Source organism: Pristiophorus japonicus, unplaced genomic scaffold, assembly GCF_044704955.1.
Source record: "Pristiophorus japonicus isolate sPriJap1 unplaced genomic scaffold, sPriJap1.hap1 HAP1_SCAFFOLD_47, whole genome shotgun sequence".
In the NCBI taxonomy this organism is placed as follows: domain Eukaryota; kingdom Metazoa; phylum Chordata; class Chondrichthyes; family Pristiophoridae; genus Pristiophorus; species Pristiophorus japonicus.
This window is the reverse complement of record NW_027254374.1, coordinates 2,953,505-3,241,862: the sequence shown is the minus strand read 5'-3', so window position 1 is coordinate 3,241,862 and position 288,358 is coordinate 2,953,505. Positions and strand designations below refer to the sequence as shown.

General features: G+C 44.4%; 70 non-coding genes across 70 annotated transcripts; all 70 read right to left on the bottom strand.

Moving 5' to 3' along the window:
• Positions 1–171,835: 171,835 nt before the first annotated feature.
• trnap-ugg (transfer RNA proline (anticodon UGG)) lies at positions 171,836–171,924 on the bottom strand. The gene is given in 2 exon segments: positions 171,836–171,871; positions 171,888–171,924. It is a non-coding gene; the product is annotated as a tRNA-Pro (tRNA).
• An 8,411-nt stretch (positions 171,925–180,335) lies between these two features.
• trnas-gcu (transfer RNA serine (anticodon GCU)) lies at positions 180,336–180,417 on the bottom strand. Its single transcript has one exon. It is a non-coding gene; the product is annotated as a tRNA-Ser (tRNA).
• Positions 180,418–180,662: 245 nt separating this feature from the next.
• Positions 180,663–180,751, bottom strand: trnar-ucg (transfer RNA arginine (anticodon UCG)). Its single transcript is given in 2 exon segments — positions 180,663–180,698; positions 180,715–180,751. It is a non-coding gene; the product is annotated as a tRNA-Arg (tRNA).
• Positions 180,752–182,687: 1,936 nt separating this feature from the next.
• trnas-gcu (transfer RNA serine (anticodon GCU)) lies at positions 182,688–182,769 on the bottom strand. Its single transcript has one exon. It is a non-coding gene; the product is annotated as a tRNA-Ser (tRNA).
• Positions 182,770–185,003: 2,234 nt separating this feature from the next.
• trnas-gcu (transfer RNA serine (anticodon GCU)) lies at positions 185,004–185,085 on the bottom strand. Its single transcript has one exon. It is a non-coding gene; the product is annotated as a tRNA-Ser (tRNA).
• Positions 185,086–185,330: 245 nt separating this feature from the next.
• trnar-ucg (transfer RNA arginine (anticodon UCG)) lies at positions 185,331–185,419 on the bottom strand. Its single transcript is given in 2 exon segments — positions 185,331–185,366; positions 185,383–185,419. It is a non-coding gene; the product is annotated as a tRNA-Arg (tRNA).
• A 1,936-nt stretch (positions 185,420–187,355) lies between these two features.
• trnas-gcu (transfer RNA serine (anticodon GCU)) lies at positions 187,356–187,437 on the bottom strand. The gene has a single exon. It is a non-coding gene; the product is annotated as a tRNA-Ser (tRNA).
• A 245-nt stretch (positions 187,438–187,682) lies between these two features.
• On the bottom strand, positions 187,683–187,771 carry trnar-ucg (transfer RNA arginine (anticodon UCG)). Its single transcript is given in 2 exon segments — positions 187,683–187,718; positions 187,735–187,771. It is a non-coding gene; the product is annotated as a tRNA-Arg (tRNA).
• A 1,936-nt stretch (positions 187,772–189,707) lies between these two features.
• On the bottom strand, positions 189,708–189,789 carry trnas-gcu (transfer RNA serine (anticodon GCU)). The gene has a single exon. It is a non-coding gene; the product is annotated as a tRNA-Ser (tRNA).
• Positions 189,790–192,035: 2,246 nt separating this feature from the next.
• trnas-gcu (transfer RNA serine (anticodon GCU)) lies at positions 192,036–192,117 on the bottom strand. The gene has a single exon. It is a non-coding gene; the product is annotated as a tRNA-Ser (tRNA).
• A 244-nt stretch (positions 192,118–192,361) lies between these two features.
• trnar-ucg (transfer RNA arginine (anticodon UCG)) lies at positions 192,362–192,450 on the bottom strand. The gene is given in 2 exon segments: positions 192,362–192,397; positions 192,414–192,450. It is a non-coding gene; the product is annotated as a tRNA-Arg (tRNA).
• Positions 192,451–194,386: 1,936 nt separating this feature from the next.
• Positions 194,387–194,468, bottom strand: trnas-gcu (transfer RNA serine (anticodon GCU)). Its single transcript has one exon. It is a non-coding gene; the product is annotated as a tRNA-Ser (tRNA).
• A 244-nt stretch (positions 194,469–194,712) lies between these two features.
• trnar-ucg (transfer RNA arginine (anticodon UCG)) lies at positions 194,713–194,801 on the bottom strand. The gene is given in 2 exon segments: positions 194,713–194,748; positions 194,765–194,801. It is a non-coding gene; the product is annotated as a tRNA-Arg (tRNA).
• Positions 194,802–196,737: 1,936 nt separating this feature from the next.
• On the bottom strand, positions 196,738–196,819 carry trnas-gcu (transfer RNA serine (anticodon GCU)). The gene has a single exon. It is a non-coding gene; the product is annotated as a tRNA-Ser (tRNA).
• A 2,269-nt stretch (positions 196,820–199,088) lies between these two features.
• On the bottom strand, positions 199,089–199,170 carry trnas-gcu (transfer RNA serine (anticodon GCU)). Its single transcript has one exon. It is a non-coding gene; the product is annotated as a tRNA-Ser (tRNA).
• Positions 199,171–201,439: 2,269 nt separating this feature from the next.
• On the bottom strand, positions 201,440–201,521 carry trnas-gcu (transfer RNA serine (anticodon GCU)). Its single transcript has one exon. It is a non-coding gene; the product is annotated as a tRNA-Ser (tRNA).
• Positions 201,522–203,791: 2,270 nt separating this feature from the next.
• trnas-gcu (transfer RNA serine (anticodon GCU)) lies at positions 203,792–203,873 on the bottom strand. The gene has a single exon. It is a non-coding gene; the product is annotated as a tRNA-Ser (tRNA).
• A 2,985-nt stretch (positions 203,874–206,858) lies between these two features.
• trnas-gcu (transfer RNA serine (anticodon GCU)) lies at positions 206,859–206,940 on the bottom strand. The gene has a single exon. It is a non-coding gene; the product is annotated as a tRNA-Ser (tRNA).
• A 2,269-nt stretch (positions 206,941–209,209) lies between these two features.
• On the bottom strand, positions 209,210–209,291 carry trnas-gcu (transfer RNA serine (anticodon GCU)). Its single transcript has one exon. It is a non-coding gene; the product is annotated as a tRNA-Ser (tRNA).
• Positions 209,292–211,561: 2,270 nt separating this feature from the next.
• On the bottom strand, positions 211,562–211,643 carry trnas-gcu (transfer RNA serine (anticodon GCU)). Its single transcript has one exon. It is a non-coding gene; the product is annotated as a tRNA-Ser (tRNA).
• A 2,985-nt stretch (positions 211,644–214,628) lies between these two features.
• On the bottom strand, positions 214,629–214,710 carry trnas-gcu (transfer RNA serine (anticodon GCU)). The gene has a single exon. It is a non-coding gene; the product is annotated as a tRNA-Ser (tRNA).
• A 2,269-nt stretch (positions 214,711–216,979) lies between these two features.
• On the bottom strand, positions 216,980–217,061 carry trnas-gcu (transfer RNA serine (anticodon GCU)). Its single transcript has one exon. It is a non-coding gene; the product is annotated as a tRNA-Ser (tRNA).
• A 245-nt stretch (positions 217,062–217,306) lies between these two features.
• trnar-ucg (transfer RNA arginine (anticodon UCG)) lies at positions 217,307–217,395 on the bottom strand. Its single transcript is given in 2 exon segments — positions 217,307–217,342; positions 217,359–217,395. It is a non-coding gene; the product is annotated as a tRNA-Arg (tRNA).
• Positions 217,396–219,319: 1,924 nt separating this feature from the next.
• Positions 219,320–219,404, bottom strand: trnas-gcu (transfer RNA serine (anticodon GCU)). Its single transcript has one exon. It is a non-coding gene; the product is annotated as a tRNA-Ser (tRNA).
• A 245-nt stretch (positions 219,405–219,649) lies between these two features.
• Positions 219,650–219,738, bottom strand: trnar-ucg (transfer RNA arginine (anticodon UCG)). The gene is given in 2 exon segments: positions 219,650–219,685; positions 219,702–219,738. It is a non-coding gene; the product is annotated as a tRNA-Arg (tRNA).
• A 1,929-nt stretch (positions 219,739–221,667) lies between these two features.
• On the bottom strand, positions 221,668–221,749 carry trnas-gcu (transfer RNA serine (anticodon GCU)). The gene has a single exon. It is a non-coding gene; the product is annotated as a tRNA-Ser (tRNA).
• Positions 221,750–221,994: 245 nt separating this feature from the next.
• trnar-ucg (transfer RNA arginine (anticodon UCG)) lies at positions 221,995–222,083 on the bottom strand. The gene is given in 2 exon segments: positions 221,995–222,030; positions 222,047–222,083. It is a non-coding gene; the product is annotated as a tRNA-Arg (tRNA).
• A 1,927-nt stretch (positions 222,084–224,010) lies between these two features.
• trnas-gcu (transfer RNA serine (anticodon GCU)) lies at positions 224,011–224,092 on the bottom strand. The gene has a single exon. It is a non-coding gene; the product is annotated as a tRNA-Ser (tRNA).
• A 245-nt stretch (positions 224,093–224,337) lies between these two features.
• Positions 224,338–224,426, bottom strand: trnar-ucg (transfer RNA arginine (anticodon UCG)). The gene is given in 2 exon segments: positions 224,338–224,373; positions 224,390–224,426. It is a non-coding gene; the product is annotated as a tRNA-Arg (tRNA).
• A 1,924-nt stretch (positions 224,427–226,350) lies between these two features.
• trnas-gcu (transfer RNA serine (anticodon GCU)) lies at positions 226,351–226,435 on the bottom strand. The gene has a single exon. It is a non-coding gene; the product is annotated as a tRNA-Ser (tRNA).
• Positions 226,436–226,725: 290 nt separating this feature from the next.
• On the bottom strand, positions 226,726–226,814 carry trnar-ucg (transfer RNA arginine (anticodon UCG)). Its single transcript is given in 2 exon segments — positions 226,726–226,761; positions 226,778–226,814. It is a non-coding gene; the product is annotated as a tRNA-Arg (tRNA).
• Positions 226,815–228,738: 1,924 nt separating this feature from the next.
• On the bottom strand, positions 228,739–228,820 carry trnas-gcu (transfer RNA serine (anticodon GCU)). The gene has a single exon. It is a non-coding gene; the product is annotated as a tRNA-Ser (tRNA).
• A 245-nt stretch (positions 228,821–229,065) lies between these two features.
• trnar-ucg (transfer RNA arginine (anticodon UCG)) lies at positions 229,066–229,154 on the bottom strand. The gene is given in 2 exon segments: positions 229,066–229,101; positions 229,118–229,154. It is a non-coding gene; the product is annotated as a tRNA-Arg (tRNA).
• A 1,927-nt stretch (positions 229,155–231,081) lies between these two features.
• trnas-gcu (transfer RNA serine (anticodon GCU)) lies at positions 231,082–231,163 on the bottom strand. Its single transcript has one exon. It is a non-coding gene; the product is annotated as a tRNA-Ser (tRNA).
• Positions 231,164–231,408: 245 nt separating this feature from the next.
• On the bottom strand, positions 231,409–231,497 carry trnar-ucg (transfer RNA arginine (anticodon UCG)). The gene is given in 2 exon segments: positions 231,409–231,444; positions 231,461–231,497. It is a non-coding gene; the product is annotated as a tRNA-Arg (tRNA).
• A 1,928-nt stretch (positions 231,498–233,425) lies between these two features.
• trnas-gcu (transfer RNA serine (anticodon GCU)) lies at positions 233,426–233,507 on the bottom strand. Its single transcript has one exon. It is a non-coding gene; the product is annotated as a tRNA-Ser (tRNA).
• Positions 233,508–233,752: 245 nt separating this feature from the next.
• trnar-ucg (transfer RNA arginine (anticodon UCG)) lies at positions 233,753–233,841 on the bottom strand. The gene is given in 2 exon segments: positions 233,753–233,788; positions 233,805–233,841. It is a non-coding gene; the product is annotated as a tRNA-Arg (tRNA).
• A 1,928-nt stretch (positions 233,842–235,769) lies between these two features.
• trnas-gcu (transfer RNA serine (anticodon GCU)) lies at positions 235,770–235,851 on the bottom strand. The gene has a single exon. It is a non-coding gene; the product is annotated as a tRNA-Ser (tRNA).
• Positions 235,852–236,096: 245 nt separating this feature from the next.
• Positions 236,097–236,185, bottom strand: trnar-ucg (transfer RNA arginine (anticodon UCG)). The gene is given in 2 exon segments: positions 236,097–236,132; positions 236,149–236,185. It is a non-coding gene; the product is annotated as a tRNA-Arg (tRNA).
• Positions 236,186–238,111: 1,926 nt separating this feature from the next.
• Positions 238,112–238,193, bottom strand: trnas-gcu (transfer RNA serine (anticodon GCU)). The gene has a single exon. It is a non-coding gene; the product is annotated as a tRNA-Ser (tRNA).
• A 245-nt stretch (positions 238,194–238,438) lies between these two features.
• On the bottom strand, positions 238,439–238,527 carry trnar-ucg (transfer RNA arginine (anticodon UCG)). The gene is given in 2 exon segments: positions 238,439–238,474; positions 238,491–238,527. It is a non-coding gene; the product is annotated as a tRNA-Arg (tRNA).
• Positions 238,528–240,455: 1,928 nt separating this feature from the next.
• Positions 240,456–240,537, bottom strand: trnas-gcu (transfer RNA serine (anticodon GCU)). Its single transcript has one exon. It is a non-coding gene; the product is annotated as a tRNA-Ser (tRNA).
• A 245-nt stretch (positions 240,538–240,782) lies between these two features.
• Positions 240,783–240,871, bottom strand: trnar-ucg (transfer RNA arginine (anticodon UCG)). The gene is given in 2 exon segments: positions 240,783–240,818; positions 240,835–240,871. It is a non-coding gene; the product is annotated as a tRNA-Arg (tRNA).
• Positions 240,872–242,799: 1,928 nt separating this feature from the next.
• Positions 242,800–242,881, bottom strand: trnas-gcu (transfer RNA serine (anticodon GCU)). The gene has a single exon. It is a non-coding gene; the product is annotated as a tRNA-Ser (tRNA).
• A 245-nt stretch (positions 242,882–243,126) lies between these two features.
• trnar-ucg (transfer RNA arginine (anticodon UCG)) lies at positions 243,127–243,215 on the bottom strand. Its single transcript is given in 2 exon segments — positions 243,127–243,162; positions 243,179–243,215. It is a non-coding gene; the product is annotated as a tRNA-Arg (tRNA).
• Positions 243,216–245,143: 1,928 nt separating this feature from the next.
• Positions 245,144–245,225, bottom strand: trnas-gcu (transfer RNA serine (anticodon GCU)). Its single transcript has one exon. It is a non-coding gene; the product is annotated as a tRNA-Ser (tRNA).
• Positions 245,226–245,470: 245 nt separating this feature from the next.
• On the bottom strand, positions 245,471–245,559 carry trnar-ucg (transfer RNA arginine (anticodon UCG)). The gene is given in 2 exon segments: positions 245,471–245,506; positions 245,523–245,559. It is a non-coding gene; the product is annotated as a tRNA-Arg (tRNA).
• A 1,926-nt stretch (positions 245,560–247,485) lies between these two features.
• Positions 247,486–247,567, bottom strand: trnas-gcu (transfer RNA serine (anticodon GCU)). Its single transcript has one exon. It is a non-coding gene; the product is annotated as a tRNA-Ser (tRNA).
• Positions 247,568–247,812: 245 nt separating this feature from the next.
• Positions 247,813–247,901, bottom strand: trnar-ucg (transfer RNA arginine (anticodon UCG)). Its single transcript is given in 2 exon segments — positions 247,813–247,848; positions 247,865–247,901. It is a non-coding gene; the product is annotated as a tRNA-Arg (tRNA).
• A 1,928-nt stretch (positions 247,902–249,829) lies between these two features.
• Positions 249,830–249,911, bottom strand: trnas-gcu (transfer RNA serine (anticodon GCU)). Its single transcript has one exon. It is a non-coding gene; the product is annotated as a tRNA-Ser (tRNA).
• A 245-nt stretch (positions 249,912–250,156) lies between these two features.
• On the bottom strand, positions 250,157–250,245 carry trnar-ucg (transfer RNA arginine (anticodon UCG)). Its single transcript is given in 2 exon segments — positions 250,157–250,192; positions 250,209–250,245. It is a non-coding gene; the product is annotated as a tRNA-Arg (tRNA).
• A 1,928-nt stretch (positions 250,246–252,173) lies between these two features.
• trnas-gcu (transfer RNA serine (anticodon GCU)) lies at positions 252,174–252,255 on the bottom strand. The gene has a single exon. It is a non-coding gene; the product is annotated as a tRNA-Ser (tRNA).
• A 245-nt stretch (positions 252,256–252,500) lies between these two features.
• trnar-ucg (transfer RNA arginine (anticodon UCG)) lies at positions 252,501–252,589 on the bottom strand. The gene is given in 2 exon segments: positions 252,501–252,536; positions 252,553–252,589. It is a non-coding gene; the product is annotated as a tRNA-Arg (tRNA).
• Positions 252,590–254,517: 1,928 nt separating this feature from the next.
• trnas-gcu (transfer RNA serine (anticodon GCU)) lies at positions 254,518–254,599 on the bottom strand. The gene has a single exon. It is a non-coding gene; the product is annotated as a tRNA-Ser (tRNA).
• A 245-nt stretch (positions 254,600–254,844) lies between these two features.
• Positions 254,845–254,933, bottom strand: trnar-ucg (transfer RNA arginine (anticodon UCG)). The gene is given in 2 exon segments: positions 254,845–254,880; positions 254,897–254,933. It is a non-coding gene; the product is annotated as a tRNA-Arg (tRNA).
• A 1,928-nt stretch (positions 254,934–256,861) lies between these two features.
• trnas-gcu (transfer RNA serine (anticodon GCU)) lies at positions 256,862–256,943 on the bottom strand. The gene has a single exon. It is a non-coding gene; the product is annotated as a tRNA-Ser (tRNA).
• A 245-nt stretch (positions 256,944–257,188) lies between these two features.
• trnar-ucg (transfer RNA arginine (anticodon UCG)) lies at positions 257,189–257,277 on the bottom strand. Its single transcript is given in 2 exon segments — positions 257,189–257,224; positions 257,241–257,277. It is a non-coding gene; the product is annotated as a tRNA-Arg (tRNA).
• A 1,928-nt stretch (positions 257,278–259,205) lies between these two features.
• trnas-gcu (transfer RNA serine (anticodon GCU)) lies at positions 259,206–259,287 on the bottom strand. The gene has a single exon. It is a non-coding gene; the product is annotated as a tRNA-Ser (tRNA).
• Positions 259,288–259,532: 245 nt separating this feature from the next.
• Positions 259,533–259,621, bottom strand: trnar-ucg (transfer RNA arginine (anticodon UCG)). The gene is given in 2 exon segments: positions 259,533–259,568; positions 259,585–259,621. It is a non-coding gene; the product is annotated as a tRNA-Arg (tRNA).
• Positions 259,622–261,549: 1,928 nt separating this feature from the next.
• On the bottom strand, positions 261,550–261,631 carry trnas-gcu (transfer RNA serine (anticodon GCU)). The gene has a single exon. It is a non-coding gene; the product is annotated as a tRNA-Ser (tRNA).
• Positions 261,632–261,876: 245 nt separating this feature from the next.
• Positions 261,877–261,965, bottom strand: trnar-ucg (transfer RNA arginine (anticodon UCG)). Its single transcript is given in 2 exon segments — positions 261,877–261,912; positions 261,929–261,965. It is a non-coding gene; the product is annotated as a tRNA-Arg (tRNA).
• Positions 261,966–263,893: 1,928 nt separating this feature from the next.
• On the bottom strand, positions 263,894–263,975 carry trnas-gcu (transfer RNA serine (anticodon GCU)). The gene has a single exon. It is a non-coding gene; the product is annotated as a tRNA-Ser (tRNA).
• Positions 263,976–264,220: 245 nt separating this feature from the next.
• Positions 264,221–264,309, bottom strand: trnar-ucg (transfer RNA arginine (anticodon UCG)). The gene is given in 2 exon segments: positions 264,221–264,256; positions 264,273–264,309. It is a non-coding gene; the product is annotated as a tRNA-Arg (tRNA).
• Positions 264,310–266,237: 1,928 nt separating this feature from the next.
• On the bottom strand, positions 266,238–266,319 carry trnas-gcu (transfer RNA serine (anticodon GCU)). The gene has a single exon. It is a non-coding gene; the product is annotated as a tRNA-Ser (tRNA).
• Positions 266,320–266,564: 245 nt separating this feature from the next.
• On the bottom strand, positions 266,565–266,653 carry trnar-ucg (transfer RNA arginine (anticodon UCG)). Its single transcript is given in 2 exon segments — positions 266,565–266,600; positions 266,617–266,653. It is a non-coding gene; the product is annotated as a tRNA-Arg (tRNA).
• Positions 266,654–268,581: 1,928 nt separating this feature from the next.
• On the bottom strand, positions 268,582–268,663 carry trnas-gcu (transfer RNA serine (anticodon GCU)). Its single transcript has one exon. It is a non-coding gene; the product is annotated as a tRNA-Ser (tRNA).
• Positions 268,664–268,908: 245 nt separating this feature from the next.
• On the bottom strand, positions 268,909–268,997 carry trnar-ucg (transfer RNA arginine (anticodon UCG)). Its single transcript is given in 2 exon segments — positions 268,909–268,944; positions 268,961–268,997. It is a non-coding gene; the product is annotated as a tRNA-Arg (tRNA).
• Positions 268,998–270,925: 1,928 nt separating this feature from the next.
• trnas-gcu (transfer RNA serine (anticodon GCU)) lies at positions 270,926–271,007 on the bottom strand. The gene has a single exon. It is a non-coding gene; the product is annotated as a tRNA-Ser (tRNA).
• A 245-nt stretch (positions 271,008–271,252) lies between these two features.
• On the bottom strand, positions 271,253–271,341 carry trnar-ucg (transfer RNA arginine (anticodon UCG)). The gene is given in 2 exon segments: positions 271,253–271,288; positions 271,305–271,341. It is a non-coding gene; the product is annotated as a tRNA-Arg (tRNA).
• A 1,928-nt stretch (positions 271,342–273,269) lies between these two features.
• Positions 273,270–273,351, bottom strand: trnas-gcu (transfer RNA serine (anticodon GCU)). The gene has a single exon. It is a non-coding gene; the product is annotated as a tRNA-Ser (tRNA).
• Positions 273,352–288,358: the final 15,007 nt, after the last annotated feature.

Sequence of the window (288,358 nt, the reverse complement as noted above, 5' to 3'; positions counted from 1 at the left end):
AACAATGAAGGCAGAATATTATCTGCATGGCGGCAGATTAGGAAAAGGTGAGGTGTAACGAGACCTGGGTGTCATGGTTCATCAGTCATTGAAAGTTGGCATGCAGGTACAGCAGGCTGTGAAGAAGGAAAATGGTATGTTGGCCTTCATAGCTAGGGGATTTGAGTATAGGAGCAGGGTCGTCTTACTGCAGTTGTAATGGGCATTGGTGAGAACTCACCTGGAATATTGTTTTCAGTTTTGGTCTCCTAATCTGAGGAAGGAAGTTCTTGCTATTGAGGGAGTGCAGCGACGTTTCACCAGACTGATTCCAGGGATGGCTAGACTGACATATGAAAAGAGACTGGATCAACTGGGCCTTTATACACTGGAGTTTAGAAGGATTAGAAGGGATCTCGTAGAAATATGTAAGATTCCGACGGGACTGGACAGGTTAGATACGGGAAGAATGTTCAAAATGTTGGGAAAGTCCAGAACCAGGGGACACAGTCTTAGGATAAGGGGTAAGCCATTTAGAACGAAGATGAGGAGAAACTTCTTCACTCAGAGAGTTGTTATGCTGTGGAATTCCCTGCCGCAAAGAGTTGTTGATGCCAGTTGTTTGGATATATTCAACAGGGAGTTATTGTGGCCCTTATGGCTAAAAGGATCAAGAGGTAGGGAGGAAACAGGAAAGCGGTACTGAGGGAATGATCAACCATGATCTTATTGAGTGGTGGTGCAGGATCTTAGTGTCGAATGGCGTACTGCTGAATCTATTTTCGACGTTTCTATGTTGAGAAGCAACACGCAATATTGCCTTCATTCGATGAGCCATAGAATATAAGATCGGGGAAGTTATGCTTCAAATGTATAAAACTCTAGTTGGGCCACCGCTAGATTATTGCAAGCTTCTCTGGTCACCGCATTACAGGAATGATCAGACTGCACTCGTGAGCATACAGGTTAGATTTAGGCGGATGGTGAATTTAGCTCTGAGTAAATATTGCATCGGCTGGGTTTGTTTTCTTTGGAACTGAGGAGGCTAAGTGGGTCCGCATTGAAGTGAATAAAATTATGAGTGGCCGAGATCGAGTGCATAGAAAGGATGTATTTCCCTTAGCAGAGTGGCCAACAACCAGGTGTCATAGATTTAAAGTAATTGGTAGGAGGTTTTCCGGAATTTGAGGTACACTGTTTTCACTCAGGTGTGGTGAAAGTCTGGAACCCACTCCTGAAAGTGATTTAGAGGCAGAAGTCCTCACCACTTTTAAAAGTCCTTGAATGTGCACTTCAATTCCAGTAACCTAAAAGGCTATGGACCAAGAGCTGGAAAGTGGCAATAGTCTGGATAGGTCGGATTTTAGTCGGAATTTAGGTCATGATCTGGTGTTTCTTCGGCAGCTCAGTGCAATTTGCTGCAAATCAATACTTCAGAGAAGGGAAAGTGCGTTCCCTGTAATTCCTGCTACACACCTGGCTCCAATCCCACCCACTTTTCCATTGAGTTCTCTTAGAACCTGAGTGTTTTACACAGGAACAAGAGCAAGCCATTGAACCTGTTACAGAAGGACAGCAGGGTTCCATTCGCCCCTCGAGCCAGTTGCAAGGGACAAGAGGAAGTAATGCAGATCCTTGGGCTTTTTATACAACAATAGTAGAAAGCCTTCGGCCGCTCGTACCTGCTGCATAGATGACGAGGAGGCACACTTTCCTGTTACATAGAATTAGCTGGAGGCCATTCAGCCGCACTGCACTGTTGCACAGGGAAAGGAGGAGGCCATTAACGCCTCAAATCTGAGCCTTAGGAGAGGCAGAAGCCGATCAGTTCCTTGAGCTAGCTCTACAAGAAGAGTATAAGTCCATTTAGATCCGAGAACATAGATATATAGCAAACGGGAGCAGTAGTTGTCCATTCGGCCCTTCGAGTCTGCACCGCCATTTAATATGATCATTCCTAATCCTCTATCTCAACACCATATTCACGCTTTTACCCCATATCACTTGATGTCTTTTGTGTCTAGAAATCTATCTCCCTCTTAAATATATTCAGTGACTCGGCATTCACAGCCTTCTGTGGATGGGAATTCCACAGCTGCACCACTCTCTGAATGAAAAAAAAATCTCACCTTCTCCTTCCTAAATTTCCTACCCCGTATCCTGAGACTGTGACCCCTTGTTATAACCTTCCCAAGCAGGTGAATCATCTTCACCGCATCCAGTCTATTCAACCCTTTCAGAATGGTAAACGTTTCAATGAGATCCTCTCTCATTCTTCTAAACTCTACAGAATACAGGCCGAGTCGACCCAATCTCTGCTCATACGACAGTCCTGCCATCCCAATAATCCATCTGGTGAACCTTCGCTGCACTCCCTCTATGGCAAGTATATCCTTTCTTGTGTAACGAAACCAAAACTGCACACAATACTCCAGGTGCGGTCTCACCAAGGCCCTGTCGAACTGTAGTAACATATCTTTACTCATTTACTCACATCCTCTTGGAATGAAGGCCAACATACCATCTGCCTTCCTAACTGCTTGCTGCACCTGCATGTATGCTTTCAATAGACTATTTTACAAGGACACCAGGTCCCTCTGCCCATCGATCCTGTTTCCTGTCCAATTTTCAATCCATGCTAGTATATTACCCCAATCATATATGTTTTAATTTTGCACACTACATCTTACGTGGGATTTTATCACAGGGCTTATGAAAATCCAAATACACTATATCCACTGGTTCTCCCTTAACTTTTTTACCAGTTACATCCTCAAAAACTCGAGTAGGTTTGTCAAACATGATTTTCTTTTCATGAATTCATGTTGACTTTGTCGAATCCCTTTGGTATTATCTCAGTGTTCCGTTATAATATAGTTTACTATAGATTCTCGCATTTTCCCTACAACTGGTGTTCGGCTAACCGGTCTGTAGTTCCTTGTTTTCTCTCTCCCTCCATTTTTAAACAGTGGGGTTACATTTGCCACCGTGCAAATTGCAGGAACTGTTCCATAATCTATAGATGTTTGGAGGTTGTCAACCAATGCATGCACTATTTCCATTGCAAACTCTTTTAGTACTCTGGGATGCAGATCATCATGCCCTGGGGATTTATCGGCCTTCATTCCCATTAGTTTCCTCAGCATTATTTTCTTACAAATAATCATGTCCGTTAATTCCTCTTGCTCACTAGACCTTTGGTTAACAAGCATTTTTGGGATGTTATTTATGTCCTCCCTGAAGACAGAACCGAAGTATTTATTTAATTGTCCTGCCATTTCCTTGTTCCACATTATAAATTCCCCCGTTTCTGTCTGTAAAGGGCCTACATTTGTCTTCACTAATCTTTTCTTTTTTACGAACTTGTAGAATCTACTGCAGCCGGTTTTTATGTTCCTTGCAAGTTCACTCTTATACTCTATTTCTCGCCTCTCAATCAATCTCTTGGCACAATTTTGCTGAATTCTAAATTGTTCCCCATCCTCAGGCTTGTACTTTTTCTGGCAACTTTGTATAACTCTTCTTTGAACCTAATACTATCCTTAATTTATTTTGTTCACCATGGTTGGGACAGCATCCTTTTTTTTACACCAGAAAGGAAAGTATAACTGCCGCAATTGATACATTCGTTCCTGAAATGTTAGTCCTTGCCCATCCACCAACATGACGTTTATTGACTCTTCCCAATCTATCATACCCCATGCAATTCATTCCCCATGCATTCGTAGTTTCCTTTGCTTAGATTTAGGACCATAGATTCGGATTGGGCTACTTCACTTTCCATCTTAATAACGAGTTTAATCGAGTTATTGCCACTCTTCGCTAAAGGACCCCAGATAACTTGACTTTTAATTAACCCCTTCTCATTACACAAGACCCAAACTAGGATATTCTTTTCCCAAGTAGGCTCCGCAAAATACTGGGCTAAAAAAACAACTGGTACAAACGCCAGGAATTCATCGTCCACATTATTATTACTTTAATTTATATGTAGTTTAAAGTCACCTTCGATGATGGTAGTACCCTTGTTACATGCAGCTCTGATTTCCTGTTAATGTTATCTTCTACACTACCACAACTGTTTGGAGGCCTATGGACAACTCACATCAATCTTTTCTGGTCCTTCGTTCTCCTTAGCGCCATCCAACTGAATCTACATCGTGTCTTTCTGAGCCGAATACCTTTCTCATTATTGCGCTGATATCATCCTTTACCAACAACGCAACACAATCCGCTCTTCCTTTATGCCTGTCCTTTCTAACTACCTTATATCATTTGATATTCAGTTCCCAACCCTGGTCACCGTGCAACCATATATCTGTAATTGCACCGATATTGTATCTTTTTACATCTGTTTGCGCTGTTAATTCTTCTATCTTATCACAGATGCTTCGTCCATTCAGATACAATGCTTTTGGTTTTGTCTTTTTAACATTATTTGAGATCATAACATTTTTTTGCACTGTAGCTCGATTTATCTTATCGCTTTTTTTTCTTATCAGGATCCTTTTTGTTAGTGCCCCCTTTTGTTTCTATGCTCTGTCCCTTCTTGAAATAATGTGGTTGCATTACAACAATTACTTTCCGGCATTGCTTCATTTTCATTTCAGTTTAGCATTCTAGATTTCTCTGCACCACGACCTCCGCGCCCCACCGCACCCCCCGGCCCCACATCCCGAACCCCACTCCGCTCTCCCCTTAATAGAACACGTTGCATAGAATTAGGACGAGGCATTTCAGAACAACCGACCTGTTATACAGAAACAGATTGAGACTAATCAACCCCTAGAACCTGTTACATAGGACGCGGAGGATGACATTCCGTCCCTCAAACTATTGCACAGGAACAGCCTGAGTCATTCAGCCCCTCTAGCACATTGCACAGCCGGAGGCCTGTGGCACTGGACTAGTAATCCAGTGAGAGAAAATCACACTCCACCAAGAGAGTAGGACAATTTAAATTCAATTAAATACATCTAGAATTTTAAAAGTATTAAAATGTTGACCATTGATGCAACACACCCATCTCGTTCAATAATCTCCTTGCGTGAAGGAAATCTGCAGTCCTTACTGGTCTGGGCCCAAATGTGGCGCCAGATCCAGAGCAACGTGGTTGGCTCTTTATGGTCCTCTGAAGAGGCCTAGCGAGAAACTCATTTGCATAAGGTGGCTAACCATCACCTTCACAAGGGCAATTAGGGAAGTACAACAAAGGCTAACCTTGCTAGAATTGTCCACATGCTAGAATGAAAAAAATAAACAATAGGATCTCTAGATTGTAACACAGAAAAAAGAAGAACTGCAAGAGAGGTCAGAGAATGTGGAGTCTGGAGACAACTAGATAAATGCATAGCTACCTAGCTTTAAGAGAGAAAGCAGAGAGTAGGGGTAAAAGTTAGCTTTTTAGAGTGGCAGAAGGTGGTTAGTGCTGTTCCACAAGGATCGGTGCTGGGACCACTGTTGTTCACAATTTATATTAATGACTTCTACCTGGGAATCAAAAACAAAATTTCTCAATTTGCGGATGACGTCAAATTAGTTGGATATTCAATACTGAGAATGACTGCAACAAATTCGGTCGCGCGAACCTGTTGCATAGATGACGAGAAGGCAATGCCAAACCAACGAACCTGTTGCTCAGAAATAGTAGGAGGCAATTGAGCCTCTCCAGTCTGTTACATAAGAAAAGGAGAGGGCCATTAACCGCTTTCTAGCGATGGCAACATGCTTAAATGAATAAAATAAAACAATAGATTGTTACATGGTTACAAGAAGAGTTGGAAAGTGAGATTAGGCGGGATAGCAACTTTCGGACTTTACGGACACGCTGGGCCGAAGTAGCCTCCTTCCGTGCTGAAAGGTTCGACAAGTCCATGACAAAACATCCCTTTCAAACATAATGATTCGGGTCTGACAGGGCATCCGTTTTAGACGGTGGAGGTTGATCCAGTGGGGATGAAAGTTCATCGATCTGAAATGTTCACTCTGTTTCTCTCTCCGCAGATTCTGCCTCATCTGCTGAGTGTTTCCAGATTTTTTTTAGCTCAGATTACGCAGCAACACTATTTTACTTTTGTATTGGTGCGCAATTTGGCGACTCTGAGGCGCAATGGATAGCACGTTAGATTTTTAATTCTTGGCATATTAAAGATTCAAAGTTTTTGTGCTCGACTCCCACCAGAGTCAGGATTTGAGCCTGGGCCGCACATTGAACTTTGCATCAAAGCAATACTTCAGAGAAGGCTCACTGTGGTCCCTGCACTTTCTGTTGCACAAGTCGCTCCAGTCCTTCCCAAGTCTCATCTGAATATTTTGCACGCAAGCAATCGAGCCTGTTACAAAGGGACAGGTGGAGGCCAATGAGTCACTTAACCCCTCAAACCAATTGCAAAGGGCAGGAGGAAGCCATTCAGCTGTGTGCGCCTGTTTTACAAGAAATGTCGAACTCCATTTGGTCGCTCGAACCTTTCGCATAGTTGACCATAAGGCAATGCCAAACCAACGAAGCTGTTGAGCAGAAATAGGAGGATGTCATGAGCCTCTCCAGTTTGTTGCACAAGGACAGGGGAAGGCCATTAACCCCTCGAGCCTGAGGCATAGGACTGGCGGAAGCCATTCAGCTCCTTGAGACTTATCTATAAGAAGACTAGAAGTCCATTTAGCCATTCGAAAGGCTGAGGATGAAGCATTTGCGACTCACGAACCTGTTATACAGGAACAGGAGGAGGCTAATCAATCTCCCGATCCTGTTGCATAGGAACAGGGCACACCATTCCTTCCCTCAACCTGTTGCAAAAGAATAGGAGGTGTCATTCAGCCCCTTGAGCGCATTACACAGATGGAGGTCAATCATAGTAGCATAATGGTTATGTCACTGGACTAATAATCCAGAGAGAAGAAATCATAGCCCACCACGAGAGTGGGGAAATTTAAATTCAATGAATTTATCTGGAATTTTAAAAGTATCAATAATGATGACCATTGTAACAAACTCCTCATCTGGTTCACTTGTCTCCTTTCGGGAAAGAATTATGCCGTCCTTACCGGTCTGGGCCTACATGGGACTCCAAACCTACAGCAATGTCGTTGGCTCTTAACTGACCTCTGAAATGGCCTGGCGAGCCAGTCGGTTGCGTAAAGTGATTCACCAACAATTTCACAAGAGCAGATGGAGATGGGCAACAAATCCGGCCCTTGCTAGCGATGTCGACAAGCTTGAATGAATAAAATTTAAAAAAATAGATTGTTACATCGGAACAAGAAATGCCTCAAGCCAGGTCAGAGAATGCGGAGTCAGGTGACAACTAGCAGAATGGATAGCTAGCTGGCTTCAAGACAGAAATCAAAGAATATGTGTAAAAGTTAGCGTTTCTTAGCTGCAGAATGTGTAGTGGCGTTCCACAAGGATCGGTGCTGGGACCACTGTTGTTCAAAATTTATATTAAAGATTTAGATTTTGGAATCAAAAAAAACATTTCTAAATGTGCGGGTGACACCAAATTAGGAGGGATAGTCAATACAGAGGAACACTGCAACAACTTACAAGAGGACATTAATAAACTTGCAGAATGGGCATATAATTGGCAAATGAATTTCAAACCATATAAATGTGAGGTGTTACATTTAAGTAGGAGACTTAACGAGGTCACTTATTAATGGAAGTTGACAGTCTGGGTGGTGTACAGGAACAAAGAGATCTCGGAGTACAAAATACAAAAACTCTAAAAAAAAATAACGGCATAAGTTAGCAAGGCCATAAAAAGCAAACCAAACACGCTGATTTATTTCTAGACATACAGAATTGAAAAGTAGCGACATTATGCTAAACCTGTATTTAACCTTCATTAGATCACACTTAGAGTACTACGGACAGTTCAGGTCGCCATCTTATAAAAAGGACATAGAGGCATTTCAGAGGATGCAGAGAAGATTTACAAGGATGATACAAGAACAGCCAGCGTATACAAATTAGGAAAGGATGAACAGGCAGTGTCTCTTTTCTCTTGAAAAAGGAAGGCTGAGGCGTGACATGATACAGACATTTAAAATTATGAAAGATTTTGATGGAGTGGATACAGTTAGAATGTTTCAAGTTATGGGGATCAGAATAACTAGACGCTCTCAATATAAGATAGTCACCATGAAATCAAAATAGGGAATTCAGAACAAACTTATTTAGCAAAAGAGTGGTGATATTGTGGAACTCGGTACCACAGGGAGTGGTTGAAGAGAATAGTATGGAAGTATTTATGGAGGGGCTAGACAGGCATAGGAGAGAGAAGGGAATAGAGCATTAGGCTGTTGAGGAATGTTGAGTGGAGGCTCCAGTGGAGCATAAAAGACTGAGGCGAATGGCCTGTTTCAGTGCTGTATATCCGATGTAATCCAATGCTTGACATGAGTGTACTTGACTCCATTCCGCAGGATGCTACCCGCCACCACCCCAATGAGACCCCAACACTGCACGAGGTAGAAAACGCCATAAGAAAGCTAAAAAATAACAAGGCTACGGGGGCTGACGGAATCATTGCTGAGGCACTAAAGTATGGCGGTGAGGCACTGCTGGCGCGAATACCTGACCTTTCTCTCATCTGGAGGGAGGAAAGCATGCCGGCAGATCTTAGTGATTTAGTGATCGTGAACATTTTTAATAAATCAATAAGTCCGACTGCAGCAACGAAAGGGAAATCTCCCTGCTATCAGCCACTTGGAAAGTCGTCGCTAGCATCCTCCTCAACTGACTTCTCCCTGTGGCCGAGGAGCTCCTCACGGAGTTGCAGAGCGGATTTCGTCCCCTCCGAGGAACAACGGACATGATTTGTTGCAGCACGACAGCTGCATGAAAAATGAAGGTAACATGGCCTTCTTCGACCTTACAAATGCTTTTCCCACTCAACCACGAGAGCTGAAGGAGTGTCCTCCTCCGTTTCGGACGCCACCAAATGTACGTCACCATCCTCTGCCTGCTCCACGATGACATGCAGGCCGTGATCCTTACCAACGGATCCATCACAGACGCAATCCACTTCCGGATCGGGGGTCAAGCAGTCTGCGTCAACGCTCCAACCCTCTTCTCATTCTTCCTCACTGCCATGCTCCACCTCACAGTCCACAAGCTCCCCGCTGGAGTGGAACTAAGCTACAGAACCAGGGGAAACCTGTTCATCCTTCGCCATCCCTAGGCAAAGTCCAAGACCATCCCAACCTCTGTCGTGAGCTACAGTACGCAGATGACGCCTGCGTCTGTGCTCACACAGAGGCTGAACTCCAGGACACAGTCGAGGTATTTACTGAGGCACACGAAAGCATGGCGCTTGCGCTAAACATCAGTAATACAAAGGTCCTCCACCAACCTGTCCTCGCTGCACAGCACTGCCCCCCAGTCATCAACATCCATGGTCCGGCCCTGGACAACGTGGACCAATTCATTATTTCGGGCGCCTCCTATCAACAATAGCTGGCATTGACGACAAGATCCAACAACGTCTCCAGTGCAGCCTTCGGCCGCCTGTGGAAAAGTGTGTTTGAAGACCAGAACTTCAATACTTTCGCCAAGCTCATGGTCGACAGGCCGTAGAAATACCCGCCCTCCTGTACTGCTCAGAGATGTGGAACATGTATAGTAGACACCGCACTTCGCTGTAAAATACCACCAACGATTTGTCCGAAAGATCCTACAAATCTCCTGGGAGGACAGACGCACCAAATTTAATAGCCTCGTCCAGGCCAACATACCCAGCATTGTAGCACTGACTACACATGATCAGCTCCGTTGGGCAGGCCACATAGTTCGCATGCCAGACACGAGAAACCCAAAGCAAGCGCTCTGCTCGCAACTCGTCCACGGCAAACGAGCCAAAGGTGGGCAGTGGAAACGTTACAAGGGCACATTCAATGCCTCCCTGATAAAGTATGACATTCCCACTGACACTTGGGAGTCACTGGCCCATGACCGCCCTAAGTGGAGCAAGTGCATCCAGGAGGGCACTGAGCTGCTCGAGTCTCATCCCCGAGAGCATGCAGACATCAAGCGCAGGCAGCGGAAAGAGCGTGCAGCAAACCAGACTCCCCGCCCACCCTTTACCTCAAACACTGTCTGTCCCACTTGTGACAGAGACTGTGGTTCTCGTATTAGACTGTACAGCCACCGACCAACTAATGCTAAGAGTGGAAGCAAGTCTTCCTCGATTCCGAGGGACTGCCTATGATGATGTGAGGCTATTGCACAGGAAGAAGCCTTTCAGTACCTTGAACCTTGTACGCAGGAGCAGGCTATTCATCCTTTAATACATGTTAAATAGTAACAGGTGGCCACCATTCAACTTTTCAAGCGTTTTAAATAAGAACAGGATGTGGGTCATTCAGCACTTTCCAGACAGTTTTATAGTTATAGGAAAAGGCAATTCTGCCCCTCGAATCCGTTGAATAGGAACAGGAGGTTGTCATTCAGCCCATAGATGCTGATACACTGGAAAAACAGGAGGACATTCAATCTCCTGATCCGGTTACATAGGAACAGGAGAAGAATATTCAACCCACAGAGGCTGGTAAATCAGGAACAGGAGGAGTTCATTCACTCCCTCAAGCTTGTTCGACAAGACAGCAGGAGGGCATTCAGCCACTCGAGCTTGTTACACAAGAATAGGAGGAGGCCATTCATCCACTTGAGCCTGTTACACTGGAACGGATCGAGGCGATTCAGTCCTTCGAGCCTGTGGCAGTGGAACAAGAGGACGTCATTCAGCCTCCATAAATTGTTACACAGAAGCACACTATTCGGCCCCTCAAAACACTTACATTTGAATAGAGGGGATGATTAAACGCTGTTCAGCCTATTAGACATCAACAGGATACATAGAAACATACAAAAATAGAAAATGGATTCAAGAGTACGCCATTCGGCCCTTCGAGCCTGCACCACCATTCATTAAATGATGGCTGATCATGCAAAATCAGTACACAATTCCTGCTTTCTCTCCATACCACTTGATCCCTTTAGCAGTAAGTGGCACATCTTACTCCCTTTTGAATATATCTAACGAGCTGGCAACAACAACTTTCTGTGATAGAAAATTCCACAGGTTCACAATTCTCTGAGTGAATAAGTTTCTCCTCATCTCAGTCCTAAATGGCTTATCCCTTATCCTTAGACTCGGACCCCTAGTTCTGGATTTTCCTAACATCGGGAACATTCTTCCTGCATTTAACCTGAACAATCCCGTCAGAATTGTATCTGTTTCTATGCAATCCCCTCTCATTCTTCTAAATTCCAGTTAATATAAGCCAGTCGATCCAGGAGGAGGCGATTCAAGCCCTCGACCCTTGTATTTAGGAAGCGGAGCAGGCCATTCAGCCACTCAAGTTTGTTACATCGGAGCTGAAGGAGGCTATTCACCCCCTTGCCCCATTTTCACAAGTAAAGGACGAAGTTAAGAGTACGGTTGCACAGTGGTTATGTTACTGGTTTAGTAATTCAGAGGCATGTGTACACATTCAACCATGGCACGTGTGGAATTTGAATTGAATTCATTAAATACATCTGGAATTAAAATGGCGTGATCCTGTCCTTCCTCGTCAACTCTATCAACCTAATGTTCTATTCCCTTCTCCCTCATATACGTATCTCAATTTTCCTCGCCGCCATGCTCCACCTCACGATCAACAAGCTCCCCATTTAAACTCAGGACCAGTCGGAAACTGTTTAAACAACGCCGCCTCCAGGGCAGGTACAAGATCACTCCTACCTCTGTCATTGAGCTGCACTATGCGGACGCCGCCTGCGTCTGTGCACATTCAGTGGCTGAACTCCAGGGTATAATCATTGTATTCCCTGAGGCATATGAAAGCATGGGCCTTAGGCTGAACATTCATAAGACAAAATTCCTTCACCAGCCTGCCATCGCCGCACAGAACTGCCCTCCAATCATCAAGGCCCAAGGCACGGCCCTGGATAACGTGGACCATTTCACATATCTTGGCAGCCTCTTATCAACAAAGGCATATGTGAATGCAGAGATTCAGCATCGCCTCCAGTGCGCCAGAACAGCCTTCGGCCGCCTGCGGAAAGAAGTGTTTCAGAACAGATCTTAACAAATCTACTACCAAACTCATGGTTCATAGGGCTGTAGAAATACTTGCCCTCCTGTATGGGTCTGAGGCATGCACGATGTACAGAAGGCACCTCAAGTCGCTGGAGATATATCACCAACGATGTCTCCGCTAGATCGTGAAAATCTCCGGGGAGGACAGGCACACCAACATCAGTGCCCTCGACCAGGCTGAAATCCCTAGTATTGAAGCACTGCCCACACTCGATCAGCTTCGCTGTGCAGGCCACATAGTACACATGCCAGACACGAGACTCCCGAAGCAAATGCTTTAGGCGGAGCTCCTTCATGGTAACCGAGCCAAAGGAGGACAACACAAACGTTATAAGGACATCCTCAAAGCCTCCCTGGTAAAGTGCGACATCACCACTGACAATTGGGAGACCCTGGCCGCAGATCGCCCGAGGTGGAGAAAGTCCATCCGGGAGGGCGTTGAGCTCTTTAAGGCTTGATGCAAGGTGCATGAAGAGCCCAGGCGCACGCAGCGGAAGGAGCGTGCGACAATCCAGCCCAACCGACCCCTTCCCCCGTCGAATGTCTGTCCCACCTGTGACTGAGTCTGTGGCTCTCGTATCGGACTGTTCAGCCATGAAAGAACTCACTTTGGGAGTGGAAGCAACTCCTCCTCAATTCCGAGGGACTGCCTATGATGATGGGGGAATTTTAGGATTGAGCAAATTAGACCAATATGTGTTTAAATATGTCTGTGCTGTCAGTCCCGGATCATTCTGTGTCTCTTTAAATGGATATGCTGTCAGTTCAGTTCATTCTTTGTCAGTATAAAAGGGATGTGCTGTCTGTCCCGGATCATTCTGTGCGTGTGTCTGCTTAATATTAGTCTGATTACAGCTGTGAAGACCGAATTTCTAAGGTGATATATTTGAAAGCGAAATGGTTTTCCTTGCGTAGGAGTGAACCCAGTTGACAGCGCATCTGTTGAATAATTCAAAATGTTTTTATATTTGAGTAAAACCCTTTCTCTAATCATAGCTGAAGCCCTGAAAAAGCTCCCATTTCTCTCCACAACAAAGTGACCAGCTGTGGACACATTGCCGAATGGATAAGGCATCCGCGTTCAGTTTTAATCGTGATGTTGTCAGAAGATTGCAGGTTCGGGTTGTGCTCCGGTTGTTTAACTGACCGGGCAAAACTTATGCTTCTGTGTTCCGAATCTCGCCAAAAAGCGTCCAATTCTGACAGTTACTCAACTGAAGTTATGGAAACGCCTGCTGACAGAGACTGATTCTGCGTTTTCCACATTGTCGATCTGGGGGCACCCGCAAGGCATGCGACGAATTAAGAAATTAAGCATTAGTAGAAAGGGTCGGTCATTCTGCCCTTCGAGCATGCTCCGCAATGAAATCACCTCCTATTCTTCTAAACTCTGTAGAATATAGGCCTAGTCTACTCAACCTCTCCTCATGGAACATAACTTTGCTGTTTCGAGTCTGTTGAGGTCGGTTTGCCCAGTGGCTTCCAACGTGGAAATGAACCGTTTTTACCCGAACATTTCTAACAGTCTCTGACCTTACGTAACGAACTTAGCGAAATTAATTTTGCTCATAGAAGCTGACTGTCAGTTTTTCACATTGTTGATCGGAGTGCACGGGCAGGTCTTGTGGTAAAGTGAAATGTCGTGCACGTTTTCTCTTTGAATGTGTTTTCTTTAAAAATCTTTGTCAGTTCACTCCAGACGAATGATCTGAAGGAAAAAGTGAGGAAAAGTTCCATCTCCGATCCGGATCCCTGTTCCACCTTCATTCAAGAAGTGAAGAATTCCAATAGTCAGTGTTCATTTTAACAAGACGTGAACAATGCTGGGACAGAGACCAATGGTTTTAAGGAGATTTGGATTCAATGCCTATTGTATGTAAGTTTCAGTCAAATTCTGGGAAGATTCATCAGCATCAGAAGTTTACAATAAATGAGACAACGATTTAGGCAGCAATCGCCTTAACGTCCCGTCTACTGTCTAAGACAACTCAGCCATTCAATCTGGTGCTGTTAGCCTTCGTTCAATCAAAAATATATAGCTTAAGAAACAATTATTTATTAATTTAAATCATATCAATTTCAACTTTTTGCAATACAATTGTAAATTTATTTATTTTCTTATTATGATAAATATTTATATGTTTTAAATTGTCTTTTTGTCTAGGTTGATTTTAATTCCCTCCCTCCTTCCTGCCTGTCTATCACCTCTGGCTTCAACAACCGTCCCAGCCCCGCGTGGTCCTGAGACCCACGCTCACTCACGCACAGCACAATTGCCTTCAGGAATGATAGAAATCCCACGGTATTCTTTTAAAAGGCAACTGCTGTCCGTCAAGGGCTTTTATACAGCTGTGTAAGAGGGATGTGCTTCCTGTTCAGGATCATTGGGTGTCTGTTTAAACGAGATGGTTGTCAATTCAGGTTCATCAATTGCCACTTGAATATGTATTTTCTCATAATCCGAATCATCCTGTATATTTTAAAAGGAGTGTGATTTCAGCTGCGATAACTGAATTGTTAAAGTGTTGTGTTTCAAGCTACATTGACGTTGCCTGAGTCCGTGGGCATCCATATCGCAGCGCATCGATTCATTACTCGTAATATGCTCATGTTTTCCGAAATCCACTCCTTGACATCACCCTTGTCCCAAATTTGCTCCCAATATAAAAAACAACAAATTTTCCTCCGATGGCATCCGCCGCGTGGCATAATGGATAAGGAGTGTGACTTCGATGGTAACTGTGATATTATCAGAAGATTGCAGGTTTGAGTCCTGCTGCGGTCAACCAACTCGCCGCGTGAAGTGTTATATTCTTTTTTTGATTCTGCCTCAAAACCAACCATCTCGGACAGTCACTCACCTGAAGTAAAGGAAGGCTGTTTGCTTTAAGAAGTTAATGGCACATATTCATCACTGTCGATCTGGTTGCACGGGCAGAACAAGCGGTGAAGTAGACTTTCGTGCACATTATTTCTGTTTGAATGCAAAAAGTAGGGGTTGGATGTCTGACTTTGCAGTAAGTAGGAGACGAGGTGACTGAGAGGTTCAAGCGATGGACTGCTGATCCAGTCTGCCCTCAGCTTCGTCGTTATTGTGTTAAACATTTGACCCCTCGTTTTCTTTCGTCAATCACATTTAACCTCATTGCCAAATTCAACATTTACCGACAAGGATGCAGCTCGTTGGTAAAGTAATGGCTCAAAAAATAATCTATTCATCAAAGGGAAAACATTAGCAGGACTATGGAGAGGGGGACTCATTAGATAGATCTCTGAGATTCAGCAAATTCACGATGTGCCAAATAGCAAACAAACGTCAGAATATGAGAGCTACGTCCTTCATTGTCTAAGGCTTGTTGGTCTAGTGGCATGATTCTTGCTTAGGGATTTAAATAATTGAAATGCAAGAGATCCCGGACGAGCCCTGCCAACTTTTAGTCAAAAAAATAATTCTCAGCTGGTTTACATGTGAGAAAACTGACATGTTTCAAATTAAAACGTTTGATTTCGCTCCGTTGTTCCCACAGCGTCCAAAATCCTGGAGATTTCCAGGAGCAAAGTGAAATTCACCGAACTGAGTAACGTTAAAGTATCTCAGATGTACTCGGCTATGTGTCTCATTGGACAACCTAAACCCGTGTTTGGTTCCGGCCAATACTTGATCAGTATATCTTCCTTTCTGTATGCATGAGCTCACCTCCATTGGGATAAGCATACATTCAGCATCAATCTCAACTTCAACGTGAAACAGACTCTGCCCTGAATATGGGTGCGTCCTGTTTCTCTGGCGCTACAAAGATGTGAGAAGCTGGCTTTGGAATTAGTCCCTTGGCTGGCGAATTTAAACCGTACAGGAAATCAATCCGGGGTGGCCAAGCTGCCTGGTCTGATTAAAAGGCGTGCACACCCTACATTTCAGGCATGTTATAGTGTTCTGGCCTCAACATTCGGTTCAACGTATCGGATCATAAGCACCGCTCCCATTGGCTGGTAATGGTTCTGCTGTTCCCACTAACACCTCCTCTGGTCCATCCTTTGTTACTTTATTGCCCGCTTACCACCCACTATGCCTTTTGTCATTGTGCCATTTATTATTCAATGCCTCCTTCGCTCCACTGTATCAGAGACATTCCCTTTTGTCCTTCCTGCTGCCTATTTTTTTCCAGGCGCTTTTGTCGTGGAAAACATCTGTAAACATTAGATTTTTCTTAAAATATCGGAATGATCATCTGACTGAACGTGAGCCCTTGTCTTCATCCACATAATGTTCACGGCCTGCTGAGTTTTACAGATTTCTTTGTTTTTGTTCATTGTGTTTCTGTATCCCTTTTAAGATGATGTGCTGGTCTGTCCGGGGTCATTTTCTGTCTCTTCAAAATGGTATGCTATCAGTACCGGATCATTATGTGTCTGTTTAAAAGGGATTTACTGTCTGTCCCGGATTTCAAATTTCAATTTTCAAAAACTGCCTTTGGAGGGTGCAGGATTTTCAGTTTGTTGGTGTGTTTGTGTAAGCGAGGGAGTGCGTGCAAACGTTCTGTGCGACCTTAATGTGCATTTCATGTCATGGGAGAAAAAATGCATTAAATGCAACTTGAAGCCACACTGATTTGATTCAACACGCATTCGATGACTGCCTGACAGGAGAAGAATCTGCTGTGGGATTTTGCTATTCGACATCTCAAAGAAGGCAAATCACATAAGTTAGAAACATAGCGATTTTAGCGAGACCTTGCGGATGGGCTGTGTGACATGATGACCTCCTTCCCCCTTATTATCAAATACAAATCAAATCAAGACAAGACATGACTGACTGACTGACTTTGTTTATATATATATATATATGTATGAATATTTATATATGCGTATATTTATATACATTCCCTACTTTTTAACTTTCACAATAAATGTGCTTTTTCTGCTCTGCCTGCACTGGGCTCTATTACATTTGACCTCTTTCACAGCACACGCAGCTGCTGTCAGATCTAGCAGAAAGGCACTCGCGACTTTAAAAGATCGCCTTTGTTGCCCACATCTTCCATCGTGGCTTGTCTTCCACCATGGGCTTACTGTGTTTGGGTATTTCCTGACTGCACGCCCGGATTTCCAGTGGAGTTCATGCTGACACACAGCCTTCGTTCAATCAAAAATATATAGATTAAGAAACAATTATTTATTTATTTAAATCAAATCAAATTCAATTTTTTGCAATAAAATTGTCAATTTATTTAATTTCTGATTATGATAAATATATATATATATGTTTTAAATTGCCTTTTTGTCTGGGTTGGTTTTACTTCCCTCCCTCCTTCATGCCTGTCTAGGAATGATAGAAATCCCACTTTATTCTTTTAAAAGGGAACTGCTGTCCATGAAGGGCCATTATACAGCTCTGTAGGAGGGATGTGCTTCCCGTCCAGGATCATTCGATGTCTGTTCAAACGGGATGGTTGTCATTTCCGTTTCATCAATTGCCCCTATAAGACGTATTTTCTCATTATCCGGATCATCCTGTATATTTTAAAAGGAGTGTGATTTCAGCTGCAATAACCGAATTGTTAAACTGTTGAGTTTCAAGCTACATTGACATTGCCTGTGTCCGTGCGCATCCATATCGCAGTACATCTATTCATTACTCGAAATATGCTCATGTTTTCCTAAATCCACTCCTTGACATCACCCTTGTCCCAAATTTGCTCTTAATATAAAAAACAACAAATTTTGTGCCGACGGTAGCGGCCGTGTGGCCTAATGCATAAGGCGTCTGACTTCGATTGTCTCCGCGATGTTATCAGAAGATTGCAACTATTTACAATCTATATTAGCGACAGGGAAGAATGAACTGAGTGTAATGTAGCCACGTTTGCTGACGATACAACGATGGGAGGAAAAGCAATGTGTGAGGAGGACACAAAAAACCTGCAAAAGGACAAAGGCAGGCTAAGTGAGTGGGCAAACATTTGGCAGATAGAGTATAATGTTTGAAAGTGTGAGATCATGCACTTTTGCAGAAAATGCAAGAGCAAATTATTGTTTAATTGGAGAGTCATTGCAAAGTGATGCAATACAGCGGGACCCGAGGGTTCTTGCATCAAACACAAAAGGATAGTATGCAAGTACAGCAAGTGATCAGGTAGGCCAGTGGTATCTTGGCCTTTATTGCAAAGGGGATGGAGTATAAAAGCAGGGAAGTCTTGCGACAGCTATGTAAGTTATTGGTGAGGCCACACTAGGAATACTGCGTGCAGTTTTGTTTTCCATATTAATGAAAGGATATACTTGCTTTGGAGGCAGTTCAGAGAAACATCACTGGATTGATTCCGGAGATGAGGGGGTTGACTTATGAGGAAAGTTTGAGCTGGCTGGGCCTTAACTCTTTGGAATTCAGAAAGAATGAGAGGTGATCATATTGTAAAGTATAAGATATGAGGGAGCTTGACAAAGTGAATGCAGAGAGGATCTTTCCACTGATGGGAGAGACTCCAACTAGAGGGCATGATCTTAGAATAAGTGGCCACCCATTTAAAACAGAGATGAGCACAGTTCGGATGTACATCCAGCCTCTTTTCTCTTTGAATGTCATTTCTTAAAAAATCTTTGTCAGTCACTCCAGAAGAATGATCTGAAGGAAGAAGTGAGGAAAAGTTCCATCTCCCATCCGGATCCCTGTTCCACCTTCATTCAAGAAGTGAAGAATTCCAATAGTCAGTGTTCATTTTAACAAGACGTGAACAATGCTGGGGCAGAGACCAGTGGTTTTAAGGAAATTTGGATTCAATGCCTATTGTATGTAAGTTTCAGTCAAATTCTGAGATGATTCATCAGCATCAAAAGTTTACCACAATAAATGAGCACAACGGTTTAGTCGGCCATCACCTTAACATCCCGTCCACTGTCTAAGACAACTCAGCTCTTCAATCTGGTACTGTTAATCACCGACCAGAAATACTCTGCGAGAATGTCCCGCACACTTTAAAAGTCCTGCCCCTGCACCCAGATTCACACAGTTCAAAATGTAGAATCAGATTCTGCAAGCAAAATGCCTTCCTGAATGCTATAAACTACCTCATCGAATGAAGTCTTTTACTCTGATCAGACAGGCTGGCGACGCGTGTTTGATTCCCAGTCATTACAGAATCCTCTACAGATAGACCATATTTGGCGTACTTAGTGCAAATCTGGTCGCCATATTATTTACAAAATTGATATAATGGAACTGAAGAGGATAAAGAGAGGATTTACAAGGAGTATACATGAAATGCGAGGATATATATCAGCAAAGGATGAACAGGCCGCGTCTCTTTTCGCTTGAAAAGAGAAGTCTGAGGGTGACCGAATAGAGGTCTGCTCGACATGAAAGGGTTTGATAGGTTAAATGCACAGAAAGAGAGTTTCCACATGTGGGGAGAACCATCACTGGAGGGTATCAATATAAGATCGTTACCAACAAATCCAATAAAGAATTCACAAGAAACTTATTTATCAGAGATTGAGAATGTGGAACTCACTATCACAGGGATTTGTTGAAGTAAGTAGGATATAATCATTTAAGGGACAGTTAGATAAGTATATGTGCGTAAAAAGAATATAGTTTTATTCTGATGAGAGAATGTCCAGTGGACCATAAAGGTGGGATTCGACTGGTTGGGTCGAATGGCCTGCTCCTGCTCTGTATATCCTATATAATTGTATGCATTCGGCACACATAATACTAATTCAAAGGCCAGCTCCTTACTACCTTCAGCACTAGAGAATGGGCACTGACTAAAATATAGTGCAGAGGATTTTTCAAGATTATTTTGAGATTGACGCTGAATTTAAATATATCCAAATTAATGCGAGTTCCTGCGTGCTGAATGGAACACGGGTGTCAGACGTCAAGTCGACACAGCGCCGCATACACGGGGAAACATTTAACTTTACTCAGTTGATTAGTTTTCACGTTACTCACGTGAAGCTCAGAGATTTCGGAAAATGTGGGGAAAATGGAACAAATTCATAAGTTTATATTTACATTTATCTAAAAGCCATCGAGGCTCGCTTATTAATTTGAGAAATTTCATGAGTTGAGTGCAACATGCTTGGTAGAAAAAGATGAATTTGTACATGAGCTTCATGTTAAAAGTCCAATGAAAAAAACAGAGGCATGAAACATTCCACAAAAAAACTACGAGAATGGGATCCGAACCAACACGTGCAGAGTATAAGGGATTAGTAGTACATCGACTTAACCACACGGCCACCTCGTCTGAAGCCAAAATTTGATCTGCCCTTCGGTTTCCTGTTTTTTGCATCCAAACATATATACCCTGCGACAAAGTCCAGTTCACCACTTGTATGGTCCGAGCATCCAGGTCGACAAAGTTCAAAGTCTACAATCAGCTTCTGTAAGCAAAAGACCTTCCAATACTTCAGGTGAGCGAGTATCAGAAATGGCCAGTTTTGAGACAGTTTCACAGCAGAATAGAAAAGGTACTACCCGGTGAGTTATACGGCCCCGACAGGATATTGGTTAGCACCGAAGTCAGATGCCTTATCCATTGAGCCATATCCCACTGCCGTTGCCAGAAGATGTGTTGTATTTGGAACATAAGAACATAAGAAATAGGAGCAGGAGTAGGCTATTTGGCCCTGCTCGGCTATTCAATAAGATGATGGCTGATCTGATAATGGAATCAGCTCCACTTCCCTGTCCGCACTCCATAACCCTTTACCCAATTATTGCTCAAAAAGCTTTCTATTTCCGCTTAAAATATATTCAGACCAAGCCTCCACAGCGCTCTGGGCATTGTTTAACACAACTCAGAGAGATGAAATGTTTCCTCATCTCAGTTTTAAATCGGCGGCACATTATTTTAAGACTATATCCCCTTGTTTTATTTTCTCCTATGAGTGGAAATATACTCTCTGCTTCCACCTAGTCGAGCTCCCTAACGATCTTATACGTTTCAATCAGATCACCTCGCATTCTTCAGAACTCCAATGTGTATAGGGCCAACCTACCAAACCTATCCTCAAATCAACGCCCTCATCTCCGGAATGAACCTCGTGAACCTTCTCTGAGCAGCCTCCAATGCAAGTATTACCTTCCTTAAATACGGAGAACAAAACTATACGCAGTACTCCACGTGGTGGCCTGTACAGTTGTAGCAGAACTTCATTGTTTTTATAGTCTATCTCCCTTGCAATCAATACCAACAAGCTATATGCCTTCCTGATTACTTACTGTAACTGAATAATAACGTTTTTGTGTTTAATGCATAAGGACCCCCAGGTCTCCCTTTATTGCATCACGTTGCAACGTTTCTCCAGTTAAATTGTGGGCCATGAAATGCCGTTTTGGTCTTCCCATGGAATTTTAGAGAAAAAATACGCATGTACATTAAGCTGTTGACCACGTTCGACTTTCTTGAGGACTCCTTCGACTGTGCTTCGCAGCGTGCACACGGCCTCCAGCTGGAGTCACATGGCTTTGGGCAGCCAATCAGGTGAGATATCATAGTAATAGTAGTTCCGCAGGATCCTATGCTCCTGTTACTATGATTCTGATAGAGCCTGAAAGAATAAAAACACTGCCCCAAACAGCTAAAACACTTATTTAAAAAATAATTACAATACTTCCATTTAAACTAAAGTTAATAATGTCTTTAAAAAATTCACGATTTTTTTACATTTTCTTTAACAAAATTACCGTTGTGGGGAGGCTTTTAATTATAAAATGTTTTAATAACTTTATTTTTATATGTTTTTGTGTTTTTTTAAAACACTTGCGCCTGTAAAAGTCGGCTATGCGCCTGCTTTTTCAGGCGCAAGCTTTTTGAGGACATTAGTAAGAATAAATATCGGAAATTTCCACGTACAAGTGTCCTTGCTCCAGAGATATGGCCATCTAACAAGTCAGAAACTTGCACACTGAAAACCGGCATTTCCGATGCCTTCCCGGGTCCATAGGAACTCCGTACAGACGCGGGGAAGCCGGAATTTCAGGGCCAATATTTGCTTTTCTATTATTTCTGCCAAAGTTGATAACCTCACATGTTCCCCTATTATAATCAATCTGCCTAATTATTGCCCAGTCACTTAGCCTGTCTATATCCCTTTGAAGATTTGTTTTGTGCTGCTCACGATTTGCTTTCCCACCCATCTTTGTTTCATCTGCAAACTTGGCTATTTTACACTCGGTCCCTTCATCCAAGTAATTAATATAGATTTTAAATAGGTGAGGACCCAGCATAAATCTCTGCGGCACCTCATTAGTCACTATTTCCCATCTGGAAAATGACCCGTTTATCCTGGCTCTCTGATTTCTGTTAGTTAACCAATCCTCTATCCATGCTAATATATTACCGCCAACCCCGTGAGCGTTTATCTTGTGTAGTAACCTCTTATGTGGCATCTTATCGAATGCCTTCTGGAAATCCAAATGCACCACATCCACTTGTTCCCCCTTATCCACTCTGCTCGGTATATCCTCAAAAATGTGCACGATATTTGTCAAAAATGGCTTCCCTTTCATAAAACTATGTTGACTCTGCTTGATTCAATCATGTTTTATCAAATGTCCTGCTACTGCTTCCTTAATGATGGACTCCAGCTTTTTCCCAACGACAGATGTTAGTCTAACTGGTTTAGAGTTTCCTGCTTTGTGTCTGCCTCTTTATTTAAATAGGGGCATTACGTTTGTGATATTCCAATCCGCTGGGACGGACCCAGAATCGAGGGAATTTTGGTAGCTTACAATCAAACCATCCAGTATCTCTGCTGCCTTTTCTCTTAAGACCCTAGGATATAAGCCATCAGATTCAGGAGACTTGTCCACCTTTAGTCCCATAATTTTATCTCTGATTACTTCATTAGTGATAATGATAGTATTAAGTGCCTCCCTCCCTATAGACCATGGATAATCCACCATTGGGATGTTTTTAGTGACTTCCACCGTGAGAACTGATGCAACATATTTGTTCAAAGTCTCTGCCATTTCCCTGTTCTCCATGATTAATTCCCCATTCTCATCCTCCAGGAGACCAACATTTACTTTCGCCACTCTTTTTTTTATATACCTGTATAAACTCTTATTATCTGTTTTTTATTTTTCGTGCAAATTAACAATCATAATCTATCCTCTTTTAATCATATTTTTAGTCGTTCTTGGCTGGATTTAAAAAATGTCCCAATCATCTGGACTCGTACGAGTGGATGATTGCGGGAGCATGAAGTAACAGGTGGCCTAAAAGTTGCTGCAAAATAATTTCAGCTCCAATGAACTCCAATCAGAGCAGATTACGAGCAAATGCCCACACCTACTGATTCACGACGAGTAGGGCTCCAACCTACTCGGAAGCAATTCCATTAAATTCCAAATCCAACGACTTAAGCACATCACCACTGCAGCGAGCACGTTGCATTTTTAAACACACACCGAGTGAAGCAGCACTGACAGCACAACCATTTTAAACAGACAAAGACTAATCCGAGACTGACAGTACAACTTGATGTCGCTGTATTACGCAGTAAAAAGCGGGATAGGCTGAATCACTTTCGGCGGAAAATAAACTGTGCACTCCCTGCTTGTCTCAGCTAATCAGCTCGGTGGTCAAGGGGTATGATTGTCTCTTTGATAGGAAAATAATGGAACCCTTACTAATGGAGAAAATAGAAGAACATCTAGAAACCAAAAGTATAAAAATGAATAATCAGCATTGATTTCAACAGGGAAAGTCCTGCTGGACCAACCTCACATACTTTTTGAAGAGGTAATAGAGAGAGTAGACATTGATAAGGCAATAAGTGTGATGTGTCGAGATTTTCAAAAGATCTTCGCTTTGATACCAAATAATAGCCTACTGAACACGGTCAGGGGATAAGTAGCAGAATGGATAGCGAGCTCGCTTCAAGACTGAAATCAGAGATTGGACATATAAACGGCAGCTATTCACATTAGCAGAAGGTCGGCAGTGGTTTTCCAAAAGGATCAATTCTGGGACCATTATTGTTCACAATATATAATAACGATTTAGATTTGGAACTCAAAACAGAATTTCCAAATTTGTTAATGATACCAAATTGGAGGAAATTTATACTGAGAAGGACTGCAGCAAATTAAGGACAACACTGATAAACATGCAGAATGGGCACATCATTGTCAATGAAGTTCCACACACATAAATGTGAGTTATTACATTTTGGTGGGAAGAATATGGAGGTAACTTATTACTTGGCGCAAATGACTCTCGGCGGGGGAGGGGGGGGGGGCATGAGGAACAATAAGATCTGTCAGTACAACAATTCACTTAAATTGTGACAGAGTTTAGCAAGGCAAACTAAAGGTAACTAAGTGTGGAGGTTCTTTCTTGTGTTATAGAATTGCAAAGTAGGAAGGTTATGCTGAACCAGTATTGAACCTCGGTTAGACCACACTTGGAGTACTGCATGCAGTTCTGGTTATAAAAATGATATCGAGGCTCCTGGGAGGGTGCAGAGAGGATTTACACGGACGATACCGGAAAAGGGAGGTTATTCATAAGAGGAAATAATGAACAAGCTAGGGAATTCAGAAGCAACTTCTCTCTGGAAAATGTGATGAGAATGTGGAACACAAAATGCAGGAGCAGTTCAAGCGAATAGTATAGATAAGTTTAAGGAGAGGCTATACAATCATATGAGGGAGAAAGGAATAGACGGCTATGCTGATAGATTTAAATCAGGAAGTACTCGAGAAGATTCGATTAGAACATAAACGCTGGCATGGTTGGATTAGGCAGAAAGGCAGCGTAGGCTATGCTGTCTTTGTAAGCCTATACATTTCCGTTATCTGCAGCATTAGGCATTGGATTCAATGACAAGCTCTCTGGGTATATGTAGGAGTGCCTGGGTCACTATAAGAACTTTCAGTTTCTGTGTAGTAGTTTCTGGATCTCGTTAGATGCTGTCTGGGTCTGTGTTGCAGCTGCCTGTGTCAGATTCTGAGCTGACTGTCTGTCTAAATTTTGTCCGTGATTGTGGAGGAGCGTCGTTGTTTGTATTGCAGCTCCATGTGTCAGGTTTGGAGCTGACTGGGTCTGTGCAAGAGTTGTCTCTGTTTGTGTCGGAGAGTCTGCGTCCGTGTTGGAGTGTGTCGGTCTGTGATTGATCTCCCTGGGTCAGTGTAGCTCTGTATTGGCGTTTTTGATTCATTGCCGATACTGTCTTGATCTTCAAATGAGGTGTCTGGGTCTCCGAAGCGAGCTGTCTGGCTCGGTGTAGGAGCAGTCTGGTCCTTTGCTGGAACAGTCTGCGCCCGTGTAAGAACTGCTTATATCTGTGTAGGAGCTCTCTTGGATCTGTGTTGGTGATGTCTTGGCCAGGGTAGAGCTGTCTATGTCTATGTAGAAGGGAATTAATCTGTCTCGGAGATCCCTATGTCTCTGAAAGGAGCTGTATGGGTCTGTGTAGGAAAGTTTGTGCCTGTGCTGTTGATCCCTGCTTCAGTGTAGCACCTGCCTGGCTCTGCACAGGAGCTGCCTACTTTCACGTAGGAAATGTCAGTGTCTCTGTCGAAGCTCTCTGGAAAGGTATTGGTGTTGTCTGTGGCTGATGAGGACATGTTTGCTCCTGTGTAGTTGATGTTGGGTCTGTGAAAGGAACTGTCTGTATCTGTAAACAAGGATTTTGATACTGTGTATGAGGTTTTCCTATCTGCACAGGAGTGTCTGGATCTTTGCAGTAATGTCTGGCTCGGTGTAGGATCAGTACCCCTCTGTACGGGAGCTGCCTGCCTCTGTTTAGCCGCTGTCTGGGTCGGTGCAGGACAAGTTTGGATCTGTGAAGGTAGAGTGTGGGACAGTGTAGGAAGATTCTGAATCTGTGAAGGTAGAGTCTGGGAATGTGAAAGAGCAGTCTGAGTCAGTGTTGCAGCTGTCTGGGTCTGTGAAGGAATAGTTTGGATCTGTGAAGGAAGATAGAACATTAGAAATCCACAGCGCTGACGGGGACCACTTCGGCCCATAGTGTACGGGCCGGCCGACAAAGAGCCACAAGGCCCTTTGATCAACAACCCTGAAGGCTATATATGAACCTGTGAAGATTAACAATGGCGGAAAGATAAAGAATGCCCAGCCTAATAAGTCTGCCCCACACAACTGCTACACCCCTTGCACCGAAATATTTTACACACCACCATAACCGGAGCCATGTGAACTCATGGGAGAAGCAAAAAACAGAAAAAAAACGCAAGCTAATGTGGAAAAAAAATCTGTATAAATTCCTCTCCATCTTGTCGATTGAAATTAGTCCAGGAGATCAACTTGGCCGTATTGGATTCTCTGCAGTACTTACCATCATATCTGCGTCAGCCAACAAGAGGTTATCCAGCCTATTCCCACTTACCAGCTCTCGGTCCATAACTCTGCAGGTTACAGCAAGGACATTATAATTGACTGTATAAAATATTGGTCAGGCGGCAGCTGGAATACTGTGTGCAGTTCACTTTATCACATTTCAGAAAAAAGATGGAAATCTGCTGGAAAGGGTACTGAGGAGATTTACAAAAATAGTTGCCTGGACTGGAGAATTTTGGTGATGAGGAAAGATTGGAAATGCTGAGTCTGTTTTCTTTGCAACAGAGGAGGCTGAGGGGAGACTATATTGAGGTGCATAACTTTATGAGGGCCCCAGATAGAGTTGGTAGGAAGGACTTGTTTCCCTTTACAGAGTGTTCAACAACCAGGGGGAATGGTTTTAAAGTAATTGCGGGGTGGACCACTTCCCCTCTCTCGGGAGCCTCCTATCAACAAGAGCAGGCATTGATGATGAGAGGCAACACCACCTCCAGTGCGCCAGTGCAGCCTTCGGCCGCCTGAGGAAAAAAGTGTTTGAAGATCAGTCCCTTAAAACTGTCACCAACTCATGGTCTACAAGGCCGTAGTAATACCCGCCTCCTGTATGGCTCAGAGACCTGGACCATGTACAGTAAACACCTCAAGTCGCTGAAGAAAACCACCAGCGATGTCTCCGCAAGATCCTGCAAATCCTTTGGGAGGACAGACGCACAAACATTATCGTCCTCGTCCAGGACATCATACCCAGCATTGAAGCACTGACCACATTTGATCAGCTCCGCTGGGCAGGCCACGTGCCAGACACGAGATTGGAGAAGCAAGCGCTCTTCTAGGAACTCGTCCACGGCAAGTGAGCCAAAGGCGGGCAGAGGAAACGTTACAAGGACACGCTCAAAGCCTCACTGATAAAGTATGACATCCCCAATGACACCTGGGAGTCCTTGGCCATAGACTGCGCGAAGTAGAGGACGTGCATTCGGGAGTGTCCTGAGCTCCTCGAGTATCGTTGCCGAGAGCATGCAGAAATCAAGTGCGGAAGGAGCGTGCGGCAAACCAGGATCCCTTTCCATCCTTTCCCTCAACGAATATCTGTCCGACCTGTGACAGAGACTGTAGTTCTCGTATTAGACTGTACAGCCACCTAAGAACACATGCTAAGAGTGGCAGCAAGTCTTCCTCGATCCCGAGGGCTGCCTATGATGATGAATTAGGGGGATTGTTAGACGAGCTATGAGGATAAATATCTTTACCCAGGGGGTTCTGGTAGTCGGGAACCCATTGCCTGGATGGGCGGTAGCGGCAGAAATCCTCACACATTTTAAAAATACTTGGATGCCAATTAAAGTGCTGTAACCTACTGAGAGCTTGGAAGTGAGAATTAGGCTGGAAAGTTCTTGGTATGCCTGCGCAGACACGATTGGCTGAAATGGCCTCCTTCCATGCTGTACATTTTTGCATTTCCTACATTACAACAGTGATCACATTTTAAAAGTAATTAATTTGCTCTGAACCGCTTTGTAAAGTGTTGAGGTGAATGTCGCTGTAGAAATGCTAGCATTTTAATTTAAAAGTGTCATAAGAAAGGACGCAGCGGTAGGCAGGTTAGATCAGTTTGTGAGAGCGTCGTACTAACAACGTAAATTCGCGGGTTCGAACTCATTACGGACCATTTATTTTATTTTTGGCGGTGCGGATGGGCTGCAAGTATTTTAGAGCAGCTTAAACATTCAAGAACGAAAATCACACCGGACCTATAGTATGTTGACGTAATGCTGCAAAACATTAGTCCTGCCGAGAGCTGATGGCCCTGCGGAGTGTTTCCAGCACTTAATGAATAATTCCATATCCTCCGGGGCTTTGTGATTTCTCGTATTTCAATCAATGAAAGGCTCACTGCCGCTGATTGGTTTGCAGTGCAAAGTATGGAACTGATCAAAATACAATTCCGCTGTGTAATCCTTCATTCTCATCATTAGCTTGCTGCAAACTGCAGGGGCCACGTCGCTTAATGGATATGGCATCGCAATTTGATGAAAACGCTGATATTATCAGACAATAGCAACATCAAATGCTGCAGCGGTTATTTTGTCAAATCGTTTTCAACTTTATAAAACCAAACCACGTTCCCACTCTTTAACTGAAGGTCATTTCCTCCCTAACAATGCAGGGATCTTTATTAAAATGCATTTTTTCAAGCGGTGTATATTTCTCACTGATTTTTGCAGATTGTTTCCAACAAACCAACAAACACTAATTAATACCAATAAATTTCCAGTTCGAACAACAGCTTCGCGTCTATCAGTGTAATAAAGGGCAGTGGAGGGAATTGTGGTCAGATTCCAGTGATATCCACAGGGAGTCGAGTAAAAAAAAAGTCGCCTGTTGAATCACTGCGAGGAGGGTTCGAACTTTCGCAGAAAAACCTCCTTACCCACTCGGCCATCGCAGCTACACGATAACGCTGTTATAATAGTCCAATGATTGGTGCAAATTATCAGAGAGTCCGCCTGCATGCTTGCCTTGTTGCCTCTCCCAGACGATGTGAAAATTAAATCGTAGAATCATAGAATCTCACAGCAAAGAAGAAAACATTTCGGTCAGAACTGAAAGGATTTACATTTCGGGAAATGTAAATGAACAGACTGGGGAGCTTCTTTCTAGAAAAATAAGGAAGATATATTTTTAACATTATGAAGGTATTTGATCGAGTTGATGTGGAGAAAATGTTTGATATTGTGCAGGATTTCAGAACGGAGATCACCGCTAAATTCAGTTGGCAATTCATCAGTAACTTATTTACCAAAGAGTGGTTAGAATGTGGAAGATGCTACACGAGCAGTAGTTGAGTCGAATAGCACAGTTTTATTTTAGAGGGAGTACCTAAGCACATGACTGAGAAAGCAAAAGAACAAGATGCTGCTAGGATCAGGTGAAGTAGGGTAGTGTGGAGTATTACTTCAGCAACACCAGTTAGGTACAATTGTCTCTTTCTGTGGTGTAAAGTCAATATAACGTTACGTAGCACACATTGTAAACAATAACTTATATACAATTAGCGCCGTAAGATTAGAGAAACGTCCATGGTGCTTCACAAGAGTATTATGCGATACAAATTTGATAACTAGCCGCTAAATATAAATTAGCACAGGTGACTAAAAGATTGGTGAACCAGGTATGGTTGACAATGAGGAAGAAAGCTGTACATTGCAGGAAGATATCAAAGAACTGGTCAGGGGTTTAATCGAATTCAACACGGAGAAGTGTGTGATAATGCATTTGTGGAATGCTTATAGGGAAAGCGAATAAACATTAAATGTTAGGCCACTGATAAGTGTAGAGGAGCAAATGACATTGGAATGCATGTCCACAGAATCCTTGCCGGTAGCAGGGCATGTAGATAAGATGCTTGTGAAGGATAGACAGAAAGGAAAAGGAGGTGGGGTGGCGTTGTTGGTTAAAGAGGAAATTAATGCAAGAGTAAAGAGGGACATTAGCTTGGATGATATGGAAGCGGTACGGGTCGAGCTGCAGAATGGCAGAAAACGCTAGTGGGAGTTGTGCACAGACCTCCAAACACTAGTAGTGAGGTTGGGGACTGCATCAAACAAGAAATAAGGGATGTGTGCAATGATGGTACAGCAGTTACCATGGGCGACTATAATCTACATATTGATTGGGCAAAACAACCTGGTAGCACTGCGGTGGATGACGATTTCCTGGCGTGTATTACGGATGGTTTTTTAGATCAATATATCGCGGGACCAACTAGAGAGCTGGCCATCCTCGACAGGGTGATGTGTAATGAGAGGGGACTAATTGGCAATCTTGTTGTGCGAGGTCCCTTGGGGAAGAGTGACCATAATATGGTCGAATTCTTTATTAAGATGGAGAGTGACACAGTTAATTCAGAAACGAGGGACCTGAACTTAAGGAAAGGTAATTCCGACGGTATGAGGCGTGAATTGGCTAGAATAGACTGGCAAATGATTCTTAAAAGGATGACGGTGGATAGTCAATGGCAAACATTTAAAGACCACATGGATCAACTTTAACAATTTACATTCCTGTTCGGAGTAAAAATAAAACGGGGCAGATGGCTCAACCGTGGCGAAAAAGGGAAGTTAAGGATAGTGTTAAATCCAAATAAGAGGCATATAAATTGGCCAGAAAAAGCAACAAACATGACGACTAAGAGAAATATACAATTCAGCAGAGCAGGACTAAGGGTTTAATTAAGAGGGGGAAAATAGAATACGAGAGGAAGCTTGCCGGACTCATAAAAAATGAGTGCAAAAGCTTCTGTCGATATGTGAAGTGAAAAAGATTAGTGAAGACATATATAGGTCGCTTGCAGTCGCATTCAGGTGAATTTATAATGGGGAACAAAGAAATAGTAGAGTAATTGAACAAATACTTTGGTTTCTCTTCACGATGGAAGACAGAAATAACCTTCCGGATGTATTAATGGACCGAGGGTCTCGTGAGAAGGAGGAACTGAAGGATATCCTTATTGGTTGGAAACTTGTCTTAGGGAAATTGATGGGATTGAAGGCCGATAAATCCCCGGGGCCTGATAGTCTGCATCCCAGAGTACTTAACGAAGTGGCCCTAGAAATAGTGGATGCATTGGTGATCAATTTTCCAACAGTCTATCGATTCTGCATCAATTCCCATGGACTGGAGGGTAGCTAATGTAACATCACTTTTTTAAAAAGGAGGGAGAGAGAAAATGGGTAATTATAGAATGGTTAGCCTGATATCCGTAGTGGGGAAAATGTTGGAATCAATAATTAAGGATGAAATAGCAGCGCATTTGGAAAGCTGTGACAGGGTCGGTCCAAGCCAGCATGGATTTATGAAGGGAAAATCATGCTTGACAAATCTTCTGGAATTTTTGAGGATAGAACTAGCAGAGTGGACAAGGGAGAATCGGTGGATGTGGCGTATTTGGACTTTCAAAAGGCTGTTGACAAGGTCCCACGTAAGAGATTGGTGTGCAAAATCAAAGCACGCGGTATTGGGGGGAATGTACTGACATGGGTAGAAAACTGGTTGGCAGACAGGAAGCAGAGTGTCGGGATCCTTTTAAGAATTTACAGGCAGTGATTAGTGGAGTGCCGCAGGGCTCAGTGCTGGGATCCCAGCTCTTCACAGTATACATTAATTATTTGGATGAAGGAATTGAGTGTAATATCTCCAGGTTAGCAGATGATACTAAATTGGGTGGCGGTGTGCGCCGTTAGGAGGACGCTAAGAGGCTGCAGAATGATGTGGACAGGTTAGGTGAGTAGGCAAATACATGGCAGATGCGGTATACAGTTGATAAATGTGAGGTTATCCACTTTGGTGGCAAAAACACGAAGGCAGAATATTATCTGAATGGCGGCAGATTAGGAAAAGTGGGGGTGCAACGAGACCTGGGTGTCATTGTTCAGCAGTCATTGAAAGTTGGCATGCAGGTACAGCAGGCGGTGAACAAGGCAAATGGTATGTTGACCTTCATAGCTTGAGGATTTGAGTATAGGAGCAGGGTGGTCTTACTGCTGCTCTACAGCGCCTTGGTGAGATCTCACCTGGAATATTCTGTTCAGTTTTGGTCTCCTAATCCAAGGAAGGACATTCTTTCTACTGAGGGAGTGCTGCGTAGGTTCACCAGACTGATTCCAGGGATGGCTGGACTGACATATGAGGAGAGATTGGATCAACTGGGATTGGACCTTAATACACAGAATTTTAGAAGGATAAGAGGGGATCTCATAGAAACATATACGATTCTGACGGGACTGGACAGTTTAGATGCGGGAAAAATATTCCTGATGTTGCGAAAGTCCAGAACTAGGGGACACAGTCTTAGGATAAGGGACAGACCCTTTAGGATAAGATTAGGAGAAACTTCTTCACTCAGAGAGTTGTTAACCTGTGGAATTCCCTGCCGCAGTTGCAAGGGACAACAGGAAGTCAGTGAGATACTTGTGCTTTTTATACAAGAATAGTAGAACGCCATTCGGCCGCTCGTACCTGCTGCATAGATGACGAGGAGGCACTCTTTCCTGTTACACAGATTTAGGAGGAGGCCATTCAGCCGCACCGCATTGTTGCACAGGGAAAGGAGGAAGCCATTAACGCCTCAAATCTGAGCCTTAGTAGAGGCAGAAGCCGATCAGTTCCTTGAGCTTGCTTTACAAGAATAGCAAAAGTCCATTTAAATCCAAAAACATAGAAACATAGAAAATAGGAGCAGTAATAGTCCATTCGGCCCTTCGAGTCTGCACCACCATTCAATATGATCATTCCGAATCCACTATCTCAAAACCATATTCAGGCTTTTTCCCCATATCACTTGATGTCTTTTGTGTCTGGAAATCTATCTCCATCTTAAATATATTCAGTGACTCTGGCTTCACAGCCTTCTGTGGTAGAGAATTCCACAGCTGCACCACTCTCTGAGTGAAAACAACCCTTCACTTCTCCTTTCTAAACTTCCTATCCCGTATCCTGAGACTGTGACCACTTGTTATAACCTTCCCAATCAGGTGAATCATCTTCCCCGCATCCAGTCTATTGGTCCAGTCAGAATGGTATAAGTTTCAATGAGATCTTCTCTCATTCTTATAAACTCTACTGAATACAATCCTATTCGACCCAATCTCTCCTCATACGACAATCCTGCCATTCCAATAATCCATCTGGTGAACCATCGCTGCACTCCCTCTAAGGCAAGTATATCCTTTCTTGATTTACGAAAACAAAACTGCACGCCATACTCCAGGTGCGGTCTCACCAAGGCTCTGTGTAACTAGTAACACATCTTTACTCATTTACTCAAATCCTCTTGGAATGAAGGCCAACATACCATCTGCCTTCTTAACTGCTTGCTGCACCTGCATGTATGCTTTCACATGACAATTTTACAAGGACACCGGTCCCTCTGCCCATCGATCCTGTATCCTGTCCGTTAACCAATTTTCAATTCATGCTAGTAAATTACCCCCAATCCGATGTACTTTAACTTTGCACACTGCATCTTACGTGGGACTTGATCAGAGGCCTTCTGAAAATCCAAATACACTCTATCCACTGGTTTTACCTTATGTTTTCTATCACTTATATCCTCAAGAAACGCCAGTAGGTTTGTCAAACATGATTTTCTTTTCATGAATTCATGTTGACTTTTTATAATCCCTTTGATATTATGTAAGTATGCCGTTATAAAATCCTTTATTATAGGCTCTTGCATTTTCCCTACAGCTGATGTTAGGGTAACCGGTCTGTAGTTCCTTGTTTTCTCTCTCCATCCATTTTTAAACAGTCGAGGTACATTTGCCACTATCCAGTCTGCAGGAACTGTTCCATAAACTATAGATTTTTGGTAGTTGTCAACCAATGCATCCACTCTTTCCATTGCAACCTATTTTAGGACTCTGGGATGCAGATCATCAGGCCCTGGGGATTAACCGGCCTTCATTCCGATTTGTTTCCTCAGCACTATTTTCTTACAAATAATCATTTCCTTTAATTCCTCTTGCGCACTGGATGTTTGGTTCGCAAGTATTTCTGGGATGTTATTTGTGTCATCGTCCTTGAAGACAGAAGGGAAGTATTTATTTAATTGTCCTGCCAATTCCTTGTTCCACATTATAAATTCCCCCGTTTCTGTCTGTAATGGACCTACTTTTGTCTTCACTAACATTTTCCTTTTTATGAACATGTAGAATCTACGAGTCGGTGTTTATGTTCCTTGCAAGTTCACTCTCATACTCTATGTCTCGCCTCTTAATCATTCTCTTGGCACATTTTTGCTGAATTCTAAATTGTCCCCCATCCTCAGGCTTGCTACTTTTTCTGTCAACTTTGTATAACCCTTCTTTGAATCTAATACTATCCTTAATTTATTTTGTGAGCCATGGTTGGGCCAGTATCCTTTTTTGTGTTTTTACACCAGAAAGGCAAGTATAAGTGTCGCAATTCATGCATTCGCTCCTGAAATGTTAGCCCTTGCCGATCTAACAACATGACGTTTATTGACTCTTCCCAATCAATCACAGCCAATCCATTCCCCATACATTCGTAATTTCCTTTGCTTGGATTTAGGACCATAGATTCGGATTGGAATACTTCACTTTCCATCTTAATAAATAATTCAATCATATTATTGCCACTCTTCCCTAAAGGACCCCGGACAAAAAGATTGTTAAATAAGCCTTTCTCATTACATAATACGCAATCTAGGATATTCTTTTTCCTTGTAGACTCCGAAAATACTGGGCTAAATAAACATCTCATACACATGCCAGGAATCAATCGGCCATATTATTATTACTTTAATCTATATGTAGTTTAAAGTCATCTTCAATTATGGTAGTACCCTTGCTGCATGCAGGTCTAATGCCTGTTAATGTTATCCACTATATTACCACAACTGTTTGGAGGCCTATAGACAACTCCCACCAATCTTTTCTGCCCCTTCGTTCTCCTTCGTGCCACCCAGACTGAATCTACATCTTGACTTTCTGTGCCATGTATCTTTCTCATTATTGCGCTGACTTCATCCTTTATTAACAATCCCACACAACCCGCTCTTCCTTTTTGCCTGCCGTCCTAAATACCGGATATTGTTTGGTATTCAGTTCCCAAACCTGGTCACCGCGCAACCATATCTCTGTAACTGCACCGATTTTGTATCCGTTACATCTATTTGAGCTGTCAATTCTTCTACCTTATTACAGCTGCTTCGTTCATTCAGATACAATGCTTTTAGATTTGTCGTTTTAACATTATTAGAAATCGTAACATTATTTTGTACTATAGCCCTATTTATCTTATCGCTTTTTATCTTATCAGGATTCTTTTTGTAAGTGCCCCCTTTTGTTTCTATGCTCTGTCCCTTCTTGACATAATGTGGTTACATTACAACAATCACTTTCCGGCATTGCTTCCTTTTCATTTCTTTTTAGCATTCTAGATTTATCTGCACCACGACCTCCGCCACCACACTCCCCGGCCCCACATCCCGATTCCCACTCCGCTCTCCCATTAATAGAACACGTTGCATAGGATTAGGACGAGGCATTTCAGACCAACCGACCTGTTATACAGGAACAGGTTGAGACTATTCAACCCCTCGAACCTGCTACATAGGACTCGGAGGATGACATACCATCCCTCAACCTGTTGCACAGGAACAGGAGGAGTCATTCAGCCCCCCTAGCACATTACACAGGCGGAGGCCAATTAAATAGAATAATGGTTATGGCACTGGACGAGTAATCCAGTGTTGAAAATCATAGCCCACCGCGAGAGTTGGGCAATTTAAATTCAATTAAATACATCAGGAATTTTAAAAGTATTAGTAATGTTGACCATTGATGCAACACACCCATCTCGTTCGATAGTCTCCTTTAGTGAAGGAAATATGTCGTCCTTACTGGTCTTGGCCCAAATGTGGCTCCTTATCCCGAGCAACGTGGTTGACACTTAACTGCCCTCTGAAATGGCCGAGCAAGAAACTCAGTTGCATAAGATGGCTAACCATTACCTTCACAAGGGCAATTAGGGAAAGGCAACAACGGTTGACCTTGCTAGCATTATCCACATGCTAGAATTAATAAAAGAAATACTAGGATCTCTAGATTGTTAAACAGAAGAACCGCAAGGCAGGTCAGAGAATGTGGAAGCAGGAGACAACTAGATAAATGCACAGCTAGCTGGCTTCAAGACAGAAAGCAGAGTGTAGGGGTAACATTAGCTTTTCATAGTGGCAGATGGTGGCTAGTGCTGTTCCACAAGGATCTGTGCTGGGACCACTGTTGTTTACAATTTATATTAAAGACTTAGACCTAGGAATCAAAAACATAATTTCACAATTTGCGAATGACGTCAAATTAGTTGGATATTCAATACTGAGGATGACTGCAACAAATTCGGTCGCGCGAACCTGTTGCAACATTTGGCGGCTCTGTGGTGCACTGGATAGCACGTTTTTAATTCTAATCCAGGCATATTAAAGATTTGTTGGTTCCACTCACACCAATTCAGGATTTGGGCTTGGGCTGCACAGTCAATTATGCAGCAAAACAATATTTCAAGAAGGCTAGCTGCGGTACCTGCTCTTTCTGTTGCACAAGTGGCTGCAGTCCTTCCCAATTATCATCTGAGTATTTTGCACACTAGCAGAGGCAAGCCAGCGAGCCTTTTACACACGGACAGGTGGAGGCCATTGTGTCCATTAACCACTCAAACCAATTGCAAAGGGCAGGAGGAAGCAATCCAGCTTCTTGCGCCTGTTTTATAAGAAATGTCGAACTCCATTCGGTCGCTCGAACCTGTTGCATAGATGACGAGAAGGCAGTGCCAAGCCAACGATGCTGTTGAGCAGAAATAGCAGGATGCCATTGAGCCTCTCCAGTCTGTTGCTCAAGGACAGGGGAAGGCCATTAACCCCTCGAGCCTGAAGCAGAGGACTGGCGGAAGCCGTTCAGCTCCTTGAGACTTATCTATAAGAAGACGAGAAGCCCATTTAACCATTCGAAACTGCAGCATAGGCCGAGGATGAGGCATTTGAGACTCACGAACCTGTTATACAGGAACAGGAGGAAGCTAATCAACCTCTCGATCCTGTTACATAGGAACAGGAGAAGCCCTTTCTTTCCCTCAACTGCACAGGAATAGGATGAGTCATTAAGCCCCTTGAGCGCATTACACAGACGGAGGTCAATCACAGTGGCATGATGTTTATATAACTGGACTAATAATCCAGAGAGAGGAAATCACAGCCTACCACGAGAGTGGGGAAATTTAAATTGAATTAATTAAACCTGGAATTTTAAAAGTTTCAGTAATGGTGACCATTGTAACAAACTCCCCATCTGGTTCATTTGTCACCTTTAGGGAGGGAAATCTGCCGTCCTTAACGGTCTGGGCCTATATGTGACTCCAAATCCACAGCAATGTCGTTGGCTCTTAACTCGCCTCAGAAATTACCTGGCGTGCCATTCAGTTGCGAAAAGTTGACTCACCGCCAACTTCACAAGGGCAGATAGAGATGGGCAACAAATGCTGCCCTTGCTAGCGATGTCGATATGGTTGAATGAATACAATTGCAAAAAGTAGTTTGTTACATATGAACAAAAAAAGCCTCAAGCCAGGTCACAGAATGCAGAGTCAGGAGACAACCAGCAGAATGGAGAGATAGCTGACTTCCAGACAGAAATCAGAGAGTAGCTTTTCTTAGTCGCAGAAGGCGGGTACTGGTGTTCCACAAGGACCGGTGCTGGGACCGCTGCTGTTCACAATTTATATTATAGATTCAGATCTATGAAGCAAAAACAAAATTTTTCAATGTGCGGGTGACACCAAATTAGGAGGGATAGTCAATACTGAGGAACGCTGAAACAACTTACCGGAGGACATTAATAAACTTGCAAAATGGGCATATAATTGGTAAATGAATTTCAAACCATATAAATATGAGGTGTTAAACATTTAGGTAGTAAAGTTAGGGAGGTCACTTATTGCTGGAAGTTGCCAGTCTGGGTGGTGTTCAGGAACAAAGAGATCTCGGAGTTCAAATACAAAACTCGAAAAGATAACGCCATAGGTTAGCAAGGCCATAAAAAAGCAAAGCAAACACGCTGATTTATTTCTAGACATATAGAATTGAAAAGTAGTCACATTATCCTAAACCTGTATTTAACCTTCATTAGATCACGCATAGAGTACAATGCACAGTTCTGATCGCCATATTATAAAAAGGACATAGAGGCATTTCAGATCATGCAGAGAAGATTTACAAGGATGATACCAGAACAGCCAGCGTATACAAATCAGGAAAGGATGAGCAGGCAGTGTCCCTTTTCCCTTGAAAAAAGAAGGCTGAGCCGTGACCTGATAGACGCAATTAAAATTATGAAAGATTTTGATGGAGTGGATGCAGTGAGAATGTTTCCATTGGTGGGGAAGAGAATAACCAGACGCTCTCAATATAAGATAGTCACCATGAAATCAACACCGGAAATTCAGAAGAAACTTATTTACCCAAAGAGTGGTGAGATTGTGGAAATCGGTACCACAGGGAGTGGTTGAAGAGGATAGTATGGAAGTATTTAAGGTGGGGCAAGACAGGCATATGAGAGAGAAGGAAATAGAGCGTTAGGCTGTTGAGGAAAGTTGAGCGGAGGCTCCCGTGGAGCATAAAAGACTGGCTGGGGCGCATGGACTGTTTCTGTGCAGTATACACTATGTAATCCAATGTTTGACACGAGTGAAGTTAACTCCATTACGCAGAATGCTACGCGCCACCACCTCAATGAGATCCCAACACTTCACCAGATAGAAAACGCCACAAGAAATCTTAAGATATAACAAGGCTACGGGGAGCGGACGGAATCCCTGCTGAGGCACTGAAGTATGGTGGAGAGGAACTTCTGGCGCGAATACATCACCTCTTCTCTCTCATCTGGCGGGTGGAGAACATGCGGGAAGATCTTAGAGATGCAGTGATCGTCAACATCTTTAAAAAAGGGGACAAGTCCGACTGCGGTAACTATAGGGGAATCTCCCGGCTATCAGCCACTTGGAAAATCGTCGCTCGCCTCCTCCACAACCGACTTAACCCTGTGGCCGAGGAGCTCCTCACGGAGTTGCAGAGCGATTTTCGTCCCCTCCGGAGCACAACGGACATGATTTTTTGCAGCGCGACAGCTGCAGGAAAAATGCAGGGAACATGGCTTTCTTCAACCTTACAAATGCCTTTCCCACTCTCAACCACGAGAGCCTAAGGAGCGTCCTCCTCCGTTTCGGACGCCACCAAAAGTACGTCACGATCCTCCGCCTGCTACACGACGACATGCAGGCCGTGATCCTTACCAACGGATCCATCACAGACAGAATCCACGTCCGAACCGGGGTCAAGCAGAGCTGCTTCAATGCTTCAACCCTCTTCTCAATTTCTCGCTGCCATGGTCCACCTCACAGTTGACAAGCTCCCCGCTGGAGTGGAACTAAACTACAGACCCAGTGGGAACCTGTTCAACATTCGCCGTCACCAGGCCAGGTCCTAGACCATCCCAACCTCTGTCGTCGAACTACCGTACGTGGATGACACACAGAAGCCGAACTCCAGGACACAGTCGAGGTATTTACTGAGGCGCACGAAAGCATGGGCCTTGAGCTAAACATCAGTAAGACAAAGTTCCTCCATCAACCTTTCCTCGCTGCACAGCACTGCCCCCCAGTCATCAAGATACACAGTACGGCCCTGGACAACGTGGACCACTTCCCTTATCTCGGGAGCCTACTTTCAACAAGAGCTGGCATAGAAGACAAGATCCAATAACGCCTCCAGTGCGCCAGTGCAGTCTTTGGCCACCTGTGGAAAAGAGTGTTTGAAGACCAGTTCCTCAATACTTTCACCAAGTTCATGGTCTGCAGGGCCGTATTAATAACGGCGCTCCTGTTTTGCTCAAACATATGGAACATGTAAAGTAGACACCTCAAGTCGCTGCGGAACTACCACCAACGATTTATCTGCAAGATCCTGCAAATTCCCTGGGAGGACAGACGCAACAAAGTTAGCGTCCTCGTGCAGGCCAACATCCCGAGCATTGAAGCACTGACCACACTTGATCAGCTCCGTTGGGCAGGCCACATAGTTTGCATGCCAGACACGAGACTCCCAAAGCAAGCACTCTACTTGGAACTCGTCCACGGCAAACGAGCCAAAGGTGGAGAGTGAAAACGTTACAAGGACACCCTCAAAGGCTCCCTGATAAAGTGTGACATTCCCACTGACACCTGGGAATCCCTGGCCATAGACCGCCCTAAGTAGAGGAAGTGCATCTGGGAGGGCACTGAGCTGCTCGAGGCTCGTCCCCAAGAGCAAGCAGAAATCAAGCGCAGGCAGCGGAAGCAGCGTCCAGCAAACCAGGCTCCCAACCTACCCTATACTTCAACCAGTGTCTGTCCCACTTGTGACAGAGACTGTGGTTCTCGTTCAGCCACCGAACAACTCATGCTAAAAGTGGAAGCAAGTCTTTCTCGATTCAGAGGGATTGCCGATGATGATGATGATGATAACGTGAGCCTATTTCACAGGAAGAATCCATTCAGTCCGTTGAACCTTTTACACAGGAGCAGGCTATTCATCCCCTCAATCATGTTCAATAGTAACAGGTGGCGGCCAGTCAGCTTTTCAAGCGTCTTATATAAGAACACAAGGTGGGTTATTCATCACTTTCCAGACAGTTTTATAGGAATTGGAAAAGGCAATTCTGCCCCTCGAATCTGTTGTATAGGAACAGGAGGATGCCATTAAGCCCATAGATGCTCTTACTGTGTTCAGTTCCTCCTAATCTGAGGAAGGACGTTCTTGCTATTGAGGGAGTGCAGCGAAGGTTCACCAGACTGATTCCCGGGATGGCAGGACTGACATATGAGGAGAGATTGGAACAACTGGGCCTGTATTCACTGGAGTTTAGAAGGATGAGAGGGGATCTAATCGAGACTTACAAGATTCCGACGGGAATAGACAGGTTAAATGCGGGAAGAATGTTCCCAATGATGGGGAAGTCCAGAACCAGGAAATAAAGTCTAAGGATAAGGGGAAGGCCATTTAGCACGGAGCTGAGGAGAAAGTTCTTCACTCAGAGCGTTGTTAACCTGTGGAATTCTCTACCGCAGAGAATTATTGATGCCAGTTCATTGGACATATTGAATAGGGATTTAGATATGGCCCTCAGGGCTAAAGGTATCAAAGAGTATGGAGAGAAAGCAGGAACGGGGTACTGAGGGAATGATCAGCCATCATCTTATTGAATGGTGGTGCTGGCTCGAAGAGCCGAATGGCCTACTCCTGCACCTATGTTCTATGTTTCTATGTTTCTATGTTACACTGGAACAGGAGGAGGACATTCAATCTCCCGAGCCTATTACATAGCAACAGGAGAAGTATGTTCAACCTCTAGAGGCTGGTTATACAGTAACAGAATGAGTTTAAACTTCCCTCAAGCTTGTTACATAAGAATAGGAGGAGGCCATTCAACCACTTGAGCTTGTTACACTGGAACGGGTCGAGGCGACTCAGTCCTTCGAGTCTGTAGCACTGGAATAAGAGGATGTAATTCAGCCCCGATAAACTGTTACACAGAAGAACACTATTCTGCCCCTCAAAACACCTACATAGGAATAGAAGGGGCTGATTAAATGCCGTGTAGCCTATTAGACAGCAACAGGAAACATAGAAAATAGGCGCAGGAGTAGGCCATTTGGTCCTTCGAGCCTGCACCACCAATCATATGCTGATGGCTGATCATGCAAAATCAGTACCCCATTCCTGCTTTCTCTCCATACCACTTGATCCCTTTAGTGGCACATCGAACTCCCTTTTGAATATATCCAACGAACTGGCCACAACAGTTAGAGAATTTCACAGGTTCACAATTCTCTGAGTGAAGAGGTTTCTATTCATCACGGCCCTAAATGGCTTATCCTTTATCCTCAGGCTGTGACCCCTTGTTGTGGACTTCCCCAACATCGGGGTATTCCTGCATCTAACCTGTCCAATCCCGTCAGAATTTTATATGTTTCTGTGACATCCCCTCTCATTCTTCTAAATTCCAGTTAATATTAGCCTAGTCGATCCAGGAGGAAGTGATTCAAGCCCTTGACCCTTGTATTTAGGAAACGGAGCAGGCCATTCAGCCACTCAAGTCTGTTACATCGGAGCTGAAGGAGGCCATTCTCCCCCTTGACCCAGTTGCACAGGTAAAGGATGAATTTAAGAGTACGGTAGTACAGTGGTTATGCTACTGGTTTCGTAACTCAGATGCATGTATACACATCCAACCATGGCAGGTGGGGAATTTAAACAGAGTTCATTACATACATCTGGAATTAAAATGCTGTTACCCTGTCTTTCCTCGTCAACTCTATGACACTAGGTTGGGTGGCAGTGTGAGCTGCGAGGAGGATGCTATTAGGCTGCAGAGTGACTTGGATAGGTTAGGTGAGTGGGAAAATGCATGGCAGATGAAGTATAATGTGGATAAATGTGAGGTTATCCACTTTGGTGGTAAAAACAGAGAGACAGACTATTATCTGAATGGTGACAGATTAGGAAAAGGGAAGATGCAACGAGACCTGGGTGTCATGGTACATCAGTCATTGAAGGTTAGCATGCAGGTACAGCAGGCGGTTACGAAAGCAAATGGCATGTTGGCCTTCATAGCGAGGGGATTTGAATACAGGGGCAGGGAGGTGTTGCTACAGTTGTACAGGGCCTTGGTGAGGCCACACCTGGAGTATTGTGTGCAGTTTTGGTCTCCTAACTTGAGGAAGGACATTCTTGCTATTGAGGGAGTGCAGCGAAGATTCACCAGACTGAATCCCGGGATGGCGGTACTGACCTATCAAGAAAGACTGGATCAACTGGGCTTGTATTCACTGAAGTTCAGAAGAATGAGAGGGGACCTCATGGAAACGTTTAAAATTCTGACGGGTTTAGACAGGTTAGATGCAGGAAGAATGTTCCCAATGTTGGGGAAGTCCAGAACCAGGGGTCACAGTCTGAGGATAAGGGGTAAGCCATTTAAGACCGAGATGAGGAGAAACTTCTTCACCCAGAGAGTGGTGAACCTTTGGAATTCTCTACCACAGAAAGTAGTTGAGGCCAATTCACTAGATATATTCAAAAGGGAGTTAGATGAAGTCCTTACTACTCGGCGGATCAAGGGTTATGGCGAGAAAGCAGGAAGGGGGTACTGAAGTTGCATGTTCAGCCATGAACTCATTGAATGGCGGTGCAGGGTAGAAGGGCTGAATGGCTTGCTCCTGCACCTATTTTCTATGTTTCTAATGCTCTATTCCCTTCTCCCTCATATGCTGAACTAACCAACCCTTGAAAGCATCTGCACTATTTTACTCAACTACTTCTTGTTGCAGTGACTTCCACATTCTCACCACTATCTGGGTAAATGAGTTTATACTTAAATTTTTGTTGTTTATCTTATATTGATGGCCTTTTAGTTTTGCTGTTTCACACAAGTGGAAATTATTCTACCAAAGTCTTTCATAATTTTAAAGAATTCTATTAGGTCAACCTCAAGCCTTGTCTTTTCAGGAGAAAAGAGACCCAGCATGTTCATCATTTCCTTGCATTTCTTGTATCATCGTCTTTTTTCCGCCCTCCACAGTGCCTCTCTACCTATTTAATAACAACGTGACCAGAATTGTACGCAGATTTCCAACTGCGCTATAAAACGTTATCATAACTTTTCAATTCTATCCCGTCAGATATAAACCCTAATGCTTTGTTAGCTTTTTATTGCCTTGTTAACCTGCGTCGCTACATTCAGTGATTTGTATATTTGTACTCTGAGATCCATTTTCTCTTCTATCCCACTGAGCCTCGTATTGACCGAGTATTATGTGACCGCCCTATTTTTGTCAACAAAATGTAATACCTCATAATTATTTGTGTTGACATCCATTTGCCAATTACATGTGCATTCATCAAATGTATTTACATTACATTAATTATTTAAAACATCACCACGAAATTTACTTTCTTATTAATGATTCACATAATGCCTTCACTGATTTGTAAATTGTTGTTTGAAATGGATCAGTAAAAATGAAAAGCTGCATCGACCGAGAATCGCACATGGGTCGGCTGTGTTGCAGGTGAGAATTATTTTCTTAAAGCACCAATGTTGCCATTCACAGGCTGCCATTTGCCATCAGGTCACATTTAAATTACTTTGATATTTTATCAATATAAGTGAGGCCACAACTGTAAAATAACAAGCAAAGTGCAACAGATGCTGGATATGGAATTGTTCATTTAATGCTTGAAACACTTGGCGACTCAGGGAAGGCACTCGCGACTTTAAAGCATCGCCTTTATTGCCTACATCTTCCTTCGTGGCTTATCTTCCACAATGGGCTTACTGTATTTGGGTATTTACTGACTGCACGCCCTGATTTCCAGTGGAGTTCATGCAGTCAAAAAGCCTACATTCAAACAAAAATATATAAATTGTGAAACAATTATTTATTTATTGAAATCAAATCAAATTCAATTTTTTGCAATAAAATTGTAAATTTAATTATTTTCTTATTATGATAAATATATACAATGTTTTAGGCATGTTATAGTGTTCTGGCCTCAACATTCGGTTCAACGTATCGGATCATAAGCACCGCTCCCATTGGCTGCTAATGGTTCTGCTGTTCCCACTAACACCTCCTCTGGTCCATCCATTGTTACTTTATTGCCCGCTTACCACGCACTTTATCTTTTAGCATTGTGCTATTTATTATTCAATCACTCCTACGCTCCACTGTATCACAGACATTCCCTTTTGTTCTTCCTCGCTGCCTATCTTTTTCCAGGCGATACTTTCGTGGAAAAACATTTGTAAACTTTATATTTTACTTAAAATATCGGAATGATCATCTGACTGAACGTGAGTCCGGGTTCTTCATCCACAGAATGTTCACTACCTGCTGAGTTTTACTGAATTCTTTGATTTTGTTCATTGTGTTTCTGTATCGCTTTTAAGGTGATGTGCTGGTCTGTCCGGGGTCATTTTCTGTCTCTCCAAAATGGTGTGTTATCAGTATCGGATCATTATCTATCTGTTTAAAAGGTATGTGCTATCTGTCCCGTATTTCAAATTTCAAATTTCAAAAACTGCCTTTGGAGGGTGCAGGAATTTTAGTTTGTTTGTGTGTTTGTGTAAGCGAGGGAGTGCGTGCAAACGTTCTGCGCGATCTTACTGTGCATTTCATGTCATGGGAGAAAAAATGCATTACATGCAACTTGAAGCCACAATGATTTGATTCAACACGCATTCGAGGACTGCCTGACAGGAGAAGAATCTGCTCTGGGATTTTGCTATTCCACATCTGAAAGAAGGCAAATGACATAAGTTAGAAACATAGCGATTTTAGCGAGAGCTTGCGGATGGGCTGTGTGACATGATGAGCTCCTTCCCCCTTATTTTCAAATGCAAATTAAATCAAGACAAGACAAGACTGACTTTGTTTATGTAAATATATGTGTAAATATTTATATATGCGTATATTTACATACATTCCCTACTTTTTAACTTTCACAATAAATGTGCTTTTTCTGTTCTGCCTGCATTGGCTCTGTTACATTTGACCTCTTTCACAGCACACGCAGCTGCTGTCTGATCCTGCAGAAAGGCACTCGCGACTTTAAAAGATCGCCTTTGTTGCCCACATCTTCCTTCGTGGCTTGTCTTACACCATGGGCTTACTGTGTTTGGGTGTTTACTGACTGCACGCCCTGATTTCCAATGGACTTCATGCAGGCACACAGCCTTCGTTCAATCAAAAATATATAGATTAAGAAACAAGTATTTATTTATTTAAATCAATTCAAATTCAATTTTTTGCAATAAAATTGTAAATTTATTTATTTTCTGATTATGATCAATATATATATGTTTTAAATTGTCTTTTTGTCTGGGTTGGTTTGACTTCCATCCATCCTTCCTGCCTGCTATCACATGTGGCTTCAACAACCGTCCCAGCCCCGCGTGGTCCTGAGACCCGCGCTCACTCACGCACAGCACAATTGCCTTCAGGAATGATAGAAATCCCACTTTATTCTTTTGAAAGGGAACTGCTGTCCGTGAAGGGCCATTCTACAGCTGTGTAAGAGGGATGTGCTTCCGGTCCAGGATCATTCGGTGTCTGTTCAAACGGGATGCTTGTCAGTTCCGGTTCATCAATTGTCCATTTAAGACGTATTTTCTCATAGTCCGGATCATCCTGTATATTTTAAAAATAGTTTGATTTCAGCTGCGATAAGCGAATTGTTAAACTGTTGTGTTTCAAGCTACATTGACGTTGCCTCTGTCCGTGCACATCCATATCGCAGCGCATCTATTCATTACTCAAAATATGCTCATGTTTTGCAAAATCCACTCCTTGATATAACTATTGTCCCAAATTTGCTCTCAATATAAAAAACAACAAATTTTGTGCCGACGGCAGCGGCCGCGTGGCCTAATGGATAACGCATTTGACTTCGATTGTAACTGTGATGTTATCGGAAGATTGCATGTTCGAGTTCTGCCGCGGTCAGCAATCGCGCCGCGTGAAATTTAATATTATTTGTTTGATTCTGCCTCAAAACCAACCATCTCGTACAGTCACTCACCTGAAGTAAAGGAAGGCTGTTTGCTTTAAGAAGCTAATGGCACATTTTCATCACTGTTGATCTGGTTCCACGGCCATAAAAAGCGGGGAAGTAGACTTTCGTGCACATTATTTCTGTTTCAATGCAAAAAGTAGGGGATGGATGTCTAACGTTGCAGTAAATAGGAGACAAGGTGACTGAGAGGTTCAGGCAATGGACTGCTGATCCAGTATGCCTCCAGCTTCGTCGTTATTGTGTTAAACATTTTCCCCTCGTTTTTTTTCGTCAATCACATTTAACCTCATTGCCAAATTCACCTTTTACTTACAAGGATACAGCTCGTTGGTGAAGTAATGTCTCAAAAAATAATCTATTCATCAAATGGAAAACATTAGCAGGACTATGGAGAGGGGGACTCATGAGATCGGTCTCTGAGAGTCAGCACAGGCACGATGGCCATACATAGCAAACTAACGTCAGAATCTGAGAGCTACGTCTCTCACTGTCGGCGGCTCGTTGGTCTAGGGGTATTATTCTCGCTTAGGAATTTTAATAATTGAATGGCGAGAGATCCCGGACGAGCCCTGTCAACTTTTAGTCAAAAAAACGCTTCTCAGCCGGTTGACATGTGAGAAAACTGACATGTTTCAAATTAAAACGTGTGATTGCGCTCCGTTGTTCCAACAGCGTCCAAAAATCCTGGAGATTCCCAGGAGCAAAGTGAAACTCACCGAACTGAGTAAAGTTCATGTATCTCTGATGTACTTAGCTCTGTGTCTCATTGGACAACCTAAACCCGTGATTGATTCCGGCCAATACTTGATCAGTCTATCTTCATTTCTGCACGCATGAGCTCACCTCCATTGGGATAAGCATACATTCAGCGTCAATCTCTACTTCAACGTGAAACAGACTCTGCCCTGAATAAGAGTGCATTCTGTTTCTCTTGCGCTGAAAAGATGTGAGAAGCTCGCTTTGGATTTGGCCCCTAGCTAGCCAATTTAAACCGTACAGGAAATCAATCCGGGGTGGCCAAGCTGCCTGGACTGATTAAAAGGCGTTCACACCCTCCATTCCAGGCATGTTATAGTGTTCTGGCCTCAACATTCGGTTCAACGCATCGGATCATAAGCACCGCCCCCATTGTCTGCTAATGGCTCTGCTGTTCCCACTGACACCTCCTCTGGTCCATCCTTTGTTACTGTATTGCCCGCTTACCACCCACTTTGGCTTTCTTCATTGTGCCATTTATTATTCAATCACTCCTACGCTCCACTGTATCACAGACATTCCATTTTGTCCTTCCTCGCTGCCTATTTTTTCCAGGCGCTATTTTCGTGGAAAAAATCTGTAAACTTTAAATTTTTCTTAAAATATCGGAATAATCATCTGACTGAACGTGAGCCTGAGTTCTTCATCCACAGAATGTTCACTACCTGCTGAGTTTTACAGAATTCTTTGTTTTTGTTCATTGTGTTTCTGTATCCCTTTTAAGGTGATGCGCTGGTCTGCCCGGGGTCATTCTCTGTCTCTCCAAAATGGTGTGCTACCAGTACCGAATCATTCTGTATCTGTTTAAAGGGAAATGTGCTGTCTGTCAACGGATTTCAAATTTCAAATTTCAAAAACTGCCTTTGGAGGGTGCAGGATTTTTATTTTGTTGGTGTGTTTGTGTAAGCGAGGGAGTGCGTGCAAACGTTCTGCGCGATCTTACTGTGCATTTCATGTCATGGCACAAAAAATGCATTAAATGCAACTTGAAGCCACACTGATTTGATTGAACACGCATTCGAGGACTGCCTGACAGGAGAAGAATCTGCTCTGGGATTTTGCTATTCCACATCTAAAAGAAGGCAAATTATATAAGTTAGAAACACTGCGATTTTAGCGAGAGCTTGCGGAGGGGACATGATGAGCTCCTTCCCCCTTATTTTCAAATACGAATGAAATCAAGACAAGACAAGACATGACTGACTGACTGACTTTGTTTATATAAATATATGTATAAATATTTATATATGCGTATATTTACATATATTCCCTACTTTTTAACTTTCACAATAAATGTGCTTTTTCTGTTCTGCCTGCATTGGCTCGATTACATTTGACCTCTTTCACAGCACACGCAGCTTCTGCCTGATCCTGCAGAAAGGCACTCGCGACTTTAAAAGATCGCCTTTGTTGCCCACATCTTCCTTCGTGGCTTGTCTTACACCATGGGCTTACTGTGTTTGGGTATTTACTGACTGCACGACCTGATTTCCAGTGGATTTCAAGCAGTCGCACAGACTTTGTTCAATCAAAAATATATAGATTAAGAAACAATTATTTATTTATTTAAATCAAATCAAATTCAATTTTTTGCAATAAAATTGTAAATTTATTTATTTTCTTATTATGATAAATATATATATGTTTTAAATTGTCTTTTTTTGGGTTGGTTTTACGTCCCTCCCTCCTTCCTGCCCGTCTATCACATGTGGCTCCAACAACCGTCCCAGCCCCGCGTGGTCCTGAGACCCGCGCTCACTCACGCACAGCACAATTGCCTTCAGGAATGATAGAAATCCGACTTTATTCTTTTGAAAGGGAACTGCTGTCTGTGAAGGGCCATTCTACAGCTGTGTAAGAGATATCAGCTTCCTGTCCAGGATCATTCGGTGTCTGTATCAACGGGATGGTTGTCAGTTCCGATTCATCAATTGCCCCTTTAAGAAGTATTTTCTCATAATCCGGATCATCCTGAAAAGTTTTAAAAGGAGTGTGATTTCAGCTGCGATAACCGAATTGTTAAACTGTTGTGTTTCAAGCTACATTGAGGTTACCTGTGCCCGTGCGCATCCATATCGCAGCGCATCTATTCATTACTCGAAATATTCACATGTTTTCCTCCATCCATTCCTTGAAATAACCCTTGTCCCAAATTAGTTCTCAAGATAAAAAACAACAAATTTTGCGCCGATGGCAGCGGCCGGTTGGCCTAATGGATAAGGCGTCTGACTTCGATTATAACCACGATGTTATCAGAAGATTGCAGGTTCGAGTCCTTCTGCGGTCAACTAACTCGCTGCGTGAAATTTTATATTCTTTGTTTTCATTGTGCCTCAAAAGCAACCATCTCGGACAGTAACTCGCCTGAATGAAGGAAGGCTGTTTGCTTTAAGAAGCTAATGGCACATTTTCATCACTGTCGATCTGGTTGCATGGGCAGAACAGGCGGTGAAGTGGACTTCCTTGCACATTATTTCTGTTTGGATGCAAAAAGGAGGGGATGGATGTCTGACGTTGCTGTAAGTCGGAGAAGAGGTGGCCGAGAATTTCAGGCGATGGACTGCTGATCTAGTATGCCCCCACCCTCCTCGTTATTGTGTTAAAAAATTGACCCCTCTGTTTTTTTGTCAATCACATTTAACCTCATTGCCAAAGTCACCTTTTACTCACAAGGATGCAGCTCTTTGGTTATGTAATGTCTCAAATTAATAATATATTCATAAAAGGGAAAACATTAGCAGGACTATGGAGAGGTCTCTGAGCGTCAGCACAAGCACGATGGGCCGAATATTAAACTACCGTCAGAATCTCAGAGCTACACTCTTCACTGTCGGCGGCTCGTTGGTCTAGGGGTATGGTTCTCGCTTAGGGGGTTTTCATTATTGAAATGCGAGAGGTCTCTGGTTTAAATCCCAGAGAACCTGTGCCAACTTTTCGTCAAAGAACCGATTTTGAGCCGGTCGATATGTGAGAAAACGGATATATTTCAAATTAAAACGTGTGATTTCGCTCCGTTGTTCCCACATCGTCCAAATCCTGGATTTTCCCAGGAGCAAAGTGAAACTTACCTAACTGAGTCAAGTTAAAGTATCTCAGATGTAGCCTGCTCTGTGTCTCATTGGTAACCTAAACCCATGTTTGGTTCCGGCCAATACTTGATCAGTATACCTTCATTTCTGCATGCATCAGCTCCCCTCCATTGGGATAAGCATACATTCAGCGTTAGTGTACACTTCAACGTGAAACATACTCAGCCCTGAATATGAGTCCGTCCTGTTTCTCGAGCGCATAAAAGATGTGAGAAGCTGGCTTTTGAATTAGTCCCTTGGCTGCCGAATTCAAACAGTACTGGAAATCAATTCGGGGTGGCCAAGCTGCCTGGTCTGATTAAAAAGCGTTCACATCCTATATTTCAGGCATATTATAGTGTTCTGGCCTCAACATTAGGTTCAACGTATCGGATCATGAGCTCCGCTCCCATTGTCTGGTAATGGTTCTGCTGTTCCCACTAACACCTCCTCCGGAACATTCTTTGTTACTTTATTGCCCGCTTACCATCCACTGTGCCTTTTCACATTGTGCCATTTATTATTCAATCACTCCTCAGCTCCACTGTATCACAGACATTCCATTTTGTCCTTCCTCGCTGTCTATTTTTTTCCAGGCGCTATTTTTGTTGAAAAAGTCTGTAAAATTTACATTTTTCTTAAAATATCGGAATGATCATCTGACTGAACGTGAACTCGGGATCTTCATCCACAGAATCTGCACGCCCTGCTGAGTTTTACAGAATTTTCTGTTTTTGTTCATTCTGTTTCCGTATCTCTTTTAAGGTGATGTGCTGATCGCCGGGGTCATTCTCTGTCTCTCTTACATGGTGTGCGATCAGTCTGGATCGTAGTGTGTCTGTTTAAAAGGGATGTGCTGTCTGTCCCGGATTTCAATTTCAAATTTCAAAAACTGCCTTGGAGGGTGCAGGAATTTTAATTAGTTGGTGTGCTTCTGTAAGCAAGAGAGTGCGTGCAAACGTGCTGCGCGATTTTAACGTGCATTTCATTTCATGTGAGAAAAAAGGCATTACATGCAACTTGAAGCCATACTGATTTGATTGAACACGCAATCGGGGACTGCCTGACAGAAGGAGAATCTGCTCTGGGATTTTGCTATTCCACATCTGAAAGAAGGGAAATGACATAAGTTAGAAATATAGCGATTTTAGCGAGAGCTTGCGTATGGGCTGTGTGACATGATGAACTCCTTCCCCCTTATTTTGAAATACAAATCAAATCAAGATAAGACAAGACTGACTGACTGCCTTTGTTTATATAGATATATATATAAATATTTATATATACGCAAATTTATATGCATTGCCTACTTTTTAAATTTCACAACAAGTGTGCTTTTTCTGTTCTGCCTGCACTGGGCTCTATTACATTTGATCTCTTTCACAGCAGACGCAGCTGGTGTCAGATCCAGCAGAAAGGCACTCGCGACTTTAAAATATCGCCTTTATTTACCACATCTTCCATCGTAGCTTGTCTTCCACCATGGGCTTATTGTGTTTAGGTATTTACTGACTGTATCACCTGATTTCCAGTGGAATTCATCCAGACACACAGCCATCGTTTAATCAAAAATATATAGATTATGAAACAATTATTTATTTATTTAAATCAGATCAAATTCAATTTTTTGCATTAAAATTGTGAAATTAATTATTTTCCTATTCTGAAAAATATATAGATATTTTAAATTGTCTTTTTGTCTGGGTTGGTTTTACTTCCCTCCCTCCTTCCTGCCTGCTATCACATGTGGCTTCAACAACCGTCCCAGCCCCGCGTGGTCCTGAGACCCGCGCTCACTCACGCACAGCACAATTGCCTTCAGGAATGAAAGAAATCCCACTTTATTCTTTTAAAAAGGAACTGCTGTCAGTGAAGTTTCATTCTGCAACTGTGTAAGAGGGATGTGCGTGCAGTCCCGGATCACTCTATTTAAACAGGATGGTTGTCAGTTCCGGTTCATAATTTGTCCCTTTATGACGTATTTTGTCATAATCCGGATCATCCTGTATATTTTAAAGAAGTGTGATTTCAGCTGCGATAACAGAATCGTTAAACTGTTGTGTTTCAAGCTACATTGACGGTGCCTGTGCCCGTGCGCATCCATATCGCAGCGCATCGATGCATTACTCGAAATATGCTCATGTTTTCCAAAATCCACACCTTGAGCAAACCTTTGTCCCAAATTTGCTCTCAATATAAAGAACAACAAATTTTGTGCCGACTGCAGCGGCCGCGTGGCCTAAAGAATGAGGAGTCTGACTTCGATTGTAACCACAATGTTATCAGAAGATTGCAGGTTCGAGTCCTGCCACGGTCAACCATCCCACCGCGTGAATGTAATATTCTTTATTTTGATTCTGCCTCAAAACCAACCATCTCGGACAGTCACTCACCTGAAATAAAGGAAGGCTGTTTGCTTTCAGAAGCTAATGGCACATTTTCATCACTGTCGATCTGGTTGCACGGGCAGAACAAGCGGTGAAGTCGACTGTATTTCTGTTTGGATGCAAAAAGTAGGGGGTGGATGTCTGAGGTTGCTATAAATAGGAGACGAGGTGGCCGAGGGGTTCAGGCGAAGAACAGCTGATCAAGTGTTCTTCCACCCAAGTCGTTATTGTGTTAAACATTTGAACCCTCAGTTTTTTTTTCTCAATCACATTTAACCTCATTGCCAAATTAACCTTTTACTGACAAGGATACAGCTCTTTGATAATGTAATATCTTAAATTAATAATATATTCATCAATGGGAAAACAATAGCAGGACTATGGAGAGGGGGACTCATTCGATCGGTCTCTGAGAGTCAGCACAAGCACGATGGGCCGAATAGTAAACTACCGTCAGAATCTGAGAGCTACGTTCCTTACTGTCGGTAGCTCGTTCTTCTTGGTCTGCGATTTTAACTTACGGATTTTCATAATTGAAATGCGAGCTGTCCCGGGTTCAAATCCCGAATGATCTCTACCAACATTTTGTCAAAGAACTGCTTCTCAGCCTGTCGACATGTGAGAAAACAGACATATTCCACATTAAAACGTGTGATTTCGCTCCGTTGTACCCACAGCGTCCAAATCCTGGAGTTTCCCAGGAGCAAAGTGAAACTTGCCTAACTGAGTAAAGTTAAAGTATCTCAGATGTACTCGGCTCTGTGTCTCATTGGACAACCTAAACCCGGGTTTGGTTCCGGCCAATACTTGATCAGTATATCTTCATTTCTGCACGCATGAGCTCACCTCCATTGGGATAAGCATACATTCAGCGTCAATCTCCACTTTAACGTGAAACAGACTCTGCCCTGAATATGAGTGCGTCCTATTTCTCTGGCGCTGAAAAGATGTGAGAAGCTGGCTTTTCAATTAGTCCCTTGGCTGCCGAATTCAAACCGTACAGGAAATCAATCCGGGGTGGCCAAGCTGCCTGGTCTGATTAAAAGGCGTTCACACCCTATATTTCAGGCATGTCATAATATTCAGGCCTCAACATTAGGTTCAACGTATCGGACCATCCATTGTTACTTTATTGCCCGATTACCACCCACTTTGCCTTTCTCCATTGTGCCATTTATTATTTAATCACTCGTAAGCTCCACTGTATCACATACATTCCCTTTTGTCCTTCTACGCTGCCTATTTTTTTCCAGGCTCTATTTTTGTTGAAACAAATGTGTAAACTTTACATTTTTCCTAAAATATCAGAATGATCATCTGAATTAATGTGAACCCGGGATCTTCATCCACAGCATCTGCACGACCTGTTACCTTTAAAGAATTATCTGTTTTTGTTCAATCTGTTTTCGTATCCCTTTTAAGGTGATGTGCTGATGACCAGGGTCTTTTTCTGTCTCTCTAAAATGGTGTGCTCTCATTTCCGGATCGTTCGGTGTCTGTTTAAAAGGGATTGCTGGTTGTCCCGGATTTCCAATTTCAAATTTGGAGGGTGCAGGAATTTAATCTGTTTGTGTGTTTGTGTAAGGGAGAGAGTGCATGCAAACGTGTTGCGCGATCTTACTGTGCATCTCATGTCATGTGAGAAAAAAGGCATTACATGCAACTTGAAGCCATACTGATTTGATTGAACACGCATTCGAGGACTGCCTGACAGAAGAAGAATCTGATGTGGGATTTTGCTGTTGCACATCTGAAAGTAGGCAACTTACATAACGTAGCCAAGTTTGGTGACGATACAAAGATTGGAGGAAAAGCAATGCGTGAGGAGGACTCAAAAAATCTGCAAAAGGACAAAGGCAGGCTCAGTGAGTGGGCACAAATTTGGCAGAAAGAGTATAATGTTTGAAAGTGTGAGATCATGCACTTTTGCAGAAAATTCAGGAGCAAATTATTATTTAAATGGAAAAGATTGCAAAGTGGTGCAGTACAGCGGGAACTGAGGGTACTTGCTTGAAACACAAAAGGATAGCATGTAGGTGCAGCAATTGATCAGGTAGGCCAATGGTATCTTGGACTTTATTGCAATAGGGATGGAGTATAAAATCAGGGATGTCTTGCTACAGCCATATAAGTTATGGGTGAGGCCACACAAGGAATACTGCGTGCAGTTTTGTTTTCCATATTAACGAAAGGATATACTTGCTTTGGAGGCAGTTTAGAGCAACTTCACTGGGTTGATTCCGGGTATGAGGGGGCTGACTAATGAGGAAAGTTTGAGCTGGTTGGGCCTTAACTCTTTGGAATTCAGAAGAATGAGAGGTGATCTTATTGATAAGTATAAAATTATGAGGGAGCTTGATAAAGTGAATGCAGAGAGGATCTTTCTACTGATGGGAGAGACTAGAACTAGAGGGCATGATATTAGAATAAGGGGCCACCCATTTAAAACAGAGATGAGCACTGTTCGGATATAAATCCAGCCTCTCCCTTTAAAATGAAGGGAACACAAAATAACAAGAAATTGCCAAAACCCAGGATTGAACCATGGACTTTGAAATTTCCAATCTACTGCTCTCCAACTGAGCTATTACAGCCCGACAGCAACCATACGAAAACCTTCTCACACATTTCTGAAAGAAAATCTAACCCCGAGAGGCATTGTCCCGCTCACTCAATCCTCAGTTCGGGGCATTGGGTCCCAAATAAATCTCGGATCTCAGCTTGTGTTACTGTAATGTAAAATTATAACGAAAATCTCTATGCTCAGGTTAAGTTATCACTGCTTATGGCGCAGGCACTCTCTGATTACAGTCTTGTACACTTTTCTAAGTTCAAAATGGTGCATGTGTCCACACTGGCACTGAATTGCCTGACAGCCGTGTTGTGATGAGCAGGGTTTGTTAGGGTGATGCAGCGCCAGAACGTACATGGCAGACGAATGTTAATTGTGATTGTTCTACACTGCAGTTAAATGTTGGTAAAACTTACAATGTCAATCAGCAATGTTGAGAGAGGTCGAGTTGTTTACTGCTGAACTTAAAACAATAGTGGGGGAAGTATTTTGTACCGCTGCAACGAATGATGCACTGCTGATGTTCGGGGCAGCAGCAGTGTGGTGAGCTGCAAGTTTGTTCAGGAGCAGCCACAGTGCGGCTAGGCATCCACTGAAATCTATTTCATTCTGTCCTTTTCTCTGGATTTTTCACTCTTGGAGCCGGTGAACATTTGATTTGGTTTGCCCGTCTCGGGGGACAGAGCTGTTCTGTCTGTCTATTCCTGCTTATGACCATTTACGGGACCAGGCCGCTGCTTCAACTTTTATCAGCATCCCAGCAACACAAATAAACAGAAAGTGTGTCTCTCCGCCCCAGCGGCAAATAAGAAATGGATGTTATTCCAAATAATTCTCAACCCTTGGGATTCTGTGTGGATTTGTTTTATTTTGAAAGATTGGATTTTAAATGTTCGGAAGAATCGAAAAAAATATGAGAAATACTTGAATGGCGCGTAAGGGGATATCGGCGTCATTCGCACCAACTGAGCTAACCGGCCACAACGTGCGCTGAAGGTAGGTGCCAGCCCAGCCTGAGGGGATTGTGTTTCCGGCTCACACTGGGTGACCGAGTTACTGCAAAAACATTGAACACATGATATCGCTTAAACATTGTTCGCTGTTCATATATAAAACTGGACAGGGTGTAAATAAGAAGTAATAGAAAAACAGCGCATGAATCGAACAATTCATTGAAGAAATTATTATCATGCAAGCGCTGAGCAGCCCATCTCTCAAGCACTCTCCAGATATAAAACCAGCTTTTCTCATTAAATGAAAGGAACACAAAATAACCAGCAATTGCCGAAACCCGGGATGTTTAAATCTTCAGTCTAATGCTTTCCCAACTGAGATTTTTCGGCCCGACAGCAAATGAAGCAAAACTTTCTCACAGCTTTTTTAAAGAAAAGCTAACCCCGGGAGGAATTGCCCCGCTCACTCAGTCCTCACTTCGGGGCAATGGGTCCCAAACAGATCTCGGAGTTCAGGTTGTGCTAATGTAATATATAATGATAATGAAAATCTTTATGCTCAGGATAAGTTATCAGTGCCCATAGGCCAGGCACAATCTGATTCCAATCTTGCACACATTGCTAAGTTTAAAATGTTGAATTTTCCACACTGGCAGTGCATTGACTGATAGCCGTGCTGTGGTAAGCAAGGATGATGTGCTGCAAAAAGGTACATTGAAGAGTAATGATGGACATGACTGGCAACATTTACTGTGTCAATCAGCAATTCTAGTTTCAGTTGTTGAGAGAGGTCTAGTCATTGACTGCTGACTTTAAAACAGCAGGCACAGAAGTGTATGTTGTATAGCTGCAACAAATAATGCGCTGCTGATGGTTGGAGCAGCAGCAGTGTGGTGAGCTGTAAATTTGTTCAGGAGTAGCACTGTAAATAGCCGAAAATACACTGTTCTCTGACCGGAAATCAAACCCAGGCTGCAGCGGTAAAAGCACCAAATCCTCACCACTAGTCCAGCGGGGAAGCTACTACAAATATATTTGCCAGCAAACAGTCTGTTATGTATGCACGCCTACAATGTTATGATGTAATGTTATGATGTAATGTTATGATGTACTGTAACACTGACTGTACCTTCACCCTGTACACACCTTACCTGTACACCAGAGGCTACTGCTGCTGGAGACCTAAGGGTCACCTGCACACTGCAGGTAACGCTGTATAAAAGGTAGCTCACCTCTTGGTGTCATCACTCTAGCTGCAATAAAGGACTACAGTCTTCACAGTTTAAGTATCAAACCCCTGCATCGTGGATTCATTAACAGAATATCTACCGACACAATAACTGGCGACGAGGTCACGAACTACACGCACAACATTTCGTGTGTCAGCAACTGTCAACTATTCACCGATGAGGAAGATATGGACGCCTTCGTGGAAAGGTTAAAGCACTTCTTCATAGTCAACGACCTGGATGGGGACACACCGGCTACATTGCCACACAAGTGCAGGGCCGTCCTGCCTAGTAGTTGTGGGCCCACTATCCATGGTCTTGTCAGGGACTTGCTAGCCCCAGCGAAGACAACAAACAAGAGCTATGGGGAACTTGTAGCCGAATACAGGAGTAACTGAAACCCAAAGACAGCATCCTCACAGCCAGGCACCGGTTCTACACTCACCGGCGACCCGAAGGCCAAGAAAGTGCTAAGTATGCTGCAGATTTAAGAAGATCACCATGTGATTTTGGCGACCACCTTAACGAAGCACTAAGGGACAAATTTGTTTGTGGAACCGGCCACAAGGGCCTCCTCCACAAACTGCTCTCTGCGGACATCACAGTCACCCAGCAGAATGCAATTAAATTGAGCCAGGCTTACGTGATTTCAGGCAGCGACTCCAAGCGAATAATGACACACACCCAGAACCCTAAACTAATGAATTCAATAAACTGAATGGCTACTTCTAAAGGCAGAAATGCTGCCCTGAGTCCCGCAGCCCTGCATCCACCAAATGGGACAAATCGGTTAGCCCCATGCTGGCACTGTGGAGGAAACCACAGGGCCCAGCAGTGCCGCTACAAAGACTAGAGATGCAAAGGCTGCAAAGCGAAAGTGCACCTTCAGAGAATGTATAGAAAAAGCTTTACTCAGCACATCGCTGAAGAATTGTCTGATCAACTGGGCTCCGACATAGATGAAGATGAAGCTGCTCAACCCCTAGAAGAAAAGTGTGGAATTTATACCTCCTCCACTGAAAGTTCCCCATGGAAGATGGAAGTAGACATGATAGGAGTTCCAACTTCAATGGAGATGGAAAGAGAGGCGAGCCAGTCTTTGGTGAGCCAGATAACCTTTGAAAAACTTTGGATCAATCCCGCCAAATGAGCAAAACTGTCTCCTGTGCAAGTGAAGCCGCTCACTTACACCAAAGGCAAATCAAAGTCACTGGCAGTGGGGATGTCCAGGTCGCACAGGGCGGTGTGATAAATCAATCTCCCACTGTGGATCATTGCCATCGAGGGTCCAACACTGCTGGGAAGAAGTTGGATGAAGCAGGTCCAGGGAAGAAGTTGGATGAAGCAGGTCCAAGTCAGTCGAAGTGATGACGGCCTCCGGGCTCCAGTATTCCACATCCCATTCAGTCCAGAACTTGGATCCATGGCTGCACCTAGAAATCCTACCGTCCAGCTCTACTGCGCGGCGACAACTTCACAACACCATGGCGACATCACCAGAACCAAACATCCAGACTTCACCTTCCGGGCCGTGGCAGAACTCCAAGTGAAGCAAATCGTCGAGAAAAGTGGATTCCCGGCGTCTGTGGCTGGACCTGAGAAGGAAGGATCATCACAGCCTAACTGGAGGAGAGCGAGAAGATGGCGGCCGCACCACGAGGCGAAGAACCTAAAATCAAAATGGCCACGATCAGACCACGAGGGGCAGCGTTGGAGGAGCGACACGTGGCACCGAGCGGCGAAGCGGATTGGAAGGCCACCTTAAACGAGACCGGTAACCGAAAGAATTGAACAGGACAGTTTCAATGTAAAGATGACAATGACTTTAAAGTTACAAATACAGTTAGCAAATGCAGGTATGATAATGTACCGTTGAATTGTGATGCTGGAATAACTGCTGAGAAAATGTAATGAATGCTTGTGTAAGTGATGTTGAGAACAAGTTTGTAACGCTTAATGATGATGATAGAAATTTAAAAATGCCAAATGCAACAATGTGTGGAGAGACCAAGATACAAGAAATTGATGTAAATGCTGTAAGTTACAATGTAAAGAGAGAAAGCAGTGTAGATTGGACTCTGTATGATTGGAGACAATGTGTCATGTATACAAGAAGTATACTGTTAAAGGACACCGGGTTCAATAGGGACAATGTTAATACAGCGGAATCCCCCAGTGGGAGACCCCCTGGTCCAGCGGGCTACCTGATCATATAGCCTGGACTTTTGGGACAAATGTGATGCCCCAGGAAGGGCTCACGCACACACATAGTGGGTACAGACCCACTGCAGGGACAGGGACAGCGTTCAATGGGCAGCACAGCCACCAATACTGGCAACCTGCCCCAGATCGGCCCTACACCCCCTGGCCATCAGGGCCAACACCAGGAGCGAGAGGCCAGTACCCTCCAGCTTTACTGCCAGACCCTGGACTGAGCAGACTTTCATCACAAACGGAGGACAAGAAGCCCACACAGTCCTGTGGTCCTGCCCACCACCATCATCATCCATCATCATCGGCAGTCCCTCGAATCCAGGATGACTTGCTTCCATATCAAAACGTTCACAGGTGTTTCAATGAAGCAGCTAAAATTCCAGGTCCGAACTAAACCTTGAAATTTGGATGATGCCTGTGCGTGTATTTTTTAAATGTGTGGTGGCCGTTGCACACCAGCCACCACACGGGCTAAACAGAGCTAGGTCTTGGTCCAGTGGAAAGGATTAACCAAGACTAACTGGAGACCAGGTCTGCTGCACAAATCGCAGTGTGGGCTGGTCTGTGCTGTCCCTGGGCCTGCGCCTCTCCTGGGCCCCGATCATATCCCTCTGCAATCTCTCGCCACTCCTTTGCCCCAACCTCGCCGGTCCTGCAGTATCTGCCAATGCTCCAATCATCGACCTGGACATTGGTGACGTCACTCTGCACTGCCGTTGCTCTCCTGCTCCGGTACCAGCTGCTCCCTGGAGTGGTGTACCGCCACCTGCTCCTTCCACTCCCAGGCCTGCTCCGCTGGTGCTCGCAGACCGGAGGCTGCACAGCCTACTGCGCCAGGCCTCCACACTCCTCCTTCCGCTCCCCGGCCTGCTCCGATGGTGCTCTCAGACTGCGGGCTGCTCAGCCTGCATTAATGCATTGCAGTCCGCACAACATGCACCCTCGCTGCTTATCCCTGCCCACCACCACACACTTACCCACTCTACAGAGTATGTACCCTACCCACTGCTGCACTGGCAGCCCCACTGAGGGATCCCACAAAAGTGACACCACATGGTCTGTGCGTGAGTGGGGAAATGTATGAGGCCAGCCTCATGCACAGGCATCACATCTGGCACCAACACAGCCCTCACCAAAAGCTCCCACAGCCCACTACTGATCACATCACCACCTTCACCCTGCACAGACCTTACCTGTACACCAGAGGGTGCTGCTGCTGGAGACCGAAGGGTCACCTGCACACTGCAGGTAACCCAGTATAAAAGTGCGCTCACCTCTTGGTGTCCTCTCCCTAGGAGCTGCAATAAAGGACCACAGTCTTCACAGTTTAAGTCCCATATCACTGCCTCGTGGAGTCATTAAAAGAGTGCCTACATACAAACAGACCAACGCAGTCTTTCCTCCTTGCTCCTTCGAAATTAACATCACATTCTTGCAACGTAAAACTGTTTGTAGCAAGTGGCATTTTTGTTGAGACATAGATGACCTGGAGGAGGGGCCAGAGTGTAGTTTAACAAAATTTGCAGATGACACAAACATTAGTGGGAAAGCGGGTTGTGTAGAGGACACAGAGAGGCTGCAAAGAGATTGAGACAGGTTAAACGAATCGGCTAAGGTTTGGCAGATGGAATTCAATGTCGGAAAATGTGAGGTCATCCACCTTGGAAAAAAAAACAGTAAAAGGGAATATTATTTGAATGGGGAGAAATTACAACATGCTGCAGTGCAGAGGGACCTGGGGGTCCTTGTGCATAAATCCCAAAAAGTTAGTTTGCAGGTGCAGCAGGTAATCAGGAAGACGAATGGAATGTTGGCCTTCATTGCGAGAGAGATGGAGTACAAAAGCAGGGAGGTCCTGCTGCAACTGTACAGGGTATTAGTGAGGCCGCACTTGGAGTACTGCCTGCAGTTTTGGTCACCTTACTTAAGGAAGGCTATACTAGCTTTGGAATGGGTTCAGAGACGATTCACTAGGCTGATTCCAGAGATGAGAGGGTTAGCTTATGATGATAGATTGAGCAGACTGGGTCTTTATTCGTTGGAGTTCAGAAAGATGAGGGGTGATCTTGTAGAAACAATTAAAATAATGAAAAGGATAGACAAGATCGAGGCACAGAGGTTGTTTCCACTGGTCGGGGAGACTAGAACTAGGGGGCACAGCCTAGGGGGAGCCAATTTAAAACCGAGTTGAGAAGGAATTTCTTCTCCCAGAGGGTTGTGAATCTCTGCCCAAGGAAGCAGTTGAGGCTAGCTCATTGAATTTATTCAAATCACAGATAGATAGATTTTTAACCAATAAGGGAATTAAGGGTTTACGGGGAGCAGGCGGGTAAGTGGAGCTGAGTCCACGGCCAGATTAGCCATGATCTTGTTGAATGGCGGAGCAGGCTCGAGGGGCTAGATGGCCTACTCCTGTTCCTAATTCTTATGGTCTTATGTTCTTATGAAAGACATGTCCGCACAACTACAATATTAAGTGCGGGTAGGCATCCACTTAAATCTATTTCTCCCTGTCCTTTTCTCTGGTTTGTTCACTATCGGTGCCGGGTGAACATTTCATTTGTATTATTTTTCCTGAACTGAAGCCATTTGCCCATCTCTGGGGGACAGAATTGTTCTGTCTTACCGTTCCTGCTGATGACCATTAACGGGAACAGGCCGCCAGTTCATCGTTTATCAGCAGACCCAGAAATAGAAATAAACAGAAAGATGTGCCTCATCGCCACAGCGGCAAAGAAGCAATGGAAGTTATTCCAAATAATTCGCAACCCTTGGGATTCTGTATGAATTTGTTTCATTATAAATATTGGATGAAATGTTATGAAAAACCGGAAAAAAATCTGAACAGCATTCGAACAGGGACCAAACCCACTACCTTGGCGTTAACAGCCCCATGCTCAAACCAACTGATCTAACCGGTCACACCGTATAACAAATGTGTGTTTCCGGTACACACTGGGTGATAGATTTACTGCACAAACATTGAACACATCACATCGCGTACACATTGTTCACTGTTCATATACAAAACTGGGCAGAGTGTAAATAGAAAGTAACAGAAAAAGAGCGCTGAATCTAACAGAAATAATGTTGAAAATTATCACACAACCGCTGAACAGTCTGTCCCTCAAGTATAGTCCACATATAAAACCAACCTCTTCTCTTAAATTTGAAGAGAACACAAAATAACGAGAAATTGCCGAAACCCAAGATTTGGGTCCTTTCGATCTTCAGTCTAACGCTCTCCCAACTGAGCTTTTTCGGCCCGAAAGCAAATGAAGCAAAACTTTATCACAATTTTTTGAAACAAAACCGAACCCCGGGAGGAATTGCCCCGCCCACTCACTTGGGGGCAATGAGTCCCAAACTGATCTGGGAGCTCAGGTTGTGTTCATGTAATGTATAATGATAATGAAAATCTTAACGTTCAGATTAAGTTATCATTGTCCACGGCCCAGGCACTCTCTGATGCCAGTCTTGCACAAGTTCAAAATGTGTATTTTTCCACACTGGCAATGAATTGACTGATCGCCGTGCTGTGAGCAGCTCGGTTTGTTCGGGTGATGCCGCGCCAGAATGTACATGGAAGCCTAATGATAATTGTGATTGTTCTCAGACTGCAGTTACATGTTGGCAAAACTTACAGTGTCAATCAGTAATTCTAGTTCCATATGTTGATTTAATGTTCTGCAGAAGTGTTCATTAGATACAAAGCTAACCAGGCTACATCTCACAGCTTTGAAGACACAGTGAAATATGCTGGTGTGTTTATTAAAATTTCAGAATATAACGTTTTAATAAAATTCCGCGTTATTTTGATGGCACTGATGGGTTGTGAAAGGGAGATGTGCCGAAGTCACACTGAGCCGCACTGAATTCGAGCCAAGGTGAAATTATAACAGGTTCAGTCCTTAGCAGTGAGATGCTGAAGAGAGATAAGAGTCGTGAAACAAGGAGAGAGTTAACGATACTGATGCTGAATCTCCTTTAGATCAAACACTCCATGAAGTTTCTGCTGGGGAATTCAGATATGGGAAATCGCCTGAGAACCTTAAACATAGACATACAGCGAGCCAATGTGTAATACAGGAAGGGCCAGGCCAAATGAATATCTTAATCTTCAGGATAAGCCCATGGCCCAGGCATTCTTTGATTACAGTGTTTCACAAGTTACTAAGATTACAATGTTGAATGTTTCCACACTGGCAATGCATTGATTAATAGCCGTGCTGTGATAAGCGAGAGTGATGTGGTGGAAAAAGGTACATGGAAGACTAATGATAGCTATGATTAAACACATTTACAGCATCGAGCAGAAATTCTCGTTCCATTTGTTGAGAGAGATCTAGTTATTTACTGCTGACTTTAAAACAACAGACATATAAGTTTATTTTGTATCACTGCAACGAATGATGCGCTGTTAATGGCTGTGGCAAGCTGTAAATTGGTTCAGGGGCGGCCAATTACCTTGCATTTCAAACAGCCCAAAATACACTGAGCCGCACTGACCCCGAGCCAAGGTGAAATTATATTAAGTGCACTCTTTAGCAGCGAGAAGCTGATTAGAGATAACAGTCGCAAATCAAGGAGAGATTGTCTGATGCTGATGTTGAATCTCATTTATATTATACACTCCATGAAGTCTTTGCTGGGGGATTAAGAGCTGAAGACTCGCCGAATAAAGCAGCTTAAACATGTGAAACTACAACCTCAGTCTCTGCTCCCTGTCTGTCATTGCAGGGAGGCAGCTATTGGCTCTGCCCCAGGGGCTCAGCTTGTGTGGAGAGTTTGCACATCTCACCCGGTGTGGTGCTGAGCTCCACACAACAGAATGCGATCAGGTTCCTTCCTCCGCCTTCCACATCTTAATTTATTGCACATGGTGTGGGACTCAGCCCTACACAGAGCAGGGAAAGCCCAGGCTCCATCCCCACCTGTGGTATATTACTCTATCACCCAGTGTGGTACTGAGCCTCACACAGAGCAGGGAAAGCCCAGGCTCCATCCCCACCTGTGGTATGTTACTGTATCACCCAGTGTGGTACTGAGACCCACACAGAGCAGGGAAAGCCCAGGCTCCATCCCCACCTGTGGTATGTTACTCCATCACTCAGTGTGGTACTGAGACCCACACAGAGCAGGATTGGTCGAGGCTCCATTACAAACCTGTGGTACGTTGTTTCACTTTGCATGCTGCTGACCCCCATATAGAGCAGAAAGAGCAGGGTCCCATCATTAGCCTCGGCTCGAGAGTGCCTGGTTCCCAGGGCATGCAGTGAAACCACCACGTGTATATCTGATCCCTACATTGAAGAATACTATTGCAGAAGAACTCGTGGAAAGATTCCCAAAGTTGTGAGAAACCCAGATACCATGTTAATTGGTTGCTGAACCATGCTAATAGCTGGACTCGGGTTTTCTGATCAATTTGTTTAACGTGTTTTCTTTGATCAACATTTGCATGTTCCCACAATGAATACTACATTCTTTAATTGGGATAACTGAACAGAGAGTGGACAGTTGTTAGCTTGCTCACTGTAATCTGAAGTTTTGGCTCGATAACCTCATATGTTGTTACCAAAAATTCAGCACATCTCTGTAGTGCAATCGGGTAGCACGTTCGTCTATTAAGCGAATGATTGGTGGTTCGAGATCAGCGAGGGACGGTGATTATACTTCCTGGTCTTCAATATCTGTGGATTGGATGCATGAAAATGGGGAAAACAATGCCAGATGAAATTTAACTCGCAAAGTGTGAAATCCTCCATTTGGATCAGTGAAAGCCACTTTGTAACACCAATGGTGATCACAGGCTGGGGGCCGCTCAGACTGCTGGGCCAGGCCTGCTCCTTCTGCTCCCCGACATGCTCCAATGGTTGAACAGCCCCCAGACTTCGAACCTTAAAAGATGTATGTGCTAGAATGCCCAAATCTCTCCCTGATCTCCACCTTCTTTAGTGCTTATCACTGACGCATGAATGACTGTTGAGCATTTACCTTACCCACGTGCATAACAGTGCACTTACCTAAGTTACACACCATTTACCAGTCATGAGACCAATCTCCCAAAACAGTAAGATCTGCCTGAGGCAGACGGGGCCCTAAGACTCGCACAAATCTTGATATCCTTATGCAAATTTATAGATTGTGCCTCCATCACCTACAACCAGATCATTAATAAAAATAGTAAAGAGCAACATATCCCACACCAACTCCTGAGGGAGCTCACTGCTGACCGGTATCCAAACCAACCCATTCCATCCATAACAGCTTGCTGCCTACGCACTGCCAGCCCACTCCCAATCCAGCTCATTATATTATGACTAATACCAGGAAAAAAATGTAAAAGACTGGTTAAAGTAAATGTTGATCCCTTTGAGGATGAGACTGGGGAATTAATAGTGGGGTACAGGGAAATGGAAGAGATTTTGAACAAATATTTTGCATCAGACTTCATGGGAGAGGATGCTAAAAACATCCAAATGGTAGATACTCAAGAAGCTATAGAGAGGGAGGAACTAAAAACTATCACTATCGCAAAAGAAGTAGTATTTGGTAAAATAATGGGAGTAAAGTGAACAGGTTCCCTGGACCAATGGCTTACGTCCTAGGGTCTGCAGAGATAATGGATGTATTGGTTGTAATCTACCAAAATTCATTGGATTCTCGGGAGGTCCCAGGAGATTGGAAAACCACAACTGTAACAATATTTAAAAAAGGAGGGAGACAGAAAATATCCTAAATTCTGTCATTGGGAAAACGCTGGAGTCCATTTTTAAGGAAGCACTATCAGGACATTTGGAAAAGTATAATACAGATAAGCAGAGTCTGTATGGTTTTAAAAAAGAGAAATCATGTTTGACAAATTTGCTGGAGTTCTTTGAGGAAGTAATGTGCAAGGTGGATAAGGGGGAACCAATGAATGTGGTGTATTTGGTTTTCCAGCAGATACGCAATAAGGTGCCACATAACAGGTTACTGCACAAGAAAAAATTTCATGGGGTTGAGGGTAATATATTAGCATGGATAGAGGATGGGCTAACTAACCATTAAAAACCAATACATATAAAGTGGCCAAGGTTAGTGGGAAACTAGAAGATTGGGAGAATTTTAAACGACAGCAAAGAATGACTAAGAAAGCAATAAAGAAAGGATAGATTATGAAAGTAAACTTGCGCAAAACATAAAAACAGATAGTAAAAGCTTTTATCGATATATAAAACGGAGAAGAGTGACTAAAGTAAATGTTGGTCCCTTAGAAGATGTGAAGGGGGATTTAATAATGTGAAATGTGGAAATGGCTGAGACCTTAAACAATTATTTTGCTTCGGTTTTCAAAGTGGAAGACACAAAAACCATGCCGAAAATTGCTGGTCACGGGAATGTGGGAAGGGAGGACCTTGAGATAATCACTATCACTCGGGAGGTAGTGGTGGACAGGCTATTGGGACTCAAGGTAGACAAGTCCCCTGATCCTGATGAAATGCATCCCAGGGTATTAAAAGAGAAGAAGGAAGTTATAGCAGATGCCTTCGTTCTAATCTACCAAAATTCTCTGGGTTCTGGGGAGGTACCATCAGATTGGAAAGCAGCTAATGTAATGCCTCTGTTTAAAAAAGGGGGCAGACAAAAGTCATGTAACTATAGGCCAGTTAGTTTAACATCTGTAGTGAGGAAAATGCTTGAAGCTATCATTAAGGATGAAATAGCGAGACATCGAGATAGGAATAGTGCAATCAAGCTGACGCAACATGGATTCATGAAGGGGAAATCATGTTTAATAATTTACTGGAATTCTTTGAGGATATAACGAGCATGGTGGATAGAGGTGTACCGATGGATGTGGTATATTTGGATTTCCAAAAGGAATTCGATAAGGTGCCACACAAAATATTACTGCAGAAGATAAAGGTATGCGGAGTCAGAGGAAATGTTTTAGCATGGATAGAAAATTGGCAAACTAACAGAAAGCAGAGAGTCGGGATAAATGGGTCATTTTAAGGGTGGCAATCAGTGGTTAGTGGTGTGCAACAGGGATCAGTGCTGGGACTACAACTGTTTACAATAAACATAGATGACCTGGAAGACGGGACAGAGTGTAGTGTAACAATATTTGCAGATGACACAAAGATTAGTGGGAAAGCAGGTTGTGTAGAAGACACAGAGAGGCTGCAAAGAGATTCAGATAGGTTAAGCGAATAGGCTAAGCTTTGGCAGATGGAATACAATGTCGGAAAATGTGAGGTCATCCACCTTGGAAAAACAAACAGTAAAAGGAATATTATTTGAATGTGGAGAAATTACAACATGCTGCAGCACAGAGGGACCTGGGGGTCCTCATGCATGAATCTCAAAAAGTTAGTTTGCAGGTGCAGCAGGGAATCAGGAAGGTGAATGTAATGTTGGCCTTCATTGTGAGAGGGATGGAGTACAAAAGCAGGGAGGTCCTGCTGCAACTGTACAGGGTATTGGTGAGGCCGCACCTTGAGTACTGCGTGCAGTTTTGTTCACCTTACTTATGGAAGAATATGTTAGCTTTGGAGAGGGTACAGAGACGATTCACTAAGCTGATTCCAGAGATGAGGGGGTAACCTTATGATGATAGATTGAGTAGACTGGGTCTTTACTCGTTGGAGTTCAGAAGGATGAGGGGTGATCTTATAGAAATATTTAAAATAATGAAAGGGATAGACAAGATAGAGGCAGAGAGGTTGTTTCCACTGGTCGGGGAGACTAGAACTAGGGGGCACAACCTCAAAATACGGGGGAGCCAATTTAAAACTGAGTTGTGAAGGAATTTCTTCTCCCAGAGGGTTGCGAATCTGGAATTCTCTGCCCAAGGAAGCAGTTGAGGCTAGCTCATTGAATGTATTCAAATCACAAATCGATAGATTTTTAACCAATAAGGGAATTAAGGTTATGGGAAGCGGGCGGGTAAGTGGAGCTGAGGCCACGGCCAGATCAGCCATGATCTTGTTGAATGGGAGAGCAGGCTCGAGGGGCTGTTCCTAATTCTCATGTTCTTATGTTCTAACAGAAGACAGAGTCGGGATAAATGGGTCAGTTTCCGGTTGTCAAATGGCAACTAGTTGGGGGTCATAGGGATTACTGCTGGGGCTGCAACTATTTACAATCTATATTGATGACTTGGATGAAGGGAACGAGTGTAATGTTTCCAAGTTTGCTGATGTTACAACGATGGGTGTGAAAGCACATTGTGTGGAGGACAGAAATAATCTGCAACGGTATGCAGACAGGCTAATTGAGTGGACCAATTGAGTGTAATGTGGGAAAGTGTGAGGTTATCCACTTTGGTAGAAAAAATAAAAATACAATTTATTATTTAAATGGAGAGATATTACAAAATGCTGCAGTACAGAGGGACCTGGAGGTCCTTGTGCATGAAACACAAAAAGTCAGGCACAGGAAATAATTATGAAGGCAAAGAAATGTTGGCCTTTATTGCAAGGAGGAATGGACTATAAAGGCAGGGAAGTCCTGCTATGATTGTACAGAGTATTGGTGAGACCACACCTGGAGTACTGCATACAATTTTGATCTCCTTATTTAAGGAGTGATATACTTGCATTGGAGACAGTTCAGAGAATCTTCACTAGTTTAATTTCTGAGATGAAGGAGTTGACTTCGGAAGATAGGCTGAGCCTGTACTCATTGGAGTTTAGAAGTATGAGAGAAGATCTTATTGAACCATATGATACTGAGGCGGCTCAACAAGGTAGATGTAGAGAGGATGTTTCCACTCGTGGGGAATCTGGAACTAGGGGGCATAGTTTAAAATAACGGGTAGCCGATTTAGAACTGAGATGAAGAGAATTTTCTTCTCTTGGAGTGTCGTAAAACTTTGGAGTTTCCTACCCCAGAGAGCAATGGAGCCAGGGTCATTGAAAATATTTAAAGTGGAGATAGCCAGACTTTAGAGCGATAATGGACTGAAGGGTTATGGTGATCAGTAGGGAAGTGGAGCTAAGTCAAGATCAGATCAGCTATGATCTTATTATACGGCAGAACAGGTTCGAGTGGACAATGGCCTACCCCTGCTCCTATTTCTTAAGTTTTTTAAAGGATGAAGTATGGATGCAAACACAATCAGCGTTATTTTTTTATCTGACCCTTTTCCCGTTGATTATTTTGTCAAATTTCCCGAATATTAAACTCCAGGCCAGTTATAGGGGTAATCAGTATCAGCAGAATGAAAGCCCAACTGTCAGAATGGACACGATTCAGTCTGGAACAACAGCGAATCCAAACCCTGGAGTCACTTGTGAACTCGCTGGTGTGTCAGCAGGTTGGATGATGTAGTGAATCCCTTCCCACACTCAGAGCAGATGAACGACCTCTCCCTGGTGTGAACTTGCTGGTGTATCAGCAGGTGGGATGACCGAGTGAATCCCTTCCCACACTCAGAACAGATGAACGGCCTCTCTCCAGTGTGAACTCGCTGGTGCATCAGCAGGTGGGATGACTGAGTGAATCCCGTCCCACACTCGAAGCAGGTGAACGGCCTCTCCCCAGTGTGAACTCGCTGGTGTGTTAGCAGGTGGGATGACCGAGTGAATCCCTTCCCACACTCAGAGAGGTGAACAGCCTCTCCCCAGTGTGAACTCGCTGGTGTGTTAGCAGGTGGGATGACCGAGTGAATCCCTTCCCACACTCAGAGAGGTGAACAGCTTCTCTCCAGTGTGAACTCGCTGGTGTGTTAGCAGGTGGGATGACCGAGTGAATGCTTTCCCACACTCGAAGCAGATGAATGGCCTCTCCCCAGTGTGAACTCGCTGGTGAGCTACAAGGTGGGAGGACTGTGTGAATCCCTCCCCACACTCAGAGCAGCTGAATGGCCTCTCCCCAGTATGAACTCGCTGGTGAGTTAGAAGTTGGGATGACTGAGTGAATCCCTGCCCACATTCAGTGCAGGTGAATGGCTTCTCCCCTGTGTGAACTCGCTGGTGTTTCAACAGGTTGGAATGGGCAGTGAATCCCTTCCCACAATCAGACCAGGTGAACGGCCTCTCTCCAGTGTGGCAGCACCGATGAACTTCCAGATTAGATGGGTAATTGAATCCCTTCCCACAGTCCTCACATTCCCACGGTTTCTCTGTGGTGGGGGTGTCCTTGTGTCTCTCCAGGTTGGACGATCAGTTGAAGCCTGGTACACACAGATCACCTTTACAGGTTCTCCCCGCTGTCAATGGTGTGATGTTTTGTCAGTCTGTGTAACTGGTTAAAGCTCTTTCCACAGTCAGTGCACTGGAACACTCTCACTCGGGTGTTTGTGTCTCGTGCTTTTCCAGTATCACTGATGTTTGAAACCTGTTCCCACAGACAGAACAGACATACTTTTCTCCTTCCACATTGAAACGCCGATGATACTCAGGTCCTGAGGAATCGAGTGATTCCGTCAGATCTTGATGTGATGTTTGGTTTGAGTTCCCCGTCTGCAAATCCTGCCCCTCGAATAACCTGGAAAAGGAGTTTACAAAAATCATTACTGCAAGAACAGGACAGAAATTCAGAACAGACAATTCTAGATTCTAGAGAACATTCTTTCCTCTCTTGTTCCAGAAAGCAGAAAATCCCCACTCCATACTCTTCCTCATTCCTGTCCTGAAATTCAGCTTGTCCTCTGCTCCCAATTTTCATCACCATCTCTGGCTGGGTTCAGTTCTACACTCACTGGTTCCCCTCTCCTGAATGTGCTGACTCTGGCTGGGTTCAGTTCTAGTCTCACTGTTTCCCCTCCCCTAAAGGTGCTGACTCTGGCTGGGTTCAGTTCTACACTCACTAGTTCCCCTCCCCTGAAGGTACTGACTCTGGCTGGGTTCAGTTCTACACTCACTGGTTCCCCTCCCCTGAAGGTGCTGACTCTGGCTGGGTTCAGTTCTACACTCACTGGTTCCCCTCCCCTGAAGGTACTGACTCTGGCTGGGTACAGTTCTACACTCACTGGTTCCCCTCTCCTGAAGGTGCTGACTCTGGATGGGTTCCGTTCTACACTCACTGGTTCCCCTCTCCTGAAGGTGCTGACTCTGGCTTGGTTCAGTTCTACACTCACTGGTTCCCCTCCCCTGAAGGTACTGACTCTGGCAGGGTTCAGTTCTACAATCACTGGTTCTCCTCACCTGAATGTGCTGACTCTGGCTGGGTACAGTTCTACACTCACTGATTCCCCTCACCTGAATGTGCTGACTCTGGCTGGGTACAGTTCTACACTCACTGGTTCCCCTCCCCTGAAGGTACTGACTCTGGCTGGGTTCAGTTCTACACTCACCGGTTCCCCTCCCCTGAAGATGCTGACTCTGGATGCGTTCAGTTCTACACTCACTGGTTCCCCTCCCCTGTAGGTACTGACTCTGGCTGGATTCAGTTCTCCACTCACTGGTTCCCCTCCCCTGAAGGTACTGACTCTGGCTGGGTACAGTTCTACACTCACTGGTTCCCCTCACCTGAATGTGCTGATTCTGGCTGGGTAAAGTTCAACACTCACTGGTTCCCCTCCCCTGAAGGTATAGACTCTGACTGGGTTCAGTTCTACATTCACTGGATCCCCTCCCCTAAAGGTGCTGACTCTGGCTGGGTTCATAGAAACACAGAAAATAGGTGCAGGAGTAGGCCATTCGGCCCTTCGAGCCTGTGCCACCATTCAATAAGATCATGGCTGATTATTCACCTCAGTATCCATTTCCTGCTTTCTCTCCATACCCCTTGATCCCTTTAGCCATAAGGGCCATATCCTACTCCCTCTTGAATATATCTAATGACCTGGCATCAACAACTCTCTGCAGAAGAGAATGCCACATGTTCACAACTCTGAGTTAAGAAGTTTCTCCTCAACTAATTGCTAAATGGCCTACCCCTTATCCTTCTACTGTGTCCCCTGGTTCTGGAACTCCCAAATATCGGGAACATTCTTCCCGCATCTAACCTGTCCAGTCGTGTCAGAATGTTATATGTTTCTATGAGATCCCCTCTCATTCTTCTAAACTCCAGTGAATACAGGTCCAGTTGATCCAAACTCTCTCATATGTCAGTCCTGCCATCCCTGGCATCAGTCTAGTGAACTTTCGCTGCACTCCCTCAATAGCAAGAATGTCCTTCCTCAGATTAGGAGACCAAAACTGAACACAATATTCCAGGTGAGGCCTCAGCAAGACTCTGTACAACTGCAGTAAGACCTCCCTGGTCCTATACTCAAATCCCCTAGCTATGAAGGCCAACATGCCTTTTCCCTTCTTCACCAGCTGTGCCAAACTGTATGCCAATCTTCAATGCCTGATGTACCATGCCACCCAGATCTCGTTGCACCTCCCCTTTTCCTAATTTGCCGCCGTTCAGTTAATATTCCGCCTTCATGTTTTTGCCACCGAATTGGATAAGCTCACATTTAACCACATTATACAGCATCTGCCATGCATTTGCCCATTCACCTAACCTGTCCAAGTCAACCTGCAGCCTCTTCGCATCCTCCTCACAGCTCACACCACCACCCAGCTTTAGTGCCATCTGCAAATTTGGAGATATTACTCTCGATTCCTTCCTCTTAATCATTGATGTATATTGTAAATAGCTGGGGTCCCAGCACTGAGCACTGCGGCACCTAACTAGTCTCTGCCTGCCATTCTGAAATGACCCATTTATCCTGACTCTCTGCTTCCTGCCTACCAACCAGTTCTCTATCCACGTCAAACCATTACCCCCAATACCATGTTCTACACTCACTGGTCCAGTGATATTGTTTCTGTAACTTAATGGGACAATGGGGCAGTTTCAAATTGCTTGGTTAGGGTAGACTAGATACTTTATGAATCACTCTCTGGTACTGTGTGTCAGTGTGTGATCGACAGGTGTGTATAGGACAGACACTGTCACTCACTCTCTGGTACTGTGTGTCAATGTGTGATTGACAGGTGTGTATAGGACAGATACTGTCACTCACTCTCTGGTACTGTGCATCAGCGTGTGATTGCCAGAAGTGTATAGGACAGACACTATCACTCACTTTCTGGTACTGTGCGTCAGTGTGTGATTGACAGGTGTGTATAGGACAGACACTGTCACTCACTCTCTGGTACTGTGTGTCAGTGTGTGATTGACAGGTGTGGATAGGACAGACACTGTCACTCACTTTCTGGTACTGTGTGTCAGTGTGTAATTGACAGGTGTGTATAGGACATACACTGTCACTCACTCTCTGCTCCTGTGTGTCAGTGTGAGATTGACAGGTGTGTATAGGACAGACACTGTCATTCACTCTCTGCTCCTGTGTGTCAGTGTGTGATTGACAGATGTGTATAGGACAGACACTGCCACTCATTCTCTGCTCCTGTGTGTCAGTGTGAGATTGACAGGTGTGTATAGGGCAGACACTTTCTCTCACTTTCTGGTACTGTGTGTCAGTGTGTGATTGACAGGTGTGTATAGGACAGACACTGTCATTCACTCTCTGCTCCTGTGTGTCAGTGTGTGATTGACAGATGTGTATAGGACAGACACTGCCACTCATTCTCTGCTCCTGTGTGTCAGTGTGAGATTGACAGGTGTGTATAGGGCAGACACTACCACTCACTTTCTGGTACTGTGTGTCAGTGTGTGATTGACAGGTGTGTACAGGACAGACACTGTCACTCACTCTCTGGTACTGTGTGTCAGTGTGTGATTGACAGTTGTGTACAACAAATAGCTGCCACTCATTCTCTGCTCCTGTGTGTCAGTGTGAGATTGACAGGTGTGTATAGGACAGACACTGTCATCACTCTCTGCTCCTGTGTGCCAGTCTGGGATTGACAGTTGTGTACAACAAATAGCTGCCACTCACACTCTGGTCATACATATCAGTTTAGGTATTGTTGTTGACTATAGGATAGATAGTGTACCTGTCACTCTCTGTTACTGTGTGGCAGTGTTTGATTGTCAGTGGAATACAAAATGCAGATACTTTAACTCCCATTCTGCAATACAGATTGACCAAACTGATAAATATATTATTTTTCCAAAAACGACCGATGTTTTACTCTCTGCAAAAATGCGTCAGTGTGGGATAGAGGGAGAATATACGAAAGACCCTGTCACTCACTCTCTGGTATTGTGTGTCAGTGTGTGATTGACAGGTGTGTATAGGACAGTCACTGCCACTCACTCTCTGGTACTGTGTGTCAATGTGAGATTGACTGCTGAACATGGGATAGACGCTGTACATTTCATTCTGTGACATTGCTATCAGTTTGGGATAGAAACATAGAAACATAGAAACATAGAAACATAGAAAATAGATGCAGGTGTAAGCCATTTGGCCCTTCTAGCCTGCACCGCAGTTCAATGGGTTCATGGCTGAACATGCAACTTCAGTACCCCATTCCTGCTTTCTCGCCATACCCCTTGATCCCCCTAATAGGAAGGACTACATCGAACTCCTTTTTGAATGTATTTAGTGAATTGGCCTCAACTACTTTCTGTGGTAGAGAATTCCACAGGTTCACCACTCTCTGGGTGAAGAGGTTTCTCCTCATCTCGGTCCGAAATGGCTTACCCCTTATCCTTAGACTGTGACCCCTGGTTCTGGACTTCCCCAACATTGGGAACATTCTTCCTGCATCTAACCTGTCTAAACCTGTCAGAATTATAAATGTTTCCATGAGATACCCTCTCATTCGTCTGAACTCCAGTGAATACAAGCCCAGTTGATCCAGTCTTTCTTGTGATGTCAGTCCTGCCATCCCGGGAATCAGTTTGGTGAACCTTCGCTGCACTCCCTCAAAAGCAAGAATGTCCTTTCTCAAGTTAGGAGACCTAAACTGTACACAATACTCCAGGTGTGGCCTCACCAAGGCACTGTACAACTGTAGTAAAACCTCCCTGCCCCTGCACTCAAATCCCCTCGCAATGAAGGCCAACTTGCCATTTGCTTTTTTAACCGCCTGCAGTACCTGCATGCCAACCTTCAATGACTGATGTACCATGACACCCAGGTCTTGTTGCACCTCCCCTTTTCTGACTCTGTCACCATTCAGATATCTTGGTTGATATAGGATAGGTATTGCATCTCTCAATCTCTGGTATAGTGAGGCAGAGTTGGATTGCCAGTTGAGTTTTTTTTTCCAGATACTGCTCCTGTTTTTCGCTCATTCTACGTGACAAATTCTGATGACAGCTCAGTGTTGGAGAGATACTGCCTCTCTCATTCTCTGACACTATGTGACAGGTGAGTGTTGGATAGATACTGCCTCTCTCATTCTCTGACACTATGTGACAGGTCAGTGTTGGAGGGATACTGCCTCTCTCATTCTCTGACACTATGTGACAGGTGAGTGTTGGATAGATACTGCATCTCTCATTCTCTGACAATATGTGACAGGTGAGTGTTGGATAGATACTGCCTCTCTCATTCTCTGACACGATGTGACAGGTGAGTGTTGGATAGATACTGCCTCTCTCATTCTCTGACACTGTGTGACAGGTGAGTGTTGGATAGATACTGCCTCTCTCATTCTCTGACACTATGTGACAGGTGAGTGTTGGATAGATACTGCCTCCCTCATTCTCTGACACTATGTGACAGGTAAGTGTTGGATATATACTGCCTCTCTCATTCTCTGAAACTGTGTGACAGGTGAGTGTTGGAGAGATACTGCCTCTCTCATTCTCTGACACTATGTGACAGGTGAGTGTTGGATAGATACTGCCTCTCTCATTCTCTGAGACAGTGTAACAGGTAAGTGTTGGATAGATACTGCCTCTCTCATTCTCTGACACTATGTGACAGGTGAGTGTTGGATAGATAGTGCCTCTCTCATTCACTGACACTATGTGACAGGTGAGTGTTGGATAGATACTGCCTCTCTCATTCTCTGACACTATGTGACGGGTGAATGTTGGATAGATACTGCCTCTCTCATTCTCTGATATTATGAGACAGGTGAGTGTTGGATAGATACTGCCTCTCTCATTCTCTGATATTATGAGACAGGTGTGTGTTGGATAGATACTGCCTCTCTCATTCTCTGACACTATGTGACAGGTGAGTGTTGGATAGATACTGCCTCTCTCATTCTCTGATATTATGAGACAGGTAAGTTTTGGATAGATACTGCCTCTCTCATTCTCTGATACTATGTGCAAGGTGAGTGTTGGATAGATACTGCCTCTGTCATTCTCTGACACTTTGTTACAGGTGAGTGTTGGATAACTACAGCCTCTCTCATTCTCTGACACTATGTGACAGGTAAGTGTTGGATTGATACTGCCTCTGTCATTCTCTGACACTATGTGACAGGTGATTGTTGGATAGATACTGCCTCTCACATTCTCTGACACTATGTGACAGATGAGTGTTGGATATATACTGCCTCTCTCATTCTCTGACACTATGTGACAGGTGAGTGTTGGATAGATACTGCCTCTCTCATTCTCTGACACTATGTGACAGGTAAGTGTTGGATAGATACTGCCTCTCTCATTCTCTGATATTATGAGACAGGTGTGTGTTGGATAGATACTGCCTCTCTCATTCTCTGATATTATGTGACAGGTGAGTTTTGCATAGATACTGTCTCTGTAATTCTTTCACACTATGTGACAGGTGAGTGTTGGATAGATTAGTGCATCTCTCATTCACTGACACCATCCCACAGGTCAGTGTTGGATAGATACTGCTTCTGTCATTCTTTCACACAATGTGACATGTGAGTTTTGGATAGATTAGTGCATCACTCTTTCTCTGACAATATGTGACAGGTGAGTGTTGTATAGATTCTGCCTCTCTCATTCTCTGACACTATGTGACAGGTGAGTGTTGGACAGATACTGCCTCTTTCATTCTCTGACACTATGTGACAGGTGAATGTTGGATAAATACTGCCTCTCCCATTCTCTGACACAAAGTGACAGGTGAGTTTTGCATAGATACTGTCTCTGTCATTCTTTCACACTATGTGACAGGTGAGTGTTGGATAGATTAGTGCATCTCTCATTCACTGACACCATCCCACAGGTCAGTGTAGGATAGATACTGCCTCTGTCATTCTTTCACACAATGTGACATGTGAGTGTTGGATAGATTAGTGCATCACTCTTTCTCTGACAATATGTGACAGGTAAATGTTGGAGAGGTACTGCCTCTCTCATTCTCTTGCACGAAGTGACAGGTGAGTGTTTTATAGATTCTGCCTCTCTCATTCTCTGACACTATGAGACATATTAGTTTTGGATAGATACTGTCTCTGTCATTCTTTCACACAATGTGACGGGTGAGTTTTGTATAGATTAGTGCATCTCTCATTCTCTGACATCATCGCACAGGTAAGTGTTGGATAGATACTGCCTCTTTCATTCTCTGATATTATGAGACAGGTGAGTGTTGAATAGATACTGCCTCTCTCATTCTCTGATATTATGAGACAGGTGAGTGTAGGATAGATACTGCTTCTCTCATTCTCACACGATGTGACAGGTGAGTGTTGGATAGATACTGCCTCCCTCATTCTCTGACACTGTGTGACAGGTGACTGTAGGATAGCTACTGCCTCTCCCATTCTCTGACACTATGTGACAGGTGAGTGTTGGATAGATACTGTCTCTCTCATTCTCTGTCACTATGTGACAGGTGACTGTAGGATAGCTACTGCCTCTCCCATTCTCTGACAATATGTGACAGGTGAGTGTTGGACAGATGCTGCCTCTCTCATTGTCTGACACTATGTGACAGGTGAGTGTTGGATCGATACTGCCGCTCCCATTCTCTGACACTATGTGACAGGTGAGTGTTGGATAGATACTGTCTCTCTCATTCTCTGACACTATGTGACAGGTGAGTTTTGCATAGATACTGTCTCTGTCATTCTTTCACACTATGTGACAGGTGAGTGTTGGATAGATTAGTGCATCTCTCATTCACTGACACCATCCCACAGGTCAGTTTTGGATAGATACTGCATCTGTCATTCTTTCACACAATGTGACATGTGAGTGTTGGATAGATTAGTGCATCACTCTTTCTCTGACAATATGTGACAGGTGAGTGTTGTATAGATTCTGCCTCTCTCATTCTCTGACACTATGTGACAGGTGAGTGTTGGACAGATACTGCCTCTTTCATTATCTGACACTATGTGACAGGTGAATGTTGGATAAATACTGCCTCTCCCATTCTCTGACACTAAGTGACAGGTGAGTTTTGCATAGATACTGTCTCTGTCATTCATTCACACTATGTGACAGGTGAGTGTTGGATATATTAGTGCATCTCTCATTCACTGACACCATCCCACGGGTCAGTGTAGGATAGATACTGCCTCTGTCATTCTTTCATACAATGTGACATGTGAGTGTTGGATAGATTAGTGCATCACTCTTTCTCTGACAATATGTGACAGGTAAATGTTGGAGAGGTACTGCCTCTCTCATTCTCTTGCACGAAGTGACAGGTGAGTGTTTTATAGATTCTGCCTCTCTCATTCTCTGACACTGTGAGACATGTGAGTGTTGGATAGATACTGTCTCTGTCATTCTTTCACACAATGTGACGGGTGAGTTTTGGATAGATTAGTGCATCTCTCATTCTCTGACATCATCGCACAGGTAAGTGTTGGATAGATACTGCCTCTCTCATTCTCTGATACTTTGTGACAGGTAAGTGTTGGATAGATACTGCCTCTCTCATGCTCTGATACTATGTGACAGGTGAGTGTTGGATAGATTCTGCCTCTCTCATTCTCTGACACTATGTGATAGGTGAGTGTTGGATAGAAACTGCCTCTCTCATACTCTGACACTATGTGACAGGTGACTGTAGGATAGATACTGCCTCTCTCATTCTTTCACACTTTGTGACAGCTAAGGTTTGGATAGATACTGCCTCTCTCATTCTCTGATACCATGTGACAGATGAGTGATGGATAGATACTGCCTCTCTCATTCTCTGATAGAGTGTGACAGGTGAGTGGAGGGTAGATACTGCCTCTCACATTCTCTGACACTGTGTGACACGTGAGTGTTGGATAGATACTGCCTCTCTCATTCTCTGAGACTATGTGACAGGTGAGTGCTGGATAGATACTGCCTCTTTCATTCTCTGACACTATGTGACAGGTGAGTGTTGATAGATACTGCCTCTCTCATTCTCTGATACTATGTAACAGGTAAGTTTTGGATAGATACTGCCTCTCTCATTCTCTGATACTATGTGACAGGTGAGTGTTGGATCGATACTGCCTCTGTCATTCTCTGACACTTTGTGAAAGGTGAGTGTTGGATAGATACAGCCTCTCTCATTCTCTGACACTCTGTGACAGGTAAGTGTTGGATAGATACTGCCACTGTCATTCTCTGATACTATGTGACAGGTGAGTGTTGGATAGATTCTGTCTCTCTCATTCTCTGACACTATGTGACAGGTGATTGTTGGATAGATTAGTGCATCGCTCATTCTCTGACACTATCTCACAGGTAAGTGTTGGATGGATACTGCCTCTCACATTCTCTGACACTATGTGACAGGTGAGTGATGGATAGATACTGCCTCTCTCATTCTCTGACACTATGTGACAGGTGAGTGTTGGATAGATACAGCCTCTCTCTTTCTCTGACACGATGTGGTAGGTGAGTGTTGGATAGATACTGCCTCTCTCATTCTCTGAGACTATGTGACAGGTGAGTGTTGGATAGATACTGCCTCTCTCATTCTCTGACACGAAGTGACAGGTAAGTGTTGGATAGTAACTGCCTCCCTCATTCTCTGATACTGTGACACGTGTGTGTTGGATAGATACTGCCTCTCACATTCTCTGACACTGTGTGGGAGGTGAGTGTTGGATAGATACTGTCTCTCGCATTCTCTGACACTATGTAACAGGTGAGTGTTGGATAGATACTGCCTCTTTCATTCTCTGAAACTTTGTGACAGGTGAGTTTTGGACAGTTACTGCCTCCCTCATTCTCTGATACTGTGACACGTGTGTGTTGGATTGATACTGCCTCTTTCATTCTCTGATATTATGAGACAGGTGAGTGTTGGATAGATACTGCCTCTCTCATTCTCTGATATTATGAGACAGGTGAGTGAAGGATAGATACTGCTTCTCTCATTCTCACACTATGTTACAGGTGAGTGTTGGATAGATACTGCCTCTCTCATTCTCTGTGACTATGTGACAGGTGAGTGTTGGATAGATACTGTCTCTCTCATTCTCTGACACTATGTGACAGGTGAGTGTTGCATAGATTAGTGCATCGCTCATTCTCTGACACTATCTCACAGGTAAGTGTTGGATGGATACTGCCTCTCACATTCTACGACGCGATGTGACAGGTGAGTGATGGATAGATACTGCCTCTCTCATTCTCTGACACTATGTGACAGGTCAGTGTTGGATAGATACTGCCTCTCCCATTCTCTGACAATATGTGGCAGGTGAGTGTTGGACAGATACTGCCTCTCTCATTCTCTGACACTATGTGACAGGTGAATGTTGGATAGATACTGCCTCTCCCATTCTCTGACACAATGTGACAGGTGAGTTTTGCATAGATACTGTCTCTGTCATTCTTTCACACTATGTGACAGGTGAGTGTTGGATAGATTAGTGCATCTCTCATTCACTGACACCATCCCACAAGTCAGTGTAGGATAGATACTGCCTCTGTCATTCTTTCACACAATGTGACATGTGAGTGTTGGATAGATTAGTGCTTCACTCTTTCTCTGACAATATGTGACAGGTAAATGTTGAAGAGGTACTGCCTCTCTCATTCTCTTGCACGAAGTGACAGGTGAGTGTTGTATAGATTCTGCCTCTCTCATTCTCTGACACTACGAGACATGTGAGTGTTGGATAGATACTGTCTCTGTCATTCTTTCGCACTATGTGACGGGTGAGTGTTGGATAGATTAGTGCATCTCTCATTCTCTGACATCATCGCACAGGTAAGTGTTGGATAGATACTGCCTCTCTCATTCTCTGATACTATGTGACAGGTAAGTGTTGGATAGATACTGCCTCTCTCATTCTCTGACACGAAGTGACAGGTAAGTGTTGGATAGATACTGCCTCTCTCATTCTCTCACACGAAGTGACAGGTGAGTGTTGGATAGTAACTGCCTCCCTCATTCTCTGATACTGTGACACGTGTGTGTTGGATAGATACTGCCTCTCACTTTCTCTGACACTGTGTGACAGGTGAGTGTTGGATAGATACTGTCTCTCTCATTCTCTGACACTATGTGACAGGTGAGTGATGGATAGATACTGCCTCTCTCATTCTCTGACACTATGTGACAGGTCAGTGTTGGATAGATACTGCCTCTCTCATTTTCTGATACTATGTGGTAGGTGAGTGTTGGATAGATACTGCCTCTCTCATTCTCTGACACTATGTGACAGGTGAGTGTTGGATAGATACTGCCTCTCTCATTCTCTGACACGAAGTGACAGGTAAGTTTTGGATAGATACTGCCTCTCTCATTCTCTGACACGAAGTGACAGGTAAGTGTTGGATAGTAACTGCCTCCCTCATTCTCTGATACTGTGACACGTGTGTGTTGGTTAGATACTGCCTCTCACATTCTCTGACACTGTGTGAGAGGTGAGTGTTGGATAGATACTGTCTCTCTCATTCTCTGACACTATGTGACACGTGTGTTTTGGATAGATACTGCCTCTCACATTCTCTGACACTGTGTGACAGGTGAGTGTTGGATAGATACTGTCTCTCTCATTCTCTGACACTATGTGACAGGTGAGTGATGGATAAATACTGCCTCTCTCATTCTCTGACACTATGTGACAGGTCAGTGTTGCATAGATACTGCCTCTCTCATTTTCTGACACTATGTGGTAGGTGAGTGTTGGATAGATACTGCCTCTCTCATTCTCTGACACTATGTGACAGGTGAGTGTTGGATAGATACTGCCTCGCTCATTCTCTGACACGAAGTGACAGGTAAGTGTTGGATAGATACTGCCCCTCTCATTCTCTGACACGAAGTGACAGGTCAGTGTTGGATAGTAACTGCCTCCCTCATTCTCTGATACTGTGACACGTGTGTGTTGGTTAGATACTGCCTCTCACATTCTCTGACACTGTGTGAGAGGTGAGTGTTGGATAGATACTGTCTCTCTCATTCTCTGACACTATGTAACAGGTGAGTGTTGGATAGATACTGCCTCTTTCATTCTCTGAAACTTTGTGACAGGTGAGTGTTGGATAGATACTGCCTCTCTCATTCTCTGACACGAAGTGACAGGTAAGTGTTGGATAGATACTGCCTCTCTCATTCTCTCACACGAAGTGGCAGGTGAGTGTTGGATAGTAACTGCCTCGCTCAGTCTCTGATACTGTGACACGTGTGTGTTGGATAGATACTGCCTCTCACATTCTCTGACACTGTGTGACAGGTGAGTGTTGGATAGATACTGTCTCTCTCATTCTCTGACACTATGTGACAGGTGAGTGATGGATAGATACTGCCTCTCTCATTCTCTCACACTATGTGACAGGTGAGTGTTTGATAGATTAGTGCATCGCTCATTCTCTGACACTATCTCACAGGTAAGTGTTGGATGGATACTTTCTCTTTCATTCTCTGACACGAAATGACAGATCAGTGTGATATAGATACTGTCTTTCTCAATCTCTGAAACTATGTGACAGGTGAGTGTTGGATAGATACTGTCTCTCTCATTCTCTGACACTATGTGACAGGTGACTGTAGGATAGCTACTGCCTCTCCCATTCTCTGACACTATGTGACAGGTGAGTGTTGGACAGATACTGCCTCTCTCATTCTCTGACACTATGTGACAGGTGAGTGTTGGATAGATACTGCCTCTCCCATTCTCTGACACTATGTGACAGGTGAGTTTTGCATAGATACTGTCTCTGTCATTCTTTCACACTATGTGACAGGTGAGTGTTGGATAGATTAGTGCATCTGTCATTCACTGACACCATCCCACAGGTCAGTGTTGGATAGATACTGCCTCTGTCATTCTTTCACACAATGTGACATGTGAGTGTTGGATAGATTAGTGCATCACTCTTTCTCTGACAATATGTGACAGGTAAGTGTTGGAGAGGTACTGCCTCTCTCATTCTCTTGCACGAAGTGACAGGTGAGTGTTGTATAGATTCTGCCTCTCTCATTCTCTGACACTCTGAGACATGTGAGTGTTGGATAGATACTGTCTCTGTCATTCTTTGACACTCTGTGTCGGGTGAGTGTTGGATAGATTAGTGCATCTCTCATTCTCTGACATCATCGCACAGGTAAGTTTAGGATAGCTACTGCCTCTCTCATTCTCTGATACTATGTGACAGGTAAGTGTTGGATAGATACTGCCTCTCTCATTCTCTGACACTATGTGACAGGTGACTGTAGGATAGATACTGCCTCTCTCATTCTCTGATACAGTGTGACAGGTGAGTGGAGGGTTGATACTGCCTCTCTCATTCTCTGATACTGTGTGACAGGTGAGTGTTGGATAGATTCTGCCTCTCTCTTTCTCTGACACTATGTGATAGGTGAGTGTTGGATAGATACTGCCTCTCTCATTCTCTGACACTATGTGACAGGTGACTGTAGGATAGATACTGCCTCTCTCATTCTCTGATATAGTGTGACAGGTGAGTGGAGGGTTGATACTGCCTCTCTCATTCTCTGAGACTATGTGACAGGTGAGTGCTGGATAGATACTGCCTCTTTCATTCTCTGACACTATGTGACAGGTGAGTGTTGGATAGATAATGCCTCTCTCATTCTCTGATACGATGTAACAGGTAAGTTTTGGATAGATACTGCCTCTCTCATTCTCTGACACGAAGTGACAGGTAAGTGTTGGATAGATACTGTCTCTCTCATTCTCTGACACGAAGTGACAGGTCAGTGTTGGATAGTAACTGCCTCCCTCATTCTCTGATACTGTGACACGTGTGTGTTGGTTAGATACTGCCTCTCACATTCTCTGACACTGTGTGAGAGCTGAGTGTTGGATAGATACTGTCTCTCTCATTCTCTGACACTATGTAACAGGTGAGTGTTGGATAGATACTGCCTCTTTCATTCTCTGAAACTTTGTGACAGGTGAGTGTTGGATAGATACTGCCTCTCTCATTCTCTGACACGAAGTGACAGGTAAGTGTTGGATAGATACTGCCTCTGTCATTCTCTCACACGAAGTGACAGGTGAGTGTTGGATAGTAACTGCCTCCCTCATTCTCTGATACTGTGACACGTGTGTGTTGGATAGATACTGCCTCTCACATTCTCTGACACTGTGTGACAAGTGAGTGTTGGATAGATACTGTCTCTCTCATTCTCTGACAATATGTGACAGGTCAGTGTTGGATAGATACTGCCTCTCTCATTTTCTGACACTATGTGGTAGGTGAGTGTTGGATAGATACTGCCTCTCTCATTCTCTGACACGAAGTGACAGGTAAGTGTTGGATAGTAACTGCCTCCCTCATTCTCTGACACTGTGACACGTGTGTGTTGGTTAGATACTGCCTCTCACATTCTCTGACACTGTTTGAGAGGTGAGTTTTGGATAGATACTGTCTCTCTCATTCTCTGACACTATGTAACAGGTGAGTGTTGGATAGATACTGTCTCTTTCATTCTCTGAAACTTTGTGACAGGTGAGTGTTGGACAGTTACTGCCTCCCTCATTCTCTGAAACTGTGACATGTGTGTGTTGGATAGATACTGCCTCTTTCATTCTCTGAAACTATGTGACAGGTGAGTGTTGGATAGATACTGCCTCTCTCATTCTCTGATACAATGTGACAAGTGAGTGTTGGATAGATACTGCCTCTCTCATTCTCTGATACTATGTGACAGGTAAGTGTTGTATCGATACTGCCTCTCTCATTCTCTGATACTATGTGACAGGTGAGTGTTGGATAGATACTGCCTCTCTCATTCTCTGACAATATGTGACAGGTGAGTGTTGGATAGATACAGCCTCTCTCATTCTCTGACACTATGTGACATGTGAGTGTTGGATAGATTAGTGCATCACTCTTTCTCTGACAATATGTGACAGGTAAGTGTTGGAGAGGTACTGCCTCTCTCATTCTCTTGCACGAAGTGACAGGTGAGTGTTGTATAGATTCTGCCTCTCTCATTCTCTGTCACTATGAGACATGTGAGTGTTGGATAGATACTGTCTCTGTCATTCTTTGACACTCTATGATGGGTGAGTGTTGGATAGATTAGTGCATCTCTCATTCTCTGACCTTATCGCACAGGTAAGTGTTGGATAGACACTGCCTCTCTCATTCTCTGATACTGTGTGACAGGTGAGTGTTGGATAGATTCTGCCTCTCTCTTTCTCTGACACTATGTGACAGGTGACTGTAGGATAGATACTGCCTCTCTCATTCTTTCACACTTTGTGACAGCTAAGTTTTGGATAGATACTGCCTCTCTCATTCTCTGATACCATGTGACAGATGAGTGATGGATAGATACTGCCTACTGCCTCTCTCATTCTCTGATACAGTATGACAGGTGAGTGGAGGGTTGATACTGCCTCTCACATTCTCTGACACTGTGTGACAGGTGAGTGTTGGATAGATACTGCCTCTCTCATTCTCTGAGACTATGTGACAGGTGAGTGCTGGATAGATACTGCCTCTTTCATTCTCTGTCACTATGAGACATTTGAGTGTTGGATAGATACTGTCTCTGTCATTCTTTGACACTCTGTGACGGGTGAGTGTTGGATAGATTAGTGCATCTCTCATTCTCTGACCTCATCGCACAGGTAAGTGTTGGATAGATACTGCCTCTCTCATTCTCTGATACTATGTGACAGGTAAGTGTTGGATAGATACTGCCTCTCTCATTCTCTGATACTGTGTGACAGGTGAGTGTTGGATAGATTCTGCCTCTCTCTTTCTCTGACACTATGTGATAGGTGAGTGTTGGATAGATACTGCCTCTCTCATTCTCTGACACTATGTGACAGGTGACTGTAGGATAGATACTGCCTCTCTCATTCTTTCACACTTTGTGACAGCTAAGTTTTGGATAGATACTGCCTCTCTCATTCTCTGATACCATGTGACAGATGAGTGATGGATAGATACTGCCTACTGCCTCTCTCATTCTCTGATACAGTATGACAGGTGAGTGGAGGGTTGATACTGCCTCTCACATTCTCTGACACTGTGTGACAGGTGAGTGTTGGATAGATACTGCCTCTCTCATTCTCTGAGACTATGTGACAGGTGAGTGCTGGATAGATACTGCCTCTTTCATTCTCTGACACTATGTGACAGGTGAGTGTTGGATAGATAATGCCTCTCTCATTCTCTGATACGATGTAACAGGTAGGTTTTGGATAGATACTGCCTCTCTCATTCTCTGACACTTTGTGACAGGTGAGTGTTGGATAGACACAGCAGCTCTCATTCTCTGTGACTATGTGACAGGTGAGTTTTGGATAGATACTGTCTCTCTCATTCTCTGACACTATGTGACAGGTGAGTGTTGGATAGATTAGTGCATCGCTCATTCTCTGACACTATCGAACAGGTAAGTGTTGGATGGATACTGCCTCTCACATTCTCTGACACTATGTGACAGGTGAGTGTTGGATAGATACTGCCTCTCTCATTCTCTGACACTATGTGGTAGGTGAGTGTTGGATAGATACAGCCTCTCTCATTCTCTGACACGATGTGACAGGCGAGTATTGGATAGATACTGCCTCTCTCATTCTCTGACACGAAGTGACAGGTGAGTGTTGGATAGATACTGTCTCTCTCATTCTCTGACACGAAGTGACATGTGAGTGTTGGATAGTAACTGCCTCCCTCATTCTCTGATACTGTGACACGTGTGTGTTGGATAGATACTGCCTCTCTCATTCTCTGACACTATGTGACAGTTGAGTGTTGGATAGATACTGTCTCTCTCATTCTCTGACACTATGTAACAGGTGAATGTTGGATAGATACTGCCTCTTTCATTCTCTGAAACTTTGTGACAGGTGAGTGTTGGACAGTTACTGCCTCCCTCATTCTCTGATACTGTGACACGTGTGTGTTGGATAGATACTGCCTCTTTCATTCTCTGAAACTATGTGACAGGTGAGTGTTGGATAGATACTGCCTCTCTCATTCTCTGATACAATGTGACAAGTGAGTTTTGGATAGATACTACCTCTCTCATTCTCTGATACTATGTGACAGGTAAGTGTTGGATAGATACTGCCTCTCTCATTCTCTGACACTATGTGACAGGTGAGTGTTTGATAGATTAGTGCATCGCTCATTCTCTGACACTATCTCACAGGTAAGTGTTGGATGGATATTGTCTCTTTCATTCTCTGAAACGAAATGACAGTTCACTGTGATATAAATACTGTCTTTCTCAATCTCTGACACTATGTGACAGGTGAGTGTTGGATAGATACTGCCTCTCTCATTCTCTGACACTATGTGGTAGGTGAGTGTTGGATAGATATTGCCTCTCTCATTCTCTGAGACTATGTGACAGGTGAGTGTTGGATAGATACTGCCTCTCTCATTCTCTGACACGAAGTGACAGGTAAGTTTTGGATAGATACTGCCTCTCTCATTCTCTGACACGAAGTGACAGTTGAGTGTCGGACAGATACTGACTATCTCATTCTCTGAGACTATGTGACAGGTGAGTTTTGGATAGTAACTGCCTCCCTCATTCTCTGATACTGTGACACGTGTGTGTTGGATAGATACTGCATCTCACATTCTCTGACACTGTGTGATAGGTGAGTGTTGGATAGATACTCTCTCTCTCATTCTCTGACACTATGTAACAGGTGAGTGTTGGATAGATACTGCCTCTTTCATTCTCTGATACTGTGTGACAGGTGAGTGTTGGATAGATACTGCCTCTCTCATTCTCTGATACCATGTGACAATTGAGTGTTGGATAGATACTGCCTCTCTCATTCTCTGATACTATGTGACAGGTAAGTGTTAGATAGATATTGCCTCTCTCATTCTCTGATACTATGTGACAGGTGAGTGTTGGATAGATACTGCCTCTTTCATTCCCTGAAACTTTGTGACAGGTGAGTGTTGGATAGATACTGCCTCTCTCATTCTCTGACACGAAGTGACAGGTAAGTGTTGGATAGATACTGCCTCTCTCATTCTGTGACATGAAGTGACAGGTGAGTGTTGGATAGTAACTGCCTCCCTCATTCTCTGTTACTGTGACACGTGTGTGTTGGAAAGATACTGCCTCTCACATTCTCTGACACTGTGTGACAGGTGAGTGTTGGATAGATACTGTCTCTCTCATTTTCTGACACTATGTAACAGGTGAGTGTTGGATAGATACTGCCTCTTTCATTCTCTGAAACTTTATGACAGGTGAGTGTTGGACAGTTACTGCCTCCCTCATTCTCTGATACTGTGACACGTGTGTGTGGGATAGATACTGCCTCTTTCATTCTCTGATTTTATGAGACAAGTGAGTGTTGGATAGATACTGCCTCTCTCATTCTCTGATATTATGAGACAGGTGAGTGTAGGATAGATACTGCTTCTCTCATTCTCACACTATGTGACAGGTGAGTGTTGGATAGATACTGCCTCCCTCATTCTCTGAAACTATGTGACAGTAAACTTGAGGATAGCGACTGCCTCTCCCATTCTCTGACACTATGTGACAGGTGAGTGTTGGATAGATACTGTCTCTCTCATTCTCTGACATTATGTGACAGTTGACTGCAGGATAGCTACTGCCTCTCCCATTCTCTGACACTATGTGACAGGTGAGTGTTGGATAGATACTGCCTCTTTCATTCTCTGATACTTTGTGACAGGTGAGTGTTGGACAGTTACTGCCTCCCTCATTCTCTGATACTGTGACACGTGTGTGTTGGGTAGATACTGCCTCTTTCATTCTCTGAAACTATGTGACAGGTGAGTGTTGGATAGATACTGCCTCTCCCCATTCTCTGATACAATGTGACAAGTGAGTGTTGGATAGATACTGCCTTTCTCATTCTCTGACAATATGTGACAGGTGAGTGTTGGATAGATACTGCATCTCTCATTCTCTGACACTTTGTGACAGGTGAGTGTTGGACAGTTACTGCCTCCCTCATTCTCTGATACTGTGACACGTGTGTGTTGGATAGATACTGCCTCTTTCATTCTCTGAAACTATGTGACAGGTGAGTGTTGGATAGATACTGCCTCTCTCATTCTCTGATACTATGTGGTAGGTGAGTGTTGGACAGATACTGCCTCTCTCATTCTCTGAAACTATGTGACAGGTGAGTGTTGGATAGATACTGCCTCTCTCATTCTCTGAAACTTTGTGACAGGTGAGTGTTGGACAGTTACTGCCTCCCTCATTCTCTGATACTGTGACACGTGTGTGTTGGATAGATACTGCCTCTTTCATTCTCTGAAACTATGTGACAGGTGAGTGTTGGATAGATACTGCCTCTCTCATTCTCTGATACAATGTGACAAGTGAGTGTTGGATAGGTACTGCCTCTCTCATTCTCTGATACTATGTGACAGGTAAGTGTTGTATAGATACTGCCTCTCTCATTCTCTGATACTATGTTACAGGTGAGTGTTGGATAGATACAGCCTCTCTCATTCTCTGACACTATGTGACAGGTAAGTGTTGGATAGATACTGCCTCTCTCATTCTGTGACACTGTGTGACAGGTGAGTGTTTGACAGATTAGTGCACGCTCATTCTCTGACACTATCTCACAGGTAAATGTTGGATGGATACTGTCTCTTTCATTCTCTGACACGAAATCACAGTTCAGTGTGATATAGATACTGTCTTTCTCAATCTCTGACACGATGTGACAGGTGAGTGTTGGAGAGATACTGCCTCTCTCATTCTCTGACACTTTGTGACAGGTGAGTGTTGGATTGATACTGTCTCCCTCATTCTCTCACACTATGTGACAGGTGAGTGTTGGATAGATACTGCCTCTCTCATTCTCTGACACTATGTGACAGGTAAGTGTTGGATAGATACTGCCTCTGTCATTCTCTGATACTATGTGACAGGTGAGTATTGGATAGATACTGCCTCTCTCATTCTCTGTGACTATGTGACAGGTGAGTGTTGGATAGATACAGTCTATCTCATTCTCTGACACTATGTGACAGGTGAGTGTTGGATAGATACTGCCTCTGTCATTCTCTGATACTTTGTTACAGGTGTGTGTTGGATAGATACTGCCTCTCTCATTCTCTGTCACGAAGTGACAGGTAAGTGTTGGATAGATACTGCCTCTCTCATTCTCTGACACGAAGTGACAGGTGAGTGTTGGACAGATACTGACAATCTCATTCTCTGAAACTATGTGACAGGTGAGTGTTGGATAGATACTGCCTCTCTCATTCTCTGATATTATGAGACAGGTGAATGTTGGATAGATACTGCCTATCTCATTCTCTGATATTATGAGACAGGTGAGTGTAGGATAGATACTGCTTCTCTCATTCTCACACTATGTGACATGTGAGTGTTGGATAGATACTGCCTCTCTCATTCTCTGAAACTATGTGACAGGTGAGTGTTGGATAGATTAGTGCATCGCTCATTCTCTGACACTACCTCACAGGTAAGTGTTGGATGGATACTGCCTCTCACATTCTCTGACACTATGTGACAGGTGAGTGTTGGATAGATACTGCCTCTCTCATTCTATGACACTATGTGGTAGGTGAGTGTTGGATAGATACTGCCTCTCTCATTCTCTGACACGATGTGGTAGGTGAGTGTTGGATAGATACTGCCTCTCCCATTCTCTGAGACTATGTGACAGGTGAGTGTTGGATAGATACTGCCTCTCTCATTCTCTGACACTATGTAACAGGTGAGTGTTGGATAGATACTGCCTCTTTCATTCTCTGAAACTTTGTGACAGGTGAGTGTTGGACAGTTACTGCCTCCCTCATTCTCTGATACTGTCACACATGTGTGTTGGGTAGATACTGCCTCTTTCATTCTCTGAAACTATGTGACAGGTGAGTGTTGGATAGATACTGCCTCTCCCCATTCTCTGATACAATGTGACAAGTGAGTGTTGGATAGATACTGCCTTTCTCATTCTCTGACAATATGTGACAGGTGAGTGTTGGATAGATACTGCATCTCTCATTCTCTGACACTTTGTGACAGGTGAGTGTTGGATTGATACTGTCTCTCTCATTCTCTCACACTATGTGACAGGTGAGTGTTGGATAGATACTGCCTCTCTCATTCTCTGACACTATGTGGTAGGTGAGTGTTGGACAGATACTGCCTCTCTCATTCTCTGAAACTATGTGACAGGTGAGTGTTGGATAGATACTGCCTCTCTCATTCTCTAACACTATGTAACAGGTGAGTGTTGGATAGATACTGCCTCTTTCATTCTCTGAAACTTTGTGACAGGTGAGTGTTGGACAGTTACTGCCTCCCTCATTCTCTGATACTGTGACACGTGTGTGTTGGATAGATACTGCCTCTTTCATTCTCTGAAACTATGTGACAGGTGAGTGTTGGATAGATACTGCCTCTCTCATTCTCTGATACAATGTGACAAGTGAGTGTTGGATAGGTACTGCCTCTCTCATTCTCTGATACTATGTGACAGGTAAGTGTTGTATAGATACTGCCTCTCTCATTCTCTGATATTATGTTACAGGTGAGTGTTGGATAGATACAGCCTCTCTCATTCTCTGACACTATGTGACAGGTAAGTGTTGGATAGATACTGCCTCTCTCATTCTGTGACACTGTGTGACAGGTGAGTGTTTGATAGATTAGTGCATGCTCATTCTCTGACATTATCTCACAGGTAAATGTTGGATGGATACTGTCTCTTTCATTCTCTGACACGAAATCACAGTTCAGTGTGATATAGATACTGTCTTTCTCAATCTCTGACACGATGTGACAGGTGAGTGTTGGAGAGATACTGCCTCTCTCATTCTCTGACACTTTGTGACAGGTGAGTGTTGGATTGATACTGTCTCCCTCATTCTCTCACACTATGTGACAGGTGAGTGTTGGATAGATACTGCCTCTCTCATTCTCTGACACTATGTGGTAGGTGAGTGTTGGACAGATACTGCCTCTCTCATTGTCTGAGACTATGTGACAGTTGAGTGTTGGATAGATACTGCCTCCCTCATTCTCTGACACTATGTCACAGGTGACTGTAGGATAGCTACTGCCTCTCCCATTCTCTGACACTATGTGACAGGTGAGTGTTGGATAGATACTGTCTCTCTCATTCTCTGACACTATGTGACAGTTGACTGTAGGATAGCTACTGCCTCTCCCATTCTCTGACACTATGTGACAGGTGAGTGTTGGACAGATACTGCCTCTCTCATTCTCTGACACGATGTGACAGGTGAGTGTTGGATAGATACTGCCTCTCCCATTCTCTGACACTATGTGACAGGTGAGTGTTGGATAGATACTGTCTCTCTCATTCTCTGACACTATGTGACAGGTGAGTTTTGTAAAGAGACTGTCTCTGTCATTCTTTCACACTATGTGACAGGTGAGTGTTGGATAGATTAGTGCATCTCTCATTCTCTGACATCTTCGCACAGGTAAGTGTTGGACAGATACTGCCTCTCTCATTCTCTGATACTATGTGACAGGTAAGTGTTGGATAGATATTGCCTCTCTCATTCTCTGATACTATGTGACAGGTGAGTGTTGGATAGATACTGCCTCTTTCATTCCCTGAAACTTTGTGACAGGTGAGTGTTGGATAGATACTGCCTCTCTCATTCTCTGACACGAAGTGACAGGTAAGTGTTGGATAGATACTGCCTCTCTCATTCTGTGACATGAAGTGACAGGTGAGTGTTGGATAGTAACTGCCTCCCTCATTCTCTGTTACTGTGACACGTGTGTGTTGGAAAGATACTGCCTCTCACATTCTCTGACACTGTGTGACAGGTGAGTGTTGGATAGATACTGTCTCTCTCATTTTCTGACACTATGTAACAGGTGAGTGTTGGATAGATACTGCCTCTTTCATTCTCTGAAACTTTATGACAGGTGAGTGTTGGACAGTTACTGCCTCCCTCATTCTCTGATACTGTGACACGTGTGTGTGGGATAGATACTGCCTCTTTCATTCTCTGATTTTATGAGACAAGTGAGTGTTGGATAGATACTGCCTCTCTCATTCTCTGATATTATGAGACAGGTGAGTGTAGGATAGATACTGCTTCTCTCATTCTCACATTATGTGACAGGTGAGTGTTGGATAGATACTGCCTCCCTCATTCTCTGAAACTTTGTGACAGGTAACTTGAGGATAGCGACTGCCTCTCCCATTCTCTGACACTATGTGACAGGTGAGTGTTGGATAGATACTGTCTCTCTCATTCTCTGACATTATGTGACAGTTGACTGCAGGATAGCTACTGCCTCTCCCATTCTCTGACACTATGTGACAGGTGAGTGTTGGATAGATACTGCCTCTTTCATTCTCTGAAACTTTGTGACAGGTGAGTGTTGGACAGTTACTGCTTCCCTCATTCTCTGATACTGTGACACGTGTGTGTTGGGTAGATGCTGCCTCTTTCATTCTCTGAAACTATGTGACAGGTGAGTGTTGGATAGATACTGCCTCTCCCCATTCTCTGATACAATGTGACAAGTGAGTGTTGGATAGATACTGCCTTTCTCATTCTCTGACAATATGTGACAGGTGAGTGTTGGATAGATACTGCATCTCTCATTCTCTGACACTTTGTGACAGGTGAGTGTTGGACAGTTACTGCCTCCCTCATTCTCTGATACTGTGACACGTGTGTGTTGGATAGATACTGCCTCTTTCATTCTCTGAAACTATGTGACAGGTGAGTGTTGGACAGATACTGCCTCTCTCATTCTCTGATACTATGTGGTAGGTGAGTGTTGGACAGATACTGCCTCTCTCATTCTCTGAAAGTATGTGACAGGTGAGTGTTGGATAGATACTGCCTCTCTCATTCTCTGAAACTTTGTGACAGGTGAGTGTTGGACAGTTACTGCCTCCCTCATTCTCTGATACTGTGACACGTGTGTGTTGGATAGATACTGCCTCTTTCATTCTCTGAAACTATGTGACAGGTGAGTGTTGGATAGATACTGCCTCTCTCATTCTCTGATACAATGTGACAAGTGAGTGTTGGATTGATACTGTCTCCCTCATTCTCTCACACTATGTGGTAGGTGAGTGTTGGACAGATACTGCCTCTCTCATTGTCTGAGACTATGTGACAGGTGAGTGTTGGATAGATACTGCCTCCCTCATTCTCTGACACTATGTCACAGGTGACTGTAGGATAGCTACTGCCTCTCCCATTCTCTGACACTATGTGACAGGTGAGTGTTGGATAGATACTGTCTCTCTCATTCTCTACACTCTGTGACAGGTAAGTGTTGGATAGATACTGCCTCTGTCATTCTCTGATACTATGTGACAGGTGAGTATTGGATAGATACTGCCTCTCTCATTCTCTGTGACTATGTGACAGGTGAGTGTTGGATAGATACAGTCTATCTCATTCTCTGACACTATGTGACAGGTGAGTGTTGGATAGATACTGCCTCTGTCATTCTCTGATACTTTGTTACAGGTGTGTGTTGGATAGATACTGCCTCTCTCATTCTCTGTCACGAAGTGACAGGTAAGTGTTGGATAGATACTGCCTCTCTCATTCTCTGACACGAAGTGACAGGTGAGTGTTGGACAGATACTGACAATCTCATTCTCTGAAACTATGTGACAGGTGAGTGTTGGATAGATACTGTCTCTCTCATTCTCTGATATTATGAGACAGGTGAGTGTTGGATAGATACTGCCTATCTCATTCTCTGATATTATGAGACAGGTGAGTGTAGGATAGATACTGCTTCTCTCATTCTCACACTATGTGACATGTGAGTGTTGGATAGATACTGCCTCTCTCATTCTCTGACACTATGTGACAGGTGAGTGTTGGATAGATTAGTGCATCGCTCATTCTCTGACACTACCTCACAGGTAAGTGTTGGATGGATACTGCCTCTCACATTCTCTGACACTATGTGACAGGTGAGTGTTGGATAGATACTGCCTCTCTCATTCTCTGACACTATGTGGTAGGTGAGTGTTGGATAGATACTGCCTCTCTCATTCTCTGAGACTATGTGCCAGGTGAGTGTTGGATAGATACTGCCTCTCTCATTCTCTGACACTATGTAACAGGTGAGTGTTGGATAGATACTGCCTCTTTCATTCTCTGAAACTTTGTGACAGGTGAGTGTTGGACAGTTACTACCACCCTCATTCTCTGATACTGTGACACGTGTGTGTTGGATAGATTCTGCCTCTTTCATTCTCTGAAACTATGTGACAGGTGAGTGTTGGATAGATACTGCCTCTCTCATTCTCTGATACAATGTGACAAGTGAGTGTTGGATCGATACTGCCTCTCTCATTCTCTGATACTATGTGACAGGTAAGTGTTGTATAGATACTGCCTCTCCCTTTCTCTGATACTATGTTACAGGTGAGTGTTGGATAGATACAGCCTCTCTCATTCTCTGACACTATGTGACAGGTAGGTTTTGGATAGATACTGCCTCTTTCATTCTCTGTGACTATGTGACAGGTGAGTGTTGGATAGATTAGTGCATCGCTCATTCTCTGACACTATCTCACAAGTAAGTGTTGGATTGACACTGCCTCTCACATTCTCTGACACTATGTGACAGGTGAGTGATGGATAGATACTGCCTCTCTCATTCTCTGACAGAATGTGACAGGTGAATGTTGGATAGATACTGCCTCTCTCATTCTCTGACACGATGTGGTAGGTGAGTGTTGGATAGATACTCCCTCTCCCATTCTCTGAGACTATGTGACAGGTGAGTGTTGGATAGATACTGCCTCTCTCATTCTCTGACACTATGTAACAGGTGAGTGTTGGATAGATACTGCCTCTTTCATTCTCTGAAACTTTGTGACAGGTGAGTGTTGGACAGTTACTGCCTCCCTCATTCTCTGATACTGTCACACGTGTGTGTTGGGTAGATACTGCCTCTTTCATTCTCTGAAACTATGTGACAGGTGAGTGTTGGATAGATACTGCCTCTCCCCATTCTCTGATACAATGTGACAAGTGAGTGTTGGATAGATACTGCCTTTCTCATTCTCTGACAATATGTGACAGGTGAGTGTTGGATAGATACTGCATCTCTCATTCTCTGACACTTTGTGACAGGTGAGTGTTGGATTGATACTGTCTCTCTCATTCTCTCACACTATGTGACAGGTGAGTGTTGGATAGATACTGCCTCTCTCATTCTCTGACACTATGTGGTAGGTGAGTGTTGGACAGATACTGCCTCTCTCATTCTCTGAAACTATGTGACAGGTGAGTGTTGGATAGATACTGCCTCTCTCATTCTCTAACACTATGTAACAGGTGAGTGTTGGATAGATACTGCCTCTTTCATTCTCTGAAACTTTGTGACAGGTGAGTGTTGGACAGTTACTGCCTCCCTCATTCTCTGATACTGTGACACGTGTGTGTTGGATAGATACTGCCTCTTTCATTCTCTGAAACTATGTGACAGGTGAGTGTTGGATAGATACTGCCTCTCTCATTCTCTGATACAATGTGACAAGTGAGTGTTGGATAGGTACTGCCTCTCTCATTCTCTGATACTATGTGACAGGTAAGTGTTGTATAGATACTGCCTCTCTCATTCTCTGATACTATGTTACAGGTGAGTGTTGGATAGATACAGCCTCTCTCATTCTCTGACACTATGTGACAGGTAAGTGTTGGATAGATACTGCCTCTCTCATTCTGTGACACTGTGTGACAGGTGAGTGTTTGATAGATTAGTGCACGCTCATTCTCTGACACTATCTCAAAGGTAAATGTTGGATGGATACTGTCTCTTTCATTCTCTGACACGAAATCACAGTTCAGTGTGATATAGATACTGTCTTTCTCAATCTCTGACACGATGTGACAGGTGAGTGTTGGAGAGATACTGCCTCTCTCATTCTCTGACACTTTGTGACAGGTGAGTGTTGGATTGATACTGTCTCCCTCATTCTCTCACACTATGTGACAGGTGAGTGTTGGATAGATACTGCCTCTCTCATTCTCTGACACTATGTGGTAGGTGAGTGTTGGACAGATACTGCCTCTCTCATTGTCTGAGACTATGTGACAGTCGAGTGTTGGATAGATACTGCCTCCCTCATTCTCTGACACTATGTCACAGGTGACTGTAGGATAGCTACTGCCTCTCCCATTCTCTGACACTATGTGACAGGTGAGTGTTGGATAGATACTGTCTCTCTCATTCTCTGACACTATGTGACAGTTGACTGTAGGATAGCTACTGCCTCTCCCATTCTCTGACACTATGTGACAGGTGAGTGTTGGACAGATACTGCCTCTCTCATTCTCTGACACGATGTGACAGGTGAGTGTTGGATAGATACTGCCTCTCCCATTCTCTGACACTATGTGACAGGTGAGTGTTGGATAGATACTGTCTCTCTCATTCTCTGACACGATGTGACAGGTGAGTTTTGTAAAGAGACTGTCTCTGTCATTCTTTCACACTATGTGACAGGTGAGTGTTGGATAGATTAGTGCATCTCTCATTCTCTGACATCTTCGCATAGGTAAGTGTTGGACAGATACTGCCTCTCTCATTCTCTGATACTATGTGACAGGTAAGTGTTGGATAGATACTGCCTCTCTCATTCTCTGATACTATGTGACAGGTGAGTGTTGGATAGATTCTACCTCTCTCATTCGCTGACACTATGTGACAGGTGAGTGTTGGATAGATACTGCCTCTCTCATTCTCTGACACTATGTGACAGGTGACTGTAGGATAGATACTGCATCTCTCATTCTCTGATAGAGTGTGACAGGTGAGTGGAGGGTAGATACTGCCTCTCACATTCTCTGACACTGTGTGACAGGTGATTGCTGGATAGATACTGCCTCTCTCATTTTCTGATACTATGTGACAGGTGAGTGTTGGATAGTTACTGCCTCTGTCATTCTCTGACACTATGTGACAGGTGAGTGTTGGATAGATACAGCCTCTCTCATTCTCTACACTCTGTGACAGGTAAGTGTTGGATAGATACTGCCTCTGTCATTCTCTGATACTATGTGACAGGTGAGTATTGGATAGATACTGCCTCTCTCATTCTCTGTGACTATGTGACAGGTGAGTGTTGGATAGATACAGTCTATCTCATTCTCTGACACTATGTGACAGGTGAGTGTTGGATAGATACTGCCTCTGTCATTCTCTGATACTTTGTTACAGGTGAGTGTTGGATAGATACTGCCTCTCTCATTCTCTGTCACGAAGTGACAGGTAAGTGTTGGATAGATACTGCCTCTCTCATTCTCTGACACGAAGTGACAGGTGAGTGTTGGACAGATACTGACAATCTCATTCTCTGAAACTATGTGACAGGTGAGTGTTGGATAGATACTGCCTCTCTCATTCTCTGATATTATGAGACAGGTGAGTGTTGGATAGATACTGCCTCTCTCATTCTCTGATATTATGAGACAGGTGAGTGTAGGATAGATACTGCTTCTCTCATTCTCACACTATGTGACATGTGAGTTTTGGATAGATACTGCCTCTCTCATTCTCTGACACTAAGTGACAGGTGAGTGTTGGATAGATTAGTGCATCGCTCATTCTCTGACACTACCTCACAGGTAAGTGTTGGATGGATACTGCCTCTCACATTCTCTGACACTATGTGACAGGTGAGTGTTGGATAGATACTGCCTCTCTCATTCTCTGACACTATGTGGTAGGTGAGTGTTGGATAGATACTGCCTCTCTCATTCTCTGAGACTATGTGCCAGGTGAGTGTTGGATAGATACTGCCTCTCTCATTTTCTGACACTATGTAACAGGTGAGTGTTGGATAGATACTGCCTCTTTCATTCTCTGAAACTTTGTGACAGGTGAGTGTTGGACAGTTACTACCACCCTCATTCTCTGATACTGTGACACGTGTGTGTTGGATAGATACTGCCTCTTTCATTCTCTGAAACTATGTGACAGGTGAGTGTTGGATAGATACTGCCTCTCTCATTCTCTGATATTATGAGACAGGTGAGTGTTGGAAGATACTGCCTCTCTCATTCTCTGATATTATGAGACAGGTGAGTGTAGGATAGATACTGTCTCTGTCATTCTTTCACACTATGTGACAGGTGAGTGTTGGATAGATGAGTGCATCTCTCATTCTCTGACATCATCGCACAGGTAAGTGTTGGATAGATACTGCCTCTCTCATTCTCTGATACTATGTGACAGGTAAGTGTTGGATAGATACTGCCTCTCTCATTCTCTGATACTGTGACACGTGTGTGTTGGATAGATACTGCCTCTTTAATTCTCTGAAACTATGTGACAGGTGAGTGTTGGATAGATACTGCCTCTCCCATTCTCTGATACAATGTGACAAGTGAGTGTTGGATAGATACTGCCTCTCTCATTCCCTGATACTATGTTACAGGTGAGTGTTGGATAGATACAGCCTCTCTCATTCTCTGACACTATGTGACAGGTAAGTGTTGGATAGATACTGCCTCTCTCATTCTCTGACATTATGTGACAGGTGAGTGTTTGATAGATTAGTGCACGCTCATTCTCTGACACTATCTCACAGGTAAATGTTGGATGGATACTGTCTCTTTCATTCTCTGACACGAAATGACAGTTCAGTGTGATATAGATACTGTCTTTCTCAATCTCTGACACGATGTGACAGGTGAGTGTTGGATTGATACTGTCTCCCTCATTCTCTCACACTATGTGACAGGTGAGTGTTGGATAGATATTGCCTCTCTCATTCTCTGACACTATGTGGTAGGTGAGTGCTGGAAAGATACTGCCTCTCTCATTGTCTGAGACTATGTGACAGGTGAGTGTTGGATAGATACTGCCTCCCTCATTCTCTGACACTATGTCACAGGTGACTGTAGGATAGCTACTGCCTCTCCCATTCTCTGACACTATGTGACAGGTGAGTGTTGGATAGATACTGTCTCTCTCATTCTCTGACACTATGTGACAGTTGACTGTAGGATAGCTACTGCCTCTCCCATTCTCTGACACTATGTGACAGGTGAGTGTTGGACAGATACTGCCTCTCTCATTCTCTGACACTATGTGACAGGTGAGTGTTGGATAGATTTGTGCATCGCTCATTCTCTGACACTATCTCACAGGTAAGTGTTGGATAGATACTGCCTCTCACATTCTCTGACACTATGTGACAGTTGAGTGATGGATAGATACTGCCTCTCTCATTCTCTGACACTATGTGACAGGTGAGTGTTGGATAGATACTGCCTCTCTCATTCTCTGTGACTATGTGACAGGTGAGTGTTGGATAGATACAGTCTCTCTCATTCTCTGACACTATGTGACAGGTGAGTGTTGGATAGATTAGTGCATCGCTCATTCTCTGACACTATCTCACAGGTAAGTGTTGGATGGATACTGCCTCTCACATTCTCTGACACTATGTGACAGGTGAGTGATGGATAGATACTGCCTCTCTCATTCTCTGACACTATGTGACAGGTGAGTGTTGGATAGATACTGCCTCTCTCATTCTCTGACACTATGTGGTAGGTGAGTGTTGGATCGATACTGCCTCTGTCATTCTCTGAGACTATGTGCCAGGTGAGTGTTGGATAGATACTGCCTCTCTCATTCTCTGACACTATGTGGTAGGTGAGTGTTGGACAGATACTGCCTCCCTCATTCTCTGAGACTATGTGACAGTTGAGTGTTGGATAGATACTGCCTCCCTCATTCTCTGACACTTTGTGACAGGAGAGTGTTGGATTGATACTGTCTCTCTCATCCTCTCACACTATGTGACAGGTGAGTATTGGATAGATACTGCCTCTCTCATTCTCTGACACTATGTGGTAGGTGAGTGTTGGACAGATACTGCCTCTCTCATTCTCATAGACTATGTGACAGGTGAGTGTTGGATAGATACTGCCTCTCTCATTCTCTGACACTTTGTGACAGGTGAGTGTTGGATTGATACTGTCTCCCTCATTCTCTCACACTATGTGACAGGTGAGTGTTGGACAGATACTGCCTCTCTCATTCTCTGACACGATGTGACAGGTGAGTGTTGGATACATACTGCCTCTCCCATTCTCTGACACTATGTGACAGGTGAGTGTTGGATAGATACTGTCTCTCTCATTCTCTGACACTATGTGACAGGTGTGTTTTGCATAGAGACTGTCTCTGTCATTCTTTCACACTATGTGACAGGTGAGTGTTGGATAGATTAGTGCATCTCGCATTCACTGACAACATCCCACAGGTCAGTGTTGGATAGATACTGCCTCTGTCATTCTTTCACACAATGTGACATGTGAGTGTTGGATAGATAAGTGCATCACTCTTTCTCTGACAATATGTGACAGGTAAGTGTTGGAGAGGTACTGCCTCTCTCATTCTCTTGCACGAAGTGACAGGTGAGTGTTGTATAGATTCTGCCTCTCTCCTTCTCTGACACTATGAGACATGTGAGTGTTGGATAGATATTGTCTCTGTCATTCTTTCACACTATGTGACAGGTGAGTGTTGGATAGATGAGTGCATCTCTCATTCTCTGACATCATCGCACAGGTAAGTGTTGGATAGATACTGCCTCTCTCATTCTCTGATACTATGTGACAGGTAAGTGTTGGATAGATACTGCCTCTCTCATTCTCTGATACTATGTGACAGGTGAATGTTGGATAGATTAGTACATCACTCATTCTCTGACACTATCTCACAGGTAAGTGTTGGAAGGATACTGCCTCTCACATTCTCTGACACTATGTGACAGGTGATTGATGGATAGATACTGCCTCTCTCATTCTCTGACACTTTGTGACAGGTGAGTGTTGGATTGATACTGTCTCTCTCATTCTCTCACACTATGTGACAGGTGAGTGTTGGATAGATACTGCCTATCTCATTCTCTGACACTATTTGGTAGGTGAGTGTTGGACAGATACTGCCTCTCTCATTCTCTGAGACTATGTGACAGGTGAGTGTTGGATAGATACTGCCTCTCTCATTCTCTGACACTATGTAACAGGTGAGTGTTGGATAGATACTGCCTCTTTCATTCTCTGAAACTTTGTGACAGGTGAGTGTTGGACAGTTACTGCCTCCCTCATTCTCTGATACTGTGACACGTGTGTGTTGGATAGATACTGCCTCTTTCATTCTCTGAAACTATGTGACAGGTGAGTGTTGGATAGATACTGCCTCTCTCATTCTCTGATACAATGTGACAAGTGAGTGTTGGATAGATACTGCCTCTCTCATTCTCTGACACTATGTGACAGGTAAGTGTTGTATAGACACTGCCTCTCTCATTCTCTGATACTATGTTACAGGTGAGTGTTGGATAGATACAGCCTCTCTCATTCTCTGACACTATGTGACAGGTAAGTGTTGGATAGATACTGCCTCTCTCATTCTCTGACACTATGTGACAGGTGAGTGTTTGATAGATTAGTGCACGCTCATTCTCTGACACTATCTCACAGGTAAATGTTGGATGGATACTGTCTCTTTCATTCTCTGACACGAAATGACAGTTCAGTGTGATATAGATACTGTCTTTCGCAATCTCTGACACGATGTGACAGGTGAGTGTTGGAGAGATACTGCCTCTTTCATTCTCTGACACTTTGTGACAGGTGAGTGTTGGATTGATACTGTCTCCCTCATTCTCTCACACTATGTGAAAGGTGAGTGTTGGATAGATACTGCCTCTCTCATTCTCTGACACTATGTGGTAGGTGAGTGCTGGAAAGATACTGCCTCTCTCATTGTCTGAGACTATGTGACAGGTGAGTGTTGGATAAATACTGCCTCCCTCATTCTCTGACACTATGTCACAGGTGACTGTAGGATAGCTACTGCCTCTCGCATTCTCTGACACTATGTGACAGGTGAGTGTTGGATAGATACTGTCTCTCTCATTCTCTGACACTATGTGACAGTTGACTGTAGGATAGCTACTGCCTCTCCCATTCTCTGACACTATGTGACAGGTGAGTGTTGGACAGATACTGCCTCTCTCATTCTCTGACACTATGTGACAGGTGAGTGATGGATAGATACTGCCTCTCTCATTCTCTGACACTATGTGACAGGTGAGTGTTGGATAGATACTGCCTCTCACATTCTCTGACACTATGTGACAGGTGAGTGATGGATAGATACTGCCTCTCTCATTCTCTGACACTATGTGACAGGTGAGTGTTGGATAGATACTGCCTCTCTCATTCTCTGTGACTATGTGACAGGTGAGTGTTGGATAGATACAGTCTCTCTCATTCTCTGACACTATGTGACAGGTGAGTGTTGGATAGATTAGTGCATCGCTCATTCTCTGACACTATCTCACAGGTAAGTGTTGGATGGATACTGCCTCTCACATTCTCTGACACTATGTGACAGGTGAGTGATGGATAGATACTGCCTCTCTCATTCTCTGACACTATGTGACAAGTGAGTGTTGGATTGATACTGTCTCTCTCATCCTCTCACACTATGTGACAGGTGAGTATTGGATAGATACTGCCTCTCTCATTCTCTGACACTATGTGGTAGGTGAGTGTTGGACAGATACTGCCTCTCTCATTCTCATAGACTATGTGACAGGTGAGTGTTGGATAGATACTGCCTCCCTCATTCTCTGACACTATGTCACAGGTGACTGTAGGATAGCTACTGCCTCTCCCATTCTCTGACACTATGTGACAGGTGAGTGTTGGATAGATACTGTCTCTCTCATTCTCTGACACTATGTGACAGTTGCCTGTAGGATAGCTACTGCCTCTCACTTTCTCTGACACTATGTGACAGGTGAGTGTTGGACAGATACTGCCTCTCTCATTTTCTGACACGATGTGACAGGTGAGTGTTGGATACATACTGCCTCTCCCATTCTCTGACACTATGTGAAAGGTGAGTGTTGGATAGATACTGTCTCTCTCATTCTCTGACACTATGTGACAGGTGTGTTTTGCATAGAGACTGTCTCTGTCATTCTTTCACACTATGTGACAGGTGAGTGTTGGATAGATTAGTGCATCTCGCATTCACTGACAACATCCCACAGGTCAGTGTTGGATAGATACTGCCTCTGTCATTCTTTCACACAATGTGACATGTGAGTGTTGGATAGATAAGTGCATCACTCTTTCTCTGACAATATGTGACAGGTAAGTGTTGGAGAGGTACTGCCTCTCTCATTCTCTTGCACGAAGTGACAGGTGAGTGTTGTATAGATTCTGCCTCTCTCCTTCTCTGACACTATGAGACATGTGAGTGTTGGATAGATATTGTCTCTGTCATTCTTTCACACTATGTGACAGGTGAGTGTTGGATAGATGAGTGCATCTCTCATTCTCTGACATCATCGCACAGGTAAGTGTTGGATAGATACTGCCTCTCTCATTCTCTGATACTATGTGACAGGTAAGTGTTGGATAGATACTGCCTCTCTCATTCTCTGATACTATGTGACAGGTGAATGTTGGATAGATTAGTACATCGCTCATTCTCTGACACTATCTCACAGGTAAGTGTTGGAAGGATACTGCCTCTCACATTCTCTGACACTATGTGACAGGTGAGTGATGGATAGATACTGCCTCTCTCATTCTCTGACACTATGTGACAGGTGAGTGTTGGATAGATACTGCCTCTCTCATTCTCTGACACTATGTGGTAGGTGAGTGTTGGATCGATACTGCCTCTCTCATTCTCTGAGACTATGTGCCAGGTGAGTTTTGGATAGATACTGCCTCTCTCATTCTCTGACACGAAGTGACAGGTAAGTGTTGGATAGATACTGCCTCTCTCATTCTCTGACACTATGTAACAGGTGAGTGTTGGATAGATACTGCCTCTTTCATTCTCTGAAACTTTGTGACAGGTGAGTGTTGGACAGTTACTGCCTCTCTCATTCTCTGATACTGTGACACGTGTGTGTTGGATAGATACTGCCTCTTTAATTCTCTGAAACTATGTGACAGGTGAGTGTTGGATAGATACTGCCTCTCCCATTCTCTGATACAATGTGACAAGTGAGTGTTGGATAGATACTGCCTCTCTCATTCTCTGATACTATGTGACAGGTAAGTGTTGTATAGATACTGCCTCTCTCATTCCCTGATACTATGTTACAGGTGAGTGTTGGATAGATACAGCCTCTCTCATTCTCTGACACTATGTGACAGGTAAGTGTTGGATAGATACTGCCTCTCTCATTCTCTGACACTATGTGACAGGTGAGTGTTTGATAGATTAGTGCACGCTCATTCTCTGACACTATCTCACAGGTTAATGTTGGATGGATACTGTCTCTTTCATTCTCTGACACGAAATGACAGTTCAGTGTGATATAGATACTGTCTTTCTCAATCTCTGACACTATGTGACAGGTGAGTGTTGGAGAGATACTACCTCTCTCATTCTCTGACACTTTGTGACAGGTGAGTTTTGGATTGATACTGTCTCTCTCATTCTCTCACACTATGTGACAGGTGAGTGTTGGATAGATACTGCCTCTCTCATTCTCTGACACTATGTGGTAGGTGAGTGTTGGACAGATACTGCCTCTCTCATTCTCTGAGACTATGTGACAGGTGAGTGTTGGATAGATACTGCCTCCCTCATTCTCTGACACTATGTCACAGGTGACTGTAGGATAGCTACTGCCTCTCCCATTCTCTGACACTATGTGACAGGTGAGTGTTGGATAGATACTGTCTCTCTCATTCTCTGACACTATGTGACAGTTGACTGTAGGATAGCTACTGCCTCTCCCATTCTCTGACACTATGTGACAGGTGAGTGTTGGACAGATACTGCCTCTCTCATTCTCTGACACGATGTGACAGGTGAGTGTTGGATAGATACTGCCTCTCCCATTCTCTGACACTATGTGACAGGTGAGTGTTGGATAGATACTGTCTCTCTCATTCTCTGACACTATGTGACAGGTGAGTTTTGCATAGAGACTGTCTCTCTCATTCTTTCACACTACGTGACAGGTGAGTGTTGGATAGATTAGTGCATCTCTCATTCACTGACAACATCCCACAGGTCAGTGTTGGATAGATAGTGCCTCTGTCATTTTTTCACACAATGTGACATGTGAGTGTTGGATAGATTAGTGCATCACTCTTTCTCTGACAATATGTGACAGGTAAGTGTTGGAGAGGTACTGCCTCTCTCATTCTCTTGCACGAAGTGACAGGTGAGTGTTGTATAGATTCTGCCTCTCTCCTTCTCTGACACTATGAGACATGTGAGTGTTGGATAGATACTGTCTCTGTCATTCTTTCACACTATGTGACAGGTGAGTGTTGCATAGATTAGTGCATCACTCATTCTCTGACATCATCGCACAGGTAAGTGTTGGATAGATACTGCCTCTCTCATTCTCTGATATTTTGTGACAGGTAAGTGTTGGATAGATACTGCCTCTCTCATTCTCTGATACTATGTGACAGGTGAGTGTTGGATAGATTAGTGCATCGCTCATTCTCTGACACTATCTCACAGGTAAGTGTTGGAAGGATACTGCCTCTCACATTCTCTGACACTATGTGACAGGTGAGTGATGGATAGATACTGCCTCTCTCATTCTCTGACACTATGTGACAGGTGAGTGTTGGATAGATACTGCCTCTCTCATTCTCTGACACTATGTGGTAGGTGAGTGTTGGATCGATACTGCCTCACTCATTCTCTGAGACTATGTGCCAGGTGAGTGTTGGATAGATACTGCCTCTCTCATTCTCTGACACGAAGTGACAGGTAAGTGTTGGATAGATACTGCCTCTCTCATTCTCTGACACTATGTAACAGGTGAGTGTTGGATAGATACTGCCTCTTTCATTCTCTGAAACTTTGTGACAGGTGAGTGTTGGACAGTTACTGCCTCCCTCATTCTCTGATACTTTGACACGTGTGTGTTGGATAGATACTGCCTCTTTCATTCTCTGAAACTATGTGACAGGTGAGTGTTGGATTGATACTGTCTCTCTCATTCTCTCACACTATGTGACAGGTGAGTGTTGGATAGATACTGCCTATCTCATTCTCTGACACTATTTGGTAGGTGAGTGTTGGACAGATACTGCCTCTCTCATTCTCTGAGACTATGTGACAGGTGAGTGTTGGATAGATACTGCCTCTCTCATTCTCTGACACTATGTAACAGGTGAGTGTTGGATAGATACTGCCTCTTTCATTCTCTGAAACTTTGTGACAGGTGAGTGTTGGACAGTTACTGCCTCCCTCATTCTCTGATACTGTGACACGTGTGTGTTGGATAGATACTGCCTCTTTCATTCTCTGAAACTATGTGACAGGTGAGTGTTGGATAGATACTGCCTCTCTCATTCTCTGATACAATGTGACAAGTGAGTGTTGGATAGATACTGCCTCTCTCATTCTCTGACACTATGTGACAGGTAAGTGTTGTATAGACACTGCCTCTCTCATTCTCTGATACTATGTTACAGGTGAGTGTTGGATAGATACAGCCTCTCTCATTCTCTGACACTATGTGACAGGTAAGTGTTGGATAGATACTGCCTCTCTCATTCTCTGACACTATGTGACAGGTGAGTGTTTGATAGATTAGTGCACGCTCATTCTCTGACACTATCTCACAGGTAAATGTTGGATGGATACTGTCTCTTTCATTCTCTGACACGAAATGACAGTTCAGTGTGATATAGATACTGTCTTTCGCAATCTCTGACACGATGTGACAGGTGAGTGTTGGAGAGATACTGCCTCTTTCATTCTCTGACACTTTGTGACAGGTGAGTGTTGGATTGATACTGTCTCCCTCATTCTCTCACACTATGTGAAAGGTGAGTGTTGGATAGATACTGCCTCTCTCATTCTCTGACACTATGTGGTAGGTGAGTGCTGGAAAGATACTGCCTCTCTCATTGTCTGAGACTATGTGACAGGTGAGTGTTGGATAAATACTGCCTCCCTCATTCTCTGACACTATGTCACAGGTGACTGTAGGATAGCTACTGCCTCTCGCATTCTCTGACACTATGTGACAGGTGAGTGTTGGATAGATACTGTCTCTCTCATTCTCTGACACTATGTGACAGTTGACTGTAGGATAGCTACTGCCTCTCCCATTCTCTGACACTATGTGACAGGTGAGTGTTGGACAGATACTGCCTCTCTCATTCTCTGACACTATGTGACAGGTGAGTGATGGATAGATACTGCCTCTCTCATTCTCTGACACTATGTGACAGGTGAGTGTTGGATAGATACTGCCTCTCACATTCTCTGACACTATGTGACAGGTGAGTGATGGATAGATACTGCCTCTCTCATTCTCTGACACTATGTGACAGGTGAGTGTTGGATAGATACTGCCTCTCTCATTCTCTGTGACTATGTGACAGGTGAGTGTTGGATAGATACAGTCTCTCTCATTCTCTGACACTATGTGACAGGTGAGTGTTGGATAGATTAGTGCATCGCTCATTCTCTGACACTATCTCACAGGTAAGTGTTGGATGGATACTGCCTCTCACATTCTCTGACACTATGTGACAGGTGAGTGATGGATAGATACTGCCTCTCTCATTCTCTGACACTATGTGACAAGTGAGTGTTGGATTGATACTGTCTCTCTCATCCTCTCACACTATGTGACAGGTGAGTATTGGATAGATACTGCCTCTCTCATTCTCTGACACTATGTGGTAGGTGAGTGTTGGACAGATACTGCCTCTCTCATTCTCATAGACTATGTGACAGGTGAGTGTTGGATAGATACTGCCTCCCTCATTCTCTGACACTATGTCACAGGTGACTGTAGGATAGCTACTGCCTCTCCCATTCTCTGACACTATGTGACAGGTGAGTGTTGGATAGATACTGTCTCTCTCATTCTCTGACACTATGTGACAGTTGCCTGTAGGATAGCTACTGCCTCTCACTTTCTCTGACACTATGTGACAGGTGAGTGTTGGACAGATACTGCCTCTCTCATTTTCTGACACGATGTGACAGGTGAGTGTTGGATACATACTGCCTCTCCCATTCTCTGACACTATGTGAAAGGTGAGTGTTGGATAGATACTGTCTCTCTCATTCTCTGACACTATGTGACAGGTGTGTTTTGCATAGAGACTGTCTCTGTCATTCTTTCACACTATGTGACAGGTGAGTGTTGGATAGATTAGTGCATCTCGCATTCACTGACAACATCCCACAGGTCAGTGTTGGATAGATACTGCCTCTGTCATTCTTTCACACAATGTGACATGTGAGTGTTGGATAGATAAGTGCATCACTCTTTCTCTGACAATATGTGACAGGTAAGTGTTGGAGAGGTACTGCCTCTCTCATTCTCTTGCACGAAGTGACAGGTGAGTGTTGTATAGATTCTGCCTCTCTCCTTCTCTGACACTATGAGACATGTGAGTGTTGGATAGATATTGTCTCTGTCATTCTTTCACACTATGTGACAGGTGAGTGTTGGATAGATGAGTGCATCTCTCATTCTCTGACATCATCGCACAGGTAAGTGTTGGATAGATACTGCCTCTCTCATTCTCTGATACTATGTGACAGGTAAGTGTTGGATAGATACTGCCTCTCTCATTCTCTGATACTATGTGACAGGTGAATGTTGGATAGATTAGTACATCGCTCATTCTCTGACACTATCTCACAGGTAAGTGTTGGAAGGATACTGCCTCTCACATTCTCTGACACTATGTGACAGGTGAGTGATGGATAGATACTGCCTCTCTCATTCTCTGACACTATGTGACAGGTGAGTGTTGGATAGATACTGCCTCTCTCATTCTCTGACACTATGTGGTAGGTGAGTGTTGGATCGATACTGCCTCTCTCATTCTCTGAGACTATGTGCCAGGTGAGTTTTGGATAGATACTGCCTCTCTCATTCTCTGACACGAAGTGACAGGTAAGTGTTGGATAGATACTGCCTCTCTCATTCTCTGACACTATGTAACAGGTGAGTGTTGGATAGATACTGCCTCTTTCATTCTCTGAAACTTTGTGACAGGTGAGTGTTGGACAGTTACTGCCTCTCTCATTCTCTGATACTGTGACACGTGTGTGTTGGATAGATACTGCCTCTTTAATTCTCTGAAACTATGTGACAGGTGAGTGTTGGATAGATACTGCCTCTCCCATTCTCTGATACAATGTGACAAGTGAGTGTTGGATAGATACTGCCTCTCTCATTCTCTGATACTATGTGACAGGTAAGTGTTGTATAGATACTGCCTCTCTCATTCCCTGATACTATGTTACAGGTGAGTGTTGGATAGATACAGCCTCTCTCATTCTCTGACACTATGTGACAGGTAAGTGTTGGATAGATACTGCCTCTCTCATTCTCTGACACTATGTGACAGGTGAGTGTTTGATAGATTAGTGCACGCTCATTCTCTGACACTATCTCACAGGTTAATGTTGGATGGATACTGTCTCTTTCATTCTCTGACACGAAATGACAGTTCAGTGTGATATAGATACTGTCTTTCTCAATCTCTGACACTATGTGACAGGTGAGTGTTGGAGAGATACTACCTCTCTCATTCTCTGACACTTTGTGACAGGTGAGTTTTGGATTGATACTGTCTCTCTCATTCTCTCACACTATGTGACAGGTGAGTGTTGGATAGATACTGCCTCTCTCATTCTCTGACACTATGTGGTAGGTGAGTGTTGGACAGATACTGCCTCTCTCATTCTCTGAGACTATGTGACAGGTGAGTGTTGGATAGATACTGCCTCCCTCATTCTCTGACACTATGTCACAGGTGACTGTAGGATAGCTACTGCCTCTCCCATTCTCTGACACTATGTGACAGGTGAGTGTTGGATAGATACTGTCTCTCTCATTCTCTGACACTATGTGACAGTTGACTGTAGGATAGCTACTGCCTCTCCCATTCTCTGACACTATGTGACAGGTGAGTGTTGGACAGATACTGCCTCTCTCATTCTCTGACACGATGTGACAGGTGAGTGTTGGATAGATACTGCCTCTCCCATTCTCTGACACTATGTGACAGGTGAGTGTTGGATAGATACTGTCTCTCTCATTCTCTGACACTATGTGACAGGTGAGTTTTGCATAGAGACTGTCTCTCTCATTCTTTCACACTACGTGACAGGTGAGTGTTGGATAGATTAGTGCATCTCTCATTCACTGACAACATCCCACAGGTCAGTGTTGGATAGATAGTGCCTCTGTCATTTTTTCACACAATGTGACATGTGAGTGTTGGATAGATTAGTGCATCACTCTTTCTCTGACAATATGTGACAGGTAAGTGTTGGAGAGGTACTGCCTCTCTCATTCTCTTGCACGAAGTGACAGGTGAGTGTTGTATAGATTCTGCCTCTCTCCTTCTCTGACACTATGAGACATGTGAGTGTTGGATAGATACTGTCTCTGTCATTCTTTCACACTATGTGACAGGTGAGTGTTGCATAGATTAGTGCATCACTCATTCTCTGACATCATCGCACAGGTAAGTGTTGGATAGATACTGCCTCTCTCATTCTCTGATATTTTGTGACAGGTAAGTGTTGGATAGATACTGCCTCTCTCATTCTCTGATACTATGTGACAGGTGAGTGTTGGATAGATTAGTGCATCGCTCATTCTCTGACACTATCTCACAGGTAAGTGTTGGAAGGATACTGCCTCTCACATTCTCTGACACTATGTGACAGGTGAGTGATGGATAGATACTGCCTCTCTCATTCTCTGACACTATGTGACAGGTGAGTGTTGGATAGATACTGCCTCTCTCATTCTCTGACACTATGTGGTAGGTGAGTGTTGGATCGATACTGCCTCTCTCATTCTCTGAGACTATGTGCCAGGTGAGTGTTGGATAGATACTGCCTCTCTCATTCTCTGACACGAAGTGACAGGTAAGTGTTGGATAGATACTGCCTCTCTCATTCTCTGACACTATGTAACAGGTGAGTGTTGGATAGATACTGCCTCTTTCATTCTCTGAAACTTTGTGACAGGTGAGTGTTGGACAGTTACTGCCTCCCTCATTCTCTGATACTTTGACACGTGTGTGTTGGATAGATACTGCCTCTTTCATTCTCTGAAACTATGTGACAGGTGAGTGTTGGATAGATACTGCCTCTCCCATTCTCTGATACAATGTGACAAGTGAGTGTTGGATAGATACTGCCTCTCTCATTCTCTGACACTGTGTGACAGGTAAGTGTTGGATAGATACTGCCTCTCTCATTCTCTGACACTATGTGACAGGTGAGTGTTTGATAGATTAGTGCACGCTCATTCTCTGACACTATCTCACAGGTAAATGTTGGATGGATACTGTCTCTTTCATTCTCTGACACGAAATGACAGTTCAGTGTGATATAGATACTGTCTTTCTCAATCTCTGACACTATGTGACAGGTGAGTGTTGGAGAGATACTACCTCTCTCATTCTCTGACACTTTGTGACAGGTGAGTTATGGATTGATACTGTCTCTCTCATTCTCTCACACTATGTGACAGGTGAGTGTTGGATAGATAATGCCTCTCTCATTCTCTGACACTATGTGGTAGGTGAGTGTTGGACAGATACTGCCTCTCTCATTCTCTGAGACTATGTGACAGGTGAGTGTTGGATAGATACTGCCTCCCTCATTCTCTGACACTATGTCACAGGTGACTGTAGGATAGCTGCTGCCTCTCCCATTCTCTGACACTATGTGACAGGTGAGTGTTGGATAGATACTGTCTCTCTCATTCTCTGACACTATGTGACAGTTGACTGTAGGATAGCTACTGCCTCTCCCATTCTCTGACACTATGTGACAGGTGAGTGTTGGATAGATACTGTCTCTCTCATTCTCTGACACTATGTGACAGGTGAGTTTTGCATAGAGACTGTCTCTCTCATTCTTTCACACTATGTGACAGGTGAGTGTTGGATAGATTAGTGCATCTCTCATTCACTGACAACATCCCACAGGTCAGTGTTGGATAGATACTGCCTCTGTCATTCTTTCACACAATGTGACATGTGAGTGTTGGATAGATAAGTGCATCACTCTTTCTCTGACAATATGTGACAGGTAACTGTTGGAGAGGTACTGCCTCTCTCATTCTCTTGCACGAAGTGACAGGTGAGTGTTGTATAGATTCTGCCTCTCTCCTTCTCTGACACTATGAGACATGTGAGTGTTGGATAGATACTGTCTCTGTCATTCTTTCACACTATGTGACAGGTGAGTGTTGCATAGATTAGTGCATCACTCATTCTCTGACATCATCGCACAGGTAAGTGTTGGATAGATACTGCCTCTCTCATTCTCTGATATTTTGTGACAGGTAAGTGTTGGATAGATACTGCCTCTCTCATTCTCTGATACTATGTGACAGGTGAGTGTTGGATAGATTAGTGCATCGCTCATTCTCTGACACTATCTCACAGGTAAGTGTTGGAAGGATACTGCCTCTCACATTCTCTGACACTATGTGACAGGTGAGTGATGGATCGATACTGCCTCTCTCATTCTCTGACACTATGTGACAGGTGAGTGTTGGATAGATACTGCCTCTCTCATTCTCTGACACTATGTGGTAGGTGAGTGTTGGATCGATACTGCCTCTCTCATTCTCTGAGACTATGTGCCAGGTGAGTGTTGGATAGATACTGCCTCTCTCATTCTCTGACACGAAGTGACAGGTAAGTGTTGGATAGATACTGCCTCTCTCATTCTCTGACACTATGTAACAGGTGAGTGTTGGATAGATACTGCCTCTTTCATTCTCTGAAACTTTGTGACAGGTGAGTGTTGGACAGTTACTGCCTCCCACATTCTCTGATACTTTGACACGTGTGTGTTGGATAGATACTGCCTCTTTCATTCTCTGAAACTATGTGACAGGTGAGTGTTGGATAGATACTGCCTCTCCCATTCTCTGATACAATGTGACAAGTGAGTGTTGGATAGATACTGCCTCTCTCATTCTCTGACACTGTGTGACAGGTAAGTGTTGGATAGATACTGCCTCTCTCATTCTCTGACACTATGTGACAGGTGAGTGTTTGATAGATTAGTGCACGCTCATTCTCTGACACTATCTCACAGGTAAATGTTGGATGGATACTGTCTCTTTCATTCTCTGACACGAAATGACAGTTCAGTGTGATATAGATACTGTCTTTCTCAATCTCTGACACTATGTGACAGGTGAGTGTTGGAGAGATACTACCTCTCTCATTCTCTGACACTTTGTGACAGGTGAGTTATGGATTGATACTGTCTCTCTCATTCTCTCACACTATGTGACAGGTGAGTGTTGGATAGATAATGCCTCTCTCATTCTCTGACACTATGTGGTAGGTGAGTGTTGGACAGATACTGCCTCTCTCATTCTCTGAGACTATGTGACAGGTGAGTGTTGGATAGATACTGCCTCCCTCATTCTCTGACACTATGTCACAGGTGACTGTAGGATAGCTGCTGCCTCTCCCATTCTCTGACACTATGTGACAGGTGAGTGTTGGATAGATACTGTCTCTCTCATTCTCTGACACTATGTGACAGTTGACTGTAGGATAGCTACTGCCTCTCCCATTCTCTGACACTATGTGACAGGTGAGTGTTGGATAGATACTGTCTCTCTCATTCTCTGACACTATGTGACAGGTGAGTTTTGCATAGAGACTGTCTCTCTCATTCTTTCACACTATGTGACAGGTGAGTGTTGGATAGATTAGTGCATCTCTCATTCACTGACAACATCCCACAGGTCAGTGTTGGATAGATACTGCCTCTGTCATTCTTTCACACAATGTGACATGTGAGTGTTGGATAGATAAGTGCATCACTCTTTCTCTGACAATATGTGACAGGTAAGTGTTGGAGAGGTACTGCCTCTCTCATTCTCTTGCACGAAGTGACAGGTGAGTGTTGTATAGATTCTGCCTCTCTCCTTCTCTGACACTATGAGACATGTGAGTGTTGGATAGATACTGTCTCTGTCATTCTTTCACACTATGTGACAGGTGAGTGTTGGATAGATTAGTGCATCTCTCATTCTCTGACATCATCGCACAGGTAAGTGTTGGATAGATACTGCCTCTCTCATTCTCTGATACTATGTGACAGGTGAGTGTTGGTTAGATTCTGCCTCTCTCATTCTCTGACACTATGTGATAGGTGAGTGTTGGATAGATACTGCCTCTCTCATTCTCTGACACTATGTGACAGGTGACTCTAGGACAGATACTGCCTCTCTCATTCTTTCACACTTTGTGACAGCTAAGTTTTGGATAGATACTGCCTCTCTCATTCTCTGATACCATGTGACAGATGAGTGCTGGATAGATACTGCCTCTCTCATTCTCTGATACAGTGTGACAGGTGAGTGGAGGGTAGATACTGCCTCTCACATTCTCTGACACTGTGTGACAGGTGATTGCTGGATAGATACTGCCTGTTTTATTCTCTGACACTATGTGACAGGTGAGTGATGGATAGATACTGCCTCTCTCATTCTCTGATACTATGTAACAGGTAAGTTTTGGATAGATACTGCCTCTCTCATTCTCTGATACTATGTGACAGGTGAGTGTTGGATAGATACTGCCTCTGTCATTCTCTGACACTATGTGACAGGTGAGTGTTGGATAGATACAGCCTCTCTCATTCTCTACACTCTGTGACAGGTAAGTGTTGGATAGATACTGCCTCTGTCATTCTCTGATACTATGTGACAGGTGAGTGTTGGATAGATACTGCCTCTCTCATTCTCTGTGACTATGTGACAGGTGAGTGTTGGATAGATAGAGTCTATCTCATTCTCTGACACTATGTGACAGGTGAGTGTTGGATAGATTTGTGCATCGCTCATTCTCTGACACTATCTCGCAGGTAAGTGTTGGATGGATACTGCCTCTCACATTCTCTGACACTATGTGACAGGTGAGTGATGGATAGATACTGCCTCTCTCATTCTCTGACACTATGTGACAGGTGAGTGTTGGATAGATACTGCCTCTCTCATTCTCTGTGACTATGTGACAGGTGAGTGTTGGATAGATACAGTCTCTCTCATTCTCTGACACTATGTGACAGGTGAGTGTTGGATAGATTAGTGCATCGCTCATTCTCTGACACTATCTCACAGGTAAGTGTTGGATGGATACTGCCTCTCACATTCTTTGACACTATGTGACAGGTGAGTGATGGATAGATACTGCCTCTCTCATTCTCTGACACTATGTGACAGGTGAGTGTTGGATAGATACTGCCTCTCTCTTTCTCTGACACTATGTGGTATGTGAGTGTTGGATCGATACTGCCTCTCTCATTCTCTGAGACTATGTGCCAGGTGAGTGTTGGATAGATACTGCCTCTCTCATTCTCTGACACGAAGTGACAGGTAAGTGTTGGATAGATACTGCCTCTCTCATTCTCTGACACGAAGTGACTGGTGAGTGTTGGACAGATACTGACTATCTCATTCTCTGAGACTATGTGACAGGTGAGTGTTGGATTGTAACTGCCTCCCTCATTCTCTGATACTGTGACACGTGTGTGTTGGATAGATACTGCCTCTCACTTTCTCTGACACTGTGTGATAGGTGAGTGTTGGATAGATACTGTCTCTCTCATTCTCTGACACTATGTAACAGGTGACTGTTGGATAGATTCTGCCTCTTTCATTCTCTGGCACTTTGTGACAGGTGAGTGTTGGACAGTTACTGCCTCCCTCATTCTCTGATACTGTGACACGTGTGTGTTGGATAGTTACTGCCTCATTAATTCTCTGAAACTATGTGACAGGTGAGTGTTGGATAGATACTGCCTCTCTCATTCTCTGATACAATGTGACAAGTGAGTGTTGGATAGATACTGCCTCTCTCATTCTCTGATACTATGTGGCAGGTAAGTGTTGGATAGATACTGCCTCTCTCATTCTCTGACAATATGTGACAGGTGAGTGTTGGATAGATACTGCCTCTCTCATTCTGTGACACCTTGTGACAGGTGAGTGTTGGATAGATACAGCCTCTCTCATTCTCTGACACTATGTGACAGCTAAGTGTTGGATAGATACTGCCTCTCTCATTCTCTGACACTATGTGACAGGTGAGTGTTTGATAGATTAGTGCATCGCTCAGTCTCTGACACTATCTCACAGGTAAGTGTTGGATGGATACTGTTTCTTTCATTCTCTGACACGAAATGACAGTTCAGTGTGATATAGATACTGTCTTTCTCAATCTCTGACACTATGTGACAGGTGAGTGTTGGATAGATACTGCCTCTCTCATTCTCTGACACTTTGTGACAGGTGTGTGTTTGAAAGAGACTGTCTCTCTCATTCTCTGACACGTTGTGACAGGTGAGTGTTGGATAGATACTGCCTCTCTCATTCTCTGAGAATATGTGACAGGTGAGTGTTGGAGAGATACTACCTCTCTCATTCTCTGACACTTTGTGACAGGTGAGTTTTGGATTGATACTGTCTCTCTCATTCTCTCACACTATGTGACAGGTGAGTGTTGGATAGATACTGCCTCTCTCATTCTCTGACACTATGTGGTAGGTGAGTGTTGGACAGATACTGCCTCTCTCATTCTCTGAGACTATGTGACAGGTGAGTGTTGGATAGATACTGCCTCCCTCATTCTCTGACACTATGTCACAGGTGACTGTAGGATAGCTACTGCCTCTCCCATTCTCTGACACTATGTGACAGGTGAGTGTTGGATAGATACTGTCTCTCTCATTCTCTGACACTATGTGACAGTTGACTGTAGGATAGCTACTGCCTCTCCCATTCTCTGACACTATGTGACAGGTGAGTGTTGGACAGATACTGCCTCTCTCATTCTCTGACACGATGTGACAGGTGAGTGTTGGATAGATACTGCCTCTCCCATTCTCTGACACTATGTGACAGGTGAGTGTTGGATAGATACTGTCTCTCTCATTCTCTGACACTATGTGACAGGTGAGTTTTGCATAGAGACTGTCTCTGTCATTCTTTCACACTACGTGACAGGTGAGTGTTGGATAGATTAGTGCATCTCTCATTCACTGACAACATCCCACAGGTCAGTGTTGGATAGATAGTGCCTCTGTCATTTTTTCACACAATGTGACATGTGAGTGTTGGATAGATTAGTGCATCACTCTTTCTCTGACAATATGTGACAGGTAAGTGTTGGAGAGGTACTGCCTCTCTCATTCTCTTGCACGAAGTGACAGGTGAGTGTTGTATAGATTCTGCCTCTCTCCTTCTCTGACACTATGAGACATGTGAGTGTTGGATAGATACTGTCTCTGTCATTCTTTCACACTATGTGACAGGTGAGTGTTGCATAGATTAGTGCATCACTCATTCTCTGACATCATCGCACAGGTAAGTGTTGGATAGATACTGCCTCTCTCATTCTCTGATATTTTGTGACAGGTAAGTGTTGGATAGATACTGCCTCTCTCATTCTCTGATACTATGTGACAGGTGAGTGTTGGATAGATTAGTGCATCGCTCATTTTCTGACACTATCTCACAGGTAAGTGTTGGAAGGATACTGCCTCTCACATTCTCTGACACTATGTGACAGGTGAGTGATGGATAGATACTGCCTCTCTCATTCTCTGACACTATGTGACAGGTGAGTGTTGGATAGATACTGCCTCTCTCATTCTCTGACACTATGTGGTAGGTGAGTGTTGGATCGATACTGCCTCTCTCATTCTCTGAGACTATGTGCCAGGTGAGTGTTGGATAGATACTGCCTCTCTCATTCTCTGACACGAAGTGACAGGTAAGTGTTGGATAGATACTGCCTCTCTCATTCTCTGACACTATGTAACAGGTGAGTGTTGGATAGATACTGCCTCTTTCATTCTCTGAAACTTTGTGACAGGTGAGTGTTGGACAGTTACTGCCTCCCTCATTCTCTGATACTTTGACACGTGTGTGTTGGATAGATACTGCCTCTTTCATTCTCTGAAACTATGTGACAGGTGAGTGTTGGATAGATACTGCCTCTCCCATTCTCTGATACAATGTGACAAGTGAGTGTTGGATAGATACTGCCTCTCTCATTCTCTGACACTGTGTGACAGGTAAGTGTTGGATAGATACTGCCTCTCTCATTCTCTGACACTATGTGACAGGTGAGTGTTTGATAGATTAGTGCACGCTCATTCTCTGACACTATCTCACAGGTAAATGTTGGATGGATACTGTCTCTTTCATTCTCTGACACGAAATGACAGTTCAGTGTGATATAGATACTGTCTTTCTCAATCTCTGACACTATGTGACAGGTGAGTGTTGGAGAGATACTACCTCTCTCATTCTCTGACACTTTGTGACAGGTGAGTTATGGATTGATACTGTCTCTCTCATTCTCTCACACTATGTGACAGGTGAGTGTTGGATAGATAATGCCTCTCTCATTCTCTGACACTATGTGGTAGGTGAGTGTTGGACAGATACTGCCTCTCTCATTCTCTGAGACTATGTGACAGGTGAGTGTTGGATAGATACTGCCTCCCTCATTCTCTGACACTATGTCACAGGTGACTGTAGGATAGCTGCTGCCTCTCCCATTCTCTGACACTATGTGACAGGTGAGTGTTGGATAGATACTGTCTCTCTCATTCTCTGACACTATGTGACAGTTGACTGTAGGATAGCTACTGCCTCTCCCATTCTCTGACACTATGTGACAGGTGAGTGTTGGATAGATACTGTCTCTCTCATTCTCTGACACTATGTGACAGGTGAGTTTTGCATAGAGACTGTCTCTCTCATTCTTTCACACTATGTGACAGGTGAGTGTTGGATAGATTAGTGCATCTCTCATTCACTGACAACATCCCACAGGTCAGTGTTGGATAGATACTGCCTCTGTCATTCTTTCACACAATGTGACATGTGAGTGTTGGATAGATAAGTGCATCACTCTTTCTCTGACAATATGTGACAGGTAACTGTTGGAGAGGTACTGCCTCTCTCATTCTCTTGCACGAAGTGACAGGTGAGTGTTGTATAGATTCTGCCTCTCTCCTTCTCTGACACTATGAGACATGTGAGTGTTGGATAGATACTGTCTCTGTCATTCTTTCACACTATGTGACAGGTGAGTGTTGCATAGATTAGTGCATCACTCATTCTCTGACATCATCGCACAGGTAAGTGTTGGATAGATACTGCCTCTCTCATTCTCTGATATTTTGTGACAGGTAAGTGTTGGATAGATACTGCCTCTCTCATTCTCTGATACTATGTGACAGGTGAGTGTTGGATAGATTAGTGCATCGCTCATTCTCTGACACTATCTCACAGGTAAGTGTTGGAAGGATACTGCCTCTCACATTCTCTGACACTATGTGACAGGTGAGTGATGGATCGATACTGCCTCTCTCATTCTCTGACACTATGTGACAGGTGAGTGTTGGATAGATACTGCCTCTCTCATTCTCTGACACTATGTGGTAGGTGAGTGTTGGATCGATACTGCCTCTCTCATTCTCTGAGACTATGTGCCAGGTGAGTGTTGGATAGATACTGCCTCTCTCATTCTCTGACACGAAGTGACAGGTAAGTGTTGGATAGATACTGCCTCTCTCATTCTCTGACACTATGTAACAGGTGAGTGTTGGATAGATACTGCCTCTTTCATTCTCTGAAACTTTGTGACAGGTGAGTGTTGGACAGTTACTGCCTCCCACATTCTCTGATACTTTGACACGTGTGTGTTGGATAGATACTGCCTCTTTCATTCTCTGAAACTATGTGACAGGTGAGTGTTGGATAGATACTGCCTCTCCCATTCTCTGATACAATGTGACAAGTGAGTGTTGGATAGATACTGCCTCTCTCATTCTCTGACACTGTGTGACAGGTAAGTGTTGGATAGATACTGCCTCTCTCATTCTCTGACACTATGTGACAGGTGAGTGTTTGATAGATTAGTGCACGCTCATTCTCTGACACTATCTCACAGGTAAATGTTGGATGGATACTGTCTCTTTCATTCTCTGACACGAAATGACAGTTCAGTGTGATATAGATACTGTCTTTCTCAATCTCTGACACTATGTGACAGGTGAGTGTTGGAGAGATACTACCTCTCTCATTCTCTGACACTTTGTGACAGGTGAGTTATGGATTGATACTGTCTCTCTCATTCTCTCACACTATGTGACAGGTGAGTGTTGGATAGATAATGCCTCTCTCATTCTCTGACACTATGTGGTAGGTGAGTGTTGGACAGATACTGCCTCTCTCATTCTCTGAGACTATGTGACAGGTGAGTGTTGGATAGATACTGCCTCCCTCATTCTCTGACACTATGTCACAGGTGACTGTAGGATAGCTGCTGCCTCTCCCATTCTCTGACACTATGTGACAGGTGAGTGTTGGATAGATACTGTCTCTCTCATTCTCTGACACTATGTGACAGTTGACTGTAGGATAGCTACTGCCTCTCCCATTCTCTGACACTATGTGACAGGTGAGTGTTGGATAGATACTGTCTCTCTCATTCTCTGACACTATGTGACAGGTGAGTTTTGCATAGAGACTGTCTCTCTCATTCTTTCACACTATGTGACAGGTGAGTGTTGGATAGATTAGTGCATCTCTCATTCACTGACAACATCCCACAGGTCAGTGTTGGATAGATACTGCCTCTGTCATTCTTTCACACAATGTGACATGTGAGTGTTGGATAGATAAGTGCATCACTCTTTCTCTGACAATATGTGACAGGTAAGTGTTGGAGAGGTACTGCCTCTCTCATTCTCTTGCACGAAGTGACAGGTGAGTGTTGTATAGATTCTGCCTCTCTCCTTCTCTGACACTATGAGACATGTGAGTGTTGGATAGATACTGTCTCTGTCATTCTTTCACACTATGTGACAGGTGAGTGTTGGATAGATTAGTGCATCTCTCATTCTCTGACATCATCGCACAGGTAAGTGTTGGATAGATACTGCCTCTCTCATTCTCTGATACTATGTGACAGGTGAGTGTTGGTTAGATTCTGCCTCTCTCATTCTCTGACACTATGTGATAGGTGAGTGTTGGATAGATACTGCCTCTCTCATTCTCTGACACTATGTGACAGGTGACTCTAGGACAGATACTGCCTCTCTCATTCTTTCACACTTTGTGACAGCTAAGTTTTGGATAGATACTGCCTCTCTCATTCTCTGATACCATGTGACAGATGAGTGCTGGATAGATACTGCCTCTCTCATTCTCTGATACAGTGTGACAGGTGAGTGGAGGGTAGATACTGCCTCTCACATTCTCTGACACTGTGTGACAGGTGATTGCTGGATAGATACTGCCTGTTTTATTCTCTGACACTATGTGACAGGTGAGTGATGGATAGATACTGCCTCTCTCATTCTCTGATACTATGTAACAGGTAAGCTTTGGATAGATACTGCCTCTCTCATTCTCTGATACTATGTGACAGGTGAGTGTTGGATAGATACTGCCTCTGTCATTCTCTGACACTATGTGACAGGTGAGTGTTGGATAGATACAGCCTCTCTCATTCTCTACACTCTGTGACAGGTAAGTGTTGGATAGATACTGCCTCTGTCATTCTCTGATACTATGTGACAGGTGAGTGTTGGATAGATACTGCCTCTCTCATTCTCTGTGACTATGTGACAGGTGAGTGTTGGATAGATACAGTCTATCTCATTCTCTGACACTATGTGACAGGTGAGTGTTGGATAGATTTGTGCATCGCTCATTCTCTGACACTATCTCGCAGGTAAGTGTTGGATGGATACTGCCTCTCACATTCTCTGACACTATGTGACAGGTGAGTGATGGATAGATACTGCCTCTCTCATTCTCTGACACTATGTGACAGGTGAGTGTTGGATAGATACTGCCTCTCTCATTCTCTGTGACTATGTGACAGGTGAGTGTTGGATAGATACAGTCTCTCTCATTCTCTGACACTATGTGACAGGTGAGTGTTGGATAGATTAGTGCATCGCTCATTCTCTGACACTATCTCACAGGTAAGTGTTGGATGGATACTGCCTCTCACATTCTTTGACACTATGTGACAGGTGAGTGATGGATAGATACTGCCTCTCTCATTCTCTGATACTATGTGACAGGTGAGTGTTGGATAGATTAGTGCATCGCTCATTCTCTGACACTATCTCACAGGTAAGTGTTGGAAGGATACTGCCTCTCACATTCTCTGACACTATGTGACAGGTGAGTGATGGATCGATACTGCCTCTCTCATTCTCTGACACTATGTGACAGGTGAGTGTTGGATAGATACTGCCTCTCTCATTCTCTGACACTATGTGGTAGGTGAGTGTTGGATCGATACTGCCTCTCTCATTCTCTGAGACTATGTGCCAGGTGAGTGTTGGATAGATACTGCCTCTCTCATTCTCTGACACGAAGTGACAGGTAAGTGTTGGATAGATACTGCCTCTCTCATTCTCTGACACTATGTAACAGGTGAGTGTTGGATAGATACTGCCTCTTTCATTCTCTGAAACTTTGTGACAGGTGAGTGTTGGACAGTTACTGCCTCCCACATTCTCTGATACTTTGACACGTGTGTGTTGGATAGATACTGCCTCTTTCATTCTCTGAAACTATGTGACAGGTGAGTGTTGGATAGATACTGCCTCTCCCATTCTCTGATACAATGTGACAAGTGAGTGTTGGATAGATACTGCCTCTCTCATTCTCTGACACTGTGTGACAGGTAAGTGTTGGATAGATACTGCCTCTCTCATTCTCTGACACTATGTGACAGGTGAGTGTTTGATAGATTAGTGCACGCTCATTCTCTGACACTATCTCACAGGTAAATGTTGGATGGATACTGTCTCTTTCATTCTCTGACACGAAATGACAGTTCAGTGTGATATAGATACTGTCTTTCTCAATCTCTGACACTATGTGACAGGTGAGTGTTGGAGAGATACTACCTCTCTCATTCTCTGACACTTTGTGACAGGTGAGTTATGGATTGATACTGTCTCTCTCATTCTCTCACACTATGTGACAGGTGAGTGTTGGATAGATAATGCCTCTCTCATTCTCTGACACTATGTGGTAGGTGAGTGTTGGACAGATACTGCCTCTCTCATTCTCTGAGACTATGTGACAGGTGAGTGTTGGATAGATACTGCCTCCCTCATTCTCTGACACTATGTCACAGGTGACTGTAGGATAGCTGCTGCCTCTCCCATTCTCTGACACTATGTGACAGGTGAGTGTTGGATAGATACTGTCTCTCTCATTCTCTGACACTATGTGACAGTTGACTGTAGGATAGCTACTGCCTCTCCCATTCTCTGACACTATGTGACAGGTGAGTGTTGGATAGATACTGTCTCTCTCATTCTCTGACACTATGTGACAGGTGAGTTTTGCATAGAGACTGTCTCTCTCATTCTTTCACACTATGTGACAGGTGAGTGTTGGATAGATTAGTGCATCTCTCATTCACTGACAACATCCCACAGGTCAGTGTTGGATAGATACTGCCTCTGTCATTCTTTCACACAATGTGACATGTGAGTGTTGGATAGATAAGTGCATCACTCTTTCTCTGACAATATGTGACAGGTAAGTGTTGGAGAGGTACTGCCTCTCTCATTCTCTTGCACGAAGTGACAGGTGAGTGTTGTATAGATTCTGCCTCTCTCCTTCTCTGACACTATGAGACATGTGAGTGTTGGATAGATACTGTCTCTGTCATTCTTTCACACTATGTGACAGGTGAGTGTTGGATAGATTAGTGCATCTCTCATTCTCTGACATCATCGCACAGGTAAGTGTTGGATAGATACTGCCTCTCTCATTCTCTGATACTATGTGACAGGTGAGTGTTGGTTAGATTCTGCCTCTCTCATTCTCTGACACTATGTGATAGGTGAGTGTTGGATAGATACTGCCTCTCTCATTCTCTGACACTATGTGACAGGTGACTCTAGGACAGATACTGCCTCTCTCATTCTTTCACACTTTGTGACAGCTAAGTTTTGGATAGATACTGCCTCTCTCATTCTCTGATACCATGTGACAGATGAGTGCTGGATAGATACTGCCTCTCTCATTCTCTGATACAGTGTGACAGGTGAGTGGAGGGTAGATACTGCCTCTCACATTCTCTGACACTGTGTGACAGGTGATTGCTGGATAGATACTGCCTGTTTTATTCTCTGACACTATGTGACAGGTGAGTGATGGATAGATACTGCCTCTCTCATTCTCTGATACTATGTAACAGGTAAGCTTTGGATAGATACTGCCTCTCTCATTCTCTGATACTATGTGACAGGTGAGTGTTGGATAGATACTGCCTCTGTCATTCTCTGACACTATGTGACAGGTGAGTGTTGGATAGATACAGCCTCTCTCATTCTCTACACTCTGTGACAGGTAAGTGTTGGATAGATACTGCCTCTGTCATTCTCTGATACTATGTGACAGGTGAGTGTTGGATAGATACTGCCTCTCTCATTCTCTGTGACTATGTGACAGGTGAGTGTTGGATAGATACAGTCTATCTCATTCTCTGACACTATGTGACAGGTGAGTGTTGGATAGATTTGTGCATCGCTCATTCTCTGACACTATCTCGCAGGTAAGTGTTGGATGGATACTGCCTCTCACATTCTCTGACACTATGTGACAGGTGAGTGATGGATAGATACTGCCTCTCTCATTCTCTGACACTATGTGACAGGTGAGTGTTGGATAGATACTGCCTCTCTCATTCTCTGTGACTATGTGACAGGTGAGTGTTGGATAGATACAGTCTCTCTCATTCTCTGACACTATGTGACAGGTGAGTGTTGGATAGATTAGTGCATCGCTCATTCTCTGACACTATCTCACAGGTAAGTGTTGGATGGATACTGCCTCTCACATTCTTTGACACTATGTGACAGGTGAGTGATGGATAGATACTGCCTCTCTCATTCTCTGACACTATGTGACAGGTGAGTGTTGGATAGATACTGCCTCTCTCTTTCTCTGACACTATGTGGTATGTGAGTGTTGGATCGATACTGCCTCTCTCATTCTCTGAGACTATGTGCCAGGTGAGTGTTGGATAGATACTGCCTCTCTCATTCTCTGACACGAAGTGACAGGTAAGTGTTGGATAGATACTGCCTCTCTCATTCTCTGACACGAAGTGACTGGTGAGTGTTGGACAGATACTGACTATCTCATTCTCTGAGACTATGTGACAGGTGAGTGTTGGATTGTAACTGCCTCCCTCATTCTCTGATACTGTGACACGTGTGTGTTGGATAGATACTGCCTCTCACTTTCTCTGACACTGTGTGATAGGTGAGTGTTGGATAGATACTGTCTCTCTCATTCTCTGACACTATGTAACAGGTGACTGTTGGATAGATTCTGCCTCTTTCATTCTCTGGCACTTTGTGACAGGTGAGTGTTGGACAGTTACTGCCTCCCTCATTCTCTGATACTGTGACACGTGTGTGTTGGATAGTTACTGCCTCATTAATTCTCTGAAACTATGTGACAGGTGAGTGTTGGATAGATACTGCCTCTCTCATTCTCTGATACAATGTGACAAGTGAGTGTTGGATAGATACTGCCTCTCTCATTCTCTGATACTATGTGGCAGGTAAGTGTTGGATAGATACTGCCTCTCTCATTCTCTGACAATATGTGACAGGTGAGTGTTGGATAGATACTGCCTCTCTCATTCTGTGACACCTTGTGACAGGTGAGTGTTGGATAGATACAGCCTCTCTCATTCTCTGACACTATGTGACAGCTAAGTGTTGGATAGATACTGCCTCTCTCATTCTCTGACACTATGTGACAGGTGAGTGTTTGATAGATTAGTGCATCGCTCAGTCTCTGACACTATCTCACAGGTAAGTGTTGGATGGATACTGTTTCTTTCATTCTCTGACACGAAATGACAGTTCAGTGTGATATAGATACTGTCTTTCTCAATCTCTGACACTATGTGACAGGTGAGTGTTGGATAGATACTGCCTCTCTCATTCTCTGACACTTTGTGACAGGTGTGTGTTTGAAAGAGACTGTCTCTCTCATTCTCTGACACGTTGTGACAGGTGAGTGTTGGATAGATACTGCCTCTCTCATTCTCTGAGAATATGTGACAGGTGAGTGTTGGAGAGATACTACCTCTCTCATTCTCTGACACTTTGTGACAGGTGAGTTTTGGATTGATACTGTCTCTCTCATTCTCTCACACTATGTGACAGGTGAGTGTTGGATAGATACTGCCTCTCTCATTCTCTGACACTATGTGGTAGGTGAGTGTTGGACAGATACTGCCTCTCTCATTCTCTGAGACTATGTGACAGGTGAGTGTTGGATAGATACTGCCTCCCTCATTCTCTGACACTATGTCACAGGTGACTGTAGGATAGCTACTGCCTCTCCCATTCTCTGACACTATGTGACAGGTGAGTGTTGGATAGATACTGTCTCTCTCATTCTCTGACACTATGTGACAGTTGACTGTAGGATAGCTACTGCCTCTCCCATTCTCTGACACTATGTGACAGGTGAGTGTTGGACAGATACTGCCTCTCTCATTCTCTGACACGATGTGACAGGTGAGTGTTGGATAGATACTGCCTCTCCCATTCTCTGACACTATGTGACAGGTGAGTGTTGGATAGATACTGTCTCTCTCATTCTCTGACACTATGTGACAGGTGAGTTTTGCATAGAGACTGTCTCTGTCATTCTTTCACACTACGTGACAGGTGAGTGTTGGATAGATTAGTGCATCTCTCATTCACTGACAACATCCCACAGGTCAGTGTTGGATAGATAGTGCCTCTGTCATTTTTTCACACAATGTGACATGTGAGTGTTGGATAGATTAGTGCATCACTCTTTCTCTGACAATATGTGACAGGTAAGTGTTGGAGAGGTACTGCCTCTCTCATTCTCTTGCACGAAGTGACAGGTGAGTGTTGTATAGATTCTGCCTCTCTCCTTCTCTGACACTATGAGACATGTGAGTGTTGGATAGATACTGTCTCTGTCATTCTTTCACACTATGTGACAGGTGAGTGTTGCATAGATTAGTGCATCACTCATTCTCTGACATCATCGCACAGGTAAGTGTTGGATAGATACTGCCTCTCTCATTCTCTGATATTTTGTGACAGGTAAGTGTTGGATAGATACTGCCTCTCTCATTCTCTGATACTATGTGACAGGTGAGTGTTGGATAGATTAGTGCATCGCTCATTTTCTGACACTATCTCACAGGTAAGTGTTGGAAGGATACTGCCTCTCACATTCTCTGACACTATGTGACAGGTGAGTGATGGATAGATACTGCCTCTCTCATTCTCTGACACTATGTGACAGGTGAGTGTTGGATAGATACTGCCTCTCTCATTCTCTGACACTATGTGGTAGGTGAGTGTTGGATCGATACTGCCTCTCTCATTCTCTGAGACTATGTGCCAGGTGAGTGTTGGATAGATACTGCCTCTCTCATTCTTTGACACGAAGTGACAGGTAAGTGTTGGATAGATACTGCCTCTCTCATTCTCTGACACTATGTAACAGGTGAGTGTTGGATAGATACTGCCTCTTTCATTCTCTGAAACTTTGTGACAGGTGAGTGTTGGACAGTTACTGCCTCCCTCATTCTCTGATACTTTGACACGTGTGTGTTGGATAGATACTGCCTCTTTCATTCTCTGAAACTATGTGACAGGTGAGTGTTGGATAGATACTGCCTCTCCCATTCTCTGATACAATGTGACAAGTGAGTGTTGGATAGATACTGCCTCTCTCATTCTCTGACACTGTGTGACAGGTAAGTGTTGGATAGATACTGCCTCTCTCATTCTCTGACACTATGTGACAGGTGAGTGTTTGATAGATTAGTGCACGCTCATTCTCTGACACTATCTCACAGGTAAATGTTGGATGGATACTGTCTCTTTCATTCTCTGACACGAAATGACAGTTCAGTGTGATATAGATACTGTCTTTCTCAATCTCTGACACTATGTGACAGGTGAGTGTTGGAGAGATACTACCTCTCTCATTCTCTGACACTTTGTGACAGGTGAGTTATGGATTGATACTGTCTCTCTCATTCTCTCACACTATGTGACAGGTGAGTGTTGGATAGATAATGCCTCTCTCATTCTCTGACACTATGTGGTAGGTGAGTGTTGGACAGATACTGCCTCTCTCATTCTCTGAGACTATGTGACAGGTGAGTGTTGGATAGATACTGCCTCCCTCATTCTCTGACACTATGTCACAGGTGACTGTAGGATAGCTGCTGCCTCTCCCATTCTCTGACACTATGTGACAGGTGAGTGTTGGATAGATACTGTCTCTCTCATTCTCTGACACTATGTGACAGTTGACTGTAGGATAGCTACTGCCTCTCCCATTCTCTGACACTATGTGACAGGTGACTGTTGGATAGATACTGTCTCTCTCATTCTCTGACACTATGTGACAGGTGAGTTTTGCATAGAGACTGTCTCTCTCATTCTTTCACACTATGTGACAGGTGAGTGTTGGATAGATTAGTGCATCTCTCATTCACTGACAACATCCCACAGGTCAGTGTTGGATAGATACTGCCTCTGTCATTCTTTCACACAATGTGACATGTGAGTGTTGGATAGATAAGTGCATCACTCTTTCTCTGACAATATGTGACAGGTAACTGTTGGAGAGGTACTGCCTCTCTCATTCTCTTGCACGAAGTGACAGGTGAGTGTTGTATAGATTCTGCCTCTCTCCTTCTCTGACACTATGAGACATGTGAGTGTTGGATAGATACTGTCTCTGTCATTCTTTCACACTATGTGACAGGTGAGTGTTGCATAGATTAGTGCATCACTCATTCTCTGACATCATCGCACAGGTAAGTGTTGGATAGATACTGCCTCTCTCATTCTCTGATATTTTGTGACAGGTAAGTGTTGGATAGATACTGCCTCTCTCATTCTCTGATACTATGTGACAGGTGAGTGTTGGATAGATTAGTGCATCGCTCATTCTCTGACACTATCTCACAGGTAAGTGTTGGAAGGATACTGCCTCTCACATTCTCTGACACTATGTGACAGGTGAGTGATGGATCGATACTGCCTCTCTCATTCTCTGACACTATGTGACAGGTGAGTGTTGGATAGATACTGCCTCTCTCATTCTCTGACACTATGTGGTAGGTGAGTGTTGGATCGATACTGCCTCTCTCATTCTCTGAGACTATGTGCCAGGTGAGTGTTGGATAGATACTGCCTCTCTCATTCTCTGACACGAAGTGACAGGTAAGTGTTGGATAGATACTGCCTCTCTCATTCTCTGACACTATGTAACAGGTGAGTGTTGGATAGATACTGCCTCTTTCATTCTCTGAAACTTTGTGACAGGTGAGTGTTGGACAGTTACTGCCTCCCACATTCTCTGATACTTTGACACGTGTGTGTTGGATAGATACTGCCTCTTTCATTCTCTGAAACTATGTGACAGGTGAGTGTTGGATAGATACTGCCTCTCCCATTCTCTGATACAATGTGACAAGTGAGTGTTGGATAGATACTGCCTCTCTCATTCTCTGACACTGTGTGACAGGTAAGTGTTGGATAGATACTGCCTCTCTCATTCTCTGACACTATGTGACAGGTGAGTGTTTGATAGATTAGTGCACGCTCATTCTCTGACACTATCTCACAGGTAAATGTTGGATGGATACTGTCTCTTTCATTCTCTGACACGAAATGACAGTTCAGTGTGATATAGATACTGTCTTTCTCAATCTCTGACACTATGTGACAGGTGAGTGTTGGAGAGATACTACCTCTCTCATTCTCTGACACTTTGTGACAGGTGAGTTATGGATTGATACTGTCTCTCTCATTCTCTCACACTATGTGACAGGTGAGTGTTGGATAGATAATGCCTCTCTCATTCTCTGACACTATGTGGTAGGTGAGTGTTGGACAGATACTGCCTCTCTCATTCTCTGAGACTATGTGACAGGTGAGTGTTGGATAGATACTGCCTCCCTCATTCTCTGACACTATGTCACAGGTGACTGTAGGATAGCTGCTGCCTCTCCCATTCTCTGACACTATGTGACAGGTGAGTGTTGGATAGATACTGTCTCTCTCATTCTCTGACACTATGTGACAGTTGACTGTAGGATAGCTACTGCCTCTCCCATTCTCTGACACTATGTGACAGGTGAGTGTTGGATAGATACTGTCTCTCTCATTCTCTGACACTATGTGACAGGTGAGTTTTGCATAGAGACTGTCTCTCTCATTCTTTCACACTATGTGACAGGTGAGTGTTGGATAGATTAGTGCATCTCTCATTCACTGACAACATCCCACAGGTCAGTGTTGGATAGATACTGCCTCTGTCATTCTTTCACACAATGTGACATGTGAGTGTTGGATAGATAAGTGCATCACTCTTTCTCTGACAATATGTGACAGGTAAGTGTTGGAGAGGTACTGCCTCTCTCATTCTCTTGCACGAAGTGACAGGTGAGTGTTGTATAGATTCTGCCTCTCTCCTTCTCTGACACTATGAGACATGTGAGTGTTGGATAGATACTGTCTCTGTCATTCTTTCACACTATGTGACAAGTGAGTGTTGGATAGATTAGTGCATCTCTCATTCTCTGACATCATCGCACAGGTAAGTGTTGGATAGATACTGCCTCTCTCATTCTCTGATACTATGTGACAGGTGAGTGTTGGTTAGATTCTGCCTCTCTCATTCTCTGACACTATGTGATAGGTGAGTGTTGGATAGATACTGCCTCTCTCATTCTCTGACACTATGTGACAGGTGACTCTAGGACAGATACTGCCTCTCTCATTCTTTCACACTTTGTGACAGCTAAGTTTTGGATAGATACTGCCTCTCTCATTCTCTGATACCATGTGACAGATGAGTGCTGGATAGATACTGCCTCTCTCATTCTCTGATACAGTGTGACAGGTGAGTGGAGGGTAGATACTGCCTCTCACATTCTCTGACACTGTGTGACAGGTGATTGCTGGATAGATACTGCCTGTTTTATTCTCTGACACTATGTGACAGGTGAGTGATGGATAGATACTGCCTCTCTCATTCTCTGATACTATGTAACAGGTAAGTTTTGGATAGATACTGCCTCTCTCATTCTCTGATACTATGTGACAGGTGAGTGTTGGATAGATACTGCCTCTGTCATTCTCTGACACTATGTGACAGGTGAGTGTTGGATAGATACAGCCTCTCTCATTCTCTACACTCTGTGACAGGTAAGTGTTGGATAGATACTGCCTCTGTCATTCTCTGATACTATGTGACAGGTGAGTGTTGGATAGATACTGCCTCTCTCATTCTCTGTGACTATGTGACAGGTGAGTGTTGGATAGATACAGTCTATCTCATTCTCTGACACTATGTGACAGGTGAGTGTTGGATAGATTTGTGCATCGCTCATTCTCTGACACTATCTCGCAGGTAAGTGTTGGATGGATACTGCCTCTCACATTCTCTGACACTATGTGACAGGTGAGTGATGGATAGATACTGCCTCTCTCATTCTCTGACACTATGTGACAGGTGAGTGTTGGATAGATACTGCCTCTCTCATTCTCTGTGACTATGTGACAGGTGAGTGTTGGATAGATACAGTCTCTCTCATTCTCTGACACTATGTGACAGGTGAGTGTTGGATAGATTAGTGCATCGCTCATTCTCTGACACTATCTCACAGGTAAGTGTTGGATGGATACTGCCTCTCACATTCTTTGACACTATGTGACAGGTGAGTGATGGATAGATACTGCCTCTCTCATTCTCTGACACTATGTGACAGGTGAGTGTTGGATAGATACTGCCTCTCTCTTTCTCTGACACTATGTGGTATGTGAGTGTTGGATCGATACTGCCTCTCTCATTCTCTGAGACTATGTGCCAGGTGAGTGTTGGATAGATACTGCCTCTCTCATTCTCTGACACGAAGTGACAGGTAAGTGTTGGATAGATACTGCCTCTCTCATTCTCTGACACGAAGTGACTGGTGAGTGTTGGACAGATACTGACTATCTCATTCTCTGAGACTATGTGACAGGTGAGTGTTGGATTGTAACTGCCTCCCTCATTCTCTGATACTGTGACACGTGTGTGTTGGATAGATACTGCCTCTCACTTTCTCTGACACTGTGTGATAGGTGAGTGTTGGATAGATACTGTCTCTCTCATTCTCTGACACTATGTAACAGGTGACTGTTGGATAGATTCTGCCTCTTTCATTCTCTGGCACTTTGTGACAGGTGAGTGTTGGACAGTTACTGCCTCCCTCATTCTCTGATACTGTGACACGTGTGTGTTGGATAGTTACTGCCTCATTAATTCTCTGAAACTATGTGACAGGTGAGTGTTGGATAGATACTGCCTCTCTCATTCTCTGATACAATGTGACAAGTGAGTGTTGGATAGATACTGCCTCTCTCATTCTCTGATACTATGTGGCAGGTAAGTGTTGGATAGATACTGCCTCTCTCATTCTCTGACAATATGTGACAGGTGAGTGTTGGATAGATACTGCCTCTCTCATTCTGTGACACCTTGTGACAGGTGAGTGTTGGATAGATACAGCCTCTCTCATTCTCTGACACTATGTGACAGCTAAGTGTTGGATAGATACTGCCTCTCTCATTCTCTGACACTATGTGACAGGTGAGTGTTTGATAGATTAGTGCATCGCTCAGTCTCTGACACTATCTCACAGGTAAGTGTTGGATGGATACTGTTTCTTTCATTCTCTGACACGAAATGACAGTTCAGTGTGATATAGATACTGTCTTTCTCAATCTCTGACACTATGTGACAGGTGAGTGTTGGATAGATACTGCCTCTCTCATTCTCTGACACTTTGTGACAGGTGTGTGTTTGAAAGAGACTGTCTCTCTCATTCTCTGACACGTTGTGACAGGTGAGTGTTGGATAGATACTGCCTCTCTCATTCTCTGAGAATATGTGACAGGTGAGTGTTGGAGAGATACTACCTCTCTCATTCTCTGACACTTTGTGACAGGTGAGTTTTGGATTGATACTGTCTCTCTCATTCTCTCACACTATGTGACAGGTGAGTGTTGGATAGATACTGCCTCTCTCATTCTCTGACACTATGTGGTAGGTGAGTGTTGGACAGATACTGCCTCTCTCATTCTCTGAGACTATGTGACAGGTGAGTGTTGGATAGATACTGCCTCCCTCATTCTCTGACACTATGTCACAGGTGACTGTAGGATAGCTACTGCCTCTCCCATTCTCTGACACTATGTGACAGGTGAGTGTTGGATAGATACTGTCTCTCTCATTCTCTGACACTATGTGACAGTTGACTGTAGGATAGCTACTGCCTCTCCCATTCTCTGACACTGTGTGACAGGTGATTGCTGGATAGATACTGCCTGTTTTATTCTCTGACACTATGTGACAGGTGAGTGATGGATAGATACTGCCTCTCTCATTCTCTGATACTATGTAACAGGTAAGTTTTGGATAGATACTGCCTCTCTCATTCTCTGATACTATGTGACAGGTGAGTGTTGGATAGATACTGCCTCTGTCATTCTCTGACACTATGTGACAGGTGAGTGTTGGATAGATACAGCCTCTCTCATTCTCTACACTCTGTGACAGGTAAGTGTTGGATAGATACTGCCTCTGTCATTCTCTGATACTATGTGACAGGTGAGTGTTGGATAGATACTGCCTCTCTCATTCTCTGTGACTATGTGACAGGTGAGTGTTGGATAGATACAGTCTATCTCATTCTCTGACACTATGTGACAGGTGAGTGTTGGATAGATTTGTGCATCGCTCATTCTCTGACACTATCTCGCAGGTAAGTGTTGGATGGATACTGCCTCTCACATTCTCTGACACTATGTGACAGGTGAGTGATGGATAGATACTGCCTCTCTCATTCTCTGACACTATGTGACAGGTGAGTGTTGGATAGATACTGCCTCTCTCATTCTCTGTGACTATGTGACAGGTGAGTGTTGGATAGATACAGTCTCTCTCATTCTCTGACACTATGTGACAGGTGAGTGTTGGATAGATTAGTGCATCGCTCATTCTCTGACACTATCTCACAGGTAAGTGTTGGATGGATACTGCCTCTCACATTCTTTGACACTATGTGACAGGTGAGTGATGGATAGATACTGCCTCTCTCATTCTCTGACACTATGTGACAGGTGAGTGTTGGATAGATACTGCCTCTCTCTTTCTCTGACACTATGTGGTATGTGAGTGTTGGATCGATACTGCCTCTCTCATTCTCTGAGACTATGTGCCAGGTGAGTGTTGGATAGATACTGCCTCTCTCATTCTCTGACACGAAGTGACAGGTAAGTGTTGGATAGATACTGCCTCTCTCATTCTCTGACACGAAGTGACTGGTGAGTGTTGGACAGATACTGACTATCTCATTCTCTGAGACTATGTGACAGGTGAGTGTTGGATTGTAACTGCCTCCCTCATTCTCTGATACTGTGACACGTGTGTGTTGGATAGATACTGCCTCTCACTTTCTCTGACACTGTGTGATAGGTGAGTGTTGGATAGATACTGTCTCTCTCATTCTCTGACACTATGTAACAGGTGACTGTTGGATAGATTCTGCCTCTTTCATTCTCTGGCACTTTGTGACAGGTGAGTGTTGGACAGTTACTGCCTCCCTCATTCTCTGATACTGTGACACGTGTGTGTTGGATAGTTACTGCCTCATTAATTCTCTGAAACTATGTGACAGGTGAGTGTTGGATAGATACTGCCTCTCTCATTCTCTGATACAATGTGACAAGTGAGTGTTGGATAGATACTGCCTCTCTCATTCTCTGATACTATGTGGCAGGTAAGTGTTGGATAGATACTGCCTCTCTCATTCTCTGACAATATGTGACAGGTGAGTGTTGGATAGATACTGCCTCTCTCATTCTGTGACACCTTGTGACAGGTGAGTGTTGGATAGATACAGCCTCTCTCATTCTCTGACACTATGTGACAGCTAAGTGTTGGATAGATACTGCCTCTCTCATTCTCTGACACTATGTGACAGGTGAGTGTTTGATAGATTAGTGCATCGCTCAGTCTCTGACACTATCTCACAGGTAAGTGTTGGATGGATACTGTTTCTTTCATTCTCTGACACGAAATGACAGTTCAGTGTGATATAGATACTGTCTTTCTCAATCTCTGACACTATGTGACAGGTGAGTGTTGGATAGATACTGCCTCTCTCATTCTCTGACACTTTGTGACAGGTGTGTGTTTGAAAGAGACTGTCTCTCTCATTCTCTGACACGTTGTGACAGGTGAGTGTTGGATAGATACTGCCTCTCTCATTCTCTGAGAATATGTGACAGGTGAGTGTTGGAGAGATACTGCCTCTCACATTCTCGTACACTATGTGACAGGTAAGTGTTGGATAGTTACTGCCTCTCATTCTCTGACACTATGTGACAGGTGAGTGTTGGATAGATACTGCTTCTCTCATTCTCAGACACGATGTGACAGGTAAGTGTTGGATAGATACTGTCTCTCTCATTCTCTGACACTATGTGACAGGTGAGTGATGGATAGATACTGCCTCTCTCATTCTCTGATATTGTGTGACCGGTGAGTGTTGAATAGATACTGCATCTCTCATTCTCTGACACGAAGTGACAGGTGAGTGTTGAATAGATACTGCATCTCGCATTCTCTGATACGATGTGACAGGTGAGTGTTGGATTGAAACTGTCTGTCATTCTTTGACACGATGTGACAGGTAATTGTTGGATAGATTAGTGCATCGCTCATTCTCTGACACTATCTCACAGGTAAGTGTTGGATGGATTCTGTCTCTTTCATTCTCTGACACGAAATGACAGTTCAGTGTGATATAGATACTGTCTTTCTCAATCTCTGACACTATGTGACAGGTGAGTGTTGGATAGATACTGCCTCTCTCATTCTCTGACACGTTATGACAGGTGAGTGTTGGATAGATACTGCCTCTCTCATTCTCTGAGAATATGTGACAGGTGAGTGTTGGAGAGATACGGCCTCTCACATTCTCGTACACTATGTGACAGGTAAGTGTTGGATAGTTACTGCCTCTCATTCTCTGACACTATGTGACAGGTGAGTGTTGGATAGACACTGCCTCTCTCATTCTCAGACATGATGTGACAGGTAAGTGTTGGATAGATACTGTCTCTCTCATTCTCTGACACTGTGTGACAGGTGAGTGATGGATAGATACTGCCTCTCACATTCTCTGATACTGTGTGAACGGTGAGTGTTGGACAGATACTGCCTCTCTCATTCTCTGACTCGATGTGACAGGTAAGTGTTCGATAGATACTGCCTCTCTCAGTCTCTGACACGATGTGACTGGTGAGTGTTGAATAGATACTGCATCTCTCATTCTCTGACACGATGTGACAGGTGAGTGTTGAATAGATACTGCATCTCGCATTCTCTGATACTATGTGACAGGTGAGTGTTGGATTGAAACTGTCTGTCATTCTCCGACACTATATGACAGGTAATTGTTGGATAGATACTGCCTCTCTCATTCGCTGACACTTTGTGACAGGTGAGTGATGGAGAGATACTGCCTCTCTCATTCTCTGATACTATGTGACAGGTGAGTGTTGGATAGATACTGCCTCTCTCATTCTCTGACATGATGTGACAGGTGAGTATTGGATAGATACTGCCTCTGTCATTCTCTGACACTATGTGACAGTTGTGAGTTGCATAGATACTGCCCCTCTCATTCTGTGACAATATGTGACAGGTGAGTGTTGGATAGATACTACCTGTCTCATTCCCTGACACTATGTGACAGGTGAGTGTTGGATAGATACTGCCCCTCTCATTCTCTGACAATATGTGACAGGTGAGTGTTGGATAGATACTGCCTCTTTCATTCTCTGACACTAGATACTATCTCTGTCATTCTTTCACACTATTAGACAGGTGAGTGTTGGTAGATGCTGCCTCTGTCATTCTCTGACATTATGTGACAGGTGAGTGTTGGATAGATACTGCCTTTCTCATTCTCTGACACTATGTGACAGGTGAGTGGATGGTAGATACTGCCTCTCTCATTCTCTGACACGATGTGACAGGTGAGTGTTTGATATATTAGTGCATCTCTCATTCTCTGACACTTTGTGACAGGTGAGTGTTGGATAGATACAGCCTCTCTCATTTTCTGACACTCTGTGACAGGTGAGTGTTGGATGGATACTGTCTCTTTCATTCTCTGACACGAAATGACAGTTCAGTGTGATATAGATACTGTCTTTCTCCTTCTCTGACACTATGTGACAGGTGAGTGTTGGATAGATATTGCCTCTCTCATTCTCAGACACGATGTGACAGGTAAGTTTTGAATAGATACTGCATCTCTCTTTTTCTGACACTATGTGACAGGTGAGTGTTGGATAGATACTGCCTCTCGCATTCTCTGATACTATGTGACAGGTGAGTGTTGGATAGATACTGCCTCTCTCATTCTCTGACATGATGTGACAGGTGAGTGTTGGACAGATATTGTCTCTGTCATTTTTTCATACGATGTGACCGGTGAATGTTGGATAGAAACTGTCTCTCTCATTCTCTGAAACAATTGACATGTGAGTATTGGATAGATACTGCCTCTCTCATTCACTGACACTCCGAGACAGGTGAGTGTTGGATAGATACTGTCTCTCTCATTCTCAGAGACTATGTGACAGGTGAGTGTTGGATAGATACTGCCTCTCTCATTCACTGACACTCCGAGACAGGTGAGTGTTGGATAGACACTGCCTCTCTCATTATCTGACACAAAGTGACAGGTAAGTGTGATATAGATACTGTCACTCTCACTCACAGACACGATGTGACAGGTAAGTGTTGGATAGATGCTGCCTCTCTCATTCTCTGACAATATGCGACAGCTGAGCGTAGCATCGATACAGCCTCTCTCATTGTCTGACATTGTGTGACAAGTGAGTTTTGGATAGATAATGCCTCTCTCATTCTCTGAGACTATATGACATGTGAGTGTAGGATAGATACTGCCTCACTCATTCTCTGACACTATGTGACAGGTGAGTGGAAGATAGATACTGTCTCTGTCAATCATTCACACAATGTGACAGGTGAGTGTTGGATAGATTCGTGAATATCTCATTCTCTGACACAATCTCACAGGTAAGTGTTAGATGGATACTGCCTCTCATTCTCTGACAGTATGTGACAGGTGAGTGCAGGATAGATACTGCCTCTCTCATTCTCTGACACTATGTGACAGGTGAGTGTTGGATAGATACTGCCTCTCTCATTCTCTGACACTATGTGGTATGTGAGTGTTGGATCGATACTGCCTCTCTCATTCTCTGAGACTATGTGCCAGGTGAGTGTTGGATAGATACTGCCTCTCTCATTCTCTGACACGAAGTGACAGGTAAGTGTTGGATAGAAACTGCCTCTCTCATTCTCTGACACGAAGTGACAGGTGAGTGTTGGATAGTAACTGCCTCCCTCATTCTCTGATACTGTGACACGTGTGTGCTGGATAGATACTGCCTCTCACATTCTCTGACACTGTGTGACAGGTGAGTGTTGGATAGATACTGTCTCTCTCATTCTCTGACACTATGTAACAGGTGAGTGTTGGATAGATACTGCCTCTTTCATTCTCTGAAACTTTGTGACAGGTGAGTGTTGGACAGTTACTGCCTCCCTCATTCTCTGATACTGTGACACGTATGTGTTGGATAGATACTGCCTCTTTCATTGTCTGAAACTATGTGACAGGTGAGTGTTGGATAGATACTGCCTCTCTCATTCTCTGACACTATGTGGTAGGTGAGTGTTGGATAGATACTGCCTCTCTCATTCTCTGAGACTATGTGACAGGTGAGTGTAGAATAGATACTGCCTCTCTCATTCTCTGACACGAAGTGACAGGTAAGTGTTGGATAGATACTGCCTCTCTCATTCTCTGACACGAAGTGACAGGTGAGTGTTGGACAGATACTGACTATCTCATTCTCTGAGACTATGTGACAGGTGAGTGTTGGATAGTAACTGCCTCCCTCATTCTCTGATACTGTGACACATGTGTGTTGGATAGATACTGCCTCTCACATTCTCTGACACTGTGTGATAGTTGAGTGTTGGATAGATACTGTCTCTCTCATTCTCTGACACTATGTAACAGGTGAGTGTTGGATAGATTCTGCCTCTTTCATTCTCTGGCACTTTGTGACAGGTGAGTGTTGGACAGTTACTGCCTCCCTCATTCTCTGATACTGTGACACGTGTGTGTTGGATAGTTACTGCCTCATTCATTCTCTGAAACTATGTGACAGGTGAGTGTTGGATAGATACTGCCTCTCTCATTCTCTGATACAATGTGACAAGTGAGTGTTGGATAGATACTGCCTCTCTCATTCTCTGATACTATGTGGCAGGTAAGTGTTGGATAGATACTGCCTCTCTCATTCTCTGATATTTTGTGACAGGTGAGTGTTGGATAGATACTGCCTCTCTCATTCTCTGACAATATGTGACAGGTGAGTGTTGGATAGATACTGCCTCTCTCATTCTCTGACACCTTGTGACAGGTGAGTGTTGGATAGATACAGCCTCTCTCATTCTCTGACACTATGTGACAGCTAAGTGTTGGATAGATACTGCCTCTCTCATTCTCTGACACTATGTGACAGGTGAGTGTTTGATAGATTAGTGCATCGCTCATTCTCTGACACTATCTCACAGGTAAGTGTTGGATGGATACTGTCTCTTTCATTCTCTGACACGAAATGACAGTTCAGTGTGATATAGATACTGTCTTTCTCAATCTCTGACACTATGTGACAGGTGAGTGTTGGATAGATACTGCCTCTCTCATTCTCTGACATTTGTGACAGGTGTGTGTTGGATAGATGCTGTCTCTCTCATTCTCTGACACGTTGTGACAGGTGAGTGTTGGATAGATACTGCCTCTCTCATTCTCTGAGAATATGTGACAGGTGAGTGTTGGAGAGATACTGCCTCTCACATTCTCGTACACTATGTGACAGGTAAGTGTTGGATAGTTACTGCCTCTCATTCTCTGACACTATGTGACAGGTGAGTGTTGGATAGATACTGCTTCTCTCATTCTCAGATACGATGTGACAGGTGAGTGATGGATAGATACTGCCTCTCTCATTCTCTGATACTGTGTGACCGGTGAGTGTTGGACAGATACTGCCTCTCTCATTCTCTGATATTGTGTGACCGGTGAATGTTGAATAGATACTGCATCTCTCATTCTCTGACACGATGTGACAGGTGAGTGTTGAATAGATACTGCATCTCGCATTCTCTGATACTATGTGACAAGTGAGTGTTGGATTGAAGCTGTCTGTCATTCTCTGACACTATGTGACAGGTAATTGTTGGATAGATTAGTGCATCGCTCATTCTCTGACACTATCTCACAGGTAAGTGTTGGATGGATACTGTCTCTTTCATTCTCTCACACGAAATGACAGTTCAGTGTGATATAGATACTGTCTTTCTCAATCTCTGACACTATGTGACAGGTGAGTGTTGGATAGATACTGCCTCTCTCATTCTCTGACACGTTATGACAGGTGAGTGTTGGATAGATACTGCCTCTCTCATTCTCTGAGAATATGTGACAGGTGAGTGTTGGAGAGATACTGCCTCTCACATTCTCGTACACTATGTGACAGGTAAGTGTTGGATCGTTACTGCCTCTCATTCTCTGACACTATGTGACAGGTGAGTGTTGGATAGACACTGCCTCTCTCATTCTCAGACACGATGTGACAGGTAAGTGTTGGATAGATACTGTCTCTCTCATTCTCTGACACTGTGTGACAGGTGAGTGATGGATAGATACTGCCTCTCTCATTCTCTGATACTGTGTGATAGGTAAGTGTTGGATAGATACTGTCTCTCTCATTCTCTGACACTGTGTGACAGGTGAGTGATGGATAGATACTGCCTCTCTCATTCTCTGATACTGTGTGACCGGTGAGTGTTGGACAGATACTGCCTCTCTCAGTCTCTGACACGATGTGACTGGTGAGTGTTGAATAGATACTGCATCTCTCATTCTCTGACACGATGTGACATGTGAGTGTTGAATAGATACTGCATCTCGCATTCTCTGATACTATGTGACAGGAGAGTGTTGGATTGAAACTGTCTGTCATTCTCTGACACTATATGACAGGTAATTGTTGGATAGATACTGCCTCTCTCATTCTCTGAAACTATGTGACAGGTGAGTGATGGAGATATACTGCCTCTCTCATTCTCTGATACTATGTGACAGGTGAGTGTTGGATAGATACTGCCTCTCTCATTCTCTGACATGATGTGACAGGTGAGTATTGGATAGATACTGCCTCTGTCATTCTGTGACACTATGTGACAGTTGTGAGTTGCATAGATACTGCCCCTCTCATTCTGTGACAATATGTGACAGGTGAGTGTTGGATAGATACTACCTGTCTCATTCTCTGACACTATGTGACAGGTGAGTGTTGAACAGATACTGCCCCTCTCATTCTCTGACAATATGTGACAGGTGAGTGTTGGATAGATACTGCCTCTTTCATTCTCTGACACTAGATACTATCTCTGTCATTCTTTCACACTATTAGACAGGTGAGTGTTGGTAGATGCTGCCTCTGTCATTCTCTGACATTATGTGACAGGTGAGTTTTGGATAGGTACTGCCTCTGTCATTCTCTGACACTATGTGACAGGTGAGTGTTGGATCGATAGTGCCTCTCTCATTCTCTGACACTATGTGACAGGTGACTGGTGAGTGTTGGACAGTTACTGCCTCCTTCATTCTCTGATACTGAGACACGTGTGTGTTGGATAGATACTGCCTCTCACATTCTCTGACACTGTGTGACAGGTGATTGTTGGATAGATACTGTCTCTCTTATTCTTTGACACTATGTAACAGGTGAGTGTTGGATAGATACTGCCTCTCATTCTCTGACACTATGTGACAGGTGAGTGTTGGATAGATACTGCCTCTCATTCTCTGACACTGTGAGACAGATGAGTGTTGATAGATACTGCCTCTCATTCTCTGACACTGTGAGACATGTGAGTTTTTGATAGACACTGCCTGTCTCATTCTCTGACGCGATGTGACAGGAGAGTTTTGGATAGATACTGCCTCTCTCTTTCTCTGACACTATGTGACAGGTGAGTGTTGGATGGATATTGCCTCTCTCATTCTCTGACACTATGTGACAGGTGAGTGTTGGATAGATATTGCCTCTCTCATTCTCTGACACTCTGTGACAAGTGAGTGTTGGATAGATACTGCCCCTCCCATTCTCTGACACTATGTGACAGGTGAGTGTTGGATAGATACTGGCTCTCTCATTCTCCAACACTATGTGACAGATTCTGATTGACGGATGAGTGTAAGCTGGACACTGCAACTTTCAATCTCCGGTGCAGTGTCAGTGTGGGACTGACCGGTGATTATAGGATAGATACTGACACTTTCACTCACTGATCCATTGACAGGTAAATACATAATTAATATTGTGGGTGTCTGCTATGGTGGATTTGAATCTGTATCTGCCCATCTCTGCTATGTGAATGAGTGTTTTACTCTGTATGTCAGTTTCTGATACAAGAGCGTGGGTTTTATCTTGTACCTGTCAATTTCTGGTCATTGACTGTGGGTTTCATTCTGTACCTTTCCATTCCTGGTGAATGAGTGTGTGGTTTGTGCTGTACCTGCCCATCTCTGTTATCTGAATGTGAGCTCGACTCCACACCCATCATTCTCCAGTGTGTTAGTATTATTTTACTGTGTACCACCAATTCCTGATAGAGTATTCATTTTTCTTTTTCACTGTCAATTTTTGTTGTGGAGGTGAGTGTTTATGCTGAATCTGTCAGTCTCTGGTAAATGAGTCTGAGTTTTACTCTGTCTCAGGTATGTGAGTGTTGGCCTTTCTCAGTATCTCCATTTCTGTTATGGGAGTCTCGGTTTTATTCTGTACCTGTCAAGTTCTGAGAGGTGATTATGGGCCTTCCTCTATTGCTGCCTTTTTCTGCTTAACTGAGAGTGGGCTTTCATTTGTATCTGTCAGTTTCTGGTATGGAAGAGAGGTCTTTAACCTATACTGATTACTAGTGAGTGAGTCTGGGCATGTCACTGTATCTGTCAATTTATGTTGTGGGATTATGGATTTTAATATGTCAGTCTCTGATATGTGAGTGTGGGTTTTATACTGTATCTCTCAGTCTCTGATATACAAGTGTGTGTATTTTTCAGTAACTGTCAGGTTTTGGTGTATGTTGAGGTTTAATCTGTGCCTCTCAGTTTCTGCTATGTTAGTCTGAGTCTAATCTGTATTTGCCAGTCTCTGGTATGTGAACATGAGAATAAATTTTACATTTTACCTGTATTTCTCTGATATGTGAGTGAAGATTTTGCCTTCTACCTGTCATTTTTCTGATGTGTGGGTTTTACTCTGCCCCTATCAGTTTCTGCGATGCAAGTAACAATTTTACTTACTGCCTTTCAGTTTTACGATATGTGCCCATGGGATTTACACTTTACCTGTCACTCTCTGGTATGCAAGTGGGGATTTTATTCTGTTACTGTCACTTTCATATATGTGGGTGTGTGTTGTATACTGTATCTGTCAGTCTGTGATACGGGAATGTGGGTTTTATTCAACACCTGTCATCTTCTGGTATGTTCGGGGGGTTAAATACTGAATCTGTCAGATTCTGAAACATGAATATGGATTTTGCTCTGTACCCGTCAGCTTCTGATATGCGAGTGTGGTTTATACTTTCTGTTTGACATGTTTTCCAATAGGCGATTGTGTTTTTTATTCTCTACCTGCCAGTTTCTGGCAAGTGAGTGTGGGTGTTTCATGTATCTGTCAGTGTGATCTGTTTCAATGGTGAAACCGCATCTGATTCTACTGCTCCATGTGGCTGTAAGATTCACAGTGTAACTCTGCCACTTCGGATCACTGTGGGACTGACAGCTTCTGCTGTCTGTGACAATAGGATTGAGGGCAGTTCTGTGTCACTGCACTCTGTGAGTGAAAATCTACTTACTGTATTTGAGAAGGAGCTGCCTGCACTGTTCCTTGTGTTCTGGGTGGAGGAAAGCTCACATTTGTTCAGACTGGATAAAGAATTTTGTTCTGAGAATAATAATACGAGAACATTATTAGTTCTAAGATATGGATGCGGTGACAATACGATGTATCTGAGGGAGTGACAATGTCGCTCTCGATCATCAGCAACACGGTTCTGGAGAACGCAGCTCACCGAAACAATATAACCCATCTTTAAAATATCTTCTCCCACACTCCTCTCCTGGTGCCTGCAATAGATGCACTTTGTGAAACTCCCCACATCCTCACTGTCAGGCTGTGTTTCCACTGCTCACTGCCCAAGAACAACAGACACAGTGAGATTGGAACTGAATCAGGAACATTCACTACTGATTTGGGGAAAGAAAGCAGCAATGATTTGAAAGAGCGAGTGGTTTACTTTCTCTGTTACCTTACATTGTCCACACACAGCCCGAGAATGGGCTCCCCCTTCCCCCACTCACATCATGTTCCAGAACTAGTTCCTGCTCCACTCTGCCTCTTAGACACAGCCCCCGAGGGAACTAAACCAGGAATATTCACTACTGGTTTGGAGAGAGAAAGCAGCAGATTATAAATAGCGGATTCTGCCCATTCTGTCTCCCTTACCCTGGACACACACTGTCCACACACAGCACGAGAATGGCCTCTCCCTTCCCGCACTCACACCACGCATTGAGACTGGTTCCTGCTCCACTCTGCCCCTTACAAACAGCCACCGACTCCCCCTGAACTTTCTCCTGACTCAATGCCGATCTCTGAGCCCATCTGCGGACACACTCCCAAAGCGCTGCGCTGCTGTAAGGAGGCTGCTGCTTGCTGTGTTACCCCGGGGTCATGGTGTCTCCATTCCCGGCTGTTTTAAACCATCTTCTGCTCACTGAGTGAATGGTGATTACAGGCAGTGCTGGGGGAGGGGAGGGCGCATGTGCTATTCTGCTCAATGGGAATCATCACACGGGGTGGGGCTGAACCGCGAATGCGCAGCTCCCTGCAATAATTCAGCCTGTAAAAATCAAAGTTCACTTTTCCCAATTTACTTTTATCAGAATCTGAGCAAAGGAACTGGGCTTGGGGGGAAAGGACAGAGAATGATTAAAGCTGGGAACCTTGTCCCTTGGAGATGCTAAATTTGGGATCATTCCGTGCAGGGTGTTTCTCTCCATGAGCCTGTCTTCACAAAGCAATTCTGCAGAAACATCAGAGGGACGAGGGAGTGGGAGTGTTTGTTGGGACCGTGCAGGAGTTAATATCTGACAGACACAATCTGAGATCAGTTTAATTACAGTAAAACACTAGGTCACTGAGAGTAATACCGAAGTGGATAATCAAGGGGCTATAGTGAGGGAGGAACTTAATACAATCACTATTCATAATAGTACTCAGAAAAATAATGGAAGTAAAGGCAGACAAGTCACCTTGCCCTGATGGCTTACATCGTAGGGTCTTAAGAGAACTGGCTGCAGAGATAGTGAACACATTGGTTGTAATCTACCAAAATTCCCTGGATTCTTGGGCGGTCCCAACAGATTCGAAAACCTAAAATGTAACGCCTCTATTTAAAAAAGGAGGCAGACAAAAAGCAGGTAAGTATAGACCAGTTAGCCTAACATCTGTCATTGGGAAAGTGCTGGAGACCATTATTAAGGAAGCAGTAGCGGGACATTTTGAAAAGCATGATTCAATCAAGCAGAGTCAGTATGGCTTCATGAAAGGGAAATCATGTTTGACAAATTTGCTGGAGTTCTTTGTGGATATAATGAGTACGATGGATCAGGCAGAACCAGTGTATTTGGATTACCAGAAGGCATTTAATAAGGTGGCACATAAGAGGTTACTGCACAAGATAAAAGCTCACTGGGTTGGGAGCAGTATATTAGCATGGATAGAGGATAGGTTAATGAACAGAAAACAGAGAGTCGGGATAAATGGGTCTTTTTCTGGTTGGCAAATGGTAACCAGTGGGGTGCCGCAGGAATCGGTGCTGGGTCCTCAACTATTTACAATCTATATTGATGACTTGGATAAAAGGACCGAGTGTAATATAGCCAAGTTTGCTGATGATACAAAGATGGGTGGGAAAGCAAATTGAGGACACAAAAAATCTGCAAAGGGATATAGACAGGCTCAATGAGTGGGCAAAAATTTGTCAGATGTCATATAATATGGGAAAATGTGAGGTTATCCACGTTGGCAGAAATAATAGAAAAGAAAATTATAATTCAACTGGAGAAAAATTGCAAGTGCTACAGGACAGAGAGACCTGAGGGTGTGTGTGCATAAAACACAAAACGTTAGTATGCAGGTACAGCAAGTAATCAGGAAGGCAAATGGAATGTTGGCCTTTATTGCAAGGGGGAGAGAGTATAAAAGCAGAGAAGTCCTGCTACAACTGTACAGGGTATTGGTGAGACCACACCTGGAATACTGCATGCACTTTTGGTCTGTGTATTTAAGGAAGGATATACTTGCATTGGAGGCTGTTTAGAGGTTGATTCCGGCGATGAGAGGGTTGTCCGATGAGGATATGTTGACAAGGTTGGGATGATTCTTTTGAACTCCAAAGTGTATGAGAGGTGATCTTATTGAAACATATGATAACGAGGAGACTCGACAACGTGGATCCAGAGAGGATACTGCCACTTATAGGTTAAACTAAAACTAGGGGGCATCGTCTCAGAATAAGGGGTCACCGATTTAAAACTGAGATGAGGAGGAATTTCTTCTCTCAGAGGGTTGTAAATCTGTGGAATTCTCTGCCCGAGAGCTGTGGAGGCTGGGTCATTGAATATATTTAAGGCAGAGCGAGACAGATATTTGAGCGATAAGTGATTAAAGGGTTATGGGGAGCGGGCAGAGAAGTGGATCAGATTACATGATCTTATTGAATGGCAGAGCAGGATCCAAGGGCCAAATGACCTACTCCTGCTCCTATTTCTTATGTTATTATGTTCTTATGAGATAATAACCCTGAGACTGTCAATGGGGACTCTAACCCTGGGACTGTACATGGGGACTCTAACCCTGGGACTGTACATGGGGACTCTCACCCTGGGACTGTACATGGGGACTCTAACCCTGGGACTGTAAATGGGGACTCTAACCCTGGGACTGTACATGGGGACTCTAAACCTGGGACTGTACATGGGGACTCTAACCCTGGGACTGTACATGGGGACTCTAACCCTGGGACTGTACATGGGGACTCTAACCCTGGGACTGTACATGGGGACTCTAACCCTGGGACTGTACATGGGGACTCTAACCCTGGGACTGTACATGGGGACTCTAACCCTGGGACTGTACATGGGGACTCTAACCCTGGGACTGTACATGGGGACTCTAACCCTGGGACTGTACATGGGGACTCTAACCCTGGGACTGTACATGGGGATTCTAACCCTGGGACTGTACATGGGGACTCTAACCCTGGGACTGTACATGGGGACTCTAATCCTGGGACTGTACATGGGGTCTCTAACCCTGGGACTGTACATGGGGACGCTAACCCAGGGAGTGAACAGCTCTGGGGCTTTCCTGTTACAATTGTCTGGGATGTAACCAGAAGCTGAGCACTGAGCAGCGCCTTTAGGAGATGGTGAGAAATCCGAGGTGTCGAAAATAAGTGAGCTGTTACTTTACCAAGATGGCCGCGCATGCGCTTTGCTGCTCACTTAACAAAGGTGGCGGAAGACTGAACATGCCTTCCTGTACAAAGATGGCCGCCGTTACCCGGGGCCTGTGACCGGGAGAAAGCCTCGAGGCTGCAGCCGCCGATATTCCGGTTGTTATTCCGGGCTTCCGGCGGGCACCAGTTGTTTATGAAGCCTCCCCGCCTCCCCGCTGGTCCTTTACTCACCTCCGCCCCGCGGAGAATGGAATGTTTTGCGGAACAGATGTTTACCATGTCCATTCCGCCATTGCACGCACCGCGCATGCTCCAAACACAGCTCGGTCTCGCACCTGCGCACTGGGCCCCTGTAGTCTGGGCTCGGCACGTCCTCCGTCGCGGGGAATGCTGGGTAAATAGGAATGGAACGTCATGACTGGAACAGGATTTACTGGGCCCCCATTGGGCACTGAACATGTTCATCCTGGCACTCAGTCATTGTTCCTGCTGCTCTGTATAACCCTGTCCCTGAGCTGGACAGTAATGTTCTGTCTCAGTATTGTTTCAAACACCGAGTGTCCAATATTGGATTTCTCCATAAAAATAGACTCATTAATGTTCCCTTCCCTTCCATTTTGGGCCTTTTCTTACTCTAGATTATTTCACTTCTCACGTAATTCATCTTTTCCCACATCAAATCCCAAACTTGTTTCATTTGGGTATCCAGCTTGTGGATGTCTCAGACTGAACCGGCGTGTCTCACTTTACACTCATTTAACGTTCCTTTCAACCAACCCTTGAAAGAACTATCTTTCGTAAGACGGTAAATCTGTTATTTTCTGTATTTAACGATTGTTGAATGCGGTTAATCGATCTCCACACATACTGCATGTGATCAACTTTGAAATGTTCTGACCTTTGTAATTGCCTTTGCTTATTTTGATGGGTTATTTGATTACAATTTCTTATTACTAACATACCTTGCAGTATTTCTTGCACCAAAATAATTGTTTAAATACTTTCTTTATCAGGTTTTTAGCTTCCCCACTGATCTCTGTTTCTTCTTGTGGGGGAATCGAGAACTCGGTGGCAAAGTCTGAGCATAAGGGGGCGCCCAATTAAAATGGAAATGAAGAGGAATTTCTTCTCTCAGAGGGTTGTGAATCTCTGAAATTCTCTACCCCAAAGAACAGTGGAGTCTGGGTCATTGAAAATATTTAAGTTGCAGATAGAGTGATTTTTGAAAGAGAGTGGAGTCAAGGTTTATGGGGAGAGGGCAGGGAAGCGGAATTGAGGCCAAGATCAGATCAGCCAAGATCTTATTGAATGGCAGGGTGGGCTGAAGGGGCCTGATGGCTTCTGCTGCCCCTATTTCTTATATTGTTAGCGTTGGTTAGGGGCTGGGTTTAGATGTAGGTTTAGTGGTTGTGGTTTGTGTTTATTTGTTTAGGATTGGAATTAGTGATTGGTATAGTCAATAGGATATTCAGCTTAGGATATAATGATTAACTTAGAAAGCGCTATTGGCAATATAAGTGTTACTGGACATGCCCTTTTCCATTTCATGTTTTTAACCTCACAGAGCCGAGTCACAAAACAGCCTCACAATGTGTTCATTCAAGGAACCAGCTTTCCTGCACAAGCCTCATTTCTTTCTGTCAACAACACATCATAATCTCAACATTTCTCATGGAAAAATAAATTAGTGACATTAGATTTGGATATTTTGGAACAATAACAGATGGATACAGTTGTTGCACTGGTTACATCTAATCATCAACCTGCCTGAAAAGGACTTCTGGCAATAATCTGTCACCAGGCCCCACCAGTCACCGTCTGATGCCTCCATCGTCTCTTCATTCATTATCCACCATTCCCCCTAACTGGAGCTGCATTCACCGGCATGACCATTCTCCATACTGAGGCTATCTCATTATCAAGCAGACCATGATCACCGGCACGGACTGGTTAGTCCGAGTGGCTCATTTCTGTGTAATTCTGTAATTTTGTAGTCTCATTGTAAGTGGTCCCTGGATTTGATGATTCATTGTAACTGGTCCCTGGATTTGGTGCCTCAGTGTAAGGGGTGCCTGGATTTGGTGCCTCAGTGTAAGGGGTCCCTGGATTTGGTGCCTCAGTTTAAGGGGTCCATGGATTTTGTGCCTCAGTGTAAGGGGTCCCTGGATTTGGTGCCTAAGTGTAAGGGGTCCCTGGATTTGGTGCCTCAGTGTAAGTTGTCCCGGATTTAATGTCTCAGTGTAAGGGGTCCCTGGATTTGATGTCTCAGTGTAAGGGGTCCCTGGATTTGATGCCTCAGTATAAGGGGTCCCTGGATTTGATGCCTCAGTGTAAGGAGTCCATGGATTTGATGCCTCAGTGTAAGTGGTCCCTGGATCTGATGCCTCAGTGTAAGGGGTCCCTGGATTTGGTGCCTCAGTGTAAGTTGTCCCTGGATTTGATGCCCCAGTGCAAGTGGCCCCTGGATTTGATGCCCCAGTGCAAGTGGTCCCTGGATTTGGAGTTACCATGAAAGTGGTTCCTGGATTTGGTGTCTTAATGTTGGTGGTCCCTGGATTTTGTCATGTATTCAACTATCATTGTAACCCATGTATAAGTTGACCTAAGTTGTACACCTTGAGAACATTGACCACAAGGGGGTGAACTTGTGGCAGACACTCCTAACCTGGACTTTCAGATATAAAAGGGGAAGCTCCACCCACCTACAACGCTTGAGATCTTGGTAATAAAGGCAACTGGTCACAGAGTGACCTTCTCTCAAGTATGGGCCTCGTGTCCATTTATACTGTATAGTAAAGACATATCATTGGCGACGAGAAACTGGGATTTGAACCACGCGAGCATGGCCACTAGCAGCAGAGAAGAGAGGTACTGTGTTGGTGGTGATTGGGACGACTTTATTGAGAGACTACAGCAAAGTTTTGTCACTAAGGAAAGCTTGGGACAGGATTCGGCCGACAAACGCAGGGCTCATCGCGACGGTTTGTGGATCCAGAATGTACTTCCTGATGAAGGCCCTTTTAGCACCAGAGAAGCCGGGGACAAGACATTCGAAGAGTTCAGTAAATTGATCGGGGAACACATTAAACCTGCGAGCAGCATGCACATAGCGAGACACCAGTTTTACATGAACTGGCGGTGAGAAGGGCAAAGCGTTCCTGACATCGTGGCAGATCTCCAGCGACTGGCAAGCCTATGTAAGTTCACAGATGCTGGCAGACCAGAAATGATGCGAGACTTTTTTATTGAGGGCATCGGGCATGCTGGGGTTTTCAGGAAACTGATTGAGACCAAAGACTTGACCTTGGAAGCGGCTCTGACAGCCCAGACTTTAACTCAGGGGAGGAAGAGACCAGAATGATGTATGACAAAAATCTTGGCTCAAATGCGGCAAATGACCAGGGAGTCAACATTGTTAACGCGGCACACAGTTCTCGAGGCAGACAAGGGCAATCGGACATGTCCCAGCATGCATTCGAACCCAAAAGGGGAATTCAACAGAGACAATGGATAGCTGAACGGTGAATCATGCCATTGTAATGGAAAATGCGGCCAGTAATGGGGCAATCAACACCTTTTAATGGTGCATTTAAGGACAGTTACAGAGACAGTCAGAGACGATCGACTGGTAATGGACCTTTTGTTTCCAACAACGGGTCCTGCAGCTCATGCTGGAGGTCTGAAGCCAAACATCGACAGAGCCTGCAGCTATCAGCAATATACCTGCAGAAACTGCAACGTCAGCGGTCATTTGGCGCGTATATGCAGGAAGCCTGCAGCCAGGTTGAAGTACGAGGAGGACAAGCCCGATGTAAGCCCTACGAGGCCAAATTAATACTGTGGAAAATCACAGGAAGCTGAAGTTCAGCGAGTTCATGTGGAGCACATATTCAGTTCATATGCCAGGACGCCACCAATAATGATGAAAGTGCTCCTCAATGGCATCCCAGTATTAATGGAGCTAGACACGGGGGACAGCCAGTCCTTGATGAGTATCAATCAGTTAGAAAGGTTGTGGGTGTCCAAGGCCAGGAGACCAAAATTATTGCCGATTGATGCACAGCTACGGACATATACAAAGGAGATTATTCCGGTGCTATATTCGGAGAACAGGTTGCCACTCTGGATTGTCCCGGCGGACGATCCCACACTCCTGGGGAGGAGTTTGCTTGCTGTCATGAACTGAAAATGGGGCGATGTCAATGCATTTCTTTTGAGGAGCGAGTATCATGCTCACAGGTCTTAGACAAATTTGACTCATTATTTCAACCCGGCATCGGCACTTTCATGGGGGCCAAGGTAGTGATTCACATAAACCCGGACGCCAGGCCAGTACACCACAAGGCCAGAGCGGTGCCATACGTGATGCGGGAAAAAATAGAATGCGAATTCGACCGCCTGCAGAGGGAAGGCATCATCTTGCCAGTTGAATTCAGTGACTGGGCGAGCCCGATCGTGCCGGTGCACAAAGCGGATGGGTCGGTCAGGGTATGAGGCGCTTACAAGGCCACCATCAACCGGGTCTCACTCCAAGACCAGTACCCGCTACCGAGAGTGGAGGACCTCTTTGCGACACTATCCGCTGGCAAACTTTTTTCAAAATTGGACCTGACCTCAGCTCCCATGACCCAGGAGCTGGCGAGTGATTCAAAAAGGCTGACCACCATCACGACACACAAGGGGTTGTTTGAGTATAACAGATATCTGTTTGGGATTCGTTCAGCCGCCGTGATCTTTCAGCAAAATATGGAAAGCCTCCTCAAGTCGATTCCAAGGACGGTGGTTTTTCAGGACAACATCCTCATCACGGGTCGCGATGCTGAAGAACATCTCCACGACGTGGATGAGATGCTACGCAGACTGGACCGGGTAGGGCTGCGACTGAAAAAGGCAATGTGCATCTTCTTAGCTCCATAGGTAGAATTCCTGGGGAGGATGGTAGCAGCAGATGGGATCAGACCTACTTTGTCCAAAACGGAAGTGATCCGGAGAGCACCCAGACCCTGTAACACGACGGAGCTGCATTCATTCTTAAAATTTTTTGGTAACTTTCTTCCGAAATTGAGCATGCTGTTAGAGCCGCTACACGTGCTCCCACGCAAAGGTCGCGATTGGGTCTGGGGGAACAACCAGGAAAGGGCTTTTGATAGAGCACGCAACTTGTTATGCTCCAACAAACTGTTAACATTATATGACCCATGCTCTACCTGCATCTCTCCGGAAAGAGAGAAGACTGCCTGGAAGGATCCCAGAGTGAGGAAATTAAGAATCACGGTCACCTTCACAGCAAGCAGCGATGTCCTTGTCATAGAGTGAGGCTGCAGGTTTGGTTACAAGAGGTGGCAGAGATCTGTGAGCACCTCCTTTGTAAAGAGCAGACACCGCCCACACTGCTTCTGGCTCAGGCTGAGGTACAAGAATTGCTCTTGTAAGGCCCTAGTTTGGCTGGAAATATGAGCTGGAGACAGATCACAAATCCCTAACAACAAGGCCATAAATGCGAATGCGTCGGCTCGCATACAGAGGTGGGCACTTACGTTAGCCTACACAATTCAGCACAGATCGGGCACTGAACACTCTGCCGATGCACTCAGCAGGCTCCCACTAGCCACCACTGAGGGGGCAACTGAGCACGATGCTGAGGTGGTCATGGCTGTTGAAGCTTTCGAAAGCGAATGTTCACCCCTGACAGCCCGTCAGCTTAAAGTCTGGACAAATAAAGACCCGCTACTGTCTTTAGTTAAGAAATGTGTCTTGAATGGGGACTGGAAAGCCACGTACAGGGCATGCCCTGAGAAAATTAAACCGTTTCATAGGCGCAAGGATGAACTCTCCATTCAGGCCGATTGCCTACGATGGGGAAATCGAGTCGTCATGTCCCAGAGGGGCAGACAGGTGTTTTTCAGAGAATTTCACAATGAGCACCTGGGCATTGTCATGATGAAGGCAATTGCCAGGTCACACATTTGGTGGACAGGGATAGATGCAGACCTGGAACTTTGTGTTCGCAGGTGCAACACGTGTGCTCAGCTGGTCAACGCACCCAGGCAAGCCGCCCTTAGCCCCTGGTCCTGGCCCGCCAAGCCATGGTGACGCATCCATGTGGACTACGCGGGTCCTTTCATGGGAAAACTGTTTTTGGTTGTAGTAGATGCCTACTGAAAATGGATTGAGTGTGCCATTTTAAATTCAAGCACATCCTCTGCCACGGTCGAAAGTCTACGGGCAATGTTCGCCGCCCATGGTCTACCGGATGTCATGGTCAGCTGCAATGGCCCGTGCTTCACAAGCATTGATTTCCAAGACTTCATGGCAGGCAATGGAATCAACCATGTCAGAACGGCACTGTTCAAGCCGGCCTCAAATGGCCAGGCATAACGAGCAGTGCAGATAATCAAACAGGGGATGCTCAGAATCCACGGGGGTTCCCTTTAAAGCTGCTATATCACGCCTCCTGTAGGCCAATAGATCCCGACCACACTCGCTCACAGGGATTCCACCCGCAGAGCTGCTAACGAAAAGGACGGTCTAAACCAGGTTATGCCTTATACACCCTGCTATGAAAATAAATTATTGAGAGCAGGCGCCAGTCACAATGTGACTATCAGGAGAGGAATGCGAGGGCGCCATTATTGATGTCAATACACTGTTTTCGTCCTTAATTACGCTGCAGGGCCCAAATGGCATCCAGGCACTCTGATTGCCAAAGAGGGGAATTAGGGTTTTGGTAGTTAAACTTACCAATGGACAAATCTGCCGCAAACATGTGGATCAAACTAAAAAGAGGTTCAGCAACCCCATAGAAAAAGCAGAGGAAGAACACGACGTAGAGTTTACTCCACCACAGGTGACTGAACACCGGAACCAAGTGGAGGAGAGCCCAGTCACTGTGGGCAGTCCAGAAAGTCCTGAGGCACCGCAAACAGCAGACACTCAGGCCAGCGCCCAACAACCGGAGCCCCAACTCAGGCGCTCTACAAGGGAGTGTAAACCACCAGAGAGACTTAACCTGTGATCGCAATAAGACTTTGCGGGGAGGTGATGTCATGTATTCAATTATCATTGTAATCCATGTATAAGCTGACCGAAGTTGTACACCGTGAGAACATTGAAGACAAGGGGGTGAACTTGTGGGAGACACTCCTAACCTGAACTTTCAAGTATAAAAGGGGAAGCACCACCCACCTTCATCACTTGAGGTCTTGGTAATAAAGGTAACTGGTCACAGAGTGACCTTCTCTCACGTATGGGCCTCGTGTGCATTTATACGGTATAGTAAGGACATGTCAGATTTGGTGTCACAATGTAAGTGGTCCCTTGATTTGGTATCACTATGTAAGGAAATCCCGGATTTGTTGTCAACCGCACCTCGTCATTGGGACGATGGACAACCCCGCAGCCCAGCAAAGCATTCAGCACAGAATGATCCCACGAAAATCTATTCCCAATTAACACTACCCACATTAATTCACCAGAAACAGCCCAGTGCCTGCAAGGAACTGCAGCCCCATGTCTAACTTCGGTGGAACACACAATACAAAACATTTTAAAGGAAAAATAAACCCGATCATAGTTCAACAAAGGCAATTAATTGGCAATAAATACTCCTCACTGATACACCTCATTCACCTCTGCTCTCCAACTCCCCCTCGCCAACTACTCTTTCGCCCCTACTCTCCAAACCCCTCACCCCAACTCCTCTCTCACCCCATTTCTTTCAAACCCTCACCCAAACTTCTCTTTCACCCTTCTCTCCAAACCCGTCCCCCAACTCCGATTTCACCCCTACAATTTCATTTTCAACATCACTGAAACAAGTCATCCACACTGGAGTTAAATCTGAGGAGCGTCTGTGTGATGGTGAGGTGATCACTGGACAATAAAGTGCAGAGACTGGTGGGTGGCTGCTCATTACCCTCGGTGAGATTTAATCCCATTCCCACTGAATACTGCGCACAGATGTTCACCTCGGTAACGGAATGGTCAGTGTGACATCACTTTCTAAACAAGGGCACACAAGGCAATGGTTCATCAATAAATGGTAAAGTGATTAAACACTCTGCAATTACATTGTAAATAATAGGAAATAAATGCTGAAAAATAACTGGCGAAGATAATAGCTTATCTCTGTGGAATTCACGAGCAAACAATAAAAATTATGTGTTTAGTTTACACACACACACTTACACATATATATGTAGCAAAGACTTTGTGTGCACACTTTTCAGTTGTTGTACTTAAGCTGATGCAATATGTTTTATTAGGTCTTGCTGTGTCAGGATATAAAGATACCGCACGCTATTGCTCCTCCCGCTACCTGGAGGAATGGAGCAGATATTTAAAGGGACAGGGCCTCCCTTTTCTCTGCCTAGTTATACTTAAAAGAACAGTCCAGTTTATCTCGGAGTGTCGGAGGACTTCACAAGCCGAGCTCCCATTAACAGTCGCTCCCTTCTGTGTTGTGCAGTGATTGTAGAGCTGTTTATTTTCAGTGACTTGAGCCTTTCTATTATGTCTCAGTTGTTTTTGATGATCCATTTGATTTGCTTTTCTAATTTGAAAGGATTTCAGAATTGTGCATTGTGACGAAGGTTTTGTTTAAAGGAGAATTTAATTTTCTTTGAAAATATTCTTTCTAACCCTCCCCCAACTCCACAAATTTTAGAACGCTCTGCAATACTGACTGGGACCGGCCCAAGTTCGGTCCTTGATCTGGGCTGTTAGTTGTTCTCAGTCAAGGCAGCAGTTCAGGGGTTCTAATTGTCCTCACTACCACTGGGCTAAATATAAGTAAGAATTATTCATTGCCCTTGCTATTGATACCGATCCAGTGACATCAACTGGGAATTGTGTGGATGTCACTTGAGGGCAGGATTGAACTTGGCCCTGATGCCTATCACAGTGGAAATGTCTATCCTGTACTTAAAGTAACAACTTTTGGAACCTCCATTTGCAGGGTATTAGAAGGGGAGGATCTGCAGCTTTGAAACTCAAACCAACCATCACGTCATGATTTGAGGGAATCATCAGTTTCATCAGGATCACCTTATCATCAGCCTTTGGGAAAACACCAATCACAGCGAGGAGAAACAGGACATAAGTTTTGTGTATGAATGCACCTTCAAACAATTTTCTAGCCTGTGAGACTCGTGTGCCCAGCTGATTCAACACTGTGAATGTGGGGACAGTGGGAATGGATGCAGATGTACGTCAGGTGAAAACACATCAGGGAGAGGCCGTTTACCAGCTGAGTGTGGAAAGAGATGCAGTCGCTTATCTCAATAACTGCTGTAGGCACATGCTAAGTCCTGTCACTGAAAGTGAATAACAGACTGGATTTTGTGTTAGTGATCCCGGGCGTGTTAGCTATCCCTAACCTGGACATCAAGGCAAAGAGAGGCATTCTGGAAGGTGTGGGGAACTGGGACTTGTGTCTGAGAGTAACCAAAGTCATGAGAACGGAAACGGAGTTCGAAAGGAGAAAAGGCCCAAAATGGAGCAGTCGGTAACAGGACATCAATAGTCGCCTCTTGTCATAGAGATATCAAATATTGACACATTGTGTAATTTGAAATCTCAAAATATTAAACTCCAGCCCAGTTTTCAGAATGATTAACATCAGCAGAAACAAATCCCAACTGACAGGACAAACATGATTTAGTCAGAATGTGATTAACAGCAGTAATAACAGTTGAACCCAACCCCTGAAGTCACTTGAGAACTCGCAATTCAGATGACTGAATGAATCTCTTCCCACACTTCCCCAGTGTGAACTCGCGGGAGTTTCAGCAGATGATGGAGTGAACCCCTTCCCACACACGGAGCAGGTGAACGGCCTCTTCCTGGTGTGACTGTGACAATGAATTTCTAGGTCAGACGGGGAGCTGAATCCCTCCCCACAGTCTCCACATTCCCACGGTTTCTCCATGGTGTGGGTGCCCTTGTGTCTCTCCAGGTTGGACGATCAGTTGAAGATTCGTACACACACAAAACACGTGTGGCTTCTCTCTGCTGTGAATGGTGCGAAGTTTTTTCAGGCTGTGTAACTGGTTGAAGCTCTTTATAGTGCACTGGAACAATCTCACGCAGATGTTTGTGTGTCGTGGTGCTTTCCCAGCTGTTGGAAATATTTTCCCACAGAGAGAACAGACAAACATTCCTGCTTCCACATTCAAAGGCCGAGGATGTTGACCATTTCCACCTTACATGGTTGGGTTCAGACCTGCACCAGCTGTGTGCAAAGTGAGAATAAAATCAATGAGATGCTGATTTTCTCTGCTGGCCACTGGGTCTTTTGTGCTGGCCCAATAGGGTGAGACTGTGTTGCCTGATAGGCTGAGCCTGTGCTGGCCCAATAGGATGAGCCTGTGTGGCCCGATAGGGTGAGACTGTGCTGGCCCAATATGGTGAGGTTGTGCTGCCCGATAGGGTGAGACTGTGCTGCCCGCGAGGGTGAGACTGTGCTGGCCCAATAGTGCAAAACTGTGCTGGGCCGATCGGGTGAGCCTGTGCTGGGCCAATAGGGTGAGATTGTGCTGGCTCATAGAGTGAGACTGTGCTGGCCCGATAGTGTGAGACAGTGCTGGCCTGATACAGTGAGACTGTGCTGGCCCGATAGTGTGAGCCTCTGCTGGCCGATAGTGTGAGACTCTACTGGCCCGATAGTGTGAGCCTGTGCTGGCCCAATAGGGTTAGTCTGAGCTGGCCCAACAGTGTGAGCCTTTGCTGGCCAATAGTGTGAGCCTGTGCTGGCCCAATAGTGTGAGCCTGTGCTGGCCGATAGTGCGAGCCTGTGCTGCCCGCGAGGGTGAGACTGTGCTGGCCCAATAGCGCAAAACTGTGCTGGGCCTATAAGGTGTGACTGTGCCGGCCCGATAGGGTGAGCCTGGGCTGGGCCAATAGGGTAAGACTGTGCTGGCCTGATAGCGTGAGACTGTGCTGCCCGATAGTGTGAGCCTGTGCTGCCCGATAGTGTGAACCTGTGCTGCCCGATAGCGTGAGACTGTGCTGCCCGATAGTGTGAGACTGTGCTGCCCGATAGTGTGAGCCTGTGCTGGCCGATAGTGTGAGACTGTGCTGCCCGATAGTGTGAGCCTGTGCTGCCCGATAGTGTGAGACTGTGCTGCCCGATAGTGTGAGCCTGTGCTGGCCGATAGTGTGAACCTGTGCTGGCCCGATAGGGTGTGATTGTGATGACCCGATAGTGTGAACCTGTGCTGGCCCGATAGTGTGATTGTGATGACCCGATAGTGTGAACCTGTGCTGGCCCAATAGGGTGCGATTGTGATGACCCGATAGGATGATCCTGTGCTGGCCCAATATTGTGAGATTTTGCTGGCCCGAAAATGTGAATCTGTGCTGGCCCGATAGTGCGAACCTGGATTGGCTCGATAGGGTGAGGCTGGGCTAGCCCAATAGGGTGAGCCTGTGCTGGCTCAATGGGGTGAGCCTGGGCTGGCCCGAGAGAGTGAGGCCCGGTTGCCCCAATAGGGTGTATCAGTGCTGGCCCAATAGGGTGCGATGTCTGCTGTATAGTGTCCACACCTCTGAGCCATACAGAGGGGGCGAATTACACAGCCCTGCAGACCATGTGCTTGCTGAAAGCTTTGAACTCACATTGCTGGAGAAATACCATCAACGATGTCTTCACAAGATCCTCCAAATCCCCTTACCTGCACCAACGTTAGCGTCCTTGACCAGGCCAACATCCCCAGCATTGAAGCACTGACCACACTCGACCAGCTGCGCTGGGCGGGCCGCATTGTTCATGAGCCTGACACAAGACTCCCAAAGCAAATGCTCTAGTCAGAACTCCGACATGGCATGCGATCCTAAGGTGGGCAGAGGAAGCCTTTCGACGACACCCTCAAAGTCTGTCTGATAAAGTGCAACATCCCCACCGGCATCAGGGAGTTCCTGGCAAAAGACTAGCCTAAGTGGAGGAAGTGCATCTGGGAGGGTATTGAGCACCTCGAGTCTCATCGCAGAGAGCATACCGAAATCTAGCACAGGCAGTGGAAGGAGCTTGCAGCAAACCAGTCCCACACACCCTTTCCTTCAACCTCCGTCTATCCCAACTGGGTCAGAGACTGAAATTCCCGTATTGGACTGGTCAGTCACCTGAGAACTCACTTTTAGAGTTGGATCAAGACATCCTCGATTTCGAGCGACTGCCTATGATGATGATGAATAGGGTGAGCTTTGGATGACCCAATAAGGCGAGCCTGTGCTGGCCCAATAGGATGAGCATGGGATGGCCCAATAAGGTGAGCCAGGATTGGATCAATAGGATGAGCCCAGGCCCAGGGTCACCAGACAACAATCAGACAGCAAGGCTCTCTTTCTGGGGCCACTGACCTGGGCACAAACATGTGATCAATCAAACTGACATACACCCTGAAGCCCCGCCCACACGTTGTCCTGCACAAAGGACCGCACATGCGCCGTGAGACCCGCCCTGACCAAGATGGCGGCCGCTGAGCCCATTCCCCGCCCAGAAAACAGTTACCACCAAGAAAGTAATCAAGAAAACATCACCGAAGGGCGGCAACGAGAGCAGAAGGTGGAGGAAGGAGAGTTACTCCATCTACATCTACAAAGTTCACCCGGACACCGGCATCTCCTCCAAGGCCATGTGCATCATGAACTCGGTTGTGAACGATATTTTGGAGAGCAGCGCGAGTGAGGCTTCCCGCCTGGTCCATTACAACAAGCGCCGCACCATCAGCTCCCGGGAGATCCAGACCGCCGTGCGCCTGCTGCTGCCCGGGGAGCTGGCCAAGCACGCCGTGTCGGAAGGGACAAAGGCGGTGACCAAGTACACCAGCTCCAAGTCAAACTGCACGCTGTCCTGAGAGATCAAACCCAAACACAACGGCTCTTTTAAGCGCCACCCACAACCTCTCTGAAAGAGCTGCACAAACCCATCTCCCTTTAGACTCAATTTACTGTAATTATTTCCTGAACAAGTGTGTGGGGACCTTTGCAGTTCCAGCTGTAGATTTAATTTTAAATTCTCAGATAACTGATTTTACTGTCCGGTTCTTCCTTTTCCCGCTCTAAACGACAAACACGGTCCCTGGTCGCCCTTTCCATTTGCTCTCAGACCCGTTTATTTACAGCGGCTGCCGAAGAATTAGAAACTTGTTTTAGGGTGATACTCAGACTTTAGCCACCTCGTTCTCTCTCACGCCCTTTTCAATTTAAAATAAAATTCTACTTCGGATTCAAACCGTTTATCAACCTTCGAGACCGAGTGTAACAACCCAGAATGGGAGTTCTTACAGAGACCAGAAGCGGGGCAGTTTGAACACTCTGAACCTCTTCCCTTTTCACAGAAGGTTTCCCAGTTCTGGTCTCACTGCTGCCTGTGCGGCGGATCGATCGATAATCTATGTAATCCAACTTTTACAAAGATTGAGTGGATTGTGTCCCGTTACAGAATAAGTGGGGAGTGATTCCCTCCCATTACATATAGTTTGAAACTGAACCCAAATTTAATCCTGATTGTAACAGCCTGGAATTTACAAGTGAAATGTGGATTAAGACAAAGGGAAACAAAAAATATTTGGAAATATGTGGCTAATGGGGAAGTTACTAACATAATCCGCAATTTTAACAATTATTGGCGGGATTTTTGAATTTCTAAATCCTTCGAACACTGACTGTTGAGAACAGTCATTTCCGCCCAGGTTTCTTTGGTGGGCTAAACAGGCTGCGATTGGTCATCGGAAAGGACCAATGAAATTCACGACAGAGTGACCAATCACAAGTTCTCTCCCTGCATTCCTCCAGAAGGTATAAAGCAGACGTGGGAGGAGTTTCTCAATCTTTCCATGAAGGTGTCGATTGTGGAAATGTCCAGAAGATGAAAAACCGGCCGGAAAGCTCGGGCCAAGGCCAAGTCTCGCTCCTCCCGGGCCGGACTGCAGTTCCCTGTGGGTCTTGTTAACAGGCTCCTCTGGAAGGGAAACTACGCTGAGCGTGTGGGTGCCGGAGCCCCGGTCGACATGGCTGCTGTGCTCGAGTATCTGACGGCTGAAATCCTGGAGCTGGCCGGCAAACCGGCCCGCGACAACAAGAAGACCCGCACCATCCCCAGACACCTGCAGCTGGCCATCCGCAACGACCAGGAGCTCAACAAGCTGCTGGGAAAGGTGACCATCGCTCAGGGTGGGGTGCTGCCTAATATATAGGCTGTGCTGCTGCCCAAGAAAACCACCAGTGTGTCCAAGAGCAAGTAAAGCGGACAGGATTTAATCTAATAAACCAAACGCTCTTTTCCGAGCCACCCACAGTATCAATGTAAGGGCAGGTTAAGGCTCTATCGATCACAATTGTCCCAGATCTAAATTAGCATTGAATCTCTGCAATTAAGCGGTTAGTTTCCTGATCAGAAATGACCCTCAGAAATTGTTGGTTATAACCTTGTCACTGCCGACAGACAGTGCAACAGGTTTGCTGTTATAAAAGCCTGCTGTAATGTACCATAAATCATTTCTGGCCTGCGAGGCGGTAAACTTACCCCGATTGCGATGGCCGGGTAGGTCTGTGACTGAAAAAAGTGAAGTGCATCTTCATAGCTCCAGAGGTAGAATTCCTGCGGATGAGGGTAGCAGCAGACGGGATCAGACCTACGGTGTCCAAAACGGAAGCAATCCAGAGAGCACACAGACCCCGTAACACGACGGAGTTGCATTCATTCCTGGGGCTCCTGAATTATTTTGGTCACTTTCTTCCCAAATTGAGCACGCGACATGTGCTCCTGCACAAAGGTGTGAATGGGTCTGGGGGGGGGGGGGGGCAGCCAGGAAAGGGCTTCTGATTGAACGCAACATTTGTTATGCTCCAACAATATGTTAACGCTATATGACCCATGTACGAAACATGATTTAACATGCGATGCGTCGTCCTATGGGGTCAGGTGTGTGTTGCAGCATGTGAATGCCAATGGTTAGTTTCACCCGGTAGCTTATGCCTCCAGATGTCTGTCCCAGGCAGAACGGGGCTATGGGATGGTAGAAAAGTAAGCGATTGCATGGATATATGCTGTAAAAAAAAAGTGCACCAGTACCTGTTTGGCAGGAAGTGCGAGCTGGAGACAGATCACAAGCCCCAACCGTCCCTTTTGGCCGACAACAAGGCCATAAATGCAAATGCATTGGCCCCCATACAGACGGGGCACTCACGTTAGCCGCCTATGACTGCACAATTCAGCACAGACCGGGCACTGAAAACTGCACCGATGCACTCAGCAGGCTTCCACTAGCCACCACCGAGCGGCCAACCGTGCATGCAGCTCAGATGGTCATGGCTGTTGATGTTTTCAAAACCGAAGGCTCACCTGTGACAGCCCGTCAGGTCAAAATCTGGACACATAGAGACCCACTACTGCCTTAGTGAAGAAATGTGTCCTAATGGGGACTGGGCAGCCACGTACGGGGCATTCCCTGAGGAATTCAAAACATTTCACAGACGCAAAGAGGAACCCTCGATTCAGGCCGATTGCCTACTATGAGGAAACCGTGTAGTCATGCCCCAGATGGGCAGAGAGATGTTCAACAGAGAACTCCACAATGAGCACCCGGGCATTGTCATGATAAAGGCAATTGGCAGGTCACACGTTTTTTGGCCAGGGATAGATGCAGACCTGGAATGTTGTGTTCACAGATGCAACACGTATTCCCAGCTGGACAATGCGCCCAGGGAATCCCCCCTTAGCCCCTTGTCCTGGCCCGCCAAACCATGGTCATGTATCCATGTGGACTACGCAGGTCCTTTCATGAGAAAAAATGTTTTTGGTTGCAGTAGACGCATACTTCAAATGGATAGAGTGTGACATTCTCAATTCAAGCACATCCTCTGCCAAGGTAGAAAGTCAACGTGCAATGTTCTCTGCCCATGGTCGACCGGACGCCTTGGTCAGCGACAATGGCCCGTGCTTTACAAGCATTGAATTCCAGGACTTCATGGTAGGAAATGGTATCAACCATGTCAGAACGGCGCCATTCAAGCCGGCCTCAAACGGTCAGGTGGAACGAGCAGTGCAGATAATCAAACAGGGGATGCTCAGAATCCAAGGGGGTTACCTACAAAACCGCTTATCACGCCTCCTGTTGTCCAATAGATCCCGACCACACTCGCTCACAGGGGTTCCACCCGCAGAGCTGCCAATGAAAAGGACACTCAAAACCAGGTTATCCATTATACACCCCACCATGAAAGAAATTGTGGAGAGCAGGCCCCAGTCACAATGTGACTACCATGACAGGAATGCGAGGGCGCGATGTATTGATGTCAATGACTCTGTCTTTGTCCTCAACTACGCTGCAGGGCTTAAACAACTATCAGGCACTTTGATTGCCAAAGAGGGTAATAGGATTCTGATAGTTCAACTTACCAATGGACAAATCTACCGCAAACACGTGGATTAAACAAAAAGAGTGTTCAACAACCCCATAGAAGAAGCAGAGAAAGAACACGATATCGAGTTCATTCCTCCACAGGTGACTGAATATCGGAATCAAGCGGAGGAGAGCCCAGTCACTGTGGGCAGTCCGGACAGGCCTGAGGCACCACAATCAGCAGACACTCAGGCCAACGCCCAATAACTGGAGCCCCAACTCAGGCGCTCTGCAATGGAGCGTAAACCACCAGAGAGACTTAACCAATGATTCCAATAACACTTTGGGAGAGGTGATATCATATATACAACTGTCATTGTAACCCATGTATAAACTGACCTAAGTTGTACACCGTGAGAATATTGACCATAAGGAGGTGCACTTGTGGGAGACACTCCTAACCTGGACTTTCAGGTATAAAAGGGGAAGCTCCACCCATTATCATCACTTCAGTGCTGGCTAATAAATGTTACTGACCACAGAGTGACCTTCTCTCAAGTATGGGCCTCGTGCGCATTTATACTGTACAGTAAGGACATATTAGACAGAGTGTTCAAACTGCCCCAGTTATAATCGATATAAGAACTCCCTTTCTGGATTGTTATACTGCGGGGAGTGTCGGGTTGACACAACAGGAATTGAAAAATAAATTTGACAAGTACTTGCGGGAGAGAATGTGAGACTGAAATCTGAGTCTCAGCCACTAAACATGCTTTTAATTCGGCAGGCGGTGTAAATGAACAGGTCTGAGAGTGAAGCTGCTTATCTGAGAATTCAAAACTAAATCTACAGCTGGAACTCCAAAGGTTCTCACACAATTGTTCAGGAAATAATTAGTGATTTAAGTTTAAAGGGAGATGCGTTTGTGCAGCTCTTTCAGAGAGGTTGTGGGTGGCTCTTAAAAGAGCCGTTGTGTTTGGGTTTGATCTCTCAGGACAGCGGGCAGTTTGACTTGGAGCTGGTGTACTTGCGCACCGCTTTTGTCCCTTCCGACACGGCGTGATTGGCCAGCTCCCCGGGCAGCAGCAGGCGCACGGCGGTCTGGATCTCCCAGGAGCTGATGGTGCGGCGCTTGTTGTAATGGGCCAGGCGGGAAGCCTCACCAGCGATACGCTCCAAAATATCGTTCACAACCGAGTTCATGATGCCCATGGCCTTGGAGGATATGCCAGTGTCGGGGTGAACCTGCTTCATCACTTTGTAGATGTAAATGGGGTAACTCTCGTTCCTCGACTTTCTGCGCTTCTTGCCGCTCTTCGGTGGTGCTTTAGTGAACGTTTTCTTGGCGCCTTTCTTGGCAGTAACTAATAAGAACATAAGAACATAAGAATTAGGAACCAGAGTATGCCATCTATCCCCTCGAGCCTGCCCCGCCATTCAACACGATCATGGCTGATCTGGCCATGGATTCAGTTCCACTTACCCGCCCGCTCCCCGTAACCCTTAATTTCCTTATTGGTTAAAAATCTATCTATCTGTGACTTGAATACATTCAATCAGCTAGCCTCAACTGCTTCCTTGGGCAGAGAATTACACAGATTCACAACCCTTTGGGAGAAGAAACACGTTCTCAACACGATTTTAAATTGGCTCCCCTGTATTTTGAGGCTGTGTCCCCTAGTGCTAGTCTCCCCGACCAGTGGAAACAACCTCTCTCCCTCTATCTTGTCCATCCCTTTCCTTATTTTAAATGTTTCCATAAGATCACCCCTCATCCTTCGAACTCCAGCGAGTAAAACTGTTTCCCCAGGTGGTGGGAGCGTGCTCAGCCTCGCCATATTGGTCAGGGCGGTCTCATGTCGCATGCACGGTCCTTTGTGCAGAGACAAAGGGTGGGCGGGGCTTCAGGATATCTGTCAGTTTGATTGGTCACATGTTTATGTCCAGCTCAGAGGCCCCTGAAAGGGAGCCTTGTTGTTCTGATAGTTGTCTGGTGAACCTGGACCAGCACGCCTCACCCTATTGTGTCAGACCAGCCCAAGCTAACCCTATTGGGCCAGCCGAGGCTCACCCTATTGGTTTACACAGGCACATCCTATTGGGCCAGCCCGGGTTCACCCTATTGGGCCAGCACAAAATGCCCAGTGATCAGCAGAGAAAATCAGCAGCTCATTTATTTTATTCTCACTTAGCCTACTTACCCAACCATGTAAACTGGAAATGATAAATACCATCTGCCTTTGAATGTGGAAGGAGAAACATTTTTCAGTTCTGTCTGTGGAAAAATATTTCAAACATCAGTGAGACACACATATCCTTTCCGCGTGAGAATGTTCCAGTGTACTGACTGTGGAAAGAGCTTCAACCAGTTACACAGCCTGAAAAGCATCGCACCATTCACAGCGGGGAGAAACTACACGTGTTCTGTGTGTGGTCGAAACTTCAACTGATCGTCCAACCTGGAGAGACACAAGGACACCTGCTCCATGGAGAAATCATGGAAATGTGGAAACTGTAGGGAGGGATTCAGTTTCCCGTCTGATCTAGAAATCCATCATCGCAGTCACACTGGGGAGAGACCATTCACCTGCTCTGTGTATGGCCAAGGTTTCACTCAGTCATCTGATCTGCTGAAACTCCAGCGAGTTCACACTGGGGAAGTGTGGGAAGGGATTTAATCAGTCATTTGTATTGCGAGTTCGAAAGTGGCTGCAGGGGTTGGGTTCTACTGTCATTACTGCTGTTAATCACATCCTAACTGAATCGTGTTCATTCTGTGAGTTGGCATTTGTTTCTGCTGATGTTAATCTCCCATAAAACTGGGCTGGAGTTTATTTTTTGATAATTCAAATAACACAGTGTGTCGATACTTGATGTCTCCATGATAAGAGGAAACAAATTGATGTCTTGTTATCGACTGCTTCATTTTGCGCCTTTACTGCTTTCTAACTGTAGATTGTTTCAGTCCTCAGACCTTTGGTTACTCTCAGAACAAGTCCCAGTTCCCCATACCGTCCAGAGTGCCTTGATGTCCAGGGTAGGGATAGCTAACACGCCCTGGATCATTAAACACAAAATCCAGTCTGTTAATCTCTTACCGATACTGGAATTTTCGTGTGTCCACAGCATCTCTCTCACCTTCAATGTGTGAGTAGGGTATCACACCTGCAAAGCTGGTTTCAATTTAAATTTGAATCCACTCAGGAAATGTATTTTTTTAAATATCTAGAAGTAAACTGAACACATCAACTAATTGGCAAAGTTTTACAGTCAACTAGATGAACAAGTAAAAACATCATGGCACAATAACACAGCTCGATATTCACAGGAGAAAGTCTGTTATCTAAGTCCTCGAATGTCAGTTGGTGAGATGAGAGACTGAATCTCTTTCCACACTCAGCTGGTAAATGGCCTCTCCCTGATGTGTTTCCACCGAACGCACATCTGCATCCATTCCCACAGTCCCCACATTGACAGTGTTTCGTCAGCTGGGCACACGAGTCTCAGAGGTTGACGAATGGTTGAAGTTCTATCCACACACAGAACATGTGTCCTGTTTCTCACCGCTGTGATTGGTGTTTTTCCAAAGGCTGATGATAAGGTGATCCTGATGAATCTGGTGAATCTCTCAAATCTTGATGTGATGTTTGGTTTGAGTTACCAAGTTGCAGATCCTCCCATTCTAATACACTGCAAATGTAGGTTACAAAAGTTGTTACTTTAAGTACAGGATATAAATTCAGAATAGACAAATCTAGATTATATAGGACATTCTATCGCCTCTGTCCCTCCAACATGCACAAGGCTTATTCTAGACAGTCTCCCTCCATCCTTACGGTCTAAAATCAACTGCGAGTTACTTTCTCCAGGAAGTGCTAAATGTGGCTGGGTGCAATTCGACAGAAATTTGTTAAGCTCTGGTGCTTCACCATCAGTCGACTCAGAGAGTGTCAGCAGGATTTCCACCGTGGTAGGCATCAAAGCCGAATCCAATCCTACCTCCAAATGACATCCACAAACCTCCAAATTGATGTCACTGGATCAGTATCAAGAGCAAGGGTAGTGGCTAATTTTTACTCATAATTAACCCAGTGGTACTGAGGACAATTATAACCCCTGAACTGCTGCCTTGGCTGAGATCAACTTACAGCCCAGACCAAGGACCGAACTTGGGAACTTCCCAGTCAGTATTGCAGATTGTTCTAAATTTGGGGGGTTGATGGAGGGTTGGAAAGAATAGTTTGAAACACATTTTACTCCACCTTTAAACAAAACCTTCTTCACACTGCACAATTCTGAAATTTTTGCCAATTAAACAAGCAAGTCAAATGGATTATAAAAACAATGTTCCATTTTAGAAAGGCTCAAGTCACTCGAATAGACAGCTTTACAATGACAGGACAATACAGAAGGGAGCGAATGTTAATCGGAGCTCTGTTCGTGAAGTCCGACAACACTCTGAGATAAACTGGACTGATCCTTCAAGTATAAATAGGCAGAGAAAAGAGAGTCCCTGTCCCTTAAAATAGTGCCCCATTCCCCCGGGCAATGGGAGGAGCAACCGCGCGCAACCTCTTGAGATACTGAAACAGCAAACACCGCCGAATGGCTTCCCGCAGGTTCCTAAAGTCCTAAGAAATAAATTGCATCAGGTTAAGTCGAACAACTGAAAAAAATGCACAGAGTCGTTGCTATGTGCGTGTGTGTGTGTGTGTAAACAAAACACATCATTCTTAATCTTTGCGAGAGATAAGCTACTTTCTGCACCAGCTATTATCCAGCATTGTATTTCCTATTATTTACAATGTAATTGCAGAGTGTTTAATTCAGTTACCATTTATTGATGACCCATTGTCTTGTGTGCTATTGTTAAGAAAGTGATGACAGAATGACCATTCCGTTACCAAGGTGACCATGTCTGTCCGCAGTATTCAGTGGGAAGGGGATTAAATCTTTGCTCTGGGATTTGGACGCTGTGGGACCATCGGCGCAAAATCACACGTTTTAATGTGAAATATGTCTGTTTTCTCAAATGTCGACCGGCTGTGAGAAATGGAACTTTGAGTAACAAATGGTGAGGCTCGTCCGCGAACTTCTCACATGTCAAATGTGATCATCCTAAAGCAAAAACCATAGCACTTGACCAACGAGCCGCCGACAGCAAGGAGTGTAGCTCTCAGATTCTGACGGTAGTGAGAAAAAATATTCGGCCCATCGTGTTTGTGCTGTCCCTCAGAGAACTATCTAATTCGTCACCCTCTCCATCGTCCTGCAAATGTTATCCTTTTGACGAATATATTATTAATTTGAGACATGACATGAGCAAAGTACAGCATCCTTGAAAGTAAAAGGGGAATTTGGCGATGAGGTTAAATGTGAATGACAAAACGACCAGGAAGGTCAAAGCTGTCAGACAACGACGACGAGAATGGGATTCGAACCCATTGCACAGAGCCCATTATCAGTCCATCGCCTTCAGCTCTCGGCCACATCGTCTCTTCTTTAACACATCGTCAGCGATGCAATCTCCTGCTTTTTGTATGCAAACAAAAATAACGTTCAAGAAAGTCCACTTCACAGCTTGCTCTGCCCGTGCATGCAGATCGACAATGATGAAAACGTGTCGTGAGAGATTCGTTCAGCAAACAGCCTTCCTTGACTTCAGGTGAGTGACTGGAAGAAACGCAGCAAACTAAGTTGACCGCGGCCGGATTCAAACCTGCAATCTTCTGATAACCTCGCGTTTATAATCCAAGTCAGATGCCTTATCCATTAGGCCACGCGGCCTCTGCCAATGCCATCCACTGTGCTATTGTGTATATTGGGCGCAGATTCGATGCAACTGCAATATCAAGGACTGGATTGAGGAAAAGATGAGCATTTTTCGAGTGAATGAACAGATGCACGGCGATCTGGGTTCGCACCGGCGCAGGCAAACACAATGTAAATTGGAGCACAGCAATTTAACAATTCGGTCATTGCAGCTGAAATCATACTCCTTCTAAAACAAGACAGGATGACCCGGGTTTATGAGAAAATCCGTTTCAAAGGGAAAGATTATAGAAACATAGAAACATAGAAAATAGGTGCAGGAGCAGGCCATTCAGCCCTTCTAGCCTGCACCGCCATTCAATGAGTTCATGGCGGAACATGAAACTTCAGTACCCCCTTCCTGCTTTCACGCCATACCCCTTGATCCCCCGAGTGGTAAGGACTTCATCTAACTCCCTTTTGAATATATTAAGTGAATTGGCCTCAACTACTTTCTGTTGTAGAGAATTCCACAGGTTCACCATTCTCTGGGTGAAGAAGTTTCTCCTCATCTCGGTCCTAAATGGCTTACCCCTTATCCTTAGACTGTGACCCCTGGTTCTGGACTTCCCCAACATTGGGAACATTCTTCCTGCATCTAACCTGTCTAAACCCGTCAGAATTTTAAACGTTTCTATGAGGTCCCCTCTCATTCTTCTGAACTCCAGTGAATACAAGCCCAGTTGATCCAGTCTTTCTTGATAGGTCAGTCGCACCATTCCGGGAATCAGTCTGGTGAATCTTCGTTGCACTCCCTCAATAGCAAGAATGTCCTTCCTCAAGTTAGGAGACCAAAACTGTGTACAATACACCAGGTGTGGCCTCACCAAGGCCCTGTACAACTGGAGCAACACCTCCCTGCCCCTGTACACAAATGTCTCGCTATGAAGGCCAACATGCCATTTGCTTTTTTAACCGCCTGCTGTACCTGCATGCCAACCTTCAATGACTGATGGACCATGACACCCAGGTCTCGTTGCAGCTTCCCTTTTCCTAATCTGTCACCATTCAGATAATAGTATGTCTCTCTGTTTTCACCACCAAAGTGGATAACCTCACATTTATCCACATTATACTTCATCTGCCATTCATTTGCCCACTCACCTAACCGATCCAAGTCACTCTGCAGCCTCATAGCATCCACCTTGCAGCTCACACTGCCACCCAACTTAGTGTCTTCCGCAAATTTGGAGATACTACATTTAATCCCCTCGTCTAAATCATTAATGTACAGTGTAAACAGCTGGGGCCACAGCACAGAACATTGCGGTATCCCACTAGTCACTGCCTGACATTCTGAAAAGTACCCATTTACTCCTACTCTTTACTTCCTGTCTGACAACCATTTCTCAATCCATGTCAGCACACTACACCCAATCCCATGTGCTGTACCGGAACCGACAACCAGCCCGTTTAAACAGACACAGAATGATCGGGGACTGCAAGGACATCCCTTTTACCCAGATGCAGAATGACCCTTGACTGACAGCAGTTCTTTTTTAAAAGAATAAAGTGAGATTTCTATCATCCCTGAAGGCAATTGTGTATTCGGCCTCGGGTCCAGGTGGGGCAGAGACAGTTATGGAAGCCACAGCCAGGAAGGAGGGAGGGACGTAAAACCAGCCCAGACTGAAATATATATATATTTAACATTTTACGAAAATACATGCATTTAAATTTGTATTCAAAAAATTGAATTTGAGTTGTTTTAAATAAATAAATAATTGATTCATAATCTATAAATTTTTTGGTTGAAGGAAGTATGTTTGACGGGAAGAATTTCATTGGAAATGAGGAGTGTAATCAATCAATACCCAAACACAGTAAGCCCATTTTGGAAGACAAGCCACGCGCGAAATTGTGGGCTACAAAGGCGATCTTTTAAAGTCGCGTGTGTCTTTCTGCTGGATCTGACAGCAGCTATTGTGCTGTGAAAGAGGTCAAATGTAATAGAGCCCGGTGCCGGCGGAACAGAAAAAGCATGTTTCTTTTGGAAGTTCAAAATTTGGGATTACATATAAATATATTCATATTTATACATGTATACACAAAGTCAATCAGTCAGTCATGTCTTGTCTTGTCTTGGTTTAATTTGATTTGAATTTGAAAATAACGATGGAGGATGGCATCATATCACACAGCCCACACGCAAGCTCTGGCTAAAATAGCTATATTTCTGACTTGTGTATTTTCCCTTCTTTCAGAGGTGGAATTGCAAAATCCCACAGCAGATTCTTCTACCGTCAGAGAGTCCACGAAGGAGTGTTCAATCAAATCAGTACGTTTTCAAATTGCATGTAATGCATTTTTCTCACATGACAGTAAGATCGCACAGCACGTTTGCACACACTCTGGCTTACACAAACAAACAAACAAACTAACATTCCTGCAGCCTCCAAAGGCAGTTTTTGAAATTTGAAATTGGAAATCCGGGATAGACAGCACATCCCTTTTAAACAGACACAGAATGATGCGGGACAGATAGCACACAATTTTAAACAGACAGAGAATAATCTCGGACATACAGCACATCCCCTTAAAAGGGACACGGAAATAGAATGAATAAAAGCAGATAAATATGTAAAACTCGGCAGGTCGTGCAGATTCTGTGGAGGAAGAAGTCGGTTTCACGTTCTGTCGGATGAGTAAAACATGGCGCGGCTCGTCCGGGATTTGGCCCGTGACCTCTCGTATTTCAAATGTGATTATTCCGAAGGGAGAATCATAACCGTGGACCAACGAGCCGCCGACAGTGAAAAGCACAGCTCTCAGATTCTGACGGTGGTGAGAAATGATATTATGGCCCATCGTGCATGTGCTGTCTCTCAGATACCTATCTAATTAGTGTCCCTCGCCATTGTACTGCAACTGTTCTCCTTTTGACGAATATATTATTAATTTGAGACATGACATGAGGAAAGTACAGCATCCTTGTAAGTAAAAGGGGAATTTGGAGATGAGGTGAAAAGTGATTGACAAAACGAGGTCAAAACTGTAAGCCAACGACGACGGGATTCGAATCCATGCGTGCAGAGCACAATGGATCAGCAATCCATCGCCTTAACCTCTCGGCCATCTCTGCACTGCTTTAATACATCGTCAGCCATTCAATCTCCTGCTTTTTGTATCCAAAGAGAAATAATGTGCAACAAAGTCCACTTCACAGCTTGCTCTGCCCGTACATGCAGATCGACAATGATGAAAACTTGCCATGCGATTATTTGAGCAAACAGCCTTCCTTTGCTGCAGGTGAGTGACTGGAAGAGATGGTTTGTTTCTCGGCAGAATCACAACAAAAAATGTAAAAATTCACTAAAGCATATTATGTTGACGGCGTCAGGATTCGAACCTTCAATCTTCTGATAACTTTGCGGTTAAAATCGAAGTCAGCCGCCTGATCCATCAGGGCACGCGTTCTCTGCCAACGCCATCCATTGTGTTATTGTGCATATTGCGAGCAGATTCGGGGCAACTGCAACAACTGGATTTCGGAAAAGATGAGCATATTTCTAGTGAATGAACAGATGCACGGCGATCTGGGTGCGCACCGGCGCAGGCAAGCCCAATGTAAATTGAAACACAACAGTTTAACAATTCGGTCATTGCAGCTGAAATCATACTCCTTCGCAAACTATACAGGATGACCCGGGTTTATGAGAAAACCAGTTTCAATGGAACGATTATGAACCGGAACTGACAAACAGCCCGTTTAAACAGACACAGAATGATCCGGGACTGCAAGGACATCCCTATTACCCAGATGCAGAATGACCCTTGAATGACAGCAGTTCTCTTTGAAAAGAATAACGTGAGATTTCGAACATCCCTGAAGGCAATTGTGTAGTGGGGCTCAGGACCACGCGGGGCAAAGACTGTTATTGAAGCCACAGGTGGTAGTCAGGCAGGAAGGAGGGAGGGACGTAAAACCAGCCCAGTCTGAAATATATAAATATTTAACATTTTAAGAAAATAAATGATTTAAATTGTATTTAAAAAAAATTGAATTTGAGTTGTTTTAAACAAATAAATAATTGATTCATAATCTATGTGTTTTTTGATTGAACGAAATCTGTGTAACTAGAAGAATTCCATTGCAAATGAGGGGTGCAATCAATAAATACCCAAACACAGTAAGCCTATGGTGGAAGTCAAGCCACGAGGGAAGATGTGGGCTACAAGGGCGATCTTTTAAAGTCGCGTGTGTCTTTCTGCTGGATCTGACAGCAGCTGCTTGTGCTGTGAAAGAGGTCAAATGTAATAGAGCCCAGCGCAGGCAGATCAGAAAAAGCATATTTATTTTGGAAGTTAAAAATTTGGGATTATATAGAAATATACACATATATATATATATACATGTATAAACAAAGTCAGTCAGTCAGTCATGTCTTGTCTTGGTTTGATTTGATTTGAATTTGAAAATAAGGATGGAGGATGTCATCATGTCACACAGCCCACACGCAAGCCCTGCCTAAAATCGCTATATTTCTAACTTGTGTATTTTCCCTTCTTTCAGATGTGGAATAGCAAAATCCCACAGCAGATTCTTCTACCGTCAGAGAGTCCACGAAGGAGTGATCAATCAAATCAGTACGATTTCAAGTTGCATGTAATGCATTTTTCTCACATGACAGTAAGATCGCACAGCACGTTTGCACACACTCTGGCTTACACAAACACACAAACAAACTAAAATTCCTTAACCTCCAAAGGCAGGTTTTGAAATTTGAAATTGGAAATCCGGGACAGACAGCACATCCCTTTTAAACAGACACAGAATGATGAGGGTCTGATAGAACACCATTTTAAAGAGACAGATAATGATCTCGGACAGACAGCAAATCCCCTTAAAAGGGACACGGAAATAGAATGAATAAAAACAAAAAAATATGTACAACTCGGCAGGTCGTGCAGATATTGTGGAGGAAGAATCCGGTTTCGCGTTCTGTCGGATAATCATTCCGATATTTCAGGAAAAAGTTAAAATTTACAGATGTTTTCAACAAAAATAGCGTCTGGAAAAAATACGCAGCGAAAAAGGTCAAATGAGAACGTCAGTGATACAGCGGAACGCAGGAGTGATTAAATAATACATGGAAAAATGGAGAAAGGCAAAGTGGGTGGTAATCGGGCAATAGCGTAAAAAAAGGATGGTCCAGAGGAGGTGTTAGTGGCAATAGCAGAACCATTACCAGACAATGGGAGCGGTGCTTATCATCCGATACGTTGAACCTAATGTTGAGGCCAGAAGACGAGAACATGCTTACAATATAGGGTGTCACCGCCTTTTAATCAGACCAGGCTGCTTTGCCAACCCGGATTGATTTCCTGTCCGCTTTGAATTCGGCAGCCAAGGGACGAATTCAAAAGGCAGCTTCTCTCATCTTTTCAGCTCTAGAGAAACAGGACGCACTCATATTCAGGGCAGAGGTGGATATTGACGCTGAATGTATGCTTATCCCAATTGAGGTGAATGTATGCGTCCAGACAGGAAGATACACTGATCAAGTATCGGCCGGAACCAATCAATGCTTTAGGTTATCCAACGAGTCACAGAGCCGAGAACCTCTGAGATATTTTAACTTTACTCAGTTTGGCGGGTTTCACTTTGCTCTGGGATTTGGATGCTAAGGGAACATCGGCGTAAAATCACACGTTTTAACGTGAAATACGTCTGTTTTCTCACATGTCGAGCGGCTGTTAGAAGCGGAACTTTGAGTAAAACATGGCGGGGCTCGTCCGGGATTTGGCCCGTGATCTCTCGCATTTCAAATGTGATCATTCCGATGGGAGAATCATAACTGTGGACCAACGAGCCGCCGACAGTGAAAAGCGCAGCTCTCAGATTCTGACGGTGGTGAGAAATGATATTATGGCCCATCGTGCTTGTGCTGTCTCTCAGATACCTATCTAATTAGTGCCCCTCGCCATTGCACTGCAACTGCTCTCCTTTTGACGAATATATTATTAATTTGAGACATGACATGAGGAAAGTACTGCATTCCTGTAAGTAAAAGGGGAATTTGGCGATGAGGTTAAATGTGAACGTCAAAAAGTGGTTAAGCTGCAAGCCATCGACGACGAAAATGGGATCCGAACCCATGCGTGCAGAGCACAATGGATCAGCAGTCCATCCCCTTAACCTCTCGGCCACCTCTGCTATAAGACAGCGTCAGCCATTCAATCTCCTGCTTTTTGTATCCAAACAGAAATAAAGTGCAAGAAAGTCCACTTCACAGCTTGCTCTGCCCGTGCATGCAGATCGACAATGATGAAAACTTGGCATGAGATTCTTTCAGCAAACAGCCTTCCTTCACTTCAGGTGAGTGACGGGAAGAGATGGTTGGTTTCTCGGCAGAATCACAACAAAGAATATAAAATATCACATAGCGAGCTAAGTTGACCGCGGCAGGACTCGAAGCTGCAATTTTCTGATAACTTTGCGGTTGTAATCAAAGTCAGACGCCTTATACATTAGCCACGTTGTGTTGTTGTGGACATTGCGAGCAAATTCGGGGCAACTGCAATATCAAGGAGTGGATTTAGGAAAAGATGAGCATATTTCGAGTGAATGAACAGATGCACTGCGATCTGGGTGCGCACCGGCGCAGGCAACCCCAATGTAAATTGGAACACGATAGTTTAACAATTCGGTCATTGCAGCTGAAATCATACTCCTTCTCAAGCAATACAGTATGACCCGGGTTTATGAGAAAATCCGTTTTAAAGGGAAAGATTATAACCGGAACTGACAACGAGCCCATTTAATCAGACAAAGAATGATCCGGGATTGCAAGCACATCCCTTTTACCCAGATGCAGAATGACCCTTGACTGACAGCAGTTCCCTTTTAAAAGAATAAAGTGAGATTTCGATCATCCCTGAAGGCAATTGTGCAGTGGGGCTCAGGACCACGCGGCGCAGAGAATGTTATTGAAGCCACAGGTGATTGAGAAGGAGGGAGGGAAGTAAAACCAGCACAGTCTGAAACACACAAACAAACTAAAATTCCTTAACCTCCAAAGGCAGGTTTTGAAATTTGAAATTGGAAATCCGGGACAGACAGCACATCCCTTTTAAACAGACACAGAATGATGAGGGTCTGATAGCACACCATTTTAAAGAGACAGAGAAAGATCTCCTACAGACAGCAAATCCCCTTAAAAGGGACACGGAAATAGAATGAATAAAAACAGATAAATATGTAAAACTTGGCAGGTCGTGCAGATTTTGTGGAGGAAGAATCCGGTTTCACGTTCTGTCGGATAATCATTCCTATATTTCAGGAAAAAGTTAAAGATTACAGATGTTTTCAACAAAAATAGCGTCTGGAAAAAATACGCAGCGAGAAAGGTCAAATGGGAACTTCTGTGATACAGCGGAACGCAGGAGTGATTAAATAATACATGGCACAATGGAGAAAGACAAAGTGGGTGGTAATCGGGCAATAACGTAACAAAGGATGGTCCTGAGGAGTTGTTAGTGGGAAAAGCAGAACCATTACCAGACAATGGGAGCGGTGCTTATCATCCGATACGTTGAACCTAATGTTGAGGCCAGAAGACGAGAACATGCCTACAATATAGGGTATCACCGCCTTTTAATCAGACCAGGCAGCTTTGCCAGCCCGGATTGATTTCCTGTCCGCTTTGAATTCGGCAGCCAAGGGACGGATTCAAAAGGCAGCTTCTCTCATCTTTTCAGCTCGAGAGAAACAGGACGCACTCATATTCAGGGCAGAGGTGGAGGTTGACGCTGAATGTATGCTTATCCCAATTGAGGTGAACTGATGCGTACAGACAGGAAGATATACTGATCAAGTATCGGCCGGAACCAAACAAGGCTTTAGCTTATCCAACCAGTCTCAGAGCCGAGTACCTCTGAGATATTTTAACTTTACTCAGTTTGGCGGGTTTCACTTTGCTCTGGGATTTGGATGCGAAGGGAACATCGGCGTAAAATCACACGTTTTAACGTGAAATACGTCTGTTTTCTCACATGTCGAGCGGCTGTCAGAAGCGGAACTTTGAGTAAAACATGGCGGGGCTCGTCCGTGATTTGGCCCGTGACCTCTCGCATTTCAAATGTGATCATTCCGAAGCGAGAATCATAACCGTGGACCAACGAGCCGCCGACAGTGAAAAGCGCAGCTCTCAGATTCTGACGGTGGTGAGAAATGATATTATGGCCCATCGTGCATGTGCTGTCTCTCAGATACCTATCTAATTAGTGCCCCTCGCCATTGTACTGCAACTGTTCTCCTTGTGACGAATATATTATTAATTTGAGACATGACATGAGGAAAGTACAGCATCCCTGGAAGTAAAAGGGGAATTTGGCGATGAGGTGAAATGTGAATGTCAAAAAGTGGTTAAGCTGCAAGCCAACGACGACGAGAATGGGATTCGAACTCATGCGTGCAGCGCACAATGGATTAGCAGTCCATCGCCTTCATCTCTCGGCCACCTCGTCTCTGCTGTAAGACATCGTCAGCCATTCAATCTCCTGCTTTTTGTATTCAAACAGAAATAATGTGCATGAACGTCCACTTCACAGCTTGCTCTGCCCGTGCATGCAGATCGACAATGATGAAAACTTGCCATGAGATTCTTTCAGCAAACAGCCTTCCTTCACTTCAGGTGAGTGACTGGAAGAGATGGTTGGTTTCTCGGCAGAATCACAACAAAGAATATAAAATTTCACGTAGCGAGCTAAGTTGACCGCGGCAGGACTCGAACCTGCAATTTTCTGATTACTTTGCGGTTGCAATCGAAGTCAGACGCCTTATCCATTAGGCCACGCGGCCGCTGCCTGCACCAATCACTGTGTTGTTGTGTATATTGCGAGCAAATTCGGGGCAACTGCAATATCAAGGAGTGGTTTTAGGAAAAGATGAGCATATTTCGAGTGAATGAACAGATGCACTGCGATCTGGGTGCGCACCGGCGCAGGCAACCCAAATATAAATTGGAACACGATAGTTTAACAATTCGATTATTGCAGCTGAAATCATACTCCTTCTCAAACAATACAGGATGACCCGGGATTATGAGAAAATCCGTTTTAAAGGGAAAGATTATGAACCGGAACTGACAACCAGCCCATTTAAACAGACACAGAATGATCCGGGTTTGCAAAGACATCCCTTTTATCCAGATGCAGAATGACCCTTGACTGACAGCAGTTCCCTTTTAAAAGAATAAAGTGAGATTTCGATCATCCCTAAAGGCAATTGTCCAGTGGGGCTCAGGACCACGCGGCGCAGAGACTGTTATTGAAGCCACAGGTGATAGACAGGCAGGAAGGAGGGAGGGAGGGACGTAAAACCAGCCCAGTCTGAAACACACAAACAAACTAAAATTCCTTAACCTCGAAAGGCAGGTTTTGAAATTTGAAATTGGAAATCCGGGACAGACAGCACATCCCTTTTAAACAGACACAGAATGATGAGGGTCTGATAGCACACCATTTTAAAGAGACAGAGAATGATCTCGGACAGACAGCAAATCCCCTTAAAAGGGACACGGAAATAGAATGAATAAAAACAAATAAATATGTAAAACTCCGCTGGTCGTGCAGATTTTGTGGAGGCAGAATCCGGTTTCACGTTCTGACGGATAATCATTCCGATATTTCAGGAAAAAGTTAAAGATTACAGATGTTTTCAACAAAAATAGCGTCTGGAAAAAATGCGCAGCGAGAAAGGACAAATGGGAACTTCTGTGATACAGCGGAACGCAGGAGTGATTAAATAATACATGGCACAATGGAGAAAGACAAAGTGGGTGGTAATCGGGCAATAACGTAACAAAGGATGGTCCAGAGGAGGTGTTAGTGGGAAAAGCAGAACCATTACTAGACAATGGGAGCGGTGCTTATCATCCGATACGTTGAACCTAATGTTGAGGCCAGAAGACGAGAACATGCCTACAATATAGGGTATCACCGCCTTTTAATCAGACCAGGCCGCTTTGCCAGCCCGGATTGATTTCCTGTCCGCTTTGAATTCGGCAGCCAAGGGACGAATTCAAAAGGCAGCTACTCTCATCTTTTCAGCTCTAGAGTAACAGGACGCACTGATATTCAGGGCAGAGATGGAGATTGACGCTGAATGTATGCTTATCCCAATTGAGGTGAACTTATGCGTACAGACAGGAAGACATGCTGATCAAGTATCGGCCGGAACCAAACAAGGCATCAGGTTATCCAACGAGTCACAGAGCCGAGTACCTCTGAGATATTTTAACTTTACTCAGTTTGGCGGGTTTCACTTTGCTCTGGGATTTGGATGCGAAGGGAACATCGGCGTAAAATCACACGTTTTAACGTGAAATACGTCTGTTTTCTCACATGTCGAGCGGCTGTTAGAAGCGGAACTTTGAGTAAAACATGGCGGTGCTCGTCCGGGATTTGGCCCGTGACCTCTCGCATTTCAATTGTGATTATTCCGAAGGGAGAATCATAACCGTGGACCAACGAGCCGCCGACAGTGAAAAGTGCAGCTCTCAGATTCTGACGGTGGTGAGAAATGATATTATGGCCCATCGTGCATGTGCTGTCTCTCAGATATGTATCTAATTTGTGCCCCTCGCCATTGTACTGCAACTGTTCTCCTTTTGACGAATATGTTATTAATTTGAGACATGACATGAGGAAAGTACAGCATCCCTGTAAGTAAAAGGGGAATTTGGCGATGAGGTGAAATGTGAATGTCAAAAAGCGGTCAAGCTGCAAGCCAACGACGACGAGAATGGGATTCGAACCCTTGCGTGCAGAGCACAATGGATTAGCAGTCCATCGCCCTAACCTCTCGGCCACCTCGTCTCTGCTGTAAGACATCGTCAGCCATTCATTCTCCTGCTTTTTGTGTCCAAACAGAAATAATGTGCAAGAAAGTCAACTTCACAGCTTGCCCTGCCCGTGCATGCAGATCGACAATGATGAAACCTTGCCATGAGTTCTTTGAGCAAACAGCCTTCCTTCACTTCAGGTGAGTGACTGGAAGAGATGGTTGGTTTCTCGGCAGAATCACAACAAAGAATATAAAATATCACATAGCGAGCTAAGTTGACCGCGGCAGGACTCGAAGCTGCAATTTTCTGATAACTTTGCGGTTGTAATCAAAGTCAGACGCCTTATACATTAGCCACGTTGTGTTGTTGTGGACATTGCGAGCAAATTCGGGGCAACTGCAATATCAAGGAGTGGATTTAGGAAAAGATGAGCATATTTCGAGTGAATGAACAGATGCACTGCGATCTGGGTGCGCACCGGCGCAGGCAACCCCAATGTAAATTGGAACACGATAGTTTAACAATTCGGTCATTGCAGCTGAAATCATACTCCTTCTCAAGCAATACAGGATGACCCGGGTTTATGAGAAAATCCGTTTTAAAGGGAAAGATTATAACCGGAACTGACAACGAGCCCATTTAATCAGACAAAGAATGATCCGGGATTGCAAGCACATCCCTTTTACCCAGATGCAGAATGACCCTTGACTGACAGCAGTTCCCTTTTAAAAGAATAAAGTGAGATTTCGATCATCCCTGAAGGCAATTGTGCAGTGGGGCTCAGGACCACGCGGCGCAGAGAATGTTATTGAAGCCACAGGTGATTGAGAAGGAGGGAGGGAAGTAAAACCAGCACAGTCTGAAACACACAAACAAACTAAAATTCCTTAACCTCCAAAGGCAGGTTTTGAAATTTGAAATTGGAAATCCGGGACAGACAGCACATCCCTTTTAAACAGACACAGAATGATGAGGGTCTGATAGCACACCATTTTAAAGAGACAGAGAAAGATCTCCTACAGACAGCAAATCCCCTTAAAAGGGACACGGAAATAGAATGAATAAAAACAGATAAATATGTAAAACTTGGCAGGTCGTGCAGATTTTGTGGAGGAAGAATCCGGTTTCACGTTCTGTCGGATAATCATTCCTATATTTCAGGAAAAAGTTAAAGATTACAGATGTTTTCAACAAAAATAGCGTCTGGAAAAAATACGCAGCGAGAAAGGTCAAATGGGAACTTCTGTGATACAGCGGAACGCAGGAGTGATTAAATAATACATGGCACAATGGAGAAAGACAAAGTGGGTGGTAATCGGGCAATAACGTAACAAAGGATGGTCCTGAGGAGTTGTTAGTGGGAAAAGCAGAACCATTACCAGACAATGGGAGCGGTGCTTATCATCCGATACGTTGAACCTAATGTTGAGGCCAGAAGACGAGAACATGCCTACAATATAGGGTATCACCGCCTTTTAATCAGACCAGGCAGCTTTGCCAGCCCGGATTGATTTCCTGTCCGCTTTGAATTCGGCAGCCAAGGGACGGATTCAAAAGGCAGCTTCTCTCATCTTTTCAGCTCGAGAGAAACAGGACGCACTCATATTCAGGGCAGAGGTGGAGGTTGACGCTGAATGTATGCTTATCCCAATTGAGGTGAACTGATGCGTACAGACAGGAAGATATACTGATCAAGTATCGGCCGGAACCAAACAAGGCTTTAGCTTATCCAACCAGTCTCAGAGCCGAGTACCTCTGAGATATTTTAACTTTACTCAGTTTGGCGGGTTTCACTTTGCTCTGGGATTTGGATGCGAAGGGAACATCGGCGTAAAATCACACGTTTTAACGTGAAATACGTCTGTTTTCTCACATGTCGAGCGGCTGTCAGAAGCGGAACTTTGAGTAAAACATGGCGGGGCTCGTCCGTGATTTGGCCCGTGACCTCTCGCATTTCAAATGTGATCATTCCGAAGCGAGAATCATAACCGTGGACCAACGAGCCGCCGACAGTGAAAAGCGCAGCTCTCAGATTCTGACGGTGGTGAGAAATGATATTATGGCCCATCGTGCATGTGCTGTCTCTCAGATACCTATCTAATTAGTGCCCCTCGCCATTGTACTGCAACTGTTCTCCTTGTGACGAATATATTATTAATTTGAGACATGACATGAAGAAAGTACAGCATCCCTGGAAGTAAAAGGGGAATTTGGCGATGAGGTGAAATGTGAATGTCAAAAAGTGGTTAAGCTGCAAGCCAACGACGACGAGAATGGGATTCGAACTCATGCGTGCAGCGCACAATGGATTAGCAGTCCATCGCCTTCATCTCTCGGCCACCTCGTCTCTGCTGTAAGACATCGTCAGCCATTCAATCTCCTGCTTTTTGTATTCAAACAGAAATAATGTGCATGAACGTCCACTTCACAGCTTGCTCTGCCCGTGCATGCAGATCGACAATGATGAAAACTTGCCATGAGATTCTTTCAGCAAACAGCCTTCCTTCACTTCAGGTGAGTGACTGGAAGAGATGGTTGGTTTCTCGGCAGAATCACAACAAAGAATATAAAATTTCACGTAGCGAGCTAAGTTGACCGCGGCAGGACTCGAACCTGCAATTTTCTGATTACTTTGCGGTTGCAATCGAAGTCAGACGCCTTATCCATTAGGCCACGCGGCCGCTGCCTGCACCAATCACTGTGTTGTTGTGTATATTGCGAGCAAATTCGGGGCAACTGCAATATCAAGGAGTGGTTTTAGGAAAAGATGAGCATATTTCGAGTGAATGAACAGATGCACTGCGATCTGGGTGCGCACCGGCGCAGGCAACCCAAATATAAATTGGAACACGATAGTTTAACAATTCGATTATTGCAGCTGAAATCATACTCCTTCTCAAACAATACAGGATGACCCGGGATTATGAGAAAATCCGTTTTAAAGGGAAAGATTATGAACCGGAACTGACAACCAGCCCATTTAAACAGACACAGAATGATCCGGGTTTGCAAAGACATCCCTTTTATCCAGATGCAGAATGACCCTTGACTGACAGCAGTTCCCTTTTAAAAGAATAAAGTGAGATTTCGATCATCCCTAAAGGCAATTGTGCAGTGGGGCTCAGGACCACGCGGCGCAGAGACTGTTATTGAAGCCACAGGTGATAGACAGGCAGGAAGGAGGGAGGGAGGGACGTAAAACCAGCCCAGTCTGAAACACACAAACAAACTAAAATTCCTTAACCTCGAAAGGCAGGTTTTGAAATTTGAAATTGGAAATCCGGGACAGACAGCACATCCCTTTTAAACAGACACAGAATGATGAGGGTCTGATAGCACACCATTTTAAAGAGACAGAGAATGATCTCGGACAGACAGCAAATCCCCTTAAAAGGGACACGGAAATAGAATGAATAAAAACAAATAAATATGTAAAACTCCGCTGGTCGTGCAGATTTTGTGGAGGCAGAATCCGGTTTCACGTTCTGACGGATAATCATTCCGATATTTCAGGAAAAAGTTAAAGATTACAGATGTTTTCAACAAAATTAGCGTCTGGAAAAAATGCTCAGCGAGAAAGGACAAATGGGAACTTCTGTGATACAGCGGAAAGCAGGAGTGATTAAATAATACATGGCACAATGGAGAAAGACAAAGTGGGTGGTAATCGGGCAATAACGTAACAAAGGATGGTCCAGAGGAGGTGTTAGTGGGAAAAGCAGAACCATTACTAGACAATGGGAGCGGTGCTTATCATCCGATACGTTGAACCTAATGTTGAGGCCAGAAGACGAGAACATGCCTACAATATAGGGTATCACCGCCTTTTAATCAGACCAGGCCGCTTTGCCAGCCCGGATTGATTTCCTGTCCGCTTTGAATTCGGCAGCCAAGGGACGAATTCAAAAGGCAGCTACTCTCATCTTTTCAGCTCTAGAGTAACAGGACGCACTGATATTCAGGGCAGAGATGGAGATTGACGCTGAATGTATGCTTATCCCAATTGAGGTGAACTTATGCGTACAGACAGGAAGACATGCTGATCAAGTATCGGCCGGAACCAAACAAGGCATCAGGTTATCCAACGAGTCACAGAGCCGAGTACCTCTGAGATATTTTAACTTTACTCAGTTTGGCGGGTTTCACTTTGCTCTGGGATTTGGATGCGAAGGGAACATCGGCGTAAAATCACACGTTTTAACGTGAAATACGTCTGTTTTCTCACATGTCGAGCGGCTGTTAGAAGCGGAACTTTGAGTAAAACATGGCGGTGCTCGTCCGGGATTTGGCCCGTGACCTCTCGCATTTCAATTGTGATTATTCCGAAGGGAGAATCATAACCGTGGACCAACGAGCCGCCGACAGTGAAAAGTGCAGCTCTCAGATTCTGACGGTGGTGAGAAATGATATTATGGCCCATCGTGCATGTGCTGTCTCTCAGATATGTATCTAATTTGTGCCCCTCGCCATTGTACTGCAACTGTTCTCCTTTTGACGAATATGTTATTAATTTGAGACATGACATGAGGAAAGTACAGCATCCCTGGAAGTAAAAGGGGAATTTGGCGATGAGGTGAAATGTGAATGTCAAAAAGTGGTTAAGCTGCAAGCCAACGACGACGAGAATGGGATTCGAACTCATGCGTGCAGCGCACAATGGATTAGCAGTTCATCGCCTTCATCTCTCGGCCACCTCGTCTCTGCTGTAAGACATCGTCAGCCATTCAATCTCCTGCTTTTTGTATTCAAACAGAAATAATGTGCATGAACGTCCACTTCACAGCTTGCTCTGCCCGTGCATGCAGATCGACAATGATGAAAACTTGCCATGAGATTCTTTCAGCAAACAGCCTTCCTTCACTTCAGGTGAGTGACTGGAAGAGATGGTTGGTTTCTCGGCAGAATCACAACAAAGAATATAAAATTTCACGTAGCGAGCTAAGTTGACCGCGGCAGGACTCGAACCTGCAATTTTCTGATTACTTTGCGGTTGCAATCGAAGTCAGACGCCTTATCCATTAGGCCACGCGGCCGCTGCCTGCACCAATCACTGTGTTGTTGTGTATATTGCGAGCAAATTCGGGGCAACTGCAATATCAAGGAGTGGTTTTAGGAAAAGATGAGCATATTTCGAGTGAATGAACAGATGCACTGCGATCTGGGTGCGCACCGGCGCAGGCAACCCAAATATAAATTGGAACACGATAGTTTAACAATTCGATTATTGCAGCTGAAATCATACTCCTTCTCAAACAATACAGGATGACCCGGGATTATGAGAAAATCCGTTTTAAAGGGAAAGATTATGAACCGGAACTGACAACCAGCCCATTTAAACAGACACAGAATGATCCGGGTTTGCAAAGACATCCCTTTTATCCAGATGCAGAATGACCCTTGACTGACAGCAGTTCCCTTTTAAAAGAATAAAGTGAGATTTCGATCATCCCTAAAGGCAATTGTGCAGTGGGGCTCAGGACCACGCGGCGCAGAGACTGTTATTGAAGCCACAGGTGATAGACAGGCAGGAAGGAGGGAGGGAGGGACGTAAAACCAGCCCAGTCTGAAACACACAAACAAACTAAAATTCCTTAACCTCGAAAGGCAGGTTTTGAAATTTGAAATTGGAAATCCGGGACAGACAGCACATCCCTTTTAAACAGACACAGAATGATGAGGGTCTGATAGCACACCATTTTAAAGAGACAGAGAATGATCTCGGACAGACAGCAAATCCCCTTAAAAGGGACACGGAAATAGAATGAATAAAAACAAATAAATATGTAAAACTCCGCTGGTCGTGCAGATTTTGTGGAGGCAGAATCCGGTTTCACGTTCTGACGGATAATCATTCCGATATTTCAGGAAAAAGTTAAAGATTACAGATGTTTTCAACAAAATTAGCGTCTGGAAAAAATGCTCAGCGAGAAAGGACAAATGGGAACTTCTGTGATACAGCGGAAAGCAGGAGTGATTAAATAATACATGGCACAATGGAGAAAGACAAAGTGGGTGGTAATCGGGCAATAACGTAACAAAGGATGGTCCAGAGGAGGTGTTAGTGGGAAAAGCAGAACCATTACTAGACAATGGGAGCGGTGCTTATCATCCGATACGTTGAACCTAATGTTGAGGCCAGAAGACGAGAACATGCCTACAATATAGGGTATCACCGCCTTTTAATCAGACCAGGCCGCTTTGCCAGCCCGGATTGATTTCCTGTCCGCTTTGAATTCGGCAGCCAAGGGACGAATTCAAAAGGCAGCTACTCTCATCTTTTCAGCTCTAGAGTAACAGGACGCACTGATATTCAGGGCAGAGATGGAGATTGACGCTGAATGTATGCTTATCCCAATTGAGGTGAACTTATGCGTACAGACAGGAAGACATGCTGATCAAGTATCGGCCGGAACCAAACAAGGCATCAGGTTATCCAACGAGTCACAGAGCCGAGTACCTCTGAGATATTTTAACTTTACTCAGTTTGGCGGGTTTCACTTTGCTCTGGGATTTGGATGCGAAGGGAACATCGGCGTAAAATCACACGTTTTAACGTGAAATACGTCTGTTTTCTCACATGTCGAGCGGCTGTTAGAAGCGGAACTTTGAGTAAAACATGGCGGTGCTCGTCCGGGATTTGGCCCGTGACCTCTCGCATTTCAATTGTGATTATTCCGAAGGGAGAATCATAACCGTGGACCAACGAGCCGCCGACAGTGAAAAGTGCAGCTCTCAGATTCTGACGGTGGTGAGAAATGATATTATGGCCCATCGTGCATGTGCTGTCTCTCAGATATGTATCTAATTTGTGCCCCTCGCCATTGTACTGCAACTGTTCTCCTTTTGACGAATATGTTATTAATTTGAGACATGACATGAGGAAAGTACAGCATCCCTGTAAGTAAAAGGGGAATTTGGCGATGAGGTGAAATGTGAATGTCAAAAAGCGGTCAAGCTGCAAGCCAACGACGACGAGAATGGGATTCGAACCCATGCGTGCAGAGCACAATGGATTAGCAGTCCATCGCCCTAACCTCTCGGCCACCTCGTCTCTGCTGTAAGACATCGTCAGCCATTCATTCTCCTGCTTTTTGTGTCCAAACAGAAATAATGTGCAAGAAAGTCAACTTCACAGCTTGCCCTGCCCGTGCATGCAGATCGACAATGATGAAACCTTGCCATGAGTTCTTTGAGCAAACAGCCTTCCTTCACTTCAGGTGAGTGACTGGAAGAGATGGTTGGTTTCTCGGCAGAATCACAACAAAGAATATAACATATCACATAGCGAGCTAAGTTGACCGCGGCAGGACTCGAAGCTGCAATTTTCTGATAACTTTGCGGTTGTAATCAAAGTCAGACGCCTTATACATTAGCCACGTTGTGTTGTTGTGTATATTGCGAGCAAATTCGGGGCAACTGCAATATCAAGGAGTGGATTTAGGAAAACATGAGCAAATTTCGAGTGAATGAACAGATGCACTGCGATCTGGGTGCGCACCGGCGCAGGCAACCCAAATATAAATTGGAACACTATAGTTTAACAATTCGGTCATTGCAGCTGAAATCATACTCCTTCTCAAACAATACAGGATGACCCGGGATTATGAGAAAATCCGTTTTAAAGGGAAAGATTATGAACCGGAACTGACAACCAGCCCATTTAAACAGACACAGAATGATCCGGGTTTGCAAGGACATCCCTTTTATCCAGATGCAGAATGACCCTTGACTGACAGCAGTTTCCTTTTAAAAGAATAAAGTGAGATTTCGATCATCCCTAAAGGCAATTGTGCAGTGGGGCTCAGGACCACGCGGCGCAGAGACTGTTATTGAAGCCACAGGTGATAGACAGGCAGGAAGGAAGGAGGGAGGGACGTAAAACCAGCCCAGTCTGAAACACACAAACAAACTAAAATTCCTTAACCTCCAAAGGCAGGTTTTGAAATTTGAAATTGGAAATCCGGGACAGACAGCACATCCCTTTTAAACAGACACAGAATGATGAGGGTCTGATAGCACACCATTTTAAAGAGACAGAGAAAGATCTCCGACAGACAGCAAATCCCCTTAAAAGGGACACGGAAATAGAATGAATAAAAACAGATAAATATGTAAAACTTGGCAGGTCGTGCAGATTTTGTGGAGGAAGAATCCGGTTTCACGTTCTGTCGGATAATCATTCCTATATTTCAGGAAAAAGTTAAAGATTACAGATGTTTTCAACAAAAATAGCGTCTGGAAAAAATACGCAGCGAGAAAGGTCAAATGGGAACTTCTGTGATACAGCGGAACGCAGGAGTGATTAAATAATACATGGCACAATGGAGAAAGACAAAGTGGGTGGTAATCGGGCAATAACGTAACAAAGGATGGTCCTGAGGAGTTGTTAGTGGGAAAAGCAGAACCATTACCAGACAATGGGAGCGGTGCTTATCATCCGATACGTTGAACCTAATGTTGAGGCCAGAAGACGAGAACATGCCTACAATATAGGGTATCACCGCCTTTTAATCAGACCAGGCAGCTTTGCCAGCCCGGATTGATTTCCTGTCCGCTTTGAATTCGGCAGCCAAGGGACGGATTCAAAAGGCAGCTTCTCTCATCTTTTCAGCTCGAGAGAAACAGGACGCACTCATATTCAGGGCAGAGGTGGAGGTTGACGCTGAATGTATGCTTATCCCAATTGAGGTGAACTGATGCGTACAGACAGGAAGATATACTGATCAAGTATCGGCCGGAACCAAACAAGGCTTTAGCTTATCCAACCAGTCTCAGAGCCGAGTACCTCTGAGATAGTTTAACTTTACTCAGTTTGGCGGGTTTCACTTTGCTCTGGGATTTGGATGCTAAGGGAACATCGGCGTAAAATCACACGTTTTAACGTGAAATACGTCTGTTTTCTCACATGTCGAGCGGCTGTTAGAAGCGGAACTTTGAGTAAAACATGGCGGGGCTCGTCCGTGATTTGGCCCGTGACCTCTCGCATTTCAAATGTGATCATTCCGAAGCGAGAATCATAACCGTGGACCAACGAGCCGCCGACAGTGAAAAGCGCAGCTCTCAGATTCTGACGGTGGTGAGAAATGATATTATGGCCCATCGTGCATGTGCTGTCTCTCAGATACCTATCTAATTAGTGCCCCTCGCCATTGTACTGCAACTGTTCTCCTTGTGACGAATATATTATTAATTTGAGACATGACATGAGGAAAGTACAGCATCCCTGTAAGTAAAAGGGGAATTTGGCGATGAGGTGAAATGTGAATGTCAAAAAGCGGTCAAGCTGCAAGCCAACGACGACGAGAATGGGATTCGAACCCATGCGTGCAGAGCACAATGGATTAGCAGTCCATCGCCCTAACCTCTCGGCCACCTCGTCTCTGCTGTAAGACATCGTCAGCCATTCATTCTCCTGCTTTTTGTGTCCAAACAGAAATAATGTGCAAGAAAGTCAACTTCACAGCTTGCCCTGCCCGTGCATGCAGATCGACAATGATGAAACCTTGCCATGAGTTCTTTGAGCAAACAGCCTTCCTTCACTTCAGGTGAGTGACTGGAAGAGATGGTTGGTTTCTCGGCAGAATCACAACAAAGAATAAAAAATTTCACGTAGCGAGCTAAGTTGACCGCGGCAGGACTCGAACCTGCAATCTTCTGATAACTTTGCGGTTGTAATCGAAGTCAGACGCCTTATCCATTATACCACACGGCCGCTGCCAGCACCAATCATTGTGTTGTTGTGTATATTGCGAGCAAATTCGGGGCAACTGCAATATCAAGGAGTGGATTTAGGAAAACATGAGCAAATTTCGAGTGAATGAACAGATGCACTGCGATCTGGGTGCGCACCGGCGCAGGCAACCCAAATATAAATTGGAACACTATAGTTTAACAATTCGGTCATTGCAGCTGAAATCATACTCCTTCTCAAACAATACAGGATGACCCGGGATTATGAGAAAATCCGTTTTAAAGGGAAAGATTATGAACCGGAACTGACAACCAGCCCATTTAAACAGACACAGAATGATCCGGGTTTGCAAGGACATCCCTTTTATCCAGATGCAGAATGACCCTTGACTGACAGCAGTTTCCTTTTAAAAGAATAAAGTGAGATTTCGATCATCCCTAAAGGCAATTGTGCAGTGGGGCTCAGGACCACGCGGCGCAGAGACTGTTATTGAAGCCACAGGTGATAGACAGGCAGGAAGGAAGGAGGGAGGGACGTAAAACCAGCCCAGTCTGAAACACACAAACAAACTAAAATTCCTTAACCTCCAAAGGCAGGTTTTGAAATTTGAAATTGGAAATCCGGGACAGACAGCACATCCCTTTTAAACAGACACAGAATGATGAGGGTCTGATAGCACACCATTTTAAAGAGACAGAGAAAGATCTCCGACAGACAGCAAATCCCCTTAAAAGGGACACGGAAATAGAATGAATAAAAACAGATAAATATGTAAAACTTGGCAGGTCGTGCAGATTTTGTGGAGGAAGAATCCGGTTTCACGTTCTGTCGGATAATCATTCCTATATTTCAGGAAAAAGTTAAAGATTACAGATGTTTTCAACAAAAATAGCGTCTGGAAAAAATACGCAGCGAGAAAGGTCAAATGGGAACTTCTGTGATACAGCGGAACGCAGGAGTGATTAAATAATACATGGCACAATGGAGAAAGACAAAGTGGGTGGTAATCGGGCAATAACGTAACAAAGGATGGTCCTGAGGAGTTGTTAGTGGGAAAAGCAGAACCATTACCAGACAATGGGAGCGGTGCTTATCATCCGATACGTTGAACCTAATGTTGAGGCCAGAAGACGAGAACATGCCTACAATATAGGGTATCACCGCCTTTTAATCAGACCAGGCAGCTTTGCCAGCCCGGATTGATTTCCTGTCCGCTTTGAATTCGGCAGCCAAGGGACGGATTCAAAAGGCAGCTTCTCTCATCTTTTCAGCTCGAGAGAAACAGGACGCACTCATATTCAGGGCAGAGGTGGAGGTTGACGCTGAATGTATGCTTATCCCAATTGAGGTGAACTGATGCGTACAGACAGGAAGATATACTGATCAAGTATCGGCCGGAACCAAACAAGGCTTTAGCTTATCCAACCAGTCTCAGAGCCGAGTACCTCTGAGATAGTTTAACTTTACTCAGTTTGGCGGGTTTCACTTTGCTCTGGGATTTGGATGCTAAGGGAACATCGGCGTAAAATCACACGTTTTAACGTGAAATACGTCTGTTTTCTCACATGTCGAGCGGCTGTTAGAAGCGGAACTTTGAGTAAAACATGGCGGGGCTCGTCCGTGATTTGGCCCGTGACCTCTCGCATTTCAAATGTGATCATTCCGAAGCGAGAATCATAACCGTGGACCAACGAGCCGCCGACAGTGAAAAGCGCAGCTCTCAGATTCTGACGGTGGTGAGAAATGATATTATGGCCCATCGTGCATGTGCTGTCTCTCAGATACCTATCTAATTAGTGCCCCTCGCCATTGTACTGCAACTGTTCTCCTTGTGACGAATATATTATTAATTTGAGACATGACATGAGGAAAGTACAGCATCCCTGTAAGTAAAAGGGGAATTTGGCGATGAGGTGAAATGTGAATGTCAAAAAGCGGTCAAGCTGTAAGCCAACGACGACGAGAATGGGATTCGAACCCATGCGTGCAGAGCACAATGGATTAGCAGTCCATCGCCCTAACCTCTCGGCCACCTCGTCTCTGCTGTAAGACATCGTCAGCCATTCATTCTCCTGCTTTTTGTGTCCAAACAGAAATAATGTGCAAGAAAGTCAACTTCACAGCTTGCCCTGCCCGTGCATGCAGATCGACAATGATGAAACCTTGCCATGAGTTCTTTGAGCAAACAGCCTTCCTTCACTTCAGGTGAGTGACTGGAAGAGATGGTTGGTTTCTCGGCAGAATCACAACAAAGAATAAAAAATTTCACGTAGCGAGCTAAGTTGACCGCGGCAGGACTCGAACCTGCAATCTTCTGATAACTTTGCGGTTGTAATCGAAGTCAGACGCCTTATCCATTATACCACACGGCCGCTGCCAGCACCAATCATTGTGTTGTTGTGTATATTGCGAGCAAATTCGGGGCAACTGCAATATCAAGGAGTGGATTTAGGAAAACATGAGCAAATTTCGAGTGAATGAACAGATGCACTGCGATCTGGGTGCGCACCGGCGCAGGCAACCCAAATATAAATTGGAACACTATAGTTTAACAATTCGGTCATTGCAGCTGAAATCATACTCCTTCTCAAACAATACAGGATGACCCGGGATTATGAGAAAATCCGTTTTAAAGGGAAAGATTATGAACCGGAACTGACAACCAGCCCATTTAAACAGACACAGAATGATCCGGGTTTGCAAGGACATCCCTTTTATCCAGATGCAGAATGACCCTTGACTGACAGCAGTTTCCTTTTAAAAGAATAAAGTGAGATTTCGATCATCCCTAAAGGCAATTGTGCAGTGGGGCTCAGGACCACGCGGCGCAGAGACTGTTATTGAAGCCACAGGTGATAGACAGGCAGGAAGGAAGGAGGGAGGGACGTAAAACCAGCCCAGTCTGAAACACACAAACAAACTAAAATTCCTTAACCTCCAAAGGCAGGTTTTGAAATTTGAAATTGGAAATCCGGGACAGACAGCACATCCCTTTTAAACAGACACAGAATGATGAGGGTCTGATAGGACACCATTTTAAAGAGACAGAGAAAGATCTCCGACAGACAGCAAATCCCCTTAAAAGGGACACGGAAATAGAATGAATAAAAACAGATAAATATGTAAAACTTGGCAGGTCGTGCAGATTTTGTGGAGGAAGAATCCGGTTTCACGTTCTGTCGGATAATCATTCCTATATTTCAGGAAAAAGTTAAAGATTACAGATGTTTTCAACAAAAATAGCGTCTGGAAAAAATACGCAGCGAGAAAGGTCAAATGGGAACTTCTGTGATACAGCGGAACGCAGGAGTGATTAAATAATACATGGCACAATGGAGAAAGACAAAGTGGGTGGTAATCGGGCAATAACGTAACAAAGGATGGTCCTGAGGAGTTGTTAGTGGGAAAAGCAGAACCATTACCAGACAATGGGAGCGGTGCTTATCATCCGATACGTTGAACCTAATGTTGAGGCCAGAAGACGAGAACATGCCTACAATATAGGGTATCACCGCCTTTTAATCAGACCAGGCAGCTTTGCCAGCCCGGATTGATTTCCTGTCCGCTTTGAATTCGGCAGCCAAGGGACGGATTCAAAAGGCAGCTTCTCTCATCTTTTCAGCTCGAGAGAAACAGGACGCACTCATATTCAGGGCAGAGGTGGAGGTTGACGCTGAATGTATGCTTATCCCAATTGAGGTGAACTGATGCGTACAGACAGGAAGATATACTGATCAAGTATCGGCCGGAACCAAACAAGGCTTTAGCTTATCCAACCAGTCTCAGAGCCGAGTACCTCTGAGATAGTTTAACTTTACTCAGTTTGGCGGGTTTCACTTTGCTCTGGGATTTGGATGCTAAGGGAACATCGGCGTAAAATCACACGTTTTAACGTGAAATACGTCTGTTTTCTCACATGTCGAGCGGCTGTTAGAAGCGGAACTTTGAGTAAAACATGGCGGGGCTCGTCCGTGATTTGGCCCGTGACCTCTCGCATTTCAAATGTGATCATTCCGAAGCGAGAATCATAACCGTGGACCAACGAGCCGCCGACAGTGAAAAGCGCAGCTCTCAGATTCTGACGGTGGTGAGAAATGATATTATGGCCCATCGTGCATGTGCTGTCTCTCAGATACCTATCTAATTAGTGCCCCTCGCCATTGTACTGCAACTGTTCTCCTTGTGACGAATATATTATTAATTTGAGACATGACATGAGGAAAGTACAGCATCCCTGTAAGTAAAAGGGGAATTTGGCGATGAGGTGAAATGTGAATGTCAAAAAGCGGTCAAGCTGCAAGCCAACGACGACGAGAATGGGATTCGAACCCATGCGTGCAGAGCACAATGGATTAGCAGTCCATCGCCCTAACCTCTCGGCCACCTCGTCTCTGCTGTAAGACATCGTCAGCCATTCATTCTCCTGCTTTTTGTGTCCAAACAGAAATAATGTGCAAGAAAGTCAACTTCACAGCTTGCCCTGCCCGTGCATGCAGATCGACAATGATGAAACCTTGCCATGAGTTCTTTGAGCAAACAGCCTTCCTTCACTTCAGGTGAGTGACTGGAAGAGATGGTTGGTTTCTCGGCAGAATCACAACAAAGAATCTAAAATTTCACGTAGCGAGCTAAGTTGACCGCAGCAGGACTCGAACCTGCAATCTTCTGATAACTTTGCGGTTGTAATCGAAGTCAGACGCCTTATCCATTACACCACACGGCCGCTGCCAGCACCAATCATTGTGTTGTTGTGTATATTGCGAGCAAATTCGGGGCAACTGCAATATCAAGGAGTGGATTTAGGAAAACATGAGCAAATTTCGAGTGAATGAACAGATGCACTGCGATCTGGGTGCGCACCGGCGCAGGCAACCCAAATATAAATTGGAACACTATAGTTTAACAATTCGGTCATTGCAGCTGAAATCATACTCCTTCTCAAACAATACAGGATGACCCGGGATTATGAGAAAATCCGTTTTAAAGGGAAAGATTATGAACCGGAACTGACAACCAGCCCATTTAAACAGACACAGAATGATCCGGGTTTGCAAGGACATCCCTTTTATCCAGATGCAGAATGACCCTTGACTGACAGCAGTTTCCTTTTAAAAGAATAAAGTGAGATTTCGATCATCCCTAAAGGCAATTGTGCAGTGGGGCTCAGGACCACGCGGCGCAGAGACTGTTATTGAAGCCACAGGTGATAGACAGGCAGGAAGGAAGGAGGGAGGGACGTAAAACCAGCCCAGTCTGAAACACACAAACAAACTAAAATTCCTTAACCTCCAAAGGCAGGTTTTGAAATTTGAAATTGGAAATCCGGGACAGACAGCACATCCCTTTTAAACAGACACAGAATGATGAGGGTCTGATAGCACACCATTTTAAAGAGACAGAGAAAGATCTCCGACAGACAGCAAATCCCCTTAAAAGGGACACGGAAATAGAATGAATAAAAACAGATAAATATGTAAAACTTGGCAGGTCGTGCAGATTTTGTGGAGGAAGAATCCGGTTTCACGTTCTGTCGGATAATCATTCCTATATTTCAGGAAAAAGTTAAAGATTACAGATGTTTTCAACAAAAATAGCGTCTGGAAAAAATACGCAGCGAGAAAGGTCAAATGGGAACTTCTGTGATACAGCGGAACGCAGGAGTGATTAAATAATACATGGCACAATGGAGAAAGACAAAGTGGGTGGTAATCGGGCAATAACGTAACAAAGGATGGTCCTGAGGAGTTGTTAGTGGGAAAAGCAGAACCATTACCAGACAATGGGAGCGGTGCTTATCATCCGATACGTTGAACCTAATGTTGAGGCCAGAAGACGAGAACATGCCTACAATATAGGGTATCACCGCCTTTTAATCAGACCAGGCAGCTTTGCCAGCCCGGATTGATTTCCTGTCCGCTTTGAATTCGGCAGCCAAGGGACGGATTCAAAAGGCAGCTTCTCTCATCTTTTCAGCTCGAGAGAAACAGGACGCACTCATATTCAGGGCAGAGGTGGAGGTTGACGCTGAATGTATGCTTATCCCAATTGAGGTGAACTGATGCGTACAGACAGGAAGATATACTGATCAAGTATCGGCCGGAACCAAACAAGGCTTTAGCTTATCCAACCAGTCTCAGAGCCGAGTACCTCTGAGATAGTTTAACTTTACTCAGTTTGGCGGGTTTCACTTTGCTCTGGGATTTGGATGCTAAGGGAACATCGGCGTAAAATCACACGTTTTAACGTGAAATACGTCTGTTTTCTCACATGTCGAGCGGCTGTTAGAAGCGGAACTTTGAGTAAAACATGGCGGGGCTCGTCCGTGATTTGGCCCGTGACCTCTCGCATTTCAAATGTGATCATTCCGAAGCGAGAATCATAACCGTGGACCAACGATCCGCCGACAGTGAAAAGCGCAGCTCTCAGATTCTGACGGTGGTGAGAAATGATATTATGGCCCATCGTGCATGTGCTGTCTCTCAGATACCTATCTAATTAGTGCCCCTCGCCATTGTACTGCAACTGTTCTCCTTGTGACGAATATATTATTAATTTGAGACATGACATGAGGAAAGTACAGCATCCCTGTAAGTAAAAGGGGAATTTGGCGATGAGGTGAAATGTGAATGTCAAAAAGCGGTCAAGCTGCAAGCCAAAGACGACGAGAATGGGATTCGAACCCATGCGTGCAGAGCACAATGGATTAGCAGTCCATCGCCCTAACCTCTCGGCCACCTCGTCTCTGCTGTAAGACATCGTCAGCCATTCATTCTCCTGCTTTTTGTGTCCAAACAGAAATAATGTGCAAGAAAGTCAACTTCACAGCTTGCCCTGCCCGTGCATGCAGATCGACAATGATGAAACCTTGCCATGAGTTCTTTGAGCAAACAGCCTTCCTTCACTTCAGGTGAGTGACTGGAAGAGATGGTTGGTTTCTTGGCAGAATCACAACAAAGAATATAAAATTTCACGTAGCGAGCTAAGTTGACCGCGGCAGGACTCGAACCTGCAATCCTCTGATAACTTTGCGGTTGTAATCGAAGTCAGACGCCTTATCCATTACACCACACGGCCGCTGCCAGCACCAATCATTGTGTTGTTGTGTATATTGCGAGCAAATTCGGGGCAACTGCAATATCAAGGAGTGGATTTAGGAAAACATGAGCAAATTTCGAGTGAATGAACAGATGCACTGCGATCTGGGTGCGCACCGGCGCAGGCAACCCAAATATAAATTGGAACACTATAGTTTAACAATTCGGTCATTGCAGCTGAAATCATACTCCTTCTCAAACAATACAGGATGACCCGGGATTATGAGAAAATCCGTTTTAAAGGGAAAGATTATGAACCGGAACTGACAACCAGCCCATTTAAACAGACACAGAATGATCCGGGTTTGCAAGGACATCCCTTTTATCCAGATGCAGAATGACCCTTGACTGACAGCAGTTTCCTTTTAAAAGAATAAAGTGAGATTTCGCTCATCCCTGAAGGCAATTGTGCAGTGGGGCTCAGGACCACGCGGCGCAGAGACTGTTATTGAAGCCACAGGTGATAGACAGGCAGGAAGGAAGGAGGGAGGGACGTAAAACCAGCCCAGTCTGAAACACACAAACAAACTAAAATTCCTTAACCTCCAAAGGCAGGTTTTGAAATTTGAAATTGGAAATCCGGGACAGACAGCACATCCCTTTTAAACAGACACAGAATGATGAGGGTCTGATAGCACACCATTTTAAAGAGACAGAGAAAGATCTCCGACAGACAGCAAATCCCCTTAAAAGGGACACGGAAATAGAATGAATAAAAACAGATAAATATGTAAAACTTGGCAGGTCGTGCAGATTTTGTGGAGGAAGAATCCGGTTTCACGTTCTGTCGGATAATCATTCCTATATTTCAGGAAAAAGTTAAAGATTACAGATGTTTTCAACAAAAATAGCGTCTGGAAAAAATACGCAGCGAGAAAGGTCACATGGGAACTTCTGTGATACAGCGGAACGCAGGAGTGATTAAATAATACATGGCACAATGGAGAAAGACAAAGTGGGTGGTAATCGGGCAATAACGTAACAAAGGATGGTCCTGAGGAGTTGTTAGTGGGAAAAGCAGAACCATTACCAGACAATGGGAGCGGTGCTTATCATCCGATACGTTGAACCTAATGTTGAGGCCAGAAGACGAGAACATGCCTACAATATAGGGTATCACCGCCTTTTAATCAGACCAGGCAGCTTTGCCAGCCCGGATTGATTTCCTGTCCGCTTTGAATTCGGCAGCCAAGGGACGGATTCAAAAGGCAGCTTCTCTCATCTTTTCAGCTCGAGAGAAACAGGACGCACTCATATTCAGGGCAGAGGTGGAGGTTGACGCTGAATGTATGCTTATCCCAATTGAGGTGAACTGATGCGTACAGACAGGAAGATATACTGATCAAGTATCGGCCGGAACCAAACAAGGCTTTAGCTTATCCAACCAGTCTCAGAGCCGAGTACCTCTGAGATATTTTAACTTTACTCAGTTTGGCGGGTTTCACTTTGCTCTGGGATTTGGATGCTAAGGGAACATCGGCGTAAAATCACACGTTTTAACGTGAAATACGTCTGTTTTCTCACATGTCGAGCGGCTGTTAGAAGCGGAACTTGGAGTAAAACATGGCGGGGCTCGTCCGTGATTTGGCCCGTGACCTCTCGCATTTCAAATGTGATCATTCCGAAGCGAGAATCATAACCGTGGACCAACGAGCCGCCGACAGTGAAAAGCGCAGCTCTCAGATTCTGACGGTGGTGAGAAATGATATTATGGCCCATCGTGCATGTGCTGTCTATCAGATACCTATCTAATTAGTGCCCCTCGCCATTGTACTGCAACTGTTCTCCTTGTGACGAATATATTATTAATTTGAGACATGACATGAGGAAAGTACAGCATCCCTGGAAGTAAAAGGGGAATTTGGCGATGAGGTGAAATGTGAATGTCAAAAAGTGGTTAAGCTGCAAGCCAACGACGACGAGAATGGGATTCGAACCCATGCGTGCAGCGCACAATGGATTAGCAGTCCATCGCCTTCATCTCTCGGCCACCTCGTCTCTGCTGTAAGACATCGTCAGCCATTCAATCTCCTGCTTTTTGTATTCAAACAGAAATAATGTGCATGAACGTCCACTTCACAGCTTGCTCTGCCCGTGCATGCAGATCGACAATGATGAAAACTTGCCATGAGATTCTTTCAGCAAACAGCCTTCCTTCACTTCAGGTGAGTGACTGGAAGAGATGGTTGGTTTCTCGGCAGAATCACAACAAAGAATATAAAATTTCACGTAGCGAGCTAAGTTGACCGCGGCAGGACCTGAACCTGCAATTTTCTGATTACTTTGCGGTTGCAATCGAAGTCAGACGCCTTATCCATTAGGTCACGCGGCCGCTGCCAGCACCAATCACTGTGTTGTTGTGTATATTGCGAGCAAATTCGGGGCAACTGCAATATCAAGGAGTGGATTTAGGAAAAGATGAGCAGATTTCGAGTGAATGAACAGATGCACTGCGATCTGGGTGCGCACCGGCGCAGGCAACCCAAATATAAATTGGAACACTATAGTTTAACAATTCGGTCATTGCAGTTGAAATCATACTCCTTCTCAAACAATACAGGATGACCCGGGATTATGAGAAAATCCGTTTTAAAGGGAAAGATTATGAACCGGAACTGACAACCAGCCCATTCAAACAGACACAGAATGATCCGGGTTTGCAAAGACATCCCTTTTATCCAGATGCAGAATGACGCTTGACTGACAGCAGTTCCCTTTTAAAAGAATAAAGTGAGATTTCGATCATCCCTAAAGGCAATTGTGCAGTGGGGCTCTGGACCACGCGGCGCAGAGACTGTTATTGAAGCCACAGGTGATAGACAGGCAGGAAGGAAGGAGGGAGGGACGTAAAAACAGCCCAGTCTGAAACACACAAACAAACTAAAATTCCTTAACCTCGAAAGGCAGGTTTTGAAATTTGAAATTGGAAATCCGGGACAGACAGCACATCCCTTTTAAACAGACACAGAATGATGAGGGTCTGATAGCACACCATTTTAAAGAGACAGAGAATGATCTCGGACAGACAGCAAATCCCCTTAAAAGGGACACGGAAATAGAATGAATAAAAACAGATAAATATGTAAAACTCCGCTGGTCGTGCAGATTTTGTGGAGGCAGAATCCGGTTTCACGTTCTGTCGGATAATCATTCCGATATTTCAGGAAAAAGTTAAAGATTACAGATGTTTTCAACAAAAATAGCGTCTGGAAAAAATGCGCAGCGAGAAAGGACAAATGGGAACTTCTGTGATACAGCGGAACGCAGGAGTGATTAAATAATACATGGCACAATGGAGAAAGACAAAGTGGGTGGTAATCGGGCAATAACGTAACAAAGGATGGTGCAGAGGAGGTGTTAGTGGGAAAAGCAGAACCATTACTAGACAATGGGAGCGGTGCTTATCATCCGATACGTTGAACCTAATGTTGAGGCCAGAAGACGAGAACATGCCTACAATATAGGGTATCACCGCCTTTTAATCAGACCAGGCCGCTTTGCCAGCCCGGATTGATTTCCTGTCCGCTTTGAATTCGGCAGCCAAGGGACGAATTCAAAAGGCAGCTTCTCTCATCTTTTCAGCTCTAGAGTAACAGGACGCACTGATATTCAGGGCAGAGATGGAGATTGACGCTGAATGTATGCTTATCCCAATTGAGGTGAACTTATGCGTACAGACAGGAAGACATACTGATCAAGTATCGGCCGGAACCAAACAAGGCATCAGGTTATCCAACGAGTCACAGAGCCGAGTACCTCTGAGATATTTTAACTTTACTCAGTTTGGCGGGTTTCACTTTGCTCTGGGATTTGGATGCGAAGGGAACATCGGCGTAAAATCACACGTTTTAACGTGAAATACGTCTGTTTTCTCACATGTCGAGCGGCTGTTAGAAGCGGAACTTTGAGTAAAACATGGCGGGGCTCATCCGGGATTTGGCCCGTGACCTCTCGCATTTCAATTGTGATTATTCCGAAGGGAGAATCATAACCGTGGACCAACGAGCCGCCGACAGTGAAAAGTGCAGCTCTCAGATTCTGACGGTGGTGAGAAATGATATTATGGCCCATCGTGCATGTGCTGTCTCTCAGATATGTATCTAATTAGTGCCCCTCGCCATTGTACTGCAACTGTTCTCCATTTGACGAATATATTATTAATTTGAGACATGACATGAGGAAAGTACAGCATCCCTGTAAGTAAAAGGGGAATTTGGCGATGAGGTGAAATGTGAATGTCAAAAAGTGGTCAAGCTGCAAGCCAACGACGACGAGAATGGGATTCGAGCCCATGCGTGCAGAGCACAATGGATTAGCAGTCCATCGCCTTAACCTCTCGGCCACCTCGTCTCTGATGTAAGACATCGTCAGCCATTCATTCTCCTGCTTTTTGTATCCAAACAGAAATAATGTGCAAGAAAGTCAACTTCACAGCTTGCCCTGTCCGTGCATGCAGATCGACAATGATGAAAACTTGCCATGAGTTATTTGAGCAAACAGCCTTCCTTCACTTCAGGTGAGTGACCGGAAGAGATGGTTGGTTTCTCGGCAGAATCACAACAAAGAATATAAAATTTCACGTAGCGAGCTAAGTTGATCGCGGCACGACTCGAACCTGCAATCTTCTGCTAATTTTGTTGGTGTAATCGAAGTCAGACGCCTTATCCATTAAGCCACGCGGCCGCTGCCAACACCATTCATTGTGTTGTTGTGTATATTGCGAGCAAATTCGGGGCAACTGCAACATCAAGGAATGGATTTCGGAAAAGATGAGCATATTTCGAGTAAATGAACAGATGCACTGCGATCTGGGTGCGTACCGGCGCAGGCAACCCCAATGTAAATTGGAACACTATAGTTTAACAATTCGGTCATTGCAGCTGAAATCATACTCCTTCTCAAACAATACAGGATGACCCGGGTTTATGAGAATATCCGTTTTAACGGTAAAGATTATGAACCGGAACTGACAACCAGCCCATTTAAACAGACACAGAATGATCCGGGATTGCAAGGACATCCCTTTTACCCAGATGCAGAATGACCCTTGACTGACAGCAGTTCCCTTTTAAAAGAATAAAGAGAGATTTCGATCATCCCGGAAGGCAATTGTGCAGTGGAGCTCACGACCACGCGGGGCAGAGACTGTTATTCAAGCCACAGGTGATACAGGCAGGAAGGAGGAAGTGACGTAAAACCTGCCCAGTCTGAAATATATAAATATTTAACATTTTAAGAAAATAAATGCATTTAAATTGTATTTAAAAAAAATTGAATTTGAGATGTTTCAATGAAATAAATAATTGATTCATAATCTATGTATTTTTTTATTGAACGAAGGCTGTGTAACTATAAGAATTCCATTGGAAATGAGAGGTGCAGTCAATAACTACCCAAACACAGTAAGCCGATGGTGGAAGACAAGCCATGAGGGAATATGTGGGCTACAAGGGCGATATTTTAAAGTCGAGTGTGTCTTTCCGCTGGATCTGACAGCAGCTGCTTGTGCTGTGAAATAGGTCAAATCTAATAGAGCCCAGCGCAGGCAGAACAGAAAAAGCATATTTATTTTGGAAGTTAAATATTTGGGATTATATAAAAATATACACATATATATATACATGTATAAACAAAGTCAGTCAGTCAGTTATGTCTTGTATTGGTTTGATTTGATTTGAATTTGCAAATAAGGATGGAGGATGTCGTCATGTCACACAGCCCACACGCAAGCCCTGCCTAAAATCGCTATATTTCTAACTTGTGTATTTTCCTTTCTTTCAGATGTGGAATAGCAATATCCCACAGCAGATTCTTCTACCGTCAGAGAGTCCACGAAGGAGTGTTCAATCAAATCAGTACGGTTTCAAGTTGCATGTAATGCATTTTTCTCACATGACAGTAAGATCGCACAGCACGTTTTCACACTCTCTAGCTTACACAAAAACACAAACAAACTAAAATTCCAAAAGGCAGGTTTTGAAATTTGAAATTGGAAATCCGGGACAGACAGCACATCCCTTTTAAACAGACACAGAATGATGAGGGTCTGATAGCACACCATTTTAAAGAGACAGAGAATGATCTCGGACAGACAGCAAATCCCCTTAAAAGGGACACGGAAATAGAATGAATATAAACAGATAAATATGTAAAACTCGGCTGGTCGTGCAGATTTTGTGGAGGAAGAATCCGGTTTCACGTTCTGTCGGATAATCATTCCGATATTTCAGGAAAAAGTTAAAGATTACAGATGTTTTCAACAAAAATAGCGTCTGGAAAAAATACGCAGCGAGAAAGGTCAAATGGGAACTTCTGTGATACAGCGGAACGCAGGAGTGATTAAATAATACATGGCACAATGGAGAAAGACAAAGTGGGTGGTAATCGGGCAATAACGTAACAAAGGATGGTCCAGAGGAGGTGTTAGTGGGAAAAGCAGAACCATTACCAGACAATGGGAGCGGTGCTTATCATCCGATACGTTGAACCTAATGTTGAGGCCAGAAGACGAGAACATGCCTACAATATAGGGTATCACCGACTTTTAATTAGACCAGGCAGCTTTGCCAGCCCGGATTGATTTCCTGTCCGCTTTGAACTCGGCAGCCAAGGGACGAATTCAAAAGGAAGCTTCTCTCATCTTTTCAGCACGAGAGAAACAGGACGCACTCATATTCAGGGCAGAGGTGGAGATTGACGCTGAATGTATGCTTATCCCAATTGAGGTGAACTTATGCGTGCAGACAGGAAGATATACTGATCAAGTATCGGCCGGAACCGAACTAGGCTTTAGGTTATCCAACGAGTCACAGAGCCGAGTACCTCTGAGATATTTTAACTTTACTCAGTTTGGCGGGTTTCACTTTGCTCTGGGATTTGGATTCTAAAGGGAACATCGGCGTAAAATCACACGATTTAACGTGAAATACGTCTGTTTTCTCACATGTCGAGCGGCTGTCAGAAGCGGAACTTTGAGTAAAACATGGCGGGGCTCGTCCGGGATTTGGCCCGTGACCTCTCGCATTTCAAATGTGTTCATTCCGAAGGGAGAATCATAACCGTGGACCAACCAGCCGCCGACAGTGAAAAGCGCAGCTCTCAGATTCTGACGGTGTTGTGAAATGATATTATGGCCCATCGTGCATGTGCTGTCTCTCAGATACCTATCTAATTAGTGCCCCTCGCCATTGTACTGCAACTGTTCTCCTTTTGACGAATATATTATTAATTTGAGACATGACATGAGGAAAGTACAGCATCCCTGTAAGTAAAAGGGGAATTTGGCGATGAGGTGAAAGGTGAATGTCAAAAAGTGGTTCAGCTGCAAGCAAACGACGACCAGAATGGGATTCGAACCCATGCGTGCAGAGCACAATGGATTAGCAGTTCATCGCCTTAACCTCTCGGCCACCTCGTCTCTGCTATAAGACATCGTCAGGCATTCAATCTCCTGCTTTTTGTATCCAAACAGAAATAATGTCCAAGAAGGTCCACTTCACAGCTTGCTCTGCCCGTGCATGCAGATCGACAATGATGAAAACTTGCTATGAGTTCTTTGAGCAAACAGCCTTCCTTCACTTCAGGTGAGTGACTCGAAGAGATGGTTGGTTTCTCGGCAGAATCACAACAAAGAATATAAAATTTCACGTAGCGAGCTAAGTTGACCGCGGCAGGACTCGAACCTGCAATTCTCTGATAACTTTGCGGTTGTAATCGAAGTCAGACGCCTTATCCATTACACCACACGGCCGCTGCCAGCACCAATCATTGTGTTGTTGTCTATATTGCGAGCAAATTCGGGGCAACTGCAATATCAAGGAGTGGATTTAGGAAAACATGAGCAAATTTCGAGTGAATGAACAGATGCACTGCGATCTGGGTGCGCACCGGCGCAGGCAACCCAAATATAAATTGGAACACTATAGTTTAACAATTCGGTCATTGCAGCTGAAATCATACTCCTTCTCAAACAATACAGGATGACCCGGGATTATGAGAAAATCCGTTTTAAAGGGAAAGATTATGAACCGGAACTGACAACCAGCCCATTTAAACAGACACAGAATGATCCGGGTTTGCAAGGACATCCCTTTTATCCAGATGCAGAATGACCCTTGACTGACAGCAGTTTCCTTTTAAAAGAATAAAGTGAGATTTCGCTCATCCCTGAAGGCAATTGTGCAGTGGGGCTCAGGACCACGCGGCGCAGAGACTGTTATTGAAGCCACAGGTGATAGACAGGCAGGAAGGAAGGAGGGAGGGACGTAAAACCAGCCCAGTCTGAAACACACAAACAAACTAAAATTCCTTAACCTCCAAAGGCAGGTTTTGAAATTTGAAATTGGAAATCCGGGACAGACAGCACATCCCTTTTAAACAGACACAGAATGATGAGGGTCTGATAGCACACCATTTTAAAGAGACAGAGAAAGATCTCCGACAGACAGCAAATCCCCTTAAAAGGGACACGGAAATAGAATGAATAAAAACAGATAAATATGTAAAACTTGGCAGGTCGTGCAGATTTTGTGGAGGAAGAATCCGGTTTCACGTTCTGTCGGATAATCATTCCTATATTTCAGGAAAAAGTTAAAGATTACAGATGTTTTCAACAAAAATAGCGTCTGGAAAAAATACGCAGCGAGAAAGGTCACATGGGAACTTCTGTGATACAGCGGAACGCAGGAGTGATTAAATAATACATGGCACAATGGAGAAAGACAAAGTGGGTGGTAATCGGGCAATAACGTAACAAAGGATGGTCCTGAGGAGTTGTTAGTGGGAAAAGCAGAACCATTACCAGACAATGGGAGCGGTGCTTATCATCCGATACGTTGAACCTAATGTTGAGGCCAGAAGACGAGAACATGCCTACAATATAGGGTATCACCGCCTTTTAATCAGACCAGGCAGCTTTGCCAGCCCGGATTGATTTCCTGTCCGCTTTGAATTCGGCAGCCAAGGGACGGATTCAAAAGGCAGCTTCTCTCATCTTTTCAGCTCGAGAGAAACAGGACGCACTCATATTCAGGGCAGAGGTGGAGGTTGACGCTGAATGTATGCTTATCCCAATTGAGGTGAACTGATGCGTACAGACAGGAAGATATACTGATCAAGTATCGGCCGGAACCAAACAAGGCTTTAGCTTATCCAACCAGTCTCAGAGCCGAGTACCTCTGAGATATTTTAACTTTACTCAGTTTGGCGGGTTTCACTTTGCTCTGGGATTTGGATGCTAAGGGAACATCGGCGTAAAATCACACGTTTTAACGTGAAATACGTCTGTTTTCTCACATGTCGAGCGGCTGTTAGAAGCGGAACTTGGAGTAAAACATGGCGGGGCTCGTCCGTGATTTGGCCCGTGACCTCTCGCATTTCAAATGTGATCATTCCGAAGCGAGAATCATAACCGTGGACCAACGAGCCGCCGACAGTGAAAAGCGCAGCTCTCAGATTCTGACGGTGGTGAGAAATGATATTATGGCCCATCGTGCATGTGCTGTCTCTCAGATACCTATCTAATTAGTGCCCCTCGCCATTGTACTGCAACTGTTCTCCTTGTGACGAATATATTATTAATTTGAGACATGACATGAGGAAAGTACAGCATCCCTGGAAGTAAAAGGGGAATTTGGCGATGAGGTGAAATGTGAATGTCAAAAAGTGGTTAAGCTGCAAGCCAACGACGACGAGAATGGGATTCGAACCCATGCGTGCAGCGCACAATGGATTAGCAGTCCATCGCCTTCATCTCTCGGCCACCTCGTCTCTGCTGTAAGACATCGTCAGCCATTCAATCTCCTGCTTTTTGTATTCAAACAGAAATAATGTGCATGAACGTCCACTTCACAGCTTGCTCTGCCCGTGCATGCAGATCGACAATGATGAAAACTTGCCATGAGATTCTTTCAGCAAACAGCCTTCCTTCACTTCAGGTGAGTGACTGGAAGAGATGGTTGGTTTCTCGGCAGAATCACAACAAAGAATATAAAATTTCACGTAGCGAGCTAAGTTGACCGCGGCAGGACCCGAAACTGCAATTTTCTGATTACTTTGCGGTTGCAATCGAAGTCAGACGCCTTATCCATTAGGTCACGCGGCCGCTGCCAGCACCAATCACTGTGTTGTTGTGTATATTGCGAGCAAATTCGGGGCAACTGCAATATCAAGGAGTGGATTTAGGAAAAGATGAGCAGATTTCGAGTGAATGAACAGATGCACTGCGATCTGGGTGCGCACCGGCGCAGGCAACCCAAATATAAATTGGAACACTATAGTTTAACAATTCGGTCATTGCAGTTGAAATCATACTCCTTCTCAAACAATACAGGATGACCCGGGATTATGAGAAAATCCGTTTTAAAGGGAAAGATTATGAACCGGAACTGACAACCAGCCCATTCAAACAGACACAGAATGATCCGAGTTTGCAAAGACATCCCTTATATCCAGATGCAGAATGACGCTTGACTGACAGCAGTTCCCTTTTAAAAGAATAAAGTGAGATTTCGATCATCCCTAAAGGCAATTGTGCAGTGGGGCTCTGGACCACGCGGCGCAGAGACTGTTATTGAAGCCACAGGTGATAGACAGGCAGGAAGGAAGGAGGGAGGGACGTAAAAACAGCCCAGTCTGAAACACACAAACAAACTAAAATTCCTTAACCTCGAAAGGCAGGTTTTGAAATTTGAAATTGGAAATCCGGGACAGACAGCACATCCCTTTTAAACAGACACAGAATGATGAGGGTCTGATAGCACACCATTTTAAAGAGACAGAGAATGATCTCGGACAGACAGCAAATCCCCTTAAAAGGGACACGGAAATAGAATGAATAAAAACAGATAAATATGTAAAACTCCGCTGGTCGTGCAGATGTTGTGGAGGCAGAATCCGGTTTCACGTTCTGTCGGATAATCATTCCGATATTTCAGGAAAAAGTTAAAGATTACAGATGTTTTCAACAAAAATAGCGTCTGGAAAAAATGCGCAGCGAGAAAGGACAAATGGGAACTTCTGTGATACAGCGGAACGCAGGAGTGATTAAATAATACATGGCACAATGGAGAAAGACAAAGTGGGTGGTAATCGGGCAATAACGTAACAAAGGATGGTGCAGAGGAGGTGTTAGTGGGAAAAGCAGAACCATTACTAGACAATGGGAGCGGTGCTTATCATCCGATACGTTGAACCTAATGTTGAGGCCAGAAGACGAGAACATGCCTACAATATAGGGTATCACCGCCTTTTAATCAGACCAGGCCGCTTTGCCAGCCCGGATTGATTTCCTGTCCGCTTTGAATTCGGCAGCCAAGGGACGAATTCAAAAGGCAGCTTCTCTCATCTTTTCAGCTCTAGAGTAACAGGACGCACTGATATTCAGGGCAGAGATGGAGATTGACGCTGAATGTATGCTTATCCCAATTGAGGTGAACTTATGCGTACAGACAGGAAGACATACTGATCAAGTATCGGCCGGAACCAAACAAGGCATCAGGTTATCCAACGAGTCACAGAGCCGAGTACCTCTGAGATATTTTAACTTTACTCAGTTTGGCGGGTTTCACTTTGCTCTGGGATTTGGATGCGAAGGGAACATCGGCGTAAAATCACACGTTTTAACGTGAAATACGTCTGTTTTCTCACATGTCGAGCGGCTGTTAGAAGCGGAACTTTGAGTAAAACATGGCGGGGCTCATCCGGGATTTGGCCCGTGACCTCTCGCATTTCAATTGTGATTATTCCGAAGGGAGAATCATAACCGTGGACCAACGAGCCGCCGACAGTGAAAAGTGCAGCTCTCAGATTCTGACGGTGGTGAGAAATGATATTATGGCCCATCGTGCATGTGCTGTCTCTCAGATATGTATCTAATTAGTGCCCCTCGCCATTGTACTGCAACTGTTCTCCATTTGACGAATATATTATTAATTTGAGACATGACATGAGGAAAGTACAGCATCCCTGTAAGTAAAAGGGGAATTTGGCGATGAGGTGAAATGTGAATGTCAAAAAGTGGTCAAGCTGCAAGCCAACGACGACGAGAATGGTATTCGAGCCCATGCGTGCAGAGCACAATGGATTAGCAGTCCATCGCCTTAACCTCTCGGCCACCTCGTCTCTGATGTAAGACATCGTCAGCCATTCATTCTCCTGCTTTTTGTATCCAAACAGAAATAATGTGCAAGAAAGTCAACTTCACAGCTTGCCCTGTCCGTGCATGCAGATCGACAATGATGAAAACTTGCCATGAGTTCTTTGAGCAAACAGCCTTCCTTCACTTCAGGTGAGTGACCGGAAGAGATGGTTGGTTTCTCGGCAGAATCACAACAAAGAATATAAAATTTCACGTAGCGAGCTAAGTTGATCGCGGCACGACTCGAACCTGCAATCTTCTGCTAATTTTGTTGGTGTAATCGAAGTCAGACGCCTTATCCATTAAGCCACGCGGCCGCTGCCAACACCATTCATTGTGTTGTTGTGTATATTGCGAGCAAATTCGGGGCAACTGCAACATCAAGGAATGGATTTCGGAAAAGATGAGCATATTTCGAGTAAATGAACAGATGCACTGCGATCTGGGTGCGTACCGGCGCAGGCAACCCCAATGTAAATTGGAACACTATAGTTTAACAATTCGGTCATTGCAGCTGAAATCATACTCCTTCTCAAACAATACAGGATGACCCGGGTTTATGAGAATATCCGTTTTAACGGTAAAGATTATGAACCGGAACTGACAACCAGCCCATTTAAACAGACACAGAATGATCCGGGATTGCAAGGACATCCCTTTTACCCAGATGCAGAATGACCCTTGACTGACAGCAGTTCCCTTTTAAAAGAATAAAGAGAGATTTCGATCATCCCGGAAGGCAATTGTGCAGTGGAGCTCACGACCACGCGGGGCAGAGACTGTTATTCAAGCCACAGGTGATACAGGCAGGAAGGAGGAAGTGACGTAAAACCTGCCCAGTCTGAAATATATAAATATTTAACATTTTAAGAAAATAAATGCATTTAAATTGTATTTAAAAAAAATTGAATTTGAGATGTTTCAATGAAATAAATAATTGATTCATAATCTATGTATTTTTTTATTGAACGAAGGCTGTGTAACTATAAGAATTCCATTGGAAATGAGAGGTGCAGTCAATAACTACCCAAACACAGTAAGCCGATGGTGGAAGACAAGCCATGAGGGAATATGTGGGCTACAAGGGCGATATTTTAAAGTCGAGTGTGTCTTTCCGCTGGATCTGACAGCAGCTGCTTGTGCTGTGAAATAGGTCAAATCTAATAGAGCCCAGCGCAGGCAGAACAGAAAAAGCATATTTATTTTGGAAGTTAAATATTTGGGATTATATAAAAATATACACATATATATATACATGTATAAACAAAGTCAGTCAGTCAGTTATGTCTTGTATTGGTTTGATTTGATTTGAATTTGCAAATAAGGATGGAGGATGTCGTCATGTCACACAGCCCACACGCAAGCCCTGCCTAAAATCGCTATATTTCTAACTTGTGTATTTTCCTTTCTTTCAGATGTGGAATAGCAATATCCCACAGCAGATTCTTCTACCGTCAGAGAGTCCACGAAGGAGTGTTCAATCAAATCAGTACGGTTTCAAGTTGCATGTAATGCATTTTTCTCACATGACAGTAAGATCGCACAGCACGTTTTCACACTCTCTAGCTTACACAAAAACACAAACAAACTAAAATTCCAAAAGGCAGGTTTTGAAATTTGAAATTGGAAATCCGGGACAGACAGCACATCCCTTTTAAACAGACACAGAATGATGAGGGTCTGATAGCACACCATTTTAAAGAGACAGAGAATGATCTCGGACAGACAGCAAATCCCCTTAAAAGGGACACGGAAATAGAATGAATATAAACAGATAAATATGTAAAACTCGGCTGGTCGTGCAGATTTTGTGGAGGAAGAATCCGGTTTCACGTTCTGTCGGATAATCATTCCGATATTTCAGGAAAAAGTTAAAGATTACAGATGTTTTCAACAAAAATAGCGTCTGGAAAAAATACGCAGCGAGAAAGGTCAAATGGGAACTTCTGTGATACAGCGGAACGCAGGAGTGATTAAATAATACATGGCACAATGGAGAAAGACAAAGTGGGTGGTAATCGGGCAATAACGTAACAAAGGATGGTCCAGAGGAGGTGTTAGTGGGAAAAGCAGAACCATTACCAGACAATGGGAGCGGTGCTTATCATCCGATACGTTGAACCTAATGTTGAGGCCAGAAGACGAGAACATGCCTACAATATAGGGTATCACCGACTTTTAATTAGACCAGGCAGCTTTGCCAGCCCGGATTGATTTCCTGTCCGCTTTGAACTCGGCAGCCAAGGGACGAATTCAAAAGGAAGCTTCTCTCATCTTTTCAGCACGAGAGAAACAGGACGCACTCATATTCAGGGCAGAGGTGGAGATTGACGCTGAATGTATGCTTATCCCAATTGAGGTGAACTTATGCGTGCAGACAGGAAGATATACTGATCAAGTATCGGCCGGAACCGAACTAGGCTTTAGGTTATCCAACGAGTCACAGAGCCGAGTACCTCTGAGATATTTTAACTTTACTCAGTTTGGCGGGTTTCACTTTGCTCTGGGATTTGGATTCTAAAGGGAACATCGGCGTAAAATCACACGATTTAACGTGAAATACGTCTGTTTTCTCACATGTCGAGCGGCTGTCAGAAGCGGAACTTTGAGTAAAACATGGCGGGGCTCGTCCGGGATTTGGCCCGTGACCTCTCGCATTTCAAATGTGTTCATTCCGAAGGGAGAATCATAACCGTGGACCAACCAGCCGCCGACAGTGAAAAGCGCAGCTCTCAGATTCTGACGGTGTTGTGAAATGATATTATGGCCCATCGTGCATGTGCTGTCTCTCAGATACCTATCTAATTAGTGCCCCTCGCCATTGTACTGCAACTGTTCTCCTTTTGACGAATATATTATTAATTTGAGACATGACATGAGGAAAGTACAGCATCCCTGTAAGTAAAAGGGGAATTTGGCGATGAGGTGAAAGGTGAATGTCAAAAAGTGGTTCAGCTGCAAGCAAACGACGACCAGAATGGGATTCGAACCCATGCGTGCAGAGCACAATGGATTAGCAGTTCATCGCCTTAACCTCTCGGCCACCTCGTCTCTGCTATAAGACATCGTCAGGCATTCAATCTCCTGCTTTTTGTATCCAAACAGAAATAATGTCCAAGAAGGTCCACTTCACAGCTTGCTCTGCCCGTGCATGCAGATCGACAATGATGAAAACTTGCTATGAGTTCTTTGAGCAAACAGCCTTCCTTCACTTCAGGTGAGTGACTCGAAGAGATGGTTGGTTTCTCGGCAGAATCACAACAAAGAATATAAAATTTCACGTAGCGAGCTAAGTTGACCGCGGCAGGACTCGAACCTGCAATTCTCTGATAACTTTGCGGTTGTAATCGAAGTCAGACGCCTTATCCATTACACCACACGGCCGCTGCCAGCACCAATCATTGTGTTGTTGTCTATATTGCGAGCAAATTCGGGGCAACTGCAATATCAAGGAGTGGATTTAGGAAAACATGAGCAAATTTCGAGTGAATGAACAGATGCACTGCGATCTGGGTGCGCACCGGCGCAGGCAACCCAAATATAAATTGGAACACTATAGTTTAACAATTCGGTCATTGCAGCTGAAATCATACTCCTTCTCAAACAATACAGGATGACCCGGGATTATGAGAAAATCCGTTTTAAAGGGAAAGATTATGAACCGGAACTGACAACCAGCCCATTTAAACAGACACAGAATGATCCGGGTTTGCAAGGACATCCCTTTTATCCAGATGCAGAATGACCCTTGACTGACAGCAGTTTCCTTTTAAAAGAATAAAGTGAGATTTCGCTCATCCCTGAAGGCAATTGTGCAGTGGGGCTCAGGACCACGCGGCGCAGAGACTGTTATTGAAGCCACAGGTGATAGACAGGCAGGAAGGAAGGAGGGAGGGACGTAAAACCAGCCCAGTCTGAAACACACAAACAAACTAAAATTCCTTAACCTCCAAAGGCAGGTTTTGAAATTTGAAATTGGAAATCCGGGACAGACAGCACATCCCTTTTAAACAGACACAGAATGATGAGGGTCTGATAGCACACCATTTTAAAGAGACAGAGAAAGATCTCCGACAGACAGCAAATCCCCTTAAAAGGGACACGGAAATAGAATGAATAAAAACAGATAAATATGTAAAACTTGGCAGGTCGTGCAGATTTTGTGGAGGAAGAATCCGGTTTCACGTTCTGTCGGATAATCATTCCTATATTTCAGGAAAAAGTTAAAGATTACAGATGTTTTCAACAAAAATAGCGTCTGGAAAAAATACGCAGCGAGAAAGGTCACATGGGAACTTCTGTGATACAGCGGAACGCAGGAGTGATTAAATAATACATGGCACAATGGAGAAAGACAAAGTGGGTGGTAATCGGGCAATAACGTAACAAAGGATGGTCCTGAGGAGTTGTTAGTGGGAAAAGCAGAACCATTACCAGACAATGGGAGCGGTGCTTATCATCCGATACGTTGAACCTAATGTTGAGGCCAGAAGACGAGAACATGCCTACAATATAGGGTATCACCGCCTTTTAATCAGACCAGGCAGCTTTGCCAGCCCGGATTGATTTCCTGTCCGCTTTGAATTCGGCAGCCAAGGGACGGATTCAAAAGGCAGCTTCTCTCATCTTTTCAGCTCGAGAGAAACAGGACGCACTCATATTCAGGGCAGAGGTGGAGGTTGACGCTGAATGTATGCTTATCCCAATTGAGGTGAACTGATGCGTACAGACAGGAAGATATACTGATCAAGTATCGGCCGGAACCAAACAAGGCTTTAGCTTATCCAACCAGTCTCAGAGCCGAGTACCTCTGAGATATTTTAACTTTACTCAGTTTGGCGGGTTTCACTTTGCTCTGGGATTTGGATGCTAAGGGAACATCGGCGTAAAATCACACGTTTTAACGTGAAATACGTCTGTTTTCTCACATGTCGAGCGGCTGTTAGAAGCGGAACTTGGAGTAAAACATGGCGGGGCTCGTCCGTGATTTGGCCCGTGACCTCTCGCATTTCAAATGTGATCATTCCGAAGCGAGAATCATAACCGTGGACCAACGAGCCGCCGACAGTGAAAAGCGCAGCTCTCAGATTCTGACGGTGGTGAGAAATGATATTATGGCCCATCGTGCATGTGCTGTCTCTCAGATACCTATCTAATTAGTGCCCCTCGCCATTGTACTGCAACTGTTCTCCTTGTGACGAATATATTATTAATTTGAGACATGACATGAGGAAAGTACAGCATCCCTGGAAGTAAAAGGGGAATTTGGCGATGAGGTGAAATGTGAATGTCAAAAAGTGGTTAAGCTGCAAGCCAACGACGACGAGAATGGGATTCGAACCCATGCGTGCAGCGCACAATGGATTAGCAGTCCATCGCCTTCATCTCTCGGCCACCTCGTCTCTGCTGTAAGACATCGTCAGCCATTCAATCTCCTGCTTTTTGTATTCAAACAGAAATAATGTGCATGAACGTCCACTTCACAGCTTGCTCTGCCCGTGCATGCAGATCGACAATGATGAAAACTTGCCATGAGATTCTTTGAGCAAACAGCCTTCCTTCACTTCAGGTGAGTGACTGGAAGAGATGGTTGGTTTCTCGGCAGAATCACAACAAAGAATATAAAATGTCTCGTAGCGAGCTAAGTTGACCGCGGCAGGACTCGAACCTGCAATCTTCTGATAACTTTGCGGTTGTCATCGAAGTCAGACGCCTTATCCATTAGGCCACGCGGCCGCTGCCAGCAGCATTCATTGTGTTGTTGTATATATTGCGAGCAAATTCGGGGCAACTGCAATATCAAGGAGTGGATTTAGGAAAAGATGAGAATATTTCGAGTGAATGAACAGATGCACTGCGATCTGGGTGCGCACCGGCGCAGGCAACCCCAATGTAAATTGGAACACTATAGTTTAACAATTCGGTCATTGCAGCTGAAATCATACTCCTTCTCAAACAATACAGGATGACCCGGGTTTATGAGAAAATCCGTTTTAAAGGGAAAGATTATGAACCGGAACTGACAACCAGCCCATTTAAACAGACACAGAATGATCCGGGATTGCAAGGACATCCCTTTTACCCAGATGCAGAATGACCCTTGACTGACAGCAGTTCCCTTTTAAAAGAATAAAGTGAGATTTCGATCATCCCTGAAGGCAATTGTGCAGTGGGGCTCAGGACCACGCGGCGCAGAGACTGTTATTGAAGCCACAGGTGATAGACAAGGAGGGAGGGAAGGACGTAAAACCAGCCCAGTCTGAAACACACAAACAAACTAATATTCCTTAACCTCCAAAGGCAGGTTTTGAAATTTCAAATTGGAAATCCGGGACAGACAGCACATCCCTTTGAAACAGACACAGAATGATGAGGATCTGATAGCACACCATTTTACAGAGACAGAGAATGATCTTGGACAGACAGCAAATCCCCTTAAAAGGGACACGGAAATAGAATGAATAAAAACAGATAAATATGTAAAACTCGGCAGGTCGTGCAGATTTTGTGGAGGAAGAATCCGGTTTCACGTTCTGTCGGATAATCATTCCGATATTTCAGGAAAAAGTTAAAGATTACAGATGTTTTCAACAAAAATAGCGCCTGGAAAAAATACGCAGCGAGAAATGTCAAATGGGAACGTTTGTGATGCAGCGGAACGAAGGAGTGATTAAATAATACATGGCACAATGGAGAAAGGCAAATTGGGTGTTAATCGGGCAATAACGTAACAAAGGATGGTCCAGAGGAAGTGTTAGTGGGAATAGCAGAACCATTACCAGACAATGGGAGCGGTGCTTATCATCCGATACGTTGAACCTAATGTTGAGGCCAGAAGACGAGAACATGCTTACAATATCGGCTGTCACCGCCTTTTAATCAGACCAGGCAGCTTTGCCAGCCCGGATTGATTTCCTGTATGCTTTGAATTCGGCAGCCAAGGGACGAATTCAAAAAGCAGCTTCTCTCATCTTTTCAGCTCTAGAGAACCAGGACGCACTCATATTCAGGGCAGAGGTGGAGATTGACGCTGAATGTATGCTTATCCCAATTGAGGTGAACTTATGCGTCCAGACACGAAGATATACTGATCAAGTATCGGCCGGAACCAAACAAGGCTTTCGGTTATCCAACGAGTCACAGAGCCGAGTACCTCTGAGATATTTTAACTTTACTCAGTTTGGCGGGTTTCACTTTGCTCTGGGATTTGGATGCTAAGGGAACATCGGCGTAAAATCACACGTTTTAACGTGAAATACGTCTGTTTTCTCACATGTCGAGCGGCTGTTAGAAGCGGAAATTGAGTAAAACATGGCGGGGCTCGTCCGGGATTTGGTCCGTGACTCTCGCATTTCAAATGTGATCATTCCGAAGGGAGAATCATAACCGTGGACCAACGAGCCGCCGACAGTGAAAAGCGCAGCTCTCAGATTCTGACGGTGGTGAGAAATGATATTATGGCCCATCGTGCATGTGCTGTCTCTCAGATACCGATCTAATTAGTGCCCCTCGCCATTGTACTGCAACTGTTCTCCTTTTGACGAATATATTATTAATTTGAGACATGACATGAGGAAAGTACAGCATCCCTGTAAGTAAAAGGGGAATTTGGCGATTAGGTTAAATGTGAATGTCAAAAAGTGGTTAAGCTGCAAGCCAACGACATCGAGAATGGGATTCGAACCCATGCGTGTAGAGCACAATGGATTAGCAGTCCATCGCCTTAACCTCTCGGCCACCTCGTCTCTGCTATAAGATATCGTCAGCCATTCAATCTCCTGCTTTTTGTATCCAAACAGAAATAATGTGCAAGAAAGTCCACTTCACAGCTTGCTCTGCCCGTGCATGCAGATCGACAATGATGAAAACTTGCCATGAGATTCTTTGAGCAAACAGCCTTCCTTCACTTCAGGTGAGTGACTGGAAGAGATGGTTGGTTTCTCGGCAGAATCACAACAAAGAATATAAAATGTCTCGTAGCGAGCTAAGTTGACCGCGGCAGGACTCGAACCTGCAATCTTCTGATAACTTTGCGGTTGTCATCGAAGTCAGACGCCTTATCCATTAGGCCACGCGGCCGCTGCCATCAGCATTCATTGTGTTGTTGTATATATTGCGAGCAAATTCGGGGCAACTGCAATATCAAGGAGTGGATTTAGGAAAAGATGAGCATATTTCGAGTGAATGAACAGATGCACTGCGATCTGGGTGCGCACCGGCGCAGGCAACCCCAATGTAAATTGGAACACTATAGTTTAACAATTCGGTCATTGCAGCTGAAATCATACTCCTTCTCAAACAATACAGGATGACCCGGGTTTATGAGAAAATCCGTTTTAAAGGGAAAGATTATGAACCGGAACTGACAACCAGCCCATTTAAACAGACACAGAATGATCCGGGATTGCAAGGACATCCCTTTTACCCAGATGCAGAATGACCCTTGACTGACAGCAGTCCCCTTTTAAAAGAATAAAGTGAGATTTCGATCATCCCTGAAGGCAATTGTGCAGTGGGGCTCAGGACCACGCGGCGCAGAGACTGTTATTGAAGCCACAGGTTATAGACAAGGAGGGAGGGAGGGACGTAAAACCAGTCCAGTCTGAAACACACAAACAAACTAATATTCCTTAACCTCCAAAGGCAGGTTTTGAAATTTCAAATTGGAAATCCGGGACAGACAGCACATCCCTTTGAAACAGACACAGAATGATGAGGGTCTGATAGCACACCATTTTACAGAGACAGAGAATGATCTTGGACAGACAGCAAATCCACTTAAAAGGGACACGGAAATAGAATGAATAAAGACAGATAAATATGTAAAACTCGGCAGGTCGTGCAGATTTTGTGGAGGAAGAATCCGGTTTCACGTTCTGTCGGATAATCATTCCGATATTTCAGGAAAAGGATAAAGATTACAGATGTTTTCAACAAAAATAGCGCCTGGAAACAATACGCAGCGAGAAATGTCAAATGGGAACGTTTGTGATACAGCGGAACGCAGGAGTGATTAAATAATACATGGCACAATGGAGAAAGGCAAAGTGGGTGGTAATCGGGCAATAACGTAACAAAGGATGGTCCAGAGGAAGTGTTAGTGGGAATAGCAGAACCATTACCAGACAATAGGAGCGGTGCTTATCATCCGATACGTTGAACCTAATGTTGAGGCCAGAAGACGAGAACATGCTTACAATATAGGCTGTCACCGCCTTTTAATCAGACCAGGCAGCTTTGCCAGCCCGGATTGATTTCCTGTCCGCTTTGAATTCGGCAGCCAAGGCACGAATTCAAAAGGCAGCTTCTCTCATCTTTTCAGCTCTAGAGAAACAGGACGCACACATATTCAGGGCAGAGGTGGAGATTGACGCTGAATGTATGCTTATCCCAATTGAGGTGAACTTATGCGTACAGACAGGAAGATATACTGATCAAGTATCGGCCGGAACCAAACAAGGCTTTAGGTTATCCAACGAGTCACAGAGCCGAGTAGCTCTGAAATATTTTAACTTTACTCAGTTTGGCGGGTTTCACTTTGCTCTGGGATTTGGATGCTATGGGAACATCGGCGTAAAATCACAAGTTTTAACGTGAAATACGTCTGTTTTCTCACATGTCGAGCGGCTGTTAGCAGCGGAACTTTGAGTAAAACATGGCGGGGCTCGTCCGGGATTTGGCCCGTGACCTCTCGCATTTCAAATGTGATCAATCCGAAGGGAGAATCATAACCGTGGACCAACGAGCCGCCGACAGTGAAAAGCGCAGCTCTCAGATTCTGACGGAGCTGAGAAATGATATTATGGCCCATCGTGCATGTGCTGTCTCTCAGATACCTATCTAATTAGTGCCCCTCGCCATTGTACTGCAACTGTTCTCCTTTTGACGAATATATTATTAATTTGAGACATGACATGAGGAAAGTACAGCATCCCTGTAAGTAAAAGGGGAATTTGGCGATGAGGTTAAATGTGAATGTCAAAATGTGGCTAAGCTGCAAGCCAACGACGACGAGAATGGGATTCGAACCCATGCGTGCAGAGCACAATGGATTAGCAGTCCATCGCCTTAATCTCTCGGCCACCTCGTCTCTGCTATAAGATATCGTCAGCCATTCAATCTCCTGCTTTTTGTATCCAAACAGAAATAATGTGCAAGAAAGTCCACTTCACAGCTTGCTCTGCCCGTGCATGCAGATCGACAATGATGAAAACTTGCCATGAGATTCTTTGAGCAAACAGCCTTCCTTCACTTCAGGTGAGTGACTGGAAGAGATGGTTGGTTTCTCGGCAGAATCACAACAAAGAATATAAAATGTCTCGTAGCGAGCTAAGTTGACCGCGGCAGGACTCGAACCTGCAATCTTCTGATAACTTTGCGGTTGTCATCGAAGTTAAACGCCTTATCCATTAGGCCACGCGGCCGCTGCCAGCAACATTCATTGTGTTGATGTATATATTGCGAGCAAATTCGGGGCAACTGCAATATCAAGGAGTGGATTTAGGAAAAGATGAGCATATTTCGAGTGAATGAACAGATGCACTGCGATCTGGGTGCGCACCGGCGCAGGCAACCCCAATGTAAATTGGAACACTATAGTTTAACAATTCGGTCATTGCAGCTGAAATCATACTCCTTCTCAAACAATACAGGATGACCCGGGGTTATGAGAAAATCCGTTTTAAAGGGAAAGATTATGAACCGGAACTGACAACCAGCCCATTTAAACAGACACAGATGATCCGGGATTGCAAGGACATCCCTTTTACCCAGATGCAGAATGACCCTTGACTGACAGCAGTTCCCTTTTAAAAGAATAAAGTGAGATTTCGATCATCCCTGAAGGCAATTGTGCAGTGGGGCTCAGGACCACGCGGCGCAGAGACTGTTATTGAAGCCACAGGTGATAGACAAGGAGGGAGGGAGGGACGTAAAACCAGCCCGGTCTGAAACACACAAACAAACTAATATTCCTTAACCTCCAAAGGCAGGTTTTGAAATTTCAAATTGGAAATCCGGGACAGACAGCACATCCCTTTGAAACAGACACAGAATGATGAGGGTCTGATAGCACACCATTTTACAGAGACAGAGAATGATCTCGGACAGACAGCAAATCTCCTTAAAAGGGACACGGAAATAGAATGAATAAAAACAGATAAATATGTAAAACTCGGCAGGTCGTGCAGATTTTGTGGAGGAAGAATCCGGTTTCACGTTCTGTCGGATAATCATTCCGATATTTCAGGAAAAAGTTAAAGATTACAGATGGTTTCAACAAAAATAGCTCCTGGAAACAATACGCAGCGAGAAATGTCAAATGGGAACGTTTGTGATACAGCGGAACGCAGGAGTGATTAAATAATACATGGCACAATGGAGAAAGGCAAAGTGGGTGGTAATCGGGCAATAACGTAACAAAGGATGGTCCAGAGGAGGTGTTAGTGGGAATAGCAGAACCATTACCAGACAATAGGAGCGGTGCTTATCATCCGATACGTTGAACCTAATGTTGAGGCCAGAAGATGAGAACATGCTTACAATATAGGGTATCACCGTCTTTTAAACAGACCAGGCAGCTTTGCCAGCCCGGATTGATTTCCTGCATGCTTTGAATTCGGCAGCCAAGGGACGAATTCAAAAAGCAGCTTCTCTCATCTTTTCAGCTCTAGAGAACCAGGACGCACTCATATTCAGGGCAGAGGTGGAGATTGACGCTGAATGTATGCTTATCCCAATTGCGGTGAACTTATGCGTACAGACAGGAAGATATACTGATCAAGTATCGGCCGGAACCAAACAAGGCTTTCGGTTATCCAACGAGTCACAGAGCCGAGTACCTCTGAGATATTTTAACTTTACTCAGTTTGGCGGGTTTCACTTTGCTCTGGGATTTGGATGCTCAGGGAACATCGGCGTAAAATCACACGTTTTAACGTGAAATACGTCTGTTTTCTCACATGTCGAGCGGCTGTTAGAAGCGGAAATTTGAGTAAAACATGGCGGGGCTCGTCCGGGATTTGGTCCGTGACTCTCGCATTTCAAATGTGATCATTCCGAAGGGAGAATCACAACCGTGGACCAACGAGCCGCCGACAGTGAAAAGCGCAGCTCTCAGATTCTGACGGTGGTGAGAAATGATATTATGGCCCATCGTGCATGTGCTGTCTCTCAGATACCTATCTAATTAGTGCCCCTCGCCATTGTACTGCAACTGTTCTCCTTTTGACGAATATATTATTAATTTGAGACATGACATGAGGAAAGTACAGCATCCCTGTAAGTAAAAGGGGAATTTGGCGATAAGGTTAAATGTGAATGTCAAAAAGTGGTTAAGCTGCAAGACAACGACGACGAGAATGGGATTCGAACCCATGCGTGCAGAGCACAATGGATTAGCAGTCCATCGCCTTAACCTCTCGGCCACCTCGTCTCTGCTATAAGATATCGTCAGCCATTCAATCTCCTGCTTTTTGTATCCAAACAGAAATAATGTGCAAGAAAGTCCACTTCACAGCTTGCTCTGCCCGTGCATGCAGATCGACAATGATGAAAACTTGCCATGAGATTCTTTGAGCAAACAGCCTTCCTTCACTTCAGGTGAGTGACTGGAAGAGATGGTTGGTTTCTCGGCAGAATCACAACAAAGAATATAAAATGTCTCGTAGCGAGCTAAGTTGCCCGCGGCAGGACTCGAACCTGCAATCTTCTGATAACTTTGCGGTTGTCATCGAAGTCAGACGCCTTATCCATTAGGCCACGCGGCCGCTGCCAGCAGCATTCATTGTGTTGTTGTATATATTGCGAGCAAATTCGGGGCAACTGCAATATCAAGGAGTGGATTTAGGAAAAGATGAGAATATTTCGAGTGAATGAACAGATGCACTGCGATCTGGGTGCGCACCGGCGCAGGCAACCCCAATGTAAATTGGAACACTATAGTTTAACAATTCGGTCATTGCAGCTGAAATCATACTCCTTCTCAAACAATACAGGATGACCCGGGTTTATGAGAAAATCCGTTTTAAAGGGAAAGATTATGAACCGGAACTGACAACCAGCCCATTTAAACAGACACAGAATGATCCGGGATTGCAAGGACATCCCTTTTACCCAGATGCAGAATGACCCTTGACTGACAGCAGTTCCCTTTTAAAAGAATAAAGTGAGATTTCGATCATCCCTGAAGGCAATTGTGCAGTGGGGCTCAGGACCACGCGGCGCAGAGACTGTTATTGAAGCCACAGGTGATAGACAAGGAGGGAGGGAAGGACGTAAAACCAGCCCAGTCTGAAACACACAAACAAACTAATATTCCTTAACCTCCAAAGGCAGGTTTTGAAATTTCAAATTGGAAATCCGGGACAGACAGCACATCCCTTTGAAACAGACACAGAATGATGAGGGTCTGATAGCACACCATTTTACAGAGACAGAGAATGATCTTGGACAGACAGCAAATCCCCTTAAAAGGGACACGGAAATAGAATGAATAAAAACAGATAAATATGTAAAACTCGGCAGGTCGTGCAGATTTTGTGGAGGAAGAATCCGGTTTCACGTTCTGTCGGATAATCATTCCGATATTTCAGGAAAAAGTTAAAGATTACAGATGTTTTCAACAAAAATAGCGCCTGGAAAAAATACGCAGCGAGAAATGTCAAATGGGAACGTTTGTGATGCAGCGGAACGAAGGAGTGATTAAATAATACATGGCACAATGGAGAAAGGCAAATTGGGTGTTAATCGGGCAATAACGTAACAAAGGATGGTCCAGAGGAAGTGTTAGTGGGAATAGCAGAACCATTACCAGACAATGGGAGCGGTGCTTATCATCCGATACGTTGAACCTAATGTTGAGGCCAGAAGACGAGAACATGCTTACAATATCGGCTGTCACCGCCTTTTAATCAGACCAGGCAGCTTTGCCAGCCCGGATTGATTTCCTGTATGCTTTGAATTCGGCAGCCAAGGGACGAATTCAAAAAGCAGCTTCTCTCATCTTTTCAGCTCTAGAGAACCAGGACGCACTCATATTCAGGGCAGAGGTGGAGATTGACGCTGAATGTATGCTTATCCCAATTGAGGTGAACTTATGCGTCCAGACACGAAGATATACTGATCAAGTATCGGCCGGAACCAAACAAGGCTTTCGGTTATCCAACGAGTCACAGAGCCGAGTACCTCTGAGATATTTTAACTTTACTCAGTTTGGCGGGTTTCACTTTGCTCTGGGATTTGGATGCTAAGGGAACATCGGCGTAAAATCACACGTTTTAACGTGAAATACGTCTGTTTTCTCACATGTCGAGCGGCTGTTAGAAGCGGAAATTGAGTAAAACATGGCGGGGCTCGTCCGGGATTTGGTCCGTGACTCTCGCATTTCAAATGTGATCATTCCGAAGGGAGAATCATAACCGTGGACCAACGAGCCGCCGACAGTGAAAAGCGCAGCTCTCAGATTCTGACGGTGGTGAGAAATGATATTATGGCCCATCGTGCATGTGCTGTCTCTCAGATACCGATCTAATTAGTGCCCCTCGCCATTGTACTGCAACTGTTCTCCTTTTGACGAATATATTATTAATTTGAGACATGACATGAGGAAAGTACAGCATCCCTGTAAGTAAAAGGGGAATTTGGCGATTAGGTTAAATGTGAATGTCAAAAAGTGGTTAAGCTGCAAGCCAACGACATCGAGAATGGGATTCGAACCCATGCGTGTAGAGCACAATGGATTAGCAGTCCATCGCCTTAACCTCTCGGCCACCTCGTCTCTGCTATAAGATATCGTCAGCCATTCAATCTCCTGCTTTTTGTATCCAAACAGAAATAATGTGCAAGAAAGTCCACTTCACAGCTTGCTCTGCCCGTGCATGCAGATCGACAATGATGAAAACTTGCCATGAGATTCTTTGAGCAAACAGCCTTCCTTCACTTCAGGTGAGTGACTGGAAGAGATGGTTGGTTTCTCGGCAGAATCACAACAAAGAATATAAAATGTCTCGTAGCGAGCTAAGTTGACCACGGCAGGACTCGAACCTGCAATCTCGTAGCGAGCTAAGTTGACCACGGCAGGACTCGAACCTGCAATCTTCTGATAACTTTGCGGTTATCATCGAAGTCAGACGCCTTATCCATTAGGCCACACGGCCCCTGCCAGCAACATTCATTGTGTTGTTGTATGTATTGCGAGCAAATTCGGGGCAACTGCAATATCAAGGAGTGGATTTCGGAAAAGATGAGCATATTTCGAGTGAATGAACAGATGCACTGCGATCTGGGTGCGCACCGGCGCAGGCAACCCCAATGTAAATTGGAACACTATAGTTTAACAATTCGGTCATTGCAGCTGAAATCATACTCCTTCTCAAACAATACAGGATGACCCGGGTTTATGAGAAAATCCGTTTTAAAGGGAAAGATTATGAACCGGAACTGACAACCAGCCCATTTAAACAGACACAGAATGATTCGGGATTGCAAGGACATCCCTTTTACCCAGATGCAGAATGACCCTTGACTGACAGCAGTTCCCTTTTAAAAGAATAAAGTGAGATTTCGATCATCCCTGAAGGCAATTGTGCAGTGGGGCTCAGGACCACGCGGCGCAGAGACTGTTATTGAAGCCACAGGTGATAGACAGGGAGGGAGGGACGTAAAACCAGCCCAGTCTGAAACACACAAACAAACTAATATTCCTTAACCTCCAAAGCCAGGTTTTGAAATTTCAAATTGGAAATCCGGGACAGACAGCACATCCCTTTGAAACAGACACAGAATGATGAGGGTCTGATAGCACACAATTTTACAGAGACAGAGAATGATCTTGGACAGACAGCAAATCCCCTTAAAAGGGACACGGAAATAGAATGAATAAAAACAGATAAATATGTAAAACTCGGCAGGTCGTGCAGATTTTGTGGAGGAAGAATCCGGTTTCACGTTCTGTCGGATAATAATTCCGATATTTCAGGAAAAAGTTAAAGATTACAGATGTTTTCAACAAAAATAGCGCCTGGAAAAAATACGCAGCGAGAAATGTCAAATGGGAACGTTTGTGATGCAGCGGAACGAAGGATTAATTAAATAATACATGGCACAATGGAGAAAGGCAAAGTGGGTGGTAATCGGGCAATAACGTAACAAAGGATGGTCCAGAGGAAGTGTTAGTGGGAATAGCAGAACCATTACCAGACAATGGGAGCGATGCTTATCATCCGATACGTTGAACCTAATGTTGAGGCCAGAAGACGAGAACATGCTTACAATATAGGCTGTCACCGCCTTTTAATCAGACCAGGCAGCATTGCCAGCCCGGATTGATTTCCTGTATGCTTTGAATTCGGCAGCCAAGGGACGAATTCAAAAAGCAGCTTCTCTCATCTTTTCAGCTCTAGAGAACCAGGACGCACTCATATTCAGGGCAGAGGTGGAGATTGACGCTGAATGTATGCTTATCCCAATTGAGGTGAACTTATGCGTACAGACAGGAAGATATACTGATCAAGTATCGGCCGGAACCAAACAAGGCTTTCGGTTATCCAACGAGTCACAGAGCCGAGTACCTCTGAGATATTTTAACTTTACTCAGTTTGGCGGGTTTCACATTGCTCTGGGATTTGGATGCTGAGGGAACATCGGCGTAAAATCACACGTTTTAACGTGAAATACGTCTGTTTTCTCACATGTCGAGCGGCTGTTAGAAGCGGAAATTTGAGTAAAACATGGCGGGGCTCGTCCGGGATTTGGCCCGTGACTCTCGCATTTCAAATGTGATCATTCCGAAGGGAGAATCATAACCGTGGACCAACGAGCCTCCGACAGTGAAAAGCGCAGCTCTCAGATTCTGACGGTGGTGAGAAATGATATTATGGCCCATCGTGCATGTGCTGTCTCTCAGATACCTATCGAATTAGTGCCCCTCGCCATTGTACTGCAACTGTTCTCCTTTTGACCAATATATTATTAATTTGAGACATGACATGAGGAAAGTACAGCATCCCTGTCAGTAAAAGGGGAATTTGGAGATGAGATGAAATGTGAATGTCAAAAAGTGTTTAACCTGCAAGCCAACGACGACGAGAATGGGATTCGCACCCAAGCGTGCAGAGCACAATGGATTAGCAGTCCATCGCCTTAACCTCTCGGCCACCTCGTCTCTGCTATAAGATATCGTCAGCCATTCAATCTCCTGCTTTTTGTATCCAAACAGAAATAATGTGCAAGAAAGTCCACTTCACAGCTTGCTCTGCCCGTGCATGCAGATCGACAATGATGAAAACTTGCCATGAGATTCTTTGAGCAAACAGCCTTCCTTCACTTCAGGTGAGTGACTGGAAGAGATGGTTGGTTTCTCGGCAGAATCACAACAAAGAATATAAAATGTCTCGTAGCGAGCTAAGTTGACCACGGCAGGACTCGAACCTGCAATCTTCTGATAACTTTGCGGTTATCATCGAAGTCAGACGCCTTATCCATTAGGCCACGCGGCTGCTGCCAGCAACATTTATTGTGTTGTTGTATATATTGCGAGCAAATTCGGGGCAACTGCAATATCAAGGAGTGGATTTAGGAAAAGATGAGCATATTTCGAGTGAATGAACAGATGCACTGCGATCTGGGTGCGCACCGGCGCAGGCAACCCCAATGTAAATTGGAACACTATAGTTTAACAATTCGGTCATTGCAGCTGAAATCATACTCCTTCTCAAACAATACAGGATGACCCGGGTTTATGAGAAAATCCGTTTTAAAGGGAAAGATTATGAACCGGAACTGACAACCAGCCCATTTAAACAGACACAGATGATCCGGGATTGCAAGGACATCCCTTTTACCCAGATGCAGAATGACCCTTGACTGACAGCAGTTCCCTTTTAAAAGAATAAAGTGAGATTTCGATCATCCCTGAAGGCAATTGTGCAGTGGGGCTCAGGACCACGCGGCGCAGAGACTGTTATTGAAGCCACAGGTGATAGACAAGGAGGGAGGGAAGGACGTAAAACCAGCCCAGTCTGAAAAACACAAACAAACTAATATTCCTTAACCTCCAAAGCCAGGTTTTGAAATTTCAAATTGGAAATCCGGGACAGACAGCACATCCCTTTGAAACAGACACAGAATGATGAGGGTCTGATAGCACACCATTTTACAGAGACAGAGAATGATCTTGGACAGACAGCAAATCCCCTTAACAGGGACACGGAAATAGAATGAATAAAAACAGATAAATATGTAAAACTCGGCAGGTCGTGCAGATTTTGTGGAGGAAGAATCCGGTTTCACGTTCTGTCGGATAATAATTCCGATATTTCAGGAAAAAGTTAAAGATTACAGATGTTTTCAACAAAAATAGCGCCTGGAAAAAATACGCAGCGAGAAATGTCAAATGGGAACGTTTGTGATGCAGCGGAACGATGGAGTAATTAAATAATACATGGCACAATGGAGAAAGGCAAAGTGGGTGGTAATCGGGCAATAACGTAACAAAGGATGGTCCAGAGGAAGTGTTAGTGGGAATAGCAGAACCATTACCAGACAATGGGAGCGATGCTTATCATCCGATACGTTGAACCTAATGTTGAGGCCAGAAGACGAGAACATGCTTACAATATAGGCTGTCTTTCCTTTTAATCAGACCAGGCAGCTTTGCCAGCCCGGATTGATTTCCTGCATGCTTTGAATTCGGCAGCGAAGGGACGAATTCAAAAGGCAGCTTCTCTCATCTTTTCAGCTCTAGAGAAACAGGACGCACACATATTCAGGGCAGTGGTGGAGATTGACGCTGAATGTATGCTTATCCCAATTGAGGTGAACTTATGCGTACAGACAGGAAAGATATACTGATCAAGTATCGGCCGGAACCAAACAAGGCTTTAGGTTATCCAACGAGTCACAGAGCCGAGTACCTCTGAGATATTTTAACTTTACTCAGTTTGGGAGGTTTCACTTTGCTCTGGGATTTGGATGCTAAGGGAACATCGGCGTAAAATCACACGTTTTAACGTGAAATACGTCTGTTTTCTCACATGTCGAGCGGCTGTTAGAAGCGGAACTTTGAGTAAAACATGGCGGGGCTCGTCCGGGATTTGGCCCGTGACTCTCGCATTTCAAATGTGATCATTCCGAAGGGAGAATCATAACCGTGGACCAAGGAGCCGCCGACAGTGAAAAGCGCAGCTCTCAGATTCTGACGGTGGTGAGAAATTATATTATGGCCCATCGTGCATGTGCTGTCTCTCAGATACCTATCGAATTAGTGCCCCTCGCCATTGTACTGCAACTGTTCTCCTTTTGACGAATATATTATTAATTTGAGACATGACATGAGGAAAGTACAGCATCCCTGTCAGTAAAAGGGGAATTTGGAGATGAGATGAAATGTGAATGTGAAAAAGTGTTTAACCTGCAAGCCAACGACGACGAGAATGGGATTCGAACCCATGCGTGCAGAGCACAATGAATTAGCAGTCCATCGCCTTAACCTCTCGGCCACCTCGTCTCTGCTATAAGATATCGTCAGCCATTCAATCTCCTGCTTTTTGTATCCAAACAGAAATAATGTGCAAGAAAGTCCACTTCACAGCTTGCTCTGCCCGTGCATGCAGATCGACAATGATGAAAACTTGCCATGAGATTCTTTGAGCAAACAGCCTTCCTTCACTTCAGGTGAGTGACTGGAAGAGATGGTTGGTTTCTCGGCAGAATCACAACAAAGAATATAAAATGTCTTGCAGCGAGCTAAGTTGACCGCGGCAGGACTCGAACCTGCAATCTTCTGATAACTTTGCGGTTGTCATCGAAGTCAGACGCCTTATCCATTAGGCCACGCGGCCGCTGCCAGCAACATTCATTGTGTTGTTGTATATATTGCGAGCAAATTCGGGGCAACTGCAATATCAAGGAGTGGATTTCGGAAAAGATGAGCATATTTCGAGTGAATGAACAGATGCACTGCGATCTGGGTGCGCACCGGCGCAGGCAACCCCAATGTAAATTGGAACACTATAGTTTAACAATTCGGTCATTGCAGCTGAAATCATACTCCTTCTCAAACAATACAGGATGACCCGGGTTTATGAGAAAATCCGTTTTAAAGGGAAAGATTATGAACCGGAACTGACAACCAGCCCATTTAAACAGACACAGAATGATCCGGGATTGCAAGGACATCCCTTTTACCCAGATGCAGAATGACCCTTGACTGACAGCAGTTCCCTTTTAAAAGAATAAAGTGAGATTTCGATCATCCCTGAAGGCAATTGTGCAGTGGGGCTCAGGACCACGCGGGGCAGAGACTGTTATTGAAGCCACAGGTGATAGACAAGGAGGGAGGGAAGGACGTAAAACCAGCCCGGTCTGAAACACACAAACAAACTAATATTCCTTAACCTCCAAAGGCAGGTTTTGAAATTTCAAATTGGAAATCCAGGACAGAGAGCACATCCCTTTGAAACAGACACAGAATGATGAGGGTCTGATAGCACACCATTTTACAGAGACAGAGAATGATCTTGGACAGACAGCAAATCCCCTTAAAAGGGACACGGAAATAGAATGAATAAAAACAGATAAATATGTAAAACTCGGCAGGTCGTGCAGATTTTGTGGAGGAAGAATCTGGTTTCACGTTCTCTCGGATAATAATTCCGATATTTCAGGAAAAAGTTAAAGATTACAGATGTTTTCAACAAAAATAGCGCCTGGAAAAAATACGCAGCGAGAAATGTCAAATGGGAACGTTTGTGATGCAGCGGAACGAAGGAGTAATTAAATAATACATGGCACAATGGAGAAAGGCAAAGTGGGTGGTAATCGGGCAATAACGTAACAAAGGATGGTCCAGAGGAAGTGTTAGTGGGAATAGCAGAACCATTACCAGACAATGGGAGCGATGCTTATCATCCGATACGTTGAACCTAATGTTGAGGCCAGAAGACGAGAACATGCTTACAATATAGGCTGTCACCGCCTTTTAATCAGACCAGGCAGCTTTGCCAGCCCGGATTGATTTCCTGCATGCTTTGAATTCGGCAGCGAAGGGACGAATTCAAAAGGCAGCTTCTCTCATCTGTTCAGCTCTAGAGAAACAGGACGCACACATATTCAGGGCAGAGGTGGAGATTGACGCTGAATGTATGCTTATCCCAATTGAGGTGAACTTATGCGTACAGACAGGAAAGATATACTGATCAAGTATCGGCCGGAACCAAACAAGGCTTTAGGTTATCCAACGAGTCACAGAGCCGAGTACCTCTGAGATATTTTAACTTTATTCAGTTTGGGAGGTTTCACTTTGCTCTGGGATTTGGATGCTAAGGGAACATCGGCGCAAAATCACACGTTTTAACGTGAAATACGTCTGTTTTCTCACATGTCGAGCGGCTGTTAGAAGCGGAACTTTGAGTAAAACATGGCGGTGCTCGTCCGGGATTTGGCCCGTGACTCTCGCATTTCAAATGTGATCATTTGAAGGGAGAATCATAACCGTGGACCAACGAGCCGCCGACAGTGAAAATCGCAGCTCTCAGATTCTGACGGTGGTGAGAAATGATATTATGGCCCATCGTGCATGTGCTGTCTCTCAGATACCTATCGAATTAGTGCCCCTCGCCATTGTACTGCAACTGTTCTCCTTTTGACGAATATATTATTAATTTGAGACATGACATGAGGAAAGTACAGCATCCCTGTCAGTAAAAGGGGAATTTGGAGATGAGATGAAATGTGAATGTCAAAAAGTGGTTAAGCTGCAAGCCAACGACGACGAGAATGGGATTCGAACCCATGCGTGCAGAGCACAATGGATTAGCAGTCCATCGCCTTAACCTCTCGGCCACCTCGTCTCTGCTGTAAGATATCGTCAGCCATTCAATCTCCTGCTTTTTGTATCCAAACAGAAATAATGTGCAAGAAAGTCCACTTCACAGCTTGCTCTGCCCGTGCACGCAGATCGACAATGATGAAAACTTGCCATGAGATTCTTTGAGCAAACAGCCTTCCTTCACTTCAGGTGAGTGACTGGAAGAGATGGTTGGTTTCTCGGCAGAATCACAACAAAGAATATAAAATGTCTTTTGGCGAGCTAAGTTGACCGCGGCAGGACTCGAACCTGCAATCTTCTGATAACTTTGCGGTTGTCATCGAAGTCAAACGCCTTATCCATTAGGCCACGCGGCCGCTGCCAGCAACATTCATTGTGTTGTTGTATATATTGCGAGCAAATTCGGGGCAACTGCAATATCAAGGAGTGGATTTAGGAAAAGATGAGCATATTTCGAGTGAATGAACAGATGCACTGCGATCTGGGTGCGCACCGGCGCAGGCAACCCCAATGTAAATTGGAACACTATAGTTTAACAATTCGGTCATTGCAGCTGAAATCATACTCCTTCTCAAACAATACAGGATGACCCGGGTTTATGAGAAAATCCGTTTTAAAGGGAAAGATTATGAACCGGAACTGACAACCAGCCCATTTAAACAGACACAGAATGATCCGGGATTGCAAGGACATCCCTTTTTCCCAGATGCAGAATGACCCTTGACTGACAGCAGTTCCCTTTTAAAAGAATAAAGTGAGATTTCGATCATCCCTGAAGGCAATTGTGCAGTGGGGCTCAGGACCACGCGGGGCAGAGACTGTTATTGAAGCCACAGGTGATAGACAAGGAGGGAGGGAAGGACGTAAAACCAGCCCGGTCTGAAACACACAAACAAACTAATATTCCTTAACCTCCAAAGGCAGGTTTTGAAATTTCAAATTGGAAATCCGGGACAGACAGCACATCCCTTTGAAACAGACACAGAATGATGAGGGTCTGATAGCACACCATTTTACAGAGACAGAGAATGATCTTGGACAGACAGCAAATCCCCTTAAAAGGGACACGGAAATAGAATGAATAAAAACAGATAAATATGTAAAACTCGGCAGGTCGTGCAGATTTTGTGGAGGAAGAATCCGGTTTCACGTTCTGTCGGATAATAATTCCGATATTTCAGGAAAAAGTTAAAGATTACAGATGTTTTCAACAAAAATAGCGCCTGGAAAAAATACGCAGCGAGAAATGTCAAATGGGAACGTTTGTGATGCAGCGGAACGAAGGAGTAATTAAATAATACATGGCACAATGGAGAAAGGCAAAGTGGGTGGTAATCGGGCAATAACGTAACAAAGGATGGTCCAGAGGAAGTGTTAGTGGGAATAGCAGAACCATTACCAGACAATGGGAGCGATGCTTATCATCCGATACGTTGAACCTAATGTTGAGGCCAGAAGACGAGAACATGCTTACAATATAGGCTGTCACCGCCTTTTAATCAGACCAGGCAGCATTGCCAGCCCGGATTGATTTCCTGTATGCTTTGAATTCGGCAGCCAAGGGACGAATTCAAAAAGCAGCTTCTCTCATCTTTTCAGCTCTAGAGAACCAGGACGCACTCATATTCAGGGCAGAGGTGGAGATTGACGCTGAATGTATGCTTATCCCAATTGAGGTGAACTTATGCGTACAGACAGGAAGATATACTGATCAAGTATCGGCCGGAACCAAACAAGGCTTTCGGTTATCCAACGAGTCACAGAGCCGAGTACCTCTGAGATATTTTAACTTTACTCAGTTTGGCGGGTTTCACATTGCTCTGGGATTTGGATGCTGAGGGAACATCGGCGTAAAATCACACGTTTTAACGTGAAATACGTCTGTTTTCTCACATGTCGAGCGGCTGTTAGAAGCGGAAATTTGAGTAAAACATGGCGGGGCTCGTCCGGGATTTGGCCCGTGACTCTCGCATTTCAAATGTGATCATTCCGAAGGGAGAATCATAACCGTGGACCAACGAGCCTCCGACAGTGAAAAGCGCAGCTCTCAGATTCTGACGGTGGTGAGAAATGATATTATGGCCCATCGTGCATGTGCTGTCTCTCAGATACCTATCGAATTAGTGCCCCTCGCCATTGTACTGCAACTGTTCTCCTTTTGACCAATATATTATTAATTTGAGACATGACATGAGGAAAGTACAGCATCCCTGTCAGTAAAAGGGGAATTTGGAGATGAGATGAAATGTGAATGTCAAAAAGTGTTTAACCTGCAAGCCAACGACGACGAGAATGGGATTCGCACCCAAGCGTGCAGAGCACAATGGATTAGCAGTCCATCGCCTTAACCTCTCGGCCACCTCGTCTCTGCTATAAGATATCGTCAGCCATTCAATCTCCTGCTTTTTGTATCCAAACAGAAATAATGTGCAAGAAAGTCCACTTCACAGCTTGCTCTGCCCGTGCATGCAGATCGACAATGATGAAAACTTGCCATGAGATTCTTTGAGCAAACAGCCTTCCTTCACTTCAGGTGAGTGACTGGAAGAGATGGTTGGTTTCTCGGCAGAATCACAACAAAGAATATAAAATGTCTCGTAGCGAGCTAAGTTGACCACGGCAGGACTCGAACCTGCAATCTTCTGATAACTTTGCGGTTATCATCGAAGTCAGACGCCTTATCCATTAGGCCACGCGGCTGCTGCCAGCAACATTCATTGTGTTGTTGTATATATTGCGAGCAAATTCGGGGCAACTGCAATATCAAGGAGTGGATTTAGGAAAAGATGAGCATATTTCGAGTGAATGAACAGATGCACTGCGATCTGGGTGCGCACCGGCGCAGGCAACCCCAATGTAAATTGGAACACTATAGTTTAACAATTCGGTCATTGCAGCTGAAATCATACTCCTTCTCAAACAATACAGGATGACCCGGGTTTATGAGAAAATCCGTTTTAAAGGGAAAGATTATGAACCGGAACTGACAACCAGCCCATTTAAACAGACACAGATGATCCGGGATTGCAAGGACATCCCTTTTACCCAGATGCAGAATGACCCTTGACTGACAGCAGTTCCCTTTTAAAAGAATAAAGTGAGATTTCGATCATCCCTGAAGGCAATTGTGCAGTGGGGCTCAGGACCACGCGGCGCAGAGACTGTTATTGAAGCCACAGGTGATAGACAAGGAGGGAGGGAAGGACGTAAAACCAGCCCAGTCTGAAAAACACAAACAAACTAATATTCCTTAACCTCCAAAGCCAGGTTTTGAAATTTCAAATTGGAAATCCGGGACAGACAGCACATCCCTTTGAAACAGACACAGAATGATGAGGGTCTGATAGCACACCATTTTACAGAGACAGAGAATGATCTTGGACAGACAGCAAATCCCCTTAACAGGGACACGGAAATAGAATGAATAAAAACAGATAAATATGTAAAACTCGGCAGGTCGTGCAGATTTTGTGGAGGAAGAATCCGGTTTCACGTTCTGTCGGATAATAATTCCGATATTTCAGGAAAAAGTTAAAGATTACAGATGTTTTCAACAAAAATAGCGCCTGGAAAAAATACGCAGCGAGAAATGTCAAATGGGAACGTTTGTGATGCAGCGGAACGAAGGAGTAATTAAATAATACATGGCACAATGGAGAAAGGCAAAGTGGGTGGTAATCGGGCAATAACGTAACAAAGGATGGTCCAGAGGAAGTGTTAGTGGGAATAGCAGAACCATTACCAGACAATGGGAGCGATGCTTATCATCCGATACGTTGAACCTAATGTTGAGGCCAGAAGACGAGAACATGCTTACAATATAGGCTGTCTTTCCTTTTAATCAGACCAGGCAGCTTTGCCAGCCCGGATTGATTTCCTGCATGCTTTGAATTCGGCAGCGAAGGGACGAATTCAAAAGGCAGCTTCTCTCATCTGTTCAGCTCTAGAGAAACAGGACGCACACATATTCAGGGCAGAGGTGGAGATTGACGCTGAATGTATGCTTATCCCAATTGAGGTGAACTTATGCGTACAGACAGGAAAGATATACTGATCAAGTATCGGCCGGAACCAAACAAGGCTTTAGGTTATCCAACGAGTCACAGAGCCGAGTACCTCTGAGATATTTTAACTTTATTCAGTTTGGGAGGTTTCACTTTGCTCTGGGATTTGGATGCTAAGGGAACATCGGCGTAAAATCACACGTTTTAACGTGAAATACGTCTGTTTTCTCACATGTCGAGCGGCTGTTAGAAGCGGAACTTTGAGTAAAACATGGCGGGGCTCGTCCGGGATTTGGCCCGTGACTCTCGCATTTCAAATGTGATCATTTGAAGGGAGAATCATAACCGTGGACCAACGAGCCGCCGACAGTGAAAATCGCAGCTCTCAGATTCTGACGGTGGTGAGAAATGATATTATGGCCCATCGTGCATGTGCTGTCTCTCAGATACCTATCGAATTAGTGCCCCTCGCCATTGTACTGCAACTGTTCTCCTTTTGACGAATATATTATTAATTTGAGACATGACATGAGGAAAGTACAGCATCCCTGTCAGTAAAAGGGGAATTTGGAGATGAGATGAAATGTGAATGTCAAAAAGTGTTTAACCTGCAAGCCAACGACGACGAGAATGGGATTCGAACCCATGCGTGCAGAGCACAATGGATTAGCAGTCCATCGCCTTAACCTCTCGGCCACCTCGTCTCTGCTGTAAGATATCGTCAGCCATTCAATCTCCTGCTTTTTGTATCCAAACAGAAATAATGTGCAAGAAAGTCCACTTCACAGCTTGCTCTGCCCGTGCACGCAGATCGACAATGATGAAAACTTGCCATGAGATTCTTTGAGCAAACAGCCTTCCTTCACTTCAGGTGAGTGACTGGAAGAGATGGTTGGTTTCTCGGCAGAATCACAACAAAGAATATAAAATGTCTTTTGGCGAGCTAAGTTGACCGCGGCAGGACTCGAACCTGCAATCTTCTGATAACTTTGCGGTTGTCATCGAAGTCAGACGCCTTATCCATTAGGCCACGCGGCCGCTGCCAGCAACATTCATTGTGTTGTTGTATATATTGCGAGCAAATTCGGGGCAACTGCAATATCAAGGAGTGGATTTAGGAAAAGATGAGCATATTTCGAGTGAATGAACAGATGCACTGCGATCTGGGTGCGCACCGGCGCAGGCAACCCCAATGTAAATTGGAACACTATAGTTTAACAATTCGGTCATTGCAGCTGAAATCATACTCCTTCTCAAACAATACAGGATGACCCGGGTTTATGAGAAAATCCGTTTTAAAGGGAAAGATTATGAACCGGAACTGACAACCAGCCCATTTAAACAGACACAGAATGATCCGGGATTGCAAGGACATCCCTTTTACCCAGATGCAGAATGACCCTTGACTGACAGCAGTTCCCTTTTAAAAGAATAAAGTGAGATTTCGATCATCCCTGAAGGCAATTGTGCAGTGGGGCTCAGGACCACGCGGGGCAGAGACTGTTATTGAAGCCACAGGTGATAGACAAGGAGGGAGGGAAGGACGTAAAACCAGCCCGGTCTGAAACACACAAACAAACTAATATTCCTTAACCTCCAAAGGCAGGTTTTGAAATTTCAAATTGGAAATCCGGGACAGACAGCACATCCCTTTGAAACAGACACAGAATGATGAGGGTCTGATAGCACACCATTTTACAGAGACAGAGAATGATCTTGGACAGACAGCAAATCCCCTTAAAAGGGACACGGAAATAGAATGAATAAAAACAGATAAATATGTAAAACTCGGCAGGTCGTGCAGATTTTGTGGAGGAAGAATCCGGTTTCACGTTCTGTCGGATAATAATTCCGATATTTCAGGAAAAAGTTAAAGATTACAGATGTTTTCAACAAAAATAGCGCCTGGAAAAAATACGCAGCGAGAAATGTCAAATGGGAACGTTTGTGATGCAGCGGAACGAAGGAGTAATTAAATAATACATGGCACAATGGAGAAAGGCAAAGTGGGTGGTAATCGGGCAATAACGTAACAAAGGATGGTCCAGAGGAAGTGTTAGTGGGAATAGCAGAACCATTACCAGACAATGGGAGCGATGCTTATCATCCGATACGTTGAACCTAATGTTGAGGCCAGAAGACGAGAACATGCTTACAATATAGGCTGTCACCGCCTTTTAATCAGACCAGGCAGCTTTGCCAGCCCGGATTGATTTCCTGCATGCTTTGAATTCGGCAGCGAAGGGACGAATTCAAAAGGCAGCTTCTCTCATCTGTTCAGCTCTAGAGAAACAGGACGCACACATATTCAGGGCAGAGGTGGAGATTGACGCTGAATGTATGCTTATCCCAATTGAGGTGAACTTATGCGTACAGACAGGAAAGATATACTGATCAAGTATCGGCCGGAACCAAACAAGGCTTTAGGTTATCCAACGAGTCACAGAGCCGAGTACCTCTGAGATATTTTAACTTTATTCAGTTTGGGAGGTTTCACTTTGCTCTGGGATTTGGATGCTAAGGGAACATCGGCGTAAAATCACACGTTTTAACGTGAAATACGTCTGTTTTCTCACATGTCGAGCGGCTGTTAGAAGCGGAACTTTGAGTAAAACATGGCGGGGCTCGTCCGGGATTTGGCCCGTGACTCTCGCATTTCAAATGTGATCATTTGAAGGGAGAATCATAACCGTGGACCAACGAGCCGCCGACAGTGAAAATCGCAGCTCTCAGATTCTGACGGTGGTGAGAAATGATATTATGGCCCATCGTGCATGTGCTGTCTCTCAGATACCTATCGAATTAGTGCCCCTCGCCATTGTACTGCAACTGTTCTCCTTTTGACGAATATATTATTAATTTGAGACATGACATGAGGAAAGTATAGCATCCCTGTCAGTAAAAGGGGAATTTGGAGATGAGATGAAATGTGAATGTAAAAAAGTGTTTAACCTGCAAGCCAACGACGACGAGAATGGGATTCGAACCCATGCGTGCAGAGCACAATGGATTAGCAGTCCATCGCCTTAACCTCTCGGCCACCTCGTCTCTGCTGTAAGATATCGTCAGCCATTCAATCTCCTGCTTTTTGTATCCAAACAGAAATAATGTGCAAGAAAGTCCACTTCACAGCTTGCTCTGCCCGTGCACGCAGATCGACAATGATGAAAACTTGCCATGAGATTCTTTGAGCAAACAGCCTTCCTTCACTTCAGGTGAGTGACTGGAAGAGATGGTTGGTTTCTCGGCAGAATCACAACAAAGAATATAAAATGTCTTTTGGCGAGCTAAGTTGACCGCGGCAGGACTCGAACCTGCAATCTTCTGATAACTTTGCGGTTGTCATCGAAGTCAGACGCCTTATCCATTAGGCCACGCGGCCGCTGCCAGCAACATTCATTGTGTTGTTGTATATATTGCGAGCAAATTCGGGGCAACTGCAATATCAAGGAGTGGATTTAGGAAAAGATGAGCATATTTCGAGTGAATGAACAGATGCACTGCGATCTGGGTGCGCACCGGCGCAGGCAACCCCAATGTAAATTGGAACACTATAGTTTAACAATTCGGTCATTGCAGCTGAAATCATACTCCTTCTCAAACAATACAGGATGACCCGGGTTTATGAGAAAATCCGTTTTAAAGGGAAAGATTATGAACCGGAACTGACAACCAGCCCATTTAAACAGACACAGAATGATCCGGGATTGCAAGGACATCCCTTTTACCCAGATGCAGAATGACCCTTGACTGACAGCAGTTCCCTTTTAAAAGAATAAAGTGAGATTTCGATCATCCCTGAAGGCAATTGTGCAGTGGGGCTCAGGACCACGCGGGGCAGAGACTGTTATTGAAGCCACAGGTGATAGACAAGGAGGGAGGGAAGGACGTAAAACCAGCCCGGTCTGAAACACACAAACAAACTAATATTCCTTAACCTCCAAAGGCAGGTTTTGAAATTTCAAATTGGAAATCCGGGACAGACAGCACATCCCTTTGAAACAGACACAGAATGATGAGGGTCTGATAGCACACCATTTTACAGAGACAGAGAATGATCTTGGACAGACAGCAAATCCCCTTAAAAGGGACACGGAAATAGAATGAATAAAAACAGATAAATATGTAAAACTCGGCAGGTCGTGCAGATTTTGTGGAGGAAGAATCCGGTTTCACGTTCTGTCGGATAATAATTCCGATATTTCAGGAAAAAGTTAAAGATTACAGATGTTTTCAACAAAAATAGCGCCTGGAAAAAATACGCAGCGAGAAATGTCAAATGGGAACGTTTGTGATGCAGCGGAACGAAGGAGTAATTAAATAATACATGGCACAATGGAGAAAGGCAAAGTGGGTGGTAATCGGGCAATAACGTAACAAAGGATGGTCCAGAGGAAGTGTTAGTGGGAATAGCAGAACCATTACCAGACAATGGGAGCGATGCTTATCATCCGATACGTTGAACCTAATGTTGAGGCCAGAAGACGAGAACATGCTTACAATATAGGCTGTCACCGCCTTTTAATCAGACCAGGCAGCTTTGCCAGCCCGGATTGATTTCCTGCATGCTTTGAATTCGGCAGCGAAGGGACGAATTCAAAAGGCAGCTTCTCTCATCTGTTCAGCTCTAGAGAAACAGGACGCACACATATTCAGGGCAGAGGTGGAGATTGACGCTGAATGTATGCTTATCCCAATTGAGGTGAACTTATGCGTACAGACAGGAAAGATATACTGATCAAGTATCGGCCGGAACCAAACAAGGCTTTAGGATATCCAACGAGTTACAGAGCCGAGTACCTCTGAGATATTTTAACTTTATTCAGTTTGGGAGGTTTCACTTTGCTCTGGGATTTGGATGCTAAGGGAACATCGGCGTAAAATCACACGTTTTAACGTGAAATACGTCTGTTTTCTCACATGTCGAGCGGCTGTTAGAAGCGGAACTTTGAGTAAAACATGGCGGGGCTCGTCCGGGATTTGGCCCGTGACTCTCGCATTTCAAATGTGATCATTTGAAGGGAGAATCATAACCGTGGACCAACGAGCCGCCGACAGTGAAAATCGCAGCTCTCAGATTCTGACGGTGGTGAGAAATGATATTATGGCCCATCGTGCATGTGCTGTCTCTCAGATACCTATCGAATTAGTGCCCCTCGCCATTGTACTGCAACTGTTCTCCTTTTGACGAATATATTATTAATTTGAGACATGACATGAGGAAAGTACAGCATCCCTGTCAGTAAAAGGGGAATTTGGAGATGAGATGAAATGTGAATGTCAAAAAGTGGTTAAGCTGCAAGCCAACGACGACGAGAATGGGATTCGAACCCATGCGTGCAGAGCACAATGGATTAGCAGTCCATCGCCTTAACCTCTCGGCCACCTCGTCTCTGCTGTAAGATATCGTCAGCCATTCAATCTCCTGCTTTTTGTATCCAAACAGAAATAATGTGCAAGAAAGTCCACTTCACAGCTTGCTCTGCCCGTGCACGCAGATCGACAATGATGAAAACTTGCCATGAGATTCTTTGAGCAAACAGCCTTCCTTCACTTCAGGTGAGTGACTGGAAGAGATGGTTGGTTTCTCGGCAGAATCACAACAAAGAATATAAAATGTCTTTTGGCGAGCTAAGTTGACCGCGGCAGGACTCGAACCTGCAATCTTCTGATAACTTTGCGGTTGTCATCGAAGTCAAACGCCTTATCCATTAGGCCACGCGGCCGCTGCCAGCAACATTCATTGTGTTGTTGTATATATTGCGAGCAAATTCGGGGCAACTGCAATATCAAGGAGTGGATTTAGGAAAAGATGAGCATATTTCGAGTGAATGAACAGATGCACTGCGATCTGGGTGCGCACCGGCGCAGGCAACCCCAATGTAAATTGGAACACTATAGTTTAACAATTCGGTCATTGCAGCTGAAATCATACTCCTTCTCAAACAATACAGGATGACCCGGGTTTATGAGAAAATCCGTTTTAAAGGGAAAGATTATGAACCGGAACTGACAACCAGCCCATTTAAACAGACACAGAATGATCCGGGATTGCAAGGACATCCCTTTTACCCAGATGCAGAATGACCCTTGACTGACAGCAGTTCCCTTTTAAAAGAATAAAGTGAGATTTCGATCATCCCTGAAGGCAATTGTGCAGTGGGGCTCAGGACCACGCGGGGCAGAGACTGTTATTGAAGCCACAGGTGATAGACAAGGAGGGAGGGAAGGACGTAAAACCAGCCCGGTCTGAAACACACAAACAAACTAATATTCCTTAACCTCCAAAGGCAGGTTTTGAAATTTCAAATTGGAAATCCGGGACAGACAGCACATCCCTTTGAAACAGACACAGAATGATGAGGGTCTGATAGCACACCATTTTACAGAGACAGAGAATGATCTTGGACAGACAGCAAATCCCCTTAAAAGGGACACGGAAATAGAATGAATAAAAACAGATAAATATGTAAAACTCGGCAGGTCGTGCAGATTTTGTGGAGGAAGAATCCGGTTTCACGTTCTGTCGGATAATAATTCCGATATTTCAGGAAAAAGTTAAAGATTACAGATGTTTTCAACAAAAATAGCGCCTGGAAAAAATACGCAGCGAGAAATGTCAAATGGGAACGTTTGTGATGCAGCGGAACGAAGGAGTAATTAAATAATACATGGCACAATGGAGAAAGGCAAAGTGGGTGGTAATCGGGCAATAACGTAACAAAGGATGGTCCAGAGGAAGTGTTAGTGGGAATAGCAGAACCATTACCAGACAATGGGAGCGATGCTTATCATCCGATACGTTGAACCTAATGTTGAGGCCAGAAGACGAGAACATGCTTACAATATAGGCTGTCACCGCCTTTTAATCAGACCAGGCAGCTTTGCCAGCCCGGATTGATTTCCTGCATGCTTTGAATTCGGCAGCGAAGGGACGAATTCAAAAGGCAGCTTCTCTCATCTGTTCAGCTCTAGAGAAACAGGACGCACACATATTCAGGGCAGAGGTGGAGATTGACGCTGAATGTATGCTTATCCCAATTGAGGTGAACTTATGCGTACAGACAGGAAAGATATACTGATCAAGTATCGGCCGGAACCAAACAAGGCTTTAGGTTATCCAACGAGTCACAGAGCCGAGTACCTCTGAGATATTTTAACTTTATTCAGTTTGGGAGGTTTCACTTTGCTCTGGGATTTGGATGCTAAGGGAACATCGGCGTAAAATCACACGTTTTAACGTGAAATACGTCTGTTTTCTCACATGTCGAGCGGCTGTTAGAAGCGGAACTTTGAGTAAAACATGGCGGGGCTCGTCCGGGATTTGGCCCGTGACTCTCGCATTTCAAATGTGATCATTTGAAGGGAGAATCATAACCGTGGACCAACGAGCCGCCGACAGTGAAAATCGCAGCTCTCAGATTCTGACGGTGGTGAGAAATGATATTATGGCCCATCGTGCATGTGCTGTCTCTCAGATACCTATCGAATTAGTGCCCCTCGCCATTGTACTGCAACTGTTCTCCTTTTGACGAATATATTATTAATTTGAGACATGACATGAGGAAAGTATAGCATCCCTGTCAGTAAAAGGGGAATTTGGAGATGAGATGAAATGTGAATGTAAAAAAGTGTTTAACCTGCAAGCCAACGACGACGAGAATGGGATTCGAACCCATGCGTGCAGAGCACAATGGATTAGCAGTCCATCGCCTTAACCTCTCGGCCACCTCGTCTCTGCTGTAAGATATCGTCAGCCATTCAATCTCCTGCTTTTTGTATCCAAACAGAAATAATGTGCAAGAAAGTCCACTTCACAGCTTGCTCTGCCCGTGCACGCAGATCGACAATGATGAAAACTTGCCATGAGATTCTTTGAGCAAACAGCCTTCCTTCACTTCAGGTGAGTGACTGGAAGAGATGGTTGGTTTCTCGGCAGAATCACAACAAAGAATATAAAATGTCTCGTAGCGAGCTAAGTTGACCACGGCAGGACTCGAACCTGCAATCTTCTGATAACTTTGCGGTTATCATCGAAGTCAGACGCCTTATCCATTAGGCCACGCGGCTGCTGCCAGCAACATTCATTGTGTTGTTGTATATATTGCGAGCAAATTCGGGGCAACTGCAATATCAAGGAGTGGATTTAGGAAAAGATGAGCATATTTCGAGTGAATGAACAGATGCACTGCGATCTGGGTGCGCACCGGCGCAGGCAACCCCAATGTAAATTGGAACACTATAGTTTAACAATTCGGTCATTGCAGCTGAAATCATACTCCTTCTCAAACAATACAGGATGACCCGGGTTTATGAGAAAATCCGTTTTAAAGGGAAAGATTATGAACCGGAACTGACAACCAGCCCATTTAAACAGACACAGATGATCCGGGATTGCAAGGACATCCCTTTTACCCAGATGCAGAATGACCCTTGACTGACAGCAGTTCCCTTTTAAAAGAATAAAGTGAGATTTCGATCATCCCTGAAGGCAATTGTGCAGTGGGGCTCAGGACCACGCGGCGCAGAGACTGTTATTGAAGCCACAGGTGATAGACAAGGAGGGAGGGAAGGACGTAAAACCAGCCCAGTCTGAAAAACACAAACAAACTAATATTCCTTAACCTCCAAAGCCAGGTTTTGAAATTTCAAATTGGAAATCCGGGACAGACAGCACATCCCTTTGAAACAGACACAGAATGATGAGGGTCTGATAGCACACCATTTTACAGAGACAGAGAATGATCTTGGACAGACAGCAAATCCCCTTAACAGGGACACGGAAATAGAATGAATAAAAACAGATAAATATGTAAAACTCGGCAGGTCGTGCAGATTTTGTGGAGGAAGAATCCGGTTTCACGTTCTGTCGGATAATAATTCCGATATTTCAGGAAAAAGTTAAAGATTACAGATGTTTTCAACAAAAATAGCGCCTGGAAAAAATACGCAGCGAGAAATGTCAAATGGGAACGTTTGTGATGCAGCGGAACGAAGGAGTAATTAAATAATACATGGCACAATGGAGAAAGGCAAAGTGGGTGGTAATCGGGCAATAACGTAACAAAGGATGGTCCAGAGGAAGTGTTAGTGGGAATAGCAGAACCATTACCAGACAATGGGAGCGATGCTTATCATCCGATACGTTGAACCTAATGTTGAGGCCAGAAGACGAGAACATGCTTACAATATAGGCTGTCTTTCCTTTTAATCAGACCAGGCAGCTTTGCCAGCCCGGATTGATTTCCTGCATGCTTTGAATTCGGCAGCGAAGGGACGAATTCAAAAGGCAGCTTCTCTCATCTGTTCAGCTCTAGAGAAACAGGACGCACACATATTCAGGGCAGAGGTGGAGATTGACGCTGAATGTATGCTTATCCCAATTGAGGTGAACTTATGCGTACAGACAGGAAAGATATACTGATCAAGTATCGGCCGGAACCAAACAAGGCTTTAGGTTATCCAACGAGTCACAGAGCCGAGTACCTCTGAGATATTTTAACTTTATTCAGTTTGGGAGGTTTCACTTTGCTCTGGGATTTGGATGCTAAGGGAACATCGGCGTAAAATCACACGTTTTAACGTGAAATACGTCTGTTTTCTCACATGTCGAGCGGCTGTTAGAAGCGGAACTTTGAGTAAAACATGGCGGGGCTCGTCCGGGATTTGGCCCGTGACTCTCGCATTTCAAATGTGATCATTTGAAGGGAGAATCATAACCGTGGACCAACGAGCCGCCGACAGTGAAAATCGCAGCTCTCAGATTCTGACGGTGGTGAGAAATGATATTATGGCCCATCGTGCATGTGCTGTCTCTCAGATACCTATCGAATTAGTGCCCCTCGCCATTGTACTGCAACTGTTCTCCTTTTGACGAATATATTATTAATTTGAGACATGACATGAGGAAAGTATAGCATCCCTGTCAGTAAAAGGGGAATTTGGAGATGAGATGAAATGTGAATGTAAAAAAGTGTTTAACCTGCAAGCCAACGACGACGAGAATGGGATTCGAACCCATGCGTGCAGAGCACAATGGATTAGCAGTCCATCGCCTTAACCTCTCGGCCACCTCGTCTCTGCTGTAAGATATCGTCAGCCATTCAATCTCCTGCTTTTTGTATCCAAACAGAAATAATGTGCAAGAAAGTCCACTTCACAGCTTGCTCTGCCCGTGCACGCAGATCGACAATGATGAAAACTTGCCATGAGATTCTTTGAGCAAACAGCCTTCCTTCACTTCAGGTGAGTGACTGGAAGAGATGGTTGGTTTCTCGGCAGAATCACAACAAAGAATATAAAATGTCTTTTGGCGAGCTAAGTTGACCGCGGCAGGACTCGAACCTGCAATCTTCTGATAACTTTGCGGTTGTCATCGAAGTCAGACGCCTTATCCATTAGGCCACGCGGCCGCTGCCAGCAACATTCATTGTGTTGTTGTATATATTGCGAGCAAATTCGGGGCAACTGCAATATCAAGGAGTGGATTTAGGAAAAGATGAGCATATTTCGAGTGAATGAACAGATGCACTGCGATCTGGGTGCGCACCGGCGCAGGCAACCCCAATGTAAATTGGAACACTATAGTTTAACAATTCGGTCATTGCAGCTGAAATCATACTCCTTCTCAAACAATACAGGATGACCCGGGTTTATGAGAAAATCCGTTTTAAAGGGAAAGATTATGAACCGGAACTGACAACCAGCCCATTTAAACAGACACAGAATGATCCGGGATTGCAAGGACATCCCTTTTACCCAGATGCAGAATGACCCTTGACTGACAGCAGTTCCCTTTTAAAAGAATAAAGTGAGATTTCGATCATCCCTGAAGGCAATTGTGCAGTGGGGCTCAGGACCACGCGGGGCAGAGACTGTTATTGAAGCCACAGGTGATAGACAAGGAGGGAGGGAAGGACGTAAAACCAGCCCGGTCTGAAACACACAAACAAACTAATATTCCTTAACCTCCAAAGGCAGGTTTTGAAATTTCAAATTGGAAATCCGGGACAGACAGCACATCCCTTTGAAACAGACACAGAATGATGAGGGTCTGATAGCACACCATTTTACAGAGACAGAGAATGATCTTGGACAGACAGCAAATCCCCTTAAAAGGGACACGGAAATAGAATGAATAAAAACAGATAAATATGTAAAACTCGGCAGGTCGTGCAGATTTTGTGGAGGAAGAATCCGGTTTCACGTTCTGTCGGATAATAATTCCGATATTTCAGGAAAAAGTTAAAGATTACAGATGTTTTCAACAAAAATAGCGCCTGGAAAAAATACGCAGCGAGAAATGTCAAATGGGAACGTTTGTGATGCAGCGGAACGAAGGAGTAATTAAATAATACATGGCACAATGGAGAAAGGCAAAGTGGGTGGTAATCGGGCAATAACGTAACAAAGGATGGTCCAGAGGAAGTGTTAGTGGGAATAGCAGAACCATTACCAGACAATGGGAGCGATGCTTATCATCCGATACGTTGAACCTAATGTTGAGGCCAGAAGACGAGAACATGCTTACAATATAGGCTGTCACCGCCTTTTAATCAGACCAGGCAGCTTTGCCAGCCCGGATTGATTTCCTGCATGCTTTGAATTCGGCAGCGAAGGGACGAATTCAAAAGGCAGCTTCTCTCATCTGTTCAGCTCTAGAGAAACAGGACGCACACATATTCAGGGCAGAGGTGGAGATTGACGCTGAATGTATGCTTATCCCAATTGAGGTGAACTTATGCGTACAGACAGGAAAGATATACTGATCAAGTATCGGCCGGAACCAAACAAGGCTTTAGGATATCCAACGAGTTACAGAGCCGAGTACCTCTGAGATATTTTAACTTTATTCAGTTTGGGAGGTTTCACTTTGCTCTGGGATTTGGATGCTAAGGGAACATCGGCGTAAAATCACACGTTTTAACGTGAAATACGTCTGTTTTCTCACATGTCGAGCGGCTGTTAGAAGCGGAACTTTGAGTAAAACATGGCGGGGCTCGTCCGGGATTTGGCCCGTGACTCTCGCATTTCAAATGTGATCATTTGAAGGGAGAATCATAACCGTGGACCAACGAGCCGCCGACAGTGAAAATCGCAGCTCTCAGATTCTGACGGTGGTGAGAAATGATATTATGGCCCATCGTGCATGTGCTGTCTCTCAGATACCTATCGAATTAGTGCCCCTCGCCATTGTACTGCAACTGTTCTCCTTTTGACGAATATATTATTAATTTGAGACATGACATGAGGAAAGTACAGCATCCCTGTCAGTAAAAGGGGAATTTGGAGATGAGATGAAATGTGAATGTCAAAAAGTGTTTAACCTGCAAGCCAACGACGACGAGAATGGGATTCGAACCCATGCGTGCAGAGCACAATGGATTAGCAGTCCATCGCCTTAACCTCTCGGCCACCTCGTCTCTGCTGTAAGATATCGTCAGCCATTCAATCTCCTGCTTTTTGTATCCAAACAGAAATAATGTGCAAGAAAGTCCACTTCACAGCTTGCTCTGCCCGTGCACGCAGATCGACAATGATGAAAACTTGCCATGAGATTCTTTGAGCAAACAGCCTTCCTTCACTTCAGGTGAGTGACTGGAAGAGATGGTTGGTTTCTCGGCAGAATCACAACAAAGAATATAAAATGTCTTTTGGCGAGCTAAGTTGACCGCGGCAGGACTCGAACCTGCAATCTTCTGATAACTTTGCGGTTGTCATCGAAGTCAGACGCCTTATCCATTAGGCCACGCGGCCGCTGCCAGCAACATTCATTGTGTTGTTGTATATATTGCGAGCAAATTCGGGGCAACTGCAATATCAAGGAGTGGATTTAGGAAAAGATGAGCATATTTCGAGTGAATGAACAGATGCACTGCGATCTGGGTGCGCACCGGCGCAGGCAACCCCAATGTAAATTGGAACACTATAGTTTAACAATTCGGTCATTGCAGCTGAAATCATACTCCTTCTCAAACAATACAGGATGACCCGGGTTTATGAGAAAATCCGTTTTAAAGGGAAAGATTATGAACCGGAACTGACAACCAGCCCATTTAAACAGACACAGAATGATCCGGGATTGCAAGGACATCCCTTTTACCCAGATGCAGAATGACCCTTGACTGACAGCAGTTCCCTTTTAAAAGAATAAAGTGAGATTTCGATCATCCCTGAAGGCAATTGTGCAGTGGGGCTCAGGACCACGCGGGGCAGAGACTGTTATTGAAGCCACAGGTGATAGACAAGGAGGGAGGGAAGGACGTAAAACCAGCCCGGTCTGAAACACACAAACAAACTAATATTCCTTAACCTCCAAAGGCAGGTTTTGAAATTTCAAATTGGAAATCCGGGACAGACAGCACATCCCTTTGAAACAGACACAGAATGATGAGGGTCTGATAGCACACCATTTTACAGAGACAGAGAATGATCTTGGACAGACAGCAAATCCCCTTAAAAGGGACACGGAAATAGAATGAATAAAAACAGATAAATATGTAAAACTCGGCAGGTCGTGCAGATTTTGTGGAGGAAGAATCCGGTTTCACGTTCTGTCGGATAATAATTCCGATATTTCAGGAAAAAGTTAAAGATTACAGATGTTTTCAACAAAAATAGCGCCTGGAAAAAATACGCAGCGAGAAATGTCAAATGGGAACGTTTGTGATGCAGCGGAACGAAGGAGTAATTAAATAATACATGGCACAATGGAGAAAGGCAAAGTGGGTGGTAATCGGGCAATAACGTAACAAAGGATGGTCCAGAGGAAGTGTTAGTGGGAATAGCAGAACCATTACCAGACAATGGGAGCGATGCTTATCATCCGATACGTTGAACCTAATGTTGAGGCCAGAAGACGAGAACATGCTTACAATATAGGCTGTCACCGCCTTTTAATCAGACCAGGCAGCTTTGCCAGCCCGGATTGATTTCCTGCATGCTTTGAATTCGGCAGCGAAGGGACGAATTCAAAAGGCAGCTTCTCTCATCTGTTCAGCTCTAGAGAAACAGGACGCACACATGTTCAGTGCAGAGGTGGAGATTGACGCTGAATGTATGCTTATCCCAATTGAGGTGAACTTATGCGTACAGACAGGAAAGATATACTGATCAAGTATCGGCCGGAACCAAACAAGGCTTTAGGTTATCCAACGAGTCACAGAGCCGAGTACCTCTGAGATATTTTAACTTTATTCAGTTTGGGAGGTTTCACTTTGCTCTGGGATTTGGATGCTAAGGGAACATCGGCGTAAAATCACACGTTTTAACGTGAAATACGTCTGTTTTCTCACATGTCGAGCGGCTGTTAGAAGCGGAACTTTGAGTAAAACATGGCGGGGCTCGTCCGGGATTTGGCCCGTGACTCTCGCATTTCAAATGTGATCATTTGAAGGGAGAATCATAACCGTGGACCAACGAGCCGCCGACAGTGAAAATCGCAGCTCTCAGATTCTGACGGTGATGAGAAATGATATTATGGCCCATCGTGCATGTGCTGTCTCTCAGATACCTATCGAATTAGTGCCCCTCGCCATTGTACTGCAACTGTTCTCCTTTTGACGAATATATTATTAATTTGAGACATGACATGAGGAAAGTACAGCATCCCTGTCAGTAAAAGGGGAATTTGGAGATGAGATGAAATGTGAATGTCAAAAAGTGTTTAACCTGCAAGCCAACGACGACGAGAATGGGATTCGAACCCATGCGTGCAGAGCACAATGGATTAGCAGTCCGTCGCCTTAACCTCTCGGCCACCTCGTCTCTGCTGTAAGATATCGTCAGCCATTCAATCTCCTGCTTTTTGTATCCAAACAGAAATAATGTGCAAGAAAGTCCACTTCACAGCTTGCTCTGCCCGTGCACGCAGATCGACAATGATGAAAACTTGCCATGAGATTCTTTGAGCAAACAGCCTTCCTTCACTTCAGGTGAGTGACTGGAAGAGATGGTTGGTTTCTCGGCAGAATCACAACAAAGAATATAAAATGTCTTTTGGCGAGCTAAGTTGACCGCGGCAGGACTCGAACCTGCAATCTTCTGATAACTTTGCGGTTGTCATCGAAGTCAGACGCCTTATCCATTAGGCCACGCGGCCGCTGCCAGCAACATTCATTGTGTTGTTGTATATATTGCGAGCAAATTCGGGGCAACTGCAATATCAAGGAGTGGATTTAGGAAAAGATGAGCATATTTCGAGTGAATGAACAGATGCACTGCGATCTGGGTGCGCACCGGCGCAGGCAACCCCAATGTAAATTGGAACACTATAGTTTAACAATTCGGTCATTGCAGCTGAAATCATACTCCTTCTCAAACAATACAGGATGACCCGGGTTTATGAGAAAATCCGTTTTAAAGGGAAAGATTATGAACCGGAACTGACAACCAGCCCATTTAAACAGACACAGAATGATCCGGGATTGCAAGGACATCCCTTTTACCCAGATGCAGAATGACCCTTGACTGACAGCAGTTCCCTTTTAAAAGAATAAAGTGAGATTTCGATCATCCCTGAAGGCAATTGTGCAGTGGGGCTCAGGACCACGCGGGGCAGAGACTGTTATTGAAGCCACAGGTGATAGACAAGGAGGGAGGGAAGGACGTAAAACCAGCCCGGTCTGAAACACACAAACAAACTAATATTCCTTAACCTCCAAAGGCAGGTTTTGAAATTTCAAATTGGAAATCCGGGACAGGCAGCACATCCCTTTGAAACAGACACAGAATGATGAGGGTCTGATAGCACACCATTTTACAGAGACAGAGAATGATCTCGGACAGACAGCAAATCCCCTTAAAAGGGACACGGAAATAGAATGAATAAAAACAGATAAATATGTAAAACTCGGCAGGTCGTGCAGATTTTGTGGAGGAAGAATCCGGTTTCACGTTCTGTCGGATAATAATTCCGATATTTCAGGAAAAAGTTAAAGATTACAGATGTTTTCAACAAAAATAGCGCCTGGAAAAAATACGCAGCGAGAAATGTCAAATGGGAACGTTTGTGATGCAGCGGAACGAAGGAGTAATTAAATAATACATGGCACAATGGAGAAAGGCAAAGTGGGTGGTAATCGGGCAATAACGTAACAAAGGATGGTCCAGAGGAAGTGTTAGTGGGAATAGCAGAACCATTACCAGACAATGGGAGCGATGCTTATCATCCGATACGTTGAACCTAATGTTGAGGCCAGAAGACGAGAACATGCTTACAATATAGGCTGTCACCGCCTTTTAATCAGACCAGGCAGCTTTGCCAGCCCGGATTGATTTCCTGCATGCTTTGAATTCGGCAGCGAAGGGACGAATTCAAAAGGCAGCTTCTCTCATCTGTTCAGCTCTAGAGAAACAGGACGCACACATATTCAGGGCAGAGGTGGAGATTGACGCTGAATGTATGCTTATCCCAATTGAGGTGAACTTATGCGTACAGACAGGAAAGATATACTGATCAAGTATCGGCCGGAACCAAACAAGGCTTTAGGTTATCCAACGAGTCACAGAGCCGAGTACCTCTGAGATATTTTAACTTTATTCAGTTTGGGAGGTTTCACTTTGCTCTGGGATTTGGATGCTAAGGGAACATCGGCGTAAAATCACACGTTTTAACGTGAAATACGTCTGTTTTCTCACATGTCGAGCGGCTGTTAGAAGCGGAACTTTGAGTAAAACATGGCGGGGCTCGTCCGGGATTTGGCCCGTGACTCTCGCATTTCAAATGTGATCATTTGAAGGGAGAATCATAACCGTGGACCAACGAGCCGCCGACAGTGAAAATCGCAGCTCTCAGATTCTGACGGTGGTGAGAAATGATATTATGGCCCATCGTGCATGTGCTGTCTCTCAGATACCTATCGAATTAGTGCCCCTCGCCATTGTACTGCAACTGTTCTCCTTTTGACGAATATATTATTAATTTGAGACATGACATGAGGAAAGTACAGCATCCCTGTCAGTAAAAGGGGAATTTTGAGATGAGATGAAATGTGAATGTCAAAAAGTGGTTAAGCTGCAAGCCAACGACGACGAGAATGGGATTCGAACCCATGCGTGCAGAGCACAATGGATTAGCAGTCCGTCGCCTTAACCTCTCGGCCACCTCGTCTCTGCTGTAAGATATCGTCAGCCATTCAATCTCCTGCTTTTTGTATCCAAACAGAAATAATGTGCAAGAAAGTCCACTTCACAGCTTGCTCTGCCCGTGCACGCAGATCGACAATGATGAAAACTTGCCATGAGATTCTTTGAGCAAACAGCCTTCCTTCACTTCAGGTGAGTGACTGGAAGAGATGGTTGGTTTCTCGGCAGAATCACAACAAAGAATATAAAATGTCTTTTGGCGAGCTAAGTTGACCGCGGCAGGACTCGAACCTGCAATCTTCTGATAACTTTGCGGTTGTCATCGAAGTCAGACGCCTTATCCATTAGACCACGCGGCCGCTGCCAGCAACATTCATTGTGTTGTTGTATATATTGCGAGCAAATTCGGGGCAACTGCAATATCAAGGAGTGGATTTAGGAAAAGATGAGCATATTTCGAGTGAATGAACAGATGCACTGCGATCTGGGTGCGCACCGGCGCAGGCAACCCCAATGTAAATTGGAACACTATAGTTTAACAATTCGGTCATTGCAGCTGAAATCATACTCCTTCTCAAACAATACAGGATGACCCGGGTTTATGAGAAAATCCGTTTTAAAGGGAAAGATTATGAACCGGAACTGACAACCAGCCCATTTAAACAGACACAGAATGATCCGGGATTGCAAGGACATCCCTTTTACCCAGATGCAGAATGACCCTTGACTGACAGCAGTTCCCTTTTAAAAGAATAAAGTGAGATTTCGATCATCCCTGAAGGCAATTGTGCAGTGGGGCTCAGGACCACGCGGGGCAGAGACTGTTATTGAAGCCACAGGTGATAGACAAGGAGGGAGGGAAGGACGTAAAACCAGCCCGGTCTGAAACACACAAACAAACTAATATTCCTTAACCTCCAAAGGCAGGTTTTGAAATTTCAAATTGGAAATCCGGGACAGACAGCACATCCCTTTGAAACAGACACAGAATGATGAGGGTCTGATAGCACACCATTTTACAGAGACAGAGAATGATCTCGGACAGACAGCAAATCCCCTTAAAAGGGACACTGAAATAGAATGAATAAAAACAGATAAATATGTAAAACTCGGCAGGTCGTGCAGATTTTGTGGAGGAAGAATCCGGTTTCACGTTCTGTCGGATAATAATTCCGATATTTCAGGAAAAAGTTAAAGATTACAGATGTTTTCAACAAAAATAGCGCCTGGAAAAAATACGCAGCGAGAAATGTCAAATGGGAACGTTTGTGATGCAGCGGAACGAAGGAGTAATTAAATAATACATGGCACAATGGAGAAAGGCAAAGTGGGTGGTAATCGGGCAATAACGTAACAAAGGATGGTCCAGAGGAAGTGTTAGTGGGAATAGCAGAACCATTACCAGACAATGGGAGCGATGCTTATCATCCGATACGTTGAACCTAATGTTGAGGCCAGAAGACGAGAACATGCTTACAATATAGGCTGTCACCGCCTTTTAATCAGACCAGGCAGCTTTGCCAGCCCGGATTGATTTCCTGCATGCTTTGAATTCGGCAGCGAAGGGACGAATTCAAAAGGCAGCTTCTCTCATCTGTTCAGCTCTAGAGAAACAGGACGCACACATGTTCAGGGCAGAGGTGGAGATTGACGCTGAATGTATGCTTATCCCAATTGAGGTGAACTTATGCGTACAGACAGGAAAGATATACTGATCAAGTATCGGCCGGAACCAAACAAGGCTTTAGGTTATCCAACGAGTCACAGAGCCGAGTACCTCTGAGATATTTTAACTTTATTCAGTTTGGGAGGTTTCACTTTGCTCTGGGATTTGGATGCTAAGGGAACATCGGCGTAAAATCACACGTTTTAACGTGAAATACGTCTGTTTTCTCACATGTCGAGCGGCTGTTAGAAGCGGAACTTTGAGTAAAACATGGCGGGGCTCGTCCGGGATTTGGCCCGTGACTCTCGCATTTCAAATGTGATCATTTGAAGGGAGAATCATAACCGTGGACCAACGAGCCGCCGACAGTGAAAATCGCAGCTCTCAGATTCTGACGGTGGTGAGAAATGATATTATGGCCCATCGTGCATGTGCTGTCTCTCAGATACCTATCGAATTAGTGCCCCTCGCCATTGTACTGCAACTGTTCTCCTTTTGACGAATATATTATTAATTTGAGACATGACATGAGGAAAGTACAGCATCCCTGTCAGTAAAAGGGGAATTTGGAGATGAGATGAAATGTGAATGTCAAAAAGTGGTTAAGCTGCAAGCCAACGACGACGAGAATGGGATTCGAACCCATGCGTGCAGAGCACAATGGATTAGCAGTCCATCGCCTTAACCTCTCGGCCACCTCGTCTCTGCTGTAAGATATCGTCAGCCATTCAATCTCCTGCTTTTTGTATCCAAACAGAAATAATGTGCAAGAAAGTCCACTTCACAGCTTGCTCTGCCCGTGCACGCAGATCGACAATGATGAAAACTTGCCATGAGATTCTTTGAGCAAACAGCCTTCCTTCACTTCAGGTGAGTGACTGGAAGAGATGGTTGGTTTCTCGGCAGAATCACAACAAAGAATATAAAATGTCTTTTGGCGAGCTAAGTTGACCGCGGCAGGACTCGAACCTGCAATCTTCTGATAACTTTGCGGTTGTCATCGAAGTCAGACGCCTTATCCATTAGGCCACGCGGCCGCTGCCAGCAACATTCATTGTGTTGTTGTATATATTGCGAGCAAATTCGGGGCAACTGCAATATCAAGGAGTGGATTTAGGAAAAGATGAGCATATTTCGAGTGAATGAACAGATGCACTGCGATCTGGGTGCGCACCGGCGCAGGCAACCCCAATGTAAATTGGAACACTATAGTTTAACAATTCGGTCATTGCAGCTGAAATCATACTCCTTCTCAAACAATACAGGATGACCCGGGTTTATGAGAAAATCCGTTTTAAAGGGAAAGATTATGAACCGGAACTGACAACCAGCCCATTTAAACAGACACAGAATGATCCGGGATTGCAAGGACATCCCTTTTACCCAGATGCAGAATGACCCTTGACTGACAGCAGTTCCCTTTTAAAAGAATAAAGTGAGATTTCGATCATCCCTGAAGGCAATTGTGCAGTGGGGCTCAGGACCACGCGGGGCAGAGACTGTTATTGAAGCCACAGGTGATAGACAAGGAGGGAGGGAAGGACGTAAAACCAGCCCGGTCTGAAACACACAAACAAACTAATATTCCTTAACCTCCAAAGGCAGGTTTTGAAATTTCAAATTGGAAATCCGGGACAGACAGCACATCCCTTTGAAACAGACACAGAATGATGAGGGTCTGATAGCACACCATTTTACAGAGACAGAGAATGATCTTGGACAGACAGCAAATCCCCTTAAAAGGGACACGGAAATAGAATGAATAAAAACAGATAAATATGTAAAACTCGGCAGGTCGTGCAGATTTTGTGGAGGAAGAATCCGGTTTCACGTTCTGTCGGATAATAATTCCGATATTTCAGGAAAAAGTTAAAGATTACAGATGTTTTCAACAAAAATAGCGCCTGGAAAAAATACGCAGCGAGAAATGTCAAATGGGAACGTTTGTGATGCAGCGGAACGAAGGAGTGATTAAATAATACATGGCACAATGGAGAAAGGCAAAGTGGGTGGTAATCGGGCAATAACGTAACAAAGGATGGTCCAGAGGAAGTGTTAGTGGGAATAGCAGAACCATTACCAGACAATGGGAGCGATGCTTATCATCCGATACGTTGAACCTAATGTTGAGGCCAGAAGACGAGAACATGCTTACAATATAGGCTGTCACCGCCTTTTAATCAGACCAGGCAGCTTTGCCAGCCCGGATTGATTTCCTGCATGCTTTGAATTCGGCAGCGAAGGGACGAATTCAAAAGGCAGCTTCTCTCATCTGTTCAGCTCTAGAGAAACAGGACGCACACATATTCAGGGCAGAGGTGGAGATTGACGCTGAATGTATGCTTATCCCAATTGAGGTGAACTTATGCGTACAGACAGGAAAGATATACTGATCAAGTATCGGCCGGAACCAAACAAGGCTTTAGGTTATCCAACGAGTCACAGAGCCGAGTACCTCTGAGATATTTTAACTTTATTCAGTTTGGGAGGTTTCACTTTGCTCTGGGATTTGGATGCTAAGGGAACATCGGCGTAAAATCACACGTTTTAACGTGAAATACGTCTGTTTTCTCACATGTCGAGCGGCTGTTAGAAGCGGAACTTTGAGTAAAACATGGCGGGGCTCGTCCGGGATTTGGCCCGTGACTCTCGCATTTCAAATGTGATCATTTGAAGGGAGAATCATAACCGTGGACCAACGAGCCGCCGACAGTGAAAATCGCAGCTCTCAGATTCTGACGGTGGTGAGAAATGATATTATGGCCCATCGTGCATGTGCTGTCTCTCAGATACCTATCGAATTAGTGCCCCTCGCCATTGTACTGCAACTGTTCTCCTTTTGACGAATATATTATTAATTTGAGACATGACATGAGGAAAGTACAGCATCCCTGTCAGTAAAAGGGGAATTTGGAGATGAGATGAAATGTGAATGTCAAAAAGTGGTTAAGCTGCAAGCCAACGACGACGAGAATGGGATTCGAACCCATGCGTGCAGAGCACAATGGATTAGCAGTCCATCGCCTTAACCTCTCGGCCACCTCGTCTCTGCTGTAAGATATCGTCAGCCATTCAATCTCCTGCTTTTTGTATCCAAACAGAAATAATGTGCAAGAAAGTCCACTTCACAGCTTGCTCTGCCCGTGCACGCAGATCGACAATGATGAAAACTTGCCATGAGATTCTTTGAGCAAACAGCCTTCCTTCACTTCAGGTGAGTGACTGGAAGAGATGGTTGGTTTCTCGGCAGAATCACAACAAAGAATATAAAATGTCTTTTGGCGAGCTAAGTTGACCGCGGCAGGACTCGAACCTGCAATCTTCTGATAACTTTGCGGTTGTCATCGAAGTCAGACGCCTTATCCATTAGGCCACGCGGCCGCTGCCAGCAACATTCATTGTGTTGTTGTATATATTGCGAGCAAATTCGGGGCAACTGCAATATCAAGGAGTGGATTTAGGAAAAGATGAGCATATTTCGAGTGAATGAACAGATGCACTGCGATCTGGGTGCGCACCGGCGCAGGCAACCCCAATGTAAATTGGAACACTATAGTTTAACAATTCGGTCATTGCAGCTGAAATCATACTCCTTCTCAAACAATACAGGATGACCCGGGTTTATGAGAAAATCCGTTTTAAAGGGAAAGATTATGAACCGGAACTGACAACCAGCCCATTTAAACAGACACAGAATGATCCGGGATTGCAAGGACATCCCTTTTACCCAGATGCAGAATGACCCTTGACTGACAGCAGTTCCCTTTTAAAAGAATAAAGTGAGATTTCGATCATCCCTGAAGGCAATTGTGCAGTGGGGCTCAGGACCACGCGGGGCAGAGACTGTTATTGAAGCCACAGGTGATAGACAAGGAGGGAGGGAAGGACGTAAAACCAGCCCGGTCTGAAACACACAAACAAACTAATATTCCTTAACCTCCAAAGGCAGGTTTTGAAATTTCAAATTGGAAATCCGGGACAGACAGCACATCCCTTTGAAACAGACACAGAATGATGAGGATCTGATAGCACACCATTTTACAGAGACAGAGAATGATCTTGGACAGACAGCAAATCCCCTTAAAAGGGACACGGAAATAGAATGAATAAAAACAGATAAATATGTAAAACTCGGCAGGTCGTGCAGATTTTGTGGAGGAAGAATCCGGTTTCACGTTCTGTCGGATAATAATTCCGATATTTCAGGAAAAAGTTAAAGATTACAGATGTTTTCAACAAAAATAGCGCCTGGAAAAAATACGCAGCGAGAAATGTCAAATGGGAACGTTTGTGATGCAGCGGAACGAAGGAGTGATTAAATAATACATGGCACAATGGAGAAAGGCAAAGTGGGTGGTAATCGGGCAATAACGTAACAAAGGATGGTCCAGAGGAAGTGTTAGTGGGAATAGCAGAACCATTACCAGACAATGGGAGCGATGCTTATCATCCGATACGTTGAACCTAATGTTGAGGCCAGAAGACGAGAACATGCTTACAATATAGGCTGTCACCGCCTTTTAATCAGACCAGGCAGCTTTGCCAGCCCGGATTGATTTCCTGCATGCTTTGAATTCGGCAGCGAAGGGACGAATTCAAAAGGCAGCTTCTCTCATCTGTTCAGCTCTAGAGAAACAGGACGCACACATATTCAGGGCAGAGGTGGAGATTGACGCTGAATGTATGCTTATCCCAATTGAGGTGAACTTATGCGTACAGACAGGAAAGATATACTGATCAAGTATCGGCCGGAACCAAACAAGGCTTTAGGTTATCCAACGAGTCACAGAGCCGAGTACATCTGAGATATTTTAACTTTATTCAGTTTGGGAGGTTTCACTTTGCTCTGGGATTTGGATGCTAAGGGAACATCGGCGTAAAATCACACGTTTTAACGTGAAATACGTCTGTTTTCTCACATGTCGAGCGGCTGTTAGAAGCGGAACTTTGAGTAAAACATGGCGGGGCTCGTCCGGGATTTGGCCCGTGACTCTCGCATTTCAAATGTGATCATTTGAAGGGAGAATCATAACCGTGGACCAACGAGCCGCCGACAGTGAAAATCGCAGCTCTCAGATTCTGACGGTGGTGAGAAATGATATTATGGCCCATCGTGCATGTGCTGTCTCTCAGATACCTATCGAATTAGTGCCCCTCGCCATTGTACTGCAACTGTTCTCCTTTTGACGAATATATTATTAATTTGAGACATGACATGAGGAAAGTACAGCATCCCTGTCAGTAAAAGGGGAATTTGGAGATGAGATGAAATGTGAATGTCAAAAAGTGGTTAAGCTGCAAGCCAACGACGACGAGAATGGGATTCGAACCCATGCGTGCAGAGCACAATGGATTAGCAGTCCATCGCCTTAACCTCTCGGCCACCTCGTCTCTGCTGTAAGATATCGTCAGCCATTCAATCTCCTGCTTTTTGTATCCAAACAGAAATAATGTGCAAGAAAGTCCACTTCACAGCTTGCTCTGCCCGTGCACGCAGATCGACAATGATGAAAACTTGCCATGAGATTCTTTGAGCAAACAGCCTTCCTTCACTTCAGGTGAGTGACTGGAAGAGATGGTTGGTTTCTCGGCAGAATCACAACAAAGAATATAAAATGTCTTTTGGCGAGCTAAGTTGACCGCGGCAGGACTCGAACCTGCAATCTTCTGATAACTTTGCGGTTGTCATCGAAGTCAGACGCCTTATCCATTAGGCCACGCGGCCGCTGCCAGCAACATTCATTGTGTTGTTGTATATATTGCGAGCAAATTCGGGGCAACTGCAATATCAAGGAGTGGATTTAGGAAAAGATGAGCATATTTCGAGTGAATGAACAGATGCACTGCGATCTGGGTGCGCACCGGCGCAGGCAACCCCAATGTAAATTGGAACACTATAGTTTAACAATTCGGTCATTGCAGCTGAAATCATACTCCTTCTCAAACAATACAGGATGACCCGGGTTTATGAGAAAATCCGTTTTAAAGGGAAAGATTATGAACCGGAACTGACAACCAGCCCATTTAAACAGACACAGAATGATCCGGGATTGCAAGGACATCCCTTTTACCCAGATGCAGAATGACCCTTGACTGACAGCAGTTCCCTTTTAAAAGAATAAAGTGAGATTTCGATCATCCCTGAAGGCAATTGTGCAGTGGGGCTCAGGACCACGCGGGGCAGAGACTGTTATTGAAGCCACAGGTGATAGACAAGGAGGGAGGGAAGGACGTAAAACCAGCCCGGTCTGAAACACACAAACAAACTAATATTCCTTAACCTCCAAAGGCAGGTTTTGAAATTTCAAATTGGAAATCCGGGACAGACAGCACATCCCTTTGAAACAGACACAGAATGATGAGGGTCTGATAGCACACCATTTTACAGAGACAGAGAATGATCTTGGACAGACAGCAAATCCCCTTAAAAGGGACACGGAAATAGAATGAATAAAAACAGATAAATATGTAAAACTCGGCAGGTCGTGCAGATTTTGTGGAGGAAGAATCCGGTTTCACGTTCTGTCGGATAATAATTCCGATATTTCAGGAAAAAGTTAAAGATTACAGATGTTTTCAACAAAAATAGCGCCTGGAAAAAATACGCAGCGAGAAATGTCAAATGGGAACGTTTGTGATGCAGCGGAACGAAGGAGTAATTAAATAATACATGGCACAATGGAGAAAGGCAAAGTGGGTGGTAATCGGGCAATAACGTAACAAAGGATGGTCCAGAGGAAGTGTTAGTGGGAATAGCAGAACCATTACCAGACAATGGGAGCGATGCTTATCATCCGATACGTTGAACCTAATGTTGAGGCCAGAAGACGAGAACATGCTTACAATATAGGCTGTCACCGCCTTTTAATCAGACCAGGCAGCTTTGCCAGCCCGGATTGATTTCCTGCATGCTTTGAATTCGGCAGCGAAGGGACGAATTCAAAAGGCAGCTTCTCTCATCTGTTCAGCTCTAGAGAAACAGGACGCACACATATTCAGGGCAGAGGTGGAGATTGACGCTGAATGTATGCTTATCCCAATTGAGGTGAACTTATGCGTACAGACAGGAAAGATATACTGATCAAGTATCGGCCGGAACCAAACAAGGCTTTAGGTTATCCAACGAGTCACAGAGCCGAGTACCTCTGAGATATTTTAACTTTATTCAGTTTGGGAGGTTTCACTTTGCTCTGGGATTTGGATGCTAAGGGAACATCGGCGTAAAATCACACGTTTTAACGTGAAATACGTCTGTTTTCTCACATGTCGAGCGGCTGTTAGAAGCGGAACTTTGAGTAAAACATGGCGGGGCTCGTCCGGGATTTGGCCCGTGACTCTCGCATTTCAAATGTGATCATTTGAAGGGAGAATCATAACCGTGGACCAACGAGCCGCCGACAGTGAAAATCGCAGCTCTCAGATTCTGACGGTGGTGAGAAATGATATTATGGCCCATCGTGCATGTGCTGTCTCTCAGATACCTATCGAATTAGTGCCCCTCGCCATTGTACTGCAACTGTTCTCCTTTTGACGAATATATTATTAATTTGAGACATGACATGAGGAAAGTACAGCATCCCTGTCAGTAAAAGGGGAATTTGGAGATGAGATGAAATGTGAATGTCAAAAAGTGGTTAAGCTGCAAGCCAACGACGACGAGAATGGGATTCGAACCCATGCGTGCAGAGCACAATGGATTAGCAGTCCATCGCCTTAACCTCTCGGCCACCTCGTCTCTGCTGTAAGATATCGTCAGCCATTCAATCTCCTGCTTTTTGTATCCAAACAGAAATAATGTGCAAGAAAGTCCACTTCACAGCTTGCTCTGCCCGTGCACGCAGATCGACAATGATGAAAACTTGCCATGAGATTCTTTGAGCAAACAGCCTTCCTTCACTTCAGGTGAGTGACTGGAAGAGATGGTTGGTTTCTCGGCAGAATCACAACAAAGAATATAAAATGTCTTTTGGCGAGCTAAGTTGACCGCGGCAGGACTCGAACCTGCAATCTTCTGATAACTTTGCGGTTGTCATCGAAGTCAGACGCCTTATCCATTAGGCCACGCGGCCGCTGCCAGCAACATTCATTGTGTTGTTGTATATATTGCGAGCAAATTCGGGGCAACTGCAATATCAAGGAGTGGATTTAGGAAAAGATGAGCATATTTCGAGTGAATGAACAGATGCACTGCGATCTGGGTGCGCACCGGCGCAGGCAACCCCAATGTAAATTGGAACACTATAGTTTAACAATTCGGTCATTGCAGCTGAAATCATACTCCTTCTCAAACAATACAGGATGACCCGGGTTTATGAGAAAATCCGTTTTAAAGGGAAAGATTATGAACCGGAACTGACAACCAGCCCATTTAAACAGACACAGAATGATCCGGGATTGCAAGGACATCCCTTTTACCCAGATGCAGAATGACCCTTGACTGACAGCAGTTCCCTTTTAAAAGAATAAAGTGAGATTTCGATCATCCCTGAAGGCAATTGTGCAGTGGGGCTCAGGACCACGCGGGGCAGAGACTGTTATTGAAGCCACAGGTGATAGACAAGGAGGGAGGGAAGGACGTAAAACCAGCCCGGTCTGAAACACACAAACAAACTAATATTCCTTAACCTCCAAAGGCAGGTTTTGAAATTTCAAATTGGAAATCCGGGACAGACAGCACATCCCTTTGAAACAGACACAGAATGATGAGGATCTGATAGCACACCATTTTACAGAGACAGAGAATGATCTTGGACAGACAGCAAATCCCCTTAAAAGGGACACGGAAATAGAATGAATAAAAACAGATAAATATGTAAAACTCGGCAGGTCGTGCAGATTTTGTGGAGGAAGAATCCGGTTTCACGTTCTGTCGGATAATAATTCCGATATTTCAGGAAAAAGTTAAAGATTACAGATGTTTTCAACAAAAATAGCGCCTGGAAAAAATACGCAGCGAGAAATGTCAAATGGGAACGTTTGTGATGCAGCGGAACGAAGGAGTGATTAAATAATACATGGCACAATGGAGAAAGGCAAAGTGGGTGGTAATCGGGCAATAACGTAACAAAGGATGGTCCAGAGGAAGTGTTAGTGGGAATAGCAGAACCATTACCAGACAATGGGAGCGATGCTTATCATCCGATACGTTGAACCTAATGTTGAGGCCAGAAGACGAGAACATGCTTACAATATAGGCTGTCACCGCCTTTTAATCAGACCAGGCAGCTTTGCCAGCCCGGATTGATTTCCTGCATGCTTTGAATTCGGCAGCGAAGGGACGAATTCAAAAGGCAGCTTCTCTCATCTGTTCAGCTCTAGAGAAACAGGACGCACACATATTCAGGGCAGAGGTGGAGATTGACGCTGAATGTATGCTTATCCCAATTGAGGTGAACTTATGCGTACAGACAGGAAAGATATACTGATCAAGTATCGGCCGGAACCAAACAAGGCTTTAGGTTATCCAACGAGTCACAGAGCCGAGTACATCTGAGATATTTTAACTTTATTCAGTTTGGGAGGTTTCACTTTGCTCTGGGATTTGGATGCTAAGGGAACATCGGCGTAAAATCACACGTTTTAACGTGAAATACGTCTGTTTTCTCACATGTCGAGCGGCTGTTAGAAGCGGAACTTTGAGTAAAACATGGCGGGGCTCGTCCGGGATTTGGCCCGTTACTCTCGCATTTCAAATGTGATCATTTGAAGGGAGAATCATAACCGTGGACCAACGAGCCGCCGACAGTGAAAATCGCAGCTCTCAGATTCTGACGGTGGTGAGAAATGATATTATGGCCCATCGTGCATGTGCTGTCTCTCAGATACCTATCGAATTAGTGCCCCTCGCCATTGTACTGCAACTGTTCTCCTTTTGACGAAAATATTATTAATTTGAGACATGACATGAGGAAAGTACAGCATCCCTGTCAGTAAAAGGGGAATTTGGAGATGAGATGAAATGTGAATGTCAAAAAGTGGTTAAGCTGCAAGCCAACGACGACGAGAATGGGATTCGAACCCATGCGTGCAGAGCACAATGGATTAGCAGTCCATCGCCTTAACCTCTCGGCCACCTCGTCTCTGCTGTAAGCTATCGTCAGCCATTCAATCTCCTGCTTTTTGTATCCAAACAGAAATAATGTGCAAGAAATTCCACTTCACAGCTTGCTCTGCCCGTGCACGCAGATCGACAATGATGAAAACTTGCCATGAGATTCTTTGAGCAAACAGCCTTCCTTCACTTCAGGTGAGTGACTGGAAGAGATGGTTGGTTTCTCGGCAGAATCACAACAAAGAATATAAAATGTCTTGTAGCGAGCTAAGTTGACTGCGGCAGGACTCGAACCTGCAATCTTCTGATAACTTTGCGGTTGTCATCGAAGTCAGACGCCTTATCCATTAGGCCACGCGGCCGCTGCCAGCAACATTCATTGTGTTGTTGTATATATTGCGAGCAAATTCGGGGCAACTGCAATATCAAGGAGTGGATTTAGGAAAAGATGAGCATATTTCGAGTGAATGAACAGATGCACTGCGATCTGGGTGCGCACCGGCGCAGGCAACCCCAATGTAAATTGGAACACTATAGTTTAACAATTCGGTCATTGCAGCTGAAATCATACTCCTTCTCAAACAATACAGGATGACCCGGGTTTATGAGAAAATCCGTTTTAAAGGGAAAGATTATGAACCGGAACTGACAACCAGCCCATTTAAACAGACACAGAATGATCCGGGATTGCAAGGACATCCCTTTTACCCAGATGCAGAATGACCCTTGACTGACAGCAGTTCCCTTTTAAAAGAATAAAGTGAGATTTCGATCATCCCTGAAGGCAATTGTGCAGTGGGGCTCAGGACCACGCGGCGCAGAGACTGTTATTGAAGCCACAGGTGATAGACAAGGAGGGAGGGAAGGACGTAAAACCAGCCCGGTCTGAAACACACAAACAAACTAATATTCCTTAACCTCCAAAGGCAGGTTTTGAAATTTCAAATTGGAAATCCGGGACGGACAGCACATCCCTTTGAAACAGACACAGAATGATGAGGGTCTGATAGCACACCATTTTACAGAGACAGAGAATGATCTTGGACAGACAGCAAATCCCCTTAAAAGGGACACGGAAATAGAATGAATAAAAACAGATAAATATGTAAAACTCGGCAGGTCGTGCAGATTTTGTGGAGGAAGAATCCGGTTTCACGTTCTGTCGGATAATAATTCCGATATTTCAGGAAAAAGTTAAAGATTACAGATGTTTTCAACAAAAATAGCGCCTGGAAAAAATACGCAGCGAGAAATGTCAAATGGGAACGTTTGTGATGCAGCGGAACGAAGGAGTAATTAAATAATACATGGCACAATGGAGAAAGGCAAAGTGGGTGGTAATCGGGCAATAACGGAACAAAGGATGGTCCAGAGGAAGTGTTAGTGGGAATAGCAGAACCATTACCAGACAATGGGAGCGATGCTTATCATCCGATACGTTGAACCTAATGTTGAGGCCAGAAGACGAGAACATGCTTACAATATAGGCTGTCACCGCCTTTTAATCAGACCAGGCAGCTTTGCCAGCCCGGATTGATTTCCTGCATGCTTTGAATTCGGCAGCGAAGGGACGAATTCAAAAGGCAGCTTCTCTCATCTTTTCAGCTCTAGAGAAACAGGACGCACACATATTCAGGGCAGAGGTGGAGATTGACGCTGAATGTATGCTTATCCCAATTGAGGTGAACTTATGCGTACAGACAGGAAAGATATACTGATCAAGTATCGGCCGGAACCAAACAAGGCTTTAGGTTATCCAACGAGTCACAGAGCCGAGTACCTCTGAGATATTTTAACTTTATTCAGTTTGGGAGGTTTCACTTTGCTCTGGGATTTGGATGCTAAGGGAACATCGGCGTAAAATCACACGTTTTAACGTGAAATACGTCTGTTTTCTCACATGTCGAGCGGCTGTTAGAAGCGGAACTTTGAGTAAAACATGGCGGGGCTCGTCCGGGATTTGGCCCGTGACTCTCGCATTTCAAATGTGATCATTTGAAGGGAGAATCATAACCGTGGACCAACGAGCCGCCGACAGTGAAAATCGCAGCTCTCAGATTCTGACGGTGGTGAGAAATGATATTATGGCCCATCGTGCATGTGCTGTCTCTCAGATACCTATCGAATTAGTGCCCCTCGCCATTGTACTGCAACTGTTCTCCTTTTGACGAATATATTATTAATTTGAGACATGACATGAGGAAAGTACAGCATCCCTGTCAGTAAAAGGGGAATTTGGAGATGAGATGAAATGTGAATGTCAAAAAGTGGTTAAGCTGCAAGCCAACGACGACGAGAATGGGATTCGAACCCATGCGTGCAGAGCACAATGGATTAGCAGTCCATCGCCTTAACCTCTCGGCCACCTCGTCTCTGCTGTAAGATATCGTCAGCCATTCAATCTCCTGCTTTTTGTATCCAAACAGAAATAATGTGCAAGAAAGTCCACTTCACAGCTTGCTCTGCCCGTGCACGCAGATCGACAATGATGAAAACTTGCCATGAGATTCTTTGAGCAAACAGCCTTCCTTCACTTCAGGTGAGTGACTGGAAGAGATGGTTGGTTTCTCGGCAGAATCACAACAAAGAATATAAAATGTCTTGTAGCGAGCTAAGTTGACCGCGGCAGGACTCGAACCTGCAATCTTCTGATAATTTTGCGGTTGTCATCGAAGTCAGACGCCTTATCCATTAGGCCACGCGGCCGCTGCCAGCAACATTCATTGTGTTGTTGTATATATTGCGAGCAAATTCGGGGCAACTGCAATATCAAGGAGTGGATTTAGGAAAAGATGAGCATATTTCGAGTGAATGAACAGATGCACTGCGATCTGGGTGCGCACCGGCGCAGGCAACCCCAATGTAAATTGGAACACTATAGTTTAACAATTCGGTCATTGCAGCTGAAATCATACTCCTTCTCAAACAATACAGGATGACCCGGGTTTATGAGAAAATCCGTTTTCAAGGGAAAGATTATGAACCGGAACTGACAACCAGCCCATTTAAACAGACACAGAATGATCCGGGATTGCAAGGACATCCCTTTTACCCAGATGCAGAATGACCCTTGACTGACAGCAGTTCCCTTTTAAAAGAATAAAGTGAGATTTCGATCATCCCTGAAGGCAATTGTGCAGTGGGGCTCAGGACCACGCGGGGCAGAGACCGTTATTGAAGCCACAGGTGATAGACAAGGAGGGAGGGAAGGACGTAAAACCAGCCCAGTCTGAAACACACAAACAAACTAATATTCCTTAACCTCCAAAGGCAGGTTTTGAAATTTCAAATTGGAAATCCGGGACAGACAGCACATCCCTTTGAAACAGACACAGAATGATGAGGGTCTGATAGCACACCATTTTACAGAGACAGAGAATGATCTTGGACAGACAGCAAATCCCCTTAAAAGGGACACGGAAATAGAATGAATAAAAACAGATAAATATGTAAAACTCGGCAGGTCGTGCAGATTTTGTGGAGGAAGAATCCGGTTTCACGTTCTGTCGGATAATAATTCCGATATTTCAGGAAAAAGTTAAAGATTACAGATGTTTTCAACAAAAATAGCGCCTGGAAAAAATACGCAGCGAGAAATGTCAAATGGGAACGTTTGTGATGCAGCGGAACGAAGGAGTAATTAAATAATACATGGCACAATGGAGAAAGGCAAAGTGGGTGGTAATCGGGCAATAACGGAACAAAGGATGGTCCAGAGGAAGTGTTAGTGGGAATAGCAGAACCATTACCAGACAATGCGAGCGATGCTTATCATCCGATACGTTGAACCTAATGTTGAGGCCAGAAGACGAGAACATGCTTACAATATAGGCTGTCACCGCCTTTTAATCAGACCAGGCAGCTTTGCCAGCCCGGATTGATTTCCTGCATGCTTTGAATTCGGCAGCGAAGGGACGAATTCAAAAGGCAGCTTCTCTCATCTTTTCAGCTCTAGAGAAACAGGACGCACACATATTCAGGGCAGAGGTGGAGATTGACGCTGAATGTATGCTTATCCCAATTGAGGTGAACTTATGCGTACAGACAGGAAAGATATACTGATCAAGTATCGGCCGGAACCAAACAAGGCTTTAGGTTATCCAACGAGTCACAGAGCCGAGTACCTCTGAGATATTTTAACTTTATTCAGTTTGGGAGGTTTCACTTTGCTCTGGGATTTGGATGCTAAGGGAACATCGGCGTAAAATCACACGTTTTAACGTGAAATACGTCTGTTTTCTCACATGTCGAGCGGCTGTTAGAAGCGGAACTTTGAGTAAAACATGGCGGGGCTCGTCCGGGATTTGGCCCGTGACTCTCGCATTTCAAATGTGATCATTTGAAGGGAGAATCATAACCGTGGACCAACGAGCCGCCGACAGTGAAAATCGCAGCTCTCAGATTCTGACGGTGGTGAGAAATGATATTATGGCCCATCGTGCATGTGCTGTCTCTCAGATACCTATCTAATTAGTGCCCCTCGCCATTGTACTGCAACTGTTCTCCTTTTGACGAATATATTATTAATTTGAGACATGACATGAGGAAAGTACAGCATCCCTGTCAGTAAAAGGGGAATTTGGAGATGAGATGAAATGTGAATGTCAAAAAGTGGTTAAGCTGCAAGCCAACGACAACGAGAATGGGATTCGAACCCATGCGTGCAGAGCACAATGGATTAGCAGTCCATCGCCTTAACCTCTCGGCCACCTCGTCTCTGCTGTAAGATATCGTCAGCCATTCAATCTCCTGCTTTTTGTATCCAAACAGAAATAATGTGCAAGAAAGTCCACTTCACAGCTTGCTCTGCCCGTGCACGCAGATCGACAATGATGAAAACTTGCCATGAGATTCTTTGAGCAAACAGCCTTCCTTCACTTCAGGTGAGTGACTGGAAGAGATGGTTGGTTTCTCGGCAGAATCACAACAAAGAATATAAAATGTCTTGTAGCGAGCTAAGTTGACCGCGGCAGGACTCGAACCTGCAATCTTCTGATAATTTTGCGGTTGTCATCGAAGTCAGACGCCTTATCCATTAGGCCACGCGGCCGCTGCCAGCTACATTCATTGTGTTGTTGTATATATTGCGAGCAAATTCGGGGCAACTGCAATATCAAGGAGTGGATTTAGGAAAAGATGAGCATATTTCGAGTGAATGAACAGATGCACTGCGATCTGGGTGCGCACCGGCGCAGGCAACCCCAATGTAAATTGGAACACTATAGTTTAACAATTCGGTCATTGCAGCTGAAATCATACTCCTTCTCAAACAATACAGGATGACCCGGGTTTATGAGAAAATCCGTTTTCAAGGGAAAGATTATGAACCGGAACTGACAACCAGCCCATTTAAACAGACACAGAATGATCCGGGATTGCAAGGACATCCCTTTTACCCAGATGCAGAATGACCCTTGACTGACAGCAGTTCCCTTTTAAAAGAATAAAGTGAGATTTCGATCATCCCTGAAGGCAATTGTGCAGTGGGGCTCAGGACCACGCGGGGCAGAGACCGTTATTGAAGCCACAGGTGATAGACAAGGAGGGAGGGAAGGACGTAAAACCAGCCCAGTCTGAAACACACAAACAAACTAATATTCCTTAACCTCCAAAGGCAGGTTTTGAAATTTCAAATTGGAAATCCGGGACAGACAGCACATCCCTTTGAAACAGACACAGAATGATGAGGGTCTGATAGCACACCATTTTACAGAGACAGAGAATGATCTTGGACAGACAGCAAATCCCCTTAAAAGGGACACGGAAATAGAATGAATAAAAACAGATAAATATGTAAAACTCGGCAGGTCGTGCAGATTTTGTGGAGGAAGAATCCGGTTTCACGTTCTGTCGGATAATAATTCCGATATTTCAGGAAAAAGTTAAAGATTACAGATGTTTTCAACAAAAATAGCGCCTGGAAAAAAAACGCAGCGAGAAATGTCAAATGGGAACGTTTGTGATGCAGCGGAACGAAGGAGTGATTAAATAATACATGGCACAATGGAGAAAGGCAAAGTGGGTGGTAATCGGGCAATAACGGAACAAAGGATGGTCCAGAGGAAGTGTTAGTGGGAATAGCAGAACCATTACCAGACAATGGGAGCGATGCTTATCATCCGATACGTTGAACCTAATGTTGAGGCCAGAAGACGAGAACATGCTTACAATATAGGCTGTCACCGCCTTTTAATCAGACCAGGCAGCTTTGCCAGCCCGGATTGATTTCCTGCATGCTTTGAATTCGGCAGCGAAGGGACGAATTCAAAAGGCAGCTTCTCTCATCTTTTCAGCTCTAGAGAAACAGGACGCACACATATTCAGGGCAGAGGTGGAGATTGACGCTGAATGTATGCTTATCCCAATTGAGGTGAACTTATGCGTACAGACAGGAAAGATATACTGATCAAGTATCGGCCGGAACCAAACAAGGCTTTAGGTTATCCAACGAGTCACAGAGCCGAGTACCTCTGAGATATTTTAACTTTATTCAGTTTGGGAGGTTTCACTTTGCTCTGGGATTTGGATGCTAAGGGAACATCGGCGTAAAATCACACGTTTTAACGTGAAATACGTCTGTTTTCTCACATGTCGAGCGGCTGTTAGAAGCGGAACTTTGAGTAAAACATGGCGGGGCTCGTCCGGGATTTGGCCCGTGACTCTCGCATTTCAAATGTGATCATTTGAAGGGAGAATCATAACCGTGGACCAACGAGCCGCCGACAGTGAAAATCGCAGCTCTTAGATTCTGACGGTGGTGAGAAATGATATTATGGCCCATCGTGCATGTGCTGTCTCTCAGATACCTATCGAATTAGTGCCCCTCGCCATTGTACTGCAACTGTTCTCCTTTTGACGAATATATTATTAATTTGAGACATGACATGAGGAAAGTACAGCATCCCTGTCAGTAAAAGGGGAATTTGGAGATGAGATGAAATGTGAATGTCAAAAAGTGGTTAAGCTGCAAGCCAACGACGACGAGAATGGGATTCGAACCCATGCGTGCAGAGCACAATGGATTAGCAGTCCATCGCCTTAACCTCTCGGTCACCTCGTCTCTGCTATAAGACATCGTCAGCCATTCAATCTCCTGCTTTTTGTATCCAAACAGAAATAATGTGCAAGAAAGTCCACTTCACAGCTTGCTCTGCCCGTGCACGCAGATCGACAATGATGAAAACTTGCCATGAGATTCTTTGAGCAAACAGCCTTCCTTCACTTCAGGTGAGTGACTGGAAGAGATGGTTGGTTTCTCGGCAGAATCACAACAAAGAATCAAACATTTCAAGCAGCGAGCTAAGTTGACCGTGGCAGGACTCTTCTGATAATTTCGCGGTTTTCATCGAAGACAGACGCCTTATCCTTCAGGCCACGCGACGTGCATCGTGTTGTTGTGCATATTGGGAGAAAATTCGGGGCAACTGCAACATCAAGGTGTTGATTTACGAAAAGATGAGCATATTTCGAGTGAATGAACAGATGCACTGCGGTCTGGGTGCGCACCGGCGCAGGCAGCCCCAATGTAAATTGGAACACAACAATTTAACAATTCGGTCGTTGCAGCTGAAATCATACTCCTTCTGAAACTACACAGGATGACCCGGGTTTATGAGAAAATGCGTTTTAAAGGGAAAGATTATGAAGCGGAACTGACAACCAGCCCGTTTGAACAGACACAGAATGATCCGGGACTGCAAGGACATCCCTTTTACCCAGATGCAGAATGAGCCTGGACTGACAGCAGTTCCCTTTTAAAAGAATAAAGTGAGATTTCTATTATCCCTGAAGGCAATTGTGCAGTGGGGCTCAGGAGCACGCGGGACAGAGACGGTTATTGAAGCCACAGGTGATTGACAGGCAGGAAGGAGGGAGGGACGTAAAACCAGCCCAGACTGAAAGCCAATTTTTAAATATAGATATATTTAACATTTTAAGAAAATAAGTACATTTAATTTTTTTTAAATTATTTTTGATTTGTTTTAAATAAATAAATAATTGATTCATAATCCATATATTTTTGATTGAACAAAGGCTGTGTGACTGGAAGAATTAGATTGGAAATGAGGAGGTGCAGTCAATAAATACCCAAACACAGGAAGTCCATGCTGGAAGACAAGACACGAGGGAAACTGTGGGCTACAAAGGCGATCTTTTAAAGTCGCGTGTGACTTGCTGCTGGATCTGACAGCAGCTGCTTGTGCTGTGAAAGAGGTAAAATGTAATAGAGCCCGGAGCAGGCGGAACAGAAAAAGAACATTTAATTTGGAAGTTAAAAAGTTTGGATTGGATATAAATATATATATATATATATATATACAAAGTCAGTCAGTCAGTCATGTCTTGTCTCGTCTTGTCTTGATTTTATTTTATTTGATTTGAATTTGAAAATAAGGGTGGAGGATGTCTTCACATCACACAGCCCACACGTAAGCCCTCGATAAAATCGTTATATTTCAAACTTGTGTATTTTCCCTTCTTTCAGATGTGGAATAGCAAAATCCCACAGCAGATTCTTCTACCGTCCGAGAGTCCACGAAAGAGTGTTCAATCAAATCAGCACGGTTTCAAGCTGCATGCAATGCATTTTTCTCACATAACAGTAAGATCGCACAGCACATTTGCACACACACTGACTTACACAAACACACAAACAAACTAAAATTCCTGCACCCTCTAAAGGCAGTTTTTGAAATTTGAAATTTGAACTCTGGGACAGGTAGTACATCGCTTTTAAACAGATACAGAATGATGCAGAGCTGATAGCACACCCTTTTAAATAGACAGAGAATGATCCCAGAGAGACAGCACATCCCCGTAAAAGGGACACGGAAACAGGATGAATAAAAACAGATAAATATGTAAAACACAACAGCTGGTGCATATTCTGTGGATGAAGAACTCGGTTTCACGTTCTGTCGGATAATCATTCCTATATTTTAGGAAAAAGTTCACGATTACAGGTTTTTCAACAAAAATAGCGCCTGGAAATAATACGCAGTGACAAAGGTCAATTGGGAACGTCTGTGATACAGTGGAACGCAGCATTGATTAAATAATACATGGCACAATGGAGAAAGGTAAAGTGGGTGGTAATCGGGCAATAACGTATCAAAGGATGGTCCAGAGGAGGTGCTGGTGGGAATAGCAGAACCATTACCAGACAATGGGAGCGGTGCTTATCACCCGATACGTTGAACCTAATATTGAGGCCAGAAGACGAGAACATGCTTACAATATAAGGTGTCAACGCCTTTTAATCAGATCAGGCAGCTTGGCCACCCCGGATTGATTCCCTGTCCGCTTTAAATTCGGCAACCAAGAGACTAATTCAAAAACTAGCTTCTCTCATCCTTTCAGCTCTAGAGAAACAAGACACATTCATGTTCAGGGCAGAGGTGAAGATTGACGCTGAATGTATGCGTATCCCGACTGAGCAGAGCTGATGCGTACAGACAGGAAGATATACTGATCAATTATTGGCCGGAACTAAACACGGGTTTAGGTTATCCAACGAGTCACAGAGCCGAGTACCTCTGAGATACTTTAACTTTACTCAGTTGTGTGAGTTTCACTTTGCTCTGGGATTTGGATGCTAAGGGAACAATCGCTGCAAAATCACACGTTTTAAAGTGAAATATGTCTGTTTTCTCACATGTCAAGCGGCTGTGAGGAGTGGAACTTTGATTAAAAAATGGCGGCGCTCGTCCAGGATTTGGCCCGAGACCTCTCGCATTTCAACTGTGATCATTCCTAAGCGAGAATCATACCCCGAAACCAACGAGCCGCCGACAGTGAAGAGTGCAGCTCTCAGATTCTGACGGTAGTGAGAAAAGATGTTAGGCCCATCGTATTATGCTGTCACTCAGAGACCTATCGAATTAGTCCCCCTCTCCTCAGTCCAACAAATGTTATCCATTTGACGAATATATTATTAATTTGAGACATGACATGATCAAAATGCAGCATCCTTGTCAGTGAAAGGGAAATTCGGCGATGAGGTTAACATGATTGACAAAGTTACCAGGGGAGTCAAAGCTGAGCACAAATACGATGAGGATAAGATTCGAACCCATGCGTGCAGAACAAAATTGATCAATAGTTCATCGCCTTAATTTCTCGGCCACCTCGTCTCTCATTCAGCCAATCGTCAGCCTCTCAATCTCCTGCTTTTTGTAACCCAACAGAAATAATGTGCAAGAAAGTCCACTTCACAGCTTGCTCTGCCCGTGCATGCAGATCGACAATGATTAACACGTGCCATTAGATTCTTAACGCAAACAGCTTTCCTTCACTTCAGGTGAGTGACTCGAAGAGATGCTCGTTTTTTCGGCAGAATCGCAACAAATATAAAATTTCACGCAGCAACTTAATTGACCGCGGCAAGATACGAATCTGCAATGTTTTGATAAGTTCGCGGTTATATCGAAGTCAGACGCCGTATCCATTAGACCACGCGGCCACTGCCACCATCATACACTGTGTTGTTGTGTATATTGCGAGCAAAATCAAGGAGTGGATTTAGGAAAAAATGAGCATATTTCGAGTAAATGAACAGATGCACTGCGATCTGGGTGCGCACAGGCGCAGGCAACCCCAATGTAAATTGGAACACAACAGTTTAACCATTCGGTCATTGCAGCTGAAATCATAATCCTTCTCAAACTATACAGGATGACCCGGGTTTATGAGAAAATCCGTTTTAAAGGGAAAGATTATGAACCGGAACTGTCAACCAGCCCTTTTAAACAGATACAGAATGATCAGGGACTGCAAGGACATCCCTTTTATCCAGATGCAGAATCACCCTTGACTGACCGCAGTTCCCTTTTAAAAGAATAAAGTGAGATTTCTATTATCCCTGAAGGCAATTGTGCAGTGGAGCTCAGGACCACGCGGGGCAGAGACGGTAATTGAAGCCACAGGTGGTAGACAGGCAGGAAGGAGGGAGGGATGCAAAACCAGCCCAGTCTGAAAGACAATTTAGTAATATACATATATTAAACAACTTAAGAAAATAAATACATTTAATTTTTATTTAAAAAAAATTGAATTTGATTTATTTTAAATAAATAACTAATTGATTCATAATCTAGATATTTTTTGATTGAACGAAGGCTGTGTGACTGGAATAATTCCATTAGAAATGAGGGGGTGCCTCTTATCAACAACGGCAGACATTGATATGGAGATTCAACATCTCCTCCAGTGCTCCAGTGCAGCCTTCGGCCGCCTGCCGAAAAAACTGTTTGAAGACCAGGCCCTCAAATCTACCACCAAATTCATGGTCTACAGGGCTGTAATAATACCCGCCCTCCTGTATGGGTCTGAGGCATGGACGATGTGCAGAAGGCACCTCAGGTCGCTGGAGATATATCACCAACGATGTCTCCGCAAGATCCTGCAAATTTCCTGGGAGGACAGGCGCATCAACATCAGTGTCCTCGACCAGGGTAACATCCCCAGTATTGAAGCACTGACCACACTCGATCAGCTTCGCTGGGCAGGCCACATAGTACGCATTCCAGATGTGAGACTCCCGAAGCAATGCTTGATGCGGAACTCCTTCCTGGTAAACAAGCCAAAGGAGTACAGCGTAAAAGCCTCGCTGGGAAAGTGCGACATCACCACTGACACCTGTGAGACCCTGGCCGCAGATCGCCCGAGGTGGAGAAAATCCATCCGGGAGGGCGTTGAGCTCTTTGAGGCTCGATGCAAGGAGCATGAAGAGCCCAGGCGCACGCAGCAGAAGGAGCGTGCGGCAAACCAGCCCTACCGACCCCTTCCCCTGACGAATGTCTGTCCCACCTGTGAAAGGGTCTGTGGCTCTCGTATCGGACTGCTTAGCCATCAAAGAATTCACTTTGGGAGTGGAAGCAAGTCCTCCATAGGACCCCTGGACCTGATGGCTTATATCCTGTGGATACAACCAAAGCATCCATAGGATATAAGCCATCAGGTCATAGAAACATAGAAACATAGAAACATAGAAAATAGGTGCAGGAGTAGGCCATTCGGCCCTTCTAGCCTGCACCGCCATTCAATGAGTTCATGGCTGAACATTAGACTTGTCCGCCTTTAGTCCCATTATTTTACCTCATACTGCGTCATTAGTGATAATGATAGTATTAAGTTCCTCCCTCCATGTAGCCCTTGGATTATCCACTATTTGTATGTTTTTACTGACTTCTACCGTGAGAACTGAAACAAAATATGTGTTCAAAGTCTCTGCCATTTCCCTGTTCTCGATTATTAATGCCCCAGTCTCATCCTCCAGGAGACTAACATTTACTTTAGCCACTCTTTTCCTTTTTACTTACCTGTAGAAACTCTTACTATCTATTTTTATATTTCGTTCAAGTTAACATTCATAATCTACCCTCTTATAACCATATGTTTAGTCATTCTTTGCTGGATTATAGAAATGTCCCAATCCTCTGGACTCGCGCGAGTGGATGATTGGGTGAGCGTGACGGAACAGGTGTCCGACAAGTTGCTGCAAAATAATTCAAAACAATTACACCTCAAACGACCTCCAAACAGAGCGGATTACGTGCGAATGCCTACAGCTACTGATTCATTGTGAACAGGGCTCGAACTTTCGCAGAAGCAATTCGATTACATTTCTAATCCAAAGATTTAACCAAACAGCCACGGCAGCTAGCACGTCGCATTTTTTAAACACACACTGAATGAAGCAGCACTGAGAGCGCAATCCTTTTAAACAGATAAAGACTGATCCGAGACTGACAGTACAACAACTTGATGTCGCTGTATTACACAATAGAAAGCGGGAATGGCTGAATCGCTTTCGGCGGGAATTAAATGCTGTACTCCCTGCTTGTCTCAGCTAATCAGCTCGTTGGTCAAGGGGTATGATTGTCACTTATATAGGAAAATAATGGAACCCTTACTAATGGAGAAAATAGAAGAACATCTAGAAACCAAAAGGATAAAAATGAATAATCAGCATGGATTTCAATAGGGAAAGTACTGCTGGACCAAACTCATAATGTTTGAAGAGGTTATAGAGAGGGTAGACATTGATCATGCAATAAGTATCAGGTATCTAGATTTTCAAAAGACCCTCGCTATGATACCCAATAATAACCTGCTGAGCAACGTCAGGTTATAAGCAGCAGAATGCATAGCGAGCTAGCTTCAAGGCTGAAATCAGAGATTGGAGGTAAAAGGCAGATAATCATATTGGCAGAAGATGGTTAGTGGTGTTCCAAAAGGATCAATGCCGGAACCACTATTGATCACAATTTATACTAACGATTTAGAATTTGGAACTAAAAACAGAATTTCCAAATTTGCCTATGATACCAAATTTGAGGAAATTTATACTGAGGAGGACTGCAACAAATTAAGGACAACATTAATAAACACACAGAATGGGCATATAATTTTCAATTAAGTTCCACACACATACATGTGAGGTAATACATTTTGGTAGGAAGAATATGGAGGTCACTAATTACTTGGCACAAACGACTCTCGGTGGGGTAGAGGAACAATAGGATCTCTGAGTACAACTACACAAATCACAAAAATTGTCACAGAGTTTAGCAAGACAAAATAAAGGTAACTAAGAAGTGGAGGTTATTTCTAGTGTTATAAAATTGCAAAATACGAAGGTTATGCTAAACCTGTATTGAACCTCGGTTGGACCACACTGAGAGTACTGCATGCAGTTCCATTCATCCTATTATAAAGATGATATAGAGGCATTTGGGAGGGTGCAGAGAAGATTTACACGGATGCTACCAGAAATGGGAGGTTATTCATAAGTGGAAATAATGAACAAGCTGGGTCTCTTTTCTCTTGAAGATTGATCTATAGGGGTGACCTAATAGATTTATTTAAAATTATGAAAGATTTTGATGGAGTGTTTACAGAGAGAATGTTTTCACATGTGGAGAAGAGCATAACTGGAGGCCACCAATATAAGATAGTCATCAAGAAATCCAGAAATCAAATAGAGAATTCAGAAGCAACTTCTTTCTGGAAAGAGTGATGAGAATGTGGAACTCAAAAGCGTAGGAGTGGTTCAAGCGAATAGTATAGATACATTTACGGAGAGGCTATTCCAGCATATGAGGTAGAAAGGAATAGATGGCTATGCTGATAGATTTAAATCAAGAAAGACTCCAGAATATTCGAGTGGAACATAAACGCTGGCATGGTCAGAATAGCCAGAAAGGCAGTATACGCTATGCTGTCCTTTGTAAGCCTATTTAATTCAGTTATCTGCAGCATTATGCATTGGATTCAATGACAAGCTCTCTGAGTATAGGTAGGAGTGTCTGTGTCACTGTAAGAGCCTTCTGTTTCTGTGTAATAGTTTCTGGGTCTCTTTAGGTGCTGTCTGGGTCTGTGTTGCAGCTGCCTGTGTAAGAATTTGAGCTGACTGTGTCTGTTGAAGTGTTGTCCGGGTTTGTGTAGGAGCGTCGGGCTTTGTGTTGCAGCTCCATGTGTCAGGTTTGGAGCTGACTGGGTCTCTGCAAGAGTTGTCTCTTTTTGTGCCGGAGAGTCTGCATCTGTGATGGAGTGTGTCTGTCTCTGGTTGATCTCCCTGGGTCAGTGTGGTTCTGCATTGAGCTTTTTGATTCAGTACCGGTGCTGTCTTTATCTTTAAATGAGATGTCTGCATCTCCGAAGCGAGCTGTCTGGCTCGGTGAACGAGCAGTCTGGTCCTTTGTCGGAACAGTCTGCGCCCGTGCAAGAACTGCTTATATCTGTGTAGGAGTTCTTGGATCTGTGTTGGTGATGCCTTGGCCAGGGTAGAGCTGTCTATGTCTATGTAGGAGGGAATTAATCTGTCTCGGAGGTCCCAATGTCTCTGAACGGAGCTGTATGGGTTTGTGTAGGAAAGTTTGTGCCTGTGCTGTTAATCCCTGCTTCAGAGTAGCACATGCCTGGTTCTGTACAGGAGCTGCCTACTTTCGCGAAGGAAATGTCAGTGTCTCTGTCGAAGCTCTCTGGAAATGTGTTGGTGTTGTCTGCGGCTGATGAGGATATGTTTGCTCCTGTGTAGGTGATGCTGGGTCTCTGAAAGGAACTGTCTCAGTCTGTACACAAGCATTTTGATGCTGTGTATGCGCTTTGCCTATCTCCACAGGTTGTATGGATCTGTGCAGTAATGTCTGACTCGGTGTAGGATCAGTACCCCTCTGTACGGGAGCTCCCTGGGTCTGTTTAGCCGGTGTCTCGGTCGGTGCAGGAAAAGTTTGGATCTGTGAAGGTAGATTGTGGTACTGTGTTGGAAGATTGTGAATCTGTGAAGGTCGAGTCTGGGACTGTGAAAGAGCCGTCTGAATATGTGTTGCAGCTGTCTGTCTCTGTGAAGGAATAGTCTGGGGCTGTGAAAGTACATAGAAATCTAGAAATCCACAGCGCTGAAGGAGGCCAATTCGGCCCATAGTATACATGCCAGCCGACAAAAAGCCACAAGGCCCTTTGATCAACAACCCTGAAGGCTATATATGAACCTGTGAAGTATGACAATGGCGGAAAGATAAAGAACGCCCAGCCCAATAAATCCGCCCCACACAACTTATATACACCTTGCACCGAAAAATTATTGACACCACCCCAACCCGAGCCATGCGAACGCATGGGAGAAGCAAAAAAGCAGAAAAATCCACCAGGCTAATTGTGGGGAAAAAAATCTGTTAAAATTGCTCTCCATCGACGCGATCAAATTAGTCCAAGAGATCAACTTGGCCGTATTGGAATTCGTGCAGTACTTACCATCGTATCTGCGCCAGCCAACAAAAGGTTATCCAGCCTAATCCCACTTACCAGCTCTCGGTCCGTAACTCTGCTAGTTACTGCAAGGACATTGTACTTGACTGTATAAAACATTGGTTCGGCCGCTGCTGGAGTACTGTGTGCAGTTCTGGTCACCACATTTAAAAAAAAAGATGTGATTACGCTGGAAAGGGTAATGAGGAGATTTACAAAAAAATTGCCTGGAATGGAGAATTTTGGTGATGAGGAAAGATTGGAAATGCTGAGTCTGTTTTCTTTGGACCAGAGGAGGCTGAGGGCAGACTATATTGAGGTGCATAACTTTATGAGGGCCCTAGATAGAGTTGGAAGTAAGGTCCTGTTTCCCTTTGCAGAGTGGTCAACAACCAGGGGGAATAGATTTAAACTAATTTCGGGATGGACCAATTCCCCTATCTCGGGCGCCTCCTATCAACAAGAGCAGGCATTGATGACGAGTTCCAACACCGCCTCCAGTGCGCCAGTGCAGCCTTCGGCCGCCTGAGGAAAAGAGTGTTTGAAGATGATTCCCTCAAAACTGTCACCAAGCTCATGGTCGACAAGGCTGTAGTAATACCCGCCCTCCTGTATGGATCAGGGACGTGGACTATGTACAGTAAACACCTCAAGTCGCTGGAGAAATGCCACCAGCGATGTCGCCTCAAGATCCTGCAAATCCCCTGGCAGGACAGACGCGCAAACATTCGCGTCCTGGTACAGGACATCATCCCCAGGATTGCACCACTTACCACACTTGATCAGCTCCGCTGGGCAGGCCATATGCCACACACGAGACTGCCAGAGCAAGCGCTCTTCTCGGAACTCGTCCACGGCAAATGAGCCAAAGGCAGAGAGAGGAAACGTTACAAAGACACCCTCAAAGCCTCCCTGATAAAGTGTGACATCCCCACTGTGGGAGTCCTTGACCATAGATCGCCCTAAGTGGAGGAAGTGAATGCGGGAGTGTGCTGAGCTCCTCGAGTATCGTCGCCGAGAGCATGCAGAAATCAGGTGCAGGCAGCGGATGAACCTGCGGCAAACAAGGCTCCCTGCCCATCCTTTCCCTCAACGACGGTCTGTCTGACCTGTGACAGAGACTGTGGTTCCCGTATTGAACTGTACAGCCATCTAAGAACACATGCTAAGAGTGGAAGCAAGTCTTCCTCGATTCCGAGGGACTGCCTATGATGATGAATTAGGGGGAGGGTTAGACGAGCTGTGAGGATAAATGTCTTTACCCAAGGCGTCATGGTAGTCGGAAACTCAATGCCTCAATGCGGCAGAAACCCTCACACATTTTAAAAATACTTGAATGCCACTTAAATTGCTGTAACCCATAGGACGGACTTAGAGCTGGCAAGTGGGAACTAGGCTGGAAAGCTATTGATCGGCCTCCTCGGGCACTATTGGCTGAAAGGGCCTACTTCCATGCTGTACATTTTTGCATTTCCTACACTACAAAATTATCACATTTTAAAAGTGATGAATTTGCTCTGAACTGCTTTGGGAAGTGCTGAGGTAAAAGTCGCTATAGGAATGCTATCATTTTAATGTAAAAGTGCCATAAGAAAGTACATAGCATTAAGGCCGGTTGCCTCACTTGGTTAGCGCTTGGTCTTACTAACGCCAAATTGGCGAGTTCGAACCCATTACGTGCCATTTATTTTATTTTTGGTGGTGCGGTTGGCCTGCAAGTATTTTAGAGCAGCTTAAACATTCAGGGACGAAACTCACACCAAACCTGTAATACATTGAAGCAATGCTGCAAAACATTAGTTCTGCCGAGAGCTGGTGGCCCTGCGGAGTGTTTCCAGCATTAAATAAAGAATTCGATATCCTCTGGGGATTTGTGACTTCTCGGATTTCAATCAGTGAAAGTCTCACTGCCGCTGATTGGTTTGTAGTGCAAAGTATGGAACTGATGTAAATACAATTCTACTGCATAATCCCTCATTATAAGAACATAAGAATGAGGAACAGGAGTAGGCCATCTAGCCCCTTGAGCCTGATCCACCATTCAACAAGATCATGGCTGATCTGGCCGAGGACTCAGCTCCACGGACTCGCCCGCTCCCCGTAATCGCTAATTCCCTTATTCGTTAAAAATGTATCTATCTGTGATTTGAATACATTCAATGAGCTAACCTCAACTGCTTTCTTGGGCAGAGAAGTGCACAGATTCACAACCCTCTGGGAGAACAAATTCCTTCTCAACTCGGTTTTAAATTGGCTCCCCCTTATTTTGAGGCTGTGCCCCTAGTTCTAGTCTCCCCGACCAGTGGAAACAACCTTTCTGCCTCTATCTTGTCTCTCCCTTTCATTCGTTTAAATGTTTCTTTCAGATCACCCCTCATCCTTCTGAACTCCAACGAGTAAAGACCCAGTCTACGCAATCTATCATAATAAGGTAACCCCCTCATCTCCGGAATCAGCCTATTAAATCTTCTCTGTACCCCCTTCAAAGCAAGTATATCCTTCCTAAGGAAAGGTGATCAAAATTGGACGGAGTACTCCAGGTGCGTCCTGAACAATGCCCTATACAGTTGCAGCAGGACCTCCCTGCTTTTCTACTCCATCCCTCTCGCAATGAAGGCCAACATTCCATTCGCCTTCCTGATTACTTGCTGCACCTGCAAACTAACATTTTGGGATTCATGCACAAGGACCCCCAGGACCCTCTGCACCTCAGCATGTTGTAATTTCTCTCCATTCAAATAATATTCGTTTTTACTGTTTTTTTTCCCCAAGGTGGATGACCTCACATTTTCTGACATTGTATTCCATCTGCCAAACCTTTGCCCATTCGCTTAACCTATCCAAATCTCTTTGCAGCCTCACTGTGTCCTCTACACAATCCTCTTTCCCACGAATCTTTGTGTCATCTGCAAATTTTGTTACACGAAAATCTGTCCCCTCTTCCAGGTCATCTATGTGTATTGTAAACAGTTGTGGTCCCAGCTCCGATCCCTGTGGCACAGCACTAACCACCGATTTCCAACCCGAAAAGGACCCATTTATCCAGACTTTCTGCTTTCTGTTCGTTAGCCAATTCTCTATCCATGCTAATAGATTTCCTCTGACTCCGCGTATCTTTATCTTCTGCAGTAATCTTTTGTGTGGCACCTTATCGAAAGCCTTTTGGAAATCTAAATACACCACATCCATCGGTACACCTCTATCCACCATGCCCGTTATATCCTCAAAGAATTCCAGTAAATTATTTAAACATGCTTTCCCCTTCCTGAATCCATGTTGCGTCTGCTTGATTGCACTATTCCTATCTAGGTTCCCGCTCTTTCTTCCTTCATGATAGCTTCAAGCATTTTCCCCACTACAGATGTTAAACTAACTGGCCTATAGTTACCTGCCTTTTGTCTGCCCCCTTTTTTAAACAGAGGCGTTACATTTGCTGCTTTTTAATTCACTGGTACCTCCCCAGAGAATTTTGGTAGATTATAACGAAAGCATCTGCTAGAACGTCCGCCATCTCTTTTAATACCCTGGGTTGCATGTCATCAGAATCAGGGGACTTTTCTACCTTGAGTCCTATTAGCCTGTCCAGCACTAGCCCCCTAGTGATAATGATTCTCTCAAGGTCATTCCTTCCCACATTCCCGTGACCAGCAATTTTTGGCATGATTTTTGCGTGTTCCACTGTGAAGACCGAAGCAAAATAATTGTTTGAGGTCTCAGTCATTTCCACATTTCCCATTATTAAATCCCCCTTCTCACCTTCTCAGGGACCAACATTTACTGTAGTCACACTTTTCCGTTTTATATATCGGTAAAAGCTTTTACTAACTATTTTTATGTTTTGTGCAAGTTTACCTTCGTAATCTAGCTTTCCTTTCTTTATTGCTTTCTTCGTCATTCTTTGCTGTCGTTTAAAATTTTCCCAATCTGCTAATTTCCCACTAACCTTAGCCACCTTATACGCATTGGTTTTTATTTTGACACTCTCCTTTATTTCCTTGGTTATCCACGGCTGGTTATCCCTTCTCTTACCGCCCTTCTTTTTCACTGGAATATATTTTTGTTGAGCACTATGAAAGATCTCCATAAAAGTCCAGCACTCTTCCTCAATTGTGCCACCGTTTAATCTGTGTTCCAGTCTACTTCAGCCAACTCTGCCCTCATCCCACTATAGTCACTTTTGGTTAAGCATAGTACGCTCGTTTGAGACACTACTTCGTCACCCTCAAACTGTATTACAAATTCAACCATACTGTGATCAGTCATTCCGAGAGGATCTTGTACTGGGAGATCGTTTATTATTCCTGTCTCATTACACAGGACCAGATCTAAGATAGCTTGCTCCCTTTTACGTTCTGCAACATAATGTTCTAAGAAACAATCCCGTATGCATTCTATGAATTCCTCCTCAAGGCTGCGCAGTGCGATTTGATTTGACCAATCGATATGTAGGTTAAAATCCCCCATGATTACTGCCGTTCCTTTTTCACATGCCTCCATTATTCCCTTGGTTATTGCCCGCCCCACCGTGAAGCTATTATTTGGGGGCCTATAAACTACGCCCTCCAGTGACTTTTTCCCCTTATTATCTCTAATATCTACCCACAATGATTCAACATTTTGTTAATTAGAGCCAATATCGTCTCTCACACCTGCCCTGATATCATCCTTTATTAACAGAGCTACCCCACCTCCTTTCCCTTCTTGTCTATCCTTCCGAATTGTCAGATACCGCTGTATGTTTAATTCCATGTTCTGGCCAACCTGCAACGTTTCAGTAATGGCCAACAAATCATACCCATTTATGATGATTTGTGCCGTCAAATCATTTACTTTATTTCAAAAGCTGCGTGCGGTTAGGTAGAGTGTTTTAATACTAGTTTTTAAACCAGGATTTTTAGTTTTGACCCCTCCTGCAGCCTCTTTATAATCATACATATTGTCCCTTCCTATCACCTTGTCGTTTACACTTTCCCCAGTGCTACTCTGCTCTGTTGCCTCCTGCCTTTTGTATTTTTGGGGTCCTTGTGATCTGAGCTCTCACCCACTCTAACTAGCTCAGAGCCCTGTCCTGGGTTCCGAATCCTCTTTGCATTGCGGCACCGAGATGTCATGCTTGCCTTTCTATTACACTTTGACCCATTAGAATTTTGCTGTACATTATTCTGCTGCAAACTGCAGGGGCCACGTCGCTTAATGGATAAGGCATCTACTTTGATGCAAACACTGATGTAATCAGAAAATTGCAACGTCAAACGCAGCCGTGGACATTTTGGCAAAACTTGTTCATCTTTATAAAACCAAACCTCGTTCGCACTCATTAACGAAAGGTGAGTTCCTCCCAAACAATGCACTTGACTTTATTAAAAAGCATTTTTTCATACTGTGTATATTGCTCACTGATTTTTGGAGATAGTGTCCAACAAACCAACAATTAATACCGATGAACTATTAATGTTTCCAGTTCGAACAACAGCTTCGCGTCAATCAGTGTAATAAAGGGCAGTGGAGGGAATTGTGATCAGATTCCAATGAGATCCCCGTGAGTCGATAAAAAAACAGCATCTGTAGAATCTCTGCGAGCAGGGTTCGAACATGCGCAGGGAAACCCCCATTGTCAAGTCCAATGCCTTAACCACTCGGCCATCGCAGATACACAGTCGAGCTGCTTTAATAGTCGATTCGTTGGTACAATTTATCAGAGAGACCGCCTGCATGCTTGCCCTATTGGATCTGTGAAAATTAAATCACAGTATCGCAGAATGTCGCAGCAAAGAAGGAAAAATTTCGGTTAGAACTGAAAGAATTTACATTTCGGGAAAAACTGAACAGTCTGGGGAGCTTCTTTCTCGAAAAACAAGTGAGATATATTTTTAACATTATGAAGGTATTTGATCGAGTTGATGTGGAGAAAATGTTTGCTATTGTGCAGGAGTTCAGAACGGGAGATCAGCGGTTAATTCAGTGGACAATTCAAGAGCAACTTATTTACCAAAGAGTGGTTAGAATGTGGAAGATGCTACATAAGCAGTAGTTGAGGCGAATAGCACAGATTCATTTTATAGGGAAATTACCAAAGCACATGACTGAGAAAGCAATAGAACAATATGCTGATAGGATCAAGTGAAGTAGCGTAGTGTGCAGCATTAACTCTCGCAACACCAGTTAGGTGCAATTGTCTCTTTCTGTGATGCAATCTCTATATAACGTTATGTAACACACATTTTAAACAACAACAACAACTTATATATAATTAGCACCTTGAAATTAGCGAAATGTCCAAGGCACTTCACAAGAGTATTATGCGATACAAATTTGAC